Source organism: Meriones unguiculatus, chromosome X (assembly GCF_030254825.1).
Source record: "Meriones unguiculatus strain TT.TT164.6M chromosome X, Bangor_MerUng_6.1, whole genome shotgun sequence".
Classification (NCBI taxonomy): domain Eukaryota; kingdom Metazoa; phylum Chordata; class Mammalia; order Rodentia; family Muridae; genus Meriones; species Meriones unguiculatus.
The window spans coordinates 122186050-122474407 of NC_083369.1; the positions used below are offsets into that span (position 1 = coordinate 122186050).

At 38.9% G+C, this 288358-nt stretch overlaps 1 protein-coding gene across 12 annotated transcripts; it reads left to right on the forward strand.

Annotated features, from left to right (window-relative positions):
• The first annotated feature begins 38155 nt into the window (after positions 1-38155).
• Mbnl3 (muscleblind like splicing regulator 3) lies at positions 38156-156508 on the forward strand. Of its 12 annotated transcripts, none has more exons than XM_060375606.1 (10): positions 38661-38796; positions 78909-79794; positions 121462-121626; positions 135272-135463; positions 136372-136608; positions 139902-140052; positions 143956-143991; positions 146212-146306; positions 147224-147297; positions 149044-156508. In XM_060375606.1, exons 2-9 carry the CDS (start codon positions 79618-79620, stop codon positions 147278-147280), a joined length of 1110 nt encoding a protein of 369 aa, XP_060231589.1. In that variant the 5' UTR covers positions 38661-38796; positions 78909-79617; the 3' UTR covers positions 147281-147297; positions 149044-156508. The 12 variants fall into 12 exon arrangements, with proteins under 12 accessions (XP_060231597.1, XP_060231598.1, XP_060231599.1 ...); XM_060375605.1 differs by lacking the exon at positions 38661-38796 and adding an exon at positions 39218-39577; XM_060375611.1 differs by lacking the exon at positions 38661-38796 and adding an exon at positions 39218-39577 and having other exon boundaries at positions 140007-140052.
• Positions 156509-288358: the final 131850 nt, after the last annotated feature.

Below are 288358 nucleotides of genomic sequence, written 5' to 3' on the forward strand. Positions count from 1 at the left end.
GGTCTCACAGTTATCTATAAATTCAGTCTCGGGTGATCCATCACACTCTTCTAACCACCATTGACACTAGGCATACATGTGTTGTGCTTACATACCCACAAGCAAAATACTCAGAAACATAAAAAAATAAATTCCAAAACACTAAAAATTTTGCTTCACTGTATGCATATGGGCACTAATGCATCGTTTAATCATGTCTTCTACAAATTGGCTGAGCTCACTTAGCAGCTGTCAGTTTTCTTGTGAATCTCTTCGTATTTAATCTAATCTTATGAGGAAACCCTGTTATCTCAACATTAAATATGCTGTTTAGTGTTTTTTAAAAGATATTCTTTATCAGCAAGCTTGCTTTCCATTCTTGTTGAGTGTTTTTTTTTTTCAAACATGTTTGATTTTGCAATTATACTTTCTGCATATTTTGAGGTGAATATGTCATTTCTCCTTTATCAGCCAGAACTCTTACTTTGAATGTATGTTGATTTTACTTTATGCTACTGATAGAACTCCCACTAAGTTATTGTGGATAACTTTGTCATGTGCTGCTAGATTCGATTTGATGGGATTTTGGTGGGAACTATATTGATGACACTATATTGATGAGAGATATTGGACTGCAGTTTATTTTTTATGCCTTTGTCTACTTTGTTATGAGGATAATAATATGTTATAGGATTACCGAAGAGATATTCATTTGAGTCTTTAGAAAAATTTTGTTAGATCAATGCTGATTTTTCTCAAGAAATTCCAATACTGAAGCTATTTATAAGTCCAGTGAAGTTATGTTTTCTTTGTTGTTCAGAAACTGTTGTTTCCGTCTTTGTGTTTGTTATATGTATATTCATATTCTGTAGTTCTTTTTGAGTATGTGTCTGTGGATGTGTTCTGTAAGAATCTATCTAGACCACTGCTCAGATGTAACCCATGACAGCTCAGTATTCAAGTGGGTTCCCTAGTAATGGGAACAAGGACTGACTCTGACTTGAACTCAGTGGCTGGCTCTTTGACCACCTCCCCCTGAGGGGAGAGCAGCCTTACCAGGCCACAGAGGAATACAATGCTGCCAGCCCTGGTGAGAGCTGATAAGCTGGGGTCAGATGGCAGGGGAGGAGGACCTCCACTATCAGTGGACTTGGATAGGGGCATGGGAGGAGATGAGAGAGGAAGGGTGGGATTCGGAGGGGAGGAGGGAGAAGGCTACTGTAATTAATATAAAAAATAAAAATTTAATAAAAAATAATCTATCAATTTTATTTACTTTACTGTTGTTTATAACATGACTTTTCAACGTTTTTATTTTTGTAAAGTTAATAATAACATCCCTCTTTTAGATTTGCTTAATTTTGTTGTTTGTTTACAGTGATAGACAGTGGAGCCTATGACTTCCCATATCTTAGGTAAACCACTCTACAACAGCTAAATTCCAGTCTATTTATCCCCCCATTTAATATTGGTCTTAATAATATAAACTTTCCTTTCCTCTTGGCCATTCTACCTGAAGGTTTCCCAGTTTTTGTTGTTGATGTTCTAAGGAACTAATATTTAGTTTTACTAGATTTATCAATCACTTTCCTGTTCTTTAGTTCATTAATTTCTAATATTGCTTCATTCTTTTTATATATGTTAGGTTTAGTTTATTGTTCTTAAGTTAAAGTTAGGTTGCTTTTTCTGAGTCTTTCTTTTTTTCTTTATTTGTTTGTTGGTTTGTTTGTTTCAAGACAGGGTTTCTCAGTATTGTCCTGGCTGTCTTGGAACTCACTTTGCAGACCAGGATGCCCTCGATCTCAGAGAGCTGCTTGCCTTTGTCTCCCAAATACTGGGATTAAAGATGTACACCACCACCCCCTGGCTATATTTCTTTTTCTCAAGATTAATTTTATTGTATACATATGAGTATTGATTTCAATGCATACATAGGTGCCTATTCATGCTCCATACCCACCAATGTCAAAAGAGGAAATAAGTTTCCGTGGACCTGGAGTTATAGAAAGTTGTGAGCTGCCATGAGGGTGCTGGGAACTAACTCTTAACCGCTAAACCATTGCCGCAGCCCTCCTCTCTCTCTTGTTTTTTAGCGAAAAATTATATGCATTTCTATATTTTCCTCGAACCACAGTTTTTGCGACACTCAATTGCATTCATCTCAGAACATTCTCATAATTTCTCCATTAACCTCATTTTTTTTAAATTTAAGATTATGCTCCTGCGTCCACTCCAGTAGAATTTACTGTGATAATGGCCACTCTCAGCTGCTCCATCGTAGTATCGAATTCACCAGTCCAATTACCTAAAATATAGCTCGACAATTGTTTAGACAGATTTGCAGCACAGGAAAAATTCTCATGTTGTATGCTAGTGACACAAAGTCCAGCATACTTTCATTGACAGCCAGGTTGAGCGATTTGCCATAGGGTATCAATTTGCTCCTGCAAGAGGTCAATCCTCTGATTGAACACCATCAAGCTTCCTTTTAGTTGAGCATTAATTCCTTTATGTACAACTAAGGCATGAGCTACATTGACTAAATGATTATTCAGGGTCTAGCCACAGGATTATCAACATGGATTGCTGCAGCCATGAATCATCTGAAGGAATGGGCGGGCATGGGAGCGTTAGCAGGCCTTCTGGTGTTGGTCTCCTTGGTTTGCCTGTGGTATATATGCAAGATTAGAGTCTCACAACAGTGTGATGCAGCCATGATCATTCAGGCCTTTACAGCCATTGAAGCAGGACATTCTCCCCAAGCATGGTTGGATACCATAAAAAGCTAAAATGATACGCTCAGGATGCGAGGCTAAGCACTGCACTCAGGGTCAGCCGCTTTCGACCCAGAGAAGAACATGTCTGATTGCATGCGGGTTGATGCCCCAGGTCCCGCCTCTGAGAAAAAGGTATCGGACGGGTCTGATGCTCTTTGGGTGGATGACACCTAAATGAACATCTGTACAAAGTCCCAATTTATTTCTAATATCAGAGATCAGACCTCTACTCTTGCCTGATGCGTCTAAAACAAAAAGGGGGAACTGTAGAGAGCTGCGGAATGCTATGCCTTAAAGATGGAGCTGGTTTCCGCCTTCCACCTTCCCGATGGTGAGTGCTCTCTGTCACGAACAACTCCACATTTGGCTAAGGCCGAGGATCTGGCTTGCTTCCATGTATGTGGACCTATCTGCATTGCCCCCGTGGCACGCCTGGGTTGGCTACCCAGAGGCTATTTAAGCTGTGGGCTGGCTTTCCCCGGGGTCCGAGGAGGATTGTTCAATGTTCCTAAATAAACTGCATTGAAAAAAAAAAGATTATGCTCTTTATCTATTTGTTGTTTTTCTATATCTCCTTACTAGCACCTGATTGGGGTGAACAAACATACTTTGCATAGTTTTAGCCCTTCATGCTTTATTATGACTTCTCTTAAAATCTAGTTTATAGTTTATCCCTCAAACTAGAAGTGCTCTTGAAAAGGATGTAAGTTCTTTGGTGAGTGACATGTTTTAGAGGACTCTGTTAGGGCCAGCCCCGCTATTCAAGTTGTCTATTTCATTGTGAATCTATTCATTATTGTTACCTTGATCTATATCATTATGTGCATTATTTCATGTGAAATACATACTAAAGACTCATATGATTGCCTAAGTATTTCTACTGTTGATCCTGTCAGTTTCAAACATTTGAAACGCTGTTATTAGGTGGCTTATGTGTATAATTGCCCCATTTTCTTAAAGAATTAACTCATTTATCATGATTATATATAATTAAGAATTGTACCTCTTACTCATTCAGTAAAATTTATGTCTGAAATTTCATTTTGTCTGTTAGATTATAGCCATTTGAACATTTTGTGTTATTCATTATAACGCATATCATCTTACAGAACTATGAAAAATAACCAAAGGCTTAAAGCAACCTAGAGTTCTGCAAAAGTTGTTTGCTGCCTTCTCCTCCATCACTTCCCCCCTGGAGTTCCACAGAGGAAGATGATGTAGGCAGTTCTGATGAGAATTGATAGTCTGGGGTCAGTTGGTAAGGGAGGAGGTCTCCTCCTTCCTGTGGACTAGAGTAGGGAATAGGGGGAAAAGAGGGAAAAAGGATGGGGCTGGTATGAGATGAGGGAGGCATTTTAATCAGGATGTAAAATGAATAATTGTTTTAGAAAATCAAATTTAAAAAAGAACAAAGAAAATCAAAATAGGAATATGGACTTTTCATTCATACAGAAATTATCTTCTTGAGTCCTTCTTATCTCATCTTTAATCATACTTCCTACTCACTCCAACACCTACTGTTTTAAAATTATTTTCCGGGGGAGCCAAGGTGGCGGCGCCGGGAGAGCACTGCGTTTGAGAAGCAGGACAGCACTCGCCGTGCAGAGACCAGGAGACTGAACTCTGGGCCCTGAAACTACATCAATCGTGTTTCCCAGGTGAGGGGAGGCTCCCATGGTGTGGGAATCGGTCCGGTCCACTCACGGCTACCCAGCCAGAACCCGGAAAATATCCCGGGTAACGCAGACTTTGTGGCTCCGGGCTGGAGCCGCAAGCGTCCATGTCCCAATCACTTTCCCAGGCAGATCCGTGAGCACAAGGGTGCCTGAGGCTGGGAGTCCCAGTCGTGGGGGGACCCCACTGGGAAGCAAAGTTGCCAAACTGATCACAGGTCACCTAGTCTTTCCCCGGAAGGTCTCTAGGACAACAGATACCCACCGCCAACACAACTGAGCTCCTGCTGGGCAGAGAGTTGCACGCTCAGCTCAGCGGTACAGACAAGCTGCGCGCCCCAGTACAACAGGGACTGGGAACCCCTGTCCAGAAAGGACCCCACAGGGAAGGAAGAAACCGTGCTGCTGGGGTCACCTAGGGAAAGTCTAGCAGCCTGCAGATCGCAGACAGGTGAGTATGCCCAGCCATCACAGATCTGGGCCCAAACAGGGAGCACAGAGTGATCGGAAACTCAGCTCCCCCAGACTAGCAGGCAGACGCATGCTCCACCAGCCCAGAGGCCTGCATTGTACCAAATACACCTTACAGGCAGAACTGTGTGCCCCAAGACACCAGAGCAGTACTCACCCGCCACAGATTACCTCTTGGGTTCTGGGGCACAGAGACCCAACCTCAGACCTACAAAAGACCGGGAACCCTGAGATCAACCCCCCAGATACTGCTCCAAGGGGCAACCAGTTATCCCTAACAAAACTGACCAAACCACGGGACACACAGGTTACAGTAGTTGATCACTAAATTTACAGCAAGAAACCCAGAAGGAGGGCAGCTGTCTCCAGGACTTCTCCCAGTGAGAGGAGAGCCCTCTCGACTAATCAGGACCACAGTTATTACCCAGCTCTCTATGCCTGAGGTGAGCTGTAGAAACTCCTGAAAAATACCAGACATCCAGGGACTATACCCAAAAAGCTGGAAAGGCTTCCTTCAGGAAAAACCATCTTCCTGCCAAAGGGATTCTCTCCACTACAACAGTCCAGGAACAACCAGAAACTAAATTCAAACAACTAAGATAGCCCAATGGGTAGAGGACAGCGTAAAAGTTCAACCAACAAAAGCCAGAGCATTATGGCATCTCCAGAACCCAGTTATCCAGGGGCAAATAGCCCTAGACACCCCAGCATAAATGAAATTCAAGGAGACAACCTAACATCTATGCTCAAGAAGATGATAACAGAGGAAACAAATAAAATACGAAAAGAAATAGAAGAAGCTGCAGCCAAACGGTATGTGGCCTTTAAAGAGGAAATGCTTAAATCATTGAATGAAATAAAAGAAACAGTGGATTGTTCAAACAAACAGCTGAAGGAATTGACGGAAAAACATGAAAATACAGTCAGACAGGGGAATGAAACCAACAAAATAGCTCAAGACCTGAAGATAGAATTGGAAAAATTAAAAAAAAAAAAAACACAAATGGAAGAAATTATGGAGAGAAAGAACTTAGGGAAGAAAGCAGGAACTACAGAGGTTAGCATAACCAATAGGCTACAAGAAATGGAAGAAAGAATCTCAGGTGTGGAAGATACAATGGAAGAAATAGATGTATCTGTCAAAGAAAATGTTAAATCTAAAAAATTCTTGACACAGACCGTCCAAGAAATGCAAGACAACATAAAAAGACAAAACCTAAGAATAATAGGAATAGAGGAAAAAGAAGATTCCCTGCACCAAGGCCCAGAAAATATTTTCAACAAAATCATTGAAGAAAATTTCCCCAACTTAAAGGAGAGACCAATAAGAATACAAGAGGCCTATAGAACACCTAATAAATTAAACCAGAAAAGAAAATCCTCCCGCCACATAATAATCAAAAACCGTAAGTATACAAAACAAAGAAAAAATACTAAAAGCTGCAAGAGAAAAAGGCCAAGTAACATATAATGGCAAACCCATTAGAATCACACCTGACTTTTCAACAAAAACTATGAAAGCCAGAAGGGCCTGGACTGATATCATGCAGACCTTAAGAGAACACAGATGTCAGCCCAGGCTACTATACCCTTCAAAACTCTCAGTCCTCATAGACAGAGAAAACAAGATATTCAATGACAAAAACAAATTTCAACAATACCTACAAACAAATCCAGCATTACAGAAGACACTGGAAGGGAAAATACAACCCAAGAAAGCTAGCTGCATTCAAGAAAACACAGGAAATAAATAACCCCACTACAGTAAAACAAAAAGCAACCAAGCACACAACCGTATGACCACAGCCAACATCAAATTCAAAGGATCTAACAGCCACTGGTCATTAATCTCTCTCAATATCAATGGACTTAATTCTCCAATAAAAAGACACAGACTAACAGAATGGATGTGTAAACAAAACCCAGCAATCTGTTGTATACAAGAAACAAACCTAAGTCACAAAGATAGACATTAACTGAGGGTAAAGGGATGGAAGACGGCTTTTCAAGCAAATGGATGCAAGAAGCAAGCAGGAGTAGCCATTCTAATATCTAATAAAATAGTCTTTCAACCAAAGTTAATCAAAAGAGATGGGGAAAGACACTTCCTACTCATCAAGGGAAAATTCCACCAAGAAGACATCACAATCCTGAACATCTATGCCCCAAATACAAGAGCACCCACATTTGTGAAAGAAACATTGATAAAACGTAAACCACACATAGATCCCCACACACTAATAGTGGGAGATTTCAACACCCCACTCTCAACAAAGGACAGGTCAACTAAACAGAAATTAAACAAAGAAATAATATTTCTAACAGAGGTCATGAGTCAAATGGACCTAACAGACATTTACAGAACCTTACACCCAAACACAAAATAATTTACCTTCTTCTCAGCACCTCATGGAACCTTCTCCAAAATAGACCACATAGTTGGTCACAAAGCAAGCCTCAACAGATACAGGAAGATTGAAATAATCCCTTGTATCCTGTCTGATCACCATGGAATAAAGCTGGACCTCAGTAACAACAAAAACAGCAAAAAGCCTACACATACATGGAAACTGAACAACTTGCTACTAAAAGACAGCTGGGTCAGGGAAGAAATAAAAAAAGAAATTAAAATCTTCCTAAAACTCAATGAAAATGAAGACACAACATACCCAAACTTGTGGGACACAATGAAAGCAGTGCTAAGAGGAAAGTTCATAGCACTAAGTGTCTTCAAGAAGAAATTTGAGACAGCACATTCAAGCAGCTTAATGGCTCACTTAAAAACCCTAGAAAAACAAGAAGCAGACACACCAAGAAGGAGCAGACAGCTTGAAATAATCAAACTCAGGGCTGAAATCAGTCAATTAGAAACAAATAAAACAATTCAAATAATCAATGAAACCAAGAGCTGGTTCTTTGAGAAAATCAACAAGATAGACAAACCCTTAGCCAAGCTAACTAAAAGGCAGCAAGACACAATCCAAATCAACAAAATCAGAAATGAAAAGGGGGACATAACTACAGACACTAAGGAAATCTAAGCAATCATTAGGACTTACTTCAAAAGTCTATATGCAACAAAATTTGAAAATTTAAATGAAATGGACAATTTTCTTGATCGATTCCACTTACCAAAGCTAAATCAGGACCAGGTAAATCAATTAAATAGTCCTATATCTCCCAAGGAAATAGAAGCAGTCATCGAAAGTCTCCCATCCAAAAAAAGCCCAGGACCAGATGGTTTCAGCGCAGAATTCTACCAAACATTCAAAAAAGAGCTAACTCCAGTTCTCTTCAAACTATTCCACAAAATCGAAACAGAAGCAACATTACCAAACTCATTCCATGAAGCCACAGTCACTTTGGTACCTAAACCTCACAAAGACCCAACAATAAAAAAGAGAACTTCAGGCCAATCTCCCTTATGAACATTGATGAATAAATACTCAACAAAATACTCGCAAACCGAATACAAGAACACATCAAATATATCATCCACCATGACCAAGTAGGCTTCATCCCAGGTATGCAGGGGTGGTTCAATATACGGAAATCCATCAATATGATCCACCATATTAACAAACTGAAAGAAAAAAACCACATGATAATCTCCCTAGATGCTGAAAAAGCATTTGACAAAATCTAACATCCATTCATGTTTAAAGTATTGGAGAGATCAGGGATACAAGGCACATATCTAAACATAGTAAAGGCAATATACAGCAAACCTATAGCCAACATCAAACTGAAAGGAGAGAAACTTAAAGCAATCCTACTGAAATCAGGGACAAGACAAGGCTGCCCACTCTCTCCATATCTCTTCAACATAGTGCTGGAAGTCCTTGCTAGAGCAATAAGACAGTTGAAGGAGATCAAGGGGATACAAATTGGAAAGGAAGAAGTCAAATTATCACTATTTGCAGATGATATGATAGTATACGTGAGTGACCCCAAAAACTCTACCAGGGAACTCCTACAGCTGATAAACACCTTCAGCACAGTGGCCGGGTACAAAATTAACTCAAAAAAATCAGTAGCCCTCCTGTATACAAAAGACAAAAGGGCTGAGAAAGAAATTAGAGAAACAACACCCTTCACAATAGCCACAAATGACATAAGGTACCTCAGAGTAACCCTAACCAAGGAAGTCAAAGACTTGTATGAAAAAAATTTCAAATCTCTGAAGAAAGAATTAGAAGAAGATATGAGAAGATGGAAAGATCTCCCATGCTCATGGCTTGGCAAGATTAACATAGTAAAAATGGCCATCTTACCAAAAGCAATCTACAGATTCAATGCAATGCCCATCAAATTACCAACACAATTCTTTACAGACCTAGAAAGAAAAATTCTCAACTTCATATGGACTAACAAGAAACCCAGAATTGCGAAAACAATCCTCTACAATAAAAGTTCTTCTGGAGGTATCTCCATCCCTGATCTTAAGTTGTACTATAGAGCAACAGTTTTAAAAACTGCATGGTACTGGCATAATAAGAAAATAGTGGATCAATGGAACTGAACAGAGGAGCCAGAAATAAACCCACACACTTATGGACACCTGATCTTTAACAAAGCCGCCAAAACCATTCAATGGAAAAAAGATAGCATCTTCAACAAATGGTGCTGGTCCAACTGGATGTCTACATGTAGAAAAATGAAAATAGATCCATACTTATCACCCTGCACAAAACTGAAGTCCAAGTGGATCAAAGACCTCAACATAAAACCAGACACATTAAGTCTGCTTGAAAATAAAGTGGGGAATACCCTAGAACTCATTGGTACAGGGGAAAACTTCCTGAACAGAACACCAACAGCACAGGCTCTAAGAGCAACAATCAATAAATGGGACCTCATGAAACTGAAAAGCTTCTGCAAAGCAAAGGACACCATCATCAAAACAAAGTGACCGCCTACAGATTGGGAAAGAAACTTCACCAACCCTTTATCTGAAAGAGGACTCATATCCAGTATATATAAAGAACTAAAGAAGCTGAAAAGCAGCAAACCAAGTAATCCACTTAAAAAATGGGGAACAGAGCTAAACAGAGAATTCTCTGGAGAGGAATACCGAATGGCAGAGAAGCACTTAAAGAAATGCTCAACCTCACTAGCCATTAGGGAAATGCAAATCAAAACAACCCTGAGATTTCACCTTACACCCATGAGAATGGCCAAGATCAAAAACTCAAGAGACAACACATGCTGGAGAGGTTGCGGAGAAAGAGAAACCCTGCTCCACTGCTGGTGGGAATGTAAACTTGTACAACCACTCTGGAAATCAATCTGGCACTTTCTCAGACAACTAGGAATAGTGCTTCCCCATGATCCAGCCATACCACTCCTAGGCATATATCCAAAAGAGGCTCAAGTACACAAAAAGGACATTTGCTCAACCATGTTTGTAGCAGCTTTATTTGTAATAGCCAGAAGCTGGAAACAACCCAGATGCCCCTCAACTGAAGAATGGATGCAGAAATTGTGGTACATCTACACAATGGAATATTACTCAGCAATGAAAAATAAGGAAATCATGAAATTTGCAGGTAAAGGTGGGATCTGGAAAGGATCATCCTGAGTGAGTTGTCCCAGAAGCAAAAAGACACACATGGTATATACTCACTCATATAGACATACAACATAGGACAAACCCACTATAACCTGTGCATCTAAAGAAACTAAGCAAGAGAGAGGACCCTAACTAAAATGTCCAATCCCCATCCGGAAAGGCAAAGTGGATGGACATCAGAAGAAGAAAACAGGAAACAACCTAGGAACCTACCACAGAGGGCCTCTGAAACCCTCTGCCCTACAGACTATCAAAGCAGATGCTGAGCCTGATGGGCAACTGTTGGGCAGAGTGAATGAAATTTTATGTAAGAACTGGGAAATAGTAAGAGCTGGAGAGGACAGGGTCTCCACAAGGAGAGCAACAGAACAAGAAAATTTGAACACAGGTAACTTCCCAGAGACTCATACTCCATCCGAGGTCTATTCATAGAGATAACCCAGAACCCCTGCACAGATGTAGCCCAGGGCAGTTCAGAGTCCAATTGGGTTACATATTAATGTGAAGAGGGACTGCCTCTGACATAATCTTATTGGCCTGCTCTTTGATCACCTCCCCCTTGGGGGGAGCAGCCTTTCCAGGCCATAGTAAAGGACAATGCAGCCACTTTTGATGTGAACTGATGGACTAAGATCAGAAAGGAGAGGAGAACCTCCCCTATCAGTGGACTTGGGGAATGTCATGCATGCAGAGGGAGGAGGGAGGGTGGGATTGGGAGGGGAGGAGAGAGGGGCTTATAGGGGGATGCAGAATGAATAAAGTGTAATTGAGGAAAAATTAAAAAGGGAAAAAATAATTTAAGAACCTTAAACGACTTTCAAAAGTGGAGGAAAACATGGAGTTAGTAAATTTACATGGAGCACGTCTTGCCCCTGGGGGCAATGGTCTCCTGAACCTACTCAGACCTCGGATACCACCACTGCTAGTTCTAGAACTGAGGCAAGATGTTCCAACGAGGGGGTTAAGGCTTCTCATAATATTTCCTATAAGCCCACACCTGTTTGTTTTTATCCCCCATTTTTATTCATTATTAGCCAGATAGAGCCAAGTAATTGTGGTGATGATACTTGCTTTTTAGCCCAATGCTGGAATGCTAGTGAATTTAGGTATGCCCTGGTTACTCGCATGCCTCGCTGGGTGCCTATGCCCGTTGATGCCCCTCATGCTATGACTCTCTTCAGACAGAAAAGGGATCTTGGAACTACAGCCGCCATTGTTACTGCCATCTCATTAGTGGCTGTTGGAGCTACCACCGGGGCATTAGCCATGAGTCATACTGTGCAGACTGCTCAGACCCTGAATAATCTTTTAGCCAATGTAGCTCATGCCTTAGATATACAAAAAGGAATTAATGGTCAACTAAAAGGAGGCTTGATGGTGTTCAATCAGAGGATTGACCTCGTGCAGGAGCAAATTGATACCCTATGGCAAATTGCTCAACCTGGCTGTCAATGAAAGTATGCTGGACTTTGTGTCACTAGCATACAACATGAGAATTTTCCCTGTGCTGCAAATCTGTCTAAACAATTGTCTAGCTATATTTTAGTTTATTGGACTGGAGAATTCAATACTACGATGGAGCAGCTGAGAGTGGCCATTATCACACTAAATTCTACCAGAGTGGATGCAGGACTAGCCACAGGATTATCACCATGGATTGCTGCAGCCATGAATCATCTGAAGGAATGGTCAGGCATGGGAGCGTTAGCAGGCCTTTTGGTGTTGGTCTCCTTGGTTTGCCTGTGGTGTATATGCAAGATTAGAGTCTCACAACAGCGTAATGCAGCCATGATCATTCATGCCTTTACAGCCATTGAAGCAGGACAGTCTCCCCAAGCATGGTTGGCTACCATAAAAAGCTAAAATGTTACGCTCAGGATGCGAGGCTAAGCACTGTACTCAGGGTCAGCTGCTTTGGACCCAGAGAAGAGCATGTCTGATTGCATGCGGGATGATGCCCCAGGTCCCGCCTCTGAGAAAAAGGTATTGGAAGGGTCTGATGCTCTTTGGGTGGATGACACCTAAATGAACATCGGTACAAAGTCCCAATTTATTTCTAATATCAGAGATCAGACCTCTACTCTTGCCTGATGCATCTAATACAAAAAGGGGGAACTGTAGAGAGCTGCGTAATGCCGCGCCTTAAAGATGGAGCTGGTTTCCGCCTTCCACCTTCCCGATGGTGAGTGCTCTCTGTGACAAACAACTCCACATTTGGCTAAGGCTGAGGATCTGGCTTGCTTCCATGTATGTGGACCTATCTGCATTGCCCACGTGACACGTTGGGGTTGGCTACCCAGAGGCTATTTAAGCTGTGGGCTGGCTTTCCCCAGGGTCCGATGATTGTTCAAGGTTCCTGAATAAACTGCATTGAAAAAAAATAAATAAAAACATAAAATTATTTTTTCATTCTTTCACTTACAAAATAAACATTTTAATTAAAAAATCACACTTTTCATATGTATCCATTCTTACCTAAAATATGGACAGAAAGACTTTAGACTTTTATTATCTTATTTTTACCCTAAAACATAATTACACAGATATATTTAGCAATGGCCTTTTCTGTGTCCAACATAGAAATAATTCTAAACCATCTCCGAAGGTAATAGGCTCTGGAATAAGATGTGAGTATTTCATACTTAGAAGCAGACAAATGGTGGAGGTAGGAATCTCTCCTAGTCATGGATTTTGTGCCTGTTGGCTTGGCAACAATGGATTATCTATCCCAGCACAATCCTGGCATCAAGAGCATCAATGGGTGTTTAAGTTCCATCATTTATTGTGCTTCGATGTCAACACTTACTGTTGAGCATTGTGATATAAACTACATCTAATACATGTTTATGTCTGCATTACCAGTACAGTTCTTTTTGGTAGAGCAATGTTCCAGAATGCAAAACTCTTTTCCATCAGCACAAGATGGCCCAAAATCTGGCTCACAGTAAAACATCCTGTCTGCTGCTTTCTGCTGCTTCTCGGAATTTCACATAGATGCAGTCTAACACAGGCATTTGTCAAGTCCTCCACGCAAAAAGCATGAATTGTTTCCTTTAAGTATTCCACATCATTCACAGTTGTTGGGTAGTATGAAATAGCAATGTTGAATACATAAGGAATAAGAAGCTTAGAATATATATTCGGTTTAAATTTGTTTAAGTGTTCTAAGAAGTAATTCTGTCCTCCAATTGCATATTTTAACATACACGGAGTACATTGCACAATGGGTTGTTTGCTTGGTTTTGTCCAGAACTTCATCTTGTCTTTTGGTGTCATAAGTTTGTTTTGAATCAAAAGTAAAGTTGTGCAAAACATTAACAATCTTTTTAATTATAATAATCTTTCTTCTAACCATTTTCTAGGATTTTGGACCCAGACTAATGATCAGGCTAACAATGATCATTAGGATACAATTTCTATCTTCAAAGAGTTTGAAATCTAGAGATAATAGAGGACAAATAAAAACGTAAATGTAACAGATATATCACTTCTTCAAGAGGAGGCACACAGAAGGCTGTGGGTACTTAGAAGACCTGAGCTCAAATCTGTGGAAATTTAATGATTTGTTGTTTAGGATGTGCTTTTGTAATTACTGAAAGTTTTTCTTTTAACTTGGAATTTTAGAACAAGAAGGAACTACAGCTAACTGAACTTTAAGTAAAATACTATTTTAATCTCACTCAGTGTTTAACATAGGTCTTATACAAAAGAAAAATCAACTTCCATGGGACAGTCAGGATTTACAATTAATGAATTGAATTGAGCATTTGCACACATTGGTTGGAGATTTCATAATGTTGCAAAGTTATCATTTGAATGTGAATGTTGGTATGAAATACCAATCATACCATGGTTGCTCAACCTTGGATAAGTGAGTTAATTTCATGTTCTAGATCAGGTTACTTGAAATTTTGTTGAATGCAAAGTTAAAACATATTGAAACTCTTATATGATTATCAATATTATTAAACAACATAGAAATGGTCTCGAATAGTTGGGACATAAAATATGAGAAATAACGAATATAAAATGTTAACCTGGGACAGAGCCTAAAAGAATGAGTGTATGAGAGGTACTTCATATGCCGTTTCTTCTTTCCCTGTTCCATTATATAGTTATCTTAAGGAATTTGTAGAAACTGTATTGAAAGCGAGAGTTAAATTCCCCTTCCCTAGAGGGACTGTCTCTGACATGAACTCAGTGGCTGACTATTTGACCTCCCCCCCCACCCCGCCCCAGAGAGAGGAGGAGTCTTGCCAGGCCACAGAGGAGGAGGACATTGCAGCCAGTCCTGATGAGACCTGATAAGCTAGGGTCAGGTGGAAGGGGAGGAGGACCTCCCTTATCAGTGGACTTGGAGAGGGGCATGTGAGGAGATGAAGTAGAGAGGGTGGGATTGGGAGGAAATGAAGGAAGGAGCTACAGCTGGGATACAAAGCAAATAAAATGTAATTAATGTAAAAATAAAAATTTAATTTAAAAATTCCCCTTCCCTTCCAGAAAATTTGATAATTTTTGTTAGTAATATTGGCTGACACTCACTTGCTTTATTGTTACTGCAGCAGTTATGGCAGCAGCTTCAGGGTTCCAGTTGTGTTCTGATTGAGGTTTTTCTCCTACCAAAGACTGAAACTTGTCTTCAACTAAACTAATGATATCTAGATCCTCTGAGTATGAAATTTTGAAAGGAACAGAAAAATCTTTTGGTTAATCACTTAAATGAAGGACTGTGTAGAATACTGTATATGACACTTTAAGAATCATTAGTGGTACAAGGTATTATATTTCTAAAAAAGCAATTTAACCAGGAAAATGATCAGGTGAACTAAAATTAAAAGTTTTCAGTTCTTTAACTTAGCTTTCATTGACTGCATGTTTTTCATGTTCAAATACCAAAGAAGAATAGAAAATAGGAAAAATAATCTTATGTATGTTAGAGTAATTATCAGATACTGATTCCCTTTTCGTTGAGTTTAAATGTAGTCTTATTATTGTGGGTTTTAATCTGTTCGTAATAACCCCATTTAACATTAAGATAGTGAAATCTGTAGTAAAGGCATCCATTTCATTTGTAAATTCATGTTCACATTACATTCTTCCAATTTAAACAGAACTGTTCACTTCTTTTATTGCTATCCTCTTTACATCTCCTCTCAATTTCCAATATGTAATACACTAAAAGAAACAAAAAAGCAACAGTTTCAGTTAGTAGATATACATAAACATCTATATTTATTTACATACACAACAGCTTATCCTTGCCCCACTTTGACACAGGACCTTTGTATGTATCACCAAATAACTTCAAACTCACATTTCCACCTTTTTCCTTCTGATGGGCTGAGATTTTAGGCATGTGCAACCATACTGAGCTCTATGCCTTTGTTGTTGAACATTCATTTGGGGATCCATAAAATGTAGCCACATGGACGATTTACTTATTACAGTTGCCTTTTTGTGTAGTTTGGGGGGCAGAACTCAGGGCTTTGTGCACGTAACCCAAGTGTTCTATTGCTGAGCCACAACCCCAAGCACTTACTTATAATAGACTCAAGATGTTTTATCTTTGCTGCTACTTTTAGAAATAAAGGTGGCTGGATTTTCAAGCATCTACTTTAAACTAACTCTCTGCCCCACATTATTTAAATAACTTACATACTTCAAGTAAAAGTAAATGCCATCCCTTTTTGGTGTGATATGGTTATTTCAGGGGAGACCTTTCTCATTACAAATTACTTTCAGAACCCATTCTTATGAGTCAGAGTGAAAATATTTTGTGTTCTGAGTGTGAATTTAATTTGTAAGAAGGTTAGGTAGTCTGAATCTGACAAGCATTATGGGGTGGGATAGGAAGCAAGATGGACAAATGCTGTGCTTTTTTGTAATAAAGTAGCTGTGGACCTCAAGAAATAAAAATGCTTCTCTTGTATGACTCAGATATTGTCTCTAAATGCATTTCCACAGGAGGAGTTGCATTTTTTAATTAAATTTTTATTTTTTATATTAATTACAGTTTATTTAACTTTGAATCCCAGCTGTAGCCTCCTCCCTCATTTCCTCCCAACCCCACCTTCCCTCCCTCATCTCCTCCATACCCCTCTCTAAGTCCATTGATAGGGGAGGTCCTCCTCCCCTTCCATCTGACCCTAACTTATCAGGTCTCATCAGGACTAGTTGCAATGTCCTCCTCTGTGGCCTAGCAAGGCTGCTCCTCCTTCAAGGGAGGAGGTCAAAGAGCCAGCCATTGAGTTCATGTCAGAGACAGTCTCTGTTCCCCTTACTAGAGAAACCACTTGCATACTGAGCTGCCATAGGCTGTATCTGAGCAGGGGTTCTAGGTTATATCCATGCATGGTCCTTGGTTGGAGAATCAGTCTCAGAAAAGACCCCTGTTCCCAGATATATTTGGTCCTTGTGGAGCTCCTGTCCTCTCCAGGTCTTATTAACTCCCCTTTCTTTCATATGATTCCCTGCACTCTGCCCAGGGTTTCCTTATGAGTCTCAGCATCTCCTTTGATACATTGCTTGGTAGAGTCTTTCAGAGGCCCTATATGGTAGGCTCCTGTCCTGCTTCTTGTTTACTCCTACTTCCAATGTCCATCCCATTTGAAGTTTAAATATGTCAGTAAATAAGTTAGTTTTGAAAAAATAAGTTTACTTTAGTGGTTTGGGTGCTTTCTCTCTTGTTGAAGCAAAACTATAGTTGTTTGGTGGTATGTTAAGTAGACAATGATCCTTATAGTATAAGACACTGGTTTATGTGCTAGAGAAGTGTTCAGTAGTTAATAGTACTCACAGTTCTCCCCAAGATTCTGAGTTCAATTCCCCACAACCACATGGTATCTGACAACTGTCTGATGCCTCCTTCTAGTTCAGAGTACCTATATATATATATATATATATATATAATATATAAATAAAAATTTTAAAAGGGCCCAGCATATTCTCACACCAATTGGATATAATTTTATTATCATTAATGAGTTCATAGCAGAATGAGAAATAAGGAGATGGAGGCCACTGATGCCATATTTTAGCAAGATATTCTTGAAATTGGTTGGCCCTTTCCTGTTGCTCCCTCTGTCCACTGACTGCATGAGATTAGTAGCTTTGCTCTATCACACATTCTTGCAACTATAGCTGGACCACAGAAATGAAACTTGGTACTCACAGGTGGAAACTTTCTAAACTCTGAGCCAAAATAAATCATTCTGTCTTCCATTTGGTTACCTCGGGTATTTTGTCGCAGCAACAGAAATTTATTGAAGCATTCACAATGCCCAGAGGCTCTGGTTTCCCAAGCCAGCTGCCTATAACTTTAGAAGCAAGAAGACAGAACCTGAAGGAACAAAGAGCTGATTTACATGAGATACTGATGGACATCGATGACTGGGAAAGAGAAAGAATTCTGTGGCTTGGCTAAGCTGGCTGTGGTACACAGTTTTGTGTATCTAGGAATATGGTTTAGTTTAGTTTAGTTTAAAATTGGTTGCGCTTACCAAGGAAATATTGTGTCATAAACGAGCTGAATTTAATAAGCTGGAAGGCAGTTCTTAGAACAAACAAAGAAACACAAATGTCAAATTTTTCTCTTGGCCTTAAAAAAAAAAAAACATAGGAAAATGAGCCTAGTGAGATGGCTTAGTTGATAAAGGCACTTGTTGTGCAAACCTAGGAACTTAAATTTAATCCTCAAAACCCACAGAAAGGTATAAGGAAAGAACCTACTCCATGAAATTATCCTTTGGCCCCTAGACACACACTAGTGGAAACTTGGTCACCAACAGCTACACAAACAAACAAACAAACAAAAATAAAACCAGCAAAAGGGGTAGAATGGTTTCAGGACATAAAATGAAGTAGGCAATGATGGCTATAATCTTAAACAATACAAAAATACAAGAAATCTAAGGACTTTGTAATTTTACATTGGATCATCCCATCTCAAATATATGCAGACTGTTTTCCTCTTCTTTTTCCTTATTTTTCAAGTGCTGGGGATGAGACCCAAAACTCATGCATATTCAGATCATGTTCTGCCCCAGAATCCTACCCCTAGATCTCCAGATTTGGTTTTAATTGGGACAGGAGTGTATTAATTTGGCATCTTTGAGAGCTCTTAGGGGGATGCTTTCATCTCCTGTACAGGGGGACTTTCCACCCATGTACGTATTTGTGTTTTCCCATTTGTTTCTGTCTATTCATGGAATAGTTTTGGGTCCTTGCTGCCTTGACAGTGGTGGTAGTAGAAAATGTAATTCAGATATAATTCCAGTTCTCAAGACTTGATAAGACAAAAACAAAAGGTGAAGGGATTGAATTACATCAAAAGGTGGGACACAAAGGAGAATTTGAAAGCTGAACTGAATTCCATTCTGTCACATTGCCACCAAGGTCTTTTGGTACACGCCTCAGTGCAGGATAATAAAAGGATGGTCTTATCCCTACACATACCTAAAGAAGCTTGAGCCATTTTATTTAAAGAAATTTATAGGAATAAGCAAGGAGTAAAGCACTTGCCTGGCATGCATGAGGCACTGGGTTTCATCCCCAGCACCACACAAAAAAAATAGGACCATATTCTCCTGTGGTGCTGGGTACTAATCAGAATAATTAAAGAGAAAGATTCAATGCTCTCTCCAATGCTAGAATCACACAGAACAGCCAGCGCTTTGGATTTTCAGAAGGTTCTTTGAAAGTGGCTTATCATCACAGCTGATGACTTGGTTCTGACAGTGTGGTTGGTAAAATGCTGTACTGTGACACTCCCATTACAGAGAACTTAAATCAGTTAATACACATACTGTCCTTACCCCCAGAGTGAGGGGAGTTGAGGCTTGACTGGCCCACCTCCAAGAAAGCAGGTCTAGTGCTTAAATATAGAATCTTCCCTTTTCTTCAGGGATATGAGTCTCATTCCTCACCATGCCACCTGCTAAAAACTCAATGGAGTTCCTTACAACTTCAACGCTCTGTTCATATTTATTGGAGGGTTTTATTGAACAAAGCTTGAACAGAAAGGAAAATAACAGCAATATCTGACTCAGTCTAAGTCATCTGCTTTATTACAATTTGTTAGCAGTAAAGATAGTGGTAAGGACTCAGGTGACCTCTTTCCTTGATTGTTTTGATCATATTTATGATATGTGCTTATGTCCCTTTAAAGACAAGATCAGAGATTTATGAGAGAATTTATCTAAGAATGTACAATAACTCAGTGGAATTGGAGGGAACAATGTTGACTCTCCAGCTGATGGTCAACTTCTTTTGGATCACATCACAATTGTAAAGTAAACGTATATGTGTCAAGAATGCAACAATATGTTGAATCACAAAAGTCACTTTTGCATACTGTCACTGTAATAGCACAGTTATAGAGAAAATATGTGTGTGTGTGAAATATGGAAGAGTATATCAAGCCACAAAATCCATTTTACTTACATTGTTTTCACTGCTATTAGCTGCATCAAGTGGAAGATTATAATGTTAATCCCAACATGTATTTATTTATTTTTATCAGACAATTTACTAGGTCTTCCTATATCTTCATGTTTTGCTGAAATTTATAGTCTTCATAAGTACCCTCTGAGGTCATTTATTAGTTATTTTTCTGTTGCTGTGAAATATACCATGACCAAAGTGATTTATGGAAGGAAGAGTTTATTTTGGCTTATGGTTCCAGAGGGAGAGTCTATAATGGTGGCAGAGGCATGGCCGAGGTGGCTGGAGCAGTAAGCTGAGAGATCACATTTTCAACTACAAGTGGGAAGCAGGGAGAAGGAGGATGAACCTATAAACTTTCAAAGCCTGCCTCCAGTGATATACTTCCTCTAGGAAGGCCCCACTTTCCAGAACATTCCCTAACTTTCCCCAACAGTACCTCTAGCTAGAAACTATGTTCAATTAATAAGCATATGGGGGTACATTTCCCTTTATAACAAACAGATGGGTACTATTAATATCCTCAATTGTAAAAGATTCAACAGATTTACTTTAAATTAAAGTTTGTTTAAAATGGGAAGAAGGTAGATGCATTATCCCTATCATTATTCACTGTGAACAGGCTCATTTTTCCCTTGCAATGGAAGTGATGAAGGCAAGTTTTAGAGAAATTGATTCCTGACATTGGACTTATTTCCCACTAACCCTTTCCTCCTCCAGTGAAAACATACTGTTATTGACTTTTGATAAGAACACAGTAACTACTGTGTAATCACGGAATGTATCTAAGAAGTGGACTTGGGGTTCTTAGATCGTGTATCTAGTGTTCTTTACAGCTCTGTGTTCTCCTTTCCAATATGCTGTCTTCAGGCAAATATCACTTCCATAAAGGAGGAAGACTGATGGATCCAGTTGCCAAGGTAGACAGAGTGTGTCCATGTAGTGCCAGGCTCATGCTGTAACTGGTGATCACACCTCACTAGAACCTTGCAACATATCTTGTAATCCCAGCGGGGCCTCCCCTGAGCCGAGACAGCAATTATGCATACTGGTTTTGAGATGTAAACAAATGTCCATGGGGGACTGACTTAGAATCAGCCAAGTCATTTCATTTACAGCTTGCATCAAATTGGAATGAAGGGCTCTGATAGGGAAATCGAGCACACTCATTTACTATCTCAGCAAGTGGTTTAGAATTCATGTGCAATGTTTTTTCTTTGGAGATGTGATTGTATAGTACATTCAAGTCTCAGAAGGCACTTTAGAAAGAGATCATATCTTTAAAATAAATCCCTATTTCCTTTTGTACACTGCTCAAGTATAGCAGTGTGCTTTTGGCCATTTTCCATTACTATTATTTCTCACGACTCATTGCCGTAAGCCTGAAAAGGGATAGTGAAAAATTGTGTTTGTATGGAAACTTTAATGCTATCATATCACTTCTCCATCTCTCATTTTCTGTCTCACTTTATGCTTCAGCAAAAGCCTTAAACAATGAGAGTTGAAATAATTATCTATAAAAATCTAAGGAATAAAAGGGTCAAAAACCTTATATAGAACAGGATAAAGCCAGAGTGCTGTGTCTTCTGGCCCTTGCTTAGTTTAAAACCCAAACTGTGAGAATGGAGGGGCGTATGCATAAAACAAGGGCTGGAAAAAAGCAAGGGCTTGTGGGCCACTATGTCCTGCTATATGCTTATGCCACTCAGAACTTTGTAAGACCATTTACTCTGTTGATGACTTGTAGGAAGCATTTACATTTCAAAATACAGAGGAAAAGATACATACTTGGAAGATGAAAAAATAGCAAGTGAACTCAAGAAATGAACAAACTAGTTTGGCAAATAGGAGAATGTTGAGTCAGAAATCAAATCAGGCAAGCAGTCTGTGAATGAGACTAAAAGAGAACATGATCAGGACTAATTTCCTGAGGGATCCTGGTCATTGAGGAATGTCTTTCTGCATTGCAGGGAAGGGGGGCGGTTGGAAGGTTGGGGCAGGCCGGATCTTGGCTGGGTCCTAGAGTTCAACTTCCAGACATAGAACATGGGTTCCATTTCTCTCAGGGGCAGCTAGAGCACCTTAGGGTGAGGTCCAAGTGTGTTAGGCTGGGGTGTGAAAAAGGTTTTCCACAGTGTTACAGTTTAGCTTTTTAGCATGAGGTCATTGATGGCAATGGAAGCTCAGGTGTTCTGAAGCTCACCAAAGTGTTACAGCTCTTGGTAAAGCGGCCTTACTGAGGATGGCAGAGGTGCCAGCCAAATCCCATGCCTGGTTGGCTTGCAGCCAAGACACAGGCATGGTGAGGCCCAGTAAGTGGGCAGGAGGGCAGGTCCTGTGAGTGGAAACCCTGCTGAGGACAAATGACGTATGGTCTGAAAGTGAGAAAGCAATAACCCTTATTTGTGTGAAAGCAAGGACAATATAAACCCTGGGCAGAGGGAGGGATTTCTAGGGTGACTGTGTTTGATTCGCTGGTGTCAGGGGTCAGAGGTACTTCAATGGTCCTATCACAAGAAGAAACATCCAGGACTTAATTATCCCATGGGGCAGATCTCAAAGTACAAGTGAAGATCACCACTGATCCTTAGCAGAGTGGAGCTTTTCTAGGAATTCCTAAATACTTGCTAGAGCAGTTTGCTTATCAGGGAAGGGTCTGGTCTGTAATATGCCCTGAGGGCTCTGTGACAATCCTTTACTCCTTACAAAACCTGGAATCACCTAGATCAAGGGAGACTTTTGAAACCCCACTGGGAAGAGGGAGACTATCATCCAAGACCCTAAACTAATAAATTGGCTATCTGGAGATGACTGACTTCAACCTTATCCCGCAGACCCCACAGAGGAGTTCTTTATTTGATCTTTAGTTTTGTTTTGCTTTTTTCTTTTTTTCTTTTTGAGACAGACTTTCTCTGTGTAACCTTTGCTCTCCTGGACTTTCTCTGTAGACCAGGCTGGCTTGAAACTCACGCCTGCCTTTGCTTCCCTGAGTGCTGGGATTATAGGGGTGTACTAACACGCCTGGCAAGGACTTCTTTTTTTTAACTTATTTATTTTTATTAATTACAGTTTATTCACTGTGTATTCCCCCATAAGGCCCTCCCTTTTCCCCTCCCGATCCCACTCTCCCTTCCCTTTCTTCACGCATGCCCCTCCCCATGCCCACTGATAGGTGAGGTCCTCCTCTCCTTCCTTCTGATCTTAGTCTATCAGATCTCATCAGGAGTGGCTGCATTGTCATCTTCTGTGGCCTGGTAAGGCTGCTCCCCCCTCAGGGGGAGGTGATCAAAGAGCAGGGCAATCAGATTATGTCAGAGGCAGTCCCTCTTCCCATTACTATGGAACCCACTTGGACACTAACCTGCCATGGACTACATCTGTGCAGAGGTTCTAGGTTATCTCCATACCTGGTACTTGGTTGGAGCATGAGTCTCTGGGAAGACCCCTGTGTTCAAATTTTCTGGTTCTGTTGCTCTCCTTCTGGGGTTCCTGTCCTCTCCAGATCTTATATTTCCCACTTCTTTCATAAGATTCCATGCACTCTGCCCATCAGTTGGCCATAAGTCTCAGCATCTGCTTTGATAGTCTACAGGGTAGAGGCCCTCGGTGGCAGCTTCCTAGGTTGTTTCCTGTTTTCTTCTTCTTCTGATGTTCATCCTCTTTGCCTTTTAGGATTCGGATTGAGCATTTTAGTCAGGGTCCTCTCTCTTGATTAGTTTCTTTAGATGTACAGGTTTTAGTAGGTTTATCCTATGTTATATGTCTATATGAGTGAGTATATACCAAAAAGAGAAAGATTTGGGCTCTGTAGAAGAAATAGGAAATGTGCTGGGGCTAAGGGACTTGATGATGGGTTCAAATGCTTCTTCTTTCATACTAAATGCTTAGCTTTGGGAGTTTGTTTACATGTTTACTTTTGTATGCAACAAATGTACACCACTCCAAGTGCTATATATTAACTTATGTAAACTTTATAGTAATCCTATAAATCAGGTACTATTATAAGCTTTTTTTTTTTTTTTTTTTTTTTTTTTTTTTTTTTTTTACTTTCTGTGGTGTTAGGGATGGAACTCAAGGACTTGAACATGTTAGGCAAGCGCTGAACTAGTACCTCTAACTATCATCCTCAACTGTACCAAAGAAGTAATTGAGGAGCAGAAAATGTGAGGTGAAATAACTTGTCTAAAGCTATACAATTAATAAGTGGTAGGACTGGGAATCCAGTTGAGATGCTGTACAAATTCTTGTCTATGTACTAAGATGCCACAGCTCAGCTTTTCTGATGATCAGCTTCTCATTTATAAAACAAACCATTTTGGTACTGTTTTGAGGAATAAATATTTTAAGGAGTCAGTAAAAATACCTGGTATAAGGAAGTACTCAGTATAATGCATTCTTTTGAAAAAAAGTAGATTACTGCTTCCTGGAAAGTTCAGATTCTCCTGACTCATTGGACAAAATACTATGTGGGTATGTTTTTATGTATATTCTACCTCATCTGTTGGGTTTTCTAAATTTTCTTCTGCCTGGCACTTTCTCTCATTACACAACAGGTGATTTTGTCATTACTATCTTAATGCACGTGATGTTCAATGTCCTAGCACCTCCTATACCCTATGGAGCAGAACAGCCTCCAGGTTCTAGCTCAAACTCAAAATAGGAGTTACCAATCCAGCCCTACTCATGTTCAAAACAGAATATCCCTGCAGAATTTGAGTTGCTACAGGAATAAATTCACTCTTCAGATACCTCATAAGTATTCTTTGATTGTGTGCTAGGTGACATGTGATACATACACACATATACATGTACACCTGTGTGCATGCACACAGGAAAAAAAAATACACCAGTAGAAAAGACAGTAGGTGTGGCCCTCACAGGCTCATGTATTTGAACGCTTACTCATCGGGGAGTGATAATATTTGAGAAGAGTTAGATCAATGAAGAGGTATTTCTTTCTTGGAGTAAATGTGGCCTTGTTGAAGGAAATGTGTCACTGGGGAATTGGGGAATTTGAGGTTTCGAAGGCCCATGCCAAGCCCAGGCTTCTACTATTTTATTTTTTTAATTTATTAATTTTTTATTAATTACAGTTTATTCACTTTGTATTCCAGCTGTAGCCCCCTCCTTCATTGCCTCCAAATCCTCCCCTCCCCCCTCTTCTCCACTCATGCCTCTCCCCAGGTCCACTGATAGGGGAGGTCCTCCTCCTCTTCCCTCTGACCCTAGCCTATCAGGTCTCATCAGGACTGCCTGCATAGTCTTCCTCTGTGGCTTGGTAAGGCTGCTCCCCCCTCAAGGGGAGGTGATCAAAGAGCAGGCCAATCAGTTAGTGTCAGAGACAGTCCCTCTTCACATTACTATGTAACCCACTTGGACACTGAACTGCCATGGGCTACATCTGTGCAGGGGTTCTAGGTTATCTCCATGAATGGTCCTTGGTTGGAGAATCAGTCTCAAAAAAGACCCTTGTACCCAGAATTTTTGGTTCTGATGCTCTCCTTGTAGAGCTCTTGTACCCTCCAGGTCTTTTTATCTCTGTCTTCTTTCATAAGATCCCTTGCACTCTGTCTCCACAAAGTTGGCTATGAGTCTCAGCATCTGTTCCCTGTTTTCTTCCTTTTCCGATGTCTGTTCCTTTTGCCTTTCTGAGTGAGGATTGATCATCTTACCGAGATCTTGCTTAGTTTCTTTGGGTGTACAGAGTGAGGACTGATCATCTTACCGAGACCTTGCTTAGTTTCTTTGGGTGTACAGATTTTAATATGTTTATCCTGTATTATAGGTCTAATATCCACTTATAGGTGAATATATACCATGTGTGTCTTTCTGCTTCTGGGATACCTCACTCAGGATGATCTTTTCTAGTTCCCACCATTTGTCTTCAAATTTCATGATTTCCTTGTTTTTAATTGCTGAGTAGTATTCCATTGTGTAAATGTACCACAATTTCTGTATCCATTCCTCCATTAACATCTGGGTTGTTTCCAGATTCTGGCTATTATAAATAAAGCAGCTACGAACATGGTTGAGCAAATGTCCTTTTTGTATACTTAAGCATATTTTGGATACATGCCTAGAAGTGGTATAGCTGGATCTTGAGGTAGCACTATTCCTAATTGTCTGAGAAAGAGCCAGATTGATTTCCAAAGTGGTTGTTCAATTTTACATTCCTACCAGCATATGTTGTCACTTGAGTTTTTGATCTTAGTCCTAGGCTTCTTCTTTTTTCTCTCTCTGCCTGCTGATGAGGATGTAGCTCTCAAGTACTTCTCAAGCACCATCCCTGCCATGAATGCGGCCAAGCCCTATGCCATGGTTATTATGTGCTAAGCCTCTGAAACTGTAAGCAAGCCCTGAATTATACACTTTCACCTATAGGAGTTTCTATGGTCATTGTGTCTCTTCACAGCAAGAGAACACTAAATGACAGTAAGGTTATAGGAACTCTGCATTATATCCTGGAGATATAGCAGAGCTTCACTTTGCTTAGCTTTCATCATCAGGGAGTTGTAATATTTGACAAATCAAACACTGTCTCCTGATGCTCTTTCTTTTTTCCTTACCTCACAGCATCATTTAGCCTTCCTTCATCAGCTGGCTGCAGGGTCCAGCTCCCAGAAACTAAGTGATCTGATGAAAGTAATCTCAGCTAAAGTGTTTATCCAGCCAGCAGGTTAATGTGTTACTCTTCCTAAGTAATGTGTTCATTTCAAAAGGGACTCTATGGAAAACATTAAGACATGATGGCAGGAAATTTCAGGTATCATTACAGCCCAAAGTAAAGGAGACCACCTGGTTGGGACCTGGGCTTTCAGAATTAGTGTCTGTCTAGTTTTGAGGATGGCCTTTGGGGAAGTTTTCCTGGGGACCAAGGTGCCTCTCTTCTTGTGGCTTTAAGTATACCACACTCAAAGTTTGATTAAATGAAAAAAATTCAATACCCCTGTTTTGTATTTAGAATGTGTCCTTTTTGGAGTGTGGAATAAAATTCTCTTGAACACAGATGCTGTTTGCACCTAGATAAAATCTGATAGTGCTCAGTATCTATGCTAGGCAACATTCCAAACACCTTTTATATGCCATCTCATTTCATTCTCACCAGCAACCTTGGGAAGTAGACACTATAATTAGCTCACTTTTCAAACAGAGACCAAGATAGAGAGAGAAGAAGCAAGTTGTCCAATGTCATACTGCTACTCAACATGACTTTAAATCACATACAACAGCATTTGGAGTCACGTTTCCTTTAGTTGCATAGTATCAGCAGGTAGAGCAGAAAGCCATTGGCTCAGAGAGACATTCCTCCCCAGGAGGGCACCTCTTTTCATCCTATATCCTGAGTAGAGTGTTGCTCTATGATTGGTAACACCAGAGACAGGTCACTAGATTCTGCTCTTAAGAGCCTATTCTGCTACTTTTCCATAAGACTCCCTAAGCATCTCCCAATGTTTGGTTGTGAGTCTCAGCATCTGTTTTTATGTGCTGCTGAGTAGAGTCTCTCAGAGGACAATTTTGTCAGGCAGGCTTAGCAGAGTATCGTTTATACAGTCAGGGACTGGTACTCTCTCATAGGGTAGGACTTTGGTTGGGCAATCCCTCAGTCTCTGATATATCTGCTCTTTTTTATCTTTGCACATCTTGTAGGCAGGGAGTCCTGTGGAAAAGTGGGAAGAAAGAGAAAAGAACCTGGAGGTGACAGGAGCTCCACAACCAACAGAGCCAACTAACCAAGGTCCAGATAGTCTTGCAGAGACTGAAGCATTGACTAAGGACCGTGCACCAAAGACCTAGGTCCCCTACAAAGATGTAGTAGATGAGCAGCTTAGGCCTCATGTGTGTCCTTTAAGTGGGAGAAGTGGGATTGCATTGGACAAGGGGCTCACTTGCTGGCTTTTTGATCAATTTCCTCTGGTGGGACTGCTTTGCCAGGCCACAAGAGAAGATGACAAGCTCAATCCTGATGAGCTGGGGTAGATGGGAAAGGGAGCTCCCCTTTTCTGAGCAATAGGTGAGGAGGGAGGAAGAGGAAGGGAGGTGAACTGGTAGGGGAGAAGGGATGGGGATACAACCAGGATATACAGTGAATAAAAAATAAATTAACTTAAAAAAGAAAAAAGAGCCTATTCTGTTCATCATTTGTGGCACCTTCTTCTCTTTTGTGTTACAGCAGGTTTTCCCAAGAAGTCCTCTAGCACTCTTCTTTTCTCACACCACTCCGTTTCACAGGGGAAAGGAGAGTTGGACGTCATTGTACATACCTTAAGTGCCAGAACTCAGGAGGCAGAGGCAGGCTGATCTCTTTGAGATCGTGCCCAAGTCCCACTACAGAGTGAGTTTCAAGTCATCAGGAGCTACATTTATTATGTAAATGGAGGCATTGTCTCAAATAAAAAGGAGTAGAGGGAATGCCTAGATCTGGTCACTGCTTTAAAGTTTGCTAAGGAATATCCAAAACATGACTAATATAACAAAAGTAAAATTGGGGGAGGGGGCGTGTCAGTGGAATGATGGCTTAGCAGTTAGGAACACTTGTTGCTCTTGCAGAAGATCTGTATTCAGTTCCCAGCACCCACGTGTGTCTCACAACTGTTTATGGGATCCAGTGCCCTCTTGGATCCCAGAGAATCCAGGCACACATAGTGCACATACATGCATGTAGGCAAAACATGCATACAGATAAAATAAGATGAATACAAACTTTTCTTTTAAAGTAAAAGAAAGTTTTGCCACATTAACCCTTCAGTGTAGTATAGTCAAATCAGGTTTTCTTACAAGGCAATTTGTATGCTGTGCCTCTGAATCTACAATGCATCTTCCTTCTCTCACTAGGAGAGCACTTACTGTGTATTAAACATTGCATTAAGTCAAAACCACCACCATTATCAGTAACAACACCCCCTACCAAACCTCCACCTTCTGTAATATTTAATTTCACAGTGTGTACTTCATTTTATTTCTGGTGAATAGGAAAAGAGAAGCAATTTGCCCAAAGTCACTAGAATACCAATGACTGTTTACTAGCTTCTTGCTCGTTTTCTGCATTTGCACATTGTCATTCAGTTTCATCTCAGCTTCACAGTAACAGCACCCGTGCATATTGATATTACAAGCACAATAGCACAAACGCAAACTGCAGTGACATCATGAATGCATCATCATGACACCTGAGGGCTAGAGCATGCTTCAGCATGATTATAGGTAGATATTTGGCAAATCAGAAATTGGAAAAGTAAGATTTTCTGTAACTGCAAATACAAATATTCTATGTATGTGTTCACTGTTTTTCCTGCGGTAATAAATCTAGTGCAATTATGATATGAAATGTGGTCTACATGACATAGTTTAGGTCTTTCAGGAAGATTTGGATTTACCCATAAATAATTAAAATGTAGTTTAATTGGGATGTTGTTTTGAAAAGAATTTAAAGGTAATGATTCAGCTCATTCACTTTTAAAATGAAGAAAAGTGATGTTTTATTTAAGAGAAAAAAAATAAAACACATTCCTGGCCCACATTTTAAACATTCAAAGAAAAGAGGAACAAAAAAGAACTAAAAGGAATAAAAGGAAAACAACCCTGTAAAAGTGGTAATAAAGAACGACATAGATTGCTGGAATGGGGCAGAGCGAAAAGCAACATAAAGAGGCCAGAAAAATATCAAAAGAAGAGAACTGATCTTAGTAATGCAAGGAAAGTAAAGGAGAAATGGCAAGAACATAAAGTAATAATAAACTCTCACAGCAAATCATTTATGTTCTTAAGAGTGTCTTGTTACACAACTTATAAAACTACTAAAAATAAATAGCATAGTTAACTTAAAAAAAAAAAGAACAAGCTCTCCTAATTGCTAGTCTCATCAATACCATACCATTTTAATTATAGTATATAAATAATTTCATTATATTTATATATAATAAATAATTTGAGTATTTCCTCCCTTGGTGGGTGTTTAGATTATTTTAAAGTATCCTTTTAATATTAAAACTAAAGTTGCTTATTTTCTTCTTTTAGATTATTGCTTTAGGATCATTTCCAGGATCAAAATTCTGTTCTGAAGCTATGATCCTATTTAATAATTCTTGACTCAGTTCACAATGCCTAAAGTGCCAGAAATATACCTGTTATTTAAGAGCCCATATACTATTGGGTTTTGTGAATTGCTATTTTTCGCCAGCTGAGTTAGGAGTAAATGGTGTCTCATAGCTTTGAATTTATATATTATTTTTGTCCATTTGCTATCTAAAAAGCTCTTATTGAGTTATAATTCTTCTTATGCAGATTTCATGCTATGAACTTATATGTAATGATGCTAGTATTTTCATATTTGTTTCAATACTAGCCTTACACTGTTATGTTATATTCTCTGCCTTATCTTCCCTTAGTAATATTTTTAGTAAAAAAATATTAAAGCCATATAGTTAAGAGTCAATTACTTCCAGATTTTTAAATGTTAAAATTATTATTATTGATGTGTCACTATGTCTATTTGTTTGTGTGCAGGCCAGAGAACCAGTTTGTGGAGCCTTTCTCTCCTTTCATTTTTACATATGTTCCAATGGTTGAACCCAGGTTATCAGGCTTGTGCTTTTTTTTTTTTAATACACTGATCCATCTTCAGGCCATAATTTCAGGGTTTTGAGCTTTCTTTAAGTATTTATATTTTAATTCATGTAATAATATTACATATAGCCACACATAAAATTTTATGTTCATTTCTCTGCATATTTATGACTAATTACCCTATAGTAAACTATACCCAACTTACGAATAGTAAAGTATGAACTGAATGATTGTGATGTGCCAAGGAAGGTTCTCATTGCAGTAATGAATCACTCTGGTTGAAGATGTCAGTCAGAGAGGTAACACGTGTGGGGGAAAGGTTAAATACAAAATCTCTGTATCTTCTCTCAACTTTGATTCAGGCTTAAACTGCAAAGAAATAAAATGCTAAATGAAAAAAAATCGTCATCTTTAATTTTTTTCCTTTCTCAAATATTTGTTAATGGTGAATTTTCATATCATGCCAAAACAGAAATTTCTCAGTAACACTGGACATACAAATGAGTAAAAGAATCCCTGGTTTAGGATGGGAGCCTACTATAGAGGCTCCTCTGAAAGGCACCAACCAAACAGAGATAGAAGCAGATGTTGAGACTCATGGCCAAACTTTGGGCAGAGTTCAGGGAGTCTTAGGGAAGAAGAGAGGGGTCGGGATAGAGGGACATGGAGGGGCAGGAGCCTCACAAGGAGACTAACAAAGCTAAAGGATCTGAGCCCAGGGGTTCCTGTAGAGAATAATGTACCCAATGAGGACCATGCATGGAGAAGACCTAGACTCCCGGCTCAGATGTGGCTGATTGGCAGCTCAGTCTCCATGTGGATCTCTGAGTGAAGGGTTCAGGGGCTGAATCTATCATGAACTCGGTTGACTGTCCTTTGATCACTCACTCTTGATGATGCAGCCTTGCCAGGCCACAGAGGGAGAGGATCCAGGCAGTCCTGATGTGACTTGACAAGCTATAGGCAGGTGGCAATGGTGGAGAACTCCCCCTTTCAGTGGACTAGGGGAAAAGGACAGGGGGAAAAGGGAGGGAGGGAAGGTGGGACTGGGGGGGATTTGAGGGGGGAGCTTTAATCAGGATATATAGTGAATAACTTATGAAAAATAATTTTAAAAAGGTAAAAAAGTAGTAGTTGAACAAAAAGAATTCCTGTTTTGATTCAGTTTTTACAGGAAATGATGTTTTCAAAGAAGAACATTTAGGTTTTTTGATACATAGGTTCATTTTAGAAACCTGGTTCAAAACTGGGGGTGGTAGCATACACCTGTAACCCCAATGCTTGGGAAATGGAGGTGTATGGAGCTATCATTCCAGCCCAGTGGGGGGTTACAAAAAAAGGAGACCCTGTCGCAAAACAATAAAACCATCCAGAAAAGAATAGGGTCTCTGCTTTCAGGTGATATTTATCATATATTCAACTAAGTTTTATCAAATACCTTCTAAGGGGGTTGAATAAACAATCAGTCATTTTTAGTGAGCACCTGAATTTTATCTGCTATGTTTGGTCGTGGCACTCAATGGGAGACAGTATGGCATAGTAGGTAGAACAAGCGTCTGAATGAAAATCCAGTCAGACCCTATACCTTTATTCAGTATTCTGTAGTAAAACATGCACCCTGCCGTAAAACAGAAATAATTTGGAACCCTTTTCAATTGGTTAGTTGTTAGCTTCATTAGGTTTTATTGTGGAAAACTTTTGCTGTATCTGTTGTTTTTTTAAATTTTATTTTATTTTATTAATTACACTTTATTCACTTTGTATCCCGGATAAGGCCCTCCCTCCTCCCCTCCCCATCCCACCCTCCCTCCCCCTTCTTCATGAATGCCCCTCCCCAAGTCCACTGATAAGGGAGGTCCTCCTCTCCTTCCTTCTGAACTTAGTCTATCAGATCACATCAGGAGTGGCTGCATTGTCATCTTCTGTGGCCTGGTAAGGCTGCTCCCCCCTCAGGGGGAGGTGATCAAAGAGCAGGCCAATCAGATTATGTCAGAGGCAGTCCCTCTTCCAATTACTATGGAACCCACTTGGACACTAAACTGCCATGGGCTACATCTGTGCAGGGGTTCTAGGTTATCTCCATGCATGGTACTTGGTTGGAGTATGAGTCTCTGGGAAGACCCCTGTGCTCAAATTTTCTGGTTCTGTTGCTCTCCTTGTGGGGTTCCTGTCCTCTCCAGATCTTATATTTCTCACTTCTTACATAAGATTTCCAGCACATTGCCGAACAGTTGGCCATAAGTCTCAACCATAAGTCTGATTTGATAGTATGAAGGGCAGAGCCTTTCAGAGGCCCTCTGTGGCAGGTTCCTAGGTTGTTTCCTGTTTTCTTCTTCTGATGTCCATCCTCTTTGCCTTTCAGGACGGGGATGGAGCATTTTAGTCAGGGTCCTCTCTCTTGATTAGTTTCTTTAGATGTACAGATTTTAGAAGGTTTATTCTGTGTTATATGTCTATATGAGTGAGTATATACCATGTGTGTCTTTCTGCTTCTGGGACAGCTCACTCGGGATGATCTTTTCCAGGTCCCACCATTTACCTGCAAATTTCATGATTTCCTTATTTTTTATTGTAGAGTAATACTCCATTGTGTAGATGTACCACAATTTCTGTATCCATTCTTCAGTTGAGGGGCATCTGGGCTGTTTCCAGCTTCTGGCTATTACAAATAAGTTTGCTACAAACATGGTTGAACAAATGTCCTTTGCTTTACTGAAGCTTTTCAGTTTCATGAGGTCCCATTTATTGATTGTTGCTCTTAGAGCCTGTGCCGTTGGTGTTCTGTTCAGGAAGTTTTCTCCTGTACCAATGAGTTCTAAGGTTTTTCCCACTTTTTCTTCTAACCGATTTAGTGTGTCTGGTTTTATGTTGAGGTCTTTGATCCACTTGGACTTTAGTTTTGTGCAGGGTGATAAGTATAGATCTATTTGCATTTTTCTACATGTAGACGTACAGTTAGACCAGCACCATTTGTTGAAGATGCTATCTTTTTTCCATTGTATGGTTTTGTCATCTTTGTCAAAGATCAGGTGTCCACAAGTGTGTGGGTTTATTTCTTGGTCTTCTGTTCGGTTCCATTGATCCACCATTCTGTTTCTATGCCAGTACCATACAGTTTTTTTTTTTTTTTTTTAACTGTTGCTCTATGGTACAGCTTATGTTCAGGGATGGAGATAGCTCCAGAAGATCTTTTATTGTAGAAGATTTTTTAAGCAATTCTGGGTTTCTTGTTATTCCATATGAAGTTGAGAATTTTTCTTTCCATGTCTGTAAAGAATTGTGTTGGTAATTTGATGGGAATTGCATTGAATCTGTAGGTTGCTTTTGGTAAGATGGCCATTTTTACTCTGTTAACCCTGTCAAGCCATGAGCATGAGAGATCTTTCCATCTTCTAATATCTTCTTCTATTTCTTTCTTCAGAGACTTGAAATTTTTTTCATACAAGTCTTTGACTTGCTTGGTTAGGGTTACACCAAGGTACTTTATGTCATTTGTGGCTATTGTGAAGGGTGTCGTTTTCCTAATTTCTTTCTCAGCCCTTTTGTCTTTTGTATACAGTAGGGCTACTGATATTTTTGAGTTAATTTTGTATCTGGCCACTTTGCTGAAGGTGTTTATCAGCTGTAGGTGTTCCCTGGTAGAGTTTTTGGGGTCACTCAGGTATACTATCATATCATCTGCAAATAGTGATAATTTGACTTCTTCCTTTCCAATTTGTATCCCCTTGATCTCCTTCAACTGTCTTATTGCTCTAGCAAGGACTTCCAGCACTATGTTGAAGAGATATGGAGAGAGTGGGCAGCCCTGTCTTGTCCCTGATTTCAGTGGGATTGCTTTAAGTTTCTCTCCGTTCAGTTTGATGTTGCCTATAGGTTTGCTGTATATCGCCTTTACTATGTTTAGATATGTGCCTTGTATCCCTGATTTTTCCAGCTGTATCTGTTTTTAACATGAGAAAATCATCGTCAGCGTTGTCATCATCATCATTACCTTAAAGCAATTGGAAGGTTTAAGTGAGCTAACACTGGCACTGGCAATGGTGGCACACACTTTTAATCTCAGTACTCAGGAGGCAGAGGCAGGAGGACCTCTGAGAGTTTGAGGTCAGCCTGTTCTACAAAATGATTTCCGGGACAGCCAGGGCTACACAGAGAAATCATATTTCTCTTGAAAAGCAAAAATAGATAGATAGATAGATAGATAGATAGATAGATAGATAGATAGATAGATAGATGAGCTAACACAGGCCTAGTATGAAGTAGTTTCTCATTAAATGGATAACATTATAATTATATTTATATGTAAGGAATATTTTTTATTATTTTAACATATTTTAATATATTTTAACATTATATTTATTTGTAAGGAAGAACATTTCTTCTTTTTCTTTTTAATAACATTTCTACCTTTTTGTTTTGTCTTTTTCATACCATTTATTTGTGTTGTTTTTAGCATATTTCCATTTAAAGATGCTTTTCATTAATCAAGGATAATTCGTATCATATATTCCTCAAAGACCTGGAAGAAAATTGCCTTGTAAATCTGTTAGGCCCCAGTGTATTTTAGGAGGTGTAATTCTTCCACATCTTTCTTGACTTCTGTATCTATCAGAGTGTGTCCAGGAGACTCTGACAATTTTATGTAACTGAAAAAAAAAATAACATTAAAAAATTCTTTTCAGCTTGATTAGTGTCAATCAATTTATTATCTGTGCTTACAATTATTTTAGCATTTTGTTACTTACTGGATCACTTTATCTTTTCTTGTCTAAGAAATATAGTCTGCACTATTTTGTAAAAGCGTTACCTTGAAAGCCAACATTCATTGACTGTCTAAACTTTTTTAACAGCTAGATTCTGCTTTCCTTTTTGTTTCTTTATTTAGAAGCTTTGTGTGAACCACAAACTCCAAATTCCCAACTCTGAATGAAAAAGGCTTTTCAAGAATGGGTGAATGAATAATGAATAATGCCAATAGCTCTTGAACCACCCTTCAGTGTAATGACAAGTGTTGCTTCGAAGCTGCTGCCCACAGAGCATTTCTAGAGCACAGCAATAATTAACAAATGCTACTGTTGCTGATAATATAAGGCTGGTGAGAATAGTGCCACAGATTTAAAACATGAGGGAGATGCTTTTTCTTCATAGTATGGCCTTGCTTCTATCTCCACCTGCACAGATTAATTGTCTCTTTAAAGAGAATAATAAATGAATTATGTTGCTTAGCTGAGGAAAAAAACAGAAAAATTAAATACAATATAATAAAAACTTTAAAAATTCTTAAAACCATGGTACACTAATAGATTAGAGAGTTTAACTGTTCACTTATCCAACATCTTTAAAAAATATGACCGTATTTGTTTATGGATTATAGTAATCCTTTTGTTACTTAATCATTACATAAGTTTTTAAATTGTTCGTAGTGCACCAGTCAAAGTTAATTATATTTTATTGGAAGAAAATGCTACTTGAGGCTGCTCTACTTTTTGCTTCACATTTTTATGTGTATGTGTTCATTTCAGCTTTAAGATGCAGAAAGAGCTCAGAAGGAATGTTACCAAGGTATGTCTAAATGTTTACTCACATGCTTCCATTTCACTGGTTGGTGAGACAAAGGGATAGGGATTGCAATTTAGACTCAAACACTAACTTTGGAAGATCTGTCAGGGTAATGACTCCAAGAAGACCCCAAAATGAAGTTGAGGAACAGATGGAAGTATTACTATATGTGAATGTACAAACATTAATGGTAAGAAACCATTCAGAGTGTTAGTGAGGACACTGCCCTATTTGTCTTTGGTTATATCCCCTCATCATGTGTAAGAAGGGCAGAAGTGAAAATGGTGAGTAGTTCTAACCACTCCACTAAAGTGGAAACTACTTTGAAAATACTCCCCTGTGGATCCAGTAGCCTGAGAAGTTGCGTCACTTTATTTGGTGAGGTTTTGCCACCCTGGATAAAAGGAAGAGTAGCTGTTTACTGGCTAAAATTTGTTTATAAGGCTACTTTCCTCTCCAGTGTAAGAAAGAAAAGAATAAAATCTCAAAGCAAGAGACAATATTGAAAGTATACTATCCCCCAAGTGGATACATTCCTTTGGACGTTCCATAAATTTATCATGAAACATTTATTTTAGCAGCTCAAGAACAATAAAAGTGGTTCAGTTTGTGCAGTATTAAGGAAAACCTGTGTGTCCCACAGTAGATGTGGATTGCAATGGTGGACAGAGGTGAGGGAACCAGTGTTGCCCAAGTTTATGTAAAGACTCCTTTGTTAAGTCACTGACACAACAGTTCCTCATTTGTTGGGTCACTGGATATAAAGTTATATAATTCCAGGCTCTTCAGGTAACCAATACCTCTTCAGTGTTCTGTGATGGCTCATGTACTGGTAAAGCCACTTCCTATATGCCAGATGAGTTTGACTCTTCACAATAGTACAAGGAACTTGGCAAGTTTGAAAGAAGGCATGGGAGATGCGGTTAGGAATTGTGAGGTAACCAGGAAGTTCTTATTTTGACTTATGCTAGGATCCTAGCCATAACTTTGACATGTCAGACATTGTCCCTGCACATTGTCCTTGTGTTTTCCACCGTTCTTGCCAAATGCCATTGCAGATTTTCTCAATTATGTGAAGGGCAGTTTCTGCCCAGTCTTCTAACCATTGCTGCCTTACTATGGTTATTTTTCAGTTAACACACAGAGATTGATTTCTTGCCTAAAATAAGCTGAATTCTATTGGATCGGTTCAGCAGAATTAAAAAGTATAATTAGCCCGAGAATTCGCTCTACTCCACAACCTAACTGCCGCTTAAATATGTCCTGTGATGCTTTTGCACTTTCTGCAGCACTTATAGAGCTGAGTTCTAGGCTGAAGCAGTTGATTGCATGCAGGAGAGCAGCCATGAATTGCTATGAGCTTCTCGTTGATGATCCTGCATATGTGTGTGTTATCATCTACAATTGTCCTCATAAAATTAAATAAAAGCACGCGTTTATTATTGTGGGGCTCCAATTAAGACACAGCTGGCGCTCTTATTATGCTTGCATTAAATTGAAACTTGTAATTTAAATGCCCAGATGCACACTTTTAAATCAAAGTATAAAACTGCATTTGCTTTGTCCATTTTCCATTCAGAAGTATCTGGGAATCTTACCTCAGGGCTCCTCCTACCTACCCTGTAAACTCCCTTGAAGGAGGGGAAGCTTTTCCTCTGATCAACATTTTTCCTCTCTCAAGTTCTTAGAGGGAAATAAAAGATCTGGGCTTGTATGGAAGGCTGGAGATCCAGGAAGGCAAACAGTGAGTATTTACCCCTCCGAGAGTTGATGTATGTATTGTTCAGCTTCATTTTTGGAATTTTTCTACTTCACCTCACCTGTCTGAGAAGTGTGTGGAATCCTATAGCTTCGTGCTACATTGCCTTTCTCATTGGTGCTTCAGTCAGTGGAGCTAAGCTCTAGAAACTTTAGAGGCAGCTCGCGCTCCCCACCGGGTTGTGTGCTCGCTTCCCTCAGGCTTTGCTTTTGTATATCCTGAGCATTACGATTTCCACTCCCTCCCACCCGCAACACACACTTAATAAGGAAATGACAAAAACCGCTCTCAGAGAGGGTAGACTTGGTATTTTTTTTTGGAGGGAGGGGGTGCGCCACACACCTCTGAGAATAAAGCCCACGCCGGCCCTCTCCGAAAACTAAGCGCGAATGGACGAATCACACAAAGACTATATTTCACGACGCAACTGCGTCCTACAGGAAGAAAGTGCCCCCACTAGGAGCGTGATCAGGAGCGCGACTTTTTGGCGCTCTTTGAGAACGAGCAGCTAGGAGGCGGAAGACAGTCCCGGGCCGGAGCGGGAATCGGGGCAACAGGCGCCTGAGTTCCTGCGCGTGTCGCTGTCACAGCGAGACTCGGCTGTTGTCGCCCGCTCCCTCCCACGGCAAGGTGAGGTCAGAGGGGTGGCTGCGGCAGCGGCCAAGGCGAAGGCGACACGGGGTGAGTCGTGCTACCTGGCCGGGCGGGGCGGGACTGGCCTCAGGCGAAGGGTGGCTGGGGGTGGCCGCTTGCCTAGCCTCCTGGCGACTCCGCTGCTTCGCGGAGTTTGGAGCAACTTGCCTTTTTGGCGCCAAAAAAGAAAAAGAAACAAACAAACAAACAAAGAAAAGAAAGAAAGAGAGAAAGAAAGAAAGAAAGAAAGAAAGAAAGAAAGAAAAAAGAAAGAAAGAAATTCTTTCTACGGATTGGCTGAGTTCTAAGCGAGACCCCAAGGTGTCTGGTGGAGAAACACGGAGAAGCCCAGAGTTCGGGCACCCCCCGGTACGGTGGACTTTTGTGTTTCGATGGGGGTGCACGGTGGAGTACGTGCAGGTCAGAACCCAGCACACGCCTCTGCCTAGGGGCCTGGCTTGGGTTGAGGGGGCGGTTGGGGGGGGGGGCGAGGGCCGGTTGCCAGGACAACCGGGAGTCCGGTGCCTGCTTGCTCCTGCCCGCCCGCGCGCGCCGGCGGCGGGCGGCTAGGGAGCTGGGGCGCTCGGAGGTGTGCTCCAAGTGGACTGAACCAAGCAGATGCTAGCGCGGGGGGGAGGAGGAGGGAGGGTGAGCTCCCGGCCCCTCCTCCCAGCCAGCCTGCCAGCCCAGCGGGAGGGGTTGGGGGGCGGCCGAGGGCACGCCGCAAACTAGCAGTCTCCTCGGGCGGGAGGCGAAAGCGTGGGGGCTTGGGGGCGGTGGAGTTGGGGAATGGAACCTTGGGGCTTGCGGTCCCCAGAGTTCTCAGTGCGCGTAGCTAGACTTGACATTGAATACCAGCGCTGCCTCTGAGTTGGAGCCGGATAGCGCGTCCCAGCCCTGAAGTTATGGAGGTGGGCTGGGCTTTAATTTGCTTATATCTAAGGATTTCAGGAACCTCGCTTTAAAATGGCGGCACCCACTATACACCCCCGCTAAAGGCTCTCCCGGCAAGGGGGCCAACTCGCGCAGCGCTGGTGCTTTTCGCTTCTCCCGCTAACAGATGGCTTGTGCCGCTGTAGCTGCCTCTGCCCCTACCGCTGCCACTGAGAGCAGGGCCCCTTAGCCTTTGGGTTTGCGCTAGCTACTGAAGGTAAGGCTGGAGATGAGCTTGGGTTTGTTAGATTGGCTGTCTTGCTAGGACGCAGATGAAATGCGCTGCTTTTTAAACTTTTCCGCTCCCGCTAAATAAGAAAAGTAATACTGACTGCAACTTGTTGCATGTTTTATTGTTTTGTTTCTTTTTTTAGTTTTGCTTTTCTTATTTTTCTCTTCCCCCCCACCCCAAATTTTCTTTTTTAATTTAAAGAAACTTTTTGCATGGCATGCCATTACCAAAGGCTTTAAATAACTAACTTTCCCATTTCTTAGGATGCCTTAGCAGGGCCACATCTCTTCCTATTGGGGCAGCTTGCGTTTACCACCTGGGGCTAAAGGGCCTGTGGTTAGTACATTGTAGGGGAGTATTATAAAGGGTAGCTTTAGTTTTTAGCACTCAGACGGAATGCTTATATGATAAAATTAAAACTGGGGTACTATTGAAATTTAACATTAGCCTACCAGTTGTGCTGTTCTCTAATGGTTATGGTAGACCTACTTTGTGTTTTTCTGAACGCTATTTATTGATGTTTGCACACACCTATAAATGTGATTTTTTTCTTCTAATGTGTGTTGAGGGAGTTCTTTTTCTCTAGATGTTCTTAATTGCTATTTGTAAACTGGCCTTTGATCCCCCACAACCTCTTGATATGTGTATGTAAAGTTATTGGGAAAGCATCAATTAAAATAAAACTACTGCAAGATTTAATTTTGAAATGATTGCTGATTTATCACAGTCTTAGCTTCTTGGTTTATTCAGTAAATCTTTGGGTGGTTATTGATATAGTGGTTGGAAAATAAACTGGCGATATACCTGAACAAATGACTGGACACCAACACTTAATATAATTTACCCAGATATTTCCTCCTTCTGAAGAAAGAAGGCATATGACAATGAGCCTTACCAGAGACATTGGCTTTTTCCTGATTATAGGTACATTTTCTCTATGCCTATGTAGATTTAGTCCTTAATACACATTAAATACTAAAACAGTTTAATTTTTTTTAATTTGTAATGCTTTGGGGAAATGCTTTCATATTTACAAAACATTCTCTCAACATAGCCCAAATAGACTTTTGTCTGTAATCCAGCAGATAGTCTATTCCTGTGTGCTTTTTGCTTCTCCCAAGCAGTAGAAGCTGAAAAGGGGGGAAAATACTGTTTTGTCCCCGGTAAAATCTAGTGCAGTTTTTCTTCCCAGGTGCTGCCGTTTACTTGGAGACAAAGACCCAAGCTCCTTACAGTGGTATTTACTGTACAATAATTCCACAATGCTCTCAGAGATCCATGTGAAGAAAATCACATTTGAAAAAGGAGTGCTACAGGTAGAGCAATAGATACTTAAAAAAAAATGGAGGGATGACAAAAAAATCAACTTCCCTCCTTTTTCATGATTCCGAACTTAGTTCCCAGTTCTATAAGCTTCACCTCTGTGGAGGCTCTCTTATGGCTGAATAACTTTGGCTCCAAAGCATCATTCTAAAAAGTGAAAGTATTAAAGCTTGGGGCCAGAGCATTGTAGGTGTGAGAGCATTTCCCACTTACTGTTATGCTGCCTTATATAGGGATGAGACTGGGGACTTCACATGAAATGTAAGTCAGCGAGAATTGGTCCAGTGCTGTCCTGGAGGTAGTGACTGTATGCTTAGCTCTACTTGGAAGAACCACTTCATTTCTCTGATTTCCATTGCTGCTTTAAGAATGCATAATGGGTCCCAGGACTGTTATAAAATAGCTTTTCCTCAACAGTCTTCTTCAAGCTTCTTTTTAAGGAATATAAAACCCATGACTATGAGCCGGTAGCCAAACTAGCCTGTGACTGTATTTGTACCTATCTTATAGTTAAATAGTGTTTTGCATACATTACTGCGTAATAAATGTTGAACTACACAGAAAAATAGGCAGTCTATACATTCACAAAAGAACAGATTTTGTGCACAGCCTTTAATTTAAACAGAAAGCCTTTTTGTACACTTGCAAGAACCTAAAATATAAAGTAAATTACAATGTACATTCTCCTAATTGTCTTTTGCTTGCCTCAAATGGGTTTTCTTGCCTCTCATTGTACTTCCAGGAACTTGTGAAAGTTATCCTTTTAGCCAATAGATGTGGTATTATTTGTCCAACCTTACACAATGAAGAAATAGAAAGCAGCTTGGAAAAAAAAGGTTTTGTCTTTTGAGTGGCTGTACAGTACTACACATTTCTGGAAAGGTGACAAGCTCTTGGCTGTTGTGCAGATGTTAGCAATATAGCCTCAAGTACAGTTCTGTTCTCCATTCAGCTGTCTTTGCATGTAGGAAAGAGGGGAGGGAAGAAAGGGAGTGGAAAGCTTTAAACTGATGAAGCTATTCATTTATAAAATTTTTACTGATACTCTGCTTCTAGTGAAATAAATTCATGAAGATGGCAGATTTTTTTTTCAATAAAAGATTTTATTTACCAGGATTTGGGAAAGTGCATAGAGTAAGTTACAGTGCATGTTAGACAAATATCTTGATCCTTTCCTGTCATTAAAGTAATGGCCACTGCCATGTTAAAGTGTTCAAGAGTCTGAAACAGATACAAGTTGCAACTTGAAGACTGTATGGTATACTTATATCTAGCCTCATGACAACCAGGGAACCATGCTAGAAAGACGATGTTAAGGATTAGGACAGATAAGGTATCAATTACGTTGAAAACATTTTTATGGTCATTTTTAAAAGGCACAGTGTAAACCCATTATTTTTTTCTAGTTGCTATTAAATTGAGTGACATTGCTTTAAAAAGATTGATGGGGAAAATAATACAGTGCTAGATGGGACCTTATTTTTGTTTTAGAAATAAAAATATTCCACAGGTGTCTGGGAAAATAGATACAAGCATAAATTTGAACACAAATGTACAAGTTTATGGTCAATTAAGAACAATATATGTAGTCACACATTAATTTCTTCCTGAAATATAGGAAAATATCCATTTACAGTATTTTCCAAGGGCAAATAGAAAAAAGAAAAGCAGTTTGTCAATAAACTATAGCAAATATATTTATACAAATGATGTGCCTTTATTGCTTAGAAATGTTTAACTCTAGGCAGTACACTTTCAGAAAAAGGGTACATTTCTTAGAACTAAAGAGGAAGCAACAATGAAATGAGACTTGATATGCGTGTGTGGGGGGTTAATTTTTCTATATAAATAGTGCTAGAATCATTTTAATCCCAGAACTCATTTTATAAAATGTAGTTGTCACTGGACCTTACTGTTTTTCCAAGACTAATTTTAAATTCCTAGGCTTAAGTGGTCTTATTCTGTCAACCTCCTAAGTAGCTGGAACTAGACGCATGCGTCACCATGTCCAACTTCTCTTTATAACAACCATGAAAAGAAAAGTTAAGGGGAAGAGGAGCCAGATTAGAAATTTAAGACTCCATTAGTCATGCTTGTTAAAATATTACGTCCACTTTCAAGCCCTTCTTGCAGCAGTATTAAGTTGGCTGACAAGTAGAAGTGATTTCTTTATGATTTGGGGCAGGAGTTTGTTTTATACCTGTACAATGAGTGCGTTTGTGTGAGCAGAAAAAGAATGCCTACAATTAGGAAAGGGCAGTCTAGATAGAAATGCAGGTGGATAGCAGTAAAGAATTCTGCCAGGCTTATTTGATCTCCTCAAGCCATGGGAACATCCTAGAGACTTATGGTTGGCTGGACTGGACTTTCCATTTTAGGTTCTTCAAATTGGTTTTAATGTGCCCCTGTCTGATTCTGAGAATTCTGAGCTTGTGGAAATTTTGGAAAGATTTTCTTGGTCTCCTTCAGGTGTTCTTGGTTTACGAGCATATCCATGGATCTCTTTACCTTATATATTCAATACTTTATCCTCTAAAGAATAGATTTGTGTTTCTAATTTGCTCTTGCACTTTATGTATATTTTCTCTGTGATTGCAAGTAATTTTTTTCTCTTTTTATTACCCCCCCCAAATGAGCAATAATCTATATTTGGTTGACTGTCTTGCTGAGACCCATAGTAGTGACTCAAAATTAGACCAAGGATATGTATTTAATAACTGCTTTTAGGATAAGATCTTAAAGAATGACCTGAAAGCTAACTGTTACTTTTCTGTCACCAGAAATTACATTTAATGTACATTCTCTGTTTCTCAGGCAAATCACCTTCAGCATGAAGTTATATAGATACAGTTCTTTTTAACACGTTCCACGGATTAAAAAAAGAATAGACAAAAGGAAAACTGTTACTCAGGTGCCTCCTGACATGTGTTTTTAGAAAGTGATAAAGACACAGGTGAAATACAAAAAGGATACTGGATACTGTCTCTTTTTCAGACACTGTCCATTTGCAGGTTGAATTTGCATGGCTTTCTATTTACCAAGCTATGCATGTGAATGGTGTCTCTTTTTACTGTATCTAGAAAGCAAAGCCCTCACAGAAAAGACAGGAGCTGCCATTTTGACCCTCTACAATCACCTTTTGTGCTCAGGGGACTGTTGTTTTTTAGGTGGAGCTCTTGCAGTTTCTCCTTATTCGGAAATATGAGCAAACAATTATATAAGATTGGGGAACAGAGTGGGAGGAATATCTTATTAGAAAACAATGAAAAGCTTGAATTTCACCTTTTGGTTTTTAGACCTCTAACTTTATTGACAAAACAACAGGAAAACAAAGAGGAGAGCAAAAGTGTCACATGCAGTATTAGAGTGTGTGTGTAAAATAGCAGAATTCCTCAGTTATTTTTCTTTACTAATGGAGATAATAAATCTGTTGCTTTATTAAGATTAGGTTTGTGTGGTGGAGCTGGGGAGATGGCTCAGTAGATAAGAGCACACATACTGCTCTTGCAGAGGACATGTTCTCAGTACCCACATCAGGTACAGGCTAGCAACCACGTATGGCCCCTCAGTCATCTGCACTCTAACACACACATCCACCCACTCATGCACACACATAATTAAAATAATCAAAATAATTTTTTTTAAAAAAGATTAGGTTTGTGATCTGGAAAAAATTGTATAAAAGTACCTGAGAGACTAATTAGGAAAGTAGAAAAGAATTGGAAAAGAGGAGAGTAATAGGGGATGAATATATACTAAGTAAGTATATGTTATACATGTATAAGTGTGTACTAATGAAATTTATCACTTTGTACAATTAATATGCTCTAGTAAAATATTTTTATTATTTATTCTTTTTGATTTTTCGAGGCTGGGGTTCTCTGTGTAACAGCCTTTGGTTGTCCTGGACTTGCACTGTAGACCAGGCTGGCTTCAAACTCAGAGATCCGCCTGCCTCTGCCTCCCAGAGTGATGGGATCACAAGCATGAGCCACTGCTCCTGGCTGAAATACTTTTTAAAAAGATTGGACGTGTGTATTACAAAGTAGTTCTTCTGTGTTCCATTTAAATTATGCATGAAGGTATGGCTCATACTCCCCTGAGTACTAGAGTCAAAAGTCTGTCTTTGTATGTGCTTAGCTAGTGGTGTGATCGTGGATACCGATATTAAAGGACACATTGATGTTTCTGAAGTCTTGCTGTCTGGAACCGAAGAGAATCCCAAAGAAGTTGGGTACCTATTTCTTCTCAGCAGGGATTTTAAGAACTTAAAACTATCAACTCATTTATGCCAATATTTCTCCAATTACTTCGCCAAGTGCTCGGACAACATAAAATAAATCTTTTTAGTTTATGCATAAGTATAACTGATCGTAGTGCACCTTATATAACCATGCTTTATGTCTACAAGCTTCAAATACCTAAAAATTTGGGGTGGGGAGCCAGTTGGGTGCTGAGCCAGTGTGATTTGATCTGTTCTATGAATGCCTGCAGCAGTGGCCTCAGCTATAGACACACCTTGTGTCAGAATAGTTTTTAAGGTAAGCTTGAGGCTGGATTCAAATTAGCATGGATCACAAGGGAAAGCTTTTTGGAGAAAATCCTAGGTTTTTACAGGATTGTTTGTTTGTTTGTTTGTTTGTTTGTTCTGGTTTTTCAAAACAGGGTTTCACTGTGTAGCCCTAGCTGTACTGGAAATTTGTGCACCAGGCTGGCCTCAAACTCACAGAGATCCACCTGCCTCTGCCTTCTGAGTGCCTGGATTAAAGATGTGCTACCACTGCTCTGGTTAGCAGGACTTTTGATCACTGGCTTCCCTTTTATTATGTGTAAATCCTCTTTATTTATTAAAGAGATAAACTTTGTTCTATGGAGGAACTCCTTTAGATATACTGAGAATTTCTAGGTAGCAGTAATACCAAGACAAAAAATTTGTTTTCCTTTATTACTTAAACTTGTCCCCTCCCTGCCAAATTCTTGAGAACTTGACTGGCTGAGAAAATGTACTGTAGTGCTTTTCATTTCACCGTGCTGATAAAAAAGAATACCTTTGTATTCTGTGCAGACTGTGATTTTTCCGAATTTTAATAATAAGTATCTACAAAATGATTCAGTTAAGTAACTTTAATATATGCATGCAATGTTGAATGTTTACAAGTCATTTTGTAGGATGATGATGATGCTATCTATAGTCTACAAGTTCTAATACCTACTGATCAGGTGTATGAAAACTATGCTGCATAACATTGATCCTGAGTTAACAGGAAAGAGCATGCTGTGTTAATATTTATAGTATTTGAGCCTAAATACTTTTACTAATTTCACCTACTAGTCCAGCATTCATTAAAAGGCAGCAACATGTCCAAATGATAAACTGTGACCTCTGCTAAGTGCATGATATTTTGTAAGTTACATTTTTTATTTCAGTCATAGGTCATACAATAGCCCCTCTTGTTGTCATGTGTCTATCTCCAGAGAAATCTCAGAAATATTTTTAGCTATCTAAGAAAACAGTTCAAAAAAAGTGCTTAAAATGGTGACAAGCAGTGACAGGAAATGCTGGTTGCCCTGGTCTCCTTCATAACTAAGTGAGGCCCTAGCTGCCTGACTGGCTTTAAACTTCCTGTTTGAGGGTTGCTTGGGTCAAAAGTAGCTGTGTTTTCCATATAGAGATTTTTTTTTCTTTATTCTGTAAGGCCACAATAAATCTGTCACTGGACTGCATATTTTGTATATTTTATGAACTGAATCATGTGGTTTGAGTTTAATTTGGAAGGCAGTGCTTTTACAATCAAGATTTCTTTTTTAACCCTGACATGTGCAGCTTTGGGGTCTGGGATTGCACCGGCCTTCAAAAATTTATGACTTTATTTACACAATAGTGATTGCTGAGGAGGGCATTTCCTGCTAGTTAATGACTGGCTGGAAGGCCCAACAGTCCAAATCCAGGGGGAGAGGACCATTCATTAAATGCCAAGAAGGGGCCAACCTCCTTTTTCATGAAGTGGGAGGGAGAAAGTGAAACTGCATTTTACCTTTTGAATTACCCAGAACATGCAGAGCAGGTGGGGGTGGGGCCTCAAGGAATGGGGAATGGGGCCTCTTTTTCCTGACAGGAAAATGCTAAGTCTTTCCTTTAGGTTGTCAAACAGGGTTTTGGGCCAGGAGGGCATTTCCTTTTTGTTGTCAGTGCATAGGGATCCAATAAAGTTGTGGGTCCCTAACTGGCCATTAACTGCCTGAAAATGCTCAACTAGAAGGTGTTACAGCTACTGTAAAAACTTGTAATATCGCATGATTGAATTACTTATTTGGTTGAATAACTGATTATGACTAAAGTAGACAAGAACTTAGAAAGGAATGGAAAGAATGGCCTCTTTCAAGGTCACCCTTGAAAGGTACCAGTAGGTGTGCATATTGTATGTTAACTCCTAATGTAATAAAGATAAGTAATATTCATAAAACCTGCTTTAGCATTTGTGGAAGTATGGGGGGGGTTGCTGTAATAGTAACCATTTAACCCATGACATCTCCAGGAAACAGTTTTGTTCTTTTGTAATTCTTGCCTGCTGTAAACCAGCTGAAGTGTGAAGAAGTTGGCATTGATTTAGAGCAAAACAGAATTAAGACTAAGGCTGAGTTCACATCTAGGAATCCCCGACTTCCTGGCCTGTCCTTCACTCCCCTTAGCTTGTTAAGCCTCCAATTTGCCGACTAGTTCAATGTTTATAAAAGATAAACATCTGTTCTAAGTTCTTTTAGTGGGTGCATCCACATGAAATCATTTTTTGTGACACTCCCCCACACCAGCACTTGGCTTGTTCCTTTACTTGAAATTCAAGTTCTTTTATATCTTCCAAACTTGGTGGGGGGGGGGGGGGGGGTAGAAGGACTGAGCTGCAGCTCTAAACTACAGGCAATCACCGAAAGCCAGACACCTGGATTTCACCACAGGATCGAGTAATTTGTCAGATGAAGAGCAAACCAAATATTAAGTTTCAGTTTTGTGTCTGGCAAATGTCATCCTATACTTTTCAAATATTCAGAAATCTAGGGATTGGTGGCCATTACCAGTTCAAAAAATGAAATGGGTTTTGAAGTTTTGAATGCTCTATAAATAAACTGTGTACCGATTATAGCTGTTATTCATAGACGGTTCCTTCAGCAGATTTTTAATAAAAAATGTGAATGATGAAATAAAAAGATGTGTCAAAAGCTGATTATATTGTTTAAAAAAATTGATTTCAAATCACTAAATTTTTGCTAGATTGAATTAATTCTTACCTACAAAGTGTTTTGGGCTAAGAGCCAAAATCCTTTTCTGTAGTAGTTATCCTATTGGCCTGAATATTATTTTCATGAATAATTAACAACATGGCTTCATTTAAACAATGACCCCAAAACCTTAGAGGTAGCTTGCTCTACAGGTTTAAATATACCTTCAATTTTCTTGACATTACTATTTTTTGTTATTATAACAAATTTTATGTGAAACAAAATATGAAACATGGTTTAAAAAATATAAAAAAGCATTATCTGTAGCACAAATTGACCTAGAACTCATTAAGTAGCCCAAGCTGGTCTTAACCACATAGCATTTTCCCTCCTCTGCTTCCAACTCATGAGCCATCAGACCTGGCTAGTACAATTCTTTGTGTGTGTGTGTGTGTGTGTGTGTGTGTGTGTGTGTGTTTAAAAAATATTTTTATTTTTTTACAATTTATTAATTATATATCACGATTGAAGCCCCCTCCCTTGACATAATTTTGCTTAGCAAACTCTTGCTGTATAGTTAACATAAAATTATATTTTAAGGTTCAAGTATTTCAGTCTTAATTACTGGTATCAAAATGTGAAGATTTGCCCTGTACTTTTTTGGGTCTGATAATATTTCGTTGTTCTATTTGCTTATTCTATCCTTGTAGTTTTCAAGTGTCAGGAAATGACTGATCAGCATACAATGAAATGCATGTAGTCAGTTTCAGTTAGCATCTCTTCAGAAAAAAAAAATTGCATAGAAAATACAAGAACTTATTATCTAATGAAGTTAGTCATTTTGGGTGAGGCTTCAAATTCATGCATATGTATTCTGAGTTAGAATATAAAATGTACTTACTACTATCTGTTGCTATCAACAAAAACTTTACAGGTTGGTGTTTTAGGATATGTTAATGCAATCTAGGTCAGAATATGTTTTTTCTTTTTGAAATTTTGAGAGAACAGTGATGCTGAGGCCTTTGGTGGTGACACATGGAGTGATGTTGGTTAAGTGACTTAGTAGCTATGTGCCTGTTTGCAAATATCTAAGATATTCATGAGAATTATTACTCAGAAAAGGAAGACAATAACCATATTGCCTTTCCAGTAATTAAACCCAGGAGCAGAAAATGAAAGAGATTTACTCCCCCACCAGATACGATTTTAAGCACTGAGTGCAATCCATCAGGAGATTTAAATCACCCTTATAAGTTTCCACATTCAGTGTATATTCCATTGAATCAAATAATTTATGAGAGGAAAACATTGTCTTCTAGGGGACTGATGTTTGTCTTGTAGGACCATAGTATCTTGTCTTCACTCTCCCTATGTCTGTGACCATGTACCTTCCCAGTGCTATCAAATCCTTTTCTGTCCTGATGTATTGAATTCATTCCCAAAGGCCTCTTTTTATGGATATCCTTCGTAGCCTTAGAGCAGTACTGATTTGTCAGCTCTGAGGGCTTAAAATGCAATTAGGTCTTTCATCACACACTTTTAATTGTTAAACTCAAGTTACTGTCCTAAAAATAAAATCTCAGCACTGATGATTTAGCACCTAAACTCCATGGGTGTGTAACTCCCTCTTCATAAATGCTACATTTAAAGCTTAAGAATAGGGAAAGACATACACCTAATCATTTAGTAATTTCTAATCAATTTATGAAATGATATGTAAAAACACTAACCACCATAATAGACAAGATATCATAAAAAACATAAAAACATTGTATATGTTACTTTATTCACAGTGATAAAACAACTAAAATATGTTGATGAGTGACTTTGCTGGCATTTCCAGACCCTAAAAGTGACATTTTTCTTACTATATTTTTTAAATTTCTTTTAGAAAGTGAAATTATATATGGTTGGGACAAAGAGGCCACTTTTTTTGGCCTATACTATATCTTTTACCACCAGTAACATTTAAAGAGTAGGTTGAATAAGTGGAAGCTAAGTGTGGATTATTCAAAATTTTCAGTTTCAGCAAGCATCCGGTTGGTTATGTATTTTAGGCAGACAAGATTAGTCATTGTTTTGAGTATCAGCTACATTTTTTGTAAGCTTCTGGGGGGAATGTTATGGACTGTCTGGTAAATTAATAGTGAGAAGCAAAAGTTTTGAATGGACAGCTAGCATTCATGTAAATGTATCCTTCCAGTTTTTTTTTTCCTCAATCTGTTTAAAAATGGCATTGTGATCTGTTGTGAAACATTCCTTACAAATTACATTTGAAACTTTAAGGTTGATATACGGAACTTAAAGACTTTGGCAGGTGAGTCTGCTTACTGTGGGTGGTGACTAATCTCAGTAGTCAGTCAGATTAATTGTCTTCTAGAATGGAGGAACAGGAAAGGGGAAAGTGTGTGTGTGTGTTTGTGTCTGTGCAAGATTTGCTAATTTTGTTAGAGTCATTCTTTGGATAACATTCCTCATCTTTGTTGAACTTTTCTGGCCAAAAGAATGTTCTGATGTTGCTATTGCTGTTAGTGGACATTTTGTAAATTGTTGCAAGAAGATCATCCTTTGGTTCCAAGAATTGCAGTCATTGGGCATGAGGAAAACAAAAGCCTGATATCTCAGCTTCTAGGAAGGTGACCCTGCTCATGTTATCCCTCATTTTGGATAAACAAAACAAGAAAAAAACAAACCACAATAAAATTAAAAACTCTCTCAAAATGGCAGGTTTTCTTTTTAAGGTTGGTTCCCCCAGAACCCTATAAAGAAATTCTTGTGAAACATGTTTCTATAGTTTAGAGCCTAGATTTCCTTTTCCTATCTAGAACAGAACACACTTAGGATAGGAAGTCAGACAATAAACCCAAACAGTCATTGCTTCTGTGTTGCTACAAGTCCTTTCCTGACTTGCTTAATGTGGGTACTGCTGTAGAATGTAATCACTAGAATCTAGGTGTTAGAGGCTGACCATTCTGTGGGCTGGCAGTCACGATGATATTAGAACACTTGGGTGGCAGGAGAATCAGTGTTTACAACCACCTTCACCTCCAGAAATGTATTAGACTTTTAAATCAATCTTAATAATTGTAGGCAGGAGTTTATATATAGGAATAAAATTTGAACCCCCATTTTCATACCCAATAAAAATGTCCTATAATAGGTGTTTATTCAGAGTCAACTGACATTTATTGAACAATTACTGTGTGCCAGATGGTCTGCTAGGTACTTTAATTTTGTTATGACAAAATTTCTTTTAGTATGAAATATAATTTGTTCTAGCCAATCAAGATTTCTCTTTGGTGTCTAATACATACCAGGCTAAAAATTATGCCCTCAAGTCTTTGCGTACTTCTTATATATACCTCCCATGCAAACAATCCATTCTTATTCATTTCTCTTAATGGTTTGGGGACTAGCTCTTTATCTTTCTTTCTTTACCTTTCAGGCACTGGGATTATAGGTTTGAATCACCCCAACAATCAGAAACCTCACATCTTTGAGGTTATTGTAGAGGTACCAATGATAAAAATCAGCATTTCTCACCACATGCCCCAGGGGAAGAAATTTCCTTTAAATTATTTAATTAGAACATGATTGTTTCATTTTTCTCTTTCCCTTTTCTCCCTCCAACCCTTATCATACACCCTTTATAAATATATAAGTGCTGTTATGTGATGTTATTCATAAGTGTATTTCAAGGATGATTTCAAGGATGACCACTTGTTATTGAATAATCGCTTTGGTCTCAGGGGCATTCCTGGAGAAGGATGTTTCTCCTGCTCTTAGCATTTCTTAGTTGCCTGTAGTACTTTATATGGAACCCGGGCCCCCATGAGATTTCCCCCTTTCCATGTTAGAGTGTGAAATTGTGTTGTCCTTGTCCAGCTCGTGTTTAGGCAGTCGTATTGTTGAGACTTCCTGGGCGTGACCTCCCTGTCATTTCTAAAAGATGTACTGTTACAGAGGACTTTCCATTCTTCTGGCTCTTATAATCTTTTTTTTATTAATTTTTATTTTTTATATTACTCACTGGTTATTTACTTTGTATCCCAGCCATAGCCCCCTCCCTCATTCCCTCTCAATCTCACCCTCCCTCACTCATCTTCTCCTTGCCCCTTTCCAAGTCCACTGCTAGGGGAGGTCCTCCTCCCCTTCTATCTGACCCTATCTTATCAGGTATCTTCAGGACTGGCTGCCATGTCCTTCTCTGTGGCCTAGCAAGACTGTTCCTCCCTCAGGGGGGGGGGGTGGTAAAGGAGCCAGTGGTTGAGTTCATGTCAGTAATAGTCCCTGTTCCCCTTACTAGGGAATCCACTTGGATGCTAAGCTGCCATGGGCTACATCTGAGCAGGGGTTCTAGGTTATATCCTTAAATGGTCCTTGGTTGGAGAAACAGCCTCATAGAGGGCCCCCGTGCCCTGAAATATTTGGTCCTTGTGGAGCTCCTGTCTTATAATCTTTCAACCCCTCGTCCATAATATGCCTGAGCCTTGAGTGCAGGAGTTGTAAATTTACCAATTGGAACTGGGTAACATGAAATCATTTGTTCTCTGCATTTTGGTTAATTTTGGTTGTCTGTAATGGTTGCTGTATACTACAAAGTGAAGTTACTTTAATGAGTCATGATAGCTGTGATAGTTGTGGGGATAAGGATAATTATTTAGACTGTAATGAGAAATTATGCTGGTAAAATGGTGATTATAGGTTCTCCTCTAAGATCTATGACTTCATTAACCTCAGTCACTTAGCTAGGTTTCCAATAACAAGTATGATTTCTCCCTTATTAAAGGGTCTTAACTCCAAATTCAGTTGGTTACTGCCAAAGTGTGCATGCCATTATTATAGGGTTATCATGCCATGCTGATTGTTTTTGTGGTTCATAGGCATCATAGATGGGTAAGATTGATTATTGATTGATTCCTTCCCTTGGAAGCTTGCATGATACCTTCTGGTGCCATGAAAGCTAGTACTTAGGGATCAGTCTTTTAGGTCATATCCAATGAAGGTGCTCTGTTTCCTTTGTCTGAAGTGCATAGTATCTTCAGCAATAAGGACTTATCTTCAGCATCTGAGAAGCAACCAATGGCAGTAGCAAAGCCTATGTTGTTTTGGGGGTCTCTTGCATTCCCCTGACCAACAACTCAAAATGAGGCTTTTCATTTCTTGAGTTGGGGTTTTTGTTAGGTAGTCTATGACTATTGATGAAACCACTGTTAGTACAGGAAGGAAATTTTTGTTTAATATATATATATATATACACATAGACTTATATGTATAATATGTAATTTTAGATAAATACATAATATTCCTTACAACTTTTAAGACATCCTTATGGTTATTTTACTCTCTTCCATTTTTATCCATCAGTATTGGCCTCCCTCTCCCTTGCTAGCTAAAGTCTTCCCTCTAGTTTTCCCATTTCTCCCTTCAAATCACTTATATGTTAGTATTCTCCTCTCTAGTTCTATCCTTTCCCTGGTTCCTTTTTACTTTCCTGGTTTCTGTGGTTACTCCAACTTGTAAACTCATATCTGAATATTTGGAGTTAGGATCTACAAATGAGAGAGAAATATTCAACTTTTGTCTTTCTGGATATGGGTTACCTTTCTCAGTATAATCTTATACTTCTATTCATTTACCTGCTAATTTCATGCCTTCATTTTAAAATAAAATCAAAAGAATGCTTTATTTTCTTCTTTTTTGAAATTTAATTTTATTTATGTATTTATTACCATTTATTCACTTTGTATCCCCGCTGCAGCCCCCTCCATTGTTTTCTCCCAGTCCTACCAATCCTCCCTCTTCTCTAGTGCCCTTTCCCTAGTCCTCTTATAGGGAAGGACCTTTTCTCCTTCTATCTGACCTAGCTCATCAGGGCTCATCAAGGCTGGCTGCATCATCTTGATCTGTGGCCTGGCATGGCTGCACCCCACAGGGGGAGGTGATCAAAAAGCCAGCCACTGAGTTCGTGTCAGAGACAGCATCTGTATCCCTTACTATGCAACCCACATGGAAACTGGGCAGCCAATAGGCTTCCTTTGAACAGGGGTCTAGGTCTTCTCTATGCATGGTCCTTAGTTGGAGTATTGGTCTCTGGAGGACCCCCTGGACCCAGGTATTTTGTCTCTTTTGTTCTCCTTGTGGAGTTCCAGTCACCTCCAGGTCTTTCTATCTCACTCTTCTTCCATAAATATTCCTGCACTCTGCCCAAAGTTTGTCTATGACTCTCAGTATCTCCTTTGATGCCCTGCTGGGTAGAGTCTTTCAGAGGTCCTTTGTGGAAGGCTCCTGTCCTGTTCCTTGCCTTCTCCTACTTCCGATGTTTATCCTGTTTGCCCTTCTGAATGAGAATTAAGCATCTTCCCTAGGGACCTCCTTGTTGTTTAGCTTCTTTAGGACTATAGATTTTAGTATGCTTATATTATATTATATGGCTAATATCCACTTATAACTGAGTATATACCATGTGTGTTTTTCTGCTTCTGGGTTTCCTCACTCAGGATGATCTTTTCTAGTTCCCATCATGTGCCTGCAAATTCCATGATTTCCTAGTTTTTGATTGCTGAGTAGTATTCCATTGTGTAAATGTACCAAATGTACCAAAATTTCTGTATCCATTCCTACATTGAAGGACATTTAGGTTGTTTCAAGATTGTGGCTATTACATATAAGGTGCTATGAGTTGAGCAAATGTCCTTACTGAATGGGGCATCTTTTGTGCATATGCCTAGGAGTGTTATACATAGATCTTGAGGTAGCACTATTCCTAATTTTCTGAGAAAGCGCCAGATTAATTTGCAAAGTGGTTGTACAAGGGTTACCTCCCCACCAGCAATGAAGGAGGGTTCCCCTTTCTTCATAACCTCTGCAGCATGTGTTTTCACTTGAGTTTTTTATCTTAGCCATTCTGATTGTGTACGGTGAAATCTCAGGGTCCTTTTGATTTGCAGTTGCCTGATGACTAATGATGCTGAGTATTTCTTTAAGTGTCTCTCTGCCATTTGATATTCTTCTACTGAAAACCTCTGTTTAGCTTTGTACCCCAGTTTTTAATTGGGCTACTTGATTTGTTGCTGTTTAACTTCTTGAGTTCTGTATATTTTCTGGATCTTAGCTCTTTGTCAGATATAGGGTTGGTGAAGATCCTTTCCCAGTCTGTAGGCTGTTGTTTTGTTCTGATGACGGTGTCCTTTGCTTTACAGAAGCTTTTCAGTTTCATTATGTCCCATTTATTGATTGTTGATCTTAGAGCCTGTGCTGTTCGTGTTCTGTTCAGGAAGTTGTCTCTTGTACAAGTGAGGTCAAGGCTCTTCCCCACTTTTTCTTCTAACAGGTTTAGTATGTCTGGTTTTTATGTTCATGGTTTTTATGATCCAGTTGGACTTTAGTTTTGTGCAGGGTGATAAGTATGGATCTATGTGTTTTTCTACATGTAGACATCTAGTTAGACCAGCACCATTTGTTGAAGATGCTATCCTTTTTCCATTGTATGGTTTTGGCATCTTTGTCAGAAATCAGGTGTCCATAGGTGTGTGGGTTTATTTCTGGGTCTTCTATTCAGTTCCATTGACCCACCAGTCTGTTCCTATACCAGTACCATGTCATTTTAACTGCTATTGCTCTATCGTATAGCCTGAGATCAGGGATGAAGATACCTCCAAAAGGATGGAGATATCTCTTATTGTAGAGAATTGTTTTAGCTATTCTGGGTTTCTTGTTATTCCATATGAAGTTGAGAGGTTTTTTTCAAGGTCTGTAACGAATTCGTTTGGTAATTTGATGGGAATTGCATTGAATGTGTACATTGCTTTTGCTAATATGGCCATTATTCACTATGTTAATCCTCTAAAACCATGAGCATGGGAGATCTTTCCCTCCTCTGATATCTTCTTCTGTATCTTTCTCCAGAGACTTGAAGTTTATTTATTTATTTATTTTTTCAATGTAGTTTATTCAGGAACCTTGAACAATCATCGGACCCTGGGGAAAGCCAGCCCACAGCTTAAATAGCCTCTGGGTAGCCATCCCCAGCGTGCCACGTGGGCAATGCAGATAGGTCCACATACATGGAAGCAAGCCAGATCCTCAGCCTTAGCCAAATGTGGAGTTGTTTGTGACAGAGAGCACTCACCATCGGGAAGGTGGAAGGCGGAAACCAGCTCCATCTTTAAGGCGCGGCATTACGCAGCTCTCTACAGTTCCCCCTTTTTGTTTTAGACGCATCAGGCAAGAGTAGAGGTCTGATCTCTGATATTAGAAATAAATTGGGACTTTGTACCGATGTTCATTTAGGTGTCATCCACCCAAAGAGCATCAGACCTGTCCAATACCTTTTTCTCAGAGGCGGGACCTGGGGCATCAACCCGCATGCAATCAGACTTGCTCTTCTTTGGGTCGAAAGCGGCTGACCCTGAGTGCAGTGCTTAGCCTCGCACTTATACAAGTCTTTGAATTGCTTGGTTAGAGTTACACCAAGGTCTTTTGTGGTTATTGCGAAGGGTGTTCTTTCCTTAATTTCTTTCTCAGCCCTTTTGTCTTTTGTATACAGGAGGGATCCTGATATTTTTGAGTTAATTTTGTATCCAGCCAATTTTCTGAAGGTGTTTATCAGCTGAAGGAGTTCCCTGGAAGAATTTTGCAGTCTTCCATGTTAGTATCATATCATCTGCAAATACTGATTCTTTGACTTCTTTCTTTCCAATTTGAATCCCCTTGATCTCCTTTAGTTGTCTTATTGCTCTAGCAGGACTTCAAGAACTATGTTGAAGAGATTAGGACCCTTGCCTTGTCCCTGCTTTCAGTGGGATTGATTTAAATTTCTCTCCATTTAGTTTGATGTTGGCTATAGGCTTGATGTACATTTCCTTACTGTGTTTGCTAAGTTCCTTGTATCCCTGATCTCTCCAAGACTTTAAACATGAACGAGTGTTGGATCGTATCAAATGCTTTTTCAGTATCTAAGGAGATGATAATGTGATTTTTTTTTTCAGTTTGTTAATATGGTGGATTACATTGATAGATTTCTGTATATTGAACCAATCCTGCATATCTGGGATGAAGCCTACTTGGTCATAGTGGATGATATCTTTGATGTGTTCTTGGATTCAGTTTGCTAGTATTTTGGTGAGTATTTTTGCATCAATGTTCGTAAGGGAGATTAGCCTGAAATTGTCTTTCTTTGTTTGATCTTTGTAGGGTTTAGGCATCAAGGTGACTGTGCCTTCATAGAATGAGTTTAGGAATGTTCCTTCTGTTTCTATTTTGTGGAATATTTTGAACAGTATTGGTGTTAGCTCTTCTTTGTAGTTCTGGTAGAATTCTGTGCTGAAACCATCTGGTCCTGGGCATTTTTTGGATGGGAGACTTTTGATGACAACTTCTAATTTTTGAGGGGATATAGGACTATTTAATTTATTTACAAGATTGTGATTCAGCTTTGCTAAATGGAATCAAGAAAATTGTCCATTTCATTTAGATTTTCAAATTTTGTAGTGTAAAGGCTTTTGAAGTAAGACCTAATGATTGTTTTGCTTTCTCACTGTCTGTCATTATGCCCTCATTTTTGTTTCTGATTTTGCTGATTTAGATATTTTATTTAAAGTATACAAGTGATTCACATTTGTTCTTTCTCTGAAAATTAATTGGCTCTTAAAGTTAGAAGCATACATAATTAACTAGGTAAAAAATAGATTGGTATATTATGAAAAAATAATTTATCATTAAAAATAATATTTCTGTATAATCATTTCTACCTGATCCTTTTTGTTTGTTTAGTTAGAAGTTATCTTTTCTTTTTACCTAAAATACTTTGTGTATTCACAAGCCTGGAAGCTTGATCTAGGGCTGTTGAGTCAATGGTATAACACTTGTCTTGCATGCACAATGACCAGTGTAACAAACCCAGACCAAAAGAAAACAAAATTCCTGAACAATACACCTATGTTCAATATGCCTACATACAAGTTCCCTACATTTTTTTTGCTTATAGTACTCGCTTCTCCTATACTAGTGAATTATTTTCTCACTGGTTCTAATTGTCCTAAATGATTGATTCCCAATTTTAGATGAAACGTTAGTTTATGGCACATTTTATATATATAGTTACTGTGTCATGTATTTAATATCATGTCTCAATATTCTTATCTACTTCTCTGCCAACAGATATTAAGATTCCAGCCATTCCTTCTCTCCCACCACCATATCCACACATATGCACATGAGTGCACGCACACAAATGGGGTCACTCTTACTCATGTACTCAAGTATGCCCACCTGTGCTGATTTTAGTCCTATAATATACTCCTGTGGATGTCTGTTATGCCTTTCCTTGTTCTCTGGAAATCCCATTGTGTCTCTGGTTTCTTTTTAACTAGTTACTAACTTTCATCACCTGTTCTATCTGTAGCTTTCTTTTGGACTTGGATGCTTGGATTGACAGAAGTAATTTACATCAAATAATATAATTTGTTGACTTCCCTAACAGGCTCCTTGTATTATAGTTTGCTTTGTAAAAGTATATCATTACTCTAAATATGACAAATTGAAAGTCTATGTATCAGCATCCTGTTGAAGTAAATAAATTGATTTTTAAGTGAAGACAGTGGTTTTAGCTCTATGACCATATGTATTGTCGTGCCCTAAAAACTGGGCTTGTGAGACAAAGAGAAGCGACAGGGGTGGAGGAAACATACTTGGAAAGGAGATGAGGTTGGGTTTAAAGCTTTCCCCATGGTTAAAAAAAAAGTATACAACTTGAATTGTTGAGTTCTTGACCTGACTCTGCCACTTATTGGGATTTTTTTTTTTAATTACTAGCATAGTCATGTGTCCTCTGGAATGCTGTTGTCTCTGTGGGGAAATGCATCTTCACTTCAGGTCTTGTGTTCATGACTGAACCTTCCAAGAAAAATCATCGACTCTTATGTACAGTGGAAATGTGGAGGTCTGTTCTTTGTATTTTTCATTTACTCATTTTCTGGACTTGCTGCTGTCAATGCAGTGCTTTGAATTTAGGAGATCTTCATAGATACAACTTTCCCATTCATGTTAAAGTAAACAAGAACCTTGCAGGGATTATTTCTTTTGTTAGCACGGATACAGTCTTTGCAATTTACAAGGAATATTACCTTTGGAGAAGAGAATATTCAAATATGGCATAGCTTGTCATTGTATGTTTCTAGAAGTTTGTGGTTTGTAAAGCAGTGAAATCCAGAGCCATCTCAACAAATTTCTAAGTGTTTGTAATTTCCTTAGTAGATTATAATTCATTAAGGAAGGAGGATGTTTTGTATTGTTATTTGGACATTTTTGTTACCCTAAAGCAAAAATCCAGCAAACAAACAAAAACAACAAAACAATACGAAGGACATAATATATGAGTTAACAACACATTTCCTCTCTGATACTCTAATAAAAAAATATTGTAGATCTGGAGATATGTTTTACCAGTAGAGACTTTGTGTAGCAATATGTAAGGCCTCATGTACCATCCCCAAGCCTTGTCCAAACACATAAACAAAGTAAATATCAGTGACCACTGGCATCTTGCTTTTGTGTGATGATGATTTTGATGTTTCTGGTCCAGCTTCCTATCTAAAGTGGCAGAATCCCAATGGTGGGAGGGAGTAGACAATGTAGCAAAATAGTTCAACAGTCAGTCAACAGGATGGGAGAAAATCAACTATACTTCAAAGAAGGGGCTAACACCCAGTATTTACAAAGAATTGCAGAAACCAAATTTCAAGGAAGTGAAACTGTCAGTCTATAAGTGGGCAAATGAAATAATAGAATTTTCATAAAAAAGAAAGAAAAGGACTAAAAATTTTAAAAGTTGTTCAGTATCCCTAGCCATTATGGAAATGCAAATTAAAACTTTGAGATATCACCTCATTACAGTCAGAATGGCTATCATCAACATATCACAATAAATATTGTAGATAATGTGGGGGGCTTTTATTCACTGTTGATAGGGGTGCAAATTAATACAGCCAGTGTAAAATCAGTTTGAGATTTCTCAAAAAAAAATAGAACTATGATAAAATCCAGCTATACCCAGAAAACTACATAACTATGTACTCCATGTTCATTGCTGCTTTATTCAGTATCGCAAAGAATTAGAATCAAACTAATTGTCCATCAACAGATGAGTGGATAATGAAGATAAAGAGAGAGAGAGAGAGAGGAGAGAGAGAAAATGCTAATCAGCTCTTAAAAAAAAAGGTAATCTCCTGAGTGAGGTATCCCAGAAGCAGAAAGACACACATGGTATATACTCACTCATAAGTGGATAGTAGACATATAATATAGGATAAACATACTAAAATATGTACACCTAAGGAAGCTAACCAAGAAGGAGGATAAGATACTCAATCTTCATTCAGAAAGGCAAACGGACTGGACGTTGGAAGAGGGAGAAAACAGGGAACAGGACAGGAGCCTACCATAGAGGGTCTCTGAAAGACTCTACCCAGCAGGGTATCAAAACATATGCTGATACTCATAGCCAAACTTTAGGCAGAGTGCAGAGAATCTTATGAAAGAAGGGGGAGATAGAAAGACCTGGAAGGGACAGGAGCTCCACAAGGAGAGCAACAGAACCCCAAACTCTGGGCACAGAGGTCTTTTGTGAGACTGATACTCTAACCAAGGACCATTCGTGGAGATAACCTAGAACCCCTGCACAGATATAGCCCATGGCAGCTCAATGTCCAAGAGAATGCCCCAGTAATAGGAACAGGGACTGTCTCTGACATGAACTCAGTGGCTGGCTCTTTGATCTCCTCCACCTGAGGGGAGAGCAGGTTTACCAGGCCATAGATGAAGACAATAAAATCAGTCCTGGTAAGACCTGATAGACTAGGGTCAGATGGAAGGGGAGGAGGACCTCTGCTATTATTGGACTGGGGGAGAGGCATAGGAGAAGAAGAAGGAGGGAGGGTGGGATTAGGAGGGGACTGGAAAGGGGGCTACACTGGGATACAAAGTGAATAAAGTGTAATTAATAAAAATAAATAAAAATTAAAAAAGAAAAAGAAAGAAAAAGGTACTCACAGAATTTCCAGGAACATGGATGGATTTAGGATGTATAATATTGAGGGTGCACAATCTCACAGACAAAAAAAAAACAAACAAAAAAACAAAAAAACACTTCGTGTTCTCTCTTATGTGTGTAACATAGCCAATAAAATATATATGTGTATATGTAAACAGAATATGTGGGTTCACATAACATGGAGAATAGAGAACAAGACAGGCTATTAGCGAGTGAGAAAGGACTGACAGTAAGAAATGGACACCAGTAATAAAACAGGATATAAACCTAATTGTCTCTCTAGTTCTAGGTCAGTTATGGATTTTTATTGGTTTTGGTAGTAGATAAGTGCATAAATATATATTCAATAGTGACCAAAAGTGTATGAAGCTATGTAAAGCTTCACAGCTTCAGCATAGATGTTTAAACCATTTATGGAAGGAGGTTTGTTGGGATGTATACACTTTGAGTCTGGTTAATTTTGGTATGTGATATTTCTTATTTGTAAGTTTTTATAATAAAATGTATAAACCTTTAAAAAAAATACCTAATGTTTAAGTTTCATGAGACACTGGTGTAAATGCATTGTAATGTTAGCACATTATCAGTCTATGAAACAACCTTGTGAAAGAGGTACTACTAAAGATACAACATTATGAGTCTCAGCATATGCATTTATACACTGATGGGTAGAGTCTTTCAGAGGCCCTGTGTGGTAGGCTACTCTCCTGTTTCCTGTTTTCAGTGCAAGGAATCTTATGAAAGGGGGAGATAGTAAGATTTTGAGAGGACAGGAGCTCCTCAAGGAGAACAACAGAATAAAAGTATCTGGACACAGAGGTCTTCTCTGAGACTGATACTCCAACTAAGGACCATTCATGGATACAACCTAGAACCCCTGCTCAGATGTAGCCCATTGCAGCTCAGTCTCCAAGTGGGTTTCCTTGTAAGGGGAACAGGGATGGTCTCTGACATGAACTCAGTGGCTTCCTCTTTGACCATCCCCTCCCCCCCAATGGGGGAGCAGCCTTGCCAGGCCACAGAGGAGGACAATGTTGCCAGTCCTGATGAGACCTGATAAGCTAGGGTCACATGGAAGGGGAAGAGGACTTTCCCTATCAGTGGACTTGGAGAGGAGCATGGGATGACATGAGGGAGGGAAGTTGGGTTTGGAGGGAATGATAGAGGGGGCTACAGTTGGGATACAAAGTAAATAAACTGTAATTAATACAAAAAATAAAAATTTAATTAAAAAGATACTACATTATGGATGAAGAAATCAAAACATAGATTGTTTTTGTAACTTGGATCTTTGAATTAGTAAAGAAGAGCTGGTGTTATGAATGAGGCTTCTGTTTCTTAAAGCTTAATTGTAATTACTATGCTATGCTGAGAATCCTTTTATGTATTAAAAAAAACAACAGAGACATTTAAATGTTCTCTTTTGTTCTCATTAACAAATACCCAGATACCTAAAGTTTTCATTTTTAGTCATTATTTATTTTAAAACTAATCTTCCCTTTTTAAGAATCTGTAAAAGATATTCTAAAAGCCTGGTAAAAGTTATGCCATTGTTTATTCATTTTATGCCCCTGGAAGTATCATACATTTACTTTGACTATGTAGAACTCCACCAGATTTAATGAATTGGCATTGCTAAGATCTGGGTAAGTTTTTTCTTGTGTCTCAAAGGATGCTGTTACATCACATCAGCTCTGTGCTATGTCCCAAGAGTACCTGTTTACTTTTTTCCATTTAGGTACTCTCAGACTGAATATTCGAATGTTCACTTTGGTGAGAGTAAAGTCTAAAATACCAAATTTTTGTTTTCTTTAAATTCCTACCAATCGGGATCTAGAAAGGATCATTCTGAGTGAAATATCCCAGAAGGAGAAAGACAAACATGGGATATACTCACTTATATAGACCTATAAGATATGATAAACATAATGAAATCTATACACTTAAAAAAGATAAACAAGAAAGAGGACCTGGGGTAAGATGATCAATCCTCGTTTAGAAAGGCAGATGGGATGTGCATTGAACGTATGTCAGGAGTCTACTGAGCGCATCTGAAAGACTCTAACTAGCAGTGTTTTCAAAGCAAAGACTCATGACCAAACCTTTGGCAGAGTACAGGGAATCATAAGAAAGAAGGGGAGTTAGTCTGATGGGGAAAGGATAGGAGCTCCACAAGGACCAAATATATCTGGGCACAGGGTCTTTTCTGAGACTGACATTCAACCAAGGACCATGTATGGATATAACCTAGAACCTCCACTCAGATGTAGCCTGTGGTAGCTCAGTAACCAATTGGTTTCCCAAAGTGAGGGGAACAGGGACTATTTCTAACAGGAACTCAATGACTGGCTCTTTGGTCTCCCCACCCCCGAAGGGAGGAGCAGTCCTGTTAGGCCACAGAGGAGGGCTTTGCAGCCAGTCCTGAAGATACCTGATAAAACAGGATCAGATGAATGGGAAGGAGGTCCCCCCTATCAGTGGACTTGGAAAGGGGCACGGTGGAGATGAGGGAGGGAGGGAGGGACTGGGAGGGAATGAGGGATCGGGACACGACTGGGATACAGAGTTAATAAAATGTAACTGATAAAAAATAAATAAATAAATAAATAAATAAATAAATAAATTCCTACCAATCCACCTATATGCCAGTTTGATGTCACTAACTGGAATGCTGGGTTTATTGAGCACCTGCTTTATGTCATGGATTTACAAATCTGTCATGTTTTTTTTTCTGCTGAGATTCTTATCAAACATATTGACTGATGTTCAAATCCAAGCCACATTATTCTTTTTTATTTAATTTTTTAATTTTTTTATTAATTACACTTTATTCACTTTGTATCCCCCCATAAGCCCCTCCCTTTTCCCCTCCCGATCCCACTCTCCCTTCCCTTTCTTCACGCATGCCCCTCCCCAAATCCACTGATGGGGGAGGTCCTCTTCTCCTTCCTTCTGATCTTATTCTATCAGATCACATCAGGAGTGGCGGCATTGTCATCTTTTGTGGCCTGGTAAGGCTGCTCTCCCCTCAGGGGGAGGTGATCAAAGAGCAGGCCAATCAGTTTATGTCAGAGGCAGTCCCTCTTCCCATTACTATGCAACCCACTTGGACACTGAACTGTCATGGGCTACATCTGTGCAGGGGTTCTAGGTTATCTCTATGATTAGTCCTTGGTTGGAGTATGAATCTCTGGGAAGTTCCCTGTGTTCAAATTTTCTGCTTCTGTTGCTCTCCTTGTGTGGTTCCCATCCTCTCCGGCTCTTACTATTTCCTACTTCTTACATAAGATTCCATGCACTCTGCCCAACAGTTGGCCAAAGCGACATTATTCTAAAGCTTATTATATGTAATACACAATATTGGGCTTTCTTCTCTTTTTGGACCTTTGTTTCCTCACTTAGCAAGAGGTGAAAGGGTGCATTGAGAATCTGCTAAGTGTCTGACAAGAGACTACCCTGCTGTGAAGGTGCTCATAGAAATAAAACTACAATTATGACTCAGTAGAGAAGTCTTTTTCGGCGAGTGTTTTGTGCATCTTTTGGTTTCTTTTGCTTACTAGAGTTGTGAAATCAGACTCTAGACAAATGAGTAGAGTTTCTCTTTTTGGGGGGAAGTATATTCTGTAATTCAACCTGGCCTCAAAATATAAATTTGTATGTAGTACTTAGTATTTGAAAAATAAACACAGGAAATTGTGTGGTTTTTATAAGTAGCATCAACTGGCATTTTGAAGTCTTATTTTGATAAGTAATCAACAGGTAATACATATTGCTACTTTATTATTTAGGAACCATTATATTTAGTATTAACCAGTTATTTAATTGTGTCAGGATGTTATCGTATTTGCAAATTTTAGGTACATTTCTAAACTTTGCAAAATTGAAATCAAATTAGTGTCATTCTTGGCTGCAGTTCCTGAATCTGGGCAGTTTGTATGAAATGGTGACGGTGGAAGCCACACAGTAGTGTATGCAGGAGTATTGGAGGGAGAAGTTGTAGCAGGTGGAAAACATTCATACAATGAAGGTTTTGGAAGCATTCCTTGAGAGAGGAAACTGATAACCAAGGAAGTCCCATGGATGTTTATTGAAGAGAGAACTGGAGCTTAAAAGATAATGAGACAATCTGTGGGTAAAGAATGAGGCAGTTCCTAATAATAGTATGATTGAGCCTAATCATCAGTAAGCTTTTAGGTTTAAACATATTCTTTTTAAAAAGGGAAGTTTACAGCTTTGGAGTTCTTGAAATTATGTATTTTACTCACTGAGGTTTTCTTTGAAAATGTGTTTAAATACACATTTATCTCATATTGAAAGCTGGGATAAATGAGGGGCTATGGCTTTTCCATGTTTGTATACTCAACATCTGGTTATGTGTTGCTCCTAAGTGTTTGTTTAGAGAATAAAATAAAAATTAATTGCGAATAAGTACTCTTTAGATGAATCCAACAATTGGTTACTAGTCATCTAGTCCAAATGACTTAATGACCTTCATTTGCTTGTTTACAGCCTACAAACTAGAACTTGTCTTTGAGTATTGATTCTACTCTAGAATTATTCAAATCCTCATCCCTTACCAAATGGTCTTATTTGATTTTAGCAAACATGATAACACACACACACACACACACACACACACCTGTGTGAAAATCAACTAAAGATGAATGATTTTCATATGGAATTTGTGTTTTATTGGGAATGATTTAAAAATAATTGTCATGTAATTATTAAAACTTCATTCTAGATTACATATGATTAGATTTAAGTATATTAAAGAAGAGATTGTAAACTTGAGTGAAAGTTGATTTTCACTAGTCCGTCTAACACTACAAATCTTCCAATTTACCCAAAAAATGTCTTGCTGATGTTTAAAAAAAAAAAAAAAAGATACTGGATAGTCATGTTGCAGCCATTACTAATTTGAAAGCTTTGTCGCTTTTAGCTTGACTATTTTTAGTGGAACAAACAATTGGTAGTACATATAATAATAACATCCACATTAGGACTTGGGGGGGGCAATCCCAAACTTTGTCAGTGTAAGTTGAAGTTTGTATTTGCCAAGAAGCTCTGGTTTTCTTTTTTCTTTCTTTCTTTCTTTCTTTCTTTCTTTCTTTCTTTCTTTCTTTCTTTCTTTCTTTCTTTCTTTCTCTCTCTCTCTCTCTCTCTCTCTCTCTCTCTCTCTCTCTCTCTTTCTTTCTTTCTTTCTTTCTTTCTTTCTTTCTTTCCTTTCTTGAGAAAAGGTCTTGCTATGTAGCCTTGGCTGGCCGGGTAGTCTCTTTGACCTAGATTACGTAGAACTCACAAAATCCAGCTGCCTCTGCCTCCCTAGTGCTAGAGTAAAGCTATGTGCTGTCATCCCTAGCCCTTTTTGATCTTTTGTGGGATTATACTGTTCTAGACTTTTTTGTTCCTTTCATGTATATGTTGTATAACTGTCAAATTTAATCACTTAGCTCTCATTCAGTACTTAGTGATATAGATGCTATGTAATGTTAACCTTAATTGCCTCCCCTCCCCTGTAATGCTGTATATACTATTATAAAATCATGAATTCAGCATGGTAGCTTTAGTATGGGTTTTTATCTGCTTTGTTCAAAATTCCCCTCACCTCCACATCAATGTAAATAGAATCTTATTTAGTATTTCATTTAAGCCCTGCTTATTCCTTTTGTCCTTCCTGATTACTCTGATTTTATTTATGGCATATTCTGTGAATTTTTTTAAAGCAGTCTTTTTTTCTTTGACATTTTCATACATATATAAAATACTTTTAAATTAATCTCACTTTCCACCCCTGTCAAACCGGTTCCTTCATCTAAATGCCTTTTCCCACATTCACGTCTTCCTGTATGTTTTTGAAAAGATACCTTGTAATCTTACAAGCTTGTTCTGACTTGTTGACACTTAGTGTACAGACTCTCTAACTGGGTCAATTTCAACGTTCCCTTTGAGCTATGTTTTCTTTGTATGCATTGTAAACTTTTTATTTATTTAATGTGTACGGGTGTTTTGTCTACAGGCATGTCTGTGGAGCACATGTGTGTAATACCTGCAAAGTCCAGAGATGGCATTGAATCCCGTGGGACTGACCCAAAGATGATTTTGAGTTGCCGTGTAGGTGCTGTGTTCTCTAGAAATGAGCCAGTGCTCTTAACCACAGACCTATCCTTCCAGCACCTTGACTTTTATTTTCAAGTCCCTGCTTTCTTTGAAGGTTCTTACTTAGATTTTTCTCAAGTGTTACAATCTTCTTTTATTTTTCCCTCTCTGAATGATCTACATATTCTGGGTTTTAATATAGAACTTTAACTGGTTAGCAACAAAAGAGTTGTGTTTTTGAAGGTACTGACAACCTAGTTGTAATATTATAACTTTATAGATTTTTTTAATAATTCCCAAAGTTTGGTTCAAAGTGTTCAGTTTGGTTTGGATGGCTATTTTGGGGTCCATAAATTTTGTTACTAAGAAAGATATTTACTAGGCCCAAAGGCTATTATTCTTCCCCTCTCCAGCTGGATACCAGATTTCCAGACCACATGTGCTGTTGATTGTGATTTTTAAGGCCATTGTGTGACACATTTTCAAACACATTTGCTAGATATGCATAAGAAGATAGGCCCTCCAAACTATAAGCAACCCAAAATCTTATGGGTTCCACTGAATGATGTACTTTCATACTGTGATTGCATGAACTGAGAAGACAATGGAAAACTTGGAGGACATTTTTGGTATCCGTGACACTCATGATTTCTGAGGAACTGGAAAACTCAATGCAACTATTTAACACCAAGTCTAGAATTTAAGTTTCTGAGAGATTGTGCTTTTAAATTAAACTTTACTTTTCTCAACAGTACACACTTCAGAAAGTACAGGAGAGAATTGATCGAGGTAGTGACTATAAATTCATAGCATCTTGTCTAGCACAAAATAAGAGTCTCATAAATGTGAACTATCTTATTTTATTTTGTGTGTATGTAACATGTGTGTCTGTGTAGGTTATGTGCATGTGTACATGTATGTGTGTGCATATAGGGGATAGAGCTTGAGATTTTGTATTTTTCCTGATCACTTTTTACCATAATTTTGTGACAGAGCCGCTCATTGAATCTGGCATTCACTAGCTAGCAACCCATTCCTCCCCAGTACTGGGGCTACACCTCTATGCTACCTCTTCATCTTTGTTTGGGTAGGAATAAGAATTATGGTCCTCATGTTGCAAGGCAAGTGCTTTACCCACTGAGACATCTCCTCAATGTTAACTGTTAATTAACAACTACAAATGAGGACTATTTAACTGATTTACCAGTTTTGTGTGCATGGTAAAATGTATTCAGCTGGGCAAAATACCTTCATGTTTTATTGACTATTTTGTGAACCCTAAACTCACTCTTGGAGTTTTTACTCAATACAATTCCCAGTATCCTACTTGATTAGAAATTAATATAGAGCACATTTCATATGGAACCTATTTATCCTGACCAGAATGTTGTAGAAAAGAATGAACTCTTACAAATGAGAGTAAGGTGGAAATGTGCCAGATATTAAAACTTGGGGCTAGTGTAGCATGAAATGGAAGAAGGGTGTCAGTGAAATTGCACTGACACTAGTGGAAGACACAGGCCTCTAGTGTCAGTAAGTGGTTATAACCTTAGAAGGAAGGGATTGCCTTTCCTTTGGGAATTCAAGGCTGCTGAAGATACATTTTTGGTTGTCAGCACTGTGTGAAAATTACTCCACAGCCAGGAATTAAGCTCCAACACGGATCTCATTTGTTAGTGAAAGAAACCAAATAAACCAGGGATATTGAGTTCAACCACCCATTTGGAACAGAGACTGCCAATATGTGATGAAATTAGATTGTCAGCTCTTCATTTGTACATCAAAATTTCAGGTGTCTTAGCCTAGGAGATGAATGTTTTTTAGTCTCTGTTCAAGAGTGGAGCAATTAGTAGGCTACTTTATCTCTCACTGGCTTTTGATAACTACTGGGTGCCCATTTAAAGTTCTTTGGAGTGTTTTAAATATTTGACATGTACTTAATTTCCCACATCCCTTGTTTAAACCAGAAGTCTGAATTTAATTAACATGCCTCACAAATGTACTCACAAAAGTTATGTCCCAACTTACTAAGGCAAATGAGAGCTGAAACTGATAAAGTTCATAGAATTGTTTTGTTGTTGTTTTTATTGGTGTTTTTTTTTTTTTTTTTCTCACTCCTTTCCTTCTAGTGCTGGATGTAAGCCCAGGTCCTCAGACATGCCAGGCAAAGTACTCTGTCGCTGTGCCATATGTCCAAACCTAGAAAACTGGTTTTTGTTGGAAGACAACCTAAATTACAGAGTTCAGCTGTTGCTTTCCAATAGTGTTAACACTATTTTGGAAACAGGGGAGGTGGCTCAGCAGTTAAGAGCACATACTGCTCTTGTGGAGGACTAGGAGTTCAGTTCCCATACCCACCCAGCCTGTAAACTCTTGGCTCCAGGGGACCCAACTCCCTCTTCTAGCCTCTGACTCCCTCTTCTGTCTTCTAAGCGCACTGCACTCACATGTACACACCCAACCACATAATAAAAATTCTTGAAGCCTCTTTTAAATAGAGCTTTCTTCTACTGTGGAGGTCTTTAAATATTTCCGCTGAGGCTTGTTGAGGTTGACCCTGTGAGATAGACGACAGCTTCTCCCATCTAGGCTGAGCGATTTTATTGTGATTTCATTGTAGTCACACAGCTTTCTTTAGCATTAGCAAGCACATTGAATACTTATCTAACATTTAATTAAACACTATTTAAAAGCCAGAATATTTAAAGATCTAGATTTTTCCATAAAGTAATATTCTATATAGAATTAGTTTTGCCAATCTAGTATAACTGTGGGATACGAAGAATATATCAAATTCCTATTTTAAGAGCCTTGAGAGAACAACCTTAAACTTGTATGAAGACAGAAAAATTGAGAACTTACTATCCTGTCTGTGCTTCCAGTATTTCACTCTTCATTCTCTCTTAAAGCAGCTATTGTTCAAATCTATATGAATTATAAACAACTGATTTATAGGCACATCTTTTCTTCATATGTGTGACATACAGCCTCTAGAAATAGAAACTTCAGACACCAGGCTCAGCACACTTGTGTATACATTTCCACAGAATTCATTTCCATAGCTATCTCCCTTCAAGCCTACTACAAAGTTCAGCTCTGGTCTTTGACAGGATGGTACATTTGGGACTCTACCAATATTTTCAACCGCAGTCTCTCTTCTGCTTTTGTAACTGCTCCTAATAAAGAAGGGATGTTAATTATTGAGATTGAGAGGCTACATTCATTTGTTGGAATTCTGTGATGAATTCAGGTAGGGAAGCCCTCACTGGAAGACCTGGGTTTAGACCTCAGCACTGCAAAACAAAAGAGAGTTAGTGGAGTACTCTACTACTGGGGCTGTTTATAAACTTTCATAGGATAAATAAACATTATTTGATAGATTTTTATGATTATGTTGAATTTGGGGGGTAAAGGGGAACATGCCAGTGGAAAATTAGACTACATTTTAAACAGATTTCCTCATTATAGACAATGAGATTTTTTAAATTGAATATTGGGGAGATAGCTCAGTAGATTAAACCACTTGCCATGCAAGTCTGGTGCTCTGTTTTAGATTGGCTACCAGAACTTGTCCTCTGAACTCCACATGTGGGCTGTGACATATTTTCATGCATGTGGACACACACTAATGAATAAATATTTTTGAAGTAGGCATAACTGCATAAAAAGATGAGCCTATTTGACAGAATGAGGATCATGTAACAGTAATAATCAAAGGAAATCATTATATCTATCTTTTTCTTCCATGATTATAGATATGAACTGAGATAGGTTATTTAATGGGTTTATGAAACCTAATAACTTGACTTAACTGCTTTTTGAAAAAGACTATGTGAAGAATTGGGTTGGTAATTTGATAGGAATTGCATTGAATCTATAGAGTGCTTTTGATAAGATGGCCATTTTTACCATGTTAATCCTGCCAAGTCATGAGCACAGGAGATCTTTCCATCTTCTGATATCTTCTTCTATTTCTTTCTTCAGAGACTGGAAGTTTTTGTTTGTTTGTTTGTTTGTTTCAAACAGGTCTTTTACTTGCTTGGTTAGACTCATACCAAGGTACTGTATGTCCTTTGTGGCTATTACGAAGGGTGTTGTTTTCCCCAATTTCTTTCTCAACCCATTTGTCTTTTGTGTACTGGAGGGCTACTGATTTTGTTGAGTTAATTATGTATACAGCCACTTTGCTGAAGGTGTTTATTAGCTATATGAGTTCGCTGGTAGGATTTTTAGGGTCACTCATATATGCTATCATATCATCTTCAAATACTGATACTTTGACTTCTTTCTTTCCAATTTGTATCTCCTTGATCTCCTTTAATTGTCTTATTGCTCTAGCAAGGACTTCAAGAACTATGTTGAAGAGATATGGAAAGAGTAGCCACCTTGCCTTGTCTCTGATTTCAGTGGGATTGCTGATAAATCCACATTCAGAAAGGCAAACGAGATGAACATTGGAAGAGGGAGGAAACAGGGAACAGGACAGGAGCCTACCACAGAGGAACTCTGAAAGACTTTACCCAGCAGGGTATCAAAGCAGATGCTGAGGCTCATAACCAAACTTTGTGCAGAGCAGGGAATCTTATGAAAGAAGGGAGAGATAGAAAGACCTGTCGGAGACAGGAACTCCACAAGGAGAGCAAAAATAAATAAATAAATAAATAAATAAATAAATAAATAAATAAATAAAAGAAAAAATAAAAAATCTGGGCAGAGGGATCTTTTTCTGAGACTGATACTCCAACCAAGGACTATTAATGGAGAGAACCTAGAACTCCTGCACATATGTAGCCCATGGCAGTTCAAAGTCCAAGTGGGTTTCCTAGTAATTGGAACAGGGACTGTCTCTGACATGAACTCAGTGGCCTGTTCTTTGATCACCTCCCCCTGAAGGAGGAGCAGCTTTACCAGGCCACAGAGTAGGACAATGCAGCCAGTCCTGATGAGACCTGATAGACTAGGATCAGATGGAAGGTGAGGAGGACCTAACATATCAGTGGACTGGGGAGGGGCATGGGAGGAGATGACAGAGGGAGGGTGAGATTGGGAGGGAGCGAGGGAGGGGGCTACAGTTGGGATACAAAGTAAATAAAGTGTAATTATAAAAATTAAATTAATTAAAAAAGAAAAATTATGTGGTTCTTGTTAACCTGGTGCTACTATGAGAACCAACAAAGGTTGAAAAAAACATTTGAAAATGTTCTGCACAAGGGTGAAATATCCTTTCTTTTATGGTCTCCTTTCTCTGGACATAAGACTTGAGTGTTCTCTAAGATCCTTGTGAAATCGTGGTCACCATCTGCAGTGCTGTGCATTTCCTATATGCCCTAAAGGGTGCAGTATTGGGCCACAAACCAAAAGAAAGGAGGTAACCAGGATGTGAAGCAAATTTTAAAACTTGAAGGCTTTTAAATCTTGTTAGCCTGCCAATTCAAGCAGTGTATGGCAGGTGTGTTAGATATTTGTAAAGCCAAAATAAATAGCCACAAGAAATTCAGAGCTAATATACATGTTAAGGAAAGCTAAAATGGAAAGAAATAAAACCCTGTATTCATTATTCATTCTGGAGTCCTATAAAAATAATTTAAGGAGGGCCTCCTTAGCCATTGTTATCTTTGTGGTCTTAGGAACTAACTAGGCATTGGCCATGTTTCTATGTTGTTTATTGGTTTTGTAGAGACAGAGTGGAGAGAAGGACTAGGTAGGGAGAATTTAGGACAAAAGTAGCTTATGGTAGTGAGCGTGTACTCCTTCTGGAATGCATTCCTATTTCTGTCATATCAACAGAACATAGTTCTTCCTACTTTGTGTGTGTGGGGGTATGTGTGTGATGATTTTTTTTTAAAGAAAAATGAAAGGAATCCATTAAAAACATAGTGTACTTTTTCAAAAAATGCACCATTGGTGAGGTCGTTGTGTACACAGCAAGTGCTTTTACTTTACTTAATGCTCTTATAGACGAGGATTATTTTGAAGTTTATATTGTGCGAAAATACTCAGATTTACTGTTTCAGTGGATTCAAATTCTAGAGAAATAGACAGAGCTCTGATGCTTATAAGGGGCTCAGTGATGAAATTCCTTTCTATCAATGTACAGCTTGTAGTCTAATGTTAAATTACTATGCCACATTAATATTCTTCATACTAGGAATCCTTAGAAGCACAACAGTATTTGAAATTCTGATGAAAAATAAAAGGCAACAAAACTGAGAGGCCATATTCTTTATTATCAGGGAATTTAACAGAGCAATGTTAGGTTGTGCAGTCATCCAGAATAATGAAAAATGTGATTTGTGCCATAAGACCCAGTGTTGTGATATGGTCTAAAAGGCTGGTTATGGAGTCATACAGCCTAGCCCGAGCCACAGCTCTATGACCTATTTTAGCTAGGTGAAGTTGTTCACTTGAATTACTTGTCCAATCTGCATTTCCCCATCTGTAAGATTAGAGCAGTAGAAGCTTCTCCAGGAGGGATCTAGGCAGAGAGAAATTTTAGTGTGAGTAATTCCTCACTATTTGTCTTCATGACTCCCTTCTCTGCAAGTGTTCAAGGGTGGATTTAAGAGTATTAATTAAGCCATAGTACCTGGTGTTCCATTATGGTGAGTTAGAAGATTGTGTTGAATTCACAATACCTGATGTCTACCGGTTGGAAATAGACATTAGACTCCCTAATAGAATCTCTCCAGAACTCTGAATCATAGATTAATTCTTTATCTAAACGAACATAGGAAATTCCACAAAGCCAGAGATCTTATCAGTATCCTCAACAGTGCCTGGCACATTGCAGATACTGGATACATGTTGGTTCAGCACAACTTGGGGATTTTGTGAAAGGGATGATATATACCAGGCAAGAATGGAATGTTGTGAAGGAAGCATAATGATACCACAAAATGACTAGCTTTCCTCGTTTGTGATTCCCAGGGGAGATAAATGCCCTCTGTTGAGATCTGTGCACAAGACTTGGAGGCAGAAGATACTGCCTTGAGTCATGGCTCAACCACTCAGAGCTTAGTAATGTCAAACAAATTGTTTAACTTTATGAGTTTCCTTTCTTTCATCAGAATATTTCAGCTATCACTCATGGCTTAGAGTATTTTGAGATAGCATGAGAAAGTTTTAGGGTTCCATTCTCAGCACTTCAGGAAGAGCCTAACAACAACCAAAAACTGCAGTTTTTTTGAGAGATCCAAAGATCAGTGCAATCCAAGCATGTGGAAACTGAAATATAACAAATTCATTAATTTCATGCTCTGCATTGAGAACTCTTTTTTTTTCTTTTTTTAATGATGAATGATATGTTATTTAATAAGTTTTCAATTATAAAAATAATTCTGATTTCAGAGAGATTAAATTTTTACATAAGTATCCTAAAATTTGTAAAATCTTTAAATACAATGACTTCAGATTTTTTAAAAAGATGTGTTCAAAAACTAAATTTCTATTGTACGGTTTCTGAGACCATCATACATCCATTCTTTTTTTTTCGTTTTTTTTTTTAACTTTTATTAATTACACTTTATTCACTTTGTATCCCCCCATAAACCCTTCCTTCCTCCCCTCCTAATCCCAACTTCCCTTGCCCTTCTTCACGCATGCCCCTCCCATCGGAAAAGGCCAAACTGGCTATTACAAATAAAGCTGCTACAAACATGGTTGAGCAAATGTCCTTGTTGTATACTTGAGCATCTTTTGGATATATGCCTAGGAGTGGTATAGCTGGATCTTGAGGTAGCACTATTCCTAATTGTCTGAGGAATTGCCAGGTTGATTTTCAAAGTGGTTGTACAAGTTTACATTCCCACCAGCAATGGAGGAGGGTTCTCCTTTCTCCACAACCTCTCCAGCAAGTGTTGTCACTTGAGTTTTTCATCTTGGCCATTCTAATGAGTATAAGGTGAAATCTTAGGGTCGTTTTGATTTGCATTTCCCTGATAGCTAACGATGTTGAGCATTTCTTTAAGTGTTTCTCTGCCATTCAATATTCCTCTATTGAGAATTCTCTGTTTAGCTCTGTAATCCATTTTTAAATTGGATTGCTTGATTTGTTGCTGTTTAATTTCTTTAATTCTTTACATATTCTTACTATTAGCCCTCTGTCAAATGTAGGGTTGGTGAAGATCCTTTCCCAGTCTGTAGGCTGTCATTTTTTATTCTGACAACAATGTCCTTTGCTTTACAGAAGCTTTTCAGTTTCACCAGGTCCAAATTTATTGATTGTTGCTCTTAGAGCCTGTGCTGTTTGTGTTCTGTTCAGGAAGTTGTCTCCTGTGCCAATGAGCTCAAGGCATTTCCCCACTTTTTCTTCTAACAGGTTTAGTGGTTCTGGTTTTATGTAGAGGTTTTTGACCCATTAGTAATGGGAAAAGGGTCTGTCTCTGACTTGAACTCAGTGGCCTTCTCTTTGATCACCTCCTCCTGAGGGGGCAGCAGCTTTACCAGGCCACAGAGGAAGACAATGCAGCCAGTCCTGATGAGACCTGATAGACAAGGATCAGATGGAAGGGGAAGAGAACCTCCCCTATCAGTGGACTGGGGAAGAGGCATAGGTGGAGAAAAGGGAGTGAGGGTAGGAGTAGGAGGGGATGAGGGAAGGGGCTACAGTTGAGTTACAAAGTTAATAAACTGTAATTAATTAAAAAAGTAGAAAGGTTAAAAAAAAGACCTAACAGTATTCTTGTTGCTCGGATATAAAGCACTGAGGCTAAAGTTTTATTGTATCTCAAACTAAGTGATTTTAAGAGTAGAAGGAAAGGCAGTCTTTTATGCATAGTCTTTCAAGTACAACTGCATGAGAGAACTCCACATTTTCACCAATTCCTTTTGTGCTGTACCTCATTTCTTCTGAGCCAGCTCCCCAAACTTTTTCACCCTGAAGGAAGAACCATATGAAGGAATTGACCAAGGTCCTGTCCAAGGTCATAGGCAAAAAACCAAACAAACAAAAATCCCCATTTTCTCACTCCTGATGTTGAATAGAGTGCATGGCTTGAGGCCACTTCCTGTTTCATTTATGTAAGTTCAAAATTAAAATTTAAAATTCCTATCTGTGTTTCTATATGATGGTCCTCTGTAGAAAAGTCTTTCTGCAGATCTTCACTTTTTTTATGTTCTGAGCAAATCCTGAACCATTATAAATATACTTTTTGTGATTTTTCTTTCATATATGCTCAGGCAGCCTATGAAATTTAGTTATAGGATTAAGTGTGAGTTTAAACTTACCCACTCTGGAGCACACTCTTACAGTGCACTTTACATAAATATAGCAAGCCCTCACAATGTGTAAACTGGCTTTACTCTTGGAAATACTTAATTAACTAACAGTACTGAGAATCAATGTCTAATGTGAATACAATAAAGCTTGGGATAGCCAATCCCATTACTCAGTAAGATTGCTTTTTTTTTTTTTTTCCTTTATATATTTTTGTTATTGCTGTGGCTGAGTCTCTTTAGACTTAAAAAATGTTACAGCTTTATTAGGCCATATTTAATATACTGTCCAATATTTTAATTTAGAAGTGGACAATTGTCGGGGGTGGTAGCACACTCCTATCCCAGCATTTCAGAGGCAGTGGCAGATAGATCTTTGTGATTTCAAGGCCAGTCTGGTTACCATACTGAGTTCCAGGACAGCCAGAGATTTATGGAGAAACACTGTCAGAAAAATAAAAATAAAAATAAAACAGTAACAAAGTACACAATTCAGTAAATAGGTCATTGTTTGTTTTAAAACTGTGTTAACATAATAACCATTATTTTACCACCCCAAAAGGTGGTAAAATACTCATTAACCAGTAATCTATTTTCTATTTTTGTGGATTTTACTGTAAGCAGTTTCCATAATGGATTCATGATATCTGGCTTGTTTTCCTATTACAATGTGTTCAAAATTCATCCATGTTACAGCAAGAGTCAACACTTCATTCCTTTAAAAGGCAATATAATATTTCTTTATGTAGATATACTACATTTTGTTCATCCTTTTATCTGTTGGTAGGCTTATTTGACATTTTGCATTTGTAAATAGTGTTTTTGTAAACATTGCCAGAATTTGAAGTATTTAAAAATTAATTAATTTATTTATTCACTTTACATCCAGATTATAACCCCATTCCTCCTCTCCTCCTGGTCCCACCCTTCCTCCCTCTTCTCCCTATCCCCTCTCCCTTAATCCTCAGAAGAGGGGAGCCCCCACCAACCCACCTCAGTACATCAAGTCGCACCAGAATGAATCTTCTCCCCCGCCCCATTATTTCAGATATAACTAAGGCATTGAAATGCTAGTTTATGTTAAGTCTCACATGTTGAGGAACTATCATAATTTTGTCATAACCACTGCACCATACTTTGTTTTCATTTGCCCAACAACTTAAAAACTTTAGAACATGGTTGTATGTGTAACACGATGTGAAGGGACACTCAGAGCAGTGAGAGGAGTCCTAGCGCTTCTGTTGAAAGCCTACACAATGCCCTGAGGCCCATTACTGAGTAATTAACCGTAATTTCACATTTACCATTAGCCATTAACTTTTCCAGAAGGGGACTAGAAACTCCACTGTGGCTAGCTAGATAAGCTTACTTGCATTCCTAGGCATTTAATTTCCCAGTGATAACTGGAAAGTTCAGTGATGTTGACTTTCCTCTGGACTGTGGAAAAGACAAACAAAAAGTGGTTAAATATGTTCAAAAACTAAGTGAAAGATTTTCAAGACTTTAAAATCCTCTTTAGATAATGTTAACAAGATAGTTGCCTCGCTGGCTACTCAGAGCTGACATTTGCTTTACTGTTACTTCAGGTTATGTGCATGGCTTATCATTGGCAAATTACCTTTGCATGTATCTTTCCAGCTGAATTGCTTGCCACTGATGCTGGCTGACACTGGGATAACTGCAAATCTTCAAGCTGCATAATATCTAACATACTGCTAGCAGTACTTTCTATCTTATCTACCTGTGTGTGTTGAAATCTTCCTTTCATAAAGACTAAGAAATAGCCCAAGAAGTACATCCAGGAACAACAGTCCCAGCTGCTCAAGGAATTTTCTCAAATCGAAAGCACATTTTATATTTCCATTCCCCATTTTACTTCATACGAATTAAGTTTTCACCTAGTTGTGTTATGACTGCTTCATATATGTTTCCCATACATACATGTTACCTTTCAGAGCAATATATGTTGCTCTGAAATTCCTGTGTTCTGAACTTTGAAACCAAATATTAGAGGCTGCACTCAGACAATGATAACTTTCATTTAAAGACAGATTCCCGTAGCCTCTACAAACCAGATTCTTGCGAGTAAACTAGCTGCCATGACATTTTCTGCACAGTGGACAGCAAAATTAATTTTTACCCTGAACATACCAAAAGCAAACTATAATTTGAAGAGATTTGGATGTTGCCCAGTTATGCACTACAAATTATCTCAACAATTGCTGCTTTTCCTCTAAGACGCCTAACACTGGGAAGTGGCCTTTCAATGAACATAGCTTACAGTGCTGTGTCGCACTCTCCGTGTGTAGCTGCCTCCTGTTTTACATGAGATACAGTTACTCTTCTCCTCAAGTCTAGAGTTGGAAAGGAAGCATTGCAGTGTTTTAGCTAATTTCATTTATTTTTTTCTTGCAGGTTCTGAAAAGTGCCTTTTCTGAAAACTCTGCTGCTTGGATTCTACTCTAGAGCTCTCTTTCCAAGCCCTCTCCCCACACACCCCTCCCCACCCCTGCCCCTATAAAAACCTGCTGCGCTTGTAGTTCACTGTCAGCAACTTGCCCGTTTAATTTTTCTCTCATTCTCAGTTTTCTTAGTCATTTTCCCTTCCCTTGATTTTACACAACTATTTTTTAGATTGTAGCATCCTCCCAACTCTATTCTTCAGGGCAAAGAATTGGGGAGATAGACTTTTCTCCCCCTGATTTGAGACCATTCCACAAATTGAAGGGCAGCCAGCAACATATGCTTTTTGTAAGAATAATTGAAAACATCAACTAGGCAGCATAGAAGTCTTTTGAAAGTCTGCCAGTTATTTGAAGCAAATTCAGCAAAGCAACAAAATATAGCAGTCAATATCTTAACTGTTATAGTTGCCTTCTTAGGACTTGGTCTCTAATTTGATTTTTGGTTATTCTGATACAACGTTGACTGAAGAAGTGACTTTTTTGTGTTTGACCAGATCAGACGTGGCTTCAGTGAGAACCTAAGTGCTAACAAACACACTCCATCAAAGCAACCTGCTCTCACTTCACATTTGGTTCAGATTCACTTAGATTCCTTGAACCATCCGCAGTCATATTATTGTCCGAAAGAAGGTGCACTTAATTACCATTTTGCTTTCAGTATGACAGCTGTCAATGTTGCTCTAATTCGTGATACCAAGTGGCTGACGTTAGAAGTCTGTAGAGAATTTCAGAGAGGAACTTGCTCTCGAGCTGACACAGAGTGCAGGTTTGCCCATCCGCCAAGAGTGTGCCATGTGGAAAATGGCCGTGTGGTGGCCTGTTTTGATTCACTGAAGGTGAGTGTCATGTGCCTGCACATAATTCCTTTAATGTGTTGATTTCTAGGCATTTGAAAAGAAGGTGTGTTAGAAAAGAGTAAAATTAATAACATCATAAAATGATGTGTTACTTGGTTTACAACAAGATACAAACTTTCTGTGTGCTTAACTAAGCCAGTTGAACGCTCATTCTCGTAGAGTGTACTGATTGAGATAGATTCACTTTATAAAATGAAAACTCATAAAATTTTGTAGGACTGAGGTAAATGTGCTGAAGTTTAAGCATGTTCTCTATATGTATGTTTGTCTGGTCTGTATCATACTATGTAGACTAGGCTAGCCTTGAATTTGTAGTAACCCTTCCGCCTCTATTTTCTGAGTTGCTGAGATTACAGGCATTTAGCACCACACCTGGGGCTAATTTATTATCTCATTGGGTTTTAGTTTCTATACAGAATTTAGACTTTAAATTTTTTTATTAGAAAATTTCATTTTATTTAATCGGTGAATGTTGCATCTACCTGTGTGTATGTGCAACATGTGTATGCTTGGTACCCATTGGAGGACAGAAGAAGGCATCAAATTCCCCAGACCTAGAGTTGCTGATGCTTGTGAACCATCACGTAGGTTCTTGAGATCCAACCTGAGTCCTCTTCAAGAGCAACTGGTGCTCTTAATCACTGAGCCATCTCTCCAGCTCAGAGAATTAGGATTTTTGATGCAGTGATCAAAATTCTCATGCAACAAAGAAACCCTTTGATGGATTATGTTATAAATATAGCTTATTATGCATGGTAGTAAACTATGGTCTCAGTAAATGCCTGGGCCAGTCAACTCATAGAAGATAAAGTCAGACAGAGCATCTAAGGTAAAACCTCACTGTTCAGGAAGATTAGGCATATTGTTATAAAAGTAACCTCCCTGCATTTTCCTCTTAAACACTTCTAATTTGTGAACAACTTCTAATTTGTAAGTACCAGGAGAGTCTTAATGCCAAGGTTGTCAAGCTTAAATATAGTAAAATATAAGGACTGGTGGGATGCTATATACAGCAGGACATAAATGATTATGTATCATGAGAATGTATTCATTTTTATGTTTTATTCATAATTACCTTTAAGTAAGGATAAGAATATCCAAATTAAAGCAGAGAAGCAAAAAGTGTAGATGGGTTCTTGGTTTAATTAATACATTTGTCATCATGCATTTGATATGATTCATGAGATTCAGTCAAATGAAATAGTTTTAAAAAATTTCATGATATTATTATGTGACTGTCATCATGATCAGCTTTACCTCACTAACATTTTTAGGTGCATTCTTTTGTGTGTTAGTTTACTCTGAATACATTTTCAAATGCTTTCCTATGAATGATTCTTAGAATTCGGACCTGAAGTGATTCAGAGTTCAGAGTTCTTCAGGGTTAGGATAGTTTCATGTACATAATGACATATCCTTGGGATGAGCACCAACATTAAACAGGAAATTCATATATATGTGTGTGTATAATTTTATTTATATATAATACATAAATATATATGGAAAGAGTAGAGTTTATATGTACGTGGTCCATAGGTAATTTTAATGCAATATTTTAGTTCATCTGTTCTTTGAATGCAATATGAGGTCATGTATGGAATTTTCCAATTATTACATTATATTGGAGCTTTATGGTTTTTCAAGTTAGGGATGTTCAACATAAACCTATGTAGTTTTACTTATTTCTTGGTTGCTTGGTTTCATTGTGGGCCATTCCAGTTCAATAATGGAGACTCATTATGGTAAGACAAAAGGTATTTACAAAAGGTAAAACTCTGAACTAGTTTTATTTGAAGCAGATCTAATAATCAAAAGGGTTATTTTTGCCCAAACCTGGTGGCATACACCTTTTATCCCAAAATTCAGGAGTCAGAGTCAGGTGAGTCTCTGTTGAGTTCGAAGTCAGCATGGTCTACCGAGCAAATTCCAGAGCAGCTAGCGCAACCTAGTAAGACCCTGTCTAAGAAAAAGAGCTCATTTGTTTCTTAATTTTTTGCACATTTCATGCTGGATTGGTGGTCATTTTCTGTGTATTAGTTTCAGTTTACTGCTACCGGCCTGGGCTGTGCCCTAAGGCAAAAACAAGCACTGAGCTAGTTAGGTAGAAGTGCCTTTCACCCAGAACGCATGCAAGTCTAGGTATTGCACTTGGCCCTTTTTCGTCTTGCTTCTGGAGACTTAGAATAAAGTCCCAGCCCTACTAATCTGATCCTTCAGCATCTTTTTCTTTCAAACCTTGAGTGATTTTGTCTTTAGTAAGGACATAATGCCTTCACTATCTAACTTTTACAATGTCTATGGAGATACCAAAGAGACAATACAAACAACAAACAAAAGTATAACTACAAAGTGAATCAAGCAGAAGGATATCTTCTTACTATTAATGAATGTTTGTTAGAGGAGCTATTAAAAAGGTTCCATTTAGGTAGACCTTATTACTTAGTGCTGCAAACACATGTGCTCAAATCTCTTGCTATGAGAGTGATTTTAGTCCTACACTTTACATATATCACTGTTCTGTTCTATGTGAACCTATGATAGGGCATTCATAGTGGATTCTGTCTTTTTAGACATCAGAGAATGAGTGAGATGTGTGATCTCGGTAATCTTTGATAATTCTTCAGGACAATGTTCCTCTTAAAAGCAAAAGAGTACTTACTATAAAGTAAATACATTGAGGAAAATAATATTAATAAATCACTAAATTATTTTCATATGCTATAAACTTTTCCAGATCCATTGCTCTTAAAAAATTTAGTCATTATGTTAAAAATCTTGATGACCAGTCATAGTAGATAAAGATGATTTGTATAATTCCTACAGTTTTGACTTATTTTCATGAAAACCTCAATATTTCAAATAAAGAAAGCCTTTTACATAATTATTTAATTTGCTGTTTAGATAGAACATTCACCAGAGTTTCATATCTGCACAAAAGAACTTTGTAGTTCTTCTTTTATGTTGCATAGCCGAGATATGCATGAAAGCTATGCTAAGATGATGGTAATTGACTTATGTTGGTTGTACTCTTATCACAGCACACAAAAAGCACACCTGAATGATTGCTGACACATTTGTTGCTTCTCTTCAATTTGTATAATTGAAGTTTCACTGAATTTATCTGTGTACTATTTTGTTCGTTGATGGTTAAATAAATTAAGCAATCATTTGATCATCTGTAGTCTGTGGGTTCTTTTAGTTACACATGTGTGTACGTGTGCATGTGTGTGCAAGTGTGTGTGTTCCACTAGCACTAGCTACTCTAACAGGTGATGGTTATTTGCCTACATAAAGGTTACAATAGAAACTGTCCTATTGTCACCAATAATGAGGGGAGGTCATGAAAAGAGGAAGGATGAGTTGAATGGATGATCATGCATTGTGCTGAAGGCCTGTGCCCATAACTACCTGAATGCTGCATCTTTTTTTAAATTATTCATTGTATTTCCATTTCTTTTTTAATTTATTTATTTTTATTAATTACAGTTTATTCACTTTGTATCCCCCCATAAGGCCCTCCCCTACCAGTCCCATCCTCCCTCCCCCTTCTTCACGAATGCCCCTCCCCAAGTCCACTGATAGAGGAGGTCCTCCTCTCCTTCCTTCTGATCTTAGTCTATCAGATCACATCAGGAATAGCTGCATTGTCATCTTCTGTGGCTTGGTAGGGCTGCTCTCCCCTCAGGGGGAGGTGATCAAAGAACAGGCCAATCACATTATGTCAGAGGCAGTCCCTCTTCCCATTACTATGGAAACCACTTAGACACTAAGCTGCCATGGACTACATCTGTGCAGGAGTTCTAGGTTATCTCCATACCTGGTACTTGGTTGGAGTATGAGTCTCTGGGAAGACCCCTGTGCTCAAATTTTCTGGTTCTGTTGCTCTCCTTGTGGGGTTCCTGTCCTCTCCAGATCTTACTATTTCCCACTTCTTACATAAGATTCCCTGCACGTTGCCCAACAGTTGGCCATAAGTCTCAGCGTCTGCTTTGATAGTCTGCAGGGTAGAGGTCCTCTGTGGCAGGTTCCTAGGTTGTTTCCTGTTTTCTTTTTCTTCTGATGTCCCTCCTCTTTGCTTTTCGGGATGGGGATTGAGCATTTTAGTCAAGGTCCTCTCTATTGATTAGTTTATTTAGATGTACAGGTTTTAGTAGGTTTATCCTGTGTTATATGTCTATATGAGTGAGTATATACCGTGTGTGTCTTTTTGCTTCTGGGACAGCTCACTCAGGATGATCCTTTCCAGGTCCTACCATTTACCTGCAAATTTCATGATTTCCTCATTTTTCATCGCAGAGTAATACTCCATTGTGTGGAGGTTGCACCATTTTCAGACAGGAATCTAGCCTGTGAAGGCTGTATCATGTTCCTATGCAGCTGTTTTTTACTCAGTTCCCTTATCTTCTTGGCACATTTATTTCAAAACTTCCCTTTGACATTGTCTAACCTATTCTTTACTGATTCCATGGTATTACACATTGTCATTGATTTAGATTGGCATTTTCAATGAATTCCCCCTTAGAGTTAACAAATGATTGTCTGTTTGTGATTGCTTTCATAGCCAGCTTACCCTGCCTCAAAAATATCAGGCATATCTTGAACCTTCCATTGTATTCTTGAAACAGTATGTGATCCTGTATATCTACCTGAGGTTCAGGAAATACATAAATGCAGCTAGTATTTTATTACAACAGATTAACAGCAATTATGTCTACCTGTCGCAATCACTACTTTGGGGAGTTTTATAACAACTACTTTGTAGTTAGGCCATAAGAACAGTGATAGTCACAGGAAAATTATGTCAGGCAATATATGTTCCTAAATGATGGGAACTATGAGAGTAATGCACATAAAAAACCTCTAAACAATGTCTTCAGACTTCATATATTATTATAAGCACAATGAAACTATGACAAATAAAGCTTGTCATACAAATATAACTATCCTTGTAGGTAATTATTGGCCACAGGATCCGTATGTTCTATATTTAGAGTACTTAATCACAGCAGTTTTCACTTGCAAGCAGGGACTGTCTCTGGCATGAACTCGGTGGCAGGCTCTCTGATCACCTCCCCCTGGGGGGTGCAGCCTTGCTAGTCCACAGAGGAAGACAATGCAACCAGTCCTGATGAGACCTGATAGGCTAGGGTCAGATGGAAGGGTAGGAAGACCTCACCTATCAGTGAACTCTGGGAGGGGCATAGAGAGAGAAGAGAGAAGGAGGGTGGGATTGGGAGGGAATGAGGAAGGGGACTATAGCCAGGACACAAAGTGAATAATTATAATAATAAAAAAGGTAAAAAAAAACCATAAATGTTTTGGAGCTAAGGCTGTAGCACAGTGGCTGTTTGCCTAGCATGATCAAGGCCTTGGGATTTATTTCCAGGCCCCCACACAAAAAAGACTATTTTGATTGAATATTTGCTCATCCATGTGTACTTAAGTACAGCTTGCCAGATGTCAGACTCTTAGCAACACGACCCCAAATATTACACAAGACATAGAATCATGTATGAGCTCAAGCAAAGAGGTTTGCTTGTTCTGTAAGGCTGTCTTTCTGAGAGTCATGGAAAACAGTTTTCTTTAAAAAAAAAATCTTCTTCAATATTGCCCTCAAAAAGGAATACCCCTTCATCTATAATAGTCTTTGGGGGAACATTTCAAAAATCTCTTTTGAATGAAGACTGCATTCATGATCATTACCAAACAGACTCAGTTTATTTGAACTTTTTGTTTAGAGATAAATTTAGATTTAGAGAAAGGTTGCAAAAATAATGGAAACACCTCCTATATACTCTTCACCCAAGTTCCCTGTAGTGTCAGCAACTTACATTCCACTCATAATACAAATTATTAAAATCAAAAATTAACACTAAGCAAAGCTCCTAAAGTAGGGACTTAATTTAAATTTCCCCAGCTGGTTCCCAAGGACTCGGTGGTTCAGACAATTAATTTAAAGAAGTTATTTTGTCCATGGCATTTAAAACAAAACTGGGAAAGGAACAGTTTGGCTGCTGAAAGACTATTCAATTAAAAATGCTTACCATTTACCATGAGAAAACTGAAGAATTAGTAAGAGAGAGAAAGTTAATTCCTCAAGATTACTACAAGGTTATCTGAAGAGCTTGATGATTCTAATCATTTGAGTCTTTATTACAACTGAGAAGGAAAAAAAGGAGCAAATATCAAAAGGGCATTTAAATTAAAGTTTATGGTTCATGCGTAGTTCTTCTTCTGGGGTTGTACGTTGAGACAGGACCTTAGAAGTAGCCCACATGAAACCTAAGCTGCCCATCTGCTACATCTTTGTAGGGGCCTAGGTTCAGTTCCTACATGGTCCTTTGTGGATGCTTCAGGCTCCACATGCCACTCTGGTCCCTTGTTAGTTGGCTCTGTTGGTCTTCTGTTGGAGCTCCTGTCACCTCCAGGTCCTATTCTTTTTCCTCCCACTTTTCCACAAGACTAACTACACATAGCCCAATGTTTGGGCTGTGAGTCTCAGCATTTATTTTCAGGCACTGCTGGGTAGCCCCTCTCAAAGGACAACTCTGTCAGGCTCCTGTCTGCAAGCTTAGCAGAGTATCATTCATAGTGTCAGGAGTTGGCACTCTTTGGTTGGACATTCCCTCAATCTCTGCTCTAACTTTATCTCTGCACATCTTGTAGGCAGGGTAAATTTTGGGTTGAAGTTTTTGTGGGTGGGTTGGTGTTCCCCTCCCCCTGATAGGAGACTAGTCTAGTTCAAGGTTGCCCTCTTCAGTCTCTATGGCCTCTACTACTAGGAGTCTCTGCTTGAGTGTTGCTCATATCCTCCCAGAAGCCTACCTTGACTTAGGTATCCAGCTTGTCACAGAGATGACCCCACCCAGAGTTTTACTTATCTCTACAGTCTTTCTGTTCTCTCTCCCTTTCTCTCCCCAGGTCTGATCTCCACCCTCCTAACTCTCTATGTCTTCTCTCCTACATTATTCCTCCACAAAGAGAACAACAGAGCCAACTAACCAGAGCCCAGAGAGGTTTGCTGAGACAGAAGCATCAACCAAGGACCATACATGAACTAGACCTACCCCCACCATCACACAAAGATTTAGCAAATGGGCATCTTAAGCCTCATGTGGATCCTCCAGTAAGGAGGGGGGGACTTTATCGGACACTGACTCACTGACCACCTTTTTGATCACTTTCCACTGGCAGGACTGCCTTGCCAGACCACAGGGGAAGAGGACATGTTCAGTCCTGATGCAACTTGATGAGCTGGGCTGGATGAGAAAGGGAGCTCTCCTTTTCTGAGGAAAAGGGGGGGGAATGGTGGGACTGAAGGGGAGGAGGGATGTGGCTACAACAAGGATGAAAAGTGAATTAAAAATATATGAATTTTTAAAAAGTAACCTAAACTTTTCTCTAATTCTCAACAATTATCTTGACTTATCCTCCCAAGTGCTGAGACTACTGATGAGAGCCATAAAGCCTGACTCATACTCTAGTTGGTTAATCGTTTAGACTGTTTGTTCCAAAATGGAGAACAGAAATTGGATAATGTTGGTTACAAAGTTATTCAACATGATGATAGCTTTCTCCATTCCCAAGCGTCAGGACACTGAACTGTCTGTGTGCCCGTGTCCATTTTTTTCCCCAAACACTGTATTGTTGGGTTAGCTAACCGCATTGGTGGCTGTTTTTTTTTTTTTTTTTGTTTTTGTTTTCATAATGCTGTCTGATGCTGTTATGTACTTACTAGTAAAGTGCCCTGACTAACTTGTGTTATTTGTCATCAATCACCTGTAAACACTGTAGTAGTTGTTTAACCTAAGAATGGATTTTTAAAAAAATTGAACTCTAATCAACATTACTTAAAATGCTTTATAGGTCATGCCCATTTCTCTCCTACATGTAGCCAAGTTGCAATTAGGCACTTTAGTGACATAGTTCAGGGTAGGTCAAGAATGTGTTTGCTAATTGAAATTTTGATTATACCATTTTCTTGTGATAGAAGAAACTTGAAAATTTGAAATTAAACTTCTTGGTTATGAAGAAACTCATGTTAGGGGAATATGGAAATAATTTTGTTTCTGTTAGCATCGCTTTATGAAGTCATTGCAAATACTGTCCTTTTCTAAACCGTAATTTTACATGTACTTTTTATTTTTTATTGATTACAATTTATTCACTTTGTGTTCCAGCTATAGTCCCCTCCCCTCATCCCTTCCCAAACCCACCCTCTCTCCCTTCTCTCCTCCCTTGCCCCTTCCACAGTCCACTGATAAGGCAGGTCCTCCTCTCTTTCCCTCTGACCCTGGCCTATCAGGTCTCATCAGGACTGGCTGCATTGTCTTCCTTTGTGGCCTGGTAAGGCTACCCCCCTCAGGGGGGAGGTGATCAAAGAGCGAGTCCCTGAGTTCATGTCAGAGACAGCCTCTGTTCCCCTTGCTAGGGAACACACTTGTAGACTGAGCTGCCATGGGCTACATCTGTGCGGGGTTTCTAGGTTATCTCCATGCATGGTCCTTGGTTGGAGTATCAGTCTCAGAAAAGACCTCTGGGCCCAGATATTTTTTATTTTGTTGCTCTCCTTGTGGAGCTCCTGACCCCTCTAGGTCTTTCTATCTCCCCCTTCTTTCATAAGATTCCTGATAGACTAGGATCAGAGAGAAGGGGAGGAGGACCTCCCCTATCATTGGATGTGGGGAGGGGCATGTGAGGAGATGATCAAGGGAGGGTGGGATTGAGGGGTGAGTAGGGAGGGGTCTACAGCTCAGATACAAAGTGAATAAACTGTAATTAATAAAACAATAAATAATTAAAAAGAAAGATTCCCTGCACACTGCCCAAAGTTGGCTATGAGTGTCAGCATCTGCTTTAATACCCTGCTAGGTAGAGTCTTTTAGTGGCCCTCCATGGTAGGCTACTGTTGTATTCCTTGGAGGTAGATTTTTTAGGAATATGACATTGTACCCAGAACATCATTTACTTACTGTTCATCTCTCCCCAACTCCCGCCCCGTCCAAGAGATGAACTTTCTGCTTGTACCATCCTTGTACCTCATTCTCTAAATCTTATCATTTGATCTTCAATTTACCAGCTTATGTGTTTCAGAGGAATCATAGCTGTCTGTGGTCATTATTTTTTTACCTTTCTGTGTATATTTAACTATGTAATCCATGTTTTGGTTTTTTATATTTTGGTTTTTTAAAGTCTGTTTTTGCGATTGTTGTATAATCTGGATTTGTAATCCTGTCTGAAGTTTCAACATTGTTTAGTTTTTCTTTTATTATTAATTTAATTAACCAATTTATTAATTTTAGAAAAGTTTTCTCTATGTATTCCTGGCTGTTCTGAAACTCACAGTATAAATCCACAGTCTCTGACTCCTGAATGCTGGATTAAAGGAATGGGCCAGCATGCCTTGCACATTTCAGTGTTTTATACTGACAGTTACTTTACTCAAGGTCAAGTTTACTGCCAGATATAATTATATATTTAACTTATGCTTTTTGTTGTCTTGATGTTGCTCTCTTTAAAATGTCAATAAATAGCTGGGCATGGTAGCACTTCACTTTAATCCCAGCACTCAGGGAGCCAGAGGCAGGCAGATTACTGTGAGTTTGAAGCCAGCCTCGTCTACAAAGTGAGTTCAGGACAGCCAAAGCTACACGGAGAATGCCTGTGTCAGAAAAAAAAATTAGTAAATGTTTCCATTTTTGTCAATGTTTTATTTTCTAAACAAGCTGACCTATCTGGATTTAACCACATAATCACTGGAGATAGACTGTCATGCCTAATCTGTTATATGGTTAAAGAACATATAGGAGCCATTCATTAGAAATAGTTTTTCCTCTCTCACCAAGGCCAGATAAGACAATCCTCCCCTTTTCTGAGGATAAGGAGAGGGGAAAATGGGGGTAGGGTGAGGCAGGAGGGTGATGAGTGACTGGAAGGAGAGGAAGGAGCCTGTAATCAGGTGTAAAGTGAATAAATAAATAAAAATGTAAGAAATAAATTGCCACATTAAAAAAGAAATAGTTTTCAGCTATGATTTTGTCAGAGGCATTTATTAAATGTATGCCTTTAACTAGAAGTTTTCTATTAATAAATGGACATTTTTTAAAACTCTAGAAGTTGGAATAAAAATTAACCTTTGTTCCTACCCATATTCTTAGGGGTAAAGAATAGATAGTGAGGGTACTTTCCAAATAGAGCCCATAGTAATATAACTGTGTTAAATGCAACAAATTCCCTGAACCAAAGCATAACTTGTGAGTCAGCCACAATTTGCCAACAAACTACATAGTAGCAATATTCTAAATTTTCCACAGGCAAAAATGCACATATTGTGTCGTCGCCTTTTAGCATTGCTGGGGATGGAATCAACTGGCAGGTAGAAGCCAGTTCTGCCAGTGATCAGTTTTTGTAGCCTGTGTTTTCTGTTGTTTCGTTTTGTGACAGAGTCTTACTGTGTAGCCCTGAGTGGCCTCTACTTCTAGTCTTCCATCCTTAGCCTTTCCAAGTGCTGGGAACACAGGTGTGCACCCCTGTTTTGGGCTTCAGAAATTTTTTCCTCTATGAGTTCACACAATTTATCTAGCCTTTTAATGCCCTGGTTCGTATGGGCAGCATTGTATTATCACTATTCTTTTACCCAGAGATGAGATTGTTTTCAGACTACATTGTCACATTGTTCTGAAACCTTTGTTCATGAGCCTACTTGTGAAGGATAATAGCACTAATAATAACAATTTCAGAACTTTTATTATTTATTATTATTTTTTTATTTTAATCACAGGTCATTCACTTGTATCCCAGCCGTAGCCCGCTCTATCATTCCCTCCCAATCCCACCCTCCCTCCCTCATCTGCTTCCTGTCTCTTTCCAAGGCCACTGATAGAGGAGGTCCTCCTCCCCTTCCATCTGACCCTAGTTTATCAGGCATCTTCAGGACTGGCTGCAATGTCCTTATCTGTGACCTAGCAAGGCTGTTCCTCCCTGGGCGTAGGGGGAAGCTCAATGAGCCAGTCATTGAGTTCATGTCAGAAATAATCCCCCTTACTAGGGAACCCACTTGGGTACTGAGCTACTATGGGCTACATCCGAGCAGGGGTTTTAGGTTATATCCACAATTTCAGGATTTTTAACATCTTAGGGAGCACTGTGAAATTAAACATTTCATAAATACCTAACCTCAGAAGTTATTTTTGTTTTGTTAATGTTTATGCATATCACTTAAGTGAACTTAGTTTGTAGTTTTTGCACTTTCTTACTTTATTCATATTCAATAGCCAAGAAAGGACCTTATATGGAAATAAGTTCAAATGGCTGAAGCTAGATAATAAGGCAGAGGTTTCACACATGCAAGACCCCAAGTTCTATCCCCAAATAGAAAAAAAAAGTTTTGGAAACAAATTCATTCTTTTTTATGATATTTCACTAATCTCCCATATTTAAATATTATATTAGTTTATTTGCTACAAATTCAATCATAAATGTAAGAGAAGAACATGGAAATTGGGCATTTTCATTCTACCAGCACATTCCATTGAAGAAAAGATTTCATTTTGGGGCACTGTCTTAGTTTTACAAGGAATCCTGAGAATCAGTCTTCATAAATGCTTCTTTCTTTGGTAAATTACAAATGTAACCATTATACTATTTGGAATGTGACATGGTATCAGTAAGTGACAATACATAGAGAAAATGTTTTTCTTAGACTAACAATTCTGAGAAGGTCTTACTATGTGGCCTCAAGTAAATCATGAAAATCTTATCACCTGTGTTTCTCTTCAAACAACAGCCTTTGATAACAGGTACTTTGGAAGACTATTTGTAGTTTGGTTAACCGAATTTTTATAAATGCTAGGGGATATTTAATGCTGAACATTCTGTTATATCCACTAGAAGTTGTATATGAATTAAACTTTCAAAGACATGATTGGGTTAATAAACATATACTTAAACATCTTACTTGTTAGACATTGATTGGGTTCAGTATTATGCAGAGCACAAAATTATGGAAGACATGATTCCTGCTTGATCTCTTAGTACAGGGCTCTCAGTCACATGCCATAAGCCATGTGTTATCTCACAGTTACAAGACTCCACAGGAATGACAGGAATGGGATTATGTCCAGCTATAGAGGTTAAGGACACAGACATGGAAGAAGTGGTGTTTGAAGTAGTCTTTGAAGAAGGGATAGGCAGATATTCCAGGCAGAAGGAATAAGCTATGCAAAGTCAGAAGGCAAAAGCTGTGTGTCTAAGAAGAGTGTTAAGTTTGGACATGCTGGAGCATAGAGGTTAAATTGGAGAGGAGTGACCTTAAAATTGAGAGAGCTGGAAGAAGAATGTGACTCTATGGTAGGGTCATGCCTAGCATGTACAAGGCTCTTGAGTTCTGTCTTCAGCACAAACAGAGACAGTACAGAGTTAGGACTGTAAGATATATTTTGTAGCAGTGAGAAATCTAGGTGTTTTTTTTTTGTTTGTTTGTTTGTTTTTTTTTTTACCTCTCTCTCTCTCTCTCTGTGTGTGTGGGATGGGTATTTGAATCAGGTAATGGCAGTGGTAAAAGAAGGTCATAAAGGGTGTTGGAAATGCAGATGAAGCCATTTGGGTACATATTTATCGATCTTTTGTAGCCCATGAATCATGTGTTCAACTTGAAATTAGGTTGCTTGGACTAATTTACAATTACTGAATCTTTTAAAAGTGAAGACTTGATTTCAAAGAGTTTTAAGACAACATCATTTTGAATATCATTGGGTTATCACACTAATAAACATTTAAGAATTATATACAACGGTAACCACTTAGGGAAGTTTTTAGACTGGAGCTCTGTTAGGATTTCCCTTTGGATAAGATCATTAGCTACTCTTGCAAAGGACCCAAGTTCAATTTCCAGCATCCACAAACATCTGTAAATTCCAGTTCCAGAGTATCTGACAACCTCTTCTGTTCTCTGTAAACATCAGGCACGAACATGATGGACAGACATACATGCAGCCACAATTCCCATTCCAAAATATGGTTGGTGAATAACCTTTCCCAGTCTCTGGGCTGTTGTTTTGTTCTGACGACAGTGTCTTTTGCTTTACATAAGCTTTTCAGTTTCTTGAGGTCCCATTTATTGATTATTGCTCTTAGAGCCTGTGCTGTTGCTGTTCTGTTCAGGAAGTTGTCTCCTGTACCAATGAGTTCACGGCTCTTCCCCACTTTTTCTTCTAAGAGGTCTAGTGTGTCTGGTTTTATGTTGAGGTCTTTGATCCTCTTGGACTTTAGTTTTATGCAGGGTAATATATATGGATCTATTTGCATTTTTCTACATGTAGACATCCTGTTAAACCAGCACAATTTGTTGAAGATACTGTCTTTTTTCCATTGTATGGTTTTGGTTTCTTTGTCAAAAATCAAGTATCCACATGTATGTTGGTGTATTTCTGGGTCTTCTGTTCAATTACATTTTCCCACTATTCTGTTTCTATGCCATGCAGTTTTTATTACTATTGCTCTGTAGTACAGCTTGAGATCAGGGGTGGAGAAACCTCCAGAAGATCTTTTATTGTACAAGATTGTTTTAGCTATTCAATTTTTTTTTGCTTTTGTTTTTGTTTTTGTTTTGTTTTTCCATGTGTAATTGGGAGTTGTTCTTTCAAGTTATGTAAAGAATTCTGTTGGTATTTTTTTCTTTTTTAAATGTAATTTATTGTTTTTATTAATTACAGTTTATTCACTTTGTATTCCAGCTGTAGTAATCTCTCTCATTCCCTTCCAACCCCTCTGTTCCTCCCTCATCTCCTCCCATGGCTCTCACCAAGTCTACTGATAGGGGAAGTCCTCCTCCCCTTCCATCTGACCCTAGCCTATCAGGTCTCATCAGGACTGGCTGCATTATCTTCTTCTGTGGCCTGGTAAGGCTGCTCCCCCATCACAGGGAGGTAATCAAAGACCAAGCCACTGATTTCATGTTAGAGACAGCCTCTGTTTCCACTCCTAGGGAACCCACTTGGAGACTGAGTTGCCATGTACTACATCTGTGCAGGAGTTCTAGGTTATCTCCATGAATAGTCCTTGCTTGGAGTATCAGTCTCAGAAAAGACCCCTGGGCCCAGATTTCTTGGTTCTGTTGCTTTCCATGTAGAGCCACTGCCCCTCCAGGTCTTTCTCTCTCCCCCTTCTTTCATAAGATTCCCTGAACTCTGCTCAAGGTTTGGCTATGAGTCTCAGCATCTGCTTTGATACCCTGCAGGGTAGAGTCTATCAGAGGCCCTCTGTGGTAGGCTCCTGTCCTGTTCCATGTTTTATCTGTCTTCCAATGTCTGTCCCGTTTGCCTTTCTGAGTGAAGACTGTGTTGGTATTTTGATGGGAATTGCATTGAATCTATAGATTGCTTTTGGCAGGATGGCTATTTTTACTATGTTGATCCTCCTGATGTATGAGTATAGGAGATCTTTCCATCTTCTGATATCTTCTTCAATTTCTTTCCTCATTTTCTTGGTTAGAGTCACCCCAAAGTACTTTATGTTGTTACTGAAGGGTGCTATTGTGAAGGGTGTAGTTTCCTGAATTTCTTTATCAGCCCTTTTCTCTTTCCTATACAGGAAGGGTAGTGATGTTTTGGGGGGGTTAATTTTGTATTTAGCCACTTTTCTGAAGGTGTTTATCATCTGAAGGAGTTCTCTGGTTGAATTTTTTGGGGTCACACATGTATACTATCATATTATCTGCAAATACTGATACTTTGACAGAAGGCTAATATCCAGAATATATAAAGAACTCAAGAACATAAAAAGTAACAAATCAAGTAATACAATTAAAAAAATGGGGTACAGAGATAAACAGGATTCTCAATAGAGGAACATTAAATGGCAGAGTAACACTTAAAGAAATGCTCAACGTCCTTAGTCATCAAGGAAATGCAAATCAAAATGACCCTGAGATTTCACTTTACACCTATCAAAATGGCTAAGATCAAAAACTCAAGTGATAACACATGCTGGAGAGGCTGTGGAGAAATGCAAATCCTGTTCCATTGCTGGTGGGAATGTAAACTCGTACAACCACATTGGAAATCAGTCTGGTGCTTTCTCAGAGAGTTAGGAATAGTCTTACTTCAAGATCTAGCTATACCACTCCTAGGCACATATCCAAAATATGCTCAAGTATACAACAAGGACACTTGTCCAACCTTGTTTGTAGCAGTTTTATTCCTAATAGCCAGAATCTGGAAACAACCCAGATGCTGATAGAGGAATGGATACAAAAATGATGGTACATTTATAGAATGGAATACTACTTGGCAATTAAAAACAAGGAAATCATGAAATTTCAAGCAAATGGTGGGAACTAGAAAAGATTATCCTGAGTGAAATATCCCAGAAGCAGAAAGACACACATGGCATATACTTACTTATAAGTGGATATTAGACATCTAATATAGGATAAACATACTAAAACCTGTATACCTAAAGAAGCCAAGCCAGGAGTAGGACCCTGGGTAAGATGATCAATCCTTATTTAGAAAGACAAATAGGATGGACATTTGAAGAGGGAAAAACAGGTAACAGGACAGGAACCTACCACAGAGGGCCTCTGAAAGACTCTATTCAGCAGGGTTTTCAAAGCAAAGACTCATGACCAAACCTTTGGCAGAGTACAGGGAATCATAAGAAAGAAGGGGAGTTAGTCTGATGGGGAAAGGATAGGAGTTCCACAAGGACCAAATATATCTGGGCACAGGGTCTTTTCTGAGACTGACATTCAACCAAGGACCATGTATGGATATAACCTAGAACCTCCACTCAGATGTAGCCTGTGGTAGCTCAGTAACCAATTGGTTTCCCAAAGTGAGGGGAACAGGGACTATTTCTAACAGGAACTCAATGACTGGCTCTTTGGTCTCCCCACCCCCGAAGGGAGGAGCAGTCCTGTTAGGCCACAGAGGAGGGCTTTGCAGCCAGTCCTGAAGATACCTGATAAAACAGGATCAGATGAATGGGGAGGAGGTCCCCCATCAGTGGACTTGGAAAGGGGCATGGTGGAGATGAGGGAGGGAGGGAGGGACTGGGAGGGAATGAGGGATCGGGACACGGCTGGGATACAGAGTTAATAAAATGTAACTGATAAAAAAAAATAACTAAAAAATAAAAAATAAAACAGATGCTGAGACTCAAAGCCAAATTTAGGCAGAATGCTGGGAATCTTATGAAAGAAGTGGGTAATATAAAGACCTGGAAGGAACAGGAACTCCACACGGACAGCAACAGAACCAAAAATTCTGGGCAAATGGGTCTGACGCTGATAATCCAACCAAGGGCCCTGCATGAAGATAACTTAGAACTGCTGGACAAATGTAGCCCATGGCAGCTCAGTGCCCAAGTGGGCTCCTTAGTAATGGCAAAAAGCACTGTCTCTGACATGAACTCAGTGGCTGGCTCTTTGGTCACCTCCTCCTGAGGGGGCAGCAGCTTTACCAGGCCACAGAGGAAGACAATGCAGCCAGTCCTGATGAGACCTGATAGGCTAGGATCAGATGGAAGAAGAGGAGGACCTCCCTTATCAGTGGACTAGAGGAGGAGCATGGGAGGAGATTAGGGAGAGAGGGTGGGTTTGGAAGAGAATAAAGGAGGGGCTACAAAGTGATCTAATTAATAAAAATAAATAAATAAAATTTTAAAAATAAGGAAATAATTTTTAGAAGACTCTACCTAGCATGTATAAAAGCAGATAATGAGACTCATAAACAAAATTTGGGCAGAGAAACACTTAAAGAAATGCTCAACCTCATTAGCCATTAGGGAAATGCAAATCAAAATGACCCTGAGATTTCACCTTACACCCATCAGAATGGGCAAGATCAAAAACTCAAGTGACAACACATGCTGGAGAGGTCGTGGAGAAAGGAGAACCCTCCTCCATTGCTGGTGGGAATGTAAACTGGTACAACCACTTTGGAAGTCAATCTGGCGCTTTCTCAGACAACTAGGAGTAGTGCTACCTCAAGACCCAGCTATACCACTCCTAGGTATATACCCAAAATTTGCTCAAGTACACAACAAGGACATGTGTTCAACCATGTTTGTAGCAGCTTTATTTGTAATAGCCAGAACCTGGAAACAACCCAGATGTCCATCAACGGAGGAATGGATACAGAAATTGTGGTATTTTTACACAATGGAATACTACTCAGCAATCAAAAAGGAGGAAATCATGAAATTTGCTGGCAAATGGTGGGATCTAGAAAAGATCATTCTGAGTGAAGTATCCCAGAAGGAGAAAGACAAACAAGGTATATACTCGCTTATATAGACCTATAAGATATGATAAACATAATGAAATCTACACACCTAAAGAAGATAATCAAGAAAGCGGACACGGGTAAAGATGATCAATCCTCATTTAGAAAGACATAATGGGATGTGCATTGAACGTATGACAGGAGTCTACCACAGAAGGCATCTGAAAGACTCTTAACTACCAGTGTTTTCAAAGCAGATACTAAGACTTATAAGCAAACCCTCGGCAGAGTGCAGGGAATCATATGAAAGAAGGGGAGTTAGTATGATATGGAAAGGATAAGAGCTCTCCAAGGACCAAATATATCCTGGCACAGGGTCTTTTCTGAAACTGACACTCAACCAAGGACCATCTATGAATATAACCTAGAACTTCTGCTCGGATGTGGCCCATGGTAGCTCAGTAACCAAGTAGTTTCCCAAAGTAAGGGGAACAAGGACTATTTCTAACAGGATCTTAAGGGCAGGCTCTTTGACCTCCCCACCCCCCAGGGGAGGAGCAGTCCTGTTAGGCCACAGAGGAGGACTTTGCAGCCAGCCCTGAAGATACCTGATAAAACAGGGTCAAATGAAAGGGGAGGAGGTCCTCCCCTATCAGTGGACGTGGAAAGGGGCAGGGAGGAGACCAGGGAGGGAGTGTGGGGTTGGAGAGGGAATGAGGGAGCGGGATACAGCTGGGACACAGAGTTAACAAAATGTAACTAATAAGAAAAATAAAATTTAAAAAAAAGTGAAAAAAAAAATAAAGCCGTGATACAGGAAGGCACTTGACATCAAACTCTGTCCTCTGTATATTTGTGTACACATGTGCATCCTTCCAAACCTGTGCACACATGTGCCACACATATACTACATGCACACACACACACACACACACACACACACACCTCACATAATTTAGCCTGGCTGTGGTTACGTATACCTGCAGTCCCAACACTGAGAGCTTGAGACAGTAGGATCATAATTTTAAGCGACCTCTTGATACCCCGTCTCAAAAAAATTTTTAAGTGAAGTTTCAGCAAAGGTCTCTCCTTTGTGTTATTTAATTTGTTTAGCATTAGGTACTGTCTTACTATCATATTTTTTGTGAGTAGCACACAATTGGGTCTTTAAAAGTACTTGTGCTCTTGGGGAGGCACAAGCAAGAAGATCTCTGTGAGTTCAAGGCTACCCTGGTCTACAATTTGAGTACAGAACAGCCAAGGCTGCACATGGAGAAACCCTCTCTCAAAAACCAAAAAGAGAAATAAATAAGTAGATAAATAAATAATACTTATTCAGTGAAAGAGAAACACCTTATGGATGAAACTTTTATGTAATTGTATGTAAACTTCCTTCACTCAGTCACATTTTAGCCTAAATTTGAAGGCGGATATATTGCAGATTTATTACAAATGGAATTCTTTCCCTCGGAATCATAGAACTGTTCTTCATTCAAATGTTGTTGGATAGTCTATAAATGTTGCATTTTGTGAACTTCTGTCTTATATTGGGCCCTTCAATGTTTTTCTCCCTGGCTACCATTAAATATTATTTTTAAATAATTTAGGAAATAATCTAGTAAAATTTAAATGTAAATTTGTATTAAAATGTTGGGAATTGAGTTGATAGCACACAGGTAGCTCACCAATCAAAGTATTATTAGAAGCATGATTATTGATAAGGAGGTCATTCTTATTCAAAGGATTTTATGAAAACATGACTGTCTACTCCAGTAAAATCATATATATATATGTATATATGTAAAATCATATATATATATTTCAGTTGATAACGTGTTCAAATACTCCATGATATTTAGAATTCTTGAAGTATAAACATAGAAAGAAAATGTTTAATAAAGAAAATCCATGCATTGACACTTTAAAAAATCCTCAGTAACTGCAATTTAGATTGAAAAAACATCTATGAAAAGAGATAGGACGATACTAAGAGGCAGTCTGAAGATATACTTTTAAGGAGGGTATCTATTCAGGCTTATGAGCTATATCTTTAAGTGTTTTAAGTCATTATAGTCTTTTGCACTTTCCCCATCTTTATGACCATTCCTGGACAGCAATGTCCGGTATTCAAAATAAGATATTTTGAGGCTCTGTAAAATCATCAGAATCCAAGATATGAACCATTTTAGGCAGCTGACTGCTTTCTTTTCACAAACAGGAAAGATAAGCTGAGCATGGTGACCCATGCTTGTGATTCCTGAGTTTGGGTGTTGGCAACAGAAACATCACAAGCTCAGGGTCATCTTTGGCTATATAATGAGTTCCTGCCCATCCAGGGCTACATGAAACTCTATCACAAAACATAAAAGTAACGACAGACAGAGTCAAGTTCCTGGAATATTTTAAAAACTGTTTCAAAAGAGGAAAATAAGTATTTTAAGTATTTAGTAGCTTTCAGCTAATGTCAGCTTTGAAAATGACTTCCATAACTATAATTTGAATGCGTTAATGGACAACTGACCTGTCAAGAGAATCAAGGCTCTTTTCTTCAAACTTATGATGTCTTGATTTGACGGCACATGACATCTATTCCATGTTGAAATAACAAAACATTTTAACACACTTTTCTTATTTTTCTCCCAATTTTTCTAATTTCCCACCAAAGAAACAGGTAAAAAGGAAATGATGTTGCTTTAAGTCAGAGATCATAAAAGGTGGAGAAGGAAGGGAAACAAGAAAGGAGAAAAAAGGAAGAGAGAGGCACAAAAGGACAGGAGAAATCCCCTATTTAGGCAAACTGTTCATTTTTTAAATAATTTAGCTCCAATATTACTGTGTTTGAAACCAAACTAAATTGGAAATGTAGTGAACAAGTCACATCCTACAATGTGTCTGTGTGGGTGGTGGGTAATAGAGAAAGGCTCTTCTGCCTAAGAGAGAATTAATTATTCCATTTTATGATACTCTCTGGTTTAAACTGCTCTGCTTTCCACAAAATGCAAAAGCAGAACTGTGATGAGTGATGCTTCAGGGAAATCCTAACTCTCCCTATTAAACTTGCTCTTCCTTCTTCTCAGCTACCCTTCATCATCTGCTTCCTCTTCTGTTTTCCAAAACCCTCAATAGGCTTCAAGTCCTAGAATCATCCCCATCAGCCATTTCTGAGGCTCTGCAACTTCAGGAAGATGAGGCTGACCTTCATGACTGAGTTCCATGAGTTCTTTGGAGCTAAGCTAGATCCCCTTTGTTTCTTCTTCAGTGTCTTAGTCCAGTCTTTTTCACAAGACAGGTGCTTAACTGTCAAATTATTTCTTTGATCAAAGAGAAAGAAATGTAATTCAATAGTTTTCCTATTGATTTACAGTTGCCTGAAAGATCTGTGTTAGTTTTGGTGCCCAGTGATGAACTTTACTGTAGATTTGCGATATTTTGATATACTTTATCAATTTTTAAAAGAACATCCTGAATCCCTACTATGTCAGACTTACTCTTCAGGCACTTTGTAATGACCTTATTGGAAAAATGATTTCTTGTAAGTCAATTCAAATTTTTTTTGGAGGAATGTAGCTTTATAAATAGAAATAAAGCCAGGCATGGTGGTGCATGCCTGTAATCCCAGCACTCAGGGAGGCAGAGGCAGGTGGATCACTGTGAGTTCAATGCCAGCCTGGTCTACAAAGTGACTCCAGGACACAGCCAAGGATACACAGAGAAACCCAGTCTCAAAAAACCAAAAAATAAAATAAAAGATAAAAATAGTGCAGGTCAGCATGGGAATAATCTGATTCTGTATCTGAGTTGCTTTTCTTTTCTCCTCCTCCTCCTCCTCTTCTTCTTTTCAGTTTGTTAAGCTCCTAGATGGTTTTCATTTAGACATGTTATTGTGTTGTGAGCGTACCAGTATTGAGAACTGGAGATCTCAGTTTAAAAATGGTTTCCACTGATACTCACAATTGTCATTTATACAAAAATAACGGCATATTGTACCTCATACATCCAGTACAATTATTTTTCAGTCTAAATGAAAGTAAAGAAGAAATGAACTAAGTGCAACTGCAACTAATCTTAATATAAAATGAAAAAATAAAAGAAGTATGTGCAACTTGATGAATGGGTATTGATAATTTCTTCACTATGTGAAAGAGAGTAACTGAGAATGTAGCTCAGTGATAGCATGTTTAAGGTTTTTGTTTTTACCCAGCACTGTGGGGAGGAGGAATGTAGCATTTGTGTGTGTTATGCATATATAAATATGTCCATGTATGTACATGCAGAGCAGGACTTTGGATGTCTTCTAGTTCTCTTTGCCTTATTGCCTGGAGACAGAGTTTCTTCTTGAACCAGAAACTGGTGGTTTCACCTAGTCTGGCCAGCTAGGGAACTCTCAGGATCCTTGTGTCACCAAGGTTACAGATGAACTTTGTATCCAGTGCTTGCTTTGAGGGTTAGGAATCTGCTGATCCTCAGTTTGAGATTATCCATATTGAGGCACTGTAGTCAGCATTGGGCTATTTGTTTTGAGGTGAAAGCATTTTCTTGCTTTTACCTCATATTTTCCAGATAAATGTCTCTGGGGGGTGAAGAAAAGGAATAATGTTTTCAAATGACTCGGGCTTCTGCAGCCAGTGAAGGTATGCATTTAAGGAGAACTGGGAGGGTTTTTCAACTTCCATTCAGGTCATTAGCAAACATTCAGAAAAACACTCTGGCAATGCTTGTAGAGCAAACATACTCACGTTGGAATCAGAGCTCTCATGTACTTACTGGCCATTATAACTAATAGCTCTATTTTTGTAATTAGAAAATGAATTTATTTCCTAGTAATTCTGAGGAGCCCAATCATTCATTTAGTGAATTACATCAGCTTCCATGTACATTACTGCTAGCACTATAAACAATATCAGAGTCATGGAGTAAAAATGTACAGCTCTTCACTGTGGCCTTTTAGAAGTAGAATTATCAGTAAACAGGCAAATGCTTGATAAAGAGCTAAATCTATTGTTTGATAAATAGAACAATATTCCCTGAGCACAGAGGTTCATAGAAGTATAGTGTCGGCCTACCTTTATGCGAGCACTTGCTGTAAATGTATGCTCTCTTGCTGTATCCCACACCTCCTGAGGAAGACATAAGGAGTAGGCTTGGCTTACTATTTTCAAGAAAACCTACTAGTGGTTCTGATGAACACTAATATTTGAAAAGCTTTAGTTTAGAGAAAGCAGTAAAAACTCAAGATGAGGTTTCAATGTTGCAAAACCTTTACGGATGTCTGTTGTTCTGCCCAGTGCTTTTATTCCTCCCAGTTTGTTCAAATGTGGGAGAAAGTGGTATCTGGTTCACAAAATTCCTTTACCATCGAAAAGCCTGGTATATTTCTCCCTATAAAAGCATAAAAATGCTGCTCATGAGGGAAGGCTCTGAGACGTTCTTCATCTAAGACAGTAGTTTATAGCTTCATATCCTGATATTTCTTAAACTTTTTGGACCACAGAATTTTATTTTTGAGGATCACGTAGAATCTTATGGAATGTTTCATAGGTGATTAGCCAAGATGCATATTTTCAGATAAAAGTGTGAAACTGAAATGAAATAAAATTACTCTAGCTTCCCTACACAAAACTAAACTCCAAGGGGATCAAAGACCTCAACAAAAAAACCAGACACACTACATCTGCAAGAAGAAAAAGTAGGGAAGAAACTTGAACTTATTGGCACAGGAGACAACAGCACAGGCTCTAAGATCAACAATCAATAAATGGGACCTCATGAAACTGAATAGCTTCTGTAAAGGACACTGTTGTCAGAACAAAATGACAGCCTACAGACTGGGAAAGGATCTTTACCAACCCTATATCTGACAAAGGACTAATATCCAAAATATATGAAGAGCTCAAGAAGTTAAACACTGACAAATCAAGTAATCCAATTAAAAAATAGGGTACAAAGCTAAACAGAGAGTTCTCAATAAAGGACTATAGAATAGCAGAGAAACATTAAAGAAATGCCCAACATCCTTACTCATCAGGGAAAAGCAAATCAAAATGACATTGAGATTTCACCTGACACCCATCAGAATGGCTAAGAGCAAAAACTCAGGTGACAACACATGCTTTAGAGGATGTGGAGAAAGGGGAACCCTTTTCCATTGCTGGTGGGAATGTAAACTTGTACAAACACTTTGGAAATCAATCTGGCACTTTCTCAGACAATTAGGAATAGTGCTACCTCAAGATCCAGCTATACCACTCCTAGGCATATACCCAAAATATGCTCAAGTAAACAACAAGGACATTTGATCAACCATTTTTATAGCAGCTTTATTTGTAATAGGAGAAACTGGAAACCACCAGATGACTCTCGGTTGAGGGATGGATACAGAAATTGTGGTACATTTTCATACTGGAATACTACTCAGCAATTAAAACCAAGGACATCATGAAATTTGCAGGCAAATGGTGGGACCTGGAAAAGATCATCCTGAGTGAGGTATCTCAGAATAAAAAAGACACACAGGGTATATACTCACTCAAATGGATATTAGACATATAATATAGGATAAACATACTAAAATCTGTATACTTAAAGAAACTAGTCAAGGAAGACTCTTGCTAAGTTGCTTAATCCTCATTTAGAAAGGCAAAGAGGATGGACATCAGAAGAAGGAGATAACAGGGAACAGGACAGAAGCCTACCACAGAGGGCCTCTGAAGGGCTCTACCCTGCAGGGTATCAAGGAGGATGCTGAGACTTATAGCCAAACTTTGAACAGAGTGAAAGGAATCTTATGAAAGAAGTGGGTAAGACCTGGAGAGGACAGGAGCATCAAGGAGAAAAACAGAACCAAAAATTCTGGGCCCAGGGGTCTTTTCTAAAACTGATACTCCAACCAATGACCATTCATGGAGATAACTAGAACCCCTGCACAGATGTAGCCCATGGCAGTTCAGTGTCCAGGTAGGTGCCATAGTAATGAGAACAGGGACGCGGGAGGGGACTACAACTGGGAAAATGAATAAATTGTGATTAATAAAAATAAATTAATTAAAATCATTACTGTAGCTATGTATCTTTTATAATGCTTTGGAAAGGTTAGTGAATTTCTGTACCTCCAAAGCTCTATTGTGTAATTATAAAACTTTATAAGCAGCAAATATGAAGACAAAATTCGTGTTCATATTTGTCTGTTTGCATATGATAATATATACATGTATGCAAATATCAATTATGTGTATATAAGTATTTTTGCAATTTTACATTGATATGAGTCAGTATTAGTTTCCAAAATATTGGCTTGCTGGAAAAAATGGAAAAAGAACTGAATCTTTTATAACTAGATTAAAAATGAGACTGAAATTTTATTTTAACCTCTTTGTATAATATTTAAAAATCCCTTTGCTGTACATAATCATTGGTATTGTACCAGTTATCGTCTTCTTTTACAATATGTTTGGCTAGCTCAAAGGTTTTTATTTGGGACTCTCAAACATGTATGTAACATATCTTGATCAATCTGTCCCCGTTTCTTCCCCTCCGATCCCTTCCTTATGCCATCAAAATTACCTCCAATTTAATTTGTTGTTTTTATTTGCTATTATAGAATCTGTTCATTGCTTTTTCCTTTTCCTTAACCATAAACCACTAATGACTTGACTGATTTTGTTATCTTTTTAATAAACATTATAAATAAAATATAATACTGATCACAAAAATGTTTGAAAAACTGTCAGTCAAAAAGAACTATGTTCCATGCTTTTGTGTAGAATAAAGATGATTTTGATATATTTTGTTAGGATTCTAATATGAATTTCTGTTATGCTGATTTTCAGAATTGTTGTTTTGTTTGCTGAGTGCTGGGACTAGAACCTGGAGCCTTTGGTATGCTGGCAAGGGCTCTAGGATTGAGAAGCACTCTTGCTTTTGTTACCAGTAAATCACAATTGTAGGGTGCTTGTACTACTAAGAGAATTACTAATCTGTTAAATTCTAGTTTTTTGACAGTTCAAGAGGTTATTTGAAGTTATTTAGGAGAATAAGAGTAATCTTTGGCTCTGCATCCTTATCTTCTGCTCCTCTACCTACTAAAATGCTAAGATGTGGTAGCAGCAATTGCTTAACAGTAACATTGGGTTCTCATTTGAGAGATCTCATTTTTAGCATGTTAAATTTTTGTCTAAGTATATGATAACTTATTGTATTTATATAATCGAGAATTATGTAGATTATTATGCATTACTTCCAATGGAGCACTAATAATTTGTTAGATTATTTATAGTTAGTTATAATCAGGTATTTTAGTTTTATGGAAGAGCAATAATAAAATACATTTTTGCGTATTATAATATTTTATTTCCAAAATTTACAAAATTTTATCCAGTACCTATAGTCTTTCAAATAACCCATAAAGTATATGGGATTAGAAATTATTTGAAGAAAAAGTTAATTGACAGAATTTGAAGTACAATCTAGTGCACTTGGATTCCACTGTAGTGTTCTTTCCAGTAGAAACAGCATTCATACTGAAATGTATTCTTTTGGGGGAGGGGAACCATAGGAGTTTGTTTTATTTTTATTTTTATTTATTCATTTTACATCCTTGCCATAGACCTCTCCCTCCTTTCCTCCAGGTCCCACCTTCCCTCCCTGTTTTCTCTATTCCCATCCCCTACTTCTGAGAGAAGGGGAGGCCCCTCAACCCCAGCATATCAAGTCTCATCAAGACTGAGCACATCTTCTCCCTCTGTGGCCTGTTGAGGTAGCCCCATCAGGGGAAAGTGATCAAAAAGTGGGCATCAGAGTCCATGTCAGAGTCAGTCCCCCTTTTCCTTACTAGGGAACCCTCATTAGGACTGAGCTACCCATCTGTGTAGGGGGCCTAGGTCCAGTCTATACATGGTTGCTGTTTGGTGCTTCAGTCTCCACAGACTGCCCAGGCCCTGGTTAGTTGGCTCTGTTGGCCTTCTTGTAGAGCTCCTGTCCCCTGTGGGTCCTTCTATCTTTCCCCCACTCTTCCAAAAGGCTCCCTGTGCTCCACCCAATGATTGGCTGTTGGTCTCAGCTTTTGTTTCTATCCATTTCTTGATGTAGCCTTTCAAGGTATGCTAGGCTCCTGTGGTGATGAGGAGGCTCACCCAGTGAAGAGCTTACTATGCTAGCTTGAGGGCTGAACTCATCCTCTGACCCAAAGGATGGAAGGAGGAAAGGGACTTAAAGTTACCCTCTGACATTTGCATGCGTCTGCTGACATGCACTTGTGTGCCATGTAGCATACGCACAGAGAGAAGGGGGTCCCATCCTGCCTGCATACACAGATAGGAAGTGAAGAGGGAGTCCCACTATTCATATATACACACAAAAAGAACAGGAGATCCCACTATGCCTGTATACAACTGAGTATGAAGCGGACCCACCATGCCTGCATACAGACAGAGAGAAGGGGCACTCTTTCCATGACTACATACACACAGAAAGAAAGAGCAGGCCTGCCATACCTGACCATACAAAGAAAAGGGGGTCCCACCGTGCCTACATACACAGAGAAAAAGGGATAAACCCTGCCAGTCCCCCTCTCATATCTCTCACATCTGTCCAGAATAGTTCATGCTTCATATACCCTGAAAAATTCTCTGGAAATTCATGAGGCTGGTCCCAGTAAGGTGGCAGCAGCTCCTAGAAGGCATCTTCCTCCCACTGTCTGTCTTTGGATCTGTTAAGTCCTGTGATGGAAAAGCTTTTGATAAAGGTAAGCTGCCCATCTCATGGCAGCCAAGAAGAAAATAGAGCTAGCTAGCTAGATGATAGATAGATAGATAGATAGATAGATAGATAGATAGATAGATAGATAGATAGATAGAAAAAAGGGGAGAGACAGAAAACTAGAAAGAGAAAGAGAGATTGATTGATTGACTGAGCTCTCAAAATTGACGTGTAGTAAGCATTCTAAATGATCAGAATTGGACGTAATATCCTAAAGTTATGTCACCTCCCAGTAGAATTACTATCTGGGTATCAAGATTTCACACACGACATTTCCATGAATATTGCGGATCCAAACCAAAGTAATTAGTTATAAATGGCTGATTCACATAAAATGAATTTATGATTATAATTTTTTTCTGTCATACTGTCTTTAAAAGTATGTTTTATACTGAGTGTGTTCAGTCGTTCAGCCACTTCTCAGATGAGCTAGATTCTTTTCATCAGCAAATGTCTATAACATTTAACGTCTTCAAAGTTCTGGAAATGAACTAAATTATAAATTGAAGAGTTGATACGTGTCCATTAGGGAGGCATTGGCGCAATGTAGCCACAAAGTTCACAGAACTGAGCTTTTGGTGGGGAAGGTGAGGTGGTGTGCATATACTTTGAGTTGTCATTTACCTCTGTTCTCAGAGAAGTAGAACACTTGAGAAGAACAATCTGTACTGTTCTTTTCCAAACAAGGTTGAACTTTTGTTCTCTTTGGAGTTTTTTTCTCCAGTTTGTGATAATGTTGAACATACAGTACTCAAACACATGTGATCAAAAAGCCTTCTCCAGAATGAAAACACTGTTTAAAGTTCTTCCCTTAATGTGGCAATAATAGTCACAAAGTACTACTCGTTCTCTATTGTTTCTCTGTCAGTAGGGTCTTGCCGAACTGTTCCTTTTGCTAGGTCTTAGTGGATTGTGCTTAAGCTCCTTTCACCTAGCTCTTGAAAATGTAACATCATTTCTCCCAGATAAACTTGCGAAGGCCTGAAACTTCTGTTGAAAGAGGGTCATGGCCAGGCCATGGAAGAAGAAGTTGCAGGTGGTCCTGATGAGACTTGATAGGCTGGGGTCAGGTGGGAAGGGAGGCAGACTAAGGTAGGAAGCTAAGGTAGGAAGTTTGAGTTTGAGTCAGATATGGATATATATGAATCCAGACTGGGCTACATGGTAAGACACTGAGTCAATTTGCCAAAATTAAACCAGTTCACACCACCTTATAAATCCTTCAAATGACTTTTTGCTGTGATGGGGTCAGTGGAAAACCTAAATGTGTGTTATCCATAGTTGCATGGCAAATAATTTAAGCTAAAACAGTATGTACAACTTTCCACCAGCACACTTATAAATAGTATGAACTGCTTGACACTTCAGCGCGTATCTGTACCTGTCCTTAGAGAATCTAGTATGTAATATACTCACTTCAAAACATGAAATAGTATAAGACAAGAAAATGCTCCAATTACCATTAGGAGAAAAATCCATGTGAAAGACATGCATACTGATGTTTTTATATTACCTAGCTTATTTTATTTTATTGGATTTGTAAAATAGTTTCTGAAATGGAATTTCACTTGCATAAACAAACTAATTTTTTTCAAAGACCCATTTTTTCAATTATATGTTGATTGACAAAGAAGACACAATGTAGCTAGGGTAGATTCCTTTCATTTTGTTGTTTCTTACCAAGTAAAGTATGGTTTACACTGCACTGTGGTGTGGTAACACCCTTCTGTGCTGAGTGTAAAGTTTTCACCTTGTAAAAAGCACCACCTCCTTCCAAGTACATCAGTCTTCTTCCAGACCTTGAAGTTGACTCTGGGAGTAAAGTTTATAGATTTTAACACAACTAATTAATTCTCTCTGTTCTTTGCTTAATGTTTTTCCTTGTTTGAGATTTGGAGACAGGCATCGTTGGCAATGATCATATTTAAATTTCTTCTCTGTAAGGGCATGAGACATTTATGGTTGAAGGACTGATTTATTTGAAAACATAAAACCTTCCTTAATCTCAGTATTTTACTTAAACTGATATATGTTCTAGTTACAGTGTTTGTAGATGGCCTTGTTTAGGTCTTTGACTAGTAGAAACTTTCATCATTGTCAAATACTAACAGCTCACCAAAAGCAGAAGGCGAATTTAATGAGATTGCCATACTTTCTGCACCAGTCTTGAAGAAGATCATGTAAAAACACATTTTAAAAAATTACAGTAGCAGTTTCATTTAGAAATTTTTGTTGATTCAGTTTATATCTCTGAGAAACATATCTCTGGATTTAGAGGAAAGTTAGTGGATGTTAAGGCAAGACAGAATCAGCTGTTTTTATATCTACAGAACATAGCAAGCAACTGACCTAAGTTTTAGATGGATTTCAGATACATTTTGCTGAAAATACCACTTCACATAAATATAGTACATATGGAATGTGGAGTTTTATTTTAGAGTTTGTATAACACTCTAAACTAGATACTAGATCTTACAGTTTTAAGTAAATTTTAAATAATGGACTTAAATTTTATAGATGTCAATAAATATATATGAAATGACTAACAAAATGTGCTATAGTACATGTTGCCAAGTATTTTAGAGGTGGTCCATGTCACCAAGTAATACCTCCTGCTTGGAAATTACATTTTGTTATTAGTTGTTGCATGGATGATAGGAGTGTGAGGAGAATGCTTATTTTAGCTTATTTTAATGCAAATACATTTGTCTCTTTTCAGGTTTGTAACATGATCTCACACTTGCAAACTTAACAAACACCTGTAAACGTTTTGATACTATGCTCTTAAAATTCTTTATCTGAAGGAATGTTTACCTTTAGCACAAGAGAAACTGATTGCTATCTTAATGTCCCTAATTTTAAAATGCACTAGCAAGTCCATAATTGTATGTGCCCATTAAACAACTTTTCTATGGATGGATAGGTGGCTGGATTTTGAGGCATAATTATCAAACTTATTAGCAACACACTGAAGTCTTGCAAAAAGCTAATTTGTTTAAATCTGAACAGTAATTAGCATTTTCTCATCTTGTGTTCTTCTTACATGTTTGAAAGCTATTTCTCTAAATTAAATCCTTGTTTGAAAGTTGTATTTCACATAGAGGCAGGAAATTTCATTTTGCTAAATGGAAACCCCAAAGTTTAAGCATAGCACATAACTAAACCCCATAGGAATCAAGAGACTTGCCAAATACCTTCCTTCTTCATGAATTTCAGTACAGTTAAAACTCACTTGAGACCCTTAAGTCATGGAAAACCTGGAGTAACTGGCTTGCTTCCAGAGGAAAGAATTCACAGTGTAGGAAAGCCAGTTTGACATAGGTGGCTCACAGTTCTGATTTGAAAAGTTGCCCGAGGAAGCCTTCACAACAAAAGAAAGCCACAGCAGGCATGGCGGAATTCCTGATAAAGCTAGGAGAGGCTTGGGAAAATGATAGGGGGATGTTGTTTTGTAGCAATCATAGTAAAACATTTCTATCTTATTGGCTTTGAGGAGAGCCAGTCTAGGCAGAAACAAAACAAAACAAAAAAAAACAAAACAAAAAAAACTGAACCAAACTAAAACAACAACAACAACAAAATGAAACAAACAAAAACTATCACAAAGGAAAATCCCTTTTTCAATTTAGGACAGAAATAAAAATAAAAGCAAAAACAAAACAGCCTACACAATGCCATGAATTCTAGTTTCATCTTCAGGCTGTTTATCTGTAGCATTAAGAAGATGAATTTGATTAGTGTTTTCATGAGGCATTCTAAAGAGCAATGGTAGTGGGCATTTGATATAATGTGGTAGTTTTTATTAATTAAACAATGTTGTAAAATGCTAACTGAGCAAGAGTGAGCAGATTACTGTAGGCCGTATAGGACTTTTGTATATTTTTCTCTCCGAGAAAGGCATATATTATGCCTTTTCTATAAACTATTTGATCAAGACTTCTTTTTTTTATGATCCTGTCTTGGAACTACTGGTCTGTAGTACACATCCTGGCAAATGCTAGACTAAATAATTTTCAAGGGTCTTTCTAGTTTTCTCATTAAATGCTTCTGTTACATGCCCATCAATAAAGAAAGTTCCCCAGCATAGTATAACTTCACTCATTTAGAATTTACTAATTCTGGATCTTTGATAATTTCACTCAAAAAGTCTATATTAATAACGAATAAAATAAATTCAGGACCGTGACTAGAAAATGATTCTTAAATTGATTGTCACTTCAGTAATGTGAGCTTACCATTTTCTGGAATATATTATTTTGTTTGTTAGAATTTGTCATGACCTTGACTTTTCCTTGGTTTTCATTTTATTTTTATTTTATGTATATGGCTGTTTTGCTTGTATGTACGTCTGTGCATCAGATGCATGCAATGTCTGTGGAGGCCAGAAGAGGGCGTTGGATTCTGGGACTGAAATTACAGGTGGTTGTGAATCACCATGTGGGGTGCAGGTATGGAATCTGGGCCCTCTAGAGGAACAGCCATGGCTCCTAACCACTGAGCCACCTCTCCAGCTCAATTTTTTTTAATGATTCTTTTTTTTTTAAATGTTCATTAGTGTTTTGCCTTCATTTATGTTTGTGTGAGGGTGTCAGATCCTCTGGAACCGGAGTTATTACAGACTGTTATGAGCTGCTATGTGGGTGCTGGGAGTTGAGCCTGGGTTTTCGAAAGAGCAGCTTGTAGTCTTAACTTCGGAACCATCTCTCCAGTTCTTTTCATTGTTTTAATAGGAATAATCAATCATTGACTGAATTCCAATTTCGTGTTTTGTGTATGTACTTGCATAAATTTATGTGAGTATATATAGTTACATGACACTAGTCACTCATTGTTAATTGATGAGTTCTGCTTGAATTTGAGTATTCCACAGACAGGATTTAGAAAGAAAAAGTTAGCTTCCCTGTTTAACCTCTCCCTAGCCCATAACGTGAAAAACCATAAAAAAATAAAATAAAAGCCTTGTTTTCGTGCAGTATCGTGTGTGCTCAAAAATCTCTTGTATAAATTTGGAGTCAGGTTAGGAGTGTAGCTCAAAGGTAGAGCGCTCCACAGGAGGCCCAGATTCCTCCACTTGCTCCACAAATAGCCTGTCACGTCTCATGCGCCTTCTCATCCTAAACTAAAGAGGGAGCTCCAACAGGCATTGCAGTCACTTTAATATACAAATAAGTAAGTGTACAGTTTTGCCTCTGTGGCTTAGAAGGTGGAGTGGCTGAGAGAGAAAGTGATTGGTGTGAGGCTTGTGGTGGGAGGAGCTCTGGAGAGAACAAATTGCCTTCCCCAACAGCCAACTTCCTTCAGTTCCTCGCAGCTGTTCAGGTAAGCTGGAGCCTAGCATTCCTTCCGGGTAACTGGTGTACGGATCCTGGGTTGATGGGTCCCGTAAGACAGAGCTTCTCCGGCCCTTTTGGAAAGGGAGTAAAATGGGTTTGGGAGGTTTGACTTTATTTAGCTCATTTTACAGCCTAGAACAGATGTGGAGAAATTTACCAAATAAAATATTGAATGGAGCATACGTATATGTAGATTGTTTATCTAAAATTCAAACTAAATTAGGAGTCTTGTATTTTTATTTGATAAATTTAACATTCCCGGGTAGGATTCGAAGCATAAGCCTTAGCGGGGAAGAAATGGTACAAGCAGCTGGCGTTCTTTTTGTCCTGGCTTTCTAATTGCTGTAGTAGATGCTGAAGGGGGTGTCCAGACAAAGAAGGTAAAGGAGCTGAAGTGCAGTAGATTTCACTGCTGGGAAGAGACAGGTAGCCTTTTATATTGTTTCCTAACAAAGTCTATGTAGTATGTAACAGTTGTATGGCTGTGAGTGTATTTTGTTCCTTGTGGTAAGACACTAAGTTTTCCGTATTTAATGGCATTTTAAGTTCGCTGCCACCAGATGCCGAAAGCCAGATTCTTTGACTACTTACCATCAGAAGTGCTTCTGAATTTGATGATAGCTTGCCACCAATGTGTTTCTTTATATTGGGAGTTTAGTTTGATTTTGGCTATTTTAAAAATAGAAATGATTCATTCACAAGGAGTTTGTTATTGACTACGTATTCAGTTAATATTTTATCTAAAGTGAATAGAGGTATTCGATTAGAACAGGGGCAAAAATTTATGTTTAGTTGTGGGGAGGGGCAGCAGAAGTAGATTCTGGATATTGGTGAGGACAGCTTGCTTTGACTGTAGGTTTTTAACTGTTATTTACCATTTCAAAAATTTCAGTGAAAATATTCAAGCTCATTATTATTCGAAAATAAAAATCTTTAATGTGAACTAAATTGAACTTGGGTGGAATGTATTTCTTAAAAGTTGGTATATACAGTAGAGAGCCACAAAAAGGCACATGCTGTGATTTTCCTAAAGCCATGTATTCCACCTTTGTCTACATAGCTTAGGGGCATTTGACCTACAGCATACTCTGAGCAATTCTGGGTAGGGGTGGGGCAGGTAGAGAAGCACTTTGTTGTTAACTGACTCTAGAAATACAGAGTTCCCCTTGGGCAGGCCCAGGTGCTGATTAGATATGGATCATTGACTGGATTTTGTTGTTGCTCATACAGTGCAGGCCTATATTCTAGGGGATCTTGAGTCTCTTGGGATTAGAACTAGGCATCATGTCTGTGCGTAGTGAATTCATGTGACTTCTGGTTCAGTCATACTAAATTACTAGAATGTTTCAACCATGATGGTCATACATTCCTCAGAGTTCATAATCATAGCAGAAAACTTACTGACTAGCCATTTTGTAGACCTTGATAAAATAATAGTTTATTAAGAAAATTCAATTAAGAGTCGTCTCAGTCACGTGTTCACTATTGTCCTGTTTCTTGAGGAAGAAGGATCTCTTGAAAGAAAACAGAAAGGGGATAGAGGAGAAGGTTTAAATGTGATACTCTATAAAATTGTCCTCCCAGAGTTTACCAAACCTGTATGGCAACTACTCACCAGGCGCTCACCCCTGGGGGATTCAAAGATCAGAAAGATAGAATTCTTCTCTGAGATAGACTCCAAGTCTGGTAGAGGAGAGAGGCATGCAAACAATTAATTGATATATTTAGTAAATGCTAGGGCAGAGCTGAGTATACAGTTGGAGGCACAAAAGTGGAAGAGATGAGGGATCATGGGTTGGAGAGAAGACTTCAGGAACAAACTTTGCAAAAACAGTTATTTGAATAGACTCGATATTGGGTAGGGCGAATGTGTAAATTTGGGTTTTGTGCTTACTAAGCTGCTTGTGAATTAGGACAAATCCCTTCACCCGTTTGGCCTTCACTTTCTTTCTTTGTCAGATAGGGGTGCACAGGATGTTCCTTTAAGTCTAAAATGTTTCAGTTCTCAGAACCAAATTATCTTAGTGGGCTCTACTAGAACAACAGACAATTGCTGAACCTAATCCTCCCTTTATGCTTTGGAGGTCAAAAGATACAAAGCTCGCTTGAAGAAGATAGGCCAGAAAATTCTACTCTCTTCCCAGAGTCTTTCCTATTCAGATGTGATAGCTGTTTCATGATTGCCCTGAGAAATGGGGCTTTGGATTGTCTCAAGAAAACGGGATTCTAAAATAGTATAAAGAAAATATGTTGACGGTTTATGTTCTTTAAAACTTTCTTTTCCAGGTAGCTTACAGCATCTCAAATTAATAGTAAAGTTGGTAAGCAACATGTTAAGAATGATACATCAATACTGCTTGGTTTCAATAGGTCTGTGATGGTTGCAGGAAGACATCCTAGTGCCTGGGAAGTATAAATTCTCTATTTACTTCTGCATCCTCTGAGAAGCAGGGTCTATGAGCATACAGATGTTATAGTGTTACATCACAGATCAGGATTTTTTTTCCTTCACTTAAAACAGAAGAACTTCTTGAACAAATCATCTATGTGATGTGTTTAACGTTTATTTTTTTTAGCTGCTGATAGCACAGGTCAATAAGATTGTGTCTTTGAAAAGGTAATTCAGGTATAATTGTATTTGAGAGAGGTTATTTTCATCTACCACCATCCGTTACCCCAAACGTATATGAAGAAGCAAGTTATTCCGCAAACAGCTGTTTTTGTTAAAGATACAGTAACTGACAGAAGGTAGTTTTCAGCTTCCTACGGTCCTTTTCATATTTTGATAGATGGCAGGTCTTTCTCATGAACATAAAAAGTACTTTTCATAGGTTTTTTTTTTCCTACCAAGTGCATAGTGTTCTGTTAGCTGACAGAACTCTCATAACTCCCAAGACTTAGGTAGGATTTGAATCATTACAATGCTACTTTTCTTTCTCGGTTAAAGGCTTTCTATTCACTCGTGAAAGCCTAACGGTACAGAAAAGGCAATAGATTGAATTTTGGAGGTTTTATAAATGCTCTGCAAGTTTCTCCTTTGTCTGTTATCAACTTTTGGATGCGGATGTGATTCACAGATGTCATCAGCCATTCCTTGGCCCTGCTGCTTTTTGGTTGCATTTTCCAAGACAGAGGTGGGGGAAGAGGGAACTGGAAGATTCATCAGTGTGGGAGCACTTATTTCAGCAGAGAACTACTTTCCTTCTAGAATCATTGTGCTAGTTGCTTAGCTTAATGACATAATGACTAGCAAGTGAGAATGACATGTTTTTAAGGCCAAAAGAAAGTAGGAAAAGAGGGAGATTGAGGCAAGCATAAATGAGCTCACTCTTTAATCCCCTTATTTAAAAAAAAAAAGGTTTCTGTGCATGGTTAAGGGCTAAAGGACATTTATTTACATGTCTTGGCCAGCCTTAGCTGCAGTTTTTATTATAAAGTCTCTTAAGCCAAAGGATGTTGTCTCCTAACATTTGCGAAGTCCTTCAGGACATGATCTAATACTCACCGTATTAACACATGACAACTCTGACCCTCTCAGTCTAGATAAGAATATACAGGGCTTGAGACACCATTGACTTGGCTGCGGAAAATGAGGGGCTGTGTTTTCAGTACTGGGTTATTATGGATCTATTGTAGAAGTATATCCATGGGAACCTTTCTAATCTGTAGTCATTTTTTCCCAGAGGGCAGCAGCAGACTTTGGGGGAAGTCCCCTCCCCATCCACATCTTATCCTATCCATACATGCTTTATCAAAGTCGTTTTACTACTAAGAATGAAAAACAAGAGTAACCAAATGTCAAAAAATCTACATTTATATCCCCCATCAAACCGATTAAAATATTAAAGCCTGTAACTAAATTTGGGGTTCTTGCAGAATGAGTCTTCTCTAGAGGTTTATTGTCACCAAGTGTCCTGCATACAAACATATTACCCTGAGTTCTGAAGTGAGTTTTGAAAAATACATGAGAGTCTTGGTATTTCTTTGTACCGTTGTATTCCACAGATAACATAAATATTAAATTACATGGTCTCTTCATCTGTTGTTTTGATTTAAAAATGTAGATTTGTATTTTATAAACTTTCTGTGACACAGGCAGCTGTCTCCAGTAAGGTAGTATTGCTATGCATTTGCATTATTATAGAATTTAATTATGGATTCTGTCATTCAAAAAAGAATGCTTTATAAATCAAGTAAAATCTCATAACTAAAACGAATAAGATTTTTTTTTTTTACTTTCATGATGCCTCATATCCCATACTTTGGTTTTATGTAATTTTTAACACTGCAGATTTTTTTCTATTTCTGTGTACTGTTTTGCTTTGTAAAAAGAAAATCTCATTAGTTTCTGAAAAAAAAAAAGAAGTTTAAGGAAAGTTATTATTTGTAATGGACAATTATGTAAATTCATCAAGATATGTTAAAAAAATTTCTCTCTGGACTGGCAGAAAATCTGACAGATACACTGTGCTTCTTTTCTTCCTTTGTTCTTTCCATTTCTTATATTACAGTAAATATAAATGATGTTAAAATTCTATAATTTTAAGCAAATGCTAAGATTCCAATCAGTCCTCTTTCTTTCCCTTTAAAAGACACTCTGTTATTTGCAATTCTGAATAGAAAAAATGTATTTATATGTTTTTTTCTCTTTTGCAGAGGGGTTACAAATCATATTCCATAGTTGGATAATACTAATTGTCTTAAGTTATTTAGGCTTTGCAATGCTGGGCAATCCTTCTCAGCAGATGCCTGATTTCTTTTCCTCACTGCTGCTATGTGACTGCCCCAAACCATAGGAATTGATGCAATGTCCCTGAATGGGAGCATGCAGCAAGATGAAAGATAGGCAAGGGTCCAAAATAAGGTATTTGCACCTGGCTAGAATGCAGGAGCCCCAAATGCAGCTGCAGCTGCTGATGGAGAGGACTGCAATTCAGACGAGAGGTTAGAGATAGATCAAGACTTAAGATCTGGACAATTACAGGGCTGCTTGCAACTTTGGAACATTCCATTTCTCTGGGGAAATGAGATGAGAGAAGAACAGGATTTAGGTCTGAGCCTTGGGGAAATCTTTGCTGCTGGGGTCTGGAAAGAGCAGAAGTGTAATCAGGAACTGCCATGCCATGGTGGAAGTCACCAAATGTTATGCATCTTCTACACTGGATTTTTGAGCCAAATAACCTTAGTTTTGTTCCTGGAGGATGAAGGGTCTAGGCACTATAATCCTCATGACTGTGTTAGCCTTTACAGGAGATATAATAGATGTAAAACGATGTTTATGGTTTTCAAGGAAGAGACCCCTGAGATTGGATTTTAATGTGGGTAAAAATCATCTTACAGACCTTATTTGAGTTGAAATTGTATAGTTTTTCCTAAGCTATTTGTGTGAGTTCAGGAGAATCAGCTTAATAACATTTCTAACTTTTATTTATAATTGCTTCTTTTTCCAGAAGTTATGAACAAAATTTAAATATATTTGAAGTGAGGTTATTATTAGATTTTATAAATTATTTTAATTTGATTAGAAATAAATTTACCAGTGGAAGAAACAAAAGAGCAAATGATAGAAAACAGTAAGTGTACTTTCAATTTTTCACACTGTGTTTTAGGTCATGCTCTACCTTATGAATATGTGCAATGGTCATGCAAGTAAATTTTATATACATCTATAGTGGAATTGTTAGTGAAGACTCTACAAGAAAAGAGCGGTTACAATGCATTCAAGTTTGCCTTATCTGCAGCTTGGTAAACATTTTGAAGCACATGCCATGTTTCTCAGTGAAATTGTAGGAATGACTTCATAGAAAGATACCGAAATAAGTTAATGTATTTATTATTTGTGCCTTGCATAGAAGTAAAACATGCATTGATGTGTAAAATGAAAACTCTTGCTTGGTGAACTAACTCTCTTTTCTCCTGGGAATTCAAGTGGCTTAGCAACTTACATTCTTAGTCCAAAATAAAAAGATTCTACTTTTTTTTCATTCTTCATCTTCCTCCTCTTTCATGCACTGTAAAAAAAAATCAACATCTGTGGGAAAATGTTTTACTTGCAGTTGCACTTATCTTAGAAAGATTAGGGTGGATTTAGTAAACCAAACAGGATAGCTGTTGGTTGCTTTCTGTCAGGTTCATAGTTGAATATAGTGGTAGGTCATATTAAGACCTTACAATAAACAACTTGTCCAGTGACACTCTTTGATACTACATAACCAGCAGCTGAGTCATGATTTAGGTGACATAAAAGGCATGTGGGATTTTGCTTTTGCTTTTTTTTTTTTTTTGAAACAGGCCCTACTGTGTAGCCTAAGTTAGCCTCAAACTCATGGCAGTCCTCCTGCCTCCATCTCCACAATACAGGGATTAAAGACATGAGCCACTATGCATGGTTCAGTGGAATTTAAATATTTTCTTCTTTGAAATGCTTAAACTATGAATTAAAAAGAAATGATTGGAATCCAAGCATACTTTAGTATCTAAAAAATCTAAGGACTTTGCAGCTGGAACCTCAAGAGCAACGTGACTGCCAGGCATACAGATTTTTTCTCAGATTCTTAAAACCTCATTGGATTTGAGGATATTTTTCACATCATAAGGCTTTGAAGAAAAAGAAAGCCTTGGAGCCTAGAATGTACCAGGTAGTAGAGTTCAGAAGTTATATTTTTGTTTGTGATTCCTAAATATCTTTCCTGAATTTCCTTAATTACTTATATATGTGGATCCACATCCCAGTCTTAAACTTATGACTTTTGCATCTCTTGTTGAAAGAATATTATTTAACTTCATAATTTCTACCTACATTGTATGACATACATTTCCTAATATTTATTTTATGTTCTAAACACAATATGATTTATTATCAAAGAAGAGCAAAACAGACTACTAAGAAAGTTCTGGAATAAGATCAACTAGGTTTATTTTTTTATTTTTTATTAATTACACTTTATTCACTTTGTATCCCCCCATAAGCCCCTCCCTCCTCCCCTCCCAACCCTACCCTCCCTCCCCCTTCTTCATGCATGCCCCTCCCAAAGTCCACTGATAGGGGAGGTCCTCTTCTCCTTCCTTTTGATCTTAGTCTATCAGATCACATCTGGAGTGGCTGCATTGTCATCTTCTGTGGCCTAGTAAGGCTGCTCCCCCCTCAGGGGGAGGTGAGAACTCTCTGTAGAGGAATATCGAATGGCAGAGAAACACTTATAGAAATGCTCAACCTCATTAGCCATTAGGGAAATGCAAATCAAAACGACCCTGAGATTTCACCTTACACACATCAGAATTATTTATTTTTTTTATAAATTACAGTTTGTTCACTTTGTATCCCAGCTGTACCCCCTCCCTTGTACCCTCTCAATCCCACGCTCTCTCCCTCACCTTCTCCCATGCCCCTCCTAAAGTCCACTGGTAGGGGAGGTCCTCCTCACCTTCCTTCTGACCCTAGCCTATCAGTTCTCATCAGGACTGTCTTCCTCTGTGGCATGGTAAGGCTGCTCCTCCATCATGGAGAGGTGATCAAAGATCCAGCCACTGAGTTCATGTCAGAGACAGTTCCTGTTCCAATTACTAGGGAACCCAGTTGAAGACTGTGCTACCTTAAGCTACATCTAAGCAGGGGCTCTAGGTTATCTCCATGCATGGTTCTTGGTTGGAGAATCAGTCTCAGAAAAGGCCCGTGGGCCCAGATTTTTTTGTTCTGTTGCTCTCCTTGTGGAGCTCCTGTCCCCTCCAGGTCTTTATATCTCCCCATTCTTTCATAAGTTTCCCTACATTCTGCCCTATGTTTGCCTATGAGTCTCAGCATCTGCTTTGATACTTTGCTGGGTAGAATCTTTCAGAGGTCCTCTGTAGTAGGCCCCTGTCCTATTCCCTGTTTTCTCCCTCATCCCATGTCCACCCCATATGCCTTTCTGAGTGAAGATTGATCATCTTATCCAGGGTCCTCCTTCTTGCTTAGCTTAATTAGGTGTACAGATTTTAGTATTTTTATATTATATGTCTAACAACCACTTATAAGTGAGTATATACCATGTGTGTCTTTCTTCTGGGATTCCTCACTCAGGATGATCTTTTCTAGGTCCCACCATTTTCATGATTTCCTTGTTTTAATTGCTGAGTAGTATTCCATTGTGTAAATGTTCCACAATTTCTGTATCCATTCCTCAGTTGAGGAACATCTGGGTTGTGTCCAGATTCTGGTTATTACAAATAAAGCTTCTATGAACATACTTGAGTAAATGTCTTTGTTGTATACTTGAGCCTCTTTTGGGTATATGCCTAGGAGTGTTATAGCTGGATCTGGAGGAAGCACTATTCCTAGTTGTCTGAGGAAGTGCCAGATTGCTTTCCAGAGTGGTTGTACAAGTTTACATTCCCGCCAACAGTGGAGGAAGGTTCCCCTTTCTCCACAACCTCTCCAGAGTTGTCACTTGAGTTTTTGATCTTAGCCATTCTGATGGGTGTAAGGTGAAATCTCAGGGTCGTTTTGCTTTGCATTTCCCTGATGACTAAGGATGTTGAGCATTTTTTTTAAGTGTTTCTGTGCCATTTGATATTCTTCTATTGAAAATTTTCTGTTTAGCTCTATACCCCATTTTTAATTAGATTACTTGATTTGTTGCTTTTTAATTTCTTGAGTTATTTATATATTCTGGATATTAGCCCTCTGTCACATATAGGGTTGGTGAAGACCCTTTCCCAATCTGGGGCCTATAGTTTTGTTCTAATGACAGTGTCCTTTCCTTTACAGAAGCTTTTCAGTTTCATGAGGTCCCATTTATTGATTGTTGCTCTTAGAGCCTGTGCTGTTGATGTTCGGTTCAGGAAGTTGTCTCCTGTACCAATGAGTTCTAGGCTCTTCCCCACTTTTTCTTCTAACCAATTTAGAGTATCTGGTTTTATGTTGAGGTCTGTGATCCACTTGGACTTTAGTTTGTGCAGCATGCTAAATATGGATCTATTTGCATTTTTCTACATGTAGACATCCAGTTAGACCAGCACCATTTGTTGAAGATGCTGTCTTTTTTCCATTGTATGGTTTTGGCTTCCTTGTCAAAAATCAAGTATCCATAGGTGTGTAGTTCTATTTTTGGGTCTTCTATTTGATTCCATCGATTCAATGCAGTTCTTTTTAAGTGGTTACATCCACATGTGCAAGGCACTTCATGTCTCCTAGTCTCAGTTTCTTCTGTTGGGAGATGAAGATGAGAAGAGGATCTATTTTACAGGGCTGTCAGGAAAAGAACATGGCTAGCCCTTGTGATTGTGGGCTCCTAAAAGCTCAGCATCTCAGAATTTTAGAAATACTAAATAAAATTTTGTCTAAATTTTACTACTAGGGTCGGTGCATTCGCGAGAACTGCAAGTACCTACACCCTCCGCCACACTTAAAGTCGCAGCTGGAAATTAATGGGAGAAACAATCTGATTCAACAGAAGACTGCCGCAGCCATGTTCGCCCAGCAGATGCAGCTTATGCTCCAAAATGCCCAGATGTCATCCCTTGTAAGTGCATGTGTGATATCCTAGCTGCTGTATGACTCTTCTAGTACAAGCTGCTCTTGCATACCAGCTCCATGTCTTTTGTCAAAGCCTATATGCTGACATTGAGATAACTGGGCAGGGCCTTTTTAAAGTGTGGTACTACAAGATTTAGGGCAGTGTTTTGTGTGCTGATTACCAATCCAGAGCTGTTCCTATGAAGAAAGCAATCACATGTGTTGGATTAAAAACCTGGCTGCATTTGTATAGGGTGTGAGTTTCTAAAAGTACATTAAATGAAAAGGAGCTTTGTAAAGATGAGGAGGAGATGAGCTTTGTGAAGTTTATTGCACAGAAACCTTTGACCTGTAGAACATTAATTCAAACAAAGTTTTATGTATTTGGTAATTTTGTTGTTTGTTGCTGTGTTGTTGGTTTTGAAGTGAAGCTGCATTATGGTCTCAAAACATGACATCCTCCTGCCTCAGCCTCTCAAACACTGGAATTTATAAGCATGTGCCACAATGCCTGGATTTGTGATTGCTTTTAAATAAACTTTCTTTTAAAATAATTTTAGATTTAGAAAAAGTTCAAAAGTATAAGAAAGAGTTATTGTTTTATTTTTTTAATTTTTGCCCAGTCTTCTTTCTTTTTTATTTTTTTGTGAGGTAAGAGGGATTTGAACATAGTAGGTAGGAGCTCTAGTTCTGGGCTGTACAGCTAACCTTAAAACTTGAGTTTTTATCAATGGGTGTAATGAAATCTAAGGGCTTGTGCATGCTCTACAAGCATACTACTACTGGGCTGTATTTCCCTTATACACAGATAGTATTTTTATTATATATACCCTATGTTTTATTCATATTTCATTAACCTTTTCCCTTTATGTGCTCTTTATTTCAGTGTCTAATCTAGAGTAGCATGATGCATTTATTTAATTGTTCATTTTCTGTCCTGTGGTCATTTCTGTCTGTTATCATTTCTCAGTTGTTTCATATTTCCTATGAGCTCTACCTTTAAGAAGTGCCCTATCTATTCATATTATGCTTTTAAGAATTAATCTTGTCCTGACACCTTAAAATATAAAGTTTTGTCTTTGTCAAGCACCTCATAGGAGAAATTGAAAATTGTCGCCACTCTGCTACGGTTTTTCGCATCTCCAATCTAACTCAGTGGTTTCTCATTCAAATTCCATCTAGCATGCTTCCTTTAAACCATTAACAAGACCAATTTGAAAGGACTGTGCTTCTTTTGTTACTCATTCATCAGTGACTATGCCTGAAAATTGATAGTTATCCATGGCATTTAGATGAAGTAAAAATATGGGAGTGGGACAGTCTGCCCTCAGTAAAGCTCATTAGAGAAAGGATTCTGGAGGCCCCACACATTGCCACATGCCTGTAATTCCAGCACTAGAGGAGGCAGAGGCAGGGGGATCTCTGTGAATTCAAGGCCAGCCTGGTCTACAAAGTGAGTCCAGGACAACCAAGGCTATACAGAGAAACATTGTCTTGACCCCCCCTCAACAAAAACAAACCCAATACCCCAAAAATATGGATTCTGAGATTTTAAGAAGCAGCATGTAAATATAACCTTCTGTCTAGTATATCTGTGAACATAAGCCCAGACATTGGAGGCTATTGAATACTTGATGTTTTTCTTCATGATGTTTCCAGACTATCTGGAGAGATTAAAATAAGAGAGATTTCATGTTCTGCACTATTAGTTTGCCAAATATATTTGCCTTCAAAGTTAGTGCTGATAATTATATTGATCAATTAATCCTCATGTAACCAATGAGGTCCTTAAAGCTAATTTGACCTTCAATAACACTTCACATGGACAAAGTCTTTCTTGAACGCCTCTGGGCTTTTGAATGCTGAAGGATCACAGTTCCTCCCTGTTCACCCATCTGGGAAGAAGCTGGGAATAAAGTTCAGTGAAAAGTAGATATGTTTGTTGAATCCAGAAAATGTAAGTACATGATAATAAACCAAAGCATTTTTTACTGTTTCCACCTTATTGTGCTTTAATTGACAAAATGTATATACTTCGGGTATAAATGTGATGATTCATTCATATAATACATATATACTTCTTTTATAAAATGAGACAGCATGGATTAACCTAAAGGATATAATGCCATTTGGAACAGATCAGATTGAGAATGACAAATACTGCATGGTTTCACTTATATGTAGAATCTCAAAAATGTTGAGCTCATAGGAACAGAGAATAGATTGATTATTGCTAGAGTCTTCAGATGAGGTCAAAGTTTGACTATGACAAAGAAGTATTTAATTCACCATTGTTATTCTCAGACTCTTATGGGAATGAGCAAGGAATGCAGCAAGATTTTACTAACCCTTGAGCCCAGCATATCCTATAGTGGCAGAGCAGATATTTTTTTAAAGGTTGTGGTACAGCCTCAGAGCACCAGTGTGATGCCTTGTTTCCTGGAACCAGAAAGCCAGGTATAGGGTGAATTAGGGGGAAGAAAGAAAGACAACTATGTTCTTTCTATTCAGCCTGTGAGACCCTTTCTGTTTCAACTCTTCACTCCTTCATATAGAAATGATTACAGTGGCATATACTGGGAAAATAGGGGGTGGTACTTTAAAAGAAATGAGTAAGAGGACATTCATTGAGTTTTGAAAGTTCTTCAATTGTGCTTTCTAATTTGCTTCTCCATGAGTTTCATAATAGGTTATATTTCCCCTTTTTCTTCAGTAAAGATAATTTCAGATCTCAGGCTTAAGATAATTCATATGACTCACCAGAGTACAATTTATTTTATGACATGTTACAATATATAAGAATTATATAGAAGACCCATGAGGAACAATTAGAAATTGTTTTCTCCCTCATATTGTTTAGTGATAGCTGTTCTGATGTGATAAATTAATATAGATTAATTTCTGTGTCTATTATATATACAAAAATCTAATCTTCAAATGGTTGATATGCTCCTCCTCTACGGTTTAGGAAGTTGCTTTGTAGATATGTTGTAAATGAGTTGTAAATGTGCAGTTTTAAGTGAAATTTATCAGTCTCATCTGGAAGAAATATCTTTAATATGAATCCCGATCTCAATATTACAAAGGTAATGTATGATTTTGCTTAATTTTGGTGGTACAGACTCTTCCTATAAACAGTTCTCTTTCTCTCTTTTAATCACTCCCTTACTACTAATTTGATACTTATCCTTAGAACACATTTTGTTTAAAATTTTCTCATCTTGTGTTTGTGTGATAGCACCTTAATAACCATTTGTACCGCTGGCTTGAACTTTAGGTCTTTCCACAAAGCATATTTTGATTTGTTTCTAGGATACCAGAAAAGTGCTTCTGCCTTTGAAAATTGAATATAGCTTGCTTATTATAAGCCCCTAGATAAAGGGAATGTCAACTTACAAAGAATGAGAGTGAGAGAATAGATTCTGTTCAGTATAACTGAACAATGAATAAAAACCACACCTAGACAATTTAGGTGGAATGCTTGCTATACCAGGTGAGTTTGTTCACTGTTTAACAGGTCTGTACTGACATTCTATACTGTAAAGATCTACCTTCGAAAGCTTTTTGTTGGCTTTATTAAGAAAGTTTAGCAGGTGGAGCAAACAGTGTGGCTCCCTAGCATTTCCCAATGAGTTTGAGAAGCCATTGTTCTGATGCTCAGACTCCATTTGTATTGTCAGAAGGTAAGAGAATACTGTAGAAGACAGTAGTAGGCCTACTGGAAAACTCTCAAACAAAGCAAAATTTTAAAAAAAGATTCAGCTTCACAATGAAGATTTTTACTCATAGGAAAGGAGTGCAGATGATGCATATACATATAAAGTAAATTTAATGATATATAATACTATAAACATTTTCTTTAGATATGCTGTATACCTGGACCTATATCAGGAATTTCCTTTACTTCTTCTTGGAAGAAGTAGTAATTGAAATAAAAGCAGATCTTGACATACAGGTGACCTTGACCTAGTGAAGTATAGTCACCTGATGATTAATGTAGAGGGTGTTGGCTCAGCACATCTGAGGTCCCATTGCAGTGTGCCAGGCTCTCTGGCTCTGGCTCTTCCATATGCTTTCCATGGCTTTCACTGTGACTAAGTTAAGGAGTCCAAAACACAAATGCTATAACTAGTCCATGGTTTACCTTCATCTTGGGTATCTCAGATTGAGTCTGTTGTGACCCATGCCCAACATTTTAAGTCATAGTTATATGTAATACATATATATTTCTCTAAAACAATATTGTGTGTTAATGTAATAAGAAGCAGGTTTTGTAGCCTTTCAGGAACAGGCAAAAAAAAAATTTGAAAGTTGAAAGATAAAGCGGGATGTACTAATTAACTCTGTCCTAGTAATTGTGGACTCCAATATTTTCACTGTTTATCCTCTTAATGTTTTAGAACAGTTTTAAGTAAGTGGAAATAAAATTGGAGAATATTTATTTATTTTTCAATTTTTGAAAATCAGTAGTTAAATAACTAACAATTTGAACATAAGAAAAATCCCCATTTTGAAATCTTATATTAGAGTTACAACTTTGTACTTGATATAAACTCTCTTTATCTACTAATAGGTTGATGCTATAAAAAGTAGTTATTGACATGGTCCTTTTATAAAAATCTCTATGACAGGATGAGCCAGATATTTTCTGAATTGACTGGAAAATGAAACTAGGTCCATTTAGCACCAGAACAAACTTTTACTAAACTAGAGCCAATGAGGGCCTTCCCTAAATGCTGTAATACTGAAGACATAAATACTCAGATCCACAATTGGATACTATGTAGTTTGTTGTAGGACTTAATGACAAATGTGTAATCATAAATGGCAGCCAGACCAGTTAGAACCCTGAGATTTGATTCAGAGGAAACAATATACATATTGGTTAAGTGAATAATTTTAGTCTAGGAGGAATATATGTAGTTTATCATAAACCAGTACCAAAAATCCTAGCATATTCCTACTGCCAGGTCCAACTTGTAAATTGTTTTATCTAGTTATATTTTGCTAAGAAACTATACACAAAAAATCTAGTGATGACTCTAAGGATATTATGATGATCTTGATTCAAAATGGCTTTGATCATGTCGTGTCAAGCTGAATCCAAACATCCAACAGAACTCAGATTTGAATACACACACACACATACCCACACCACATTTATAACTAGAATTTGTAGGAAGGATGATTAAATGTAATAAGGAAAATAACAGCAAAGTATAAACATTATATATAATGCTATCTAATGTCTTAATGAAACCCAATATTTTGTGCAATAATTAAAATCTAACAAAACATTAAGTAAAAGGAGTTACAATATATTTTAAGGAAGGTTCTGCAGTTTAGTACTTAGTTTTCCATTTTGACATGGTAACATTAAGTATTTTATAAAATGATATTTTTGCAAAATTTTCAAGCCACTAAACAATAGTTATTATGCACTTAAGTTCAATGTGACATAAGATAATTATGATTGTTCTTAATTGTTCTTAATGTTAGGTGCCACAGTGAAGTTGAGCAAATCACATCATGAGCATTCCAGAGTGCTACTATGATTTAACTGCATTTTCTAGACAAAAAACAATAATTGTGTTATTTGTTGATTCAACTTTGTTTTCAGAGGTAGATTTAGCATTGAAACTAATTAAGGATAAAAGCTTCTCATTTGCATAGCTTTCTTCAAGTGTCCTTAGAGGAGCTCTAGCAGTTCCATCAAAAGGTGTGGGGATTTGTATGCCCACCTCTCTCACTACATAGTCTACAGAGCCTAGACTCACTCTGCTAGCAAATTATTGATCCAAAGTATTTGTTTAGGTCCTTCTTTGTCACCTTTTATGTTATGTACCTTAAAACTCCTTTATATTAAAATGAAATTTATATCAAATAACAGCAGGTTTACTGCTATACCTCAACTGTGAGTAAGCAGGCAATATGAATGAGATATGCTCCTTTAAAAAGTTGAATGAAAATGCTACGTTTTTGTTACCCAGCAGAAGTGCTTATGCATTGTATTGTTTGCAGTATCCAGTTTCTTTGATAGTAACATATCACAACATCCTTCCTTCCTCCTCGTAGTATTCTCATGAGATAAATTAGAGGTAATCTGGCTGTGGCCTGTTCTGCCTCCTCCTCTGCAGCTAGTTAGCTTAGTTTGTCACAGCTTGAGACCACATGGCCTCCTGGTTTCACTACTCTGCTCATAATTTAAGCTATGAACAAACTACCTCGAGCTTGTTTGCTGTTGATCACAAGTGAATTGAAAGGTAGTGGATCGAGACGGGAGGGGAGGTGGTGCTAGGGAACTGGGAGGAGCAGAGGAGGGGAAACTGGTTTGGGATGTACTGTGTGAGAGAAAAATGAATTTAAAATGAAAGGCAGTATTTTGGAGGGTGCTACAATATCTTTTCTCCTTGATAGAAATTAAACAAAGCAACTTGACAGTATCATTTACAAATAATGTTTATTTTTTGTCAAAATTAATGTCTTGCATAGTTGAATATGGTTTAGAAGTGTTCCACTGAGAGGACTTCCAGGAGACCATGTGTGGAAAACTATGTTTGTCCTGGTAATTTTAAGTGTGTAACACTAAGTTCTTAGCTTTCCTTTAAGGGATGACTCAATATTAATTTAAGTTCTTCATGTACTCTTTTAATTTAAATATCCAGTAGATACTAGTTGCATTAGTAAGGTACTAATCTCCTAGAAATACAGTTTGTAGTGAGAAGTTGTGTGTTTTACCATATGATCTCATTCATATATGGAGCCACTGAAGCCATTCTCATAGAAGTAGAGAACAGAGTCGTTTTTACCAGGAGTGGCAATAAAGGGAACTGATGAGGAGAGGGGTAAAGCAGAAAAAAAATGTTACAGTGCTGGAAGGAATGATATTTGTATGTATTATATACACGAAGTGCATACTATCACACAATTGTACAATTCATGCCATGAACTGTATCTTTAAAATAGTTTTCATTTTCTTACTGGAATATTAAATTTAATTGAATGTCATTACCACATGGTAATCACCACCAAATAATTTTTAGATCCATTCTTGCTCATTCCTTAGAATAGTCAAAATTGCCTTGCTTACGAACTTGCCTACAGAAGTACTCATTTGCTTTTTTCCTATGCTAATCTGAGTTTGGGTTTTGTTTTGTTTTGTTTTTTTCCAGCCTCACTTATTATTATTATTATTATTATTATTAATTACACTTTATTCATTCTGCATCCCCCCATAAGCTCCTCCCTCCTCCCCTCCCAATCCCACCCTCCCTCCTCCCTCTGCATGCATGCCCCTCCCCAAGTCCACTGATAGTGGAGGTTCTCCTCTCCTTTCTGATCTTAGTCTATCAGTTCACATCAGAAGTGGCTGCATTGTCCTCTACTGTAGTTTCTAGCTCTCTATTGCAGGTTCTCCTTCCACTATTAAGGGCATATCTGAACTGTGGTTTGTGCCCTCATTTGTGCACCTCTTTACCCCTTATGCTTACAGTAGTCTACCAATCATTTGTCTACCTAACTACCTTTAGTGTTCCTTTTTACACAAAAACATCGATAATTACTAAGGTCAGAAAAGTCAGGTGTAATTGAGGACAGTTATTTACTTTTGAACCTTGAACTTTTTTTCCTTAGCTCTCCCAAGGGCCAGGGTGGCTTAGTATTACCAACTATTATGAGTATATAAACACTACCATCAGTTTTTGTTTGTTTATAAAGTTACCTCATAATTGTTGAGGTAGCATTTAACCAGTCTGCAGATTATATGAGCTTTCTGTAGCCTGTCTTTTGACTGCTTCTGGCCCTAGAGAACAACACTCAGTAGGTGACAAAGTAAAAACTATGAAACACAGGCTATACAGCTGTGTTTTATGTGAACAGTTAATAAAGTTGGATGGAAACTAAAACTGTACATTTCATTGTTCTTCAGATTTTTCTGACAGAAATAAGCCCATTAATGATGAAAGGACATAATACTTTTATAAAACATAAATGTCTTCACATGAAAACAGTAAAGGGAAGGTAGTATGAGTGGTATTAAAATTGACTCAACAAATTGCTAACAAGTGTTTACCTTTAAGTAAAAGAAAATGCTGTCTTCTGCCTCTAGATAGAAGCTCAGAAACGGAAGACTGCAGTTATTCCGTGGTGTCCAGGCCATGATGTCTTTTTTATCATTTAAAATCTTTTGTATTCATCTATAATTGTAACTGACGTTGGATATTATTAAGAACAAGGAGTTCTATTTTGTAAGAGGAACAAAGCAACGGATTTGACGTAACATTTAATTTCCATTTCTTTATAATAACTTGATGAATAATTCATTTTAAGTAATAGATTGGTGTCCCAAAAATGTTTATACACTAGACACATGTACTTGAGGCATAACTTTTGCTATTTTCTTAATTTTAAATTGAAACGTATTTAGCTACCTATTTGAAGTACACTTCAATAGTTTTATATATGCACAGAATGTGAAATGCTAATTGGTGTAATTAGCATTTTCATCTCATTGCTTTTTGGTTCCATGTATTGGGAACCTTAGGAGTATCAAAATTTGTGTTGGACTGTTACTCAAATTATTATATGAAATAAACACCTATACTAACAGGTTTATTTCCCCACTTTTCACAATAGCTAAGATAGGAAATCAACCAAGATCATTAGCAAGTAACTGGTTAAGGGACCAGAATTTTTATTGAATTGCTTTACTATTCAAAAGGTGTTTCAGAGTCCTTTAAGAAAAATATTTGCCGAGTTCTTAAAATTTTACCTTGGTAGGTTTTCAACTATTGTCTCCCCATAGTTAATGACTGAGTAGCATCTATAAACATATCTGTGTATGTTTATACATGTATGTATATGTATGTATATATATATATATGAGAATTCTTCTGTTTAAGGAAAATTAAATGTCCATAATTTTTTGTAGTACAAGTCTACAAAGGAACACAGTGAAATCAGTGAATAGACATTAAAATAAAATGTAATTATGGTAATTTCCCTGTTTTAGCAAATATTATTCTTTTTAATATTTTAAACATTTAAAATGTGAAAAGCAAGTTGTTGTTCATACAAAAATAGGAACAGGTCACATCTGGCTTGGGGATCTTGATTTGTGGATCGTTATTCTCCTGGGCTTGTCCAACCTTTTGCCATGTGACAAGACATTGTCACCTACAAAATTTATGTTTGAGAACTGTAAAATCCAGCCAGTCCTGATGAGATCTGATAGACTAGGGTCAGATGGAAGGGGAGGAGGACCTCCCCTATCATTGGACTGGGGGAGGGGCATAGGAGAAGAAGAGGCATGGAGGGTGGGATTAGGAGGGGATAGGGAGGTAGCTACAGCTGGGATACAAAGTTAATAAACTGTAATTAATAAAATATAATTAAATTTAAAAAAATCACAAAACAATATGATAATGTCCAACCTCAGTTTTTGGTTTTGTGTTGGGACATTTTCCAACTTCCTGTGGTCTGTGGGCCATGAGTTGGGCATGCCTATGAGGAGCCAAAAACCTGCTTCAGGGACAGATGTCATTGGACCTTTAAACTTCCTAGGATCCCAGGTAACCTTTTGTGTAACATGAGTTTTTCAATAGACAGTACCTGCAGCTTTTAGTTGTCTCTCAGAATCCCAGATGAAAAACATTAGAAGTTAGAAGCCATTTTTCTGAAGACTTTCTCCCAGCTTTTAGGAAGTATTTCTTGAGTACATGGTAGTTTCTAAGATCTGTGCAAGTGTCCCAGGAATCTTAGAATTTTGTATGATAGGAGAAACGCTGCTATTCACTGAGGACACATAATTGCCCAGTGATCTTGTTTCTTAAAGTCTGCTGCCTTCACTATTCATGCTTTGCCAGAGGCAGAAGATAAAAATACAAACCCCTAGTTCTGAGAGAAAGCATCTTCTCATATTATCAAATATTAGGAGATAATTTCAGCTTTAAACATCATTAGGAAATAATTTCAGCTTTAAACATTAGAGGCAATTGAAATGTCTACACTGCCAGGCTATCCAGAGAAATAGGATTCCATGTATTAAGAACATTTTCTTTAGTACTGGGGGATGTGGTTGAGTGGTAAAGTATGCATAGCATGTGTAAAGTCATGGGTTTTATTCTTAGCATACATACATACATACAAACCTCCTAACCTCTTCCTCAAAATAAACAATATCTTACAGATGGGTTTATGTTAGTTCGATGAACATGAAGGGCTGTTAAATACATAGAAGCAGGATTAAGTTACTTAGTTTATTGCAACTGAATGCACAAGCTTATAGAATGCATGACTTAACCTGTGGCTGTTAGTCAGAGTGAAGCCATTGAATGTTCAGATTCATAAAATACAGTAGTTAGCCTGGGGCAGAGGTGGTGTTGAGAAACTAGAAATGCTTATTTGAAAAGAAATAAGCAGTTCAAAAGTTCCTGCCGCTGTTCCAGGGTTGCAATTGGAAGAACATGCTTCTCAATAAAGTGTTAGAGAATGAAATTTATACTCAAAGAGGAAATGGCCATAAAAGCTGCAACACTAATTTTAAAATCTAATGACAACCTAATATAGTTTATGGCTAAATCTTTTAAAAACAACTAAACATCTCCAGGAATTATTTTACCTTTTTAGATAGGCTAAGTATTTGCAGAATTTTTTCATACTCTTAGAAGAAATAACAGACCATAAGTAGATTTAAATAGTTTTATTTTGTGTGTGTGTGTGTTTTTATTATTTTTTATTTTTTATTTTTTTTATCAGTTACATTTTATTAACTCTGTATCCCAGCCGTGCCTCGATCCCTCATTCCCTCCCAGTCCCTCCCTCCCTCCCTCATCTCCACCATGCCCCTTTCCAAGTCCACTGATAGGGGGGACCTCCTCCCCATTCATCTGATCCTGTTTTATCAGGTATCTTCAGGACTGGCTGCAAAGCCCTCCTCTGTGGCCTAACAGGACTGCTCCTCCCTTCGGGGGTGGGGAGACCAAAGAGCCAGTCATTGAGTTCCTGTTAGAAATAGTCCCTGTTCCCCTCACTTTGGGAAACCAATTGGTTACTGAGCTACCACAGGCTACATCTGAGCGGAGGTTCTAGGTTATATCCATACATGGGGAAGAAGTTAAAAAAAATTCCCTGGCAAAAAGAAAAAAAAATAGAGAGGTTAGAACCACAAAAGAAAGCCTTGTTTATGTAAACATTAAGTTTAGCTTTTAATTGAACATTAATTAAAGAACTTATTTTTTAGTCTGGAAATCCAGCCACCCCTCAGTCTTTGTTTAATAGATTCTATTGTAATGTCTGTTTTTCAGTTTTAGAAAAATCAAAATTTAAAAAAAAGTATCTACCATTGGAAGTGACTTCAGTGAGAAATTTCCATAAAAGTCTGAGAGAAAACAAATATATGTAAACAAAACTACTGTGTGGTTCAAATGTGGTGTTTTTACTTTCAAAGATTCTCGCTGATTTTGAAATGAGTATGAATCATTGAATTAGTAAGACCTGACTTGTCAGGTCTAATTCTCGAAGATGTTGAGAACTTTGGTAGGTTCCTGAGAACTGTTCCATCACAAGACTTAGCTGGGCTTGGTCAGCCTAAGGCTATCTGTCCTCACCTCAAACCTGAGAGCCCCTCCTCAGACTGCCCAAACATCTTTTTTGGCATCTAGTATGGTCCCTTCATCTGAAAGTGCCTTCTCCGTCACCCCAGTGAATCCAGTTTCTTTGAGCTAGATTCTTTCTTCCTAACAGAGTAGTCAGCTCATTTAATAAACGTGCCTAAGGTAGAATGCTAAACCAGGAGCATTTCCATTTCTGCCAACTTGGACTTTGAGGGCTTCTTCAGGCAGCTGTACTAGTGGAAATTTGAAGGAAGCATGGAGAGTGAGGTAGGGATTATATACATTGCCCCTGCCAGACTCCACAGATTCCTATTCTCCCTGCATTTAGAGGAAGCCCCTTGACTGCAATTTTGCAAGTATGGGTGAAGCTTAATTTCTTCCAGTTAAAAGAAAGCAAAAGAATGCAAGAAAGAACACATGCACTTTGTAAAACACAGTGAGATACCACCAGCTATTCACTTACTAAATTGCTATTAGAAATCTATAAGTAACATATAGTATTCATTCATTAAAATTTATTTTTCTATGTATCTTCAATTGTATCTACAAGTCATTCTATAAGGATTCAGTACTCTAGGGAGGGCAAGAACACTCTCAATGAACTGATAACCATATTGAAAATGAAAGTCCTGAATATACCTGATAAAACAGGGTCAGATGAAAGGGGAGGAGGTCCTCCCCAATCAGTGGACTTGGAAAGGGGCAGGGAGGAAAGGAGGGAGGGAGGGTGGGATTGGGAGGAAATGAGGGAGAGGGATACAGCTGGGATACAGAGTTAATAAAATGTAACTAATAATAAAAAATTAAAATTAAATTTAAAAAAAGAATAAGAAAAACTCATTGTCATTGGGGAGACAAGAGCCACAAAAACACATTGACCAGATCAGTAATCTTGTATAATGGAAAAGTAAATAAATATTCTTGCTTCATAAAAAAAAGAAAAAAATAAATAAAAGATTTACACATGTGCCATGAACTGGAAAACAGCACAGTAAAGTGATCCTAAAGGTAATACACATGACCAACCTCTTTGAAAACAAAAATTTTAAAGAGATACAAACCAGCAAAACTCTTTATATTTCTAAGGATTTTATTTACTAGTTATACTCTAAATTGTGAACCATATAATCCTGTTATCTTATCTCTTCTGCCCTAACAGGGATCCTTGTAGCATTTCTAGGGCCTCCTTTTGAACTATGAGTATCATATAGCCCCTAGATAAAGACAAGACTGGGCAAATCACATTCGTTTCTGAAACAGGACCTGCAGTTAAAAAGAAAATAGTACAGTAAAATAACAGTGCCTTCCTCATTTTAGGTGGATAGTAAATTGTTAAAGCATTCACGTTTTGTAAATTACCCTTTTCAATTTCAAGTCTTACATAAATAGCAGTGGGCTGAGAAAAGAAAGAAGTTCAGGGCACTATTGGGTGACTGGGACATATGGCAGGACAGGCAACCTTAGAGACAAGAGTTCCAGCTGAGATGAGGAAGGAAGAGGTGGGAGAAAAGGGGTTTTCAGGAGTATACCAAGTCTACATTTAAAGACATGGCTATGTAACGAAACCAAGAAAAAATATGTGTGTATATACTGTCATTCATTGATGAAGTTGTGACTTTTTCAAAAATCAGATTATCTCTAAAGTTGTTTTAAAAGAACCTACTATATGAGAAATAGTAAAAGACAAAAAGTAATTAAGAAACTGGTAATTATATTTAGAACATATATATATTTTTTATGTAACAACAATTAGTGAAAAAAGGACATAAAGTTTAAAGAGAATAAGAAGGGGATATATGGGAGAATTTAGAGAGGGGGAATAGAATGGAGAAATTGTATAATGATATAAGATATAAGTACACATAATTTAATATAATTACATAATAAATATAAAGTGATAGAATTATGTAATTTTAAAAATAAAAGAAAAACAGAAATAGTGACAAATTACCTTAGGAAATGCTATAATTCTTTCGTGTAATAAATGGTAAGAAGGATATGTTTAGCTCTGATGCCTCATTTTCTCTCTTTTGAACACAGGCATCTTTTCCTATGAATCCATCAGTTGCACCTAATCCTGCCATGAATTTCAATCCTTACATACCTCATCCTGGGATGGGCATGGTTCCTGCTGAGCTTGTACCAAATGCTCCAGTTCTGATTTCTGGAAACCCACCTCTTGCATTGCCAGGAATTCCTATTCCAAAACCGACTCGTACAGATAGACTGGAGGTATGTGTGAAGACATATATAAATGCTGGTAGAATGAATATTAACTCTGTGCATAATGTACCATTTTCAGAGCCTAATTTGTTAAATGTTTTAAATAAGTACCTCTAAGTACTTTTTTAGCATAAGGAGTCTGAGAAAGAATGTCAAACATTTTTTAACGTCAGTTAGACCTTGTTCTGAAAAGAATGAATTGCTGTGAAGTAAGTCAATGTTACAAATATACCCAAAACTGAACCATTGCATAGGAAGTCTGAGTGAGAATGTTCTTCTCTACCTCTGCTTTCTAGAATGGTAAACTGAAAAAAAAAATGCACCTACCATTCTACAATTATGGAATGTAAAGCTAAATGAATGTAGGTTGTAATCTAAGGGAAATTTCAAATAGCCTTTGATTTACTGGCATCCGTTAGTTTTTCTTTAATTGAAATTCTTTATACACTAAAATAGAAAATTGAATCCACTGGCAACCAATTAAATAACTGCTCATGTATTATAATGGAATCTGAATATGCACATGACTTAATGTGCTTTACAAGTTGACTGTGTGAAACTACCAGTGCATTGCCATGTGATGAACACCCCAGGCCTTAAAGAAATAATTATACTTGAGGCTATAAGTTAACTTCAGGATTCAAGCATATTCTTCTGTAATCCTTTAAAGTCCTTCTATGTTTGTGTAAGGCAAATAGACAGTCTTTGTAGAAAATGTGCTTTTCCCTCACTTGGAATAGAAATTGTGTTCTTTATTTTAAGGTGAATATTGCTTTGTATGACCCTTTATCTTTTATGGATAGTTCCTACATAAATGACAAGATGTGCCAGTGACTCTCATATCTTCTAGGAAGGTAAATAAAAACCTTCCTGTCATCACTGGAAAATGTATGTGTTTTTGTGTTTTTCTTTTTAAGGTTTGCCGTGAATTTCAGCGTGGAAATTGTACCCGTGGAGAGAGTGAGTGCCGCTATGCTCACCCTACGGATGTTTCCATGATTGAAGTCACTAATAATACCGTGACAATCTGCATGGATTACATGAAAGGCCGATGCGTCCGGGAGAAATGCAAGTACTTTCATCCTCCTCTACACTTGCAAGCCAAACTCAAGGCAGCTCATTACCAGATGAACCATTCGGCTGCCACTGCAATGGTAAGAGCAGGTTGGAACCGTGGGCTTTTTGCTTGTGCGTAAATGATTCATGTAAGCCCACTTTGTGTAATATTCTGTATACATGAAAGACTGGCTACTCACGAGTGCATCTTAATAAAAAATAACCAAAGTTATATGCTAGAAAAGAGAGAACAAATTTATTCTACTTTATATCCTAAGACTTTCTAAAGATAATTATTTAAAAGCTTTATTAATGATTTCAACCTACTGTTCTCTTTCTCCCAATCTTAGAAAACGGAAAATTGCGTGATTTAAACAGTAAATGATTTTGAGTGCCTCTTATACTCTGACTAGTGTGAATATTCAAAAATGGCAGAGTTGCCTCTTTATTCCATGAGTCACTTTTATGGGCACTTTGCCACTCACATCCTTAATGCCTTTTGAAAACACAGCACTTGAAAGATGGGTTATTAAGTAGCTTCTAATTTCATAAAGGTCAAAAATTACCTTTCCTGTCTGGTGGCATAGTGCAGGCAGAGGGAAAGATCAAGGCAGAAGCATGCCATAGCTTCAGGGAGATTTTGAAATGACTGAGAGAAAAAGGGCTTTCTTTTGAGTTAACCTAGCAGTCAGTTATGGGGAAAAGTTAGTTCTAATTGATGACACTAAAAAGTAGCAAGTAGAAAAAGTAATTGTGTGACGCTGTAGTGTGAGAAATCAAAGTTATATGCTCAAGTGTTTCACAGCTATGAATTATTTTGATCTGTTGCTTGCCATGCTCTTTGCTTGTTTGATTTTTTGCTGCCAAGGATCTTCACTCATATTCTCAGTGAGGGACAAAACCGAATAAACTTTAGCTTACCCATGTAACCCCAAAGTCCACAATCAGTGTGAACCAAATTAATATGGATTCATTCTTTAATTTGAATGATAGAAACTGGCCACTACATCTTGCTTACTGTTATGAATCTTAATATAAATACCTGTTTTCCCGTGGTCTTAGCCCTCAAAGGTTAGAACCACAGATTTGGAGGGTTTATTTATTCCAGTCTCCTACCTCTTTAGCAACTAGGTTTTTGATGAGTCCCTGAAGGCCCAAAGCATTGATAAGAGAAATATTTAATATTAGTATAAGCAGCACTGAATCAGAATTGGGCACAAATCTATGAAGACATATCCTAGTAGTAAACAGAGAGTACTGCCTTACCAGGATATACAAGATGAATGATATAGACCTTGCCATAGTGTTGAGTTTGCTGGGTAATACAGCTTTAGTTCTGATGTTCCTAATGTTCCAGAAAAAGGAATAGCCTCCACTTATGCCAAAGAGAAATCTTTAGGTAACCAAATAAAGAGTCTCCTGTTGTGTTCTGGTAAAATCTTCAATGAATCCATTTCACCTCCAGAGTATAAAAAAAGAAGAAAGACATTTTGATTTTGAATGATAAATTACAGTTTTCAAATTAGGATTTGTCATGAATTTTGCAATTTGTTCTTCTCAGAGAAAGTTGAAAATTGTACATCTCTAAAACTACTTAATTTTCATCTGACTTACTTGGGCTATCAAAATAGTGTGTGCATCAAAGGAAGGGTTCTCAGAAGAAAATGTAGATCACTTTAGGCTTTTAGTACCCATGGGCATCAGGATGTCATGGCATGAATCTTTGGTACCTGGAATGCCAGTTCCTTGACAGAAGTGTTCCTGTTTCATTAGGAATCTGGAGCACACCTCAGTGTTGCTGGCACTTGTTGAAACAGCACACGATTTGCTAAAGGAAAAAAAATGCAAAATAATATTAAACTTTTCCAAAGATTCTGGTCTAGGGACAGCTTTGGATAGTAAAAGCACAGATCTGAAAGAACTTTACACATAGAAGGGATTAAATTGTGACAGGTCTTAAAGATAAAAATTAGAGATAGGTAACAAATCAAATGTTACATACTAAACTGTAGAGAGCCTCTACAGAAGAACACTGCATACATTCAACATCTCATTTAAATGTATACGATACAAGAGTGAGATTGGTGGTAGGAGAGGAATGATTCATCTGCTGTTTCCTTACAGGTGAGGATCTAGATACATAGTAGTAAGATTTGAACCTAAGGTCTTAGTCTAAATTATATTTTGTTTTGTGAGACTACAGTATTATAATGTCAATGTCTGTTTTATCGCCCACATGCCATTTATTCTCTACATCCATGTTGGGACTTCAGTGGGCAGAACACTTTTTCGTCTTCTAGCAGTCACTTCTGTTCATCTCAGTTCTTCTGTTTACTAGATGAGCATATATGAGAAGTTAATTATGTATGAAGAGTTACTGTTAGAATTTTCTGCCACATCCTGCCCTAAGTGTTATGGACTGAAGACATTAAAAGACCCTTTCTCTTTTTTTTTTTTTTTTTTTTTGGTTTTTATTTTATATTATTTTATTTACTTTATACCCCTCCCTCCCCTCTTCCCAGTCTTCTCCTTCCCTTCCTTCGGCCTTCCCCTCTCCCTTCCCCCTATATCAACCCTCCCCAACACATCAAGTCACATCAGGATTGATCATATCTTCATTCCCTGAGACCAGACAGGACAGCGCTGCCTGGAAGATTGATCCAAAAGCAGGCAATAGAGTGCATGTTAGAATCAGCTTCTCCCTCCACTCACCAGGCAACCCATATGAAGACCAAGCTACACATTGGCTACATGTGTACAGGGGCCCTAGGTCCAGATCATGCGTGCTCCTTAGTTGATGTCTCAGTCTCTGAAAGCCCCCATGTGACTGGGATAGTTGTCTCTGTTGGTCTTTTTGTGAGGTCCCTGTCTCCTCCAGGTCCTTCCATCTTTCCCCCAACACTTCCACAAGACCCCCAGAGTTCCACCATCCATGCTTAACTGCAAGTCCCAGCATCTGTCTTGATCTGCTATTGACTGGAGCCTCCCAGACTATGTCAATTTAGACTCCTGTCTGCAAGCATAGCAGGGCATCATTAATAGTGTCATGGGCTGGCTCTCTACTGTGGGGTGGGTCTCAGGTTGGGCCAACAATTGTTTGAGCTTTCCCTTTATCTCTGTTTTGTCGTTGTCCCTTCACTTCTTGTAGACAGGGTTATTTTTGGTTCACAGGTTTTGTCAGAGGGTTGTACTAACTCATTTTGCACTGATACAGTTAATCTCTGTATTTGTTTGCCCTGATGTATGTCCACTACTCATAGAAAGTCTTGTTTAGTGGATGCCTTTGTGGTGGCTTCCCAGGCTGTATCTTAGAAAATTGACAATTTTCTTGGTTTGAGTATATTTTTACTTCTTCACTGATACTAGTGATCAATTCATCCCTTCTCCATAGGCCCTGCCACCTGGTACACTTCAGCTGATACCAAAGAGGTCAGCCTTTGAAAAGGCCAATGGTGTCACCCCGGTCTTTAATCCAAATGTTTTCCACTGCCAACAGGCTATGGCTAACATGCAGATTCCGCAGCCTGCATATGTCCCTACAGGTGAGAACACAGCTCTGCGAATCTTGAGTTTAACAGTTTGAGTGTGTACACTGCAAAGCATCTTCCAAAGGGCTTTTGTTGGAGGACTATTGCCATGTATTTTTACTGCAAGTAAAGTAAAGCAATTGCATTTGATTTTCTATTATCTAGAATAACATATTATTTTGAAATGAATGGATTGAAATCAAAATGAGAAAGATATTAATGTTTTCCTTTTTAGTATGTCTTACTATTTTGTGCTTCTGAAGGTTGATTCACTTGGTTTAATCTCAACTAATTCCTTGGCTCTTAGTTATTATTTCACAGATAGTAATTATTTGTCAAAAATAATTTTCCAACTTTACATAACCATGATAAAACAAAGTAATTTTTAAACTCTTCAATGTACAGTATATTTAAAGCAGGTAGTCTTAGTCTACCTTTTGGAAACTATTAAATAAAAGTAAAGCATTGGAGACATGTGGAGAAAGAGAAAGCTTGTTGAGTTTGTGCAAAGCCACAGATTTAATCCCTACCACTGCCAGAAAGCCTGGAGAATTTTTCTTAAAAAAAAAAAAAAGCCTTAATAATTGAAGGTACCTAATTGTCTGAGAAAGCATCAGATTGATTTCCAGAGTGGTTGTACAAGTTTACATTCCCTCCAGCAATGGAGGAGGGTTCCCCTTTCCCTATATCCTCCCCAGCATGTGTTGTCACTTGAGTTTTTGATCTTAGCCATTCTGATGGGAGTAAGGAGAAATCTCAGGAACGTTTTGATTTATATTTCCCTGATAACTAAGAACACTGAACATTTCTTTAAGTGTTTCTCTGCCATTCAGTATTCCTCAGTTGAGAATTCTCTGTTTAGTTCTGTACCCCATTTTTTAATAGGATTACTTGATTTGTTGTTTCTTTAACTCAAGATCCAGCTATACCACTCCTAGGGATATATCCAAAATATGGTCAACTATACAAAAGTACATTTGCTCAACCATGTTTATATCAGCTCTATTCGTAATAGCCAGAATCTGGAATCAACCCAGATGTTCCTCAACTGAGGAATGGATACAGAAATTGTGTTACATTTACACATTGGAATATTATGCAGCAATTACAAACAAGGAAATCATGAAATTTTCAGGCAAATGTTGGGAACTAGAAAAGATCATTTTGAGTGAGGTTTCCCAGAAGCAGAAAGACACATATGGTATATACTCACTTGTAAGTGGATATTAGACCTATAATATGGAATACTAAACATATTAAAATCTGTACATCTAAAGAAGCTAAGCAAGAATGAGGGTCCTGGGTAAGATGATCAATCCTCACTCAGAAAGGCAAACTGGATGGACATCAGAAGAGGAGGGGAAACAGGGGACAGGACAGGAGCCTATCACAGAGGGCCTCTGAAAGACTCTACCCAGGATGATATCAAAGCAGGTGTTGAGACTCATAGCCAATCTTTGGGCAGAGTGCAGGGGATCTTATGAAAGAAGGCAGAGATAGAAAGACCTAGAGGGAACAGGAGCTCCACAAGGAGAGCAAGAGAACCAAAATATCTGGGCACAGGACTCTTTTCTGAGACTGATACTCCAACCAAGGACCATGCATGGAGATAACCTAGAATGCTTGCACTGATATAGCCATGGCAGCTCAGTATCCAAGTGGTTCCCTAGTAGTGAGAACGGGGACTGTCTCTGACATGAAATCAGTGGCTGGTTCTTTGATCACCTCCCCCTGAGGGGGGTGTGCAGCTTTACCAAGCCACAGAGAAAGACAACGCAGGCACTCCTGATGAGACCTGATAGGCTAGGGTCAGAGGGAAGGGGAGGAGGACCTCCTCTATCAGTGGACCTGGGGAGGGGCTTGGTGAGAAGGAGAGTGGGATGGGGAAGGAATGAGGAAGGGTACTACAACTGGGATACAAAGTGAATAAATTGTAATTAATAAATAAAATTTTTAAAAATTTTAAAAAGGAAAAGGAAAAAATAATTGAAGATACCATTTACTTTAAAAATAATTTTTAAGACTTATAAATGACATAAACATGCCTAGATGTATAGTATTGAGTACTTAGACTTAGGGAAAATAATAAATTGATCAATTAACTAATTTTGAAAGGAGCCATTAAAAACAATAGTATTGCTAGGATCAGATGGAAGGGGAGGAAGATCTCCCCCATCAGTGGGCTTAGAGAGGGGCCAGAAGGAGATGAGGGAGGGAGAGTGGGATTGGGAGGGAATGAAGGAGGGGGCTACAGCTGGGATACAAAGTAAATAATCTGTAATTAATATTAAAAAATAATAAATAAAAAAGAAAAGGAAAAAAAAGAAAAACAAACAAACAAAAAAATCCTGCTCACTCAGAGCTCAAGGTCCCACTTTACTGCTGCGTCAGTGAGACTTGGGTTCCGAATTTGATAGCCCTTGTAATACAGCTCTCTTGCTATTGCAAAAACAATAGTATTTGCTCACTGACTACAATCACTCACAGGTCACCATGTATAAAGCACAGGTATTACACACTTACCTATCAGTTTCTGGAGAGGAAAAATGAAGTTCTTTGATATATTTCTGTTTCTTAGAAAAAAATGACATGCTTAATGATGTAGACTTTTATCTTAAAACTAAGGAAAATATATAATGCCACAAAGTAAAAGAGAAAACCCAAATGGTCTGAGGTAGTTTTTTCTTTCTTCACCCACCGTGGCAATTTCCATTTATCAGATCATTCCATTTTGGCTACTTTTCAGTTTTTCTCATCACTATGGAATAAATTTGGTGGCCCAGAAGGTCCAGCCATGCTTGGTTGAATGTGGAAAAATTTAAATTGTCCATTCTTGATTTTCTGTCCAATTTTATAGTGACTGTCTATAGAAGGTAGATATTTGTTTTGTCAAATTTGGCACATATAAAACCTAGTTGTATTTGGGTCTGGTAATGTATGCCTGTAATCCCAACATTCAGGAAGCTGACTCAAGGAGATCTTTTTTGAGTACAGAGCCAGCTTGGACTAGCTAAATAGTAAATATAAGGCCATCCTCAAATTTACTTTCTCAAAAATAAAGTATATAAATGTACAAGAATTTCCCCAAATCCCCTTCCCTGAATTAATAGCAAGACTTACAGCCAACTTAGCTGAGATCCTCACTTAATGGAAAGGCAATTGCCAAATAGACTACTCCTCAGATTCAGTGAAGTACAGGAGACATTGTTAATAGATTAATTCTCTAAAAAACATGGCAACAGACTTGAATTCTGGAAAAAGGATGTGTGGAGTAAACAAAAAAAAAGTCTCCTTTTATGAATAAATTTTTGCAGTGTATTTGCCTCGAATAAATATATAATTTAAGTGAAGTTATTCCTTTCAAGAAAAAGTAAAGATCTGTTTAAATTTTCATTTGTTTTTTATATTAATTTCAGTTTACTCACTTTGTATCCCAGCTGTAACACCCTCCCTCATTCCCTCCTAATCCCTTCTTCCCTCCCTCCCTCATCTCCTCCCATACCCCTCTCCCAGTCCATTAACAGGGGAAGTCCTCCTTCCCTTCCATCTAACCCTAGCCTATCAGGTCTCATCAAGGCTGCCTGCATTCTCTTCCTCTGTGGCTTGGTAAGGCTGCCTCTCCCAACTCATGGGGAAGTGATCAAAGAGCAAGCCACTGAGTTCATGTCAGAGACAGCCCCTGTTCCCCTTACTAGGGAGTAAAGATCTTTTGTAGTCTATGAATTACTTTTATTACTTGGGTCTGTGGTCTTAAATCTGACCTGTAATTATAAGCATGGGTGATTACTGGTTTGCATGTACTAATTAATTGATATTGCAAAATATATCTTTCTAGTTAAAATTCACTTCTATCTATGAAGCCTTAATAATGAAATCTCTCTTTTCTTTAATTTCCACGCTTTTCTGCATGGTGTACAGGGACAGTACTGTGCATGCCATCCACTTCAACTTTTGGTAGGTTTTGTACAAAAATTCTAACTTTCTCTAACCTAAAAATGTTTTTCTCCTATGACTGTGAAAACATGAGTGACCAAATGATGTGAGTGGACATTTCCTGGATATTTACATTTTAATATGGTGTTTTCTGGAGTCAAAAATAGACCTATTTCTCGGGTCCTAGTAGGTTGCCACTTTAGCCAAATTCTAGCATTACCATTTCCATTTTTATTCTAAAAATATAAGTATTTTCAAAATGTTTCCTTCCATAGTGAAGCAGGATTTTTTTTTCTTGGCCTTGCATCTATTATTTGGAAAATGTATTTCCAATGTAAAATTTATTAACTACAGTAAAACAATCCCCTCCCAAAATTATCCTTATAGTATAATGCATTCATTACACAGATGTTGAGAAAGGAAGATTTAATCAAAGCTAGAACATCCTGTAGTGTTCTGTGATATATTCTATAGCATCCAAGAAGGAAGCATCATCTGCCCAGAAATTAAGCACAATAGAATCATTGAGTAGTTGTGTAATTTTAAACTACCACTCACATCCTCTCAGCCTTTTGGCTAACATCAAGTGGAACAACCATTTTACACATGAATTCTTTAGATAGCCACCACCACGATATGGTAGCAATGCCTAAGCATTTTGCTGTTCACTAATAGAAAAGAAAATGAGAAAGACACTGGAGAGGTCACAGTTCCTATAATCGTTACGGGAACCAGGAACCACAGATCGTGAGAAATTAGTTTTGTTTAAAGTAGGAAAGAAGGAACACATATTTGCATCTCCTATCAACTCAGTAGCTCTTGAATTTGCAGCAGCCTGACCTCCATCCCTCTGATGGACTAAAGATTATGGGGTTATCAAAATAAGAAGGAGAGGTCAAAATGATGACCACATAGAAGCAACACAAATGCAGCCAGATCTGAACCCTGGCAAAGGGATGAGGCCTGTTATTGAAAGACTAGCTATACCTGTAGGAATTAACAGACCTTAAAATAAACAGGTACATTCTGAGGGTAAGTGAAAAGAACAGACTTCAGCAAGTTTGAGAAATCTGTCTCTGTTTTCACATTTTGTGACCTGGTTCTCGAGGCTGCTTCCTTGTCCTTTCCCTTTCAGAGCTCTGCTTGTGAATGCAATTGCATGCTTTGGTACTGCTGCTTCCTGCACAGTTGCTGCACTTCCAATGAGAGAAACATGAGTGTTTTAGCATTAGCATGTGAGACAATGAAAGATGGTTTTAGGAAATAAGTAATCAGGGATGGGTAAAGGGGAGAGCTATGGAGTTTCAGTTAATCACTATTTGGGGGACAGTTTTGCTTACTTTGGCATTGGTTTTGGGCATTCACTTTGTCAGTAGACTTTTGGAAATACTGAATTTAACTGAGGTAGACATGACAAATTATCACATGTGTGTGTCTCCCATTCAAACAAAGCTCCCTGGTTAGCTTTCCAAAATAAGCTAGAAATTAGAAAAGCATCCACAAGCTTTGAATATGAAATAGAAAGTAGCAAAGCAAAAGAAAACATCCCAAAAGAGATTTTGCAGGTACTAGACATTGTAGTTCTAATATTTGCTGTGAAGACAAGATTCACTATAAAGCACTTGTGTATTTGACAATAACTAAAATTTCCAAGAAACTTACCAAACTGAGTACACAGCCCATTGTATTTGTCATACCTATTCTAGTACCACATACTTATCAATTGAAGCACTATACCTTTTATATATAGGCCAGGTAACTACACATGAAAATGCCATTTGTACCCAAAAATCTAGTTGCAGTGCTAGTCAGTGAACCCAAACAGCAGTTGACAATTCCCTAATTAGTTTTGACTATGCAACCCAGTGACCTGTCTGCTTAACTAACTTTCATAGGTAGCCCTGGTAACAGAGATTTTTTTCATATGCATTCATTATTTCCTGAAAATTCAGCCTTTTGAATCCATGACAGTGTTATTTTGCTCAAAGTGTTAAGAATGACTCCGTTTTTCCTCAATGGTAACTATAATTGGCTTTCCCCTTTTCTCTTTTTAAATTTCCCTCCATTCCATGCTGTGCCGCTTTGCACTGATTGCATGCTGCACCCTGGTGTATAATCGTCATGATGGTGTTCCATGGCTTGTTGCTGGAATATCTACTGTGTCCCATTTCATCGTATCTGTCATGGTTGTGTAAATGCTCCACCCTTCCGTGTGTTGCTTCCATGATTTCCTACTGAAAGTGCCCATGATGCACGGTGCTACACCTTCCACTGTGCCTGCAGCAGCAGCGCCTGCCACCAGCGTTCCCTTCGTTCCAGCAGCTACAGGCAATCAGGTTTGGCCATTTATTTCATCTCTTCAGACCTAGATAACCATGTGTTGAGAGGGCACAGTATATGCCTTTGGATTGGTGAGAGTTATTGATTCATATGCTTATGTGTTTGTTTTTTTAACCAGTCGTTAGATTTGAAACGTTTATTTTCATGTGTCATTAGAGTACTGTGTAAGTGGTTTTCTATTCATCTCAGAGTTAATTGGCAGCATTTTACTTATTGTTAATTAGTAAACAGATGTTACTTTTGTTATTCCACGTCAAATTATTACTACTACACCAATCTTCAAATGTATATGCTGTTCTGGATATGTCTTAAAATGCTTTCTCATTCTGATCAAGAGGAAAACTTACGTTACTACCCACTCCTCTTTTGTGTCTGAGATTTGATTTAGTGAGCATATCACCTTTACTTGCAGTTCCACTGGAAAGAAAGCATGCTATCACATTTCTTTCCAAGGGATGCTTATCTTTATCATCACCTGGTGATAACGTCAGAAATCCCTTCTCATGAAGACATGAGATGTGCTTGTGTTGTTTTGATTTTCATTTGGTTCACATTTTTTTTCATGCAGAGTCACATACAAATGACCAATATTTAAGAAATCTTGTAGTTGTGAGGCAATTAGTACAGTAGCTCCCGAATACTGTGGTGCCAGTTCTGCCTCATTAAAGTAACTGACTTGAACCCCAGGCTGCTGCTTAAATTTCAAGCATGATAGCCATGAAGCACACAGAATTCACTTGATGCATAGGCCACACGCCAACCTGTGTTCTGCACAGGTTGAAATAGAAAATATGCTTACACTTTTCTGTGAAACTGATCATCGTTGTTGACATGCCAAACTCAAGCAGTGAACAAAATAAATGGGATTCTCCTAAGAAACGATCTTAATCTAAAATCTTTTTTACTACTATAGATGCCCCAATTATCAGTAGATGAACTGAATAGGAGCATGTTTGTTTCACAGATGTAGAAGTTACCAGTAGAACAGTAAGTTTCTTTAAGTATTAATGGATGATATTCATAGGTTGTATCTTTTCTTTATTCACTTGTTAAAGTTTATTTGTTTAGGTTTGATAAACATTTTCTCTTAGAAACATTGCATAGAATTTGAGTTTGACTGTGCATTCAAAAGTTTCCAAATGGAAACTGAAATGTGAGAGAGAAGAGATGAATTTTTGCATGTGGAGATGACAGCTATAACTACTTTTCTAATTAGTATATACACTCAAGAATGTTTTTCTATCAAAGTAGCAAGATTTTTTTAGCCAAAAACACGAATCAAATTTGAATTTTAATTCTTTAAGCTTTTTTGTTTAGTTTAGGGTTTTTTTTTGGTTTTTTGTTTTGTTTTGTTTTGTTTTTTTCAAGACAAGATTTGTCTGTGTAGCCGTAGCTGTCCTAGAACTTACTCTGTAGACCAGGCTGCCCTCAAAACTGCCTTACAAGTCCTTGGATCAAAGAAGTAGGTTAACAATGTTTGGCTTAATTTTTTAAGCTTCTTTTTTTGTTGTTGTTGTTGAAGTAAAACAAAGTAATTTTGTCAAAATGTGGCTGAAATGATTATCTTAAAGACAGTGAGTTTGGTTTTTTCCCCCTGAGTTAGTATAGAAAGCTGTGCTCTTTCTATATGTTGCATTATGTTGCTTTCCATGTAAGCCAAGTAGCTTTGCTCCAGCTGTTTTGAAGTATGAATGACATACAAAATTATTTTTATTTTTTTCCACTCTTAACCCCTGACATCTACTTGACCTGATTCAGGGACCATTAGTAGCACACACTGAAATTTAATCAGTCATTCACATTAACCTTATATGTTGAAGATACTTGAGAATCCTAGACACCTAATAAGAGAATATGCTTTGAAATACATTATCAGTGTGGAAAGCTTGAGGGCCTCCCACCTGAAGTCTGGCATTTGGCTGAAGGAGGCAATTGATATGCCTGCTGCAGGCTTAGTTCCCCTTTTCCCAGGTCCCTAAAACTGTTTCAAAGTCCATAGCCATTGTACACTAGAAGAGAAGGTCCCCACCCCACCTCCAATAATAAGGAATGATTTTCAAAAAGGCAAGAAAAAAAAAACTGAAGGAACTTGAAGTTAGAATTCTTTTACACGTGTTATTTGGGATAGTAGCAACTTGGGAAAGCCCTAGACATAGCAATGGAGGTTTGTCCAATGCTTGCTCAGTTCTCATAGGCCACTGCACATCAAGGTAAAGATAATTCAAACATAATTAGTTTACATAAAATACGTTTGGGAAGATTTTTTTTCTACTTGATTCCTTTACAAAATGAGGTATTTGGCAAAGTATTTTTACTTTCACATGTTCGGATTTTCTCTAAATATAAAAAATGTCACTTTGTATAATAGTGTATAACTTACTCAGGATATTTTTGAAAGGGTGTAAGATATGGAGATAAAAGCTTAGTATTGTTTTAGTATTCGTTTAGTATATCTTTTCAAAGTGTGTGCTATTAAGTATATTTTGGGGGAGTACATGTCTGTCGAATGAGGTGAACTTCTATGTCTGTCCAGTGAGTGTGTTAGCCCACTGCCACAGTCTGTCGAGGGAGTGTTTGTGTTAGCCCATTGTCACGGAGGATCTGAAATTCAGAATGAGCACTACCTTGGTTTAGTTAATTCATAGAACTGTGATAACAACTAGTCTCCTAACATCTTGTTCAATAACCCTTCAGTGTTTCTTACTGACTCTTTTGTTTTGTTTTCTATTTCAGTTGAAATTCTGAGCAGCAGAGTTACAGAATATCAGGATCGCTCAACAAGAAACTCAACACGGCCTTTCTATATATATTCTCGTATGTCCTTTTCTACCAACAGAACAATAAGCATGGTGCAGTCAATATATTAAAGCACATATACCAGTTGACAAATTCAAATTTTAAAAATCTGCGGAGATGTTAAAGCAAAGAGAAAATTAACCACTATATGTTATCTTATCTGAATTAATTGCATATGAATTAGCATATAGAATACAAGCTTTGTTGTGTATATGAATTGTCAAATCCGTGTTATATGAATTTGCCATCTGATATGAATTACCATATTGAATATAACCATAAAATTTTGTGATTTTCTTCCAGTAATGATTTGTGCTAAATGAATTCCCACAGTGTACTGTAGGCTCACTGTACATTCTTGGTGGATAAATTCTGGTTTTGAAGTATTACTTTACTGTTTTGTTTACAGGATAGTCTATTGGATTGATATAGAATGTAACTAATATTTCCAGTACCATTTCCCCCATTGGTATATTGTATTAAATTGGGCTCTGTTTTGCTTTTCCATGCTATAGTGTTTTGTTGTTTATACATGGTGTTTGATTATAATTAGAATGTCATGTGGGGAACAGAAGTGTATGTGATTGAAAAACATGATAGGTTCATGTTAATATGCTTTAAAACATTCTGTAAGTTTCATGAGGCATACATTTAGAAGGCCTCACTTTTGAATGTGCACAAAACTGTTCATAGACATGTATGTATAGAATCTTACCTGTAGATCTGGCCTTGCACAGTCAATAATATACTAAATTTTTAAAAGAGAAAATAATTGCCTACATATGATAGGAAAGTTCAAATGTTAACCTCAAACTGTCCTCTTAAATAACTTGAAAACCAAGTATTCACATTTTAATAAATTTCTTAGTACTTATAAAGATTAAGTAGAGTAGCCATTACATTTATTGTGTCACAGGAATCCGATCTCTGAGCTTGAGTGTCTAAAATTGTCATTTGGCATCTTCAGCTGAGAGAAACTGGTACTTACTGGTTTAAAGGTATGCTAATCATAGGTTATAAATGAAGCAGAGAGATGTGGGTGTGGAGACAGCTTTTAATGTACTGGCAAAAAGTGTGTAAAACCTTCACATACTAACCTTTGCACAAGTGTCATTTTCCAAATGCAAATGGCTCATGCTCTTTAAACTCTTCTTTGAATAATAAGTAAGATGCAGTCTGGCAAAAGTCAGTCCAGGTGGAAAGAGAATCGTTTCCAAATGAGGCCTTACCTCCCCAAATGGACAGTCTTTTTTATTGATCACAGAAGGAGGCTGAGTACAGCTTTGGGCAAATGGCAGGGATGGGGGCAGGGAGACATTTAAAATAACTTTGAATATGCAAAAAGAACTAGAAAGGATTTCCACCATTGTCTTTCATGTTAGTTTAGCTGAATTGCCAATTTTTCTAAAAGCAGTAGTATAGTAGCAAGCATTTGTGCTATATTGGCAAGTGTTTCTCTGCCCAAACTTAAGCATCAGAGATTTTGTGTGTGTGTGTGTTTGTGTGTGTGTGTTTGTTTGCTTGTTTTTGTCTCAGAACCAAACCTATTTTTGTCATATTTGAACTTACTTTGTGTGTTTCAAAATTGTAGTCAGTTTTAGCATCCTTTGGTTAATAGAGAGTAGCAATATCCCATGGAGGTGTGGTATGAATTCTTCTTACTAATACTTATGAAATAATCCTACAAATACAGTAATCCATCTATTTCTGTGACATATCATGTACCTCTTCCACTTGACAGAGTTATTAACATTATTATTGTTATAAGAGGGAGGGAACATTGTCCAACAGCTGAAGTAGATTTCATATTTTGTATTCAATATGTATTCTCCCACTGGAAAGTATAAAAATCATCAAATTTTTGTATGGATAAAGGTTGCTTTTCATCATCAAAACCAAAGAAAAAAACTTTTGCGATACCATCAGACAGGTAGTGGGATTGATATGCAGAATAGTGGAGTTGGAAAAAGACTTTATTGCCTTCTCCATGGTTTTAAAAACAGAGGGCAAGGCCATGGGACTTGTGTAAGGTTACCTAGCCATTGTGGGAATCAACTGTTTCTCCTTTTTACATCTTGCTTTGGAACATTTGAGACTCCAACTTATAGCATATCAGATTGGCAAAAAAAAAAAAAAAAGCAAAATTACCTCTAGTTGTTGGTATCTATTTGATCTTAATTATCTAGGTGAATCCTGTTCATCAGTGATTTCTATAGTCTCTTTTTTTGTTATGTTGGGCCTCTGCCCTCCATTGCCAGAAGTTAGAGATTGAAAGTTGTCTATCCTTTTACCTGTAGAGTCTTTGAACCACTTAATTTTTGTTTTCCAAAAATCATAATTCCAAAAAAAATTTACTTGGGCTAGTCTAGATATAGTTCTTAATGGATGTGGGAATGTTTTGTGCAAAATGAACTTTTTGTAGTTTGACATTCTGATGCAACGAAATATCTCATTTAACTTCTTAAACTTTTGACAAAGATATATGTAAATGATAAACTTAGAGTAGAGCTGTTCTCATGTTGCTCTAAGCACTGGAAGATATTAATGTTGACTTATTTTTAGGAGGAGATTCAGTGAGGAGCATTCAGGGTAGTTGTCTTTTTGGTGAGATGAGTTTCTGTAACATACTGTTGGCATTTTAAAAGTTGCTAGGTATGTGAAGTTTAAGAAAGCAAGCTTAAAACTTGAAATTTCTGATCAAAGTTAACGGAGTTTAGAAGGAGATGAAACTTTAAGATAGCACTCTTTAGTTGTGCAATGACTGATGATCTTATTGAAGAAAAGACAAGTCATTTGACTATAAATTGAGTTAACAAGGCCAGTCACAATGATCAGTGACTCTAAACAAAAATTAACTGAATCATTTGTAAATAAGCCAAATTCTAATCAGTTGTGATTTTTGGTTAGCATTTTGTAGTCTTTGTATTTTACAGTGACCTCTATCTTTACTTCTCCAAAATTATCAATTTTGTCCATCTTTTCAGCATTTTGCCAAAATTTGCAAGAACGCTGAAGTTGGATAAAGCATGTCAAATGAGATAAGCAACCTACTCTTGTTCTTTAAAAAGAGCTTAGTAGTTTCAGTTCTTACAAAAAGCACTATGAAACCATATGAGTATATTTTAAATAGGGACTAAGATTAAATTAAAAATGGATTCATAAATTGCTATTTAAGTACAGTATATACTTTTGAAAGTGTATGAATCCACATCCAGCTGTTCCTTTTGATTCCACTTCTCTAGATTAATCTTTCATTTTCATCTAGTCATGAAAGTAATCTGCTTCCTACTCCATCAGTCTTGCTCATCCATTTCTGAGCATTGTAAAAGCACTTTGATCTTGCCAGAGGTGTTGTGCTATACCACTAGGCTTTGTCCACTGATGGGAGCCCTCAACTCCTGATCTCCAACTCAGGAAAAAACCAGTACCGCTCTCAGCTCTCAGAAGGAACCAAATGAAATTAGTGTTTTCTACTTGAATTGGCTTTGAACAGCATGACCAGTGAGACAGTGATGTGTGAGGGAGGGACAGGATCTACAGTGCATTGTAGGAAATGATCGAGGCGGCTGAGGCGCCTTATTCGATACTTGGAGTGCCAGTTGGTTCTTTTCCTTGTCTTTGGTCGGTGTTGTTGAGGATGCCCTTAGGTGAAATGCAGCCCAAGTTTGCTAAGATCTGTCAGTCTGTGGGATAGGCTATGGTATGCAGAATGCTTAGTAACTGTAGTTCTTTTCCCCCTTTCTAAAAGCTCTTCTCAAACTAGGTGAGTAGAGGGAGGGAATCTTATTTGATTTGATTCATTTGATGGATTTTATTCCCAGTTTTGGTTTGTAGATTTAATAAGATAGTGACCTAGTTTTACCAGTGCCTGTCAGAGGTAGCAGAATAAAATAGCAGATAAGAGAGTTTAGTTTTTCTTTGCAAGTTTAGCAACTGGTATAATCAAACTGTACATTTAATTACAAATACAGGCACTGAGTACCAAGTCACTAATTGGTGCCCTGTTTGCATTTTTTCTTATTGTTAGTTTTTAAGGTTTTTATTTTGTACTACATTTTTATATCTAAGTAACTAATGAATTTAATTTTGAAGGAGAGTTAGAGAAAGTTTAAGTTTTTACTACATATATTCAGACCATCTCTGTAGGCTCTAAACTGACACTGTAGCATAACACAGGATAGATTACAGTCCATAACCAAACTCTACAATTCAAAGTTTAAGAACAGATTTAGTTTTGTACACAAATAATAGTTGTCAGCTAAATATATTTAGTTGTTGCTTTGGCAACAAAACTTACAACATGGCTACCTTTAGACATGTATGCATGTAAAACTTTTATTTGTAAGCTATACATGGTTCATGACAATGTGAACATATAGAAGATACAGCTCAAAACTCAGAAAATTGATGATGTTTTGAAGCTCCATGTTCCATGTAAAATTTTACTTTGTTTCCTCATGTAGCTTTTTGTTCAACACATGGATTCTGGAGGCACACTTTATACTTTATAGAATTGGTTGTGTTGATAGGGTTATTCTACAGTATTTTGACACCAGAACATACACAGCATAGATATTACCTGGCATTTTTTTTCACACCTTTACTCAAAAATTATCTATTCATGTAGTGTCTGTAGCTCTAAAAAGTTTCTGTTTTCTGGAATTGTATACAAAAATATATGTGAGGATTAAAGCATAACTAAATATTTGAAATTAACTCGTATTTGTGAAGCCACACGTAAAGATACTATAGAATGACCCCGAGCAGTGTTTAAGAGGCATATGCTGCAGCTACCCGACTGCCTCAGTTAGGGTGCGAATGTGTGAGACACACCTTTTTTGCACTTATGTACATAGTCCATGGAAGTAATCCTTGGAGCTTTTTACAATATAAGAAGTCTGGTAATAGCGGAAAGTTAGTGAGAGTGATTTCTGAGGGTCTAAGATTAGTGAAAGCATAGTGTTGCAATGCTGTTGTGGAGGCTTGCTAGCTTGCTACAGCTCATCAGAAGCTCAGACTGCTAACAGATGCCAAATCCCTCTAACAGCACTGAGTAGGAGTACAAAGCACTTCTTTTAGTAATGCTACTAGCAAAGAATATTTGCTTTTTGAATGAATTCCCACTGTAAACACACACACACACACACACACACACACACACACACACACACGGGGTAAAATTCCCAGCAGAGGCTTTCTTTGATTATAGAAAGCAGAGCAAATACTCTGTACATTACTAGATATTTACTCTCAATCTGATTAAAAAGGATTTCATCTTTGATAGATAATACACATATTGATTAACATGGATTTATGTGACAAATTGTTAAGGTTTTAACAGAAGAGAACCAGCCCAAATCTTACATAACGTGGATGCTGGAGGCTGTTAATTTAACCCAGTTTTCACTCCACACTTGCAGATAGCCAAGGAACTTTTTTGCTGCCCCCAAAACAACTGAGGCTTAGCAAAGTTGGCAGTTTGTAAGGTTAGAGGATGGATCATTGCTGGCAGTTTGAGTCCTTCTCATCTTAAGGCAGGTTTTCTTCACACTGGAGAAGGACCCCCATCCTAGGCTACAGGAAGTTGTGAAATGTTGCTATCCATATACTGCTAACCCTCTTGGCGACAGAAACCTAGAACTGCAGCCATAGCTCAGTGGTACAGCACTTACCTGGATGAATAAGGCCCTGAACTCCATCCTCAGCACTGAAAAAAGAAAAAAAGGGAAAGATGGAAAACAGACCAAAACCAGAAGCAACCCAAGCCTTACTTGTATCCCATAGCTCAGGGCTAGCTGGCTAGAAATTACTTTTATTTTCCCCTCAGCTGCTGATCGCTTGAGAGTCAGCCATGCAACAAGCCCCATGACAATCAGAACAGCCATCTTTTTTGGCCGATAGAAAATGTTCACCTACATTCATTTTATACTTAGGAATGCCCACTTCAGCCTTTTTACCCCATAGTTTCGCTATTTAACCAGTGTCTTCACATGGACATTCCCTTGTGAATCTGTAAGTCATAAAAATGTGTTTTCATGAGGACAAGAGAAAGATGAAATTCTGTGTGTGGTGCTGGGAATACAACCCAGGGCTTTGTGTGCTATACAAGTTCTCTAACAACATGTCTAGCCAGCAATAAGATTTTAAGTCTGGAACTGTCAACAATAAATAAGTAGGGATGAGCATGAAAGTATCACAAAAGACAGTCAATGAATTTGTAGCATGCACATCTTCAGAGCCACTTGGTCATGTGCGGAAGCTTAAACATGTGGCTGTGTTTAAATCAGTAAAACACAGTAGAGGATTAAGCATAGCAAGTACAAATGACTCAAGCCAAAAGATTAATTGGGATTAAGTTTGACTAATTCAGAAATTCGAGTCCCTCTGCCTGTCCTTGTCTGTAAGTGAAGTTCACTGACATTAAAAATGTGGATTATCCCGCAGAAATTTTATATTTTCTAGAACCCTTCCTCAATTATAGTGTACCTAAAAATGAAAAGTGCTTTGGTCTGAAATAAGTTGCCACTCTTTATAGATACTGCAAGAATCCTCAGTAGTCCTCTTTTACATTGTGTTATTTTTTTAAATACCTCTGTAGCAAAACCTAGATGAATTGAGTGAGCTCCCCCCCCCCACACACACACACAATCTTAAGACTATCTGTCATAGAACTGCATGGTTCCAAAGCTTTATTTCTGTGCGGATGCTATGTGTTAATGATGGAAACCAAATTGTTTGTTGCTGTGTCTTTTGTGTCTAGCAGTTGAGTAGATGGTATAACTGTAATTTCATTAGATTCTGGAGATAACCTTTTCAAAATAAGTTTCTTTTTATTATTATAGCTGTTGCTTTAGTTATAAAATGAGCCATTTTCACCCAAATTACAATAATTAAAATGAAGTCCATTTTTAAGAGGATGAGGTCTCACTCATTATATTGTGTAAACTAGTCTAAATTCCATGGCACTAAATAATTTGATTCTCCAATGTCAGCCACCTGGGTGGCTTATTTTGCTTTAACATGATGAGCTAGGTCACTCCTTTGTGTTATTTTAAAGGGATAGTTTATAGTTTCAGCTAACAATGTTCTGGATTATAGAAAGTGGAAACATTTGTCTTGGGCAGAAAATGGCAATTTAAGAATGCTACAATAACAAATTTCTTAGCGCTGTGCAACAAATTAAGAACTTAAGTAATGACCAAAATATTTTGCAAATAAAAACTGTTCACATACTATTTTGTCCCCAAATGCAGTAAATCATTCCCTCAACCGCAGATGTTTGGACTTTTTCAAGTTACAGTGTTGTATTGCCTGTTTGTCATTAGAAGTGTGCATTATATAGCTCATTTCAGTATGCTACTTTTATTGTTTTTTTATTCTTTTAATAAAGTTTGCAAATTCCTTGGTTTTGTCTTTTATGAATTCATGTTCACACAGACATTCAGTCAAAAGTTACTCATATTCTAGTATACCAACATGACATTAATAACTCTATTATAAACTTTGTGATTTGGCTCAGTGTTATATTGCGCACACACAGTAAGTTTCTTTCCAAATGCTTTCAGTATTTTGAAACAGGTAGAAGACGTATTCATTTCTTTGATGTATTTTTCCCACGAGATTGTAGTTAGTAACACAAAACATTTCAGTTTACTAAAGGAAACCAAAAAAAAAATTAATATCATGGTTTCTGTTGTCCTTTAGAAACCTTGAGACATTCAAAAATACACAAAAAGCTTGAGTGTACCAGTTATCCCTTTTTAATCTACACTTTCAATGTAGCATATGAAACTACTGTGTACAGTTCATTCTTCTCAGGATGGGCATCAGTGGTTTCATGACAATGAGTTGCATGAGTTTTTCCATTAAAATGTTTTCTAGTATTTTAAACTATTCATCTTCAACAAATGGCATAGGAATTAAAGGATACTCATTTTTGTTCATTAAGAAAACAAATGTAAACAGGACAGTAGCCTACCACAGAAGGCACCTGAAAGACTCTACCTAGCAGTGTATCAAAGCAGATGCTGAGACCCATAACCAAGCCTTCGGCAGAGTGTAGGGAATCATATGAAGGAAGGAGGAATTAGTATATTCTAGAGGGGACAGGGAGCCCCACAAGGTCCAAATATATCTGAGCACAAGGGTCTTCTATGAGACTGTTTATCCAACCAAGGACCATGCATGGATATAACCTACAACCCCTGCTCAGATATAGCCCATGGTAACTCAGTATCCTAGTGGGTTCCCTAGTAAGGGGGACAGGAATTATTTCTGGCAGGAACTCATGAGCTTCCCCTCCCCCCTGAGGGAGGAGCAGCCTTGCTAGGCCACAGATAGGAACATTGCAACCATCTTGAAGATACCGGATAAGCTAGGGCCAGATGGAAGGAGAGGAGGACACCCCCTCTCAGTGGACTCGGAAGGGGGCAGGGAGAAGATGAGGGAGGGAGGGGAGCATTATGAGGGAAAGAGGTAGTGGGCTACAGCTGGGATACAAGTGAATGTATAAAATTATTTAAAAATAAAAAATATTAATAAAATAAAATAAAAAAGAGACTTGATTGAAAAAAAAGAAAAAACAAATGCAATCTGGCAATAATCTATTCTGTCAGATCTTTAAGAGTCTCAAAAACTAATCTAGGAGGCCTCTGAGTTTGTCATCATTCCATAGTTGAGCCACTAGAAGACTGAGGTGAAGAACTTCTCTGTCAAAAGCTGGAGTAGAGTATGATATTGTTCACCTGTCTGTGACAATGACCAGGGCCAGAGAGGACGTTAAGTCCTTTCTGGTATAAACTCTTACCTTATTCCTTCACCCTTTGTGCCTTATTTTAACTATTTCTAGTGTGATCTTCACTTCGGCATTTCACAATAAGCCACTTTTAAGCCCTTTGATGTGTCACATGTTTCTGTGAGCAACAAGAACAACACTAAGACTGGTTTAGTATATCAACATTTATTAGAGGTTTGAGGCCTCTCCCAAATTTATTTTATGTCCTCCTCTTTGGAACTACTGTTATAGGTAGTAATTCATGGCAAACATGTTCAACTATTGTCAAAATGGAGACTTGGTGTTTCTATTGGTCAGAAGTTGACCTGTAGGCAAAGCCAGATATCAACCAAGGTTATCTTGGGAACTTTCCTCTTTATTCCACAATATTTTTTTTTGAGACCTACCTTACTCATCCCTAAAACTTCTAGCCTCTTAAAAATCCCCATGGAAGACTTGGCAGGCCTACATTCTCAGGCACATCTGGAACCATCCCTATTAGAACCGTACTGTTGGGGTTCCATGTTTCAGAGAGCTGTTCAGAGCTGACATTTAAGAGGAAAATTACAATCTAAATTATTGAATATACCACCTCTCCTGGGGAAGCTTGTGCTTAGAAAGGCAAAGGCATGGTTCTCCAGTGGTACAGTATCAAACATCTACATGCAGAGATAACAGGGGTGTATATTACCGAAGCAAACCTCAAGCATCCGGTCTCAGCATTTAGGAGAAGCATTCAAATTTCTGTACATAAGTCAGTCAGTCAGTTGCCACCTCAAGAGGGCCAAAAGATGAAAATGCTTGTGTTGTTTAATTGTCTGCAAGCTTCTTAAATAATGGTGAACCTAAAATACTAACTAGATACTGAAAACCTGAAGATTCCAGAATGCAGAACCTAGTCATGTGATTCGCATCTTAAGAGTATATCGCACTGACCAGCCTCTTGCAGGATTACTTTCTATCATAATCTGATGCCTATACTTAATATCCAAAAGATAAACACACATTCTCTCACTGAAAATAAAATAAAACAACAACAACACTTGCTGGCTGTGGTGACACACACCCATAGGATTTGCTGAAAGAGCCAGAGGCAGGAAGATCACAAGTTTGAGGCCAGTCTGGGCTACACAGTTGGGAGTTGGAAAGATGACTCAGTAGTTAAGAGTTCTGAATAGTCTTCTAGAGGAACTGGTTTCAATTCCCACGGCAGCTCACAACTGTCTAGCTCCAAGATCTGAGGTCATATACGATACCCTGACACCTTCACACAGACATATATGTGCGAAGCAGGCAAAATCCCAATGAATATAAATAAAAACAGATTTTAAAAAGCTTGACTTTTTTTTTATACTGGAGATCTTTCTTTAACTGACTCAATGAAGATTTTCCTATTTTGTACCTAGCTCACATTTTTTTTCCACAGGCAGGAAGGCAGTGTGTATATGGAGAAAAATGACAAGAATACTTCAGATAGAAGGAGTAGCCACCAAGACGTGGGGTATGGTTTGTTAGAACTAAACAAATACATTTGTCACTCACAAAATCAGAATTGGCAAGTAGATGCAGAAGTCAGTATAAAAAAATCACATTCTGGCGAGAGTACCTCAGGGTTCTGTGTTATGTATGGAAACACCACAGGACAGAGTGTTTAGTGCAAAGCACAGCAGACATACATGAAAAAGTGATAAGATTGGCTATGTTTCCATGTATAGCCATGTAACAGCAGATAAATAGCAGAAACACTACCTGCTAAAGCAAATGGCATACATGAACATCTGGATCTAGCAAACACAGAGGGAAGATGAGGGGGTCTACAGTATATGTGCAGAGACTGGCCACAGATGATACTGATCCACCCAATGAGGATTGATATAGTTCTCAAGCACAGGATAGTCAAGAATGAAATCCTTACCTGTTGTGACATAAAAAGTTGAAAATTGACATCTGAAGTAGGAGAAGACAAGGAACAGGACAGGAGCCTACCACAGAGGACTTCTGAAAGACTCTACCCACCAGGTTACCAAAGGAGACGTAAAAAGTTGAAAATTGTGACATAAAAAGTTGAAAATTGACATCTGAAGTAGGAGAAGACAAGGAACAGGACAGGAGCCTACCACAGAGGACTTCTGAAAGACTCTACTCACCAGGTTACCAAAGGAGACGCTGAGACTCATAGCCAAACTTTGGGCAGAGGGCAGGAATACTTATGGAAGAAGAGGGAGATAGAAAGACCTGGAAGGGGACAGGAACACCACAGGAGAACAACAAAGCCAAATACCTGGGAACAGGGGGGCCCTCCGGAGACCGATACCCCAACAAAGGACCATGCATGGAGAGGACCTAGAGCCCTATTCAAAAGAAACCCATTGGCTGTTCAGTTTCCAAGTGGGTTTCCTAGTAAGGGGAACAGTGGCTATCTGCAACATGAATTCAGTGGCTGGCTCTTTGATCATCTCACCCTGGGGTTTGCAGCCTTGATAGGCCACAGAGGAAGATGATGCAGCCAGCCTTAATGAGACCTGATAAGCTAGGGTCAAATAGAAAGGGAGGAAGTACTTCTCTATGATGGGACTAGGGGAGGGGCATAGGGGGAGAAGACGGAGGGAGGGACAGTGGAACTGAGAGATGAAGGAGGGGGCTACAGCAAATATACAAAGTGAATAAATTATAATAAATAAATAAATAAAATTAAAAATTTAAAAAGTTGAAAATTCTGTGTTAGAAAACTTGGCAGGTAAAAACTGTGACTATCTTAACTATACAAATTTTATGAGGACACTGAACTCACCTGAATCCTGGATATTAATAGTTAGAATCTGGAGCTCTAGTCAGGTGCTGCCAGCAAATGTGACATCTATTCAAATAAACATCCTTAATGGTTTTATATAGAAGGCCTCAATGATATCAAGCGAGTGTTTACCATGATCTGAGCCAGAAGCCAGGGACAGAGACCCTATAAGCAACTACTTTCTTCTGATGGACACCATAAGAAGTATTCTAGAACCTAAAGATGCAGGTCATGTCAAAAAACATTGGGACGTTAGTGTGAACCCAGAATTGTTGGTCAGGAGGTGTCTACGCAATTTGGTGACTCTAGATTCTAAGTGAGGATTTCCATGAATGAGTTCCAAGGCTCCCTGTGTGTTTTTCTGTGTCTGTGTAGGCATTACTGTGTGTCTGAGAGAGAGAGAGAGAGAGAGAGAGAGAGAGAGAGAGAGAGAGACTGTTTTTCTTCCATGTACCAACAATTCCCAGGTCCCTTGGGTGTGACAGCAGATAGGAATGTAATTCTACAAGAGTAGCTTTGACTTGGCTGTGTATATGATTTCAGCAGTGATGTTCTTGTGCTAAGAAAGCATCCTGAGAGGTGCTTCCCAGTGCCTCATGTTGCAAATAGCCAAGGACTTTCTCCACCATTGAGGGAGGCAGTTAGCATGGATAGAGGCAGGAGCCTGAAGGGCCCAAGACACAAGGCATTCCACGAAGAAAGAACCTAGTGAAGGGCTGGTTTGCAAAGACACAAAGTCCCCAGAATCCCCCAGTCTGATGGTCGGTGTATTCATATAGTATATACTGCTGGGAACAGACTGGCCATTGTGGCTGTGTAGGTATACATATTCTATGAAATCAGGCATAATATTGAGCACGAGACAGGAGCAGTAGCTACTTGCTGCATTTTCCATATGCTGTCCCTGGATTGGGGGGGGGGAAGGTTGGAACACTTCCATTGGACTGGAATACTCTATTAAGTTTTCAGGCTGTCAATGGAAGAGAGAGTGTTTGAGGCACATAGGTCCCTGAAAATTCTTTGGTTGGTAGATTGTATTCCCTGACAGCCATGATTGTCCACTTTGCACTGAGAGTCCTTACAGATTTCTTTGTCCTGGAGGCAGGGTGTGTCTTCTAACCCCCACATGTAACTGTGACAGTCATTCTCCCGCAGTCAAAAACTTTCATTTATTTTCTTCACTATGTTATATGAGAATCTACTTTAAATAAAGAAAAAACAGAACACAATACAAATACATAATCACACATACATGATATACCAACACGCCTGCATGCACATGTACATAAATATGTATACAATACATTGTTTCTTTATTAAAATATTTCTATTTTCAAGTATGAATGTATGTTAAATACAACAAAGTACACAGCAATGTAACTCTTTTGAGAATTATGATCATAATGGATTTACTATGATATATTTTTAAATGTTAGATCACAATTGTGATGGTAATAATAATATGATGCATCAAAATAAAGTTTCCTTTTAAAAAAATATTCCACATACCTATGAGATGGACACATAAAGACAAAGATAGAGTAGAGATTGAGGGAATGGCCAACCAATGCCTTGCCGAACCTGACACCTACCCCATGGGAAAGAGCCAACCCCCAACACAATTAAGCACACTCTGGCATATTAAGAGGCAGGAACCTAACTTAACCTTTCTCTGAGAGGCTCAACCCAGCAGTTGATCAAATCACATCCTGAGACTCACAGCCAAGCGTCAGGTAGAGCTTGTGAAGTTTTGTGGAAGAGTGGGAGGGAAGGAATGATGCTGCAAGTAGACCAGCAGAGTCAACTAACCTAGATCCATGGAGACTTACAGAGGTGGAATCAACAACCAAAGAGCATGTATGGACTGGACCTAGGCCCCCTAGGAGCCTATGTAACCAATGTGCAGTTTGCTCTTCATGTGAGTCCTTTAGTAAGTCGAGGAGGTGCTGTCTATGACATGGACTCTGTTGCCTGATTTCCATATATCAAGTTGCCCTAGCTGGGCTGCCTTCCCTGGCCGCAGTGAATGAGGTTGAGCTCAGTCCTAATACAACTTGATGTTCTGGGGTCCTTTTCTGAGAACAAGGGGAGGGGAAAAAGGGGGAAAGAAGGCAGGAGAGAAGGACCAGAAGGAGGGAGGGGACAACAATCTGGATGTAAAGTAAATATATAAATTAAAAATAAATTTAAAAATATTCCACAGTATCTCAGTTCCTATGGAGTAAAGTATACATCCTAACATTGCTACCTTTTTGTTAAATAATATTTTTAATTTTTAAAATTGTCATGTATTCATTATACTTACTGATGGGTTTCATAAAGACAATATCGTTCAAGCATACCATTACCTTGACCATACTAAGTCCCATATCCTCTCCTTTCTCTCATCTTTCCCTGAAAGTTAGCTTTCATCACTCAGTCTTGCTTCTACTTCCACATACTATGTATATGAATTATTTTATGTATCTGCATAAAATCTAGAATTCACGTAAAAGAGAAAATTAAATATTTATCTTTCTAAGTATAGCTTCTTTTTGCATTTTCCTGCAAAAGACAGTGTTATAATTTTTGTGGTCATTATCTATTATACCACATTTTCTTTTTATTTTTTTTAAGTTTTTTAAATTGTTAAAGTTTTTATTTATTCACTTTGTATCCCAGCTATAGCCCCCTCCTTCATTACCTCCCAATTCCACCCTCCTCCCTCATCTCCTCCCTGCTCCTCCTCTAAGTCCACTGATAGGGGAGGTCCTCCTCCCCTTCCATCCAATCCTAGCTTATCAGGTCTCACCAGGACTGGCTGCATTGTCTTCCTCTGTGGCCTATACTTCATTTTCTTTGACTATTCATTTGTGGATAGATACCTAGGTTGATAATATGCCTATTGTGAATGGTACAAAAATAAACGCAGATGTACAAGTATCTCTGTTGAATGTTGACTTAGATTATTTTAAGTATATTCCTAGGAGTAGTTTAGTTGGATGATATGCTAGTTCTATTTGTACTTTTTGTAGTAGCCTGCATATTGATTTCCATAGTGACTGGATTAACTTACCGTCCTGTGAGCTGTGTATAATTACTCATTTGCTACCTGCATCCTCACTACAGATGTGATGTGTGTGTTTGTGTGGGCATGTGTGTGCGTGTGTGTTGGTTTTCTGAGACAGGGTTTCTCTGTGTAGCCTTGGTTGTCCTGGAACTCATTCTGTATACCAGGAGATATGCCAGCCTTTGTCTCCTGAGTGCTGGGATTAAAGGTGTGTGTTACCACAATCTAGCTGTCTTTCATATTTGTACACCCCCATGGTCAAATATTTATAGGTTCTTTTTTTCACTCTTTTTCTCATTCACTTTACATTCTTGTAGCCCCTTCCCTCCTACCTTCCCAGTCATACCCTCTCTCCTACCCCCTAACCTTTTTCTCAGAAAGGGGGAGCTCCCTTTCCCATCCACCCTAGCTCACCAAGTTGCATCAGGACTGAAGCTTTTCTCTTCCCCTGTGGTCTGTCAAGGCCTGTCAACCTATTTATCGGTTCTTATGTGCCTAAAAAGTTATCCATTTAATTTTTTTCATTTTAATTATTTAATTTCTACTATGTGTGTGCACTCAAGTATGCCATGGCACATGTATGGAAGTCAGAGGACAACTTGGCAGAAGTTGGTTCACACTTTCTACCATGTAGGTTTCCAGGACTGAACTCAGGTTTTCAGTTTTGGCTACAAGTACCTTTATCCACTGTTCCATCTTTCTGAGCCTATTCATTTATTTCAGAGTGTTCAAATTATTTGTAATACAGGTGTTCAATACATGACATAATGATCATTGGGTTGTTTATTTTGTTTTGTTTTGTTTTGTTTTGTTTTTGGTAATATTGCCCTTTTATCTCTCATTTTATTACTTTGGATCTTCTCTTTCTTTTGGTTTGTCTGAGGAAGAGTTTTCCAGTATTTATATTTTTAAAGCACCAGGTCTTTGTTTTACTAATATTTTGTATTGCTTTTTTGTTGTTGTTGTTGTTTTTATTTAACTAATTTCTTCCCTGACCTTTATCATTTTCTCCACCTACTAAGGCCTTGAAGTACACCATTAAGTTATTTATATGTGACTGCATTCTGAAAATGTAGACACTTACACATAGAACAAAGCCCTCTAAATCAACATGAGCAAAACTCATATGAACTCACAAAGACTGAAGCAGCATGAACAGGGCCTGCACGGGTCTGAACCAGATCCTGTAAGTACATACAATAGCTTTCAGGTTAGTAGTTTTATGCCTGAGTGTGAGAATGGGTGTGTCTCTGACACTTGTGCCTTCTCTTGGGGCTTTTTGTTTTCCTGATGGTTTGCATTGTCAAATATCAATATGATATTTTTCTTTTTATCTTATCATATTTTATTTTGTTATTTTGCTGTTAAGTACTTGAAGCCTGTTTTTGTTTTTTTTGTTTTTGTTTTTGTTTTTCCTAATGAGAGACAGAAAAGGAGGGGATTGGGATGGGAAAGGAGGTAGCGAAGAACTGGGAGGAGTAGAGAGAGGGGAAACAGTATGCAGATTATACTGTACGAGAAAAGAATTTATGCTTAATAAAAGGGAAAAAGAATATGTTCATTGAATATCAAAGGCTCTGGTATGTATTATTTGCTCGTTTAACACCAGGAAGTTTTAAACTCTCTCTCTCTCTCTACATTCAATTTCAGGAAGTTTTAAATTTCAATCTCCACAAGTTTGTGTAATTGTTGTAGTTTCTCTTGCTATGGATTTTTAATTTGATTCAACTGTGGTCAGGGAGAATGCAGGAAGTTATTGCAAAGAATTTTTTACTATTTTCATTTTGAGATTATAATTACACCTTTCCCTTCCCTTTCCTCCCTCCAAACTCTCTTATATATTCCTCTTATCTCTCTTTTAAACCAATGCCCTCCTTTTGTTGACTTGTTACTTCATGCATATATGTATATACATGTATTCCCAAATATAACTTGCTCAGTCCCTGTAAAGTTAGTTGTACCTATGTGTCCTCCAAATGCAAAGCATTTCCTTTATTTATTTATTTAATGACTTTAAGGTCTGACCCCAGGCCCCTCCCACCTCTCCTCCCAGTCCTGACTTCCCACGCTCTCCCCCATTTTCTCCTCTCTTTCTCAGAGAAGGGGAGGCCCCGAAGGGGAGGCCCCAAAGGGGACCAACCCACCCTTTCATCTCTAGTCACAGCAGCACTAAGTGCATCCTTTCCCATAGAGGCCAGATAAGGCAGCCCAGCTAGGGGGAAGGGATCCAAAAGCAGGCAACAGAGTCAGAGACTGCCCCTACTCCCACTGTTAGGGGACCTGAGCAGGCTGTACATATGTTACATATGTGTAGGGGGCCTAGGTCCAGCCTGTGTTGATTCACTCTCTGTGAGCCCCCATGGACCCAAGTTAGTTGGTTTTGTATGCATTCTTGTGGTGTCCTGGATCCCTCCAGCTCCCTCTTATCCTTCCTCCCACTCTTCCACAAGACTCCTGGAGCTTGCTGCCAAGTACAGGGTAACCACTACAATTACAAGTAGTACATTGCAAACCACAGACTCAAAGAAGCCAAGGAGAGCCCAAGAGAAGATGCTTGAATCTCACTCAGAAGAGGAAATAGATAACTGAAGTCTATGGAGGGAGGAAACTAGGTGGGAGAGGGAGTAGGGAGGGTACCTGGGGTAAGGATCAGGTGTGGGGAAAGCAGGGATGGGGGCTTGAGGGGAGGACTGGGAGAAGGAACAGAAATCTGTAGGGTTGGCATCTCAGGAACAGGGGATGCTCCTCGGAGTCTATGGGGTGACCCTAGCAGAGACTCTTAGCAGTAAGGATTAAGGAGCCTGAAGCAGCCAACTCCTTCCAGTGGGAGGAGAGGGACACCATCCCACCCTAAAACCTTCAACCAAAAATTTGTCCTGCCTACAAGAAGTGTAGGGGTAAAGGTGGAGCAGAGATTAAGGGAAGGCCAACCAATGACTGGCCCAACTTGAGACCCAACCTGGTCTCAAGGAGGAGAGAGCCAGTCCCTGACACTATTAATGATATTCTGCTATGCTTGCAGACAGGATCCTAGCATAACTGCCTTCTGAGAGCCTCCACCCAGCATCTGATAGAAACAGATGCAGAGACCCACAACCAAAGAATAGGCAAACTATTTTTTTCATTACTCATTATTTTTTTACCCTTTTTTATTTTTTAATTTTTATTATTAGTTACATTTTATTAACTCTGTATCCCAGCTGTATCCCGCTCCCTCGGTCCCTCCCAATCCCACCCTCCCTCCCTCATCTCCTCCCCTGCCCCTTTCCAAGTCCACTGATAGGGGAGTTCCTCCTCCCCTTTCGTCTGGCCCTGTTTTATCAGGTATCTTCAGGACTGGCTGCAAAGTCCTCCTCTGTGGCCTAACAGGACTGCTCCTCCCTTGGGGGGTGGGGAGGTCAAAGAGCCTGCCATTGAGTTCCTGTCAGAAATAGTCCCTGTTTCCCTTGCTATTGGTTACTGAGCTACCATGTGTGGATATAAGCTAGAACCTCCGCTCGGATGTAGCCCATGGCAAACTATTTTTAATACTTGCTTAGTTTTGTTAAGTATAGTCCAGTTTAGAGAGAGGCCTGCAGGCTGCTGAGAATGCCCTGTCTTCTTCAGTGCTTGGGTGGAATATTCTATAAAGGTCTGTTAAAATCTTTTGATCTATATTGTCATTTAACTCTGATGTTTCTTTTTAAAAGGTTTTTGTTTGGCTTGTCTATTGATAAGAGTAAGACATTTAAGTCTCTCATAGTTATTGTTCTGAGATCAATTTATTTATGCTCTTCCGTCTAGTAGTAATTCTTTTATAAAATTGGGTGTGCCAGTGGTTGGTGAATATGTGTTTAGAACTTTTATATCATCTTGGTAGATCGATCCCCTAATCAATATGAAGTGGCCTTTTAGCTCCCCTGAGTAATTTTGGCTGAAGTCTAAGTTATCAGATATTAAGATCTGCTTACATCAGCCTGCTTTCAGGTTCCATTTATTTGGCATACCTGTTTCCATCTTTATGTACAGTTGTGTTTGGTTTTGCCGGGGAGGTACATACTTTGCAAGCACTAAATAAGTGGGCCCTGGTTTTAAATACAGTTCCTAGTCTATGTCTTTTGATTGGAGAATAGAGACCACTAATATTCCATTGTTATTGAAATGTATAGATTATTTTCTATCATTTTGTTGCTTTCGTGATGCTTGATGCTTTGCAGTTGCTCACCTGCTTAGCTACTGCACCGCTGTGTTTTACACATTCCCGTGGCTTCCTGGATATATTTATCTTTCTCTTTCATGCATTGGATTCCTTTTGTAGTGCTGGCTGAGTGGCCTTGAATTTTTTTAGTTTGTGTTTATCATGAAAAATTTTCCTCCTGTTTCAATTACAAAGGAGAGTTTTATAGAATATAATAACCTAGGTCAGCAGTCATTGCTTTTTCAGAGCTTGGAAGATGTTGCTCCATTCCACCCAGACTTTTACAGTTTCTGCTGAGGAATCTGGTTTCCTCATGGGTTTGTTTTGATGCGTAGCTTGTTGATTTTGTGCTGAAGCTTTCAACATTCTTTGTTTTGTGTACTTACATTTTGCCTATAATATGACATGGAGAGGTTTTTTGGTTTTTTGTTTTTGTTTTTTGTTTTCTCCTGGTCTTGCCTTTTTGCCATTTTCACTGCTTCTTCTAATGGCAGCGTACATTTGGAGAATCTATGCTGTTATTTTTTGAATGTTTTTCTATGCTCATAATTCATAACTTTGGTCTTTAAATGGTGTCCAATGAGTCTCACATTTCCAGTTCATGGATTTTATCACTCTATTTTTATTCTTTTCATGGATATTCTAATTTGTTTGCTGTGTCTCCAGAGCCTGATAGCCTGACATCACTTGATCCATTCTCTTGGAGATTCCACTGAGTTTTCAAATTTGGTTACTGAGGTTTCATTTTCAAACTTTTAAAATCACTTTTTAAAAATAATTATATCTACTTACTTCCTCTTTCATGGCATTATTGATTTCCTTATTTCAGGAGTTTGCATTCTCAGAAGTCGTTCAGTTTATTTGTTCTCACTTTGATTTTTCGTGGACATTCTTACAATCATTCTTTTTTATTATTTGTCAGGAAGTTCATCTATTTCAATACTATCATTGGAATACATTCCTATGGAATTGGTAGTTTTGGAAGTAGTCTTGATACCTTGGTTTTGTTTGTGTGTTTATTTATTTGTTTCATATTTCTCATGTCTGTGCCAAGACTTATGCATTTGTGATTAAGTCATTGGTTGGGTTTTTATCAATCATATTCTTTCCATCATGATATTTGCAATGTTGAAGTGAGGCTAGGTTATAATAACGTTGAGATGTAATTTCTCTGCCCTGGACTGGAAATGTACTTCAGTATCTAAACCCACATGCTCAGGACCCAGGCACAAACTACTATACCACTTTAAAAGCAGACTACAAGCTTCAGAAGCAAAAGCATCTGTAAGGCCATATTATTTCATGCTGGGCATGAGGTCTGTCTTAGGTCTGTCATTGTTCTCCTTCACCTACTATACCCTGACAAAGAAGCCAAACTATTGACCTTGTGGTAGCCAAAACAGATTATTATTGTTCTCTTTTGGATCTGTGGAAAAATAATCATGGCAGATGTTATAAGGAAATGTTGGGATTATTATTATTTTTTTAATTTTTAGAAATGTGGGAATTTATAGCCCAGGAGCAGGATTCAAAAATAGGCTTGCAAATTATTAAGGAGAAAAGTCATGAATGAAGGAGCATTCCAACTAAACTGGCCTAACAGGATTCTTGCTAAAGACAGGCAGGCCAGAGATCAGCACCTCCTGGGGGATGGTGAAGGATGAGCTGCTTAAGAAACTGGTGGTGGTGGCGGGGGAATCCTTAGCTAAACCAATTAGCAAGATTCCTCGTAAAAACAGATTATACAAACAAATTTTACCTACAGACTTGCGGCTAATATTTCTTTACTGCTTGGTAGGTGAGCTCTACGTCAGTACCCATGTCTTGCACAATGGTTCTCACATTTTCTAAATACCTCTGCCATTAACCTTAGCTTCACAAACAAGAACCAAGTCTAGCTGACCTTAATGAGCTCTGGAGTAGCAGTCACACAATAAGTACATAGCAGAAAATGGTGGCAGAAAGGACTAGCAAGTTGAGACACTTCACGTTCAAACGAAAATACCCACCGAAAGAAAAGATTCTTTTAAGATCAGGAATAATAGATCATGCTTTTAATCCCATCAACAAGGAAGCTGAGGCAGCAAGATCACAAATTTGATAGCAGTCTAGGATATATAGTGAGAATATGCCAGTAATAAAATGAACAATATCTGGAGCTTGAAGATCTTACTCATTTGGTATAGGACTTCCCTAGCACACAGGAAGCCCTGGGTTCAATCTCCAGCACACTGTATAAACAAGGCATGATAGTAAACATAGGAAGTGGAAGTAGGAGGATCAGAAGTTTAAGGTCTTTCTTGTTTATATAGCAAGTTGGAGGTCAGCCTATGATATAAAGAAACAAACAGAAAAGATGTTTGTGCAATGATAGAAGAAAACTTCACAAATTCCATTCATAGTGTGAACAACCAGTCCCCAAATGCTAGAAGACCATGAGGCAGCTTCTTTCTCCTTCCTGTGTTCCATCCTCCAGCCCCTGCCTTTACCTCTTTTCAAGCTTGATATGCCACTGAAAACTGACTTGGTCCCTGGGCTCCAATGGTTGATTCTCGTGAGAAAGAATCCAGTTGAGCCTATCAGTGGCAGATGTTTATCCCTGTTATATTCAGTTATGCCCATGGGAACGGAGTCAGCTGGTTTTATAGGACCTGTTGCTTCTTTGAGGCCATGGTATGAGAAACATTTTAAAGAAGGTGGATCACTGTGACAGTTACTGCCTTGGCTGATTTGTTTGTTTGCTTTGATTTGTTGAGACAGGATCTCATGGAGGCTAGACCAGGGTTAGACTGTGGCTTTAAATTCCTGATTTTTTCTCAGTAAGTTTTATTTAGATGATTGTTTTATTTTAGCTTTGGTTTACAAGAAAAGTAGCACTGGGGTGATGGTAATGGATAATCAAAGAAGTAGACTTGCTTGGAAAATATCCACATGACAAAAGAAACACATGAAGTGTGAGAAACAGGAAGGTAGTAAGGTCAGTGGCTAGAGTTTGGACTTGTATACACAGATTTTGTGACTTACGAGAGAAATACTGGAGGAACACTGGAGGCTGTCAAGTTGTGGGAACTGTTCTCAGGCATTCATGCTGATTCTGAAGATTCTTGCCATCATGTAAGTTTATAAGTATCTCTAGGGCATGTGATTTTAATGGTCCTTCCTCTTGACTGGCTATTAGAGCAATCAGCAGAGAAAAGGATAAAAATAACAGAATCAGAAGAGACATTGAAAATAAAAAAAAAGACTCCTGGATGCAGGAGAGCTGGCAGGCAGACTAACAAAGCTGCCACCGGGCCCAGTTCCATTGAGTTGGCCCACCTCAACATCTACCCGTCTGTGAACTGCTGGAACACGTGAAGGAAGAAACCTGTCCTGAAGAACTAAAGCTACAGGATCTATATGACACATGACAAAAACAGGATATCCAATATCCTAGGGAAGACCCTGTGAGGATCTAGTACAGACTGTGTGGCAGAAGCCAGAGACCTAGAACTAGACCAATGACTCACTGCAATGAATATTTGCAAGCAAAGCTGTTTGGACAAAAGGGTATGCTGTATGACACTGCAAATTTTTATGCTAATACTTTTGTTGTTGTTGTTTGGGTTCTCTTTTGTTTTTTTGTTATTGTTTTCTTTAGGGATGGATATTCTGGATATGCAGAGACTGGGAAATGAATGGAAATGGGGTGTGTGGTGTGAAATTCAGAAAAATTCAATAAAAATGTCAAAATTTTAAGAATGTCTTCCTTTCATAGCTTTGAGGAAAAATCATACCAGTGGAAATGTAATTTTATGTTTTGTTTGAAATCAACAAACATGTTTCCTGCATAACTGTGTGCATTTTGTAAGGGAAAACAGAATTGCTTCTTGGTGTAACATTTGGAGATCAACAGGCAGTGAATGCACCAGTGAACGGATTAAACGCAAGCTGAAGACCTGGCTTCATAATGGATCGGCCATGGAGATGTCAGTGCATCCACTGTTGGTCCACATGTACACTTATCCCTTCCTGTGGTTTCTTCAGCTTGGAACCTGCATTTTAATCTCTGTTGCTTTCTGTGATTCCTTGAATCCCTCAATAAAGGATGGAATTACAGTCTTCAAAAAAAAAATAAATAAATTCCTGATTTTTCTGCCTCTGTCTCTCAAGTGTTGATATCATAGATGTGCACCACCATGTCCATCACAACTTCTTTTAAAGCTGTAAAAATCTCCACACTGAATTAGACCCTTGTGAGAATATAACAACCACTTTTTAAGCCCCTCTCACCAGTAATCTCAAAGTGAATCAAAGCTTTATGTCCAGCTCTAAATTCATACTCTTTCCCGGGACTTCTAATTAGGCTGCCCCCTCCTCAAATTATCCAAGCCAGACACTACATAAGCTTCTCCTCTTCCACTGCCTACATCCAGCCTATGTTGTCCTATTGATTGTTTCTTTTATGCTTGGCTAGTTTAACCAGACATCTGAGGACTGCTATTTGCCTTTGATCTGTTCTTCACATGAGTGCCAAATGTTCTACCTGAAGCAGATCCCTAGTCTTTGCTCGTGGGTCAACTGGTTGTGCCTGAGGCAGTTGAAATGTGGGTTCATCTTGTTCAACAGAATGCAGCTACAAGTCAATTTCTGTAACAATGCAACACACACACACAAAGTATCTTGCTATGGGAATGTTAAGCTCTCTTGGTAGATTATTTGCCTAGAAGTGCTGCAAATCAGACAGCAAGGCATTCAAAGTCACCTTCTATTGGAAATAGCCTTGGAAATATGAGATATGTCTCAATGTTTAAAAATATTGCTATTAAACTAGCCTATGATGTCTGATATAATTTGCTGTTGCTATTATGACTTCCTTGCATTTTCCAGCATTCACCTTACTGTTTCATATGTAGCAACCACTGCTCATGGGTTCTTTTCTTCCTTTGATGCCTTTTTGCCTAGATAGCATTCTTTTGAGCCTCTGTTTAAATATTCTAATCCCTGAAAAGCTTCCCCCTTTGATCCCCCACACCAGTTCAGTCTTCTTTGCAATTTTTAATACTATAAGCATAATAATTACTGGGTTTATCACACTGTATTAAATTGTTTTTATTTCTCTCTTTCACCTCTGATATTCTTGCAGACATGATCTCTATCTTCTCCATACCTATATTTCCATTATAAAGCATAGTGATTACAAAGTAATACTAGGTGCCATAGAGATGGCTTAGTCACTAAGCCTTTGTGGGTACAGGTGCCTGTTGACAAGTCTGAAGACTTGAGTTGGAGCCCTGGAAACCAACTCTCACAAGTTGTCCTTTGAGCTCTGCACATGTGTACATACACATATAAAATTAATTTATTTTATTACAATTTTAAAATTGTTATTGAATGTTTAAGGGTGACACAATGGTTATACAAAATTTTAAGGATGATATCATACAGTTAAGCAATAATAATCAAAGCCAAAGTAAGTGGGAAATGAAGAAAGAGTTGAGCAGGTACTTTCTCAAAAAAGATATGAACAGCACTTTTTTTAAAAAGTCAAATTGTTAGTGGGGAAATAACGACCATAGAAAACAAAATTGCTAGATATTCGATTAGAGCGAAACAAAGGAAATGGAAAGCGTGCCTGGAAATATAGAAATCCACACGTTTTGGAGATAATTCAAGTGCTATATAGCAGTGGGAGAAAATAATTTGGTGGTTCTTTGATAAATTAAACATGGATGCCACAAGAATCACCAACCTCGGCCCTGGGTTAAATACACAAAAGATTGAAAAGCAGAGTCTCAAAAATACAGTTGTACACCTTCATCCATATCATTACTCATTACAGCCTAAGTATGGCAGCAATGTTAGTGTTTGATTATCGATAAGTAAATTATACACTGTATGTGAAATACGACTAAACATTATATATATACGTTAAAATATCATTCATCCCATAAAGAGAAGGGAGTCTTGCAGCACTCAACAATATGTCTAAATCTTAAGAACAATTCATAGTACAGGCTGCCATACAGTTCTCCTTAAGAGAGGGACCAAGTTATTTTAATTCAGAGAGACAAAAAGAAGAATGGTGGTTTCTAGGGCCTGAGAGAGAATAGGAGTAAGCATTTGATTGGGACAGAGCTTCAACCTTGTGAAATAAATAGAGCTCCAGAGGTGGATGAAGATAATGCTTGCACAATATATGGCTCATACCACCTGTGCATGCTTAAAATGTTAAAGGAGTTGCATATTCTTTTCCAAGGCTGAAACACAAAAGCACATAACTCCACAGCTTCTATGCTAAGCTTGGACATTAGAATCACAGTTTTCATTTTTTAATGTATTTTTTAATTTATTACAATTTATTCACCTTGTATCCCAGCTGTAGCCCCACTCTCACCACCTTCCAATCCCTCCCTCCCTCCCTCCCTCTCTCATCTCCTCCAATGCCCCTTCCCCAATCCACTGATAGTGGAGGATCTCCTCCCATTCCATCTGACCCTAGCCTATCAGGTCTCATCAGGACTGTCTTTCATAGTCTTCCTCTGTGGCCTGGTCAAGCTGCTCCTCCCTCAGGGGGAGGTGATCAAACAGCCAGACACTAAGAGACAGCCCCTGCTCTCATTTACTAGGGAACCCACTTGGAGACTGAGCTACCATGGGCTACATCTGTGTAGGGGTCAAGGCTGTCTCCATGAATGATCCTTGATTAGAGTATCAGTCTCAGAAAAGACTCCTAGGCCCAGGATTTTTGGTTCTGTTGCTGTCCTTGTGGATCTCCTGTCCCCTCCAGGTCTTTCTATCTCCCCCTTCTTTCATAAGATTCCCTGAATTCTGCCCAAAGTTTGGCTATGAGTCTCAGCATCCACTTTAATATCCTGTTGGGAAGAGTCTTTCAGAGGCCCTCTGTGGTAGGCTCCTGTCCTGTTTCTTATTTTCACCTCCTTCTGTAGAATCACACTTTCAAGACTAGTAGGCACAATTCCTCTTGATCCTTTTAAAGTTCAGCTATATCCCCCTGAGCACCTAAAAACACATGATGTTTCATGTAAAAGCAATAGGCTTTCATAACAATTGAATATTCTTCCTTCTGTTTTATCTTCTTGTTCAAGGGGTTTTCCAAAACCCTCTCACATTTTTACTTTTGTTTTCTGTGTTTTTCTCAAACCTTTTCTATTTCTTCCCATTCTTGAAATATCCAGATTAATTCTTTAAATACTTGAAAAACCAAAAAAAAAAAAAAAAAACACAAACAGAAGCAACAAAGGCGATGGTAGTGGGCTTCTCGTGTCTGACACAAAAGGAAAAAAAAAAGGGAGAAAAGTCTGATAATTCTCATGGTATGAAGGAGAAAAACACCTACATCACTGAGCAGCAAAACACAGACACTATCATTAAAATGGGTTGCAATGATGTGGACCTTTGAAAGAATACAGGGGGTATTTGTTGGCATTTTGGTTATAAATGGCGACACTCAAAGTAAAGATGGTTTAAGAAAGCAGGGCACTAATTAGGGTGCATATCAATGGTAAGGCACTTACCTAGCAGGTGGGATGCCCTTGGTGCTATGCCTAGCACTGAAAAGAAAGCATATCGGTTAGGTGAGTGAATTGAAATACCCATGAGTGTTTGCCTTCAGGTCCAGCTTTTTTGAAGTTGTAACTTCTATATGGGCCCATCTTTGCATCTAGCTGATAAACCATCTAAAAGACAGTACATCGTTCCTAATAACTCCAGTGTAATTTTTAAATTAATTTTTTTATTCACTTTACATCCTGGTTGTAGCCCTATCCCTTCTTTCCTCCCAGTCCCACTATCTCCCCTTCTCCCTTCCTGTTCCTCAGAAAAGGGTAACTCCCTTTCCCATTCATCTGAGACTGAGTATGTCCTCTTCCCCTGTGGTGTGGCAAGGCAGTCCTGGCAGGGGGAAGTGATAAAAAAGCTGGCAAGTGAGTCCATTCCTTTACTAGAGGACTCACATGAAGCCTAACCTGTTCATCTGCTACATCTTTGTGGGAGGCCTTAGGGTGATGAGTAGAGAGTGTTGTGGGAAAGTGCAAGGAAAGGGGAAAGGACCTGGAGGTGACAGGAACTCCACAAAAAGGTCAACAGAGCCAACTAACCAGGGCCCAGAGGCTTGCTAAGATGGAAGCATCAACCAAGGATCAAGCTCCAGTGCCATTTCTAAGGCTGATTTTCTTTTTCGGCCTGGTTTGGGCCACATGCTCATACCTGATGCTATAAGATGGAACTTTTAGATTAGCTAGGTTCAAATTTATTTGGAGACCTTGATTCAGAGACCTCTCCCCTCAAACTTCCTGGGAGGATCAAGAAACAGAGGGGTGGGGAAGTGAAAGACAGAGACAAAGAAGAGGAGAGGGAAAAGACATCTAGGAACTTGCTCCTCTAAAGAAAACCCACAATGCTGTTTTACAACTGGCAACATATCTTGGGCAGACAAGAGCAACATCTGAACACCTTCCCCTATGTAAAAGTCTGGCCGACTTACAAGTTCTTGCCATGTTTGACAATGATTCAAATGTACCTGTGCCCCATGTGAAGAGAAGCTCCCCAAGTTCATGTATCTCAAGTGGATCTTATTTTAAGAACAAAATCTTCCTCTGTTTTTTGTTTTTTGTTTTTTCAGTTATCTTACAGAGGTCTTGAGGTAACTGCCCATGCTCTCACATGTAAGGGCGAATGACATTATTATTATTATTATTTTTGAGGTAACTGCCCATGCTCTCACATCTAAGGGCGAATGAATTATTATTATTATTATTATTATTGTTATTATTATTATTATTTTTACTCCACTTAAAGCATCTGGTGTGTCATGTCAAAGATCAGTAGGAAAACCAGATTGACTAAATAAAACCATTTGGAAGTGTAAGAGATGGAGACAACATGCCAAGCTTAGCAATAAACATCATAGCAATACATATATACTACCTATAAATACTATATATATTACCTATGAACCCTGACCTAGCGATGGTGTAGGGTCTTGCTAGGTTAGCTGCTCCTCTTGTATTCTCCTCTCTGAGAGTATCTTCACCACAGATTTACCTATGTGTCTGTTTCTAAAAGGGTTGTTTACCCCTCTGGGGACACCACTATTTCAGCAACTCCCTTCCTGTAGATAGGAGCTCAGTTGCTTGGGGGCTGTCCTGAAGGTTAGAAAATCACACGTCTCCTTGGGACCATGCTTAGAGTTTCTCACGCAACATGAATTTCTTAACTTCCTTTCTGTAGGTAGCTGTACTTTTAGTATTTACTCTAGATCTCTAAAAACAAGAAATAAACAATGGCTTACCTGACACCAAAGTTTCTTTTCATAAATGTATATATATGTGTATCATAGCTACTTTGAAACAAGTGGCTTCCTTCTTGGTCTCTGCTCTGGTATCCCGAGGGTATAACCCTTATCCTTGTGTCTTGAGATGGCTGATAAAAATCCAGCTATCACATCTCCATTCCAGGCAGAAGAATGGGGAAAGGGAGAAAAAGGCATATTTCCTCCCTGTACAGACATTTCACAGAAGGTCTGTCAAATCCATGGTTTATGGAGCAGAACATGGAGACATCGACATGATTCAAACTAAGAAAGTTTAAGGGAATGTGGTATAGTTTTTTTTTTTCTTCCAAATGACAATATGAATAAACACTAGCTGGTTTTCTGTTAGGAGAGAGAGAGAGAGAGAGAGAGAGAGAGAGAGAGAGAGAGAGAGAGAGAGAGAGAATAGCTATTGGGAAGAACAATTAGAATTTAATCACACACACACACACACACACACACACACACACAAATGGATGGATTCACATGTCACTGTCCTAGGTGGTACTCAAAGAAAGCAGTGCTGTCAAGTTACATCCTGAGATTATTAGCCCTAATCTAACAAGTGACAGGCCTTAGAAAAGAAGCCCTTGTTTCTCACTTATGTGGTTCTATTGGCTGTTGTATATGTCATAACAAACTTATACTACACTACAGTAGGGAAACACAGATAATCTTAAAGTATTGGCCCTCCTTTTGTAGCAAGTCATTTAGGCTGTCTTCTGTTGTTATCAATAGGTTTTTTTGAATGCTGAGATTGCAGGCATTTGCCACCACACTCTGCTGATCATTTTGACATCTTATTATTGGTTTGTTCCAGGGCCTAAAGCATGTTAGGCAAGTGTTCAACCAAGCCTATTAGGTTTTCTTCCTTTCTAAGCTTCCCAATATGCTTCTAACTCATTTGAAATGGATGGTAACAGGCCAAAGGGGCCACTCAGCTCAAGTGTATTTTCTTAACCCTGGCTTTCAGATCAGCTCATTTCAGCCATAGTTTTCCCCCTTTATGGTAGGCGATTAGTAAAGGCTACAAGGAATGAATTTCAACAGGCCCACATGTCTTAAACTAAAATCCTGCTGTTCTTGACATGTTAGACCTTTGTCCTTCAATTTACAGCCACAAGCTGTACCTCTAGGCATTGTAAGCATGTCCCGGGCAGAAAGAATGAAGCAAGAAAAGGATTCCAAGATAAGTCAGCAGCACATGACCATTAAAAAAAATATCTGGAGGCTGGAGAGATGGCCCCATAGTTCAGAGCACATGCTGCTCTTACAGTTTTCAAAAACATGTGGTGGCCATGCTTCAAATTGTCCTGTGTTTCAAGAGATCTGATATCTTCTCTGACCTCCTTGGGCACCAGGCACAAATGTGGTGCAGATACATACATGCAGGCAGAAACATTCACACAGACATAAAACAAAATAAATGAAACCTATTTTTTAATTTAGTTAATCATTTTACAACCTGATCCCAGGCCCCTTCCTCCTCTCCTCCCAGTTCTACCATTATGCCCTCTCCCCCATTTCTCCCTCTCCTTTTTCTGAGAGAGGGGAAAACACCCCAAGGGGATCAACCCACCTTGGCATTGCAAGTCACAGCAGCACTAAGCACATCCTCTCCAACTGAGGTCAGACAAGGCAGCCTAGCTGGGGAAAGGGATCCAGAGGCAGGCAACAGAGACAGCCCCTACTTCTATTGTTTAGAGGACCTGCATGTTGAACAAGCTGTACATCTGCTATGTATGTGTAGGGGTCTAAATCCAAACGCGTGTATGCTCTTTGGTTAGTGGATCACTCTCTGTGAGCCCCCATTGGCCGAGTTAGTTTGCTCTGGAGGTCTTCTTGTGGTGTCCTTGCCCCCTCTAGCTCCCTCTATCCTTTCTCCTGTTCTTCCACCCAACCCCATGATATAGCCATAAAGTACAAGATAACCCATGCTACAATCCAGAGACCCAAAGAAGGCAAGGAGGACCCAAGGGAGGAAGCTTGAATCTCAGTCAAAAGAGGAAACAGATATCTGAAGCAGACGGAGGAAGGGAAAGAAGAAGAGGGAGTGGGGAAGGTAACAGTGGTGGAAATCAGGTATGGGGAGTGTGCAGGGATGGGGGGGAGAAACAGGAGAGAGATAACAGAACTTGGTGGTGGCATCTCTGTGACAAGGGAGGCTCCTGGGAATCTATAGGGGTGACCCCAAAATAGACTAGTAGCAGGGGGAGGGTCAAGGAGCCTGAAGACACCACCTCCTGTAGCCAGGTGGGACTTCCAGTGGAGGGAGGGATACCCACCCATGAAAACTCAGACCCAAAATTTGCTCCCCTACAAGAAGTGTGAGGATAAAGTCAAAGCAGAGATTGAGGGAATAGTCAAACAATGACAACCTACTTTTTAAATTTTTATTTATTTTTTTATTAATTACAGTTTATTCACTTTGCATCCCAGACGAAGCCCTCACCCTCATCTTTTTCAAATCCAGTCCTCACTCTCTCTTCTCCTCACATGCCCCTTAGCCAGTCCATTGACAGGGGAAGTCCTCCACCCTTCCATCTGATGCTGGTCTATCAGGTCTCATCAGGACTTCATGCATTGTCTTCCTCTGTGGCCTCCTAAGGCTGCACACCACTCAGGGGAGGTGATCAAAGAGCAGGCCAATCAGTTCATGTCAGAGATGGACCATTTCCCCTGTTTCCCTTACTGGGGAACCCACTTGGACACCGAGCTGCCAGATACATCTATGCAGGGGTTCTAGGTTATCTCAATGCATAGTCCTTAGTTGGAGTATCAGTCTCAGAAAAGACCCATGGGCCCAGACTTTTTTCCTCTCCTTGTGGAGATACTATCACCTCCAGGTATTATATTTTTAAATATTTTTTTATTTTTATTATATTATTATTTTATTATATTAATTACAGTTTATTTACTTTGTATCCCACCGGTAGCCCCATCCCTCATTCCCTCCCAATCCCACCCTCCCTCCTTCATCTTCTCCCTGCCCCTCTCTAAGTGCACTGACAGGGGAGGTCCTTCTCCCCTTCCATCTGAACCTAGTTTATCAGGTCTCATCAGGACTGGCTGCAATGTCCTCCTCTGTGGCCTGGCAAGGTTGCTCCACCCTCAGGGGGAGGGAAGGGAGGTCAAAGAGCTAGCCACTGAGTTCATGTTAGAGACAGTCCTTGTTCCCCTTACTAGGACACCCACTTGGATACTGAGCTGACCTGAGCTATGTCCAAGCAGGGGTTCTAGGTTATCTCCATGAATGGTCCTTCATTGGAGAATCAGTCTCAGAAAAGACACCTGTGCCCAGATATATTTGGTCCTTGTGGAGTTCCTGTCCTCTCCAGGTCTTGCTAACTCCCCCTTCTTTCATATGATTCCCTGCATCTTGCCCAAGCTTTCTGCTATTTCTGTTGTTTTGAGGTCCAGCTTTCTTCCATAGTGTTCAGATAGGATGCAAGGGATTATGTCACATTTCTTGTATCTGTTGAGGCTTGCTTTGTGACCAACTATATGATCTATTTTGGAGAAGGTTCCATGAGGTGTTAACAAGAAGGTATATTCTTTTGGTTTGGGTGAAAGATTCTATAAATGTCTGTTAGGTCCATTTGACTCATGACCTTTGTTTAATTTCTGTTTTGTTGTCCTGTCCTTCATTGAGAGTGGGGTACTGAAGTCTTCCACTATTAATGTATGGGGATCTACATGTAGTTTAAGTTTTCTTAATGTTTCTTTTACAAATGTTGGTTCCATTGTATTTGGGGCATAGATGTTCAGAGCTGTGATGTCTTCTTAGTGGAATTTTCTGTTGATGAGTATCAAGTGACCTTCTCATCCTTTTTGGTCAATTTTGGTTGAAAGTCTATTTTATTAGGTATTACAACAGCTATTCCTGCTTGCTTCTTGAGTCCATTTGCTTGGAAAACCATCTTCCAGCCATTTACTCTCAGCTTATATCTATCTTTGTGATTTAGGTATGTTTCCTCCATGCAACAGATTGTTGGGTCTTATTTATGCATTCATTCTGTTAGTCTGTGTCATTTTATTGGAGAGTTGAGTCCATTGATGTTGAGAGAGATTAATGAGAAGTGGCTGTTAGATGCTCTGATTTTGATGTTCATGTGGGGTAGTACATTTGTATACTTGGCTACTTTTAGTTTTGCTGTAGTGAGGTTATTTATTTTCTGTGTTTTCCTGAAAGCAGTTTTCTTAGGTTGCATTTTTCCTTCTAGTATCTTTTATAAGGCTGGATTTGTGGGTATGTATTATTTAAATTTGTTTTTGTCATTGAATATCTTGTTTTTTTCCATCCATGATGATTGATAATTATTCTGGTTATAGCAGTCTGGGCTGACATCTGTATTCTCTTAGAGTTTTCCAGGCCCTTCTGGCTTTCATAATCTCTTTTGAAAAGTCAGGTGTGATTCTGATGGGTTTGCCATTATATATTACTTGGCTTTTTTCCTTGTAGCTTTTAGTATTTCGTTGTTCTGTATACTTACTGTTTTGATTATTATGGGTTGGGGGGGATTTTCTTTTCTGGTCTAATCTTTTAGGTGTTCTGTAGTCCTCTTGTATGCTTATAGGCCTCTCCTTTAGATTGAGAAAATTTTCTTCTATGATTCTTTAAAAATATTTTCTGGGCCTTGGAGACAGGAATCTTCTTTTTCTTCTATTCCTATTCCTCTCGTATTTTGTCTCTTCATGTTGTCTTGGATTTCTTGGATGGTTTGTGTCAAGAATTTTTTAGGTTTATCATTTTCTTTGATGGATACAGCTATTTCTTCCATTGTATCTTCCACACCTGAAATTCTTTCTTCTATCTCTTGTAGTCTGCTGGTTATGCTTAGCTCTGTAGTTCCTGTTTTCTTCCCTAAGTTCTTCCTCTCCATGATTTTCTCCATTTGTGTTTTCTTTAATTTTTCCAATTCTATCTTCAGATCTTGAACCATTCTCTTGCTTTCTTTCACCTACCTGACTGTTTTTCCTTAAATTTCTTCACCTGTTTGAACATTCCTGTTTCTTTTATTTCTTTCAGTGATTTAATTATTTCCTCTCTGAAAGCCACAAACTGTTTGGCTGCATCTTCCTTTATTTCTTTACAGATGGCCATAATCTGTTTGACTTTATCTTCTTCTATTTCTTTATGGATGGTCATAATCTATTTGACTTACCTTCCTCTATGTCTTTACGGGTGGCCCTAATCTGTTTGAATTTAACTTCCTCTATTTCTTTATGGATGGTCATAATCTGTTTGACTAACCTATTTTAAAGAATAAAAAAATCAAGCTAGGAAAAGGAGCTCAGTTAGTAGAATATATGAAGCCAAGAGTTCTATCCTCAGCACCACATAACCCAAGCATGGTGGTGCATGTTTGTATTGCTAATGTAATGTCAGGATCACGGGACCCTCAGAGACCACCAGGAGATGACTTGACGCAAGAGCAAGAGAGCTTTATTACGAGAGCAATCGAACTCGGGACCCAAGTCTCACTGACACAACAGTAGAGAAGTAGGACCTTGAGCTCTGACTGAACAGAGTTTTTAAAGGAAAAGTCTGTGAGCAGGGGCTTTCCATGACAGCAAGCAGGGGGGTACATATCTTGATGTTACAGGACTAGGTAAAAGTTAGTGGGGCGAGGTGACCTTCTCTGAGGCACATAATCACAATTTTCTATTAAGTATTTATTCTGTGATATTTCCTAGAGGCTGTTGCTATGAGAGTTAACTTTGTTTTCTGCCAAGTAAAATATCACAAATATCACATTCTGTGATATTTCCTGGTACCTGAGTTCAGCTCCCAGTCAAAATGACTCTTTATTTCAAAATGGAGTTATACCCAAGCTAACTTAAACTCTTCACTAACACTGGGGAAGCAGAGGCAAGAGGACCAGATGTTTCAAACCATCCTTGGCCATGCAGTGAGTTTGATGCTAACCCAGAGCTATGTGAGACCACAACTCAAAGAAACAAAAGACAAAACAAAAACTTTTCCCAGCAAAATTTGAGGCATAAATCTTTAATCTTAGTAACCTACATTGTGACGGTGATTCAGGAAGATTGTAAATTTGAAGTTAGTTTGGTATATGTAACAAATGCTATCAAAAATTAAGATATAATTCAACTGGTAAAAGTAAACCGTTCAGCTGCTCTTCCAGAGGACATAAGTTCCTAGTCCCAGTATCCACATGGTAGTTCACAAGCACCTTTAACTCCACTTCTAGAGGATCTTATACCTTTTCTGGCCTCCATGGGCACCAGACATATATGTGTGCACAGACATAGATGTAGGCAAAACACTTTTACTTAAGCTATAACAAAACAGTAGTAAAATAAATATTTTTAAAAACTGCTATGGAAAATACTTCAATTTAAAAACAAAACATTTCTCAGGCACTCCAACCCTTAAGTTAGTGAATGGAGAGTGAGTGAGTATAGTTCTGTAGGACTGGGAAGCACCCAAACTATGTGGGCAGCTATCATTTACCACTTCCAGCGACAAACATTGATTCATGGCTCTTTGCCCTTTAATGTCAAAGGGAAAGCAGGATGTTAGTCTCTTCCAATAATAGTTTTCACTCTGGATTGATCCATCATATCCATAAAGCCTTGTGACCTATTGTGATATTTTTTGCATAGAGTTTGTCCCCATGAAAATGTTCAATGTAAGGCAAGTCTGTAAAGCTAATTATTGAAGAGGTGCTGGTACTTTTGAGAATGAATACATTCTGAGGTTGGTTATCTTAAAAGCATGTCACATGTTTGATCTATTTGCATGTTACTATTTCCTTGTCCATTTCTCTGACATTTACTACAATGATGAGGTGCCCACCAGAAGCCAAGAGAATGATCATGCTACGCTCTTGAACTAAATAAACTACTCTTTACCGTAAGTGACAGACGTGGCACCTAGAATCTAGCCCAGTATTTTTCTCTCCCCATCCCCATCCCCATCCTCCTTCCCTTCCCTTCCCTTCCCTTCCCTTCCCTTCCCTTCCCTTCCCTTCCCTTCCCTTCCCTTCCCTTCCCTTCCCTTCCCTTCCCTTCCCTTCCCTTCCCTTCCCTTCCCTTCCCTTCCCTTCCCTAAGATTCCAGGAATTCACATGCTGGGAAGATAAAATTTGCTGCCTGCAGCACAACCCACTCAACCGTCCACAGCACAAAGAATCTAAAATTGTCCTGGAATATAAATAAGTGAAAATAAGGGGAAAACAACCTTAATATCTCAACAAATTACCCTTGCTTCAGTGACAAGATAGTATCCAGTACTTTTTAATTCCCAGAGAGTGCTATGTGCCAGATATTACTCTAAAAGCAGTGAGTTGCATCAACTCATTTCAGCCTCACGTTGGCATCATTATCTGGCATCATTATTGTCATAATTATGTCTTTTAGAGATAGAGAAACAGATACTGAGATATTATTCCACTGACATAAGGTTTTACAGTTACCAGGTGACATGAGATTTGGCTTCAGGTTCAGCATTCAAACTTTGGTGCTCTACTGCCTCTCTGTGGAACATATCATCTTTTCTACATAGGTATCATGGTGAGTGATTGCTCAACTTAGATGAAGGCTTTAAAGAAAATGGTAGTAATTTCTCAACATCATTTGGGAAGGAATATTCAAAATCTCAGTGGCACCTCCCTTTTCTCTTTATTCTAGATCTATAAGAGCTTGAAGATCAGAGTCTTCTAAAGAACCAGCACAAGGACATTACCTTTCAATGGATAGGTGTCTTTGGTCCCTTTGAATATAGAGTACCCTTATCAGGATTAGTTAAAACAAAATGGCCATGGTAATACTGCCACTTACTTAGTACAGTGCCTTAAAGAAAACCTAATATCTTGTCACAAGGCAGAGGCAGGTGGAGCTTTGTGAATTCAAGGCCAGATTGGTCTAAACAATGAGTTCTAGACCAGCCAGAGCTAAATAAAGCAATCTTGTTTCAAAAAAAGGAGGAGGAGAAGGAGAAGGACGACGAGAAGAGAAATAAAGGGAGGATGAAGAAGAAAAAGGAGGAGGAAAGAAAAAAAGAAAGAAAGAAACCTTAATAGTATTAAATGTTGATTAAAAAAACTTAAAGCAGGGCATCTATGATGGCAGTGTCCAATGTGCACCGTATCTGAGAGGCAAAGGATCTGAAACCCTGAAATTGGTGAGTGGAGGGGCAGCTGAACCCAGAGCATAGAGATTGAGGCTTCCTGAGCAAGAAGGGACAACTCGTGAGCTGAGTCCATTTAGATCCAGGTCACCCGAGGACTTCTCCGGGGACTGAGAGTGGTGAACATTTGATCCCCCTGCACTTCCCCTTGCCAGGCCTCCCTCTTCTTCAGTGGAGGTGGCCCACGGTGTCCACTGCTCATAGCACAGAGCTCCCTGCTCGGTGACTGACAGAGCATACACAGGCCTCCTAGTTCCTCAGCAGTAGATGCCAGCTGTACCAGCCTTCCAGGCTTCGGGTCCTCAAACAGCTGTACAGTCCCCACAGGGCCTCCTAGCCAGCAACTGTACCGGTCTCCCAGGCCCTCAATGGTGGGCAGCTGGCTGTACAGGCCACCCAGGTCTCCAGACCGCTTGTAGGGCCTCCTAAGGACTTCACAGCAGGCATCTGTAGCGGCCTCCCAATCCAGCTGCTGCAGCTGGATTCCCAGTTGACCACTATACCATCTCAAAGTTCTGCGGCTGCAGCACCACTACACCCACATTTGCCCCAGCAGGCCCTACTCTGAGGGTAGAGAACAGGGTGAACCCATGTACCCTCCGATTAGACCTGCTAGAGAGTTAGTGTGCCTTCAAGTGAGAGCCTGAAGAGCCCAAGATCCAGGGTCCCTCTATGCTAGCAGTCAGACATCAGATCTCTCCCACCCACACACCCACTGTGGGCAACATAGAGATTCTTGGGACAGCGTTCTCAATAGCGATCCCGTGGTCTGCGGGTCTACCAGTGGAGTTCAGGCAAATAACTCCTGGAGCCCAGACAGAGATGAATACCAGTGGCCTCGAGGCCAGTGAGGTGTTCAGGGAATCTGAACATGCACATTGTGGCCACAAACACTGCCAAGCATCCACAAACCCTCCTGCGCCTGCACCACCTTCTGTCCCACATTCTAGGCATAAAAACTCGGTAGCACCCTGTTCTTCAAGGCACACTTCCACGTAAACACACACATACACACACACACACACACACACACACACACACACACACACACACACACTTGCCAGCCAGCACTTGTGCATCTGCATCTGTGCCTGTGAACTTTCCTCCCTTAGGTATAGCTGAAACACCAATGCAAACTCTCAAACCAGCGGACCTCTCTCATGTTCCTGAAGAATACTCCAGACACCAGAGAAAGAAGGACCCAATTTGAACTACAGACTCCAGAACAAACAGTGAAGGTTATGAATAAGCAAATGGCCAGAAGTCAGCATAAGAACACATCTAACAAAAATCAGGATATCATGGCTTCACCAGCAACAACCAAAATCAATGCATGCTCAAAGTCATCAGAAAAACAGGAAAATGATTTTAAAGCTATGCTTATGCAGTTATTAGAGGCACATAAAGAGGAAACAAACAAATCTCTCACAGAAATAGCCACACAAGTGGGGCGTAATAAAGAGGAAATGAACAAATCTCTCAAAGAAATACAGACAAATATAGCCAAATAAATAGAGGCACAAGTAAAGGCAAAATTAGTGGCATATAGAGAGGAAACAAACAACAACAACAACAAAAATAAAGACCATCATAGGAAGACAGGAATCCTCATTCAAACAGATGAAGGAAATGGTGCAAGACATGAAAACAGAATTAACATCAATAAAGAAAACACAAACAGAGAAAACCCTGGAGGTGGAGAACTTAGAGAAAAGATCAGGTACCACAGAGGTAAGAACCACCAATAGAACACAAGAGATGGACGAGAGAATCTCAGGTGTTGAAGATACACCTGCAAAATTTGATACCTCTCTCAAAGAAAAAGCAAAATCTGAAAAGTCCCAAACACAAAACATCCAAGAAAGCAAGGATTCCATGAAAAGACAAAATCTAAAAATATAGGAATAGATGAAAAAGAAGATTCTAGGCTCCAAGGTCCAGAAAATATTTTCAAGAAAATCATAGAGGAAAATTTTCTCAACTTAAAGAAAGAGATATCCATAAACATACAAGAGCCCTACAGAACAAATAGGCTGGACCAGAAATAGGCTCACATCACATCATAGTCAAAACACTAAATTTACAGAGCAAAGAAAATATATTAAAAGCGGCAAGGGAAAAAGTCCAAGTAACATATAAAGGTGGACCTATCAGAATCATGCCAGACTTGTCATCAGAAACAATGAAAGCCAGAAGGGCCTGGGCAGATGTCATATAAACTTAAGGGACCACAGATGCCAACCCAGACTACTATACCCAACAAAGCTTTCAATCAGCATAGGTAGAAAAATCAAAATATTCCATGACAAAACTAAATTTAAACAACATCTACATAGCAACCCAGCCCTACAGAAGATATTAGAAGGAAAACTCCAATCAAGCAAAAAACAACTCCACCGAGAAAGCATAGGATACAGACAACTTCACAACAAAAAAATTAAAAGAAAACAAGCAATGAATCACAGTAACATCACCAACTCTACAATAAAAGGAACTAACATTCATTGGTCAATGTTATCTATCAATATCAATGGACTCAACTCTCCAATAAAAAGACACATACTAACAGAATGGTTGCAGAAAGAGGACCCAACATTATGTTGCATCCAAGAAACACACCTCTGGAACAAAGATAAACACTACCTCAGAGTAAAGGGCTGGAAAAATGTTTTTCAAGCAAATGGACCCAGAAAACAAGGTTGGGTAGCTATCCTAATATCTAATAAAACAGACTTTCAACCAAAATTAATTTAAAAAAAGATGAGGAGGGGCACTTCATTCTCAGCAAAGGAAAAATTCACTGGGAGAACATCACAATTCTGAACATCTATGGCTCAAATACAGGAGCACCTACATTTGTAAATGAAACATTATTAAAGCCGAAATCACACATCGATCCCAACACCTTAATAGTGGGAAACTTCAACACTCCGCTCTCACCAAGGAACAGAACATCTAGACAGAAGCTAAATAGAGAAATAATAGCGCATACAGAGGCACTAAATCAAATGGACCTAATAGATGTCTACAGAAATTTCCACCCCCAAACAAAAAAATGTATATATTCTTTTCAGCACCTCATGGAACCTTCTCCAAAATAGATCATAGAGTTGGCCACAAAGCAAGCCTCAACAGATACAAGAAATGTGACATAATCCCTTGTATCCTATCTGAACACTATAGAAGAAAGCTGGACCTCAAAACAACAGAAATAGCAGAAAGCTTACATACATAGAAACTGAACAACTTGCTACTCAATGACAGCTGGCTAGGGAAGAAATAAAGAAATTAAAGTCCTCCTAGAAATCAATGAAAATGAAGGGACAACATACCCAAACTTATGGACACAATGAAAGCAGTGCTTAGAGGAAAGTTCATAGAACTAAGTGCCATCCAGAAGAAATTCAAGTATCTTATTCAAACAAATTAATGTTTCACCTAAAAGCCCTAGAAAAAAAGAAGCAGACACACCAAAGAGGAGCAGACAGCTGGAAATAATCAAACTAAGGGCTGAAATCAATCAATTAGAAACAAATAAAACTATTCAAAGAATCAATGAAACCAAGAGCAGGTTCTTTGAGAAAAACAACAAGATAGACAAACTCTCTGCCAAACTAACTAAAAGGCACACAGAAATTATCCAAATCAGCAAAATCAGAAATGAAAAGGGAGACATAATAAGAGAAAGTGAGGAAATCCAAACAATCATTAGGTCATACTACAAAAGCCTATATGCCACAAAATTTTAAAATCTAAATGAAATGGACAATTTTCTTGATAGATTCCTTTTACCAAAATTAAATGAAGATCAGGTAAATAGACTGAATAGTCTTATATGCCTCCCCCCCCCCCGAGGAAATAGAAACAGTCATCAAAAATCTCCCTTCCAAAAGAAAGCCAGGGCCAGATGATTTCAGCACAGAATTCTACCAGACCTTCAAAGAAGTGCTAACTCCAATTCTCTTCAAACTATTCCACAAATTAAAAACAGAAAGAATATTACCAAACTCATTCTTTGAAGCCACAGTCACCTTAATACTTAAACCACACAAAGACCCAACAACAAAAAAGAAAACTTCAGAACTATCTCTCTTATGAGCATTGATGCAAAAATACTCAACAAAATATTTGCAAACCGAATCCAAGAGATGATTAAAAATATCAAGCATAGTGACCAAGGAGGCTTCATTCCAGATATGCAGGGGTGGGTCAATATATGGAATTACATCAATGTAATCCACCATATAAACAAACTAAAGGAGAAAAACCACATGATCATTTCCTTAGATGCTGAAAAAGCATTTGACAAAATCCAACACCCATTCATGTTTAAAGTCTTGGAGAGATCAGGGATACAAGGCACATACATAAACATAGTAAAGGCAATATACAGCAAGGCTATAGCCAACATTAAACTCAATGGAGAGAAACTTAAATCAATCCCACAGAAATCAGGGACAAGGCAAGGCTGCCCACTCTCTCTGTATATCTTCAACATAGTACTTGAAATCCTACCTAGAGCAATAAGACAGCTGAAGATCAAGGAGATACAAATCAGAAAGGAAGAAGTCAAAGTATCACTTTTCACAGATGATATGATAGTATATATGAGCAAATCCAAAACTTCAACCAAAGAACTACATCAGCTGATAAACACCTTCAGCAAAGTGTCTGGATACAAAATAAACTAAAAAACAAAACAAAGCACTAGCCCTCCTGTATAACGAAGAGAAAAGGGTAGAGAAAGAAATTAGGGAAACAAAAACCTTCACAATAGCCACTAATAACATAAACTACCTTAGTGTGATTCTAACCAAACAAGTGAAAGACCTGTTCAAAAACAAACCTCCAAGTCTCTGAAAAAAGAAACTGAGGAAGATATCAGAAGATGGAAAGATCTCCCGTGCTCATAGATTGGTAAGATTAACAGTGAAAATAGCCATTCTGGCAAAAGCAATCTACAGATTCATGCAACTCCCATCAAAATACCAACACAATACTTTACAGACCTTGAAAGAACAATTCTCAACTTCATATGGAAAAACAGAAACGCAAAATTACCAAGACAATCCTGTAGAAAAACAAAGCGTCTAAAGTATATCCATCCCTGATCTCAAGCTGTACTACAGAGCAATAGTAATAAAAACAGCATGGTGTTGGCATAGAAACAGAATGGTGGATCAATGGAACTGAGTAAAAGACCCAGAAATTACTCCACATGCCTACAGATACTTGATTTTTGACAAAGAAATCAAAACCAAACAATGTAAAAAAGAGAGCATCTTCAACAAATGGTGCTGGTCTAACTGGATGTCTATGTGTAGAAAAATGCAAATAGAGCCATACTTATCATTCTGCACCAAACTAAAGTCTAAATGGATCAATGACCTCAACATAAAACCAGACACACTAAACAGATTAGGAAAAAAAAAGTGGGGAAGAACCTAGAACTTATTGACACAGGGGACAACTTTGTGAACAGAACACCAACAGCACAGGCTCTAAGAGCAACAATCAATAAATGGGACCTCATGAAACTGAAAAGCTTCTGTAAAGTAAAGGACACTGAGGTCAGAACAAAATGAACAAAATGGGAAAGGATCTTCACCAACCCTATATCTGACAGAGTAATATCCAGAATATATGAAGAACTAAAGAAGTTAAAAATCAACAAATCGAGTAATCCAATGAAAAAAATGGGATACAGAGCTAAGCAGAGAATTCTCTGTAGAGGAATATCAAATGCCAGAGAAACACTTAAATAAATGCTCAACATGCTTAGTCATCAGGGAGATTCAAATCAAAATGACCCTGAGATTTCACCTTACACCCATGAAAATGGCTAAGATCAAAAACTCAAGTGACTCATGGCTAATGCCCTGGTGGTAGCTCCAACAGCCGTCAATGAGATGGTAGTAACAATGGTGGCTGTAGTTCCAAGATCCCTTTTCTGTCTGAAGAGAGTCATAGCGTGAGGGGCATCAATGGGCACAGGCACCCAGTGAGGCATGTGAGTAACCAGGGCATACCTAAATTTACTAGCATTCCAGCATTGGGCAAAAAAGCAAGTATCATTACCACAATTACTTGGCTCTATCTGGCTAATAATGAATAAAAATGGGGGATATAGACAAACAGGTGTGGGCTTATAGGAAATATTATGAGAAACCTTAACCCCTCGTTGGAACATCCTGCGTCAGTTCTAGAACTAGCAGTGGTGGTGTCCGAGGTCTGAGTAGGTTCAGGAGACCATTGCCCCCAGGGGCGAGACGTGCTCCATGCCAATTGATTAACTCCATGTTTTCCTCCAATTTTGAAAGTCATTTAAGATTCTTAAATTATTTTTTTCCCTTTTTTCTTAAATTTTTCATCAATTACACTTTATTCATTTTGCATCCCCCCATAAGCCCCTCCCTCCTCTCCTCCCAATCCCACCCTCCCTCCTCCCTCTGCTTGCATGCCACTCCCCAAGTCCACTAATAGGGGAGGTTCTCCTCTCCTTTCTGATCTTAGTCTGTCAGTTCACATCAAAAGTGGCTGTATTGTCCTCTACTGTGGCCTGGTAAGGCTGCTCCCCCCCCCAGAGGGAGGTGCTCAGACCCTGAATAATCATTTAGCCAATGTAGCTCATGCCTTAGTTGTACATAAAGGAATTAATGCTCAACTAAAAGGAAGCTTGATGGTGTTCAATCAGAGGATTGACCTCTTGCAGGAGCAAATTGATACCCTATGGCAAATCGCTCAACCTGGCTGTCAATGAAAGTATGCCGGACTTTGTGTCACTAGCATACAACATGAGAATTCTTCCTGTGCTGCAAATCTGTCTAAACAATTGTCGAGCTATATTTTAGGTAATTGGACCGGAGAATTCGATACTACGATGGAGCAGCTGAGAGTGGCCATTGTCACAGTAAATTCTACCGGAGTGGACGCAGGACTAGCCACAGGATTATCAACATGGATTGCTGCAGCCATGAGTCATCTGAAGGAATGGGCGGGCATGGGAGTGTTAGCAGGCCTTCTGGTGTTGGTCTCCTTGGTTTGCCTGTGGTATATATGCAAGATTAGAGTCTCACAACAGTGTGATGCAGCCATGATCATTCAGGCCTTTACAGCCATTGAAGCAGGACAGTCTCCCCAAGCATGGTTGGATACCATAAAAAGCTAAAATGATACGCTCAGGATGCGAGGCTAAGCACTGCACTCAGGGTCAGCAGCTTTCGACCCAGAGAAGAGCATGTCTGATTGCATGCGGGTTGATGCCCCAGGTCCCGCCTCTGAGAAAAAGGTATCAGACGGGTCTGATGCTCTTTGGGTGGATGACACCTAAATGAACATCTGTACAAAGTCCCAATTTATTTCTAATATCAGAGATCAGACCTCTACTCTTGCCTGATGCGTCTAAAACAAAAAGGGGGAACTGTAGAGAGCTGCGGAATGCTATGCCTTAAAGATGGAGCTGGTTTCCGCCTTCCACCTTCCCGATGGTGAGTGCTCTCTGTCACGAACAACTCCACATTTGGCTAAGGCTTCCATGTATGTGGACCTATCTGCATTGCCCCCATGGCACGCCTGGGTTGGCTACCCAGAGGCTATTTAAGCTGTGGGCTGGCTTTCCCCGGGGTCCGAGGATTGTTCAATGTTCCTGAATAAACTGCATTGAAAAAAAAAAAAAAAAAAAAAAAAAACTCAAGTGACAACACATTCTTTAGAGAATGTGGAGAAAAGGAAACCCTGCTCCATTGCAGGTGGGAATGTAAACTTGTACAACCACTTTTGAAATCAATCTGGCACTTTCTCTGACAATTAGCAATAGTGCTTCCTCAAGATCCAGCTATACCACTCATAGGCATATGTCCAAGAGATGCTCAAGTACACATCAAGGACGTTTGTTCAACCATGGTCACAGCATCTTTTTTCGTAATAGCCAGAACTTGGACACTACCCAGATGTCCTTCAACAGAGGAATGGATACAGAAATTGTGCTACATTTACATACTGGAATACTACTCAACAAATAAAAACAAGGAAATCATGAAATTTGCAGGGAAATGGTCGCATCTAGAAAAGATCATCCTGAGTGAGGTATCCCAGGAGCAGAAAGACACATATGGTATATACTCACTTATAAGTGGATACTAGACATGCAATATAGGATAAACACACTAAAATCTGTACACCTAAATAAAGTAAGCAAGAAGGAGGATCCTGGGTAAGAGGATCAATCCTCACTCAGAAAGACAAATGGGATGAACATTGGAAGAAGGAGAAAACAGGAAACAGGAAAGGAGCCTACCATAGAAGACCTCTGAAACACTCTACCGAGTAGTGTATCAAAGCAGATATTGAGACTCATAACCAAACCTTAGGCAGAGTTCAGGGAATCATATGAAAGAATGGGGAGATAGTAAGATCTGGAGAGGACAGGAGCTCCACAGGAGAGCAACAGAACCGAAATATCTGACTGAGCACAGGGATCTTTTCTGTTACTGATACTACAACCAAGGACTATTCATGGATATAACCTAGAACCCCTGCTCAGATGTTGCCTATGGAAGTTCAATATCCAATTGGGTTCCCAATAAGGGAAACAGAGATGGTCTCTGACATGAACTCATTGGCTGGCTCTTTGATCAGCCTGCCCCCCACCCCCGGATGCGGAAGCAGCCTTTCCAGGCAACAGGGGAAGATAATGCAGCCAGTCCTGATGAGACCTGATAAACCAGGGTCAGATGGAAGGGGAGTAGGACCTCCCCTATCAGTGGATTTGGAGAGAGACATGGGATGAATTGTTGGAGGCAGGGTAGGATTGGGAGGGAATGAGGGAGGGAGCTATAGCTGAGATACAAAGTGAATAAACTGCAATTAATATAAAAACTAAAATTTAATTAAAAAATTAAAGCAGTTAGAAATGTCATTTCTAGTGTGAATGTAAAAAGAGGTATCCATTTTCAATGTTTTCCTGAAGAGTTTAAGTTAGCTTGCCTGACTCCATTTTGAAATAAGTAGCCATCTTTACTGGGAGCTGAACTCAGGTACCAGGAAATATCGCAGAATGTGCACCTGGCAGAAAACAAAGTTAGCTCTCCAAGCAATGGCCTCCAGGAAATATTACAGAATAAATGTTTAGTAAAAAATAGAGACAATCTCCCTGGTAATTATGATTATGTAAACGGTCACCTCTCCTCTACCGCTTTTACCCAATTCTGTAGTGTTAAGGCATGAAGCCCTCTGCTTTCTCTCATTGAAACATGTACCCCCCCCCCCCGCTTGCTGTCATGGAAATCCCTGCTTACAGGCTTTCCCTTTAAAAACCCTGCTCACAGATGCTGAGCCTGATGGCCAACTGTCGGCAGAGTGAATGCAATTTTATGTAAGAAGTGGGAAATAGTAAGAGCTGGAGAGGACAGGAACTCCACAAGGAGAGCAACAGAACAAGAAAATTTGAACACAGGGAACTTCCCAGAGACTCATACTCCAACCAAGGACTATTCATGGAGATAACCTAGAACCCTGACAATGCAGCCACTTCTGATGAGAACTGATAGACTAAGATCAGAAAGGAGAGGAGGACCTCCCCTATCAGTGGACTTGGGGAGGGGCATGCATGCAGAAAGGGAAGGAGGGTGAGACCGGGAGGGGAGGAGGGAGGGGCTTATAGGGGAATACAAAATGAATAAAGTGTAATTAATGAAAGTTAAATAAAAATTAAAAAAAAAAAAACCCTGCTCACTCAGAGCTCAGGGCCCCACTTCTCTACTGCTGTGTCAGTGAGACTTGGGTCCCGAGTTCGATATCTCTCGTAATTAAGCTCTCTTGCTACTGCATCAAGTCATCTCCTGGTGGTCTCTGAGGGTCCCGTGAACCTGGCATTACATTCCTAGTCCTTATATTACTACCATATATTCACTCCACTCCTCGATATTTATCTAATAGAAATTAAAAGTTATATCCAAACAAATTCTGTTTATAAATAAGTAGTGCTTTTCTTCTTAGTCTCTACAAAATGAAAACAACCCAAAAGTCCTTCAAAAGGAGAGTTGATGAAGTATAGCATAACTATACAATGGATATCACCCATCAATAATCAGGAACACATTTTTTATAACATACCAAACAGGGATAAATTTCAGAAGCCTTTTTCTGAACTGAAAGAAGTTAGACTTAAATGGATAAGGATACCCACAATTCTTAATATATCATTCTGAGAGGTCAGAAGTTGTCAGGGATGGATTGAGGGATTGAGTAAAAAAATGGAAGCAGAGTGGAACTGGAGTTGTGGTGCTGAAGCTTTTCTTCCTAGTTAATTATGGTACTGATATTTAAGTGACTATGTGATTTAGAAACACATAAACCGCACACTGTGAAGAACTGAATTTATTAAATGTCAATTAAAATAAGTAAAGTGTTCTTTTGGCTTTCATGACAGTATTTCTTATTTTCCCATTAAAAAATTTATTTCTTTTCCTCTACTAAAAGAGAAAATGAGGGTCTCTGAAGCTCTATAAAGGCCCATTTGCTGTAATTATTATTCTATTTATTGCTGGTGGCACTTTGCCTTCTGCTTTAAAGTGATGTAATCAATTTCTGTGGACATTGTCCAAAGACAGTTCACATCAGAGCTTCAGACTCTCAAGGATTTCCAACTCAACATGTCTCTAACAGAATTTTGGATCTATCCTCCTTAGCCATGCTTCCATCCTATTCTTCTGTCCTAATCCGCTGACTTACTCAGAATGGAAAATCAGGAGGCGCACCTAAAGCTGTCTTTTACTTCCTTTCCCATATCCAATCCTTAAATTAAGCCTCTTAAATGTATAGTAAGCCTTATTCTATTTCAGTGATTCTCAAACTTTGTAATACTGTGACCTTTTAATACAGTTCCTCATATTGTGGTGACTCCAAACATAAAATTATTTTTGTTGCTAATTCATAACTCCAATTTTGATACTCATGAAATAAAATTTAAATATGTAATATGCAGCATATCTGCTATGAGATCCCTGTGAAAATGTTTTTTGACACACCGAAGGGGTCATAACCCACAAGTTGAGAACTCTAGTTCAAGCAGTTACAATTAAGTTCCAACTCTTACTTATTCTATATTCAAATTTCTTTGGAACTATCTGGGATTCTTTCGCTTTCTAGAAAGAAACATACTTCTGAAAGGTGTTTATTAAATGTTCAATAATTTTCTCACACCATCTCTCTCAGGCTTAGCTTGAACATGCTAAGCTTTTAGGTGCCATTGTAAAATTTGCTTTCTCAGGAGGACCTCTGTTGATCTCTCAAAGAGGGTTAGGCATCCCTAAACAAGTTAAATACTCCTGCTAGTGAATTGCATGCTATTATAATGATTACACAAAATCACAATTACTTCCTTCCTTTTCCTTATGGATAAAATCCAACCTTAGGATAAAATAGTTTGCTGTGAGTTTGTGTCTCTTAGCAACATCAAAAACTATACCCATAAAGCCTCACCAACATGACCACCCAAAATTGAGCTGAACAAGGATGACACCAGAAAACATGAATAATTGTGCTAAAAAGGCTCCCAAAACTCCAACCCTACAGAAATAGGCAACTAAAGAAAGCTGAGAATAGGAGATGTGTTCTTCCACAGGAAAGAGCACAGCAGTTAGTTGTCCAGTGTCAAACAGTCTACCCTGAAAACAAGCATACAGGAAATATTTATGGGGTCAGCAGGTTATATTTAGAAATATATATATATATATATATATATATATATATATATATATATATGGAAATATACATGTATGCAATAACAGTTACTGGAAAAAGGCCATTAATTTGAGGGAATGGCATAGGGTATATAGAAGGCCTTGATTGGAGGAAAGGAAAAGATGCTGTAAATAAATTATAACCTCAAAAATAAACAAAAAAATCTAACTTTTATGCTTATATTGCATACTCCCTATTCTCAGTCTCCAGCATCAAATAATCAATACATGATGAAGAAGTAGCTAAGTGAAGCTACAAAATCAGATACTTCTTTTATTAATTACAGTTTATTTACTTTGTATCTCAGCTGTAGCCCCTCTTTCATTCTCTCCCAGTCTTACCCTCCCTCCCTCATCAACTCCCCGTCCCTCTCTAAGTCCACTGACAGGGGAGGTCCTCCTCCCCTTCCATCTGAACCTACCTTAACAGGTTTCATCAGGACTGGCTGCAATATCCTCCTCTGTAGCTTAGCAAGGCTGTTCTTCCCTCGGGTGGGGGGAGGGTCAAAGAGCCAGCCATTGAGTTCATATCAGAGACAGTCCCTGTTCCCCTTACTAGGGAAACCCACTTGGATACTGAGTTGTCATAGGCCACATCTGAGCAGGGGTTCTTGATTATATCCATTCATGATCTTTGTTTGGAGAATCAGTTTCGGGAAAGGCCTCTGTGCACAGATATATTTGGTCCTTGCAGAGTTCCTACCCTCTCCAGGTCTTACTAACTTCTCCTTTTTTCATATGATTCCCTGCACTTTGCCCAAGTTTTGGCTATGAGTCTCAGCATCTGCTTTGATACACTGATAGGTAGAGTCTTTCAGAGGCCCTCTATGGTAGGCTCCTGTCCTGTGTCTTGTTTTCTCCTACTTTCAATGTCCATCCCATTTGTCTTTCTAAGTGAGGATTGATCATCTTACCCAGGGTCCTCCTTCTTGTTTATCTTCTTTAGGTGTACAGATTTTAGTATGTTTATCTTATCTTATAGGTCTAATATCCACTTATAAGTGAGTATATACTGTGTGTGTCTGTGTGTTCTGCTTCTGGGATACCTCACTCAGGATGATCTTTTTCTAGATCTCACCATTTGCCTGAAAATTTCCTGCTATCCTTGTTTTTAATTGTTGCATAATATTCTATTTTGTAAATGTACCACAGTTTCTGTATCCATTCCTCCATTGATGGACATCTGGGTTATTTCCAGGTTCTGGCAACATGGTTGAGCAAATGTCCTTGTTGTGTACTTGAGCATCTTTTGGATATATGCCTAGGAGTGATATAGCTGGATCTTGAGGAAGCACTATTCCTAATTGTCAGAGAAAGCGCCAATTTGATTTCCAAAGTGGTTGTACAAGTTTACATTCCCACCAGCAGTAGAGGAGAGTTCCCCTTTCTCCACATCCTCTCCAGCATGTGTTGTTACTTCAGTTTTTGATCTTAGCCATTCTGATGTGTATAAGGTGAAAAGCACTGAAAGAAAAATTCTCAACTTCATATGGAAAAACAAAACCCCCAGAATTTCCAAAGCTATCCTGTACAACAACAGAACTTCTGGGGGTATCTCCAGCCCTGTTCTCAAGCTGTACTACAGAGCAATAATAATAAAAATGGCACGGAATGGTGGATCGATGGAACTGAATAGAAGACCCAGAAATATACCCAAACACCCATGGATACTTGATTTTTGACAAAGAAGCCAATACCATACAATGGAAAAAAGACAGCATCTTCAACAAATGGTGCTGGTCCAACTAGACGTATACATGCAGAAAATTGCAAATAGATCCATATTTATCACCATGCACAAACTTAAAGTCCAAGTGGATCAAAGACCTCAACATAAAACCAGACACACTAAATCGGTTAGGAGAAAAAGTGAGGAAGAACCTAGAACTCATTGGCACATTGGACAGCTTCCTGAATAGAATACCAACAACACAGGCTCTAAGATCAACAATCAGTAAATGGGACCTCATGAAACTGAAAATTTTTTGTAAAGCAAAGGACACTGTCATCAGAACAAAACAACAACAGCCTACAGACTGGGAAAGGATCTTCAACTATATATCTGACAAAGGGCTAATATCCAGAATATATAAATAACTCAAGAAGTTAAAAATCAACCAAACAAGTAATCCAATTAAAAAATGGGGTAGGGAGATAAACAGAGAATTCTCTGTAGAGGAATATAGAATGGCAGAGAAACCCTTAAAGAAATGCTCAACCTCATTAGCCATCAGGGAAATGCAAATCAAAAGGACCCTGAGATTTCACCTTACACCCATCAGAATGGCTAAGGTCAGATACTTCTGAAGGCCCAGCTCTCATAGTTGGCCCCCTTTGAAAGCCTGTGAGCCCTTTCTCTGGTTTTGTCCTCAGCTTTAAAAAACAAGCAAATGAAAACACCCCATTGTTGTTAGAAGTCTCATCTAACATATACTATCTCTAGTCAAGAGGAAGGAAAGGGAAAAGTTTCTGAGGTGATGGAAGGCTGCCATAAGTTTGAAGAGAAGTGTACAACAGTTAAGACTCCTAGGTTTAATCAATATGGCTCCAAAGGACTCAGAAAAAAAATATGAAGGATGGGACATAGCTTACATGGTCCCATATGTAGTTCTATGTAGTCCTAACTGTGAGGGTTCTCTTCTCATTCTGTGACAGAGGACCAGATTCTAGGTCTGGTTATCAGAGTTTGATGAAAAACATGAAGCATAGTGAGCACATTTGCAGCTTTCCAGTGCATGAGCGACAGAACTAGAATAGTTAGGCAAGAAATTTAAAAGGAGCACAAAATATATAAACTCTAGATTTTGTTTTCTTGTCATTGTCCTAGAATTGTTATAATATGCTAGTTAGGCAGAGAAGATGGCTGTAATAATATAAATCTTGTCAAACTGAATGTGAGAAAAATGCTACCATGGTGATTAGAAAAGCAATCCAGTCCCTACAAAAATATTTATGGCTGATGTTTTTATTTTTCTTCTGAAATCTAGAAATTATATTCTGTTACCATTTGATGATGCTTTTGCATCTTCCTGTCTGTGGTCATTAAGATCATCTTGTGACTTACTGAGAGTTTCCTAAGACATTCAACAGCAAAACTTCTACAACTTGTGATCATCCTCTCTATCCCTTTGTTTGCATTAACTGAAATGGTTGGTTGTAAAGATGAGAGAGTCTACAAATGCATTCACTATACAAATAGCCTAGACCCACATGCTCAATTTTTTTATCCCAAGTTCACAAAATATATCTTAATTTATTCTTGGATTAAAAAAAATGTGAGATGAGCTAACAAGATGACTCAGCAGTCAAGAGCATTTGCTACCCTTACAGAGGACCTGAGTTCAGTTCCCAGCACCCACATGCAGGGTCACAACCATCTGTAGCTTAAGTTCAAGGGAAATCTGACCTGCTCTTCAGACCTGTTAGTGTACCAGGCACCCACATGGTACATGTATACACTCATGCAGGCAAATATTCATATATAATAACAGATATACAGCAAGGACATTTGCTCAACCGTGTTTTGAGCAGCTTTATTCATAATAGCCAGAATCTGGAAACAACCCAGATATTGATGGAGGAATAGACACAGAAACTGTGGTACATTTACACAATGGCCTACTACTTAGCAATTAAAAACAAGGAAATCATGAAATCTGTAGGCAAATAGTGGGAAATAGAAAAGATCATCCTGAGTAAGGTATCCCAGAAGCAGAAAGACACACATGGTAAATCCTCACCTATAAGTGGATATTACACCTATAATAACAGGATAAACCTACTAAAAATCTGTACACCCAAAGAAACTAAGCAAGAAGGAAAACCCTCGGTAAGAAGATCAATCCTCACTCAGAAAGGCAAACTGGATGGACATCAGAAGAAGGAGAAAACAGGGAACAGGACAGGAGCCTACCACAGAGGGTCTCTGAAAGACTCTACGCAGCAAGGTATCAAAGCAGATGCTGAGACTCATAGCCAATCTTTGGGCAGAATACAGGGAATCTTCTGAAAGAAGGGGGAGATAGAAAGACCTGGAGGGACAGAAGCTACACAAGGAGAGTAACAGAACCAAAATATCTGGGCACAGGACTCTTTTCTGAGACTGATACTCCAAGCAAGGACCATGAATGGAGATAACCTAGAACACCTGTACAGATGTAGCCCATGGCAGCTCAGTCTCCAAGTGGGTTTCCTCGTAAGGGGAACAGGGACTGTCTTTGACATTAATTCAGTGGCTGGCTCTTTGATCACCTCACCCTGTGGCAGGAACAGCCTTACCTGGCCACAGAGGAATACAGTGCAGTCACTCCTAATAAGACCTGAAAGGCTAGGGTCAGAGGGATGAGGAGGCGGACCTCCCCTATCAGTGGACTTGGGGAGGGGGTTGGGAGGAGATAAGGGAAGAAGGGAGCTACAGCTGGGATACAAAGTGAATAAACAGTAATTTATAAAAAATAAATTAATTAAAAAATAAATGTGAGAGGTAGAAAAATGTTCCAGGGCTTACTTCAGTGATTACCAATGAGTAAAATCCTGCAGTTGGGAGGAAGGCTTGGAGAAGAAAATGCCAATCTCTAACACTCTTATGTTCTCGATTTATGACTCAAATGTTATGCTGATTTCCAAACATTAACGCTAGACAGCAACAGATTCTATTTTATAATTGCCCAACAACTATTTCAGGATGCAGTTCATCCAGGCTCAATCAGTGGTACGACATAGCTCACAGCTCATGTTCCTTGTCCCCTACTCAGGGGAACCCCTACTATGAACTCAGGCTAGCACAAATGTGCACAGCAATAGATTCAGAGGTAGGGAGAATATACAAACTGCAGCAATACATGGCAAATCTGAGATTTCTGATGGAGTTACTGGGAAAGAAATAATCCTGTTTTTTTTTTTTAACTTTTATTAGTTACACTTTATTCACTTTGTATCCCCCCATAAGCCCCTCCCTCCTCCCCTCCCGGTCCCACCCTCCCTCCCCCTTCTTGATGCATGCCCCTCCCCAAGTCCACTGATAGGAGAGGTCCTCCTCTCCTTCCTTCTGATCCTAGTCTATCAAATCTCATCAGGAGTGGCTGCATTGTCATCTTCTGTGGCCTGGTAAGGCTGCTCCCCCTCAGGGGGAGGTGATCAAAGAGCAGGCCAATCAGTTCATGTCAGAGGCAGTCCCTGTCCCCATTACTATGCAACCCACTTGGACACTGAACTGCCATGGGCTACGTCTGTGCAAGAGTTCAAGGTTATCTCCATACATGGTACTTGGTTGGAGTATGAGTCTCTGGAAAGACATCTATGTTCAAATTTTCTGGTTTTATGCTCTCTTTGTGGACATCCTGTCCTCTCAAGCTCTTACTATTATTTCCCACTTCTTTCATAAGATTCCCTGCATTCTGCCCAAAGTTTGCCCATAAGTCTCAACATCTGCTTTGATAGTCTGCAGGGCAGAGCCTTTCAGAGGCCCTCTGTGGGAGGCTCCTAACTTGTTTCCTGTTTTCTTCTTCTTCTGGTGTCCATCCTCTTTGCCTTTCGGGATGGGGATTGAACATTTTAGTCAGAGTCCTCCCTCTTGATTAGTTTCTTTAGATGTACAGATTTTACTAAGTTTATCCTATATTATATGTTTATATGAGTGAGTATATACCATGTGTGTCTTTCTGCTTCTGGGATATCTTATTCAGGATGATCCTTTCCAGATCCCACCATTTACCTGCAAATTTCATGATTTCCTTGCTTTTCATTGCTGAGTAATATTCCTAAGAATAAATAAAAATACTAAAGGATCTTTATTAAGAATAATAGGAAATCTTGGAATAATATCACAGCTTTACAGGGACAATAAAAAACCTCACAGGGAAATGGCATAGAGGCACATGCCTGTAACCCCAGCACTCTGGGAGGCAGAGGCAGGCTGATCTCTGTGAGTTTGAGGTCAGCCTGGTCTACAAACCAAGTACAGGACAGCCAAGACTACACAGACAAATGCTGTCTCGAAAAACAGAAAAGGAAAATAAAAATGTATCTGAGAAAAATAATAACCAAGTTTGTAGGAACCTAATTTGAAAACCAATTTCAGAACCTCAATGATAGTAGGAACATTCAAGGGGTACGAATGAGGAAATGCATCTTACTTACAAGCTGTAAATAAATTGTCCTTAGTCTCTTTTTATAGGCCATTAACTTTTATTTGTCTTGTTATGATAAATCAAAGAACACATTCACAAGCATCTATAGATTTTAGGGAGGGAGCTCTATGACATTTGGAAATTTCATTGTAATCCATCTAAGTTGGGTTTCACTACTTCTGAGCCATGTTTATTGGGAGGCGATGTTACAGTAAACTCTGTAGTAGTCTTGTGACAAGGAGACTGAAAGGAAGCAGGCTTTCACTCTCCCTTGCTTTATGACTGCTTAGAATTTTTGAACCACTTTTACTGTGAAAAAAAAATATAAATAGGATTACTTTCTGAACTGTTCCCTTGGCATTGACTTCACTCTCCCTATTTTTAGCTTAGGTTCTCCAGATTCCCATTCACAAAGCAAGAGAATGGCAGGAGGAGGGAGAATGGGTGACAGTTCAGACACTTATGGTGTCTGAAGCTACTCAGAGGTTAGGCTAGCAAAGAAATACAGGTGCTAGGATGACTATGAAGTCAGTAGTAGTCCATTAAATTTCCATCCCCAAGAATCAATGGTGCAATGGTGTGGTGGTACATTCAGAGGAGGAAAATTCATCATCATCCATTCACGTTTGCTCTATCCGTTAGTTGTAAATTTTAGTCAAGGTCATTTGATCTTGGGATGCCAACATGAGTTGGGCCACCGTTTATTCTACTGTGTCCATTGGATGCTGGGCTAGAGTGCAGAAAGGACTTCTTGCCTTTTCCTTGCTTTTCTATCATTTAGCTTCTCAAAAGGCCAGATTTCACTATGGTGGAAACAAAAGACCAACCTTTTCTGAGAAAAGCTTTAATGTGTTTATAAGCAATCTGCGGCTATATATGTCATTGATGGTTGAGTTTTAAGAGATGAAAAAAACTGAAGTAGTGTTGATAACAATAATTTTATTTACTTTCTCCCTCTTATTTGGCTTTAAAACATGAATCAGATACCTTCTCTGAGTACAGGAAAATTGTAATAGTGCTGTTGAGAGCAAATTTTACCGCTATGGTAAGTGTAAAAACACATCCATAATAGAGTTTAAAAAGAATTTTAGGGTTATATGGGGATTGTATTTTAGTGCTGTGACTAAAACTCTGGGAAAAAGTTAATCAAAATGTAGTTGTCAGCAGTTTCCTGTGTCAAGATATGAGATGTAATGAACAGATCAAAGGCTGGATCAAAGGTTTCTGACGTTAGCTGATGGTCACCCACTAAATTTTAGGAATGGCCGGGTGCTTGGGAAAGGGAAAGAGACATAAGCGATAATCTCTGACAGGATAATCTCTGACAGGCTCAGTAAACAGGAAGATGCACATCAAAGAAAAGCCATGGAAAGCAAAATGACCAGGATTAAGAGCAGGCAAAATCTGAGTCTGCACTATTTCTCCAGTCACATTGGAGGCATGATGATATGATCACTGAGTGTTTTTTTTTTCTCCCTCATAAATGTTCTTTTTTTTTGAGACAGAGTTCCATGATGTAGTCTTGACTGGCCTGGGAATTGCTGTATAGAACACACTGGCTTTGAACTACAGACATCAACTTGCAACTATCTCTCGAGTGCTGAGATTAAAAGCAGGTACCACCACACCTAACAAAACTACTTAATTTGATTATGTCATTTTTAATTAAGTTTCAAAATTATCTGCCTTGACTGTATTGTCTCATCTTCACATATTCTGAGGAGGTATTTCCACTTCCATTTAAACTTGTGTTTCCAATGTCACTTTGCCCTTCCCCAAACTGATTGACTCAAAATCAAATTTACTGCAAAGTTCAAAACCCACTAAAGTGGACTTTGAAAGTTCAACCCAGACTCACAGCCAGTCTTTAGGCAGAGCTCAGGGAGTAGATGGATAGAAGGATGAGGAGAGGACAGGAGCTCCACAAGGAGACCAACAAAGCCAACAAATTTGGGCCCAGGCGGGAGCGGGGGTAGAGGGTGCCTGAAGAGACTGATGCACCAACCAAGGACCATGCATGGAGAGGACCTAGACCCCCTGCTCAAATGTAGCTCAATAGGCAGCTCAGTCTCCTTGGGGGTTCCCTAGTAAGGGAAGCAAGAGCTGTCTCTGACATGAACTCTCTTGGCCCGCTCTCTGAATACTACCCCTGGCAGGTAGCCTTGCCAGGCCACAGAGGAAGAGGATGCAGTTCTGATGAGACTCGATAGGCTGGGGTCAAATGGTAAAGGAGGAGTGCTCCCCATTTCTGAGGACTAGGGGAGGGGAATAGGGAGGAAGAGGCAGGGAGCAGGGAGGGAGTGTGGGACCAAAAGGAGACAGCGGATGGCGCTACAGTGGGGATGTAAAGTGAATAAATTATTTTTAAAAATTTCAAAAGAACTGAATGCACAAACCAAAGAAAGAGAAAGAAAGAGAGAGAGAGAAAGAAAGAGAGAGACAGAGAAAAAGAAAGAAAGAGAGAGAGAGAAAGAAAGAAAGAAAGAAAGAAAGAAAGAAAGAAAGAAAGAAAGAAAGAAAGAAAGAAAGAAAGAAAATCGAAGCTACACCCACATTTTCTGTGATTCTGGACGATTCCTCTACTTCCTGGAATCCCCATATCTTTGTGTTCCAACATGTAAGGATGCCGTGAGAATGCGCTATCTGAGATACAGACAGTAAGCTATTGAAGGGTACTAAACCTCCCGGCATCTTCTTTCCAGAATTCCGTCTTTCTAAACCGAGGCAAATATTTTTGTTTGCAAATGACCCATTATGCAGTCTACTGATAGAGCAGTAATAGCAGAGTACCCTGCAGCACACTACAGGAAGTGAAGCATTTCAGTTAAGGGATCATAGTGTTATTCAGTGCAGGAGATTGACTCTTGGGCTCCATGAATACTAAGCAATCCCTCGGCCAAGTGAGCTACATCTCAAGGCTCAACATATGAGAGGCAATGTGACTTAGAGAGATGAAACCCGAATTTAGTTATACACGTTCCCTTTTATCGCAGCACACCAATCCAAGTCCTGTATGTCTAACAGTTACAAGTTGACAGGCATGAATGTTAATCATGTCACTAACTCATGTCAGAGCTCAATCAAAGGATTCAGGAAATCACCTGGGTAATAAAGACAAAACCCAAACAAACCAACAACAACAAAAACCCACAGCGTCTGAGCTGGATTAGTTAGACTATCCAACTGATTTATTTAAACCTCAGACAATATGGCAGCTTGAGAATTTCCCTGTAGATGTGCTTTGCAGACGTCAGTAGTGAAGCCCTGCAAACAATCTATGGTACCCAAGTGTGCATACTATTTCTGGTGATTTATAAGAGACTTTTTTTTTCTACAATGCTCAACAAGGGCATGGGACCATGTCAAGGATCACCAAGGCTGAGCAGCACAGTCCTTCTTGCTTTGAACCTTAGTGCTGGGACTGTTTGGCACTTCTAAGGGTTTTTTTTTTTTTTTTGATGATATATCCATCAGAAAGAGATAAGATATTTCAGTTTTGTGCCTTCAAATATTTGCTAAGTATTGCTAAGTGCCAGACCCTGTGATCAGGATGGTTTATATTGGGAGTAAAGGGGGTATAAACAAAACATAATCCCTGGGCTCCAGGAGTTTATAAAAGACGGTGGGGACCCTGAGGGGCTTGAAGTAGAAAGTGCTAAGAATGTGTCTTCTTCTTCCCATATCTCCCAGCTGTTCCCATATCTTCTGGGAACCTTCTTTACTGAGATTCCCTCAAATATTATGTGTCCCTTTACTATGCTCACACGACCTGGTTGACATGTTCCATAATCACAGTATTTAGTCTCCACCACAAGAAAACATTTATTTTTAAAGAGGAGAAATGTCTTCTTGCTGTATTCTCAAAACCTATAGTAGTGCCTGGAACCTACAGAGTGAGCATTATACGATTGCTTAGTTTTTTTCCCTTAATGCATGAATACATGTAGTATGGACAATAAAGGAAAAGCAATTTGTCTCTAACTGAGGGCTCTGTGAAAGCTTGCATTGAGGATATAGCACAGATTGAACTGTAACTTGGCAGAGTGGTGCACTCTTAGAGTTTCATCACTCGGAAGATGGAGGCAGGAGGATCACAATTTCAAGGTCAGCTTGGCTTACATGGAGATTATATCTAAAAGAATACAGTACTGAAAGGCCATATTGGGTCTTCAAAATAGATACAATTTAAACATTAGCAATGGCACAAAGAACAGAGAAACAAGGATCAATATATGCTTTCAAAAAATAACACTTTGAGCGGGTGGACGCAGCTAAATGTTAAAGCACCTGACTACCACGTGTGAAGTCCTGGGTTTCATTATCAGTATTGCAAACAAACGAACAAACAAAAATCTTGAAAAACTATACTTTGAAAGAGCTACTCATCCTTTCATGGAGTAATTAGTATTTTGGGGGGCCATCATACACATTTAGAAACTAAGTCAAAAACATGTCAGTAAAATATTTTTGAAGCATAGGTTTTTGATGCATGAGATACCAGAGCAATGAAAGTGGGTCCTGTCTGGGGTGTGTCAGTGCACAGCTTTAGTGTCAGTGCTCAGGAAGCAGAGGCAAGTAGATCTTTGTGAGAATAAGTCTAGATTGATTTACATAATAGATTCTAGGCCAGCCAAGATTATGTAGTAAAACTTCATCTTGAAAGAAGAAAGAAAGAGAAAAAAGTGGGCCCTATTTCCTTTCCCCTGAGTAAGGAGAAAGAACTCTTTTAAACAAAACATAGTAAATATAATAAATATAGAAAAGAGTGCTTGGGAGTCTAAGCTAAGGGGAATCTATTTTATATAGCATAAGAAAAGAGAGAAAAGTGTAATAAAAGATTTAGGGCAAGTAAGATGGCTCAGAGGGCAAAGGTACTTGACATCAGGAGTGACAAGCTGAGTTATATCCCTGAGAAGTACATGATAGAAGGACAGAATTGACTACTGAGAGTTGTCTTTTGACAATCCCACACACACCATAGCATGCCCATGTGTATGCATATACATACAACAAATAGGAGAAAAATATATTTTAAAATGCATGTAGGAGTATCTTGAGTATTGCTGAATACTAAAACATTTACATGTATATGGGGAAATTCCATGTAGTCAGATAAAGGAAACTACAAGAGTGCTGTGAGCAGAAAATCTCACAGAGGTCACATAGCGATAAAAGAATTACATCCACACAAAGGAGACAGAATTTGTTGAAGATACAGTAAGTTCAGCAGAGACCTAAGAAGGAGGATAGTATTGTGGCAGAAGAAGCCCTAGGGAAATTCTATAATAGGTATACTTTAACGAATTATAAAAGCCAGACAAAACGTTGTAATGAGCAGCTAGCTTATAACTCCAACATGTTAAAGCCTAACGTTGTAGAAGGACAAGAGCAGACACTTGACAATGTACAAACTAGTTTAAGATTATTAAAGATTAAAAGTAACAGAAAAATGGGTCTCATAACTAGGAGAAAATTCAGTCAATGAAAATAGAACAAGAAATGTGTTAATCAGCAATGAGTTGGTACTTTAGATGTGCTCAGAAAATATATGAATACAATGGAGAATGGAAATAGGTCTTTAAAAATGCAACTTCAAGATCTGTAAAATAGGGTATGGGTAGGGAGAAATGGGTCAACACTTGCTGCTCTTGCAAAGGATGTGGTGTAAGCACTCACATGTCAACTCATTAACCACTATAATTCCAGTTCCAGGGGATTGGACATCCTCTTTTGACTTCTGAAGGCACTGCATACACAATGTGCACTTTTGCATGCAGTTCTTTAAAAATCTGAAAAAATATAAGCTCTGATATGAAAAACATTGAGAAATGGAAACCTACAGTTCAGAGGCAAACTAGGCATTCTGGAAGGAAAGGGCTAGCTAGTGTTTTGACAACATAGCAAAGGTATCCATGATGAAACAACACAAAACTTGCCAACCAAAGAATATAGATCTATAATGACAATATCAGGGAATCCAATGCATGTAATTGCAAGTACCACGAAGAAGCAGCCAGAAAAATTAGGAAATGTATTCTAAGAAATAACAGCCATTTAAACAAAACAAATTGGATGAGAATTATAAGCCCACACATCCACACATCTCAGTCAACCAACATAGGGCAAACATTAAGCAAACATCACAAAGACACACCATATTAAAATATCTGAAAATCCAGGATTAAAGTAAGCCCACCAGACAATACCACACAGACACTCTTAAAGCAGAAAAGAAAATCTTTATTGCCAGGTGGCCACTGCATAGGAAACTTGCCCAAATCATGTAGCTAGGAGCCTTACAGCTTATTATGTACAAAAACACATCCTGGTAGTCACATTTCAGTTAGCAAGAATCAGAACTACAGAAGCCAAATGGCAAGGTTAGTGCATTTAGGGACTTTCCTAAAATTATGGGATAGATTTGAATGGATTGGGTCTTTGTTCCCATTTTGGCAGGTATTGAGGGCCTACATGATGGATTTTAAGGTCAGAATAGTGCCTCTAACGTGGCAACAGTTGTGCTAAGGGGCCTTTTACAAAGGGAAAAAAAGGTCAACATTATCTGGGGAAAGAATAAGGGGACAAACACACATTACATAGAAGTTCAAAGATAATAATGACTACAAACTTCTCAACAGAAACAATACATGACAGAAGGGAAACTAGCTTTAAATTTCCAAATATTCTTCAAGAATATATGCTTCAGAAAGAAAAGCAAAATAAAGACTATATCCTACAAACAGAAAGTAAGAGTTTTTTTCGTGTAAGGATTCAAAATAAAAGAAATATTAAAGGAAACCCTTTCACCTAAAGAGTTACAACAGATATAAACAGGAATTTCAACAAGAAAATAAAGTAGTCCAGAATGGTAAATATTTGAGTAGAAAATTAAAAAAATTCATCAGTTTTTATTTATTTTTAAGAAAGACAATTAACTTTAATAAAAAATAAGAACAATGTATTATGTGGTTTATAAAAATGCAAATATAAAACCTATGCTGATAATAGTTCAAAAGTAAAGAGAGGAAAAGTGAGCATATAGTTCTAAGGCTCATGTATGTGAATCAAAGTATTATGTGAAAGGAAAATAAATTAAGTTAAAGGTGCATACAATGAACCATAGCACAACCCTAAGATGAACATTCAATGGGTATCTAGAGAGCTGAGTGGAACATACAAACAGACCTCTAGAAATCAAATGCTGCAGGTCAGGGCTGAAGGGTCATTAGGCTTGTAGAGTCGAGTGACTTTGCCATCCAAAGTCTTTTTAGAGTCAATATGGATGTCATTTTTCCCTCGCAATATTAAATCTTTAAAAACAAGTCTTTAATTCAGTGTTCTATAAAATATGAATCTTTAGAAATCAAATGAGAAAAAAAAAAAAAAAACTTGCAACAATCCCTGCCACCAGAAAAACTCCTAATATTTATTTATCCAGCTTGGATCTCTTAATTTTCTTTTTTTGCCTCCCCAGTCTTTCTATTTGACCTTCAGACTTCAAATGTATCAAGCCCAGCTTTCTATTGCAACAACTTTCCCAGCAAACGGGACATTCCACACACAGAGTTTCTTTCTGAGGTGATGAAAGCGTTCTGACTTGACTGTGACGATGATTGCAACACTGTGGGAATATACTGAAAAACAAGTTCCCTAGCACTTGGAGGGAATTGCAGAAAGATCAGGAGTTGAAAGCCAGCCTCAGCTATGGATCAAGTTGAAGACTGGCCTCATCTACCCTTGTAGGTTTTGCCTCGGAAAAAATAAACATGACAAATGAGAGCCATTAAAGTGTACCTTTAAGAAGATGAGCCTTGTGGGACACACCTGGATTTTTCACTTAATATGCTGAAGGGTTTGTCCATGTTGGGCCACTGAACAGTATTGAATTCCTTTCTATAGCGTTGTATACTCAATTCTATGTATATACCCCATTTTCCTCTATGTATTCAGAAGGTACTGGACATTTTGGTTATTTCTGACCTTTGGCTATATGAATAATACTTAGGGAAGAGACAAGGCAGAGCCCAATCTAGTGTACTTTATATTGTATGTGGTAGCAGCTTTCAGGCTGTATTTAGCTGTGAAAGAATCCATTCTGTAAAGCAACGGCCTTAACCTGAGCTATTCCTTTTTGAGGGAAAGTGACAAAAAAGAATGATGTTAGATCTTGCATACATACTAAACAACTCCCATCTGCCCGCACTCCAGCAGGCACAAACTAATCTTTTATTGTATGCCAGTACGTGACAATGCTTGTTGATATATCTAATCCTATCATAAACATCTGATACAATATTTTATCAGTAACACTACATAGAGTTTACTAATCTGGGACTATACAGGAAGGAACAAACTGACCCAGTCACTTGACATGAGTCTTATCCAGGACTTCTACATCTGTTCCTAGGTTCTAGCTTGGGTATATTTTTCTGTCTGTGACAGTCCACATCAAACTGAAACTCAAGGTAGCCTGCCATTAGGGAAGGCCATGCTATTATTTTCAGTCTACATCGAACAGCTTGTGTGTCTGAACAGCTGTTATCTTACAGTTCACAAGGCCTCTTAACTGATGTACTATAGACTTTTCCTCACATCTGTATCATATCTCTGCTCCTTACTTCAAACTCCTCTGAACTCTGTAGCATTTTGCATGTGGGCACACACACACACACACACACACACACACACACACACTACACACATAATTATGAAGGGTGACCTGATGAGTAAGATTGGAATGAAAGAACTCGGTTGTCAGTGGTTGGCTACCAAGTAAAATCAGGATTACTTAAAAAAAAAAAATGCTGACAATGAAGCCAGCATTGGCTTGGCCCACACCTTTAATCCCAGCACTTGGAGAGGCAGAGGAAGGTGGATCTCTGTGAGTTCGACATCAGCCTGGTCTACAAAGTGAGTCAAAGACAGCCAGGGCTACACAGAGAAACCCCCATCTTGAAAAACAAACAAAAAATGCTGACAATGAAACTGGTATCTTATTATTCAATAAATTCTACACTTGTCTTGTAGAGAGAGAGATACATTCATCTAAGTTGTTGACATAGCATGTACACAATAGACTAAAATCTAGACTTCTTACTCTGGCTTCCAAGGTATTATCCTAGTTAGCACTTGATTTCTCTATTTGGGCTGCTTAGTCAGAGTCCCATGGACTTCTTTTTGGTTTTCGAGGATGCTTGTTTTTACCTCAGGATCTTTCCATTTGTTATCTCCTTTCCCAGAACGCATTTCCTCAAACGTCCTTTTAACTAGCTTGTGTGTGTCTGTATTTCAAAGAAAAATATAAATATTATAGCTTTCCTTAATATCCACATTTATTGAATAACAATTCACTTACAGAATGTGGCTGTCTCAATGCCAGCACAATTTTCTTCCAGTATTAAATTACAAACTCTAAGATCCTACATTGCACAACACACAGGGAATTTATCTGCCTGCCTGCCTGCCTGCCTATCTGTCTGTTGCATCGAAGAGGCTTGAGAAGCCAGAGCCAGGGCACCTGATAGTGATAAGAGTCTCTCTTTTGATAAGATAAGACTCAGGGAAGAAGCTAATGAAGCAGCAACAGCTGTGTCCCATGTTTTCTAACAAAACTTCAGAGTCCAGCTGCAGAGCTGAAAGGGCCAGATCAGATCCAGACACAGGTAATCAGCAGCTCCAGACAGGTGGACACATTAACTGGCAGAGCACAGTTGATTAGGCCACATCAGTAATGGCAACCAAGCTGAACAGCAGTCCTGGGGAACAATCCAGCATTCTTTACCTGTTGGTCCTTAGCACATACAGTTCAGCGCTTAGATTGACAGGCTAATGGTGGCTATTGCTCTCACAGTATTAGATAGTGTACAAGTGAGGGAGTTATGCCTTTTGCTTGCTCTAATGTGTCCAATAAGTTTTTGGGCCCGATTTCCTGACAAAACCTAAATACATTTGCACCTACAGTCTCAAACTGCCTTCATCAATTTCTACTCCCAGGCATAAGTCGCTAGTCTTTCTGTGGTGCATGGGCAGTGCCAGACAGATGCAACTGTGTAGCAGGATGGTGCATTTGAGGACACTGTGGGCTGCAGAGCAAGAGCTTGCCAGGAAAAAAAGCCCCAATTGTCAACAAGGAGAGAATAAGAATACTTAGTATCTTTAAAGCTATGCTGCCCAAGATGTTCTTCCCAAGGGAGCTCTTTCAGAAAGGAGCAGTGTGTTTTTTTGTTTGTTTGTTTGTTTTTGTTTTTTATTTATTTTATTCCTGTAACTACTTTTGGCAAATGCTGACCATTAGAGACAGGATTATTGGCAGTGAAGAAGGTGAGCTCTTATGGTATGTTATCCATAGCTGTATGGGTAACACCAAAATTGAATACCACATCTTTGAAGACACTTACTAATGAAACCTATCCATTTTAGGGAGAGGGTATTGCTTACCTACCACACCAACACAAAATCGTTTCATTTTCGAAGCTTTATTTTTCCCAGCATTCATAATCTCCATTTTAAAGTTTAAAAAAATGCATAGTAGTGAGTACCATTCCTTTTAGGATGTGGTGTGTTACACATTAATTCACTCATATCTGGATATGTACATGTTTACTTCCTCATTCAGTTAGAATTTATTGATTTGCATATCTACTCTGTCCTAGTTATGATTCGGGTACTGACCTTGTCCTTACAGAAGCTCACTTACAGAAGAAAACAACTGTAAAAAATGTAACTGAAGAATACTTTTAAGATCTAAGTCTACACAGGATACAGTTGGGCTCAAAGGAAAGCATGGTGAGTTTTATTGAGAAAATGGCCTTATGTACAAAGTACTCTTGGAGCCATGTGAGCAGGTGTTGTCTGAATACAAAGTTAGACCAGAGAAGATATTTCAAGTAAAGAGAAGAATCAACACAGATTTACCCCTGTCCTTTTGCTGACCTTAAGGTCAGAGATTTTTTTATCTGCCTTAAGGTTAGAGATTTTGTCTTTTTATTTCCTTCTGAGAATCATTTGGGATTGAGCACAGTAAGGGAAATACACAATACATTGAGTAAAAATTAGTGAGCCCCTGAATTCTGAAGATGACAGCAGTTCTTCTGACCATGACAAAGTAAATGGCAGCAGATTACATAAGCAACTGTGAACACGGACAAAATATATGAAAGAACTCTTGTCAAACATTGGGCAACAAAAAGTAGAGGACTGTGATCCCTTAGAGACAGAAAATAAACAGAGTAGGTCCTATGATGGCTTCAGCCTTCTGACTGGATTACTCTCCAGACCACTGGTGTGGAAAGGGTAAACTCAAGCAGAGCATGGTAGCCCTGTTGTGTAAATAACACAAAGATCTGGGTTCATTGGGGCTGAGACATATGGAATTCATGGGACAGAGTACCAAGAAGGGGGGGGGGGGGAAGTCTCCAGGCATCTACATGTAGTCTTGTTGAGTCTTTTTATGAAACATCACAGAGCCAGCAAAAAAACAACTGCTACAGACTCATGATCTGAATCTATTCCAGAACTGACACTGCTCAAAAGATGCCTGAATTCTGGCTTATTCAAGTTGAGAAGACATGAGGATAATTGAAACATTCAGTATAGTACAAAAGTCAGACATTCATGGTCATCTCAACTTTAGTAATAGTCCAAAGGTTATGTATACTCACCCAAATAATACTTCAAAATAAGAACCCAGGACTGGGATGTAGCTTAGTGGAAAAGTGTCTAACTAGCATGTGTGAAGAAGCACTGTGTTCAGTTTCCAACCCCAGAGAAAAGGGACTTTAAATGATCAAGACAGGGGCTCAAAAGATGGCTCAGCAGTTAAGAACATTTGCTGCTTTTGCAGAGGACTGGTGTTATATGGTAGCTCATTACTCTCCATAAGCCCAGTTCCAGAGGATCTATCAGGCACATATATGGTGCACATACATGCATTCAGGCAAAAATATTCATAAATATAAAGCAAAATAATCTAATTTTGAAATAATCAAGATAATCAAGGGAAACATGGTTTTCTGTTAGAACAAACTTCGAGTCTCAAAACCAGAGCATAACAAATTCTACATCAATAACAATATACTGAATGTGTAGCAGCCAGTATTAAATTATTAATCTGAAAATGATCCAGAGCCTAGAAGATGCATTTCATATAATCAGTTTCAAATTCACTGGAGCCCTTACACTGAAATCCCAATTGCTCACACTTCACTTTAAGAGCAGGGAAATACGCTCACATTCTCTGTTTCTTATAGGGAATGGAATAAATTCACCTGTCCAGCACTCCAACCTTTCTGGAGTGCTTTACCAGTGGACTGTCTTCATTTTTGCTGGTCTTAGAACTTTGATGGCTCACCTGTGAGGAGATATAAATGATGGCTTGGCTAGTAGATTCCACAGCTCCTTCCCACTGCTCAATACAAGAGGTGGGTGAGCAAATGAAAAGACAATACAATTGCTCATACCAGCCACCAAGCCTTACAGTCGATTTTCATCCCTGTGGCCCTCATGGTGGAAGCAGACAAGCAGCCTCTGCAGGTTCTCCTCTGACATGTAGCATCTGAAGCATGTGTGCTCCTACACACATACATAAACAGGCACATGAAAGAAACAAATTAAAATGGAATAAAAAATTTAAATGCACTCTGTTAGCTCCCAACCCCCATAGAAAAAGTTTTTTTTTTGTTTGTTTGTTTTTTATTTTTTGTTTTTGCATGGACTCCATGCCTTTGATTCCAGAGATACTCAGAATACAAGTCTGGGCAATTATACCCACCCAAAAGAAAATAGAGACAGTAGCCCAGACTGAAAAACATAAGCGCTCCACTCACAGAAGCATTGTCTTTTGTATGAAATCACAGAAGACCCCACAAATAATAAAACAATCTTGAGCAAAAAGTATAAAGCTAGAGTCATAGTGTTTCTGTACTCTGACATGTGTTAAAAGCTTCACTTAATTATTAGCAAGTATAGTAATAGAATAAAGACAGACCAAAGGAACATAATACAGAGTCTGAAAACAGATCAACACGTATATGATCCCTGATCACATAAAAAGGGGGGAGGGTGGTCAAAAGTAGAGAATGAGAAAGGATTATCTCTTTAAGAAATTCTGTGGAAATTTATGGGAGACAATGTGATTTTACATAGGCCTCATAATGTAGCCCAAGCTAGCCTAGAACATATAATTCTCCTGCTTTACCTGAAGTGTTGGCATTACAGGTGTATGCAACCATTCCTGGCTTTGAGAATACATTAATTTTTGTTAAAGGAGGAAAAGCCATAGGGAAATACATTATTTTAGAAGCTGCATGTGCATGCATTTGTGCATGTCTTTCTTTCTTTCTTTCTTTCTTTCTTTCTTTCTTTCTTTCTTTCTTTCTTTTTTGTAACATGGTTTCTCTGTGTAGCCTTGGCTGTCCTGGAACTCACTCTGTAGACCTGGCTGTCCTAGAACTCACAGAGATCTGCCCGCCTCTGCCTCCCTGAGTGCTGGGATTAAAGGCACGTACCACCATGCCCAGCATGTGTGTGTATTTCCAATGAAGGGAAATACATTATTTTATAAGCCACAAGCTCATGCATGCATGCATGTGTGTGTGTATGTGTGTGTGTTTCAAAAGAAGTGCCACTTAGAGTGATGATGTTCCCACCATTACCACAATGCCATAGATAATATGAATCCCGGGTGGCATAGGAAAGCTCCCTTGAGTTGTTGGTCAGGAGATAGGAAGCATTCCAAGAGGCACTCCAGACAATACAAACTATATGTATTACCATTGGATGCCTCCAAGAATTTGAAGGTAAGACCCTATTGCTGAAGACACTAAACACTTTGGACACAGGAGTTAAGGGATCTGGGCAGGAATAACTTAGAAGCCTCTTCCATAAAGACTAACTCTCATGCCAAGGGAGAAAAGCAATCAGTAGCACATCACAGCTATAAATCCTACAAAAAAATAATGACTGGACTGGCAAGATATTCCTAGCGGTACAATGGTGGTATTTTTATCTTGAAAGTAGCTCCATTCAATCAGAGGAAATTCATGCCTGATAATGTAAACCTAGCCAAGTATCTGTGGCTAGACAGGTGATAAGCCCTAGAAGTGAACTTATTACTGCCACTTTGATAATCTAATATGATATCTAACTGAATTCTAAATACTTATCCATAAACCCACAGAGAATTGTAGGCGTCATAAGACATTAAAAGAAGCCTCTTTTACAGCACGTAGAGAGACTATTGCATAGATTCACAGTTGCTCAAAGTGCAGAGAATAGAATTGGTGACCATGGATCAGGTGGACCAAACCATAATGATACATCTCCGATGCAAGCCCTACATCTAAGACTCAAGGACCATCACAGAAGACAGATGGGAAGATTATGTAAGCCAGAGGATAAGGACACCTGCTGTAAGATAGTGCCTTCTAGACATGACATGGCACCTACACCCATGAAATCTCCAAAATATGACTGCTAAACCAAGACCTGCACAAAATGGCAATACCAGTGGGCATGCTAACATGAAGGGGGCAAATGTCATGAGGCTCCACCCCTAGATGAAGAGTAACAGACAACCAATGGCTTCTGAGAGAGGGAGAATCACTGTTCTCCAAGGAGGAGTCCCCTGCTAGGTAATCCACTCCAATGTAGGTAGCACTTAACACATACAACCAACTCTAGTGGACTCAGTAGGCTACATATAAATATACATGTAATTGTACTTAATGTTAAAGAAGAAGTCATGAACTTAAGAAGGAGTTGAAGGACATGGAAGGAACTGGAAAGGGAGAGGTAAAGGTGAAAATGATGTATATATATATATATAGTATTCATGTATGAAATTCTTAAAATGAAAAAACAATATCAAATTAAAATTTCGTTCCCCTTAAACACAAGAGGTATTTACAGCATGAAGTTTCACTTAAATGTAACGAGATTTATTTCAACATCAGTTACCTTTGAATGTGCCTTCAATCAATAAAAACAAACCAACACATTCTGACAATAAAATGTCAAGTAGAGAGCCATCCATTGTATTATTTACTTTTCTTCTTGCTTCACGCAAATATTTTTACAAAAGCAGCTTAAGGAATGGAGAATTTATCTGGGGTCCGTGCTTTGAGGAATATAGTCCATTGTGGTGGGGAATTTCTGGAACAAGAGTGGGCAGCGACTGATCACATTACACCCATTGCCAAGAATGAGAGCAAGCTTCTCCTTTTCATTCAGTCCTGTAGCCCAGTCTACGGGATGGCATTAGCCACGCTGATTGTGGGTCTTTCCTTATTTAAAACTCTCTGGACTATCTGTACAGAGAGAGACATGTCCCCTAGGTGCCTCCACATCTAGTCAAGTTTGCTGTTGGCAATTAACAATCACAGGTACAGTGCTTAGCTTTCTTGTTAGGCAAATCATTAAACTGATCACCAAAGGTAACCATTTCTCTCTTATTTCACTAAATTTCTCTACTGACCCATTTTCTAATACTATTCAGAGGACACTGACATGCCCAATTACACAAGGAAGATAGCGCAAAGTACAATAGTGCCAGTGCTCTAGATCAAAATTCTAAGAGTAAATTCCATATTGAATGACTTATCAGAGAAAAAAATATCAGTTTGTACAAATTTATGAAAATTTGGGGATGCTTTCTGAAGGTTTGAAATTATAAATAGATTAAGATTGTTCTTAAAAAAAAACCTGCCAATGTGTATTCTGAACCGTGTGTTAGTCACAATGTACTGTCAAGATGACAATTTAGCCAAAGTATCAGTGGCCTTTTTGAAATTATCAAGGTCATAACTCATTTGTACATGTCTTTTTGTCTCAAAAACGGAACAAGATGACCTTCTCTCTACCTTTGTGAAAACTTCATAATGCTTAGTTTTTCTGCTCAGCCACATTTTCTTTTGCAAAGTGTCTTGTGCATGTATATTTAAAGAATTGCCTAGAATTTTGCCAGTATTTAACAAGAACTGGGTCTAGTGTTTATATTAGCACTAAGCGAAGGCTGGGGCAGGGTAGGATCATGGAAAAGCTATACGTTTTGAGAAACAAAATCAGGTAGTTGAGTGACCAAAATCAATTATGAAGACAAAGTTTAAAAGTGGAGAATCACTAAGAGATGGCTCAGAGGTTAAGAGCACTGCTTGCTCTTCAGGAGGTCCTGAGTTCAATACCCAACAACCACATGGTGGCTCAAAACCATTTATAATGAGATCTGGTGCCCTCTTGTGGCATTCAGATGTAAATGCAGGCAGAACACTGTACATATAATAAAATAAATAAATCTTAAAAAAAAGTAAAAAAAAAACGTGGAGAATCACAATTGTTATGGCTATTCTTGGTGTCAACTTGACTACATCTGAAATTAACTAAAATACAAAAGTGGAGGGCACAGCAGGCTTTTTTCTTAATTTGAAGTAGGAAGATCCATTTCTATTCCAGATCTTGAGGTGAGAAGATACAAGTCTTTAGTCTACATCTTGATGTGGGAAGACATACCTTTAATCTGGGATATACCTTCTGCTGAAAGCCTGTATGTGGACCTGGGAGAAGGAAGCACTTGCTCTTTGCCTGCTTGCTCTCTATGGCTAGCACATCCATTCCTTCACCAGCAATGGGGCTAACTTCTTTGGGATTCCAGCATCTGCTGAAGACCAACTGAGACATGCAGCCTAGGTATATAAGATGACGATACAAACAAAAAGACAGCTGATCAGCAGTTGATTCGAGAGCCAGATGTCAGACATGGTGGTGTAAGCCTGCATTCCCAGTACTCAGGAAGCTGAATCAGAAGGCTTTGTGAGTTCCAATGAGACTCTGTCTCTAAAACCAAACAGAGGGCTCTACTCGAGTGCAATTTCTAGGGAGTTTCATGCTATAGAGTCATTAGAGTCATAAAGTGTTGCAGCTGGCCCTTTTCGAACACTACCAGAAGGAAGGCACAATACCTGGTAAGTTTCTCTGACTCTCCCTCCATTTCTTACTTTGATGGCTCCTTTTTGCTCTTTGGACCATTACTGAGTGACCCCAGAAGGTACGAGTTTTGAAGAGGAGCCTAGAATAATGGAAAAAACTACCAAATATCTGCGCTGTTCTGAAATACCCATTGGGAGATGTGATCCAGCAGATCTATTGTTGCTTTGGATGTCAGTGATAAATTTGGATTTTGTTTTGGTGCTCCTGGTCCATGTAGGTGAGTCATAATACAGTCATATGGCTACCCTCAGAGAGTAATGCAGGTTTCAGAGAAGCTTCTTTGTACAATGAACGGTGGCTACTACAAAGACTCACAGCCGGTCAAAGTGCAGAGAACACATGTTTGTGGAATAAGAAGCAGGGAGGCAGCAGGTTTGCTCAGCCTTGAATATGGCTGGCCACATTGCTTGTGCACTAGTGTGCTCTTAACAATTTGAAGGGCTCTTGGGTTGTTCCCCTGTTTAGGTTGCTCTTAAAGAGCCTCTTTGTTTGGAGGCCTCTTTCATTAACACGAGGTCATACTCACTTCCTGTAGATGTTTCTCGGCTGACAAGAGCTCTCCAAACCTTCTGGAAGGCCCCTAGGACAAAGAGAGTTGTGGGATGCAGAGACCAACTGCTCAGACTCCCACAAGTGGGTAGAAGAAAAACAATGTGACTGAACCAGCTTAGAGTCAATGAATAGCTCCTGGTTGTGTTTTTAGAGAGACTCTGCAGTAGAAATAAACTCTGACCTAAATTTTCTGCTCAACTTTATCTCTCATCTGAAGGGCCAAGATGAATGGAGGAAAATGAGGCAAATTTGAAGAGACTCCTTCTCAGGGAGTTACACTGAAAACTGAACTCCTGAAGACTGAGCATTTAGAAGCTTCTGCTCGACATTAGTAAGAAGTGAATCTGACATTTAAGAGTCTGCCTAGGGACAGCCTGAGCCTATTGACTTTTCCTTGACCCTCACAATAATAACAATTCTTGAATTTCCCATTTCTAATCTGCTCTGTCTGCACCCTTCAACCCTCCCCCAGGGCTGTTTCATCTTGGACCTGTGGTTAACTTGAAGCCCTGTGCCACTTTCTCACATTACCAATTTTCTTACACTCTTCAATACCTTTCCCCTTCCCCAAATATTCCATATTCACAATCAATACATCAAATATGATATTCTGATTGTCTTGAGACTAACTCATTTGACTGCCTTGGATTTTTTTTTCTTTGTTTGTTTGTTTGGTTGGTTGGTTTTTTGAGACAGGGTTTCTCTATGTAGCCTTGGCTGTCCTGGACTCTCTTTGTAGACCAGACTGGCCTCGAACTCACAGAGATCTGACAGCCTCTACCTTTCCAAGTGCTGAGACTAAAGGCATACACCACTGCACCTGGTTTTGCCTTGGATTTTTTATGTGCCCTTGATGAAGTTTCTCTCTCTCTCTCTCTTTTCTTCTTTCTCATTAACAAAGCAGTCAATGCCTTTTATTTTGAGATGTTTATGTACCCATATGAATGATCTATATGATGTACATTCAATATATAAAACTTTATAAAGGGGAGATCCAGCGCACACAGTATCTGAGAGAGAATGGACCTAAAACTCTGAAATTGGTGAGTGGAGAGGCAGCTAAAGCCAGAAAATTGATATTGAGGCTTCCTGAAGAAGAGGGAACATCACAGGAGTTGAGACCTTTAGATTCAGGTCTCCTGCTGTCTTCTCTGGGAACAGAGAGAGGAATACTTTTGAACCCCTTGCACTTCCTTTTTTTGGGCCTCCCTCTTACTCAGAGCTGGCTCACAGTGCCAGAGACCCTCAGCAAAGAACTCACTGCCTGAGGACTGAGACAGCAGAGGCAGGGCTCCTAGCTCCTCAGCCACTGCTGCCAGCTCTACTTGCCTTCTGAGTCCCAGATCCACTGTAACATCCCCCTGGGTCCCGGGTCTGCGAGCAGCCATATGGACTCCAAAGGGCCTCCCAGCCAATGACTTACAGGTGGCCCAATCCCTCAGTGGTGGACAGCAGGCTGTACAGCCACCAAAGTCCAGCAGACCCACCAAACAAACCAGGTATACCAGGCACTGGACCACCCAGGTCTGTAGACCACAGTTGTGGCTCCCCAGGACTTTCCAGCAGACATCTGGACCCGCCTCCCATGGCTGCAGCTGGACTCCCTAGTTCAGCAGTTGCAGCACCACTGAGCTGATAGAGTTCGTCCTCCCACATTTGACCCAGCAGGTCCAAACTTGAGAGTAGAGAGCAGGGGTACCCTGGTGTTTGCCAATGTGAACTGCTAGAGAGTAAGTGTGCCCTCAATTGTCTGCAGAGCAGCAGATCCAAGGTCCTTATAAGTTAGCAGCCAGATATCAGATCCCTCCCACCCACACATCCACTGTGGGGAAACAGAGGGATTCTTGGGATATTGAAGCCCCTGCTCTACAGGTCCACCAGTGGAGTTCAGGCAAATAATGCCTGGAACTCAATCAGAGCTGAATGCCAGTAGCCTGTAAGCCACTGAGTTATTCAGGGAATTTGCATAAGGAAATTGCACCCAAGATTATCACCAGCGCATGCGACCCCTTTGGTGCCTGGAAGGCAGCTCCACTCCCCCACACTCAAAGCTTCTACATTCTCTAGCACCCTGTTCCTCAAGACACACTTCTATGCACACGCTTGCATGCATTTGTCTTTCTGTGCCCTCAGACTTTCCTCCTGCACGTACAGCTGAAACACCAATGCATACACTGAAACCACTGGACCCCTCTCATCTTCCTGAAGAATTCTCCAGACACCAGAGAAAGATGGTGCTGGTCTGAACTGCAGAATCCAGGAACAAACAGCGAAGGTTCGAGAGAAGCAAATGGCCAGAGGTTGGTGAAAGAACACATCCAACAAAAATCAGGACATCATGGTTTCACCAGCAACACCCCAAATCAATGGATACTACAATTCATCGGAAACACAGGAAAATGACTTTAAAGCTATGCTTATCCAGTTATTAGAGGCATGTAAAGAGGAAACAAACAAATCTCTCAGAGAAATAGCCACACAAATAGAGAAAGTAAAAGAGAAAATGAACAAATCTCTCAAAAAATAAGCCACACAAGTGGAGCTTAATAAAGAGGAAATGAACAAAGCTCTCAAAGAAACACAGGCAAATATAGCCAAACAAATAGAGGTACAAGTAGAGGGAAAAGTTGTGGAATTTAGAGAGGAAAGGAAAAAAAATAGAGGCCATCATACAGACCACAGGAAGCCACATTCAAACAGATGAAGGAAATGGTGCAAGGCATAAAATCAGAATTAGAATCAATAAAACACAAACAGAGAAATCACTGAAGATGGAGAACTTAGAGAAAAGATCAGGAACCATATCGGTAAGCATCACCAATAGAAAACGAGATGGAAGAGAGAATCTCTGCTGCTGAAGATATACTTGCAGAAATTGATACCTCTCTCAAAGAAAAAGTAAAATCGGAAAAGTCCCAAACACAAGAAATCAAGGATTCCACGATAAGGTGAAATCTAAGAATAATAGAAATAGATGAAAAGAAGATTCCAGGATCCAAGGTCCAGAAAATATTTTCAAGAAAATCATAGAAGAAAATTTTCCCAACTTAAAGAAAGAGATGTCCATAAACATACAAGAGACCTACAGAACAATAAATAGACTAGACCAGGAAAGAAACTCCTCACATAGTTTAACTACATCATAGTCAAAACATTAAATATACAGAAAAAAGAAAAGAAATTAAAAGCAGCAAGGGAAAAAGACCAAAAAATATACAAAGGTAGACCTATCAGATTCACACCAGACTTCTCATCAGAAACTATGAAAGCCAGAAGGGCCAGGGCATATGTCATGTAGACTTTAAAGGGCCACAAATGCCAACCCAGGCTACTATATCCAGCAGAGCTTTCAATCAACATAGATGGAGAAAACTATACCATAACAAAACTAAATTTAACCAAAATCTACACACAAACCAGCCCTACAGAAGATATTAGAAGGAAAACTACAATCCAACAAACATAATTATACCGTAGAAAACACAAGATACAGATAATGTCCCAACAAAAATTAAAAGAAAACAAGCCATGAATCAGAGTAAGACCACCAACTCCACAATAAAAGGAAATAAAGTTCATTGGTCACTATTATCTATCAACATCAATGGACTCTACTCTCCAATAAAAAGACATAGACTAACAGAATGGTTGTAGAAACAGGATCCAACATTCTGCTGTATCCAAGAAACACACCTCTGCAATAAAGATAAACACTACCTCAGAGCAAAGGGCTGAAAAAATGTTTTGCAAGCAAATGGACCCAGAAAACAAGGTTGGGTAGCTATCCTAATATCTAATAACAGAGACTTTCAACCAAAATTAATTAAAAAAATGAGGAGGGGCAATTCATTATCATCAAAGGAAAAATCCATCAGGAGAACATCACAATTCTATGCCCCAAATACAAGAGTGCCTACATTTGTAAATGAAACATTATTAAAGCTTAAATCACACATCTATCCCAACACCTTAATAGTGGGAGACTTCAGCATCCCACTCTCACCAAGGGACAGATCATCTAGACAGAAGCCAAATAGGGAAATAAAGTCACTTAGAGAGGTCCTAAATCAAATGGACCTAATAGATGTCTACAGAACTTTTCAGCTAATATCAAAAGAGTATACCTTCTTTTCAGCACCTCATGGTACCTTCTCCAAAATAGACCATATAATTGGTTACACAGCAAGCCTCATCAGATGCAAGAAGATTGAAATAATCCCCTGTATTTTATCTGACCACCATGGACTAAAGCTGGACCACAATGAACACAACAGCAAAGGAAATATCAAAAAGCCTACACACACATGGAAACTGAACAACTTGCAATGACAACTGGGTTAAGGAAGAAATAAATGAAGAAATTAAAAACCTCCTAGAGTTCAATGAAAATGAAGGCACAACATACCCAAATTTATGGGACACAATAAAAGCAGTGCTCAGAGGAAAATTCATAGCACTAAGTGCCTTCAAGAAGAAATTTTTAACGTCTCATACAAGCAACTTAATGGCCCATTTGAAAACCCTAGGGAAAAAAAAAGAAGCAGATACACCCAAGAAGAGCAGACAGCTGGAGATAATCAAACTCAGGGATGAAATCAATAGAATCAATTAGAATCAAATAAAAACAATTCAAAGAATCAATGAAACCAAGAGCTGATTCTGTGAGAAAATCAACAAGAGAGACAAACCCATAGCCAAACTAACTAAAAAGCAGAGAGAAACTATCGAAATCAGCAAAAACAGAAATGAAAAGAGTGACATAACTACAGCCACTGAGGAAATCCAAAAAATCATTAGGTCATACTACAAAAGCCTATATGCCACAAAATTTGAAAATCTAAAGGAAATTGACAATTCCCTTGATAGATTCCATCTAACAAAATTAAGTCAACATCAGTTAAAAGATTGAATAGTCCAATATCTCCCAAGGAAACGGAAGCAGTCATCAACAGTCTCCCTTCCAAAAAAAGCCAAAGACCAGATGGTTTCAGCACAGAATTATACAAGACCTTCACAGCAGTGCTAACTCCAATTCTCTTCAAACTATTCCACAAAATAGAAACAGAAGGAACACTACCAAACTCATTCTATGAAGCCACAGTCACCTTGATACCTAAACAACACGAAGACCGAACAAGGAAAAAAAAAAAAGAGAACTTCAAACCTATCTCTCTTATGAACATTGATGCAAAACTACTCAATAAAATACTTTCAAAACAAATCCAAGAAAGATATCATTTTCCATGACCAAGTAGGCATCATTGCAGGCATGCAAGTGTGGTTCACTATACAGAAATCCATCAATGTTATCCACCATATAAACAAGCTGAAGGAGAAAAACCACACAATCATCTCCTTAGATACTGAAAAAGGATTTGACAAAATCCAGCATCCATTCATGTTTAAAGTCTTGGAGAGACCAGGGATACAAGGCACATATCTAAACATAGTGAGGACAATATACAGCAAGCCTATAGCCAACATCCAACTCAATAGAGACAAACTTAAATCAATCCCACTGAAATCAGGGACAAGGCAAGGCTGCCCACTCTCTTGATTTCGCTTTAACATGGTAGTTACAGTCCTAGCTAGAGCAATAAGACAACTAAAGATCAGAGGGATACAAATCAGAATGGAAGAGGTCAAAGTTTCACTATTCTCAGATGATATGTTAGTATACATGAGCGACCCCAAAAATTCAACCAGAAAACTCCATCAGCTGATAAACACCTTCAGCAAAGTGGCTGGATACAAAATTAACTCCAAAAAATCAGAATCCCTCCTGTATACCAAAGACAAAAGGGCCAAGAAAGATATTAGGGAAACAACACCCTTCACAATAGCCACTAAAAACATAAAGTACCTTGGTGTGACTCTAACCAAGAAGTGAAAGACCTGTTTGAAAAAAAAAAATTCAAGTCTCTGAAGAGAAAAATTGAAGAATATATGAGAAGATGGAAAGATCTCCCATGTTCATGGATCAGTAGGATTAACATAGTGAAAATGGCCATTCCGGCAAAAGCAATCTACAGACCTTGAAAGAAAAATTCTCAACTTCATATGGAAAAACAAAAAACCCAGGATTTCCAAAGCTATTCTGTACAGCAACAGATCCTCTGGAGGTATCTCCATCCCTGCTCTCAAGCTGAACTACAGGGCAACAGTAATAAAAACTGCATGGTATTGGCATAGAAACAGAAAGGAGGATCAATGGAACCGCATAGAAGACCCAGAAATAAACCCACACACCTATGGATATTTGATTTTTGACAAAGAAGCCAAAACCATTCAATGGAAAAAAAAAAGACAGCATCTTCAACAAATGGTGCTGGACCAACTGGATGTCTACATGCAGAAAAATGAAAATAGATCCATATTTATCATCCTGCTCAAAACTAAAGTCCAAGTGGGTCAAAGACCTCAACATAAAACCAGACACACTAAATCGGTTAGGAGAAAAACTGGGGAAGAGCCTAGAACTCATTGATGTAGGAGACAACGTCCTGAACAGAACAGCAACAGCACAGGCTCTAAGATCAACAATTAATAAATGGGACCTCATGAAACTGAAAAGCTTCTGTAAAGCAAAAGACGCCGTCATCGAAACAAAACGATTGCCTACAGAGTGGGAAAGAATCTTCACCAACCCTCTATCTGACAGAGGGCTGATATCCAGAATAAATAAGAACTTAAGAAGTTACAAAGCAACAAATCAAGCAATCCAATTAAAAAAATGGGGTACTGAGCTAAATAGAGAATTCTCTGTTGAGGAATACTGAATGTTAGAGAAACACTTAAAGAAATGCTCAGCGTCCTTAGCCATCAGGGAGATGCAAATCAAAATGACCCTGAGATTTCATCTTACACTCATCAGAATGGCTAAGACCAAAAACTCAAGGGACAACACATGCTGGAGAGGTTGTGGAGAAACAGGAGCCCTCCTCCATTGCTGGTGGGAAGGTAAACTTGTACAACCACTTTGGAAATCAATCTGGTGGTTTCTCAGACAATTAGGAATAGTGTCTCCTCAAGATCCATTTATACCACTCCTAGGCATATATCCAAAATATGCTCAAGTACACAACAAGGACATTTGTTAAACCATGTTCATAGCAGCTTTATTTGAAATAGTCAGAACCTGGAAACAACCCAGATATCCATCAATGGAGGAATTGATACAGAAATTGTGGTACTTTTACACAATAGACTATTACTCAATAATTAAAAATAAGGAAATCATGAACTTTTGCAGGCAAATGGTGGGATCTAGAAAAGATCATCCTGAGTGAGGTATCCCAGAAGAAGAAAGACACACCTAGTATATATTCACTTCTAAGTGGATATTAGACCTATAATATAGGATAAACATACTAAAATCTGTACTCCTAAAGAAGATAAACCAGAAAGAGGACCCGGAGTAAGATGATCAATCCTCATCAATCAATGGGGTGGACATTGGAAGTAGGAGAAAACAAGAAACAGGACAGGATCCTACCACAGAGGGCCTCTCAAAGACTTTACCTATCAGTGTATCAAAGCAGATGCTGAGACTCATAGCCAAACCTTGGGCAGAGTTCAGGAAATCATATGAAAGAAGGGGGAGTTAGTAAGACCTGGAGAGGACAGAAGCTCCACAAGGACCAAATATATCTGGGCACAGAGTCCTTTTCTGAAACTGATTCTCCAAACACGGATCATGCGTGGATATAACCTAGAACCCCTGCTCAGATGTGGCCATGGCAGCTCAGTCTCCAAGTGGGTTTCCTAGTAAGGGGAACAGGGACTGTCTCTGACATGAACTCAATGGCTGGCTCTTTCACCTCTCCTTCTCTGAGGGAGGATCATCCTTGCTAGGCCACAGAGGAGGACATTGCAGCCAGTCTTGAAGAGACCAAGTAAGCTAGGGTCAGATAGACAGTGATGAACACCTCTCCTATCAGTGGAGTTAGATTGGAACAGGGAGGAGATAAGGGAGAGAGGGTGTGATTGGGAGGGGGCTACAGCTGGGATAGAAAGTTAATAAACTGTACCTAATATAAAAAATAAAAAAATTAATTTAAAAAAGAAAGCTTTGTTAATGTATAGAACATTTCACAATTACATTGATGTCTTTCATAACACCTTGACATCCATTTTTGGTTTTAATATTTTTTCATCCTTTCTCTGCCCCAGTTTTACCACACAGGCTCTAATAACACATAGATCTATAAGATGATGCTGACAATAAGGAAAGAGCATTAACTTAGCTTACTGGGCATCCTGGGAATACAGAGGAAATCAGTTTGCATTAAACACAAAACCAGGGTGAGAAAGATCGCTTACTGGGTAAAGACAACTTGCCACCAAAGCTGTTGACCTGAGTTTGATTCTTGGAATCCACATGGAGGAAGATGAGAATGGACTCTACACTTTGTCTCTGGACCTCCCCTTTTAGACAAGGTAAATGCATTATTCCAACCAAATAACAGAATTAATAATAAATGTAAAAGAATTTAAACAAAACCTCGCAACAGCCTAAAATCAAAATGGGGCCTCACAGACGCTGAACTACCAACCAAAGAGCATGCATGGGCTAGATCTAGACCCCTTACACATATGTAGCAGATGTGCAGCTTGGTCATCTTGTGGGTCCCCTAACAATGGGAATAGAGGCTGTCTCTGACTCCGTTGCCTGTTTTTTGATCCCTTTCCCCTGTCTGGGCTGCCTTGTCTGCCCTCAGTGGGAGAGGAAGCACTTAGTCCTGCTATGACTTGAAGTGCCAAGGTGGGTTGCTACCCCTTAAGAACCCCCTTTCTCTGAGAAGAAAAGGAGGATGGGGAAGACGGTAACGTGAGAGCTGGACTGGAAGGAGAGTAGGGAAGAGGCTAGAATCGGACTGTAAAGTGATTAAATAAATAAATAAAAATTTAGAAAGTGCCACATTAACTGAGCAGGCACTCATGTCATGATTAGCAATGCTCTCAGACACTGCCACCTAGTGGTCATTCCCAGACATGGCGGAGCAACTGACATTCACAAGACTAGCCAGCGTTCTACAGAAACAAGGGTACACAGAAAGACAAAATAAACATGGGCCAACAGAAGGACAAAATATTGCACTCCTAAAGAAAGAAAATTCCTCCTAATACAAAGCTTGATGTTGAAACCTAGAAAAAATGAAGTCAAAGACAAGGTCAAAGTAAGTGACACAAAGACATCGGCATCTCATGAAGCTAAAGTGAACCTTTCACTGAAAATGGGAGAAGGGTCTTGAGAGATGGCTCAGTGATTAAGCGTGACATCTGGCCTGCTCTTCTCGAAGTAGTGAGTTCAATTTCCAGCGACCACACGGTGGTTTACAAGCATCTACCACAGGATCCAATGCCCTCTTCTGGTGTGCAGGAGTACATGCAGACAACGCAAAATAAACCTTAAGGAAAATGAGAGCAAGGAAGGTAAAGGAGGGGGAGACTTAGTCGCTAAGCACATCCAACATAGTTTTAGAACGGGAGTTCTCAACCTGTGGGTCATGATCCCTTCAGGGTCTGTTCCACAGGGATTGCCAAAGACTATCAGAAAACACGGGTATTTACAGTACGATTCATATCAGTAGCACAATTATAGTTATGAGGAAGCAACGAAAACAATTTTATGGTTGGGGGTCATGACAACATGAGGAACTGTATTAAAGGGTCACAGCATCAGGAAGGTTGAGGACCACGTTTAGAGGGTGGATGGAGATGGAGGAAGCTTCTGGTGTGACTCCTGTATCTTTCTGCTATTTCATTCTCAATGTCTTCACTCTCTTCCTCTTTCCCCTAATCAGTATGTTCCTTTTAATTCCCACGGAAGAAAAACAAAATGAAAAGAGAGAGAAAGGGCAAGAGAGAAGGAAGAAAGAAAAGAAGGAAGGAATGGAAAGGGAAAGAAGGAAGAGGCACACAAACGCCCTTGTCAGGGTTATGAAATGTGTATGAAGAACAATGAGAATCAAGCACGTACTTTGAAATGAGTAATATTGATGCCCCAGGTTTTCGAACGTATCTATATAAAAGTATGACTGTGAAAGTCTTCTTCTCATTGCTCCTGAGCATCAGGCTTCCATGCTGCACTGCCTACAGAAAATTTTCAAACTAAAACTCTGTAAAACTGCCCTTCCCCCTCCTTAACCTGTCTGTCTTCCCCCCACCCCCCTCATTTTCATCGTTTCTATGTCTGTTTCTTTAGCCTTCCCAATAATCCAAACTCAAAATTCCTTTCTCTTTTACCCTGAAAATACTGGCCTGGTCTTTGAGACTTCATCCAATTCATCCAAAGAAGTCTTTTTTTTTTTTATGATCACATACTGTTAAGCCATAATTATATATTTATGCAAGGATGAGATTGTGTTTTTTTTTTTTAAACACAACATGAAAGGATCCAACCAGGTCAACAGAGCAACCTACTTGCTATATCAAACGTTTGCTATTTTCTGGTGGAGAATATGTATGAGCCACTCTCCCAGTGGCATTGAAAAGTATAATATTCAGCTATTAGGTATATTTACTTCACTGTGCAACAGGTCTGAAAATATTTCTACCACTTTACTGAGGCTCTGAGTCCCCCATGAGCCTATCCCCAGCCTCTGCTAACCCATACTTCCAGCCAACTAATTCTGCTAAATGTAATGCCCTCTAACTGTATCCATGCCATGGCAGATGACAGAACATCTTCTGAATGGATGAATAGTATTTCCTTGTGTGAACCTACCACATTTTCTTTATCCATTCATCTGCTGCTGGACACTTAGGTTGCTTCCACTTCTTGGCTCAGGTAACCAGTGCCACAGTAAATCTCAAGATAGTAGAGGTCTCTTTCCCCAGGGTGATTTAATTTCCTCTGGATAGATATATAACCAGTTACAATATTACTGGATCACATGTTGGTTCTATATGTAATATTTTTGAAAAACCTCCATATCTCAACCTTGGCAAAGTAGCTTTCAAAACAGTTCAGGGTTTGCTCAATGGTAAACTCAAGTCTCTGGTTTCTGTTCCCAGCTCAGGAAAGAGAAGACATGAGCACCACTCCTCCCAATTACAAAAAAAAAAAAAAAAAAAAAACAAAACGTTTAAAGCCATTAGTGCATGACATGGGCCTTTTCTATGAAGACAAGAAAATATGGCTCCGGCCTGCCTGCTGCTTGATCTTGTGACTAGTGCTGCTAGCTATGCACAGTGGCCAGCCTAGGCAGCGCACCCCATGCTGGTGGTCCAGAAGGATGCCCAGAATGTGGTTATCAGGAAGCCGGGAAGCTTCAGATGGTCTGAGTGGAAGTAATTGATATTTGGTTGTTTTTTCAAATCACCAGGTGTGATTTCATTCTCTACATTCGAGCTTTCATGATTTGTCAGAGAGGGTGCAGGAGAAAAAAAATGAAATTCCAAAAAAGAAATAAAAAAGAAAAGCCTCTCTGCTGTTTTTATTCATGGCTGTACATAGATACATTTCTCTCTCAACTGCGTGCAAAGGCTACCTTTTCTTACTTGCTCACCAATCCTTCTTATAATCTCTTGCCTTTTTTGATAATAGCCTTTGTATAGAGTGTGGGATTTCATTTCCAGTCCCTAGTAACGAGGGGTGTAAAACATTTTCCTCTTGTCTGGGTTAGCCTTTATAGGTCTTCTTTCCAGAAATATCTACAATATTTCATTGTGGGTTTTTTTTGTTTTGTTTGTTTGTTTGTTTTTCCCTTCTCTTAGTCAGATTGTTTAATTCTTGTAGAATTGTTTGGATGTTTTTTCACTATTCTGTGTCTGCCTTGTAAATAGTCATCCAGGGCTATAGTGTGTCTCTTCACTCTGTTATTTCTTTTGTTGTACAGAAGCTTTATAGCTTAATGTGACCCCATTTTACATATTCTGTGCACACCAAAACTGTCCCTCAAAAGTGAAGGGAAATACAGATGATATTTAAAAATAAAGACTAAGCATTCTTTGCTAGTGGGACTGCAGGATAAGAAATAGTAAAGGATGTCATTAAAATGGAAGGAAATTATTTCTGACTTACAGCAACAAGGAATAACAATGGCTACCAGAAAGAGTAGGTTAAGATAAAAGACCCTACACATATTTTTAATTTCTCCTCTTCCTTTGAAAAGACACAAGATATTATAGAGTAACAATTAAAGCATATAAGATATAGAACAATAAACCACAATGAGGTGGAATGAGGTGAGGATCTGAAGCTCTGTTGCAAAAAATATGTTCCCAGAATTAAATGAATATTAATCAGAAGTAGGCTTGCTGGGTTAAGATGATAATTATACTTCCTTCAGGAAATAATAAGAAACTAAAACATGTGGTTAAAACCAACAGGCAAAAAAATAAAAAAAAAAAACAGACAAATTACACTAGTACACTTAAAATTAAAAATAAAATAATAATTAGAGAAATATAAAACTGACAAGACTCATACAAAACCAATAGCAATCCATCAATGTAATCCATCATATAAACAAGCTGAAAGACAAAAATCACATGATCATCTCCTTAGATGCTGAAAAAGCATTTGACAAAATCCAACACCCATTCGTGTTTAAAGTCTTGGAGAGATCAGGGATACAAGGCACATACCTAAACATAGTAAAGGCAATATACAGCAAGCCTATAGCCAACAACCAGCTCAGTGGAGGGACACTTAAATCAATCCCACTGAAATAAGAGACAAGGCAAGGCTGCCCACTCTCTCCATATCTCTTCAACCTTGTACTTGAAGTCCTACTGGAGCAAATAGACAACTAAAGGAGATCAAGGGTATACAGATCAGAAAGGAAGAGGTCAAAGTATCACTATTCCCAGATGATATGTTAGTATACATGAGCGACCCCAAAAATTCATCCAGAAAACTCTTTCAGCTGATAAACACCTTCAGCAAAGTGGCTGGATAAAAAATTAACTCCAAAAAATCAGAATCTCTCCTGTATACCAAAGACAAAAGGGCCAAGAAAGAAATTAAGGAAACAACACCCTTCACAATAGCCACTAATAACATAAAATGCTTTGGTGTGATTCTAACCAAGCAACTGAAAGACCTGTTTAAAAAAAAAAACAAAACAAACAAACAAAAAACAAACAAAAAAATAACTTCAAGTCTCAGAAGAGAGAAATTGAAAAAGATATCAGAAGATGGAAAGATCTCCTGTGCTCATGGATTGGTGGGATTAACACAGTGAAAATGGCCATCCTGCCAAAAGCAATCTGTAAATTCAGTGCAATTCTGATCAAAATACCAACACAATTCTTTACAGAACTTGAAGGAAAAATTCTCAACTTCATATGGAAAAACAAAAAACCCAGAATTTCCAAAGTTGTCCTTTGGAACTTCTGGAGGTATATCCATCCCTGATCTCAAGCTGTACTACAGAGCAATAGTAATAAAAACTGCATGGTATTGGCATAGAAACAGAAAGGTGGATCAGTGGAACAGAACAGAAGACCCAGAAATAAACCCACACACCTATGGATATTTGATTTTTGACAAAGAAGCCAAAACCATTCAATGGAAAAACACAGCATCTTCAACAAATGGTGCTGGTCCAACTGGATGTCTACATGCAGAAAAATGAAAATAGATCCATATTTATCACCCTGCACAAAACTAAAGTCTAAGGGGGTCAAAGACCTCAACATAAAACCAGACACACTAAATCGGTTAGGAGAAAAACTGGGGAAGAGCCTAGAACTCATTGGCACAGGAGACAACTTCCTTAACAGAACAGCAACAGCACAGACTCTAAGATCAAAAATCAATAAATGGGACCTCATGAAACTGAAAAGCTTGTGTAAAGCAAAAGACACTGTCATTAGAACAAAATGACAGCCTACAGATTGGGAAAGGATCTTAACCAACCCTCTGTCTGACAGAGGGCTGATATCCAGAATAAATAAGAATTAAAGAAGTTACACAGCAACAAATAAAGCAATCCAATTTAAAAAAAATGGGGTCCTGAGCTAAACAGAGAATTCTCTGTTGAGGAATATCGAATGTCAGAGAAACACTTAAAGAAATGCTCACAGTCTTTAGCCATCAGGGAGATGCAAATGAAAACGACCCTGAAATTTCATCTTACACTCATCAGAATAGCTAAGATCAAAAACTCAAGTGACAACACATGCTGGAGAGGTTGTGGAGAAAGGGGAACCCTCCTCCATTGCTGGTGAGAATGTAAACTTATACAACCACTTAAAAACAAGGAAATCATGAAATTTGCAGGCAAATGGTGGGATTTAGAAAAGAACATCCTGAGTGAGGTATCCCAGAAGCAGAAAGACACACACAGTATATACTCACTTAAAAGTGGATTCTAGACTTATAAGATAGGAGAAACACACTAAAATATGTACACCTAAAGAAGTTAAACAAGGAGATCCTGGATAAAATGATCAACCCTCACTTCAAAAGACAAATGGGATGGACATTGGAAGTTGGAGAAAACAAAAAACAGGACAGGAGCCAACCATAGAGGGCCTCTGAAAATCTCTACCTAGCAGTGTATCAAAGCAGATGCTGAGACTCATAACCAAACCTTGGGCAGGGTGCAGGGAATCATATGAAATAAGGGGGAGTTAGTAAGACATGAAGAGAACAGGAGCACTGCAAGGATGAAATATATCTGGGCACAGGGGTCTTTTCTGAGACTGATATTCCAACCAAGGACCATTCATGGAGATAACCTAGAACCCCTGCACAGATGTAGCCCAAGGCAGCTTAGCATCCAAGGGGGTTTCCCTAATGAGGGGAACAGGGAAGTCTCTGACATGAACTCAGTGGCTGGCTCTTTGACACCCCCCTCCCCCGAGGGAGGAGCAACCTTGCCAGGCCACAGAGGAAGATACTGCAGCCAGTCCTGATGAGACCTGATAAGCTAGGGTCAGATGGAAGGAGAGGAAGACCTCCCCTATCAGTGGACTTAGAGAGGGGCAGGGAGGAGATAAAGGAGGGAGGGTGGGATTGGGAGGGAATGAGCGAGGAGGCTACAGCTTTGATACAAAGTAAATAACCTGAGATTAATATAAAAATAAAAAATTATATAAAAAAGAAAACCAATAGCAATGTGGCAAATGTAAGTTTGGCCATAGGAATAATTAGGTTAAGTGGACATGTGAGCAGGATACACCCAGAGCAGAGACCTTCAGAATGGATGCAGTGGCAGAAACCTCTGGAGGCTGGAGACAGAAAAACGTGTTAGATTCGAAGACCGGTAATACCAAAGAAAAAAAAAAGGTGGCAGAAGTCATACCAAGGAAAGAGCAAATATCCAAGATCTGAAGCGGCAGTAGCAGCACAAACCAGAAAAGACTACCACATTAAAAGCTAGGCATTTAACAATGACAGGATAATTAGAAGGAATTACAAATGAATGCGCAAGTAACAATGGTGTCAAAATTCAAAAATCAAAAGTGACTATGCTTTGTGTAGTTTCAGTTGTTTTTAATTCACTAAAACATGTCATGGCTAAGAATACAGTTTATGCTCTTTAGACTGGAGAATGTGTCCATTGATTGCTAGGGAAGAAGCTGTTTGATGGCATTTTTCAAGCTTTCTGTGTTATTGGTAATTTTCTGCCTGGTTGTTTTATCAGTTACTAAGAACAGTGTAGTAAAACCTCTAGCTATTGTTTGCACATTTTGTATTTCTCTTTCTAAAGCTGTCACTTTTGATTCTTGAATTTTAATGTGGTAGTCTCTTCTGTTATTCTCAATATGTCCTCTCTCTGTGTGCTTTGCTCCTGCTTCTCTCACTATGTTTTCTCTGTTCTTTAGCTCCTGCTATCTTTCCTCTCTCTCAGACAGCCCTGGCCATGTCCAGTCTGCCACCAATCTTCAGTCTACTTCTTTCTCTGCTCTGGACACTTCCAAACATCCCTGGCTGTCCTCTGTCCTATATCTACAATAAAAACCATACCATACCCTTAACCATACCATGGAGTGGTCATGCCATCAGTTTATACAGAGAGAAATTAAATTTTTCTTAGATTTAAAAGGTGACGAAAAACATAAAATTTTAAGAGGTGGCACAGTTGATAAATCCTTGCTATGCTAGTAGGACATAAATTCAATCCCTAAAATGTGGTACCAAGTGGTATGCATCTGTAATACTGGAACTGGAGAAGTGGAGATGGGCAGACTTGAGAATTTGATAGACAGACCACTTAGCTGAATCACTGAAACGCCAATTCAGTGAAAGACCTGTCTCAAAAGGTAAGGTGAAGAAAAACCTAGGAAGACACCAGTTGTCAACTTCTGGCCTGGGTACACACACACACACTAGTTGGGGGGGGGGAGAAAGAAAGGGAGAGAGAAAGAGAGAAATTATGAAATGCAGCTAAGACAACATTTAGAAGAGTTATAGATTAGAGTACTTATATCAGAAAAAAAGATATGTCAGGAATTAAACTCAAATTAATATGTTCATTTACCAAAGTAACATAAAGCAGTTGACAGACTAAGGTAGCCTGAGCTATGAAGTGAGGTTCTTATGGAAACATAAAATGAGGGCTGGGGATATAGCTCAGTAGTAGGTGGCTTTCCAAGCATGGGCAGTGTTAATTCAATTCCGGTAGTGCAGATAAAATAAAATAAAACAGAAGAGGAGGAAAAGTAGGAAAGAGGTAAGTCATATGCAAATTAAAAAGGAGAAATTGTAATTAGCAAAATAAAAAAATATATATATAGAAAGAGTATTAATTAAACCAAAGTACCTTCCTTGAAAAAATTAAACTTTGATAAGAGCTGGGCATGGTAGTGCATAACTTTATTTACTTTTAACACTCAGGAGACACAGGCAGGTGGATATCTGAGTTGGAGGTCAGCCTGATCTACAAAGCAACTCCCACGACAGCCAGGACTACACAGAGAAGCTCAGCCTTGAAAGAAAAAAAAAAAAAAAGAAAAGTATAAGAAAAATAACAATTTTACTTTGACCTGGATGGAATTTTAAAATATAATATCCAAGTACATTTATACTGAGTATGAAATGTACAATTAATGAGATTTTTTTTTCCAAATAAAAAATTTTAGGCATCATCAGGGAAAAAAGTAAGCCAATCAGCTAGAGAATGAGACAGTAAATTGGCAAATTGTATATCGAGTAAGAATGTATATAACGGATTTATAGAGAAATGGGGGATACGCAGATGGTCTGGTGGGTAAAATCACCCACTAGATTGTCCTTTGACATCTATATACATATTGCATGCAGTACATGTGCACACATGCTTCAAGCATATGCACATGCGCATGCATGCGCGGGGCCACACACACACACACACACACACACACACACACACACACTAAACAAACAAATGTAATTTAAAAGGCAAACAAAAACAGTGTGAGGGCCTGAGTTCAATTCCTGAGAACCCAAGTAAGCTGGACATGTAATACACTCACCATGTAGACTCCAGGTGTCCATTTGTTGGTTGACAGACACATGAAGTTACTCTCAATTACTTACACCTTGTTGCTACTCTGCTTTCTGAGAGTGAACCTCAGTCCAGTGAGTAGATCAGAAGCTCTGAACACCGAAGGTTCCCTGCATGGAATCATAAGGAGGGAAAGCATGGTCTGGATAGCATTAACATCTCCTGGTTGATATGTGTAGAGAAGCTGTTTCTTCTTGATTGCAGATGACTGTTCCTATCCTGAAGCATAGGAACTGCCTGAGACCCTTTAACAAAATAAGGCCGATTCACCTTCCTTCATAAAGAGATGAGGTAGGGAGCCTCTTTTCTCTCTTAAGGTGGAATGAAACCTTTCCATAGCCTCTATAAATGGTACAAAGAACTTGGAGTTGCTCATGCTCTAGTAAATAATGTAGACAAATACCCTTAGGCTTGTCAGTTCCCTCTCTATCAAGATGGATGGGGTGACTTCATGCTTCCCCAGGAAAAGTCACATAATGATGTGACACTCTGAAAGTTTGGTTCTAGTATACCTTCAACGTGGTTAGAGTGGGTCCTTCAAGAAGTTATGTGATAGACTCCTATCCAGCACTGCAGTGCTAAGGTGGTGGAATTTTGTAGAAAGTTCCTTGTGAAAGCTGTGTAGATCATTGGGAACGTGCTCATAGAAGAGACTAGTGTAATTCTCATAGTACTCCTGTTAATTCCCACATGAATGGGTTGTTGAAAAATTACACACCTGGGGGCTGATGATTCAGTGCTTAAAAAAATACATACTCATCCTGAATAGGAACCAATTTTACTGCCTAGCACCCATGTCAGACTGCTCACTCCAGTTCCAAGGGATCCAATGCCATCTTCTGGATTCCAGGAGTACCCTCACTCACATGCACATAAACATACATTTATTTTAAAATGAAATAAATCTTTTTCAAATGCCTAGCTTCTGAATCCCTCTTGTTTCCTGTCTCAACAGGTGACTTATCTTTCGTTTCTACATGTGTTCCCACCATGATACCATCCACCATATCCTGGTGTATGAAGAAATCCCTTGCCTAGGCTGAGTGGATGAAGTTGTCCAATCTCAAACTTTAAGCCTCCAAAACTCTGAGATAGTCAAACATTTTTTTTTAAATTAAATGTTCAAACTGTGGTATTTTGAAAGTACACAAAGTACACCAACAGCCCATCTAAATAGGGCTTTAGAGACATTCTATGCATGCTGGAGTCACCAAACAAATGCCACTGTACTGTAAATCTTTATGGTTTTCTAATTACAAAGGGTAGTTTTGTGTGGTTTGAGACCTTGTACTTGTACAGTCTTCATCTAGAATGGTTAGCTAGCCTTAGCTTTATCTAATACTGTGATCAATTAAAATATGAAACAAAATATGACTGACAGTTAATGAAAGTGCATTTCTAGAACCATCTTGTTGCACTATAAAAGGAATTCTGCCTCCAGACTGTAACATACAAATACCTGCCTGATTTTTCCTGCTTGCTGATAACCTGCTCTTTGGATTTTTTTATTCTGTTTTTGTTTTCCTTTAAATTACATTTGTTTGTTTAGTGTGTGTGTGTGTGTGTGTGTGTGTGTGTGTGTGTGCGCGTGCATATGCATGAAGCGTGAATGCACAGGTACTGCAATATGTATACTGAGTCAAAGGACAAACTTCAAGAGCCAGTCCCCTCCTCTCACCATCTGAGCACCAGATCAACTTCAAGTCATGATGTTATTAGTTAAAGCCTTTATCACCAGAACCATCTCACTGGGCTTATCTTGCAGATTTTTAATTGTCAACCTTCACAAACAGGTTAGCCAATTTTGACTCCTCCAAACACACACACACACACACACACACACACACCTAGTCTCAAAAGAAAAGAACCCTTATACTCAGCAAATGGATATATAGTTCAAGGGAAAATGTGAAATGTGTCTATTTCACAATTGTTGACCAGAGGCAACTTTCTCACGAGTTATATACTTCTACCTTGAGTGCTTCATCATCTTTCAGTTTTTTAATTTAAAAGAGTTATTTCATTGGCTGGCAACATATACGTCTGATCGTCTGATTTAATATACACAGTCACTGGCCTGTGACAAAGGTTCACAGCCAGTTCTAATTTTTGTGTTCCTTTAGTGGCAGGAGGACAGTTTTATCTTTTATTTTCTTCACCAGCAGACAGAATGCACTCAGAAACCACTCCTATCATGGTCCGGGTGTGGTTCTGATTAGAAACCAAACAGCTCCAACAAGAGCAAGGAGATTTGAAGAGCAGTAATTTATTGGCAAATCCATGCCTGAGGCAAACCCAGCAAGTTTTGCCACTTCCCAGTTTGAGCTGCTTTGCCTCTACTTGAGGGCCTTTCCAATTACCTGGCTTCTCTGCAGCAAGAAGTGAGACAATGTGCTCTTCAGGCCTCACCCACATCCGCAGACAAGGTGGGAGCAAAAAGCTGAGCTTGTGCTGTGATAATTAGAGAAAGTCTAGAAAACAAGGAAAGGCTGTATTTGCTAAAGCGAACTGGGAAAAGAGAAAGTAAAGGAAGGAAGGAAAGCCATTTTAGTGGCGTGTTAAGTTTTCCATCTTTCTTCTAAACATCACTTATTTCTTTACCTATCCAGAGCAAAACAAATACGTTTCATAGAAGACACTAAACACTGTGGTTACTCCGAATGGCTCACGTGCTCTCTTCAGGCATACTAATAGTCAAATACTCTACCAGCACCAGAAGTTTCTAGGAGTGGTTAGCTCCAAAGCTCACTTGACATGTTCCTGTGGCATTCCTTTCAGTGATGTTTAACAAAGGACTCAAAGTCTGACTCACACCTTGGTCAGAGACAACACTGATTGGGGCAGGCTGTAAGGAATCACACCTGCCTGCCCTAATTGGGGCCAGCTTTGTCCACCCACAGCTTGCCAATAAGAGAAAAGGTTCTCTTGTCTGGGACTGGGTTCCTTCTATGATTTTGGAGAAGGGGGATGCCCCACATTAAGAGCAGGAAGGAAATTGAACTGGTAATTCAGAGAAGCAGAAATACACACTGTGAGACTGACATGAATTTGGTACCATGCCCTGAATGAAGGACAAGGCCTGATGTATGTTGCTTTTGGAGGTGGCTGCCTCCTTCCTCCCCAGTTATGCAAAAATATTAAATATTAGTGTGCCCACGAATCACTGAGGGCCATGTGAAAATGCAGGTTCTGATTTGCCATATCCCGTGAGTGGGCTTGAGATTGGAAGTAGCAAGGCTTCAGGTGTTACCTGGGCATGTGGTCTTTTGAATATACTTGTGTTCAAGGTTACAAGGCATGCAGTATGCCTCAAACTGGACTCAAACTTCTAGTATGAGTGACTGAGTCCTGTTAGCTCTGTCTAAACATTTGGACTCTTCCCTCTTGCACTTTGCACTCTGTGTGTTTCCAGCGATCATTCCCTACTGATAGGATCAGTGCCACAAGGGAGGGAGAAAGCACTAGGGTACATTAAAAGCAAAGGGTAGTCATTTGCAGCTGCAAGCAGAACCTACAAAAGCTTCAAACAGAGCAGAGAATTTTGAGCTGGTTCTTGAGAGAAAGGTGAATCTTGCCCATGGTGAGAGCTCGCCTAAAGGATGAATCTGTGAAGCAAAGTTGCAGGGCAGAAACTGTAGAGCATGATCATGGAACAGCATAAGATTCCATTCGACAACCCTTGTGTGCCTTTTCCCTTCGAAGGATGGGGGGGGGGGGCAGGAGCTCAGATACAGTCCAAGAACATCATTTATGAAAATGTTTGTGTCAAAGAGCCAAGAATTGATGGAGATTGAGGTCAGCAGGAGTGACAGTGTGGACAGGCAGACACATGTGAAAATCAGGAGGCTAAACTAGCAACAGCTGAATGATCCCTGAAATCTTAGGCTGAGAATGGATAGAGGTCAATACTACAATGATCCATTAAATGAACCTAGGAGGACAATTGAAGAAGAAAAATTGATCTGGAGGTCTTTTGGTATATCCAGGAGGAGATTCATAGGCAGAACCACACACCATTAGAGTTGGGAGGGAAGGTGGGCCAGAGATAAGAATTTTGAAGTCAGCAGGATATGGACGTTGGCTGAAGCCTTGCAGTCTCATCCCGACCCCAACAGAATCCTTCCTTCTTTGTGCATCATGCCTCCCAGGTATGGCGGCCCCTAAATTCATTTGGGTTTAGACCTTGTAATTGAGAGGCTGTCAGGAAAGGAAAGCAGTTTGGGAGGTCAGCCTCAAAAAGGATCTTGAGAGATCTTAGAAATTACGGCATCTTTAGATCTGGCATGCCTCCTGTCTGTCAATGTGGAGAGGGTCTCTTATTTAATATGTGTGGCCGGACAGGTCAGTTAAAAATAGATGACTCAAGACCTTGCACACAAATTGTATATCAAATAACATTAAGAGTCTTGGGTGAGTTCTCTCCACTCAGTTACACGTGCCCTTGGCATATATATGTTCAGTGTGTGAAAGCTAATTCCAATATTAGCCTAAGTAAAACTGTAATTAGGAACACCTGCTGCTGCTGCTGCTACTGCTACTGCTGTAGGAAAACCTGTGACACATTCCCCAAACAATTCTGAATGAACTTTCCTCCAGCAGTTTTTAGTGCTTATACTACTCATCTCTTTTACTAACCTACATGATGAGGTTTGCTATGCTTATAAGATAGAGACATACAACCTCAACGTGACAATGCAAAGATTGCTCCATTCGTCATCTTCTTGGGTGGTATGCCATCAACTACCTCCAAAATACACTCAGAAGTTATCCTATCTGCAAATCATTGTTTTCACGGGGCCTGTTGAAGTAGAATTCTTGTCAGAGAAGGAGAGAGGGAGAAGTAGATAAAGTCAGGAGGAAATATGTCTCCTACATTTGCAGCACAATGAGCCCTGTGGAGTAATATGTGATCTGAGCTCATTCTGATGGAAACTTCAAGATGACAGCATGTATTTGTATATGAAAATTCCTGAGTGAAACCAGGACTTGGAAGAACATGTGGTGGAGGCTCCACTTCCCTACAGAGGCAGAGTGCTGGACAATGATCAGCCTCGAAATAGGCATGCACAGTGGGGGAGGAAGCCATCTCTCTGTTTGCTTATGACTCATCCAAAGAGTTCCTCCACCTGCACAACTGCTATTAACATCCTCATCAGAAAGGCTGTGGCTACTTGCAAGTGACCCCCAGGATCGGGCCTGATCACTTCCCTCAGTAGAAAAAAAAAAAAAGAAAGAAAAGGGGTGATGAGGGTCTTTGAGAAACTAGATTCTCCTTTCTATACCTCCCTCCCAAATAGTTGTGTTTGTGATTAAGCTGAATCATGGACTCATGAACGAAGGTGCTAGAGTACAAGGTGGTAAAAGGTTAACTGAAGGGAAACTCCCTTTGTGTGATTTTGAGAGACTTGGTGTCACACTGGGGTGAGACATTTCGGTGACATAGGTGCTTTGAGGTCACCCATACTCCTGTAAATAACCCATCACCTGCACTCTGAATTTAAGTCTAAAAATCTCATTGTTTCAACAAATCAGACTTTTATGGGATCATTGCTTTTGCTGGTTGTTGATACCTTATCTGGGTTGAATAGATATTTGTTCTTATCTTACAAGGAAAAGTTCATGCAATAATGAGTGATTAGTTCCAGGGTGCCTAGAAGATAAAATCTACAAATGGTTAGATCTCTTATAGAAAATTGTCAAATACACCCTATCTACATCCTCTTATATACTTGAAATCATCTCTAGATTACTTATAATAAGCATTATAATAATTATTATAATAATTGTCATGTAAATACTGAATAAATGTTTCTTGAGTTCTGTGGCTTAGAGAAAAATGTCATGTAGAATACAGCTGCAATTTAAAACATACTTTTGATTTGTAACTAGAAAAATCTATGAATGTGGAACCCAAAGAGGAGATGGTTGACTCTCCTTCCTTTTACATGTACTCCTGGGGTCTCTTCCCTTTATATGAGCATCCTGAGCTACATAGGATCAAAAAAGTGCTTAGTAACATTACTAATTAAGGAAATGTATATCAAAACTATATTGAGGTGATATCTCATATAGTAATGCAGCTATCATAAGGAAATACAAATGACAGAATGTAGAAAAAAGGGACCCTTTAAGGCACTGGTAGGTAAAACACAAATTAGCTTCACTACTTCAGAAAATAAAATGGGGAGATCCTTGAAAAACTAAAAACAGAACTTCACGTGAGATCCTGGCACAGATTCAAAGGAAATTAGCATACAAAAAGATACTCACTGGTGTTTATATTGGTACTGTTAACAATAGCTAAAATCTAAACCAGCCTAGGTTCCACTGAACAGATGAATGGGTAAAGAAATTAATCTCTATATATTGAATAGAGTATGACTGAGTCACAAAAGAAGTAAAGTTTTTCCTTTGCAACCATGCTGATGAGATTGATGGATATCATGTTAAGTGAAATAAGCAAGACATAAAAAGGCAACTGCACATTTATTGAGTCATAAGTGGGACTAAAACAAAAGATTAAACCTGATTATGAAACAGTAGAAAAGATGAAAAGGAAGCTGACAGCTGGAGTAGAGGAGTGGGGATAGAAAGAAGGATGAAGATTACCAATACATGATGTATGCACTATGAAGATATCACGAGTCCCTTTAATCTATATAATTAAATTGTGTTAACACTAATAAGCCATATTAAAGTCACTTACTTGCACCCTTCCATGAACTTTCTCTTTTTATATGTGTCCTTTTGTTTTGATATGCAGATGTCTTCTCATTTAGTAATTCTTTCTTCCAGCATCTATAATCACCCATCAAACCCATATTGAGTTCTTTTCTTTCATTAATTAATTTACTTTACATACCAATCAGAGCTTCCCCTCCCTCCTACCCTCCTTTGGCCCTTTCTCTCCACTCCCTTCCTCCTATGTTCCCCTTTTCTTTCACCTCAAGAAGGGGAGGCCTCCCATGGTTATTAACCTGCCTTGTCATATCAACTTGCAGCAAGACTAAAGGCATCTTCTCCCACTGAGGCAAGGGTTAGGGTTAGGGTTAAGGCAGCCCAGCTATGGGAAAGAGATCCAAAGGCAGGTAACAGAGTCAGAGACAGCCTCTGCTCCTGCTGATAGAGGTCCCATATAAGGACCAAGCTGTACACCTACTATATGTAGGGGGTCTAGGCCCAGCTCATGCATACTTTTTGGTTGGTGGTTCAGTCTCTGTGAGCCCCTATGGGCTCACGTTATTGGTTTTGTATGTATTCTTGTGGTGTCCTTCACCCCTCTGGCTCCTCTAATCCTTCCTCCCACTCTCCCATAAAATTTCCCAAGCTCCACCTAGTGTTTGGCTGTGGGTCTCTGCATCTGTTTCCATCAACTCCTGGATAAAGCCTCTCCTATGACAGTTATGCTAGCCTCTTGTCTGCAAGTATAACAGAATATCATTAGTAATGTCATGGGCTGGCTCTCTCTCATGGCAGGAGTTTCAACTTGGGCCAGTCTTTGGTTGGCCTTTCCCTCAATTTTTGATCCCTGTCCTATAGGCGTGACAAATTATAGGTCAAAGGTTTTGTGGGTTGTTTGTTGTCCCAACCCTTTTAATGGAGGTCTTTCCTGGTTACAGGAGGTACCCATTTCAGGTTTTATATCCCGTATTTCTAGAAGTTTTACCTAGGGTTGCCCTCATAGATTCCTTGAAGTTTCCATTGTCCTAGGTTTCTATCTCATCCCAGAGATGACCCACACACACCAAATTCCAGTTCTCTCTCCTACCATCCACCTCACACTTGATTCCTCCTGTATATGTCCCTATCCCCCTCTCACCAAGTTACTTCCATGTATTTACACCATAATTCTATTTTATTTCCCCTTCTGAGTGAGATTTAAGCATATTTCCTTCGACCCTCCTTGACTTCTTTGTGTCTGTAGATTGTAGCCTATACTTTATGGCTAATACTCACTTATAGGTGAGTACATACCATGTGTGTCTTTATGGGTCTGGGTTAGCTCACTCAGGATGATCTTTTCTAGTACCAGCCTTTTTTTTTTTTTCAAATTTCATGTTGTCATTGTTTTTAATAGCTGAGTAGTATTCCATTGTGTGCATGTACCACATTTTCTTGATCCAGTCTTCATTTGACAGATATCTAGATTGTTTCCAGTTTCTGGATATTACAAATAAAGCTGCTATGATCATAGCTGAGCAAGTGTCATTGTGGGATAGTGGAACATCTTCTGGGTATATTATCAGAAGTAGTATAGCTGGGTCTTGAAGTAGAACTACTCCTAACTTTCTGACAAATTGCCAGATTAATTTGCAAAGTGGTTGTACAAATTTGTGCTCCCACCAGCAATGAAGGAATGTTCCACTTGTTCAACATCCTCACCTGCATATTCTATCACTTGAGTTTTTAATGTTAGCCATCCTGTCCACTGTAAGATGGAATCTCAGAGTGCATTTTCCTGATGACTAAGGATGTTGAACATTTAAGTGCTTCTTGGCCACTAGAGAATTCTCTGTTTAGGTCAGTACTCCATTTTTAATTGGGTTATTTGGTTTGTTGATGTCTAATATCTTGGGTTCTTTATATATTTTGGAAACCAGCCCTCTGTCAGATATAGTGTTGGTAAAGATCTTTTCACAATCTGTAGGCTGCCACTTTGTCCATTTTGATGGTGTCCTTTGCCTTACAGAAGCGTTGGAGTTTCATGAGGTTCCAATTATTAAGGGCTGATCTCAGAGCCTGAGCTGTAGGTGTTCTTTATATGCATATATATATAAATATATGTATTTTGAATATATATAAATAAAGAACACAAGAAACTAGACATCAACAAACCAAATCTAAACAGAGAACTTTTAATGGAGGAAAATCAAATGGTTGAGAAATGTTCAACATCCTTACCCATTAGGGAAATGCAAATCAAAACTATTTTGAGATTATGTCTTACACCTGCCATAATGGCTAAAATACATAACACAACTGGCAGCTCATTTTGGCGAGGATGTAGAGCAAGGAGAACATTCCTCCATTGCTGGTGGAAGCATAAATTTGGACAGCCACTCTAGAAATGAATATGACAATTCCTCAGAAAATTGGAAATTGAGATACCTCAAGATCCAAGTACACCACTCTTGGCCATATACTTCAAGGGTGCTCCATCCTACCACAGGATCCTTACTCAATAATGTTTATTGTGGCTTTACTCATAATAGCCAGAAACTAGAAACAATGTAGAAGTCCCTCAACTGAAAAATGGATAATGAAAATGTGATGATTTACACAATGGAGTATTACTGGGCTGTTAAAAAAATGACATTATGAAATTTTCAGTCAAATGGATGGAACCAAAAAAAAAAATCATCCCATGTGAGGCAATTAAAGCCCAGAAAAATACATATGATATGTACGCACTTATAAGTGAATGTTACCTTAATTAATGAAAGCCAAGCCATAATTCACAGACCCAGAGAGGTTAAGTTAAAGAGGAACGATCCAGCAGGACATATGGATATCCCTGGGAGGGGAAATGCAATACATATTATAGGTGAAGTTGGAGTAGGTGGGAATGGAAGCAGCATTAGGAATTAAGTGGGAATGAGGTTGAGGGAGAGAGTGCATGGAGAGATGGCTGGAATTGGGGGGCTTTTGGGTGTGTGGATACCTAGTATAGTGAAAAATTCCTGGAATCTATGAATGTGATCCAAATGAGGACTTGGAGTAAGAGGGATATGGAGTCTCAACGGGCCATCTTTTATAACCAGGTGAGGCTTCCAGTAGCAGGACTGGATTACTTCACATTGATTTTTTGGCCAAGGGAATCCAGTAGAAATCCCAAGTAACCCAGTAGTTGATAAGACAATGGGTTCCTCTCCACAAACTGAGAACAGGGATTCATTACTGAGGATAACACGTGCATAACTCATTGAGCATGGAGAAGTTGAGCTGAAATCTCTATGGAGCCATGACCCTATCTCTTTGGTGCAGGAAGGTAATCTATAGGCTTTACTAAACGAGAAATGTGGAAACCAAACCACATTTATAACCAAAGGTTATAAAACCTTTGACCTACAATCTATCCTGCCTGCAAAATATGCTAGGACAATGATAGCATAGGACTTGTGGGAATAGCCAAACAATATCAGATTTTACTCAAGGCCCACTCCATCAGAAGGAACCCATACCTTTGGGAACCAAGAACCAGAGACAACACAGCCCAGAAATGTAGGGTAAAACCAAACACCACTGGACTAGCAAAAATATACAAATGAAATGATTCCTAATGATATTCTGCTATATTCATAGATCAGTGCCATATTCGGTCATGAGAGACTTCTGTCTGGTTTTATGTTGAGGTCTTTGACCCACTTGGACTTTAGTTTTGTGAAGGGTGATAAATATGAATCTATTTGCATTTTTCTACTCGTAGGCATCCATTTAGACCAGCACTATCTGTTGAAGATGCTGTCTTTTTTCTATTGAATGGTTTTTGGCTTCTTTGTCAAAAATGAAATATGTGTAGGTGTGTGGGTTTATTTCTGGGTCTTCAAATCGATTCCATTGATTTTGTTTCTATTTCAGTACCATGCAGTTTTAATTACTATTGCTCTATAGTACAGCTTGAGATCAGGGATGGAGATACATCCAGATTATCTGTTGTTGTACAGGACTGTTTTAGCAATTCTGGGTTTTTGTGTTTTCCATTTGAAATTGAGAATTGTTCTTTCAAGTTCTGTAAAGAATTGTGTTGGTATTTTGATGGGAATTGCACTGAATCTACAGATTGTTTTTTGGCAAGAAGACCATTTTTACTAGGTTAATCCTACTGATCCATGAGCACTGGAGATCTTTCCATTTTCTGGTATCTTCCTCAATTTCTTTCTCAGAGACTTGAAGTTTTTCTCAAACAGGTCTTTCAGTTGCTTGGTCAGAGTCACCCCATGGTACTTTATGTTATTTGTGGCTATTGTGGAGGGTGTTGTTTCCCTAATTTCTTTCTCAGCCCATTTGTTTTTCATATACAAGAGGGATACTAATATTTTTTAGTTAATTTTGTATCAAGCAACTTTGCTGAAGGTGCTTATCAGCTGAAGGAGTTATCTAGTTGGATTTTGGGGGACACTCATGTATACTATAATTTCTTTCTTTATTGACCCAGTAATTATTGAGTAGGGAGTTGTTCAGTCTCCATGAGTGTGTTATTTCTGTTGTTGTTCAAGCCAAGCTTTAATCCATGTTGATCTGATAAAGTCCAATTTTCTTGTATTGGTGGAGGTTTGCTTTGTCACTGATGATATGGTTGAGTTTGGAAATGTTCTGTGAGGTGCTGCCCAAGAAAGTATATTCTTTTGTGTTTGTGTAAAAAATTCTAGAAATATCTCCTGAGACCATTTGATTCATTACTTCTGTTAGTTTCATTATTTCTCTATTTTGTTTCTGTCTGAATGATCTGATAATTGGTGAGACAGAGGTATTGACATGCGGGGATCAATGTGTGGTTTATGTTTTATTAATGTTTCTTTTACAAAGATGGGTGTCCTTGCATTTGAGACATGGATGTTCAGAATTGAGATGTCATCTTGGTGGAATTTTCCTAATATTTTTGGATTAATTTTGGTTGAAAGTCTATCTAATTAGATATTAGAATGGCTACTCCACCTTACTTCTTGTGTCTGTTTGCTTGTAAAATGTTTTTCTAGCTCTTGACTCTGAGATAACCTCTATCTTTGTTGCTGAGGTGTATTTTTTTTGTATGCAGCAGAATGTTGGGTTCTGTTTTCATATCCATTCTGTTAGCCTATATCTTTTTATTGGAGAGCTGAGTCCTTTGATATTAAGAAATGTTAATGACCAATGATTGTTAGTTCCTTTTATTATGATGTTGGTGGTAGTAGTGTGTTTGTGTGCTTGTATTCTTTTGGTTTTACTTTTGTCAAGTTATGTATGTCTTGTGTTTTCTTGGGTACAGTTGACCTTCTTGATTTGGAATTTTCCTTATAGTATCTTTTGGAGGGCTGGGTTTGTGAATAGATATTGTTTAAATTTGGTTTTGTCATAGAATATCTTGTTTTATACATCTATAGTGATTGATAGCTTTGCTGGGAATAGTAGTCTGAACTGACATTTGTAGTCACTTAAGGTCTGCATTACATCTGGCCAGGCCTTTATGACTTTCATAGGCTCTGTGAGAGATCAGGTGTGATTTGGATAGGTGTGCCTTTATATGTTACTTGGCCTTTTTCCCCTTTAAGCTTTTAATGTTTTTTTTTCTTTGTTCTGTACATTTAGTGTTTTGATTATTATGTGGTGGGGGAAATTTCTTTTCTGGTGTAATCTATTTGGTGTTCTGTAAGCCTCTTGTATGTTTAAAAGCAACTCTTTCTATAGATTGGAGAGATTTTCTTCTATGAATTTCTTCGAAGTATTTTCTAGGAGGAGGCCTGCTGGGAGCCTCAGCAGCATTCTGCTTGGAGCACTCTCTACTAAATCCCAATCTGCCTGGACTGCCTGGGATGGAGTGAGTGTACCCAAAGAGAAGTAAGTTGTGTGCTAGCTCCAACCCATATTGTCTTTGATCCTGTGGTGGCCAGTGTGGGGGTGTTCTGGGAAGCATCCAGCTTGGAGCACTCTTTCCCTTCTCTGAGTCTGCCTGGCCCACCTGAGATATAACTAGAAGCCCTAGCAGAAGTGAGATGTTTGCGGGCCCGAGTCCCAGCTGTCTGCCATCCTGAGGAGGCCAGCTGAAGGCCTGAACAACATTTAACTTGGAGCGTTCTCTGATTCCCTATCTGCCCAGCCTGTCTGGGACTCAGCCAGTGGAATCAACAGATATGAGCTGTGCCTGGGCTCCCACCCACATCATCTGCCATCCTGAAAAGGCCAGTGGATGGATCAAGCAGAATTCAGCTCGGAACCCTTGCATCCTACTCTCAAACTGCCTAACCATCAGATACCCACCAGGCCTGCTAACACCAGAGACAACTTAATGGTTAGTGGCCAGCTTAAAAAGTCAAGCAACAAAACCCAGGGCCTTATAACACCACCAAAAATCAACTATTCTTCTAGAGACACTATCAAGCTTGCAGCACAAGAAAATGATCTTAAATTCTGAGGTTATGAAAATGATAAAGGCCTTTAAAAAGGAAAATAAAGCCCTCAAAGAAATACAGGAAAACACAGTCAAAGAGATGAAGGAACTGAATAAATGTTTTAAAGAAATACAGGAATATACAATGAAAGGGGAGAAGGACCTAAACATGGAAATAGAAGCAATCAAGGAAACATAATCTGAGGCAATCCAGGTGATTGAAAACCTATGGAAGAAAATAAGAACTACTGACACAACCATAATCAACAGAATAAAAGAGATGGAACAGAGAATCTTCAGTGTAGAAGATACAATTGAAGAAATTAATGCATCAGTCAAAGAAAATGTTAAATTTAAAAAGTTCCTGATTCAAAACATCCAAGAAATCTGAGACACTATGGAAAGACCTATGAATAATAGGAATAAAGGAAAAGACTCCCAACTCCAAGGTCCAGAAAATGTTTTCAACAAAATCATAGAAAACCTCCCCAACCTAAAGAAAGACATACTAATAAACATATAAGAAGCTTACAAAACACTAAATAGATTGGAATGGAGAACAAAATTCTCCTGCCATATAAAAATCAAAACACTAAATATACAGAACAAAGAAAGAATACTGAAAGCTGCAAGGACAAAAGGACAAGTCACATAGAAATGCAGACCTATCAGAATTATACCCAATTTCTTGCTAGAAACTCTGAAAACCAGAAGGTCCTGGGCAGATACCTTCCAGACACAAAGAAACCACAGATGTCAGCCCTGACTAGCAAAACTTTTAAGCACCATAGAAGGAGAAAACAAGATATTACACTACAAAAACAAATTTAAACAGTACCTAACCACAAATTCAGCCTTACAGAAGATACTAGAAGGAAAATTCCACCTCAAGGAGGTTAACTACATTCAGAAAGAGACACATAAAACAACAGAGCAAGTCAAAGACCTATATGACAAGAAATTCAAGTCACTGAAGAAAAGAATTGAAGAAGATACCCAAAGATAGAAAGCCCTCCCATGCTCATGGATTGGTAGAATTAACATAGTAAAAATGGCCATCTTACTGAAAGCAAGCTACAGATTCAATATAATTCTCATCAAATTACCATCACAAAATTGCCAACATCATATGGAATAACCGAAAGCCCAACATTGCTTAAAAAAATAAAACAAACAAACAAAACAATCCTGTGAAATAAAGGATCATCTGGAGGTATCCCCATCCCTGATCTCAAGCTTCACTACAGAGCAAACATAAGAAGTTGTTAATGATCTTATTCAGAGGGAAAATAAGGTTAGGACATTAGGTAATGCAAGTTAATTCTAGTTAATTAACTCATAGTCATATCAGACACTAGTCTAATTTATCACAGGAGTATACATCCCAACAGATATCTGATAGAAAGGTAGATTATATAAAGATAGGTAAGTCTTCAAAAACCTCAGAGACCAACAGACTATGGCATTTAAAAATGTCTTTATTATTTTAAAGATTCTTTGACAATGAGACAGGTCACCTACTGGCAGCATCCAGCCTACCTCAAAGAAGAGGATAAGCATGAAAAACCTCCATATGGAGAAGGCTTCAAATGTGGCAAGTGAGCCACCTGAGCAAAAAAGAAAAAAAAATGCCCTTGTTTCACAACAGACAGAATTTGCTTAAAAAGGGGAAGCTTAAATGCAGGCCAGGTGGACTGCCCAACTCTGCCAAGAGAAGGTAAGCATGTCCTAAATAGATTCTGTTTCATATATATGTCTGTCAAATATACTGAGTCAGAATGCTGAAGATGAAGTTCCAATGTTACAGAGAGTTTTGGGTGACTGTTTTGGCAGCAAACTGTCTCTGACTTTTTTTTTTTTTTTTTGGAAGCTGCTAACATGTACTTCCTATTTACTCTAGTAACTAATTATATTTCTTCTCAAGTGTCTGGTGGGGTTGAAGACCAAATAGTTATAGTTCCACAATTAAGCTTAAAAGTTGTTTAGAATTTAAGAAAATGTTTTCATATAGGTAATAGCAAAAAGGATAAAAGTTAATTTAGGTATAGAACTCTAAACTTGTCAAGATAGGATAGATAACCAAATGCTTTCTCCTAAACTGACAAATGCACATGGACTGGATGTTGCACATGTAAATCTTACCTAATAGTTTTCATAACTGTTTTATAATTATTATTGTATTGAAAAAAAGGAAACTTTTATTGGACTTAAAAGGGGGGATTTGTTGGTATAATGTTCTTGTAGAATGTATACACATTAACATTGTTCATTCACATCCTGATTTCTCTACCCCACTATCTGGTTTAAAACTGGATATTGCATTGTGATACTTATTTTAAGCATCACCCGTCTCAAGTTTGAGTAAACATGCCACCATTTTTTCTCTATATTGCCAATAAAACAACCAGTCAATGCTGAGTAATGGTGAGAATAGGGTTGGACATCCTGGTCTGGTGGGGAGGAGAAAAAAAGAGAGTTAGAGGAAGGGTTGGGAGAGCAATCTGAAAGGAAAGGACCTAGAAACACCAGGATCGATGAACCAGGCCTAAGATATTTGACTAAAAAGCAAGTGTAATGCAGAAAATCTGAATAGGAGGAAGCTATGCAGACTTGAAAGTTTAGGACAGAGTAATTATTGCCCAGCATTGTGCTCTAGGTTGATTAAATAAGTCCTAGTCTTTGTGTGGTAATTTTGATATTCAGCTGGTTTAGGAATAACTGCCGTTTAACCAAAAGATAAATCAATAATAAATATTAATAATCATCAACATGTAATGCTTTAAATTCTATGATACATCTTTAATTATTTCTATATTTATCTTTGTCCATGCTGAAAAACCATTTATTACAACAATCTGGCCTGCTCTTACATTGCATAACCATAATATTCAGAAATTTCCATATCCCTTTCCTTCTGAAGGAAAAGATTCAGTTTCCCAGTGGAGAGGCACTTAGCAGCATTCTCTCACTCTTGTTGAGCCCTTCTCTTCATGGCCTCCCTCTCTGACTTCTGCTCTTTTGTGATGGACTGTGATATAACTAGCCCTGGAATGTCAACTTTCCTCCACGGAAATGGTTGGCGGCTAAAGTCTTGCAGCAGATATTGGGTTTCAGGTTTTTGAGGTGACAACACCTTGTTCTGGCAGGTTGAAAAATTCTCCCTCTGGAGTGAAATATGAGATGATGCTCTGTTGGGTGCAGGCCTTGAGGCAGCTGACAGAGGCACAGTGCTAGATTAATGGGGTTGGTTACATTAGGTCCTGGACCACAGCTGGAAATTGGCAGAGGTGGTTTAGTAGAGGCCATCAAAGATGTGTTGGCAGGAGGTGGTTGTGATGGCCCGAGTAGGCTGACCTGAGTGGGAATGAGGCTTTGCAAGGTCAGCTGTAGTGGGCCTGTGTGAAGATAGTGGGAGAGGCTTTCTAGAAGCAGGTCTGGCTTGAGGCTTGTCCAGGGTTGGGAAAGGCAGAGGTACTAACTTGACCTTCATTTCTGTAACCTGGTTGTAGGTCTTGCATAAATCTGGAGTCTACAGCAGACAGAGTGTCTGTCCTGAAGGTGGCAATCCCAGAGATGCCTGCATTTCCACCACTGAAAAAGAGTAAAGGAAGAAGTCAATGTCTGGTCAGTGAGATACCTGTTCCCACTTTCATACCACCACAGCACTCAGGCCCTGGCAGCTGTGTAGAAGGCATTCCTATGAGCTATGCTTGAGCAGCACTTACAGAACCTCTATCCACAGACAGGTAGTGACTTATCTGTTTCTAATGGCCATGCAATGTAATGATTTTTCACACATTTTAGTGTTCTTTGTATTTGTTGGTGTGTGCATAGCCACCATGGGTAGGTTACAGAATTCCCTTGATATGTGCTCCTTGCTTCCCTTCACCTTTGTCTTTAATACAATGACGCTCATTACCTTAGAACTTTGCTGTTAGGCAGGATGTCTGGTTCATAATATTCTACAACTTCTTTCATTTTATGTCATTGCTCAGATACACCCAGAAACCTGGTTTTTTATGTAGGATTTGATGTCCAAATCCAGTTGTACATTGCTGTGAGGCAAGCATTTCAACAACTGAGGCTTTCCTTCAGACCCGTGTTTCACAAACTTATTACAAGTGACATGAAAATTTATTTAAGAAATTGAAATTTTTGGGTTTGGGTATGACTCAGTATTTGAGAACTTGTCTTCATGACCTTATAACCTTAGCCTTGTATTACCCCTGAAGTAAAATAGCAAAAGAAAATAGAAGAGTCAGCTTTGGCCAACTTATCAGTGGTACTTGGGCTCTACCTAACTTATCTCTACAATTTTAGGTATAAGAGAATGCCATGAGCTTTCTCAGACAATTAGGAATAGTGCTTCCTCAAGACCCAGCTATACCACTGCTAGGTATATATCCAAAATATGCTCAAGTACACAACAACGATATTTGCTCAACCATGTTTATAGCAGCTTTATTTGTAATAGCCAGAACCTGGAAACAACCCAGATGTCCATCAACGGAGGAATGGATACAGAAATTGTGGTATTTTAACACAATCGAATACTACTCAGCAATCAAATATGAGGAAATCATGAAATTTACAGGCAAATGGTGGGATCTAGAAAAGATCATTCTGAGTGAAGCATCCCAGAAGGAGAAAGACACACATGGTATATACTCGCTTATATAGACCTATAAGATATGATAAACATAACGAAATCTATATACCTAAAAAAGATAATCAAGAGAGCAGACACGGGGTAAGATGATCAATCCTCATTTAGAAAGACAAATGGGATGTGCATTGAACGTATGACAGGAGTCTACCGCAGAAGGCATCTGAAAGACTCTACCTAGCAGTGTTTCACAGCAGATACTAAGACTCATAACCAAACCTTCGGCATAGTACAGGGAATCATATGAAAGAAGGGGAGTTAGTCTGATGGGGAAAGGATAGGAGCTCCACAAGGACCAAATATATCTAGGCACAAGGTCTTTTCTGAGACTGACATTCAACCATGGACCATGTATGGCTATAACCTAGAACCTCTGCTCGGATGTAGCCCGTGGTAGCTCAGTAACCAATTGGTTTCCCATAGTAAGAGGAACAAGGACTATTTCTAAGAGGAACTCAATGGCTGGCTCTTTGACCTCCCCACCTCCCAATGGAGGAGCAGTCCTGTTAGGCCACAGAGGAGGACTTTGCAGCCATTCCTGAAGATACCTGATAAAACAGGGTCAGATGAATGGGGAGGAAGTCCTCCCCTATCAGTGGACTTGGAAAAGGGCAGGGTGGAGATGAGGGAGGGAGGGTGGGATTGGGAGGGAATGAGGGAGCGGGATACAGCTGGGATACAGAGTTAACAAAATGTAACTAATAAGAAAAAAATAAAATTAATAATAGAAAAAAGAGAGAATGCCATGAAAAGTTCTTGGTATCTCAGAGGAGTACTGCCCCCATGAAAGATTTGAGGTGCACTACTCTGAAGGATTTCAACTTGTGGAATATCTAGTGTTACCAAAACAAACAAACAAATCCTCAGTTGCACACCACATATGGCAAGCCACCATCTTGACTTTAAAATAGAGAAGACACGCCATGCACTTGCCTCTCCCCAACTCCTGCAAAACTCGAAGCTGCGTGTTCTAAATACTGGCTCTCATTATTTCTGACCTCTATGCTTTTAAAATTCTTTTCCTCCTGATTTCTGTATACTCTGCTCTTTAAATATATATTTAAATATGTATAATATATATTAAAATGCTATAAATTCTTATCTAACAATTTATATAATATTCTCATTTGGTTTACATTTATAAGACTTCCATAATCATAACTAACTATTTTTTTAGACTAAAAACAACTAGTATCATCTTACATTGGTATGAATTTTTATATAACCTTAAACTTGTATTTTTATAACATGCTATATATATATATATATATATATATATATATATATATATATGATTCAGCCCTGGTTCAAAATAATTTTATATGATAAAATTTCAAGGTTATAAAGGTCTACTCAAATTAAGCTAATTTAAAATGTACGCCTAACAGTCTATGTCTTTATCAATTCCTAAATTAATAAATGCTCTTTCTCTTGCCATGAGCTGCCAATGAACCAGATTCACCACTAGGCTTTCTGGCTAATAAGTTTGCTATAATAAATTCAAATGTAATTTTAAAATTGCTTTATACTGTTCTAATATATTGTTGGTTTTAAAACTTGTATCTTGGGGGTTACTATGTACAAGTTTTTAGCAATATTCTAAATTAGGATCTATTAATTTTAGAGGCACTTATTTATGTTAAAACTTGATCATTGTGTTATATCTTCACTATCAAAAGGTTAAAATATGCTTGATATTATTTTGTAAGTATAGTATTATTAATAAACTATAGTATAGCCTTATACTTTTCAAAGGTATAAAATTTTTTAACTTAAGTAGCTTTTGATTCCTTTATGTAAATTTGAGGAAAGACTGTACATAGATAATGGCTTATTAGTGATGCTAATGATTAAATTATCTTTTTTAATTAAATTTTTATATTAATTACAGTTTATGACTTTGTATCCCAGCTATAGCTCCCTTTCTCATTCCCTCCCAATCCCACCCACGCTCCCTCATTTCCTTCCATACCACTCTCCAAGTCCACTGATAAGGGAAGTCCTCCTCCCCTTCCATCTGTCCCTAGCTTAATAGGTCTCATCAGGACTGGCTGCATTGTCCTCCTCTGTGGCAGCACAGGGAATTTTATGAAAGAAGGGGAAGATAGTAAGACATGGAGAGGACAGGAGTTCCACAAAGAGAGCAACAGAACCAAAATATCTGGGCACAGGGGTCTTTTCTGAGACTGTTACTCCAACCAAGGACCATTCGAGGAAATAACCTGGAACTCCTGCTCATGGCCCATAGCCCATGGCAGCTCATTATCCAAGTGTATCTTTGTAAGGGAAACAGGGACTGTCTTCTGACATGAACTCAGTGACTGGTTCTTTGACCACCACCACCCCTGAGAGGGGAGCTATAAACTTTTTATATACTCAGTCATCCTGAGTGGACTCAACCTAGATGTCCCTCTTCTTCCTGTCCAAGGGTACTGTCTGTGTTTCTCTGCCATTCAATATTCCTCTATTGAGAATTCTGTTTAGCTTTGTACCACAATTTTTAATTGGATTCTTTGATTTGTTGCTTTTTAATTTCTTTATTTCTTTGTATATTCTGGGTATTAGCCCTCTATCAGTATGGGGTTGGTGAAGATCCTTTCCCAGTCTTTAGGCAGTGATTTTGTTCTGATGACAGTCTCCTTTGTTTGGTGGCAGTGAGACCAGATGCTTGCTGGTGGTCAATGCTATTCCGGCATGATTCAAAACTCTTTGCATGCGCGTGGAACCACTGATTGGAAGTCTGTGCAACTGAAAACCCTCCTCTGCAAGGCAGCCTCTTGTGGGAAATTTAAAATCTTGCCTGTGGAGCCTGAGGCAGTGGTGCAATTTAAAGCCATCTGTGTGTGTGGGCAAGGTCCCCAGCAATTGCTTACCTAACAGCAATAGTTTAGAAGCATTTTGTGTCTGTGTACGAAGTGACAGTTTCAGCATCTGGCATGAGCGTTTTAGTTTCCCCAAGCCAATTTTGGTGCAGAATGAGTGTATGCCATGTCCCTGGTGCTTGGTGCTCAGAGCACCTGGCAGGATGCTGAGTCTGAGCAGCCTTGAGCGGAGGGACAGATGTGCACTTAAGGGCAGGGTACTTGAGAGAAAGGCACAGGTGATTGAATGGTGGTTAGGGATAGATAGAACAGAAAAAAAAATCTGTTGCAGGCATCATTGTCTGATTACAGTTGTCCTGGCATGACCAGACCAGGGGCTAGGAGAGCCCTTGCTTGACAACACCCCAATATTAGGACCAATGAAATGATGATGCTCACAGCAGATTTTATATGAAAGAGATTTATTAGACGGAGATGAAGAGAGAGAGCAGAGAGTGAGACATAATGAAGGAAGGGAGTGGAATGCCCCAACAGAAAAAGGGGAGAGGGCAAGAGGGTAAGAGGGCAAGAGATGAGAAGGCAAGAGAGAGAGAGAAAGTGCCTGGTTGGTCCATTTAATGAGCAACACAACAGTGCCTGCCAGGTGAGGCTATCTGGCAGGTGACACACGATGTCATCATAGGTTGCTAGGCAATACAGAAGCAGGCTACCTAAATACTAACAGTTCCCCCCATCCCCTTCCCCTAGTCCACTGAAAGGGGGAGTTCTCTGCCTCTGTCATCTGCCCATAGCTTATCAAGTCTCTTCAAGACTGCCTGGATCCTCTTCCTCTGTGGCCTGGCAAGACTGCATTGCAGGGGCAAGTGATCAAAGAACAGGCAATCAAGTTCATGACAGAGGCAGTGCTTGCTCCCCTTACTCAGGGACCCATATGGAGCCTGAGCTGCCAACCGGCTCCATCTGAACAGGGTGTCTAGGTCCTCTACAAACGTGGTATTTGGTTGGTATCTCAGTCTCTGCAGGACCCTTTGGGCTCAGATTTTTAGCTTTGTTGGTCTCCTTGTGAGGCTCCTGTCCCCTCCATGTCTTTTTATACTCCCCCCTTCTTCCATAAGACTCGCTGGACTCTGCCCAAAGTTTGGCTGTAAGTCTCATCATCTGCTTCAATATCCTATTGGGTAGAGCCTTTCAGAGGACCTTCTATAGTAGGTTCCCATCCTGTTTCCTCTCTTCCACCACTTCTGGTGTCTATCCTGTTTGCCATTCTGAATGAGATTTAAGCATAATCTATAGGGTCGTCCTTAGTGTTTACTGTTTAGTCTGTAGATTTTAGTATGGCTATCCAATATTATACTGCTAATTTCTGCTTATAAGTAAGTGAATACCACACTTGTCTTTCTATTTCTGGGTTACCTCACTTAGGATGATCTATTCTAGCTTCATCCGTTTGCCTGCAAATTTCATGATTTCCTTGTTATTAATAGCTGAGTAGTATTCCATTGTGAAAATGTATCAGAATATCTGCATCCATTCCTTTGTTGAGGGACTTCTGGGTTGTTTATAGATTCTGGCTATTATGAATAAAGCTGCTATGAAAGTAGTTGAGTAAATGTCCTTGTTGAATGGTGGGGCATCTTTTGGGTATATACCCAGGAGTGGTATACCTGGATCTTGAGGTAGTGCTATTCCCAATTTTTTTTTTTATTAAGCAGCAGATTGATTTCCAAAGTGATTATACAAGTTTACTTTCCCACCAGCAATGGAGGAGGGTTCCCCTTTCTCCACATCTTCTCCAGAATGTGTTGTCACTTCAGTTTTTTTATCCTAGCCATTCTGATAGGTGTAAGCTGGAATCTCAGAGTTGTTTTGATTTCCATTTCCCTGATGACTAAGGACATTGAGCATTTCTTTATGTGTTTTCTGCCATTAAATATTCCTCTGTTGCAAATTCTCTACTTAGGTCTGTACTCCATTTTTAATTGGATTATTTGATTTTTTTTGGTGTCTAATTTCTTGAGTTCTTTATACGTACTGGATATTAGCGCTCTATCGTTGTAAGCTATGTAAATGTCTTTTCACAGTCTGTGGGTTGTTGTTTTGTACCAATGACAGACTTCTTTGCTTTACAGAAGCTTTTCAGTTTCACTAGATCCAATTTAATAATTATAGATATTAGGGCCTGAGCTGTTGGTATTCTGTTCAGAAAATTTTTTCCTGAACAAATGAGTTAGAGGCTCTTCACCACTTTTTCTTCCAACAGATTTAGTGTGTCTGGTTTTATGTTGAGATCTTTGATTCACTTGGACTTTAGTTTTGTGCAAGATGATAAATATGGGTCTATTTGCATTTTTCTACATGTGGACTTCCGTTAGACTAGCACCATTTGTTGAATATGCTGTCTTTTTTTCCATTGTATTATTTTGGCATCTTTGTCAAAAATCAGGTTTCCATAAGTGTGTGGGTTTATTTCTTGGTCTTGGTTTTTATTCCATTGACCACCCCCCCCCCCCCCCCCGCAGTTTGTTTCTATGCCAGGTATCATGGAGTTTTTATTACTGTTGCTCTAAAGTGCAGCTTGAAATCAGGGATGGGGATATTACCAGAAGACCTTTTATTGTACAGGATTGTTTTAGCAATTCTGGATTTTTTGTTGTTGTTGTTGTTTTTGTTATTTCATATGAAGTTGAGAATTTTTCATTCAAAATCTGTAAAGAATTGTGATGGTAATTTGATGGGAATTGCATTGATTCTGTAGATTGTTTTTGGTAAGATGGCCATTTTTACTATATTAATGCTACTGAGCCACGAGCATGAGATATCTTTCTATTTTTTGATATCTTCTTCATTTTCTTTCTTCAAAGACTTGAAGTTTATTCATACAAGTCTTTGACTTTCTTGGTTAGAGTTACACCAAGATACTTTATGTATTTTTGTGGCTATTGTGAAGTGTGTTGTTTCCACAATTTATTTCTCAGCCTATTTGTCTTTTGCATACAAGAGGGCTGTTGATTTTTTTGAGTTAATTTTTTATTCAGACACTTTGCTGAAGGTATTTATCAGCTGCAGGAGTTCTCTGGCTGAATTTCTGGGGTCGCTCACATATACATCATATCATCTATGAATAGTGATGCTTTGACTTTTTCTTTTTCCGATTTGAACCTCCTTGTTCTCATTTAATTGTCTTACTTCTCTAGCAAGGACTTCAAATACTATGTTGAAGAGATACATAGAGAGTGGGCAGCCTTGCCTTGTCCCTGATTTCAGTAGGATTGATTTAAGTTTCTCTACCTTTAGTTTGCTGTTGGCTATACAGGCTTGCTGTATGTTGCCTTTACTATGTTTAGGTAAGTGTCTTGTATCCCTGATCTCTCCAGGACTTTAAACATGAATGGGTGTTGGATTTTATCAAATGTTTTTTCAGCATCTTAGGAAATGATCATGTGTTTTGTTTTGTTTCAGTTTGTTTATATGGTGGATTACATTGATGGATTTCCATATATTAAAACACCCCTGCATTTCTGGGATGAAGTCTATTTGGTCATAGTGGGTGATATCTTTGATGTGTTCTTGGATTTGGTTTGTGAGTATTTTATAGAGTATTTTTGTGTCAAAGCTAGATTGGCCTGAAGTTATATTTCTTTGTTGGGTCTTTGTGAGGTTTAGGTATCAAGGTGACTGTGGTTTCATAGAATGATTTTGGTAATGTTCCTTCTGTTTCTATTTTGTGGAAGTTTGAAGAGTATTGGAGTTATCTCTTCTTTGAAGGTCTGTACAATTCTGCACTGAAATCATCTTTCCCTGCGCATTTTTGGATGTTAGACTTTTGATGACTGCTTCTATTTCTTTAGGGTATATAGTACAATTCAACTTATTTACCTGATCTTGGTTCAGCTTTGGCATGTGGAATCAATCAAGAAAATTGTCTGTTTCATTTAGATTTTCAAATTTTGTAGCATATAAGCTTTTGAAGTAAGGCCTAATGATTGCTTGGATTTCCTCAGTGTCTGTCATTACGTCCCCCTTTTCATTTATGATTTTGTTCATTTGGATAGTGTCTCTCTGCCTTTTAGTTAATTTGGCTAAGGGTTTGTCTATCTTGTTGATTTTCTCAAAGAACCAGTTTCATTGATTCTTTGAATTGTTTTCTTTGTTTCTAATGAATTGATTTCAGCACCAAGTTTGAAAATTTCCAGCCATCTACTCTTCTTGGGTGTGTCTTCTTCTTTTTTTTTCCCCTAGGGTTTTCTTGTGAGCCTTTAAGTTGCTTGTATGAGATATTTTGAATTTCTTTATGAAGGCACTTAGTGCTATGAACTTTACTCTTAGCAATGCTTTCATTGTTTCCCGTAAATTACGGTCTGTTGTGCCTTCATTTTTAGTGTATTCTAGGAAGTCATTTATTTCTTGCCTGACCCAGCTATCATTGAGTATAGAGTTGTTCAGTTTCCATGTGTGTGTAGGCTTTTTGCTATTTCTGTTGTTGTTGAGGTCCAGCTTTATTCCATGGTGATCATATAGGATACATGGGATTATTTCAATCTTCTTGCATCTGTTGAGGCTTGCTTTGTGACCAACTATGTGGTCTATTTTGGATAAGGTTCCAAGAGGTGCTGTGAAGAATGTAAATTCTTTTGTGTTTGGGTTATAAGTTCTGTAGATGTCTTTTAGGTCCATTTGATTCAGGACATCTTTTAGTGTCGTTGTTTCTTTGTTGAGTTTCTGTTTTGTTGACCTATCCTTTGATGAGCGTGGGTTGTTGAAGTCTCCCACTATTAATGTTTTGGGATCTATGTGTGGTTTAAGTTTTATTAATCTTTCTTTTACAAAAGAGGGTGCCCTTTTATTTGAGGCATACATGATCAGAACTGAGATGTCTTCTTGGTGGAATTTTCCTTTGATGAGAATAAGTGAACTTCCCCATCTCTTTTGATTAATTTTGGTTGAAAATCTTTTTTTTTTTTTTTTTTTAGATATGAGAATGACTACTACTGCTTGCTTCTTGCATCTGTTTGCTTGGAAAACCATCTTCTAGGTCTGTACTCTCAGGTAATGTCTATATTTGTGACTGAGGTGTGTTTGTTGCATGCAGCAGAATGTTGTGTCTTGTTTACATATCCATTCTGTTAGTGTGTGTATTTTTATTGGAGAGTTGATTCCATTAATGTTGAGAGATATTAATGACCAGTGTATGTTAGATCCTTTTACTTTTGTTGTTGGTTGTAGTAGTATGTTTGTGTGCTTGGCTACTTTCAGTTTTGATGTAATGAGGTTATTTATTTCCTGTGTTTTCCTGATTGTAGTTAGCTTTCTTGGGTTGTATTATTCCTTCTACTATTTTCTGTAAGGCTAGATTTGTGGTTAGATATTGTTTAATTTTTTTGTCATTGAATATCTTGTTTTTTTCATCTGTGATGATTGAGACTTTTGCCATGTATAGTAGTCTGGGCTGACATCTGTGTTCTCTTAGGGCCTGCATGATATCTGTCCAGGCTGTTCTGGCTTTCATAGTTTCTGTTGAGAAGTCAGGTGTGATTCTGATGGGTTTGCTATTATATATTACTTGGACCTTTTCCCTTGCAGCTTTTAGTAATTTTTCTTTGTTCTGTATATTTACTGTTTTGATTATTATGTGGAGGGAGGATTTTCTTTTCTGGTCTAATCTATTAGGTGTTCTGTAGGCCTCTTGTATGCTTATAGGCCTCTCCTTTAAATTGGGGAAATTTTCTTCTATGATTTTGTTGAAAATATTTCCTGGGACTTGGTGATGAGAATCTTCTTTTTCCTGTGTTGTTATTATTCTTAGATTTTGTTTTTACGTGTCCTTAATTTCTTGGATGGTTTGTATCAGGAATATTTTAGATTTAACATTTTCTTTGGTGGACACATAGATTTCTTCCATTGTATCTACAACAACTGAGGTTCTTTTTTCATTTCTTGTAGTCTGTTGGATATGCTTACCACTGTAGTTCCTATTTTCTTCCCTAAATTCTCCGTCTCCATGTCTGTATTTTGCTGTTTTTTTCTTCAGTTCCTTAACCTGTTTGTTTGAACTTTCTGCTTTTTCATTTATTTCTCTCAATGATATAATTATTTTCTCTCTATAGGCCATAATCTGTTTGGCTGCATCTTCCTCCATTTCTTTATGGATGGCCATAATCTGTTTGACTTCATCTTCCTGTATTTCTTTATAGATTTTATACATTTCCTCTTTTACCATCTTGATGAGCATAGATTTAAGGTCATCTTCTTGAATTTCACTTATGTTAGGGTATCCAGAGCTATTTGCCCATGGAGAACTGCATTCTGAAGATTCCATATTGCTTTGGCTTTTGCTGATGGTGCTTTTTGGCTGGCCTCTACCCATCTGGCTGTCTCAGGTGTTGGCTGTAAGTTTCTGGTGCCCGCTGGAATTCTGGGGTGGGGAGAAACCCCCTTCGTAGGAAGATGGTTGTTCCTGAAGAAGCCCTCCTCAGCTTTTTGGATATGGTCTCCAAAAGGCCAGTGCTTCTCAGGTAATTGCCACATCTCTCCTCATGTGAATGGTCCTGTGAGCTAGCTGGGCTTGTTGGGAGCCCAGTGGCTCTCCTCCCACCAGGAAGAGTCCTGGAGATAGCTGCCCTGCCACTGCCTTTCTTGCTCTGAATTTATTGAGCTGCTGCTTCTGCTGCTGCTCATACACTGTGTTTGCTGAGCACAGCCCTCTTGAGAAACCAGGGAGTCCCAAGTTTTGGTCTGTTTAGGTAGGGAGACAGTTTGAGTTTTGGAGCAGAGTCTGGGGGCTGATTCCGTGGGTCCAAGGTGTCTATAGGCCTGAGTTTTTAGTTCTGTGCCCCAGTACCAATAGATAATCAGTGACAGGTGAGTGCAGTACACAGGCGTGGGGCTAGAGGCTAGAGAACCTGAACCTGCGGGAACGCTGAACTTTTCCAGGGTGGTTGGCTGGATGCCCTGAGGTCAGACGCAATGTTTCCCTCACCATGGGGCTTCCTCCCAACAAGGAAATCTAGTCTGTGATGTTTTTTTGCCCCACAGTTCTGTCTGGGACCGTGAGTAGCGTGCAGGCAGGCATGTGGCTCTGGGCTGGCGACAGAGTGCCTGCTGGAACACAGGAACTTTTTTGGGATTTAGCTAGGTGACCTGAGAATGGACCTGATTTCTTCCCACACTGTGGGGTTTCCTCTCACCTCTCAGGAACAGAATTGCTGGTGTTTTAGGACCCACAGTTGGGTCTGTTGGTCACTGTGTAGTCACTGCTGGCATGCTCATCAGACAGGGTGCACTCTCAGTGCTGCTCTGTAGATGACTTTCATTTGTTTAAATAGATTATTGTATGTTTTCCCTGTGTTTCCAGTTTAAGTTGAGGATTCCACTCTCACTGTGATGCATTTGCTTACATGTGCATTTTAATTTGCTTCTCCATGGCTGTGATAAAGACCGAGTGAAATTAAGCTGGAGTCCTATGCTTACAGCCATTGTCTAAGGAAGCCAAGGCAGGTGATCAAGACAGGACTTGAGTCAGGAACTGAAGCACAGACCATAGTGGAATGATGCATACTGGCATGCATCCACTGACTTGCTCCATTACCATTCTTATGTCAGCCAGGCTAACCATCCAAAGTACAGTACTACCTATAGTGGGCAGGGCTATTCTGTAGCAATTAATAATGATAATATACCACAGAAACTCTCATAGATTAATATTACAGAAGTAATTTCTGTATTAGAATTCTCTTTTACCAGGTGTTTCTAGGTTGTGTTAAGTTGACTATTTACAGTGAGTGGTCTTCTCTTGCTGTAGTCAGTATGGTTTCTTTGTTCTTTCTTTGTCATGTATGATGTAACCTCACTTGAGGGGTCCCTTTTCTGTGTTAGAGGTTTGACAATCTTTGTTTTCTGTGATTCTAATTAATATCAGGAACTGGAAGATGGCAGAGATGGAGAGAAGATACTGATTTGAGAGTGCTTTTTGGGTGGTGCATGATATCCAGTTCCCAGATTGGATGAGCCTGTGATCATTAAAGTGTTGGTAAAGAAGTTCAGTCAATAGGAATCAGAGTAGCTGACAGAAGTTTCGTGGCTTTGCTAATCTTTTGGTATGACATGGTCATTGTAAGCCATGAACAGTCTAGTTAGTTCTGAGTAACCCAAAGCAGCATGCACATTGGTGTTTAAAGTGCTAGAGCAACCAAAGAATTGAAAGCCAAGGAAACAGGCCTGTTCTTGTGTGTGGAGTAAGAGTTTCTTCCACAGTGAAACATTGTTTTCTTGAAGAGAATAAGGTAGACTCATTAGACTCAAAACCAGACACAATTCAGAGGTCCAGGAAAGCTGAACTATAAAATGCTCAAGGATCCTCCCTTGGCTTATAAAGGTGCCAAATTATTGTTGGGGAAACACTCTTCACACCAATCCAACTGCCTTCAGGTAATTCTGGTAGCACAAAGACCTAGCTTTCTTGAGTTGTCAGTCATGGTGATGGTTAACAGTCACTGTGTGGTTAACCATCTGCCTCTAAACCATTCATTCTAATGCTACTACATTGTTACCTATACTCCTTTAATAAACGCAATTATCATTTCCAGTTCCTTAAGCTGGAGTTGTATGAAATCATTTTTTAAGTCCATCACCAGTGTACTATTTATGATGAGAAGGCTTTTGTTTATGCCTCTCTAAGAAAAGACAGTAAACACCAAACAGGGTCATGGAAAGACACATATAGTGGAAAGACACATGGAAAGAAATGGTTAGAAAACTTGTGCTTTTGTGGTGACATGTTTTTGTGTTGCTGTAGGCATTAAACCCTTAAGAGTCATGGAAGGCATAGATTATAACAACAGGATAATTGAGAAAAGACTAATGCTGTGTTCAGTAATACATTTAGAGTAAGTTGAATACTCTTATCTTTGTCACAGGTATGCTATGAATGATGATTGCCTGCCCATCCTGTGTGCTCCTTAAGCTATTGAGTCCATCATTCCCTTATACAAAATCGTATCTTTGTGAAGATCATTTGATAAAGGTGGTGTGATCTTTTCATGCTGGCCTTGTTAATTTTGACTAGATGAGTGACTCTGGAGAGCAAATAACCCATGTTAAATTGGATAGTATTGGTCCTTCACAGATGCTGATCTTTCTGTGTCAAAAGGTTTTATTTTGTGGTCATTATGATTGTGCCTTGTGAGTGCCTTATACATTTGGAATAGCATGTAAAAGAATAGTAAAAATAGCAGTGAAATTATTTGAAAGACGGTGCTCTGGTGATTGAAAAAAGATACTCCCAGAAGCTATCTTGTTGTTAAATGAAATCCCTGTGCCAGAAGCATGACATCTCCCCATGTGCTGTTAACTATTAAGAACACAAAGGTCTCACAAATTTTAAGGTTATTTCCAGTAGTGTTGGCTACTTGCCAGAACTAGATGACAAGACACTATTGCTGAGACTGCACATTCTCTTGCAGGACTTGAAATCACCATAGCATGGCGGGTGGAGCTTCTTTTCTTTTGCTGTCTGGGTTTCACAGACCCAGAATGTTCTTTTCAGTCTGTTGCAGAGGAATTGAAGCCTAAAGTTGTTGAGTTTCTGTCCTATACTATCAAAATGTAAAGCAAGACCTATACACTAATAAAATGAAGACACAAATATTAGGTATATTACAATTTCATTTGAGGAACAGTACGAATTCATTCCTTGTACTGTGATCTAGAAGAAAATCCACTGTGACTGATGAGGTCAATAGTCCCAGTGGGAATAACACTAGTACTATTTTTTTTGCAATGGAAAGAATGGGTTTCTCCATTTCCCATCTAAAAATTTTTACTTTTCCCCATAAATTAGTGCAGATGTGATTGCTGCTGTAACTGCTACAGTTATCTCCTTGCTAGGCATCGTCTTTCTTTTCGTGTTGTTTGCTGATGGAAAGAGTAACTGGTCAAGGCTCAAGAAAAAAATGAGGTAGCAATAGAGGAAGTAATTGAGAGAGTATTATACTGTGATTTTTTTTCACAAGGTAAATCATGATCATTTAACTATGAAATTTTTGTAGCAATTACCTGATTATTGACCAAAAAGTAACTCGAGAAACAGTGTAGTTACAGGTACAGTAGTAACAGTACTATGGAGCTGTCAACACTCTTTAATAAGAGAAGTAAGAGAGGGGTCTTGCTGGATCCTGATGTGGGATTCCAGCTATTGTTCCAGCTCCAACCCTTAATGGTAAGTAACCTTTCCATGTGCTATGAAAAGTGAAAAGTTAACTCAAAATTGTGGAGTAGATGGTATTGCTTCCATAAGATCCCTTCTATGGAATAGGCTGTTGCAAAATGAAGAGATTGGGGATCTCTCATACTCCTATAAGTAATCCCTCAAGCTTCCTTTACTAACTTGCTTAATGAACTATTGGTGTAGTACTTTATTGAGTGGTGCTCTATGTCGGCTGAAAAGATATTTTTCTGTTTCCCAGTATAGTCAGTACTTCCCCCTAACTCTTTTGTTTTAATGTTCCTCCTCCTCATCTCCCTCTCTATCTCCTTTTTCTTCTTTTTTGCTTTTATTCTCTATTGTTTTCCTTTCCATATTTAACTACTATTGTATGTGTTCAAGATGTTTACTCTTTGATAGTGCTTGATTTGGGAGCCTATATTCTTTTTTCAGGGACTACTAGGGACTGACATTGGTATAATGAGTACCAGTCAACAATGAAATAGCACCTTAAGCCTAGAGCACCATATTCTTTCTTCATTATAGTAAAAATGTCTTCTGAAAAATAATATTGGTTAAAAAGTTTTTCTATTAGTGACCTGTCCTCAAATAAACATGCCCTAAAGGGATAAAAAGAAAAAAAAAAAGAAACACACAAAATTATGCTAACACTGACTCCTTCAAACATATAACACCACAATAATGTCTTCAAATGACAGTGATCGAGATGAAATTCCACACTAATAATTCAGAAGAGTGCTTGTAAGCATGTACAAAGAAATCAAAGAAGAGACAAACTTCTAGGTAGATTCTAAGAGACACAGAGTGTTGGATGTCATGTGGAAATCAGCAAAGGATGTGAAAACTCAGCTCACTAGAGATAGAAATGCTGGGGGGGTGCAAGGGTACAATCCTAAAATGCATAAGGGGAAAGATTCAGTTGGTAAAAATAAAAGCTGTGAGGACAGCTAAAGCAATAGAATGGATCTGGAGAGAACACTGGTATCAGAGCTTGAAGTCAAGAAGAGTAATTGAGTTGGAATTTAGTAAGACAGAAAGACAAAACATTCCAGAGGTATGACACTATGTAAAGACAAAGCTATGAATCATGTTCTGAGGAAAAGCAGAATAATTTTATCTTTAAGTGACAGAACATATTTTCCATGAAATAACAAAAGTTTCCCCAAATTTGAAGAATGAGATGTCTGATCCTGCAGAGATGGTATTTAGAATACCACGTAAGACAATAGTAGAACCTTGGTCATCACGTTACCTAATGAAAAAGGGGGAGAGTGCCCTATTCCAGCAGACCACACAAGCACCCAGAAACCCAGATAAGCCCCATTCCCAGGTAATACCAACATTTCCACAGTACCCACCTAGCCTACATCCAGCTACACCTCCTGTCATCACCACATCCCAGCACGCACCTCCAGTGGAAGCCCCTTGCTCCACCAAATGGCACTGTGGTATTTGATGGTGGATCAACCCAAATCTCTCAAAGCCTGCCCAATGCAACACCAACCATTCCTCCCTTCCCTGTCATTATATCCCAGCCCCTAACACTTGCAGAAGACTCCCAGTTAGACCAGAGGCCACACCCACTTCCAGTACTCCAACACCCAATTGAGCAGAAAACTCCTGCTCAGCCAGAGGCCATTTAGGCAATACAAGTCTTGCCACCAACATGACCTGAGACCCTCTGCTCAACTACAGGCCACTCAAGTCAGAAGACCAGAGAGGAGAGAGAAACTATAGAACAAAATACCCATATAACAAAGACAAACTATGATATCAGACTTTTAGACCTATAATCACCCCAAACCCAGATGCCCAAATACCAGTGTAAGAACGTCCAGGGCAGTATGTCACTGTCAGAGCCCAGGTATCCTACTACAGCAGGCCCTAAATATTCCAACACAGATGAAACACAAGAAAATGACCTGGAAAGCGACTTTAAAAGAAGATAATATAGGTACTTAAAGAGGAAATTATCAAATCACTTAAAGAATATAGGAAAACACAAATAATTGGAGGAAATGGGTAAAACCTTCAAAGAAACCCAAGAAAGCACAGACAATTGGAGGAAATGAAGAAAATCCTTAAAGGAAGAGAATAAAAAACAGTTGACGGATATGAATAAAATAATTCAAAACTTGAAAATGGAACTAGAAGTAATAAAGAAAACAAACAGGAAATTCTGGAGATTGAAAATCTACAAAACTGAACAGGAACTATAGACAAAAGCATCATGAACAGAATAAAAAAGATAGAAGTGAGACTCTCAAGATAAGATAGAAGAAATACATACACTGGTCAAAGAAAATATACAATCTAAAAAAATTCCTGACATAAAACATCCAGGGAATTTGGGACACTATGGAAAGACCAAACCTAAAAATAACAGGAATAGAATAAGGAGACAAATCCCAGATCAAAGGCCCAAAAATGTTTTTAACAAAATAATTGAAGAAAAGTTTCCTAACCTAAAGAATATGCCTATAAAGGTAAAAGAAGCATACAGAACACCAAAAAAATTGGACCAGATGAGAAAGTTCCAGCACAACACAACAATCAAAACAATAAACACAGAGAAGGAAGAATACTAAAGGCTGCAAAGGACACATGCCAAATAACATATAAAGGCAGGTTAGAATCTTTCAGAGGCCCTCTGTGGTAGGCTCCTGTCTTGTTCCTTATTTTCACCTTCTCACCTCCCCCTGAGGTGGGAGCAGCCTTACCAGGCCACAGAGGAAGACTGATGAGACCTGATAGGCTAAGATCAGATGGAAGGAGAGAAGATCCACCACTATCAGTGGGCCAGGAAGGGGCATGGGAGGAGATGAGAGAGGAAGAGGAGAGAGGGATTGGGAGGGGATGAGGGTGGGGCTACAGCTGGGATACAAAGTGAATAAATTGTAATAAATAAAAAATTCTATTAAAAAACATATAAAGGCAGACCTATTAGAATTACAACTGACTTCTCAAGGAAGAGTCTAAAAGCCAGAAAGGCCTGGATAGATGATATTCAGACTCTGAGAGACCACACACAGAAGCCAGCCCGGACTACTATACCCAACAAAACTTTCAAACATGATGAAAGCAAGATATTATGTGACAAAATCAAATTTAAACAATATTCATCCTCAAATCAGAAGGTATCAGAAAAATCTCCCACCCAAAGAAGTTAAATACACCCACAAAAACATAGGCAATAAATACTATCATACCTGCAATACCAATACACAAACACACACACACACACACACACACACAAATACACACACCCTCCTGCCAACAACAAAATAGGAAATAACAATCACTGGTCTTTTCTCATTATTAATGAATTCAATCGTCTAATAAAAAGACATAGAATAGTTGCAAAAATTGGATCCATGTTTCTACTACATACAAGAAACACAATACCACATCATCAAAGATAAGTCATTCCCCAGAGTAAATAGCAAAAAAAAAAAAAAAAAAAAAAAAAGTTTTCCAAGCAAATGGGCCTAAGAAACAAGCTGGTGTAGCCAGATATAAATTAATAATAATATTACTTCAAACCAAAGTTAGCAAAGAGAGAAGGATGGCAACTTCATACTCAACAGAGAAAAAAAATACACTGAGATGCTTTTATTTATTTATTTATTTATTCATTAATTCATTCATTTTGGTTCACAGTGGCTTCTCTTTAGTAACTCTTTTTTATATTTTATATTAAATTTTATTAACTACAGTTTATTCACTTTGTATCTGTAGCTCCCTCCCTCTTCCCCTCCCAATCTCTCCCTCCCTCTTCTCCCCCAATGCCTCTTCCCTAGTCCACTGATAGGGGAGATTCTCCTCCCCTTCGGTCTGATCCTAGTCTACCATGTCTCATCAGGAATGGCTGCACTGTCTTCCTCTGTGGCCTGGTAAGGCTGTACCTCCACACCAACGGGTTAGAGGTGATCAAAGAGAAGACCAATCAGTTCATGTCAGAGACAGTCCCTGTACCATTACTACCCATTACTAGGGACCCCACTTAGACTGAGCTGCCATGGGCTACATCTGAGCAGGGGTGCTAGGTTATCTCCAAGTATGGTCCTTGGTTGGACTATCAGTTTCAGAAAAGACCCCGAGGCCCAGAATTTTTTGGTTCTGTTGCTCTCCTTGTGTGGCTCTGTCAGATCCAGATCTTTCTATCTCCCCCTTCTTTCATATGATTCCCTACACTCTGCCCAAAGTTTGGCTCTGAGTCTCAGCATCTGCTTCAATACTGTGTTGGGTACAGTCTTTCAGAGGCCTTCTGTTGTAGGCTCTAGTCCTGTTCCCTGTTTTCTTCTGCTTCCGAATTCTATCCCATTTGCCTTTCTGAGTGAGGATTGAGCAACTTCCCAAGGGTCCTCCTGCTTGTATAGCTTCTTTAGGAGTATAGATTTTAGTATATTAATCCTATATTATATGATTAATATCCATGTATAAGTGAGTATATACCATGTGTGTCTTTCTGCTTCTGGGATACCTCACTCAGGATGATCTTTTTTATTTCCCACCATATGCCTGCAAATGGCATGATTTCCTTTCTTTTAATTGCTGAGTAGTTCTCTATTGTGTAAATATACCACAATTTTTTTTATACATTCCTCAGCTGAGGGATACTAGGTTCTTTACAGATTCTGGCTTTTATGAATAAAGCTGCTACAAACAGTTTTGAGCAAATTTCCGTGTTGCATACTTGCGCATATTTTGGATCTATACCTAGGAGTTCTATAGCTGGAACTTGAGGTAGTGCTATCATAATTGTCTGAGAAAGCGCCAGATTGATTTCTAAAGTAGTTGTACAAGTTTGCACTCCCACCAGCAATGGAGAAGTGTTCCCTTTTCTCCACATCTTCTCCAGCATGTGCTATCCCTTGAATTTTTAATCTTAGCCATTCTAATGGGTATAAGGGGAAGTCTCAGGGTAGTTTTCACTTGTATTTCCATGATGACTAAAGACATGGAGTATTTCTTTAAGTTTTTCTCTGCCATTTGATATTTCTCTATTGAGAATATTCTGTTTAACTCTGTACCCCAAGTTTTAATTGGATTACTTAATTTGTTGGCATTTAACTTCGTGAGTTCTTTATATATTCTGGATATTAGCCCTCCGTCAGATATAGGGTGGATGAAGATCCTTTCCCAGTCTGTAGGCTGTTGTTTAGTTCTGACAACAGTGACTTGCTCTACAGAAGCTTTTCAGTTTCATGAGGTCCTATTTATTGATTGTTGATCTTAGAGCCTGTGCTGTTGGTGGTCTGTTCAGGAAGTTGTCTCCTGTGCCAATGAGTTCAAAGCTCTTCCCCACTTTTTCTTCTAACAACTTTAGTGTGTTTGGTTTTATGTTGAGATCTTTAATCCACTTGGACTTTAGGTATTTTTTTTATCAGTTACATTTTATTAACTCTGTATCCCAGCCATGTCCCGATCCCTCATTCCCTCCCAGTCCCTCCCTCCCTCCCTCATCTCCACCTTGCCCTTTCCAAGTCCACTGATAGGGGGGACCTCCTCCCCATTCATCTGACCCTGTTTTATCAGGTATCTTCAGGACTGGCTGCAAAGCCCTCCTCTGTGGCCTAACAGGACTGCTCCTCCATTGGGAGGTGGGGAGGTCAAAGAGCCAGCCATTGAGTTCCTCTTAGAAATAGTTCTTGTTCCCCTCACTTTGGGAAACCAATTGGTTACTGAGCTACCACAGGCTACATCTGAGTGGAGGTTCTAGGTTATATCCATACATGGTCCTTGGTTGAATGTAAGTCTCAGAAAAGACCCTGTGCCCAGATATATTTGGTCCTTGTGGAGCTCCTATCCTTTCCCCATCAGACTAACTCCCCTTCTTTCTTATGATTCCCTGTACTCTGCCAAAGGTTTGATCATGAATCTTTGCTTTGAAAACACTGCTAGTTAGAATCTTTCAGATGCGCTCAGTAGACTCCTGTCATACGTTCAATGCACATCCCATCTGTCTTTCTAAATGAGGATTGATCATCTTACCCCATGTCCGCTCAATTGATTATCTTTTTTAGGTGTATAGATTTCATTATGTTTATCATATCTTATAGGTCTATATAAGTGAGTATATCCCATGTTTGTCTTTCTCCTTTTGGGATATTTCACTCACAATGATCTTTTCTAGATCCCACCATTTGCCTGCAAATTTCATGATTTCCTCCTTTTTGATTGCTGAGTAGTATTCCATTGTGTAAAAATACTACAATTTCTGAATCCATTCCTCCGTTGATGGACATCTGGGTTGTTTCCAGGTTCTGGCTATTACAAATAAAACTGCTATAAACATAGTTGAGCAAGTATCCCTTTTGTGTACTTGAACGAACTTTGGGTATATACCTAGGAGTGGTATAGCTGGGTCTTGAGGAAGCACTATTCCTAATTGTCTTAGAAAGCACCAGATAGCTTTCCAGAGTGGTTGTACCAGTTTACATTCCCACCAGCAGTGGAGGAGGGTTCCCCTTTCTCCACAACCTCTCCAGCATGTGTTGTCGCTTGAGCTTTTCATCTTGGCCATTCTGATGGGTGTAAGGTGATATCTCAGGGTCGTTTTGATTTGCATTTCCCTGATGGCTAATGAGGATGAGCATTTCTTTAAGTGTTTTTCTGCCATTCGATATTCCTCTGTCGAGAATTCTGTGTTTAGCTCTGTTCCCCATTTTTTAATTGGATTACTTGGTTTGCTGTATTTCAGCTTCTTTAGTTCTTTGTATATACTGGATATTAGTCCTCTGTCAGGTAAAGGGTTAGTGAAGATTCTTTCCCAATCTGTAGGCAGTCATTTTGTTTTGATGACGGTGTCCTTTGCTTTACAGAAACTTTTCAGTTTCATGAGGTCCCATTTATTGATTGTTGCTCTTAGAGCCTGTGCTGTTGGAGTTCTGTTCAGGAAGTTGTCTCCTGTGCCAATGAGTTCTAGGCTGTTCCTCACTTTTTTTTCCAATTGATTTAGGGTATCTGGTTTTATGTTGAGGTCCTTGATCCACTTTGACTTTAGTTTTGTGCAGGGTGATAAATATGGATCTATTTTCATTTTTCTGCATGTAGACATCCAGTTGGTCCAGCACCATTTGTTGAAGATGCTGTCTTTTTTCCATTGAATGGATTTGGCTTCTTTGTCAAATATAAAGTATTCATAGGTGTGTGGGTTTATTTCTGGGTCTTCTATGCGGTTCCATTGATCCTCCTTTCTGTTTCTATGCCAATACCATGCAGTTTTTATTACTGTTGCCCTGTAGTACAGCTTGAGATCAGGGATGGAGATACCTCCAGATGATCTGTTGTTGTACAGGATTGTTTTGGAGATTCTGGGTTTTTTGTTTCTCCATATGAAGCTGAGAATCTGTTTTTCAAGGTCTGTAAAGAATTGAGTTGGTATTTTGATGGGAATTGCATTGAATCTGTAGATTGCTTTTGGCAGTATGGCCATTTTCACAATGTTAATCCTACCAATCCATGAGCACGGGAGATCTTTCCATCTTCTGATATCTTCTTCGATTTCTTTCTTCAGAGACTTGAAGTTTTTCTCAAACAGGTCTTTCACTTGCTTGGTTAGAGTCACACCAAGGTACTTCATGTTATTACTGGCTATTGTGAAGGGTGTTGTTTCCCTAATTTTTTTCTCAGCCTTTTTGTCTTTGGTATATAGGAGGGCTTCTGATTTTTTTGAGTTGATTTTGTATCCTGCCACTTTGCTGAAGGTGTTTATCAGCTGAAGGAGTTCTCTGGTTGAATTTTTGGGGTCGCTCACGTATACTATCATATCATCTGCAAATAGTGACACTTTGACCTCTTCCTTTCCGATTTGTATCCCCTTGATCTCCTTTAGTTGTTTTATTGCTCTGGCTAGGACTTCAAGTACTATGTTGAAGAGGTATGGAGACAATGGGCAGCCTTGTCTGTTCCTGATTTCAGTGGGATTGTTGTAAGTTTCTCTCCATTGAGTTTGATGTTAGCTATAGGCTTGCTGTATATTGCCTTTACTATCTTTAGGTATGTGTCTTGTATCCCTGATCTCTCCAAGACTTTAAACATGAATGGGTGTTGGACTTTGTCAAATGCTTTTTCAGCATCTAAGGAGATGATCATGTGGTTTTTCTCCTTCAGTTTGTTTATGTAGTGGATTACATTGATGGATTTCCGTATGTTGAACCACCCTTGCATGCCTGGGATGAAGCCTACTTGGTCATGGTGGATGATATCTTTGATATGTTCTTGGATTCGGTTTGCAAGTATTTTATTGAGTATTTTTGCGTCAATGTTCATAAGAGAGATAGGCCTGAAGTTCTCTTTTTTTGTTGGGTCTTTGTGTGGTTTAGGTATCAAGGTGACTGTGGCTTCATAGAATGAGTTTAGTAGTGTTCCTTCTGTTTCTATTTCGTGGAATAGCTTGAGGAGAATTGGAGTTAGCACTTCTTTGAAGGTCTTGTAGAATTCTGCGCTGAAACCATCGGGCCCAGGGCTTTTTTTTGAGGGGAGACTGTTAATGACTGCTTCGATTTCCTTGGGAGATATAGGGCTATTCAGTCTTTCTACCTGATCTTGACTTAGTTTTGGTAGATGGAATCTTTCAAGAAAATTATCCATTTCATTTAGATTTTCAAATTTTGTGGCATATAGGCTTTTGTAGTATGACCTAATAATTGTTTGGATTTCCTCAGTGTCTGTGGTTATGTCCCCATTTTCATTTCTGATTTTGCTGATCTAGATAGTTTCTCTCTGCTTTTTAGTTAGTTTGGCTAAAGGTTTGTCTATCTTGTTGATTTTCTCAAAGAACCAGCTTTTCGTTTCATTGATTCTTTGGATACTTTTATTTGTTTCTAATTGATTGATTTCAGCCCTTAGTTTGATTATTTCCAGCTGTCTGCTCCTCTTGGGTGTATCTGTTTCTTTTTTTTTTTCTCTAGGTTTTTCAGTTGGGCCATTAAGTTGTTTGTATGTGATGTTACAAATTTCTTCTTGCAGGCACTTAGTGCTATAAATTTTCCTCTGAGCACTGCTTTCAATGTGTCCCATAAATTTGGGTATGTTGTGCCTTCCTTTTCATTGAATTCTAGGAAGTCTTTAATTTCTTTCTTTATTTCTTCCTTAACCCAGCTGTCATTGAGTAGTAAGTTGTTCAGCTTCCATGTGCGTGTCGGCTTTTTGTTGTTTCTGTTGTTGTTGTCTAGCTTTAGTCCATGGTGGTCAGATAGTATACAATGGATTATTTCAATCCTTTTGTATCTGTTGAGGCTTGCTTTGTGACCCACTGTATGGTCTATTTTGGAAAAGGTTCCATGCGGTGCTGAAAAGAAGGTGTACTCTTTTGAGTTTGGGTGAAATGATCTGTAGACGTCTATTAGGTCCATTTGATTTAGGGATTCTGTGAGTGCTTTTATTTCCCTATTTGGTGTCTGTCTATTTGATCTGTCCCTTGGTGAGAGTGGAGTGTTGAAGTCTCCCACTATTAAGGTATTAGGATCAATGTATGATTTAAGCTTTAATAATGTTTCATTTACGAATGTCGGTGCTCTTGTATTTGGGGCATAGATATTCAAGATTGTGATGTCCTCTTGGTGGATTTTACCTTTGATGAGAATATAGTGGCCCTCCTTATCTTTTTTGATTAACTTGGGTTGAAAGTCTATTTTATTAGATATTAGGATGGCTACTCCAGCTTGTTTTCTGGAACCGTTTGCTTGAAAAACAGTTTTCCAGCCCTTTACTCTGAGGTAGTGTTTGTCTTTGTTGCATAGGTGTGTTTCTTGGATGCAACAGAATGTTGGATCCTGTTTCCTTAACCATTCTGTTAGCCTGTGTCTTTTTATTGGTGAGTTGAGTCCATTGATATTGATAGATAATAGTGACCAATGCATGTTAGTTCCTTTTGTAATGGAGTCAGTGATCTAACCCTGTTTCATTGCTTGTTTTCTTTTCATTTTTGTTGGGATATTATCTGTATGCCCTGTTTTCTTGGGTGAATTTGTTTTCATTGGATTGGAGTTTTCCTTCTAGTATCTTCTGTAGGGTTGGTTTGCTGTATAGATATTGTGTAAATTTAGTTTTGTCATGGAATATTTTGTTTTCTCTATCTATGTTGATTGAAAGCTTTGCAGGGTATAGTAGTCTGGGTTGACATTTGTGATCTCTTAGAGTCTCCATGATACTTGCCCAGGCCCTTCTGGCTTTCATAGTTTCTGATGAGAAGTCCGGTGTGATTCTGATAGGTCTACCTTCATATGTTACTTGGCCTTTTTCCCTTGCTGCTTTTAATATCTTTTCTTTGTTCTGTAGATTTAGTGTTTTGACTATGATGTGACATGATGTGTTTCTTTTCTGGTCTAGTCTATTTGGAGTTCTGTAGGCCTCTTGTATATTTATGGACATCTCTTTCTTTAAGTTGGGAAAATTTTCTTCTATGATTTTCTTGAAAATATTTTCTGGACCTTGGAGCCTGGAGTCTTCTTTTTCATGAATTCCTATTATTCTTAGATTTTGTCTTTTCATATCATCCTTGATTTCTTGGATATTTTGTGATTGGAACTTTTCTGATTTTACTTTTTCTTTGAGAGAAGTATCCATTTCTGCAAGTGTGTCTTCAGCTCCAGAGATTCTCTCTTGTATTCTGTTGGTGATGCTTACTTTTGTGGTTCTTGATCTTTTCTCCAAGTTCTCCAGCTCAAGGGTTTTCTCATTTTGTGTTTTCTTTATTGATTCTAATTCTGTTTTCATGCCTTGCACCATTTCTTTCATGTGTTTGAATTTGGATTCCTGTCTCTCTACGATGGCCTCTATTTCTTTTTTCATTTCCTTCTTATATGCCACTAATTTTTCCTTTACTTGTGTATCTATTTGTTTGTCTATGTTTGCCTGTGTTTCTTTAAGGATATTGTCTATTTCTTCTTTCTTTGCCTCCAATTGACTGGTCATCTCTTTGAAAGACTTGTTCATTTCCTCCTTATGAGCCTCAAATAATTGGGCAAGCATGGCTTTAAAATCATTTTCCTGTGCTTCTGCTGAATTGGAGTATCCATCGATTTTGGGGTTTGCTGGTGAAGTCATGATGTCCTGATTTATGTTGGAAGTGTTCTTTCGCCTACCCCTGGCCATTGGCTTATCTGAAACCTTCCCTGTTTGTTTTTGGATTCTGCAGATCAGACTGGTGCTGTCTCTCTCTGGCATCTGGAGAGTTCTTCAGGAAGCTGAGAACTCTCAGCATGTGCTGAGAACTAGCTGTACCTGTGGGAGGAAAGTACGGAGGCGCAAACGGGGCAAATGCAAGCGTGTATGCGTGTGTGTGTGTGTGTGTGTGTGTGTGAGAGTGTGCGTGGACATGTGTCTCGAGGGACAGAGTGATGGCTAATGTTGAACCCTTGAGTGTGTGGGAGGGGCTCTGCACTATATATATCGCAGGCGCTAATGATGATCGCAGCGCAATTTCTGGCATTAACTGCCTTAACTTTTCAGTTAGACCCACAGGGCAGGAACTTCAATGTCCCTAGTGCCCCTCTGTTTCCCAAAGTGGGTGTGTGGGTGGGAGGAGGGGGTTCAATGCCTGGCTTCTGTTTTAGAAGGACCCAGGATCTGGGGAACTGCAGATTCTCAAGGGTGCACTCACTTGCAGGCAGGTCACTTGGCAGAGATCATGGTATCCAGGGCTCTCTGCTCTCTGGTTTGGCCCTGCTTCTTTGATGTGCTCCGCCAGATCTGTGCTGCTGTCACTGCCAGGTTCTGAGGTCTTGCTGCAGCTGGAGATTTCAGGGTGGTCACATCAGCAGGGATGGGGTAACCAGGCTCTCTGTTCTCTGGTTTGGCCCTGGTTAATCTTAAACTGGAGGATTGTTGTGCCCCGCCAGCTTAGTGCTGCTCCGCCGCCAAGTCCCGCTGTAACTAGAGACTGGGTCACTAGTCCCGATGCTTTCTGAGAAGTCCTGGCGTCTCTTCACTGTGCTCTCCAAGCTTGGGAGGCCCAGCGCCTGGTGTCTCCAGGTTGTATGACATTTCTGCCTGGTTTTGGTGAGTATATAGTGTATTCTCTGTCACTGTGGGATTGGGCGGGCCGTACCGTCAGTGATCACGATCCTGCCTGGACTTTAGTTTTGTGCAGAGTGATAAACATGGAACTATTTGCAATTTTTGCATGTTAACATCCAGTTAGACCAGTACCATTTGTTGAAGATGCTGACTTTTTTCCATTGTATGGTTTTGGCTTCTTTGTCAAAAATAAAGTACCCATAGGGGTGTGGGTTTCTTTCAGGGTCTTCTATTCGATTCCATTGATTCATTGGTCCATTTCCATGCCACTACCGTGGAGTTTTTATTACTATTGCTCTGTAGAACAGCTTGAGATCAGGGATGGAGATAGCTCCAGAAGCTCTTTCACTGTACAGGATTCTTTTAGCAATTCAAGTTATTTGTTTTTCCATATGAAATTGATAATTGTTCTTTCAAGTTCTGTAAAGAATTGTGTTGGTATTTTGATGGGAACTTTATTGAATCTGTAGATTGCTTTTGGCAGGATGGCCATTTCGCTGTGTTAATTCTACTGATCCATGAGCATGGGAGAACTTTCCATCTTCTGATATCTTCTTTGATTTTTTTCTTCAGACACTTGAAGTTTTTGTTTGTTTGTTTGTTTTTGTTTTTTCAAACAGGTCTTTCAGTTGCTTGGTTAAAGTCACACCAAGGTACTTTATGCTATTTGTTGTTGTGAAAGGTGTTGTTTCCCTAATTTCTTTCTCAGCACTTTTGTTTTTCCTATAAATGAAGGCTACTGAGTTAATTTGAGTTAACTTTGTATCCAGATACTGCTGATGGTGTTTATTAGCTGCAGGTGTTCTCAGGTAGAATTTTTGGGTTGCTCATGTATGCTATCGTATCATCTGCAAATAGTGATAATTTTATCTCTTCCTTTCCAATCTGTATCCACTTGATCTCCTCTAGGTGTCTTATTGCTCTAGCTAGGACTTCAAGTACTATGTTGAGGAGAGCAGAGAGAGTGGGCAGCTTTGCCTTATCCCTGATTTCAGTGGGATTGAGTTAAGTTTCTCTTCGTTTAGTTTGATGTTGGTTCTAGGCTTGCTGTATATTGCCTTTGCTATGTTTAGGTATGTGTGTTGTATCCCTGATCTTTCCAAGACATTAACCATAAGTGGGTGTTGGATTTTGTCAAATGCTTTTTTGGCATCTAAAGAGATGATCATGTATTGTCTCCTTCAGTCTGTTTATATAGTGGATCACATTGATGGATTTCCATATATTGAACCACCCCTGCAGGCCTGGGATGAAGCCTACTTGGTCATGGTGGATGATATCTTTTATGCGTTCCTGAATTCATTTGTGAGTATTTTAGTGAGTATTTTTGTATCAATGTTTATAAGAGAGATAGGTCTGAAGTTCTCTTTTTTTTGTTGGGTCTTTGTGAGGTTTAGGTATCAGGCTAACTGTGGCTTCATAGAATGAGTTTGGTAATGTTCCTTCTGTTTGTATTTTGTGGAATAGTTTGAAGAGAATTGGAGTTAGCTCTTCTTTGAAAACTGATAGAATTCTGCACTGAAACTGTCTGGCCCTGGGCTTTTTTGGAAGGGAGACTGTTGATGACTGCTTCTATTTCCTTGGAGGATATAGGACTATTCAGTCTTTCTACCTGATCTTGACTTAATTTTGCTAAATGAAATCTATCATGAAAATTGTCCATTTCATTTAGATTTTCAAATTTTGTGGCATATGGGCTTTTGTAGTTAGCCCTAATGATTGTTTGGATTTCCTCAGTGTCTGTAGTTACGTCCCCTTTTTAATTTCTGATTTTGCTGATGATAGTTTCTCTGTGCCTTTTAGTTAGTTTGGCTAAGGGTTTGTTTATCTTGTTGATTTTCTTAAAGAACCAGCTCTTGGTTTCATTGATTCTTTGAATAGTTTTATTTGATTCTAATTTATTGATTTCAGCCAGCCCTGAGTTTGATTATTTCAGCTGTCTGCTCCTCTTGGGTGTATCTGCTTCTTTCTTCCCCCCTAGGGCTTTCAGTTTGGCCATTAAGTTGATTGTATGAGATGTTTCAAATTTCTTCTTAAAGCGCTTAATGCTATGAATTTTCCTCTTAGCACTGCTTTCATTGTGTTCCGTGTGTTTGGGTATGTCGTGCCTTCATTTTCATTGAATTCTAGGAAGTCTTTAATTTGTTTATTTATTTCTTTCTTAACCCAGCTGTCATTGAGTAGCAAGTCTTTCCATGCCTGTGTAGGCTTTTTGCTAATTCTGTTGCTGTTGAGGTCCAGCTTTAGTCCATGATGGTCATTTAGTGCCCTTCTGCATCTTTTTTGATTAATTTTGGTTGAAATTCTATTTTATTAGATATTATGCTAGCTAACCCAGCTTGTTTTCTGGGTCTATTTGCTTGAAAAACATTTTTCCAGCCCTTTACTCTAAGGTAGTGTTTATTTTTGTTGTAGAGGTGTGTTTCTTGGATGCAGCAGAATGTTGGATCCTATTTCTGCAACCATTCTGTTAGTCTGTGTCGTTTTATTGCATAGTTGAGTCCATCACTTTCTTTAAGGTTGGAAATTTTTCTTCTATGATTGTTTTGAAAATATTTTCTAGACCTTGGAGCCTGGAATCTTCTTTTTTGTCCATTCCAATTATTGTTAGATTTTGTCTTTTCATGGTGTCCTTCATTTCTTAGATATTTTGTGCCAGGACCCTTTCTAATTTTATGACTTTTTTTTTTTTTTGAGAGATGTATTGATTTCTTCAGTTGTGTCTTCAGGGCCCCAGATTCTCTCTCCTCCATATTTTGAATTCTATTGGTGATGCTTACTCTGTGGTTTCTGATGTCTTTGCTAGGTTTTCAATCTCCAATAGTTTCGCTCTGTATGTTTTCTTTATCAATTCTAATTCTGTTTTCATGTCTTGCACCATTTCCTTCATCTGTTTGTTTTTGGATTCCTGTATTTCCATGATGGCCTCTATGTTTTTGTTTGTTTCCTCTCTGTATGCCGCTATTTGTTCCTCTATATGCTCTTCTATATGTGCCTCTATTTGTTTGGCTGTATTTGCCTGTATTTCTTTGAGAGCTTTGTTCATTTCTTCTTTATGTGCCTCTAATGACTGGATAATCATAGATTTAAAGTCATTTTTCTGTGTTTCCGATAAATTGAAATATCCATTGATTTTGGGGATTGCTGGTGGAGCCATGATGTCTTGATTTTTGTTGGATGTGTTCTTATGCCAACCAATGGCCATCTGCTTATTCTTCACTGTTTGTTCCTGGAGTCTGTACTACAGACTGGGTCCGTATTTCTTTGGTTTCTGGAGTATTCTTCAGGAAGATGAGAGAGGTCCACTGGTTTGATAGTGGATGTTGGTGTTTTAGCTGTAGCTAAGGAATGAAGGTCACAGGTGCAAGTACACAAGTGTGGAAGTGTGTGTGGAAGTGTGTCTTGGAGGACTGGGTGCTTGTAAGTGTAAATGCCTGGAAGTGTGGAGCATAAGCACAGGTGGGATTGCTGGTGTGCTGTGGAGGTGCACTGAATGCCTCAGGCCTGTGGTGTTTTCCTCCAGGCACTCAGATCTCTCAGGGTTGCACCATTTTGGTTCCAGGAATTGTTTGCCTGGACTCCACTGGGAGACCCACAGAACAGGGGCTTCAATGTTGAGAATGCTATCCCAAGGATCTCTATGTTGCCCACAGTGGGGGTGTGGGTGAGAAGGATCCAATGTCTGGCTGCTAACATAGAGGGACCATGGATCTGAGGCTCTGCACACACTCATTTGATGTCATACTCACTCACTAGCAGGCCTATGCAGAAAGCACAGGGGTACGCTCTTCCCCTTTCTCTACTCTCAGAGTTGAGCCCTACGGGCAAATGTAAGTGTTGGAGATCAGTCAGTGATGTCTGCTATTTGGCAGCTGTACAGGGAGGCCCCATAGTTGGGGCTGCGTCTGTCTTCTCAGTCTCGGAGAATGGAGACTTGTGCTTGGGGCAGTGGCAGCCCTCTGCAGCACCAAGGAGGGATTCCAGTACTTGGGGCCACCTCTACTGTCTCAGTCACTGAGCACTGAGGCCCATACAGCTGTGCCTCTACCATCTCAGTTACTGAGCAGGAAGGCTTGTGCTTGGGACAGTGGCAACCCCCACAGCAGCGGAACAGGTAGGCCTGTGCCTGGATCCAAACTGTCCCAGCTCACGGGTTGTCTCCTCTAGCTCAGGAATCCTCAATATATATGTTCTGGCTTCAGTTGCCCCTCCACTCACTCACCACTTTGAGAGTTTCTGATCTTCTGCCCCTCAGATATGGTGCACGCTGGTCGCCCCTATCTTGGAGCCCTCTTTATTGAATATTTTTGCATGAATGTTCATAAAGGAAATTGGTCTGAAATTCTCTTTCTTTATTGGGTTTTTGTGTGGTTTAGGTTTCAGGGTGACTGTGACCTCACAGAATGAATTTGGGAGTGTTCCTTTTGTTTCTATTTTTGTAGAATAATTTGAGGAGTATTGGTATTACCTCTAATTTAAAATCTGGTAGAATTCAACACTAAAACCATCTTGTCCTGGGCTTTTTGGGGGGAGGTTGGAACATCTTAATGACTACTTATTTCCTTAGGGGTTACAGGTCTATTTAAGTTGTTAGCCTGATCTTGATTTAACCTTGGTAAATCAAAATTGTATCTATCAAAAAAAAATATCCATTTCATTTAGATTTTCCATTTAGATTTTTAGATTTAGATTTTTCTGGGGATGACAATGAGCTCTATGGGCTTGGTGTGAAAATTGTCTTTATCTTCTGAACTATTATGCTGGACCCTGATTCTATTTTAACCTTTAGAAGTGTCTGTACACCACTTTCTACATGTTACACCCGCTTGCCTAGGTCACTTGCTCTATTTTTCTTTTGTTCTCCCTCAATTCCTACCTTCTTCATTGTATATGTGCATGTGTATAGACTTCATCCCTCTCCTCACCTTGCTGATGAAAGGATACACTCGCCCCACCCCCACTTCCAGTCCTACTTTCTTTCTCCACAGCATTTGTTGTCTAACTTGCTTTCTCTTATTTCAAGTTTTCTCCTCTTTCTGGTATTGAATAAGATGAGATAAGCCCAACATATCAACTGCAAGGCCATGGAAATCTTTAAAATATAGCAAATATACTACATTTAGTTAATATAAAGTGCTAAACTATTTAACATGTTTTTTTTTTTAACTCAGTGTTTAATAATTTAAAATGTCTTCTTTTTCTTTTTCTTTCCTGTTCTCTCCAGACAGGTTTTTTTGTTTTTTGTTTGTTTGTTTGTTTTTGTTTTTGTTTTTACTGTGTAGCTCTGGCTGTCCTGGAAGTAACTCTGTAGAACAGAATGGCCTCAAACTCGGGATCTACTTGCCTCTGCCTCCTGAGTGCTAGGATTAAAGGTGTACACCACCACTGTCTGGCTTAAAAGATCTCTGATTATCACTTTCAAAAATAAAAAATCTATTCAAACAAAAATTTAAATGTCTGACACAACTCACCCGGTAGTCAAGAGTCCTTTTCAGTTAGGGGTTAGGGGTCACTACTGTGTTACTTTCAGTCACTGTTGCTGTAATCTAACACCATGACCAAAAGCAACTTAGAGAGGGAAGGGTTTATTTATCTTACAGTTCCACATTGTAGTCCAACACTGAAGAAAGTCAAAACAGGGCAAGAACTTAGGAGGCAGGAGCTGATGCAGAGGTTATAAAGGGGTGCTACTTATTGGATTGCTCCCCATTGTTTAGTTCAAAATGCTTTCTTATAAAATCCAGGACCACCATCCCCAGGGTAGCAACACCCACAAAGGGCTGGGCATGTTCCCTTCAATCACTAATTAAGAAAATGCCCTACATGCTTATATACAGTCCAATCTTATGGAGGAATTTCCTCAATCGAGGATTCTCTTCTCACATTATCTTAGCTTGAAGCAATTTGATATAAAACTAGACAGAACAACTATAACTATCTCATTTTAGCATACTTGCCATGTTAAGGCATTGTCTCTAGAGACATATTCTGAGTATAATAGGGGCTGTGACATTAACAAAAGATATTCTATTTTTGAGGAATGACAATATGGGTGCAATCTAGCATCTAACACAGAAAATTCAGAGCACAAGAAATTTGAAAACACTCTTGACCTGTACATCACCACAAAAAGCAAACTGGAAATCTTTTGCTTCATTTGTCTTTACATTTATTTAATTATGCATGCTTGCTGATGTACAAGAATGGCAAGGTATGCAAGTGGAGGCCAGAGGACAATATGGGGGAGCCAGTTCTCTTTCAACTCTCTGGGTTCCGAAGACTGAACTCAAGTTGTCAGGCTTGGTGTTACCCGCTGATTCATCTTGATAGCCCTGATAAATTGTAACTCTAACTGGCTGGGTTCCCTCCTCAATCTGACTTCAAAGTGCTTCTCTCTCCAAATTGCCTGTTCCCATATATTAGAAGGCCAAATGACATGATTTAGAGACTTCTATTTTTCCTCAACTGTCCATTCTCCTTTTTTTTCTTGAGCAATATAAGAAGTCCCTAGGATTCAGTGAGGAAGCTGGCTCTCCAGAACAGGAACGCCATTTCCCATCATCCTTCACAGCTTGCAACTATTTGCAGTCCTATAAATAATATGTGTCTGATACCTGGAACTTACAGTTACTTCCTTTTTGCTTCTGCCTTTCCTAGGGGCTTAACTACTACATGGTGATGTACTAGTTTTCATTATATGGGACAAGAATGATGGAATCACAAGAAGAAACACAGAAAGAACACAGGTCTTTTTAGAAGATGTTCCTGAGCTAAAGTCTACATACTCTCCATTTGATTTGTTGCTCAAGAGACAGAAGTTCTCTGTTGTCCAGCTCTTTATTCTAACAGTTTCACCTGTACCCAGAGTGCTGTCCTTCACTGATTCTTCCAGAAAGCAGTGCACTATATATTTGGGGCCCTACCTTGTCTTCAGCATTCTGCCAAACCAAGTTGACTAGTGCCCATAAAGAACAGAGAGGTAGTCATCGCTGTAACGGTGATCCTGTCCACCTACCTCTCTTGCTTCTCTCTTACTATGAGGTAAACCCTTGGTTTGCCTTTCCATGGGCGTTTAATGCAGAAAATGCTTGCTGTCTGAGTTTGTCTGTCCTCACTGGACACTGAATTCCTTGACAGCTGACTACCTGATTTAGTCATTGTGGGTTTCTTATCACAGTTAATATGTCATTTTGGGTATTACCTACTCTAAAAACCTGTATTTGTGGGACGGGATGAGGTCCTCTTCCTCCAAGCACTTTTCAAAATCACCACAATTTCAGTTTATCTGTCTTTTTAAAAACTTTGATTTTTTGTGAATTTCACATTATGCCCTC

Excerpts from the sequence above, each read along its gene's own strand:
- Mbnl3 (XM_060375606.1), top strand. The coding sequence starts at position 79,618 with ATGACAGCTGTCAATGTTGCTCTAATTCGTGATACCAAGTGGCTGACG. Across the intron at positions 135,464-136,371 it reads CTCGTACAGATAGACTGGAG|GTTTGCCGTGAATTTCAGCG; the intron begins GTATGTGTGAAG and ends TTTCTTTTTAAG. Across the intron at positions 136,609-139,901 it reads ATTCGGCTGCCACTGCAATG|GCCCTGCCACCTGGTACACT; the intron begins GTAAGAGCAGGT and ends CCTTCTCCATAG.